General features: G+C 35.4%; 2 protein-coding genes across 7 annotated transcripts; one reads left to right on the top strand and one right to left on the bottom strand.

Moving 5' to 3' along the window:
• Nucleotides 1–8,196: 8,196 nt before the first annotated feature.
• PHF14 (PHD finger protein 14) lies at nucleotides 8,197–171,707 on the bottom strand. Of its 6 annotated transcripts, none has more exons than XM_072033612.1 (20): nucleotides 171,547–171,707; nucleotides 171,190–171,300; nucleotides 160,729–161,378; nucleotides 155,808–155,952; nucleotides 147,491–147,650; nucleotides 141,993–142,104; nucleotides 139,577–139,714; nucleotides 137,817–137,963; nucleotides 134,237–134,507; nucleotides 133,548–133,654; nucleotides 132,231–132,326; nucleotides 130,581–130,676; nucleotides 129,041–129,180; nucleotides 119,310–119,478; nucleotides 105,436–105,486; nucleotides 105,138–105,259; nucleotides 65,707–65,824; nucleotides 44,542–44,655; nucleotides 42,944–43,026; nucleotides 8,197–9,064 (listed from the first exon to the last, which is right to left on the bottom strand). In XM_072033612.1, coding segments are annotated over exons 1-19 (2,820 nt in total). In that variant the 5' UTR covers nucleotides 171,548–171,707; the 3' UTR covers nucleotides 8,197–9,064; nucleotides 42,944–42,954. The 6 variants fall into 6 exon arrangements, with proteins under 6 accessions (XP_071889713.1, XP_071889715.1, XP_071889714.1 ...); XM_072033613.1 differs by lacking the exon at nucleotides 8,197–9,064 and adding an exon at nucleotides 32,612–32,675; XM_072033614.1 differs by lacking the exons at nucleotides 42,944–43,026; nucleotides 44,542–44,655.
• A 25,975-nt stretch (nucleotides 171,708–197,682) lies between these two features.
• On the top strand, nucleotides 197,683–201,199 carry NDUFA4 (NDUFA4 mitochondrial complex associated). The gene is made up of 4 exons (XM_027450852.3): nucleotides 197,683–197,843; nucleotides 198,468–198,556; nucleotides 198,894–198,954; nucleotides 200,984–201,199. Exons 1-4 carry the CDS (start codon nucleotides 197,802–197,804, stop codon nucleotides 201,038–201,040), a joined length of 249 nt encoding a protein of 82 aa, XP_027306653.1. The 5' UTR covers nucleotides 197,683–197,801; the 3' UTR covers nucleotides 201,041–201,199.
• The last annotated feature ends 9,766 nt before the right edge of the window (nucleotides 201,200–210,965 follow it).

A 210,965-nucleotide genomic window follows, 5' to 3' on the forward strand; every position in this document is an offset into this window, starting at 1 on the left:
ACCTGTCCTTCCACTCCCCCTTGAGAGGAAGCTGCAGGCTGCCTTGAGGCCTCTCCTCAGTCTCTTCTTCTCTAGGCTGAACAAACCAAGGCACTTCAGCTGCTTCCTATACATCTTCCCCTCTAGGCCTTTTGTCGTCTTCATAGCCCTCGTTTGGACACTCTTTAATAGTTTTATGTCCTTCTTATACTGTGACACCTAAAACTGCACATGCTACTCAAGATGAAGCCACACCAGCACGGAGCGGAGCAGGACAATCATTTCCCTCAACGAGCTAGCAGGTACTATGCCTGATGCACCCCAGGATATGGTTGGCACTTTTGGCTTCCAGGGCACACCACTGACTCATATTCATCTTGCCATCGACCAAAAGCCCCAGATTCCTTTCTGTGGGGCTACTCTCCAGCCTCTGGTCCCCCAATATATCTAGGGTTGCCCTATGCTAACTGCAGATTCTGGCACTTGCTCTTGTTAAACTTCATATTGCTGGTGATTGCCCATCCCTCTGATTTGTCAAGATGTCTGCATGGCTAACAGCTCCTCCCAACTTTGTGTTGGCAACAAACTTATTTGTATACCATCAAGTCCTATGTCCCAGTTATTTATGAAAACATTAAAGAGAACTGTCACTAAAATGGAGCCCTGCAGAACCCCACTAGTGACTGGGTGCCAACCTGATATAACCCCAATTGTGATAACCTGACCTGTCAATTATTCACATTATTCACCCATTCTATTATGCATTTGTCTGTTTGTATGCTGGACATTTTGTCCAGAAGGATACTGTGAGAGAAAATATTGAAAGCTTTGCTGAAATCAAGATAAATTTACATCAATTGTCTTCCCTTAGTCAACTAGGTGGGTGACCTTGTCATAAAAGGAAATTGAGTTCATTAAACAGGACTTTCCCCTCATGAACCCATGTTGGCCATGACCAATAACTGCATTGTCTTTCAGGTGTTTTTCAATAACTCCCCAAATAATCTTCTCCATAATTTTACCAGGCAGTGATGTGAGACTGACAGGCCTGTAATTACCAGGGTCTTCTTTCTTGACCTTCTTGAAAATTGGAACAATGTTTGCCAGCTTCCAGTCAACTGAGACCTTTCCAGATTCCCAAGACTTGAAAAATAATTGAGAGAGGTCTCACGATGACATCAGACTCTGAGTACCCTGGGATGAATGCAGCTGGAGCAGCAAATCCTCCATAAGTTTGGGCTTGGCTGGAAGTTTATCATTAATGCAGTCATGGTCCTCCAACTCAGGGCTCCAGAAGTCCCAGAGCCCATCATCAGTGTTGAAGACAGAGGCAAAGGAGGTGCTAAATGTCTCTGCTTTGGCTATGTTCTTATTTGTGAACTGAGCGTTTTCATCAAGTAATGGAGCAATGTTTTCTTTGGTCCTTCTTTTGCTGTTAGCATTTTTGAAAAAGCCTTTTATATGGCCCCCACAGTAAAGGATAGCTTCAACTCTAATTGAGCTTTGGCTGCACAAATTTTCTTCCTACAATGGTGAACAGCATCACTGTAGTTCTTCCAAGTTGCCTAACCTTTCTTCCAGTGGCTGTGTGCTTTCTTTTTCTATCTAAGCTCTAGAAGAAGATCCCTGTTCATCCAATCCAATCTTCTACCCTACGTGCTTGTATTCTGACATTTCTGAATTGCCTGTTATTGTACTCTTAAGATTTGGTACTTGTATATCTCTCATTAAAATTAATTGGGTGGGGGGAACCTGTGAAACAGTACAAGATTATTTAAATAATCTTTTCTTCACTTCATGGCTTTTTGGAAGGCAATAAAAAATGTTCATCAATCCCTGTGGGTAGCACAAGCAGAGCAAGATCTACAAGCTTCCTCATGGGAGATGGACTAGTAAGAAGAAAATACTTAAATGCTTGGATTCAAGGATTATATTCATTCAGAGTAGGTCTGCCATTATTTGCTCCAGTATGAAGCATTCAGCCTGAAGAATTCTGCATTGCAGTCTTCCATTCCTTTGGCTCAACAAAAGCCCAGTAAACACAGAAAATTTAAGGATGTCCTAAAACACATGATCCAAACTATACCTCTTCCTCAGTCTCTATTTCCAGGCTGTTGGCATCTGCAATGGAATGAAGCTGTGGGGAGTGTTTTCTCTGTCCTCCTGTCCTGATGCTGGTAGCAGCCTCAATGTGCTGGATAACATTGCACTGATATCTCTGGAAGGTAAGAATTCCCCTGGCTGGTCTAAAAAGAGGCCCATACATTACAATCAATGTTTTCCTTGATTTTGCTGAACACGGCAGTACAGAATGCTCTTCATTTGAAAGTACATTTAGTTACTTACCTTTCAGAAGAAATGAATGGAAAAGGTCCAATAAAAAGGAAAGGTCTTTACCGAGGGTTTATCCGCAAGGAAGAAAGGGTAGTCTCAGTTTTGACTCCAAATCCTAAAATTGTGAATCAATAATAAAATTTTACAACAAAATGTAATTCTTTAAATACATACCAAGATTTACATAAGCAAGCTTATGAATAATTAAATACACATCCATAATGTTAACAACACAGGTTAAAGGGTGTGTTTAACAATGCCATTATCTGGATTATCCTTGGACTCAAAATAGGGCAGGAGACTTCTGGGAAACAAATGATGGCCAAAAGAATTTTCCACCTAATCCCTTGGCTTGATGTTTATAAATAAGAATGACCATAGCATTCCTTTTCAAGGACAAATATCTCATAATACAACATCTGATTCAATATTTGAAAGAGAGGTAGAGGACTTAAGAAATAAAGATATTTAAAAAGTTTAACTGATTATTAAAATATTAAAGGAAATAAAATATTTCATGAGATTATTTCATAATGTATCTTTTGTAGCAAAATGATCAAAATAAAACATCCAGTGTTAAGAAAAATCAGATAATCATGACTGAAACAATGATCCTTAAATACTAAGCATTGATGCTGGACGCACTCTTTAGACAATTATAGAATCATAGAATCATAGAATCATAGAATATCCTGAGTTGGAAGGGACCCTTAAGGATCATCAAGTCCAACTCTTGACACCGCACAGGTCTACCCAAGTTCAGACCATGTGACTAAGTTTTTTAAATCCAGTCTACCGGGACCTCTCCAGACTCCCAGGATCGTTGAAAAATAAATATTAATAAATATAAATTAAATATTTATTTAATAAAATAAATTAAAAAATAAATAAATCCCCAAATATTTCTTGTGGGTAACACTACCATTATATTCTAGATTTTATAAATCCCATTTCCTCAGCAGCTAGTTAGTGTTTCATATTCCTCAAGGGTTTTAAGCGTTTGTAATCATTGTATCACGTAGCCTTTAAAACCTTTACAACAGACCGATGATTAAAGATTGAAGTTGTCTCTGCATATTTTTCTTTCCATATCACTGGAATTGGCTTGTTTTGAGTCAATTTATGCCATGGCCCGAACTTGCAAACTATCTCTAGCTACAAATCCTATGGGTATGACCTCCCATCTATAGAAATGAAAGGCAGAAGGTTTTCAGATCACAGTAATAAGGAATTTGTCTATAAGCCACAAGTTTCTATACTTTATATACCAGTGCTTCACCAAGCTTTTTCACTCCATTATGAGAATAAAGTTGTTTCTCCCAAACTTTACACACCTGTTCAGTTACATGGTAGAAAGCAAACTGATTCTATCAGTAGCTCACTCTGCAAATCTCATTTGGTAGAAATGATAAGATATTCACAGTAAAATCTGGTGGCAATGTTATGTTGCAAATAGGCTTATTTTTTTTCCAACAAAAACTATCAGAAGTATGCAGCAGATTGGTAACATTAATTGCTTTCTGTAGTGATTCCTCCTTTGTTTAACTTTTAACCCCAGACGCCTCTCTAGGATGCTACAGACTGCATCACTTTACCTGAAGGAATATAGGCACAGACATGCTGTTGGCTTGTTATAATACATTTCTCTTCTACCATAAAATGGCAGACATAAACTTTAAACAATATACTGAAATGTTTAATTATTAGATCAATATGTGTATGATGTTCTCTACTGTCCTTAACCAGAAAAACTAACCAGAAAAAAATAGTCTCACTGTATCATTATTTGTGACTACACTCATGTTGTGCTACTAGTTCATCATTACAGCTCTTTCAAAACAACATGATTTGGCAAGAACAAAATTAATAAAAATTTGATCAGGCATAAAATGACTGCATTTTGGTTAAAGTGCAGAACAATAGCACAATATAGGTACGGTATAGCTTTTGTTTTTATTCAGCTGTTTAGTATGCTGTAGGTATAAATGAGAGACTTAAACCAAGCATCAACACTGAACCTTTTAGATGTTAATGTGATGATAGCTGTGTTATTATGAGCCTAATGATATCTAGTGCACACAAGAATACATAGGTGTCATGCTGGGAAACCAATGATCTGGCTCTCATTTTGACTGCAGGCAAAGAATATCTCATCAAAGCTATAAATTTCATGAGTCTGTTCCCAAATTTAAAACCCGTAAGGAAATGGCTTTCATGGTTCAACAATTTTAAAGGGTTGCTCTTACTTGGCTTTGTAACAAGGAAATTAATAGTTCTTCTAAAACAAATCAGAATTATGCCATAGCTGCATGTATTTTCATGCTGTTGCCTTCAGCATTTTACTTCCTTTTCCAGATAACATCACTGTGGAATCCATATTGAACTCACTGTGGGGAAACATTTATTACCTGCTATGATTTCACACTACAGCCTTAGATAGGTGATAGAAGTCATTTATTCATTGCTATGTAAAAATTGTTTTCTTTAGATCATGTGAAATAAAGTCAGTTTCTAATCAACCTTCACTTTCCACAGAGTAAAACCTATCCAGCCTAATGTCAGGGAGAGTTAGCTTCTGTAGTGTGATGCAGATCAACCATCCCAGAGGTAGAAGGCTTACGGGACTGCAATAACAAAGAAGTAGTAAAATGATATACTTCTCTTTCAGTGTCTTTTTCCCTTTAAAAACTGTTTGCCCAAATATTGATTCTCCTGAGAACAAATACTCATGTTTAAATCATTTTCTTAATGTAAAAGAATGACAATGCTCTCTAATGAGCAGAAAAATAAATATTGTGTTAGGATTAGCTTATCGTATGTCATATTTCATATTCAAATACCAAAATATATTTCATTTTTGGAGAGTCCTTATGAATGCACAACATTTAAGAGCCAACAGAATTTATTTCCTATGAACAAAAATTGCAGTGATAGAGAAATTTGCTCTTATCTGAGGATGAAGTGATTGTGTGTAACAGGAAATCAAAAGAAAAACAAAACAAAACAAACAAACAAACAAAAAAACAACGAACAATCAGTGTTGGAGTCCACAAAATCCTGGATAGACCACTGTTCCACAGAGGAGAATGAGCAAACATGGAGCACTGAACAAAAACCAACAGCAATCCATCACGAACTGTACAAAAACTGGTAAATTTGCTTTAATATGAGGAAAAGGACAGTTTCTCCTCAAGCATGGAAAACGTGATTATCCTCTAAGCCACCCTAAAATAGCTATTACTGGAGTAAATGAGGAAACTGCTATTCCCAACTGGAGACCACCATCACTGTCATACTTGACAGGGATGGAGTGGGAAACAAATAGCTCTTGATCTAGACTTTCAGCATGTGACTTTCATTATTCAAGGACTGCATGGGGGAGGGTGAATAAAATAAAAAGGACATTAAAATTGGCTGGTCTGGCACACATACATATATGTCTGTGTACATTTACATTCAAGGAACATGTTGCTCCATAAATATGGCTTTAGCCAGCTGAATTAAAGCTGTGTAAACTTTTGCTCATCCCATCTCTCTAAGCCTTTGAACATATTCAGATATTATTTAAGCTTCACACTACAGGAGCTAGACTGCTTTTGGTACCCAAGCTGGCTTCTGTTTGAGTACAGCATAGACATACCTTTGATAAAAGCCACAGTATTCTGTATCAGGTTTTCAGCTTAGTTCTGCTGAGGCATAGCACTGAGCAACATCATGTGGAGGCTTTGTAGGCCAGTTGCACCCATCTGCTTTTCCCAGTGCATTGTGTCCAAAACGTTTTTAGACACTGAGAAAAAAATATATGATGAAATTCACATCATTAGTCTGAACACTCAAGAATAATAATTAACAAAAAAAAAAGTCTGTTCAGCAGCAAATTTTAATTTGATCAGAATCAAGATAACAGAAATGAAGTCACCTATTTTGTATAGTCTTTATGTGACCTTTATAAAAGAAAAAAAAATCTCTCTTTAGTAAAATTAGCTATACTCAAGGCAACAAACAGGTTTCCTTCATTTTTGTGAAAGGGATGAATTTAGGTTGGTATTTTTGATTCAGTAAAATTTGTTTTACTTCATTCTCAGATTCAGCTGGTTATGATAACAGTGATCATTTTTATTATTTTGCAGATGAAAACTCTAATTTCTGTCATGCTACAACTTTTTAAATTAAATAAATTAACCTAGGGACAGATTTATATTTATCAGCTCTGACTGTGGACTTCTGGTGACATACGTTACGTGGCTGTTCTTTCTTTATGCAGTTGATATTTTAAGAATTTAAGATACAGACGTAATCATTTTAAGCTCATAGGCATTATGAATCAAATGGAACCTTCTGCATCTTTCAACATCTGTACTGTCTTTCTAACTGAGGTGTTTGAATGCCAAGTAATATATTTTCATACAAATACCGAACACCAAATATCTACCCTTCTCATCTTATGCACCTTTACAGTCCCAGTCTGTCACAGAGTTTAGACTCATGGCAAAAGAACAAACTTGGTGCCATGAACTGAAAAGCAATAGATCATTAGGTATGACAGAGAACCTATCTGCTAATTTTGGTAAGATAGTTTGGGTGGAGAACCCCAAACATTGACTGCCTTATAGGTGGGGACAGGCAGAGAGTCCAGTACACAGTCATAATCCATCCCAGTCAATAACTTGCCCCCATGCTATGCTACCTTTGTCTAAGCCTTTTGCCATAATTTCTACATAAACCCCACTCTCCCACCTTTTCTTAGAAGTTACTTGTTGCATCCTTTAAAATCTTGAAGCCTTGCAGCTCCTTCCAGCGGCAATGTTTCCCATTTTTTAGATCGTGATGATTACTAAGCTCTGAGAACCAAGTTTGGTTTTCTGGGTTAGCCTAAAAGAAACAGAAACTACATTCACTGTACTCTCTCCTCACTTGTGATCCTCCACAGTATTGTGCAGAATATATAGAATATATATATATATATATATATATATATATATATATAATAAAATTTTATAATAAAATTTTATAATAAAACTATATAATATAGAAAATATATAATAATGATCTAATATGCTATATACTATATAATATATATCATATATAGTATTATAGTATATTATAGTATATATATAGTATATTACAGTATATATAATACTATGTTATATATATAATATATATTGTGCAGGCCCATAAGGTCCTGCGGAGTAAACCCCTGTTTCTGTCTTTTCTAATTCTTTCTCTTCCACTACGATGAAATAAAAATTATATTCCCCCCTTTTATTCTGAGATGGCTACAATGGTTGATCTACACTAAATGGACCAATGCTGAATTTATTTTCTATTATAATTTACATGATAACTGCATTTGTTAAAATGAGGTCTAGTGTTATTAAACTGCTGTAAAGTAATTGTGATTGAAATTTGTTGAAGAGCCATGCATATTTGAACCTCATGAACCAGAAAATTTATAAGATATTGTTTAATCATAGGTGTTTTGTTTTTGAAATACCTGAAACTATAATTTATACTGATGGGATAAATTGAGGATGGATATTATTTACAATCTGATTTAACAGTTTATATTTTAATATACACTGTATATTTTAATATGCAGAATAACAGAAAAAATATGGAACAGTAGGAAAAGAGGTCAATTTTTTCAATCGGAGAAAAAACATTTCTCCTACAGCAAAGAAAAACTCTCCTCGAGGGACTTCAGCGAGTATTGCTCTAATTCTGAAACAGAATTAGTAAGATTATTTTTTTCTTTATTGCATGTGCGCAATTATCAGGCTACAAAGCTACATCTGAATGTCTTGTACTAACTTTCCCACATACTGACCTGCACAGACTTAAAAGCAGAGGTAATGAGAAAGGTTTTTCTGGAAAGGATGAAGGTGTTTTTTATTTTTATTTTATTTTTATTTTTAAGATTTTCATACTCACTTAAGGATTGATGACACAGGGAGAAGTCATTTTATGATTTTACAATGCAAAGATTGTTATGAAGAAATTAGAGCTGGGTGGGATGGCCTAATCAAGAACATTATTCGGCACTTTTTGTGACATTCATTACAAGATGATCACATAAAGACAAATAAGGTTTGCATGGAAGAAAATGATAATACATCATGAAATAAACTAGAAATCACAAGGTATACACATGAAAAAATAATTATTTATGAAAACACACTGAAAACACCACAAAATCTTTGCCTTCACCCAGTCTCCAGCAACATTTATTTTAATCAGAAGAAATTCCAGAACTTCTTTGAGAGAACATACATTTATCTAGAACACACATTTATCTAATTTTTAAGTATCAAAGCTCTTACTCAGAAATACAAAAATGTGTCTGAGCTATAACTATCCTTTAAGGATAACATCACTCATCAGGAAAAGAAAAAAAAAGTCCTGTTTGCTTAGTAAGTGATTTTAGTTATGAATAACTCATCAGCTTTCCACCCATGTTCAAAAAGCATTCATACATTTATTGGTATGGTGCTCAGTTCTGATAACTCAGCTTGCAATATAATCACAGATATCACCAGGAGCTACGTAATTAATTCCCCAGTGCAGAATGAATTTAATTTTCAATGACTTTATTGAGAATTTTTTTGTTATTTTTGCAATGAGAAACTATAATCACTGTTACACAACTTCCAAATATTTCAAACAAGACAGCAATCTCCTATTTTTTTGATTTTTTCTGTTCCATGTTCAGCTCCCGAGATAGACTTCCTGCCTCAGTTTCATTTTCATCTTCCTGTAAAAGAAAATGAGAACATGAGCATTAACCAATCTATTGAAGAAGTACGCTTTTTGTACTTAAACATATGCACAGAATTCTGTTCATACTTTTGTCATCTTTTGATAAGCATCAAAATAAGCAAAAAAATAATCATTAATAAATGAAATAAAAATAAAATTTAATCAAGTCTCATCATCTGCATTCATAGTAGAAGAATAATTTAATAAGTAAATGTTTCAGTTGGAGCCCTGACCAATCTACTTGTTGGTTATATATAAAAAAAAAAATCCTAAACCATACACAGATGGCAAGATATTCAAACATTTTCAGCAGACAGTATGTCACACTTTTCCTTTGTTCTTGACCAGAGGTTTCCACTAAATTATTTTCAAATGCAAGAACTTTCATCATTGTTCTAAAAATTACTTTTGAAAAGCATCTGCCATTGAAAAATGTTTCATTTTTTTTTGAGACCAGATATGTTTACTTCACCATTTGATAAAAGACAATAAATTTAAGTTCAGAGACACTTTATGTGCTGCAGCATCGTATTTTTGTCCCATCTAGCATATTTTCTTGACAGGTCTGCCAATTTTCCAATTACTTGTACCACCATATGTTATCTGAAGATCAGTCAGGTCTAAAATAGGAAACATGAGCATGTCAGGCAGCGGCATGCTTACAATATTCTACAGCTTCAACTCCAAGAGCTGGACTCATAATTCAAGATGGATTTTGCTGGATCACACTGAAAACAATGAAGTGACATCATAATGCCGGTCTTCATAGGAATGGATACTATTTTGTGTCCAGTACAAAATCATGACCTCTAAAGTATAAATTGCAGAAGTCTGAGAAAACTATTTCATAAGGCAACTTGCAAGCTATCACATCACCAACAGGCCTTATCACGCGTTCAAAGTACAGCCTGTTTTCCTGCCTGCATTTTAATTCACAATACAGAGAATCTTCCTTGCTCTAGAAACAAAAAGGAGAGCAAATGAATAGACATTTGGGAGCAAAGAAGCATTCTGGCTGCTGTAACATCACTCATCAACATCTAAGAGAGAGAAATGTCAAGGATATTAGGTGGGACCCAGAAAATCACAATGTGACTTCCCACTTTAACACAGCACCTTCATCCTTCTAGGCAAATGAGTTTATCTTTTTGCATCCTAGTCTTTCCTTTTCTACACAAAATACACAAAATAGAACAGCAACAGAAAATCTCATTAAAAACGTATAGTCTCAGATTATGTCACAAAACATTGAAAAAAATGAAAAGCTAGTTGCTCTACTAAATAAGTGTATACTCCAAAGCATCCTGTTTCCAAATTCTCTCACCTTCTGGAAGTAAGGTAGACATGAGAAATATGAGTTTCATAACTGGCCACTCAAGACTAAATGCATTTTTCTAACTTCCTGGACAGTCATCTCTCTAATTATGTTTTAAACATGTAGTGAGTACTGTGATTCTTCTAGTTCAGGTGAGGAAACACATCTATGCATGTGTGTTAAACCAAAGATTATTGATTTGTTTAAATTACAAGTGTAGTACATACTGAAGAGTGTATTGTATAGTACACACATAAAGGCCAAACTTCTAATGCAAATAAAGGCTAGGCAGACTGGGAAACAACAAAGGAGCAGTGTGTAACTGAGCTTATATGTACTGCTTACAGGAGACAAAGAATATCGCTGAATAAAAAAGCTATCCACAGAAACTGTTGTCTCGTATAGAAAAGCAGCAAGGTTCTTTCAGGATGGGCTTGAAGAAAGCAAATCTGCATGTTTCTGTAGATTGTTACCTTCATAAGTCATATTTTGGTGACCTCAATGCCAAATAACCCATCTTTCCAGTACATAACCTGCTGTTATTCCAATGTCCTTTGTCGTTTTCCTTCCCAAGGGGAATGTAAACCCTACACAGCCATTCTTTCCCAACACACTTGACTTAGTACTTAGGCTTTCCTCTTTTAGCAGAAGAAGCATGCAGAAATTTCAGAGACTACAGGAAAAGGACCTGGGTCTTACCTTCAGTGAGGACTATAGGAGGGTGAAGAAATATTAGGCTGAACATTAGCTTTCTGAGCTTGTTTTTTAGGACAAAAGGCTTTATCCAGTGAAAGACAATTCAGAAAAGAATCTTCTGGGTTTTTTTGTAGAAATGTTTAGAAATTTTGTTAGAAATGTTTTAATTTTGTGCTCATAAGGTTATGCTTGCTGTCTGGCAGATTTCCTAGTTTACAGCAGCAGCTGCAGTGCTCAGTGTTTTCTGAGAAGCAGAAATGATGGCTGACTGGTTAAGAGAAGTCTAGGATATGCTCTGCATGAATACTAAAGATGGAAGCACCTGTTTTGGGGTATTTTGCAGTATCAATGGTCTTTCTTTTGTTCATCTGCTGCTGCTTCAATGCGGTAAAACTTATCCAAACTGGTAAAATCTACTAGGTGAGTATAAATTGGATTTATGTGGCTGACTTCCACATGCAAGTCATCCGAGTTCCTGGTTGTTATTTTGTTATTTTTTGTTATTTTGATATTTTCAAGCACAAAAGCTTTCTAAATTATGTTGTATCAAATCATACTCCACATGGGACATCTTAGTTTCGCAGAGGCACTTTTATTTCAATTCCATTTTCCAAGAACAGAAAGTGTCACATATTATTTTGAAATGAAAATCTAATAGGTGACTTGTTGGAAAGGCATGATGGTTCATCTTTCTTAGGATATGGATTAACAAGAGGAGAAAATGTTTTCTTTGTTACATATATCATCAGCCAGATCAGTTCACTGAGCTGTGCATTACCACATGAACAACAGTGCCAGGGCAAGAGATGCCAGAAATAACTGGCAGGGGACACTGGAAAGTATGAACTAACTATTCTGACAACCATGCAGCTTTCCAACAGGGGAAAAAAAAAAAAAAAAAAAAGTGACAGCAGTGTCCTGAAAATGACAAATTTGCTAATTACTGAAAATTATCACAAAATTTTGACACAAACTCCTATTATAAAAAGGGTAATGTCACTGCAAGTATAATTGGGAAGGATTTTTGCAATTTTTGACCATACGCTAAGGTGTGAAGGCTTGCTATTCCTTCAGTTTGTTGACAACGCAAAATTTCTATAAAATTTTAAATATTTTCTCTAATAACCCAAGAGGCATCCCAATGATTGCATATACAATACTGAATTTGTTGGAGTTTCTAATGCCATTAATAATGTTTGAATGTTCAGTTAAATACCCTGTGTAACCTAATTATGAAGTAATGATGCCAGACTGAAAATTAAACATATTTAATATATTTGTTTTACTAATTACCACCTACCATTATAAAGCTTTTAATTCTGAAGGGTAGCAAAGGAAAACCTTTTATTTGTTTTCATTATCAGTTAAAAACAGTCTATGATGGCAATGTGTATAGTTGCTATTACTGGTTTACGTACTTCTGGTTATAAATACTGGATGAAATATGGAATTCTAGTTTCTGCTTTGCAAAATTCAGTTTGCATTATTTCTATTAGTACCTCACATCTCTATTTTTCATTATTATTTATTTTGCTTCTAGTCACTCTATGACTCAACTGCCTAGTGCATTCTGCCCTAAGAATTCTGAAACAGAACAGTCCTTTCAGTGTTAAAATGTTAAACCATCAAAGTAGGTCTTCCTAGTAGATGTCACAAATCAAACTCGTTTCAGTATCTTTTCTGACTACAGCCAACTGTAGACTCAAATATTAAGTGAATTTTGAATGCAGTCACATAAAATATGCCCTAACACAGATCTGATGACTTGTAGGAGTAGCAAAGGGAAGTGAATCCCTCAAGACTGTATTTACTGAGACTATTACTACTCTTACTGAAAAGTAATTAGCAGCCCAAAGGTTATTTTCATGTTGAAATGAATTAAGTTTACTAGTCTGGAATTGTTCTTTTAGATTTACAAAAACAAAACAAAACAAAACAAACAAAAAAACAAAACAGTGATGAGGAAAACAAAGGGCTTTAAAAATTGCCGTTAAACCTAATACTTTACATGAAACATGAGTTCAGAAGCTTCTTAAGCCACAGAACAGCTGGACATCCCAAGGGGGAAGACCTTCTACACCATCCTGTTTCTTACACCCTTTCCCCAGGCATTCCTCCACTTCCTGATGGAATCAAGGAACTGGATTAAAGGGTCCTTTGGCTGATCTACAGATGACTTAAAAAACCCTGAGGACATTTGAACCTCTTGGTTCAAGCTACTTAGTCTACACCTGGTAGTTGAGCATTAGTGGGTGACAGTAATAGAGAAGGGCCCAGAAGTTAAAACCGAGAGACTTCAGTCTGCCTCCTAATTAAGCATTGTGAATTGTTATGAAAGTATTGAGCATTTAGTAGCTCTGCTAAAGTGAATAGGAATACTTTGAAATTTAGATGCCTTTAGGTGGCAAAAACTAGATGTAAGAGGTTGACATATAAGTTCCTATTTCTGAAAATTTTGATCTGACAGTTGAGAGACAGTGTGTGCTTCTGTCATATAACTTCATCTCCTTTGAAAGCATGTTTAAGGTTAACTACAAATGTTACTCTGAGCAGAGAATAAGTGGCCCCATGTGGAAAATTTATTTTGTAGTAATTATTGCAGAATACTCCCCTATAGATAAATTCTGACATGAGAAAAATATATATATATATATTTATATATATAAAAGTATATATGTATATATATCCTAGAACTAGGGTTCTGAATGTCCCTTTCTCTTTTTCCCCCTTCAACAACCTTCATTTGAAATGTCTGAGAATTTCTTTTTATTCCATTAGTTAATTAAGTTAATTATATGAAATCTCAAAGATAATAGTGGATTAGACAATTCTTAACTATGCATGGAAATTGACACTGCACTGTACATAGAACAGATCACACATCAGTTAACTGCATTTCACAGATTTGTGCATTACACGACACCTGTAATTTCTAAAGTTTTATTACAAAAATATTTTTAATAAAATTAAATTTCTGGTTTTGACCTATATGAAGTTCAAGATGTGTTATATGAACTTAATAAATATATATATATCATAGTATGATGAACATCTGAATAAATTAGCTAAAATAAAATTTGTACTACTAAGAAATGACTGAAGGGTTTTCCATGCTATCACATAATCTAGAAATACCACCTCAAAAACACTCAGAACCAAATTCCAATATTATTACTTTTTGTACTACCTTAACCCAAAAGAGGTGTAATATGATTAATATACTAGGCTTCAGTGAGGGTGTCCAGCTGGTCATAAGAAACACCAACTGTTCCAAACTATAAAAAATAAAAGTCTTTAAACCTCTGTAAGGAAATAAAGACAAAACAAGAGAAAGATTATGTTTTGTATTCAAGTATAATGAATGTAACTATGATGTAGACTCCAGAAGAACAAAGATTGTTCTTCCATGGAAGCACATGGTCAAAGAACCTGTGAGACTCTCTATATGGATGTTTCCTCCAAACTGCAGAATCTAAACGTCTCATTTGATTGAACCACAAACCTCACACAACTACTAAATGGCCTCAGTGCTGGAGGTGCGGCCAGGCAGGTCACTGCTGCCAGCAGGAAGAACACAACCAGACTCTTCTGAGGGCAGCAGTTTTACACACTCAAGTAGATGGAAAGCAATATTTGCTAACTTGGTGTGGTACTTATAAATACAAGTCACTACATACAATCAAGATGTTACAGTTCATGGACATTGCAGTTTATATCTCATTGGGAGGATGTTTGCATACTAGCATTTTTAAAACCTCAACCTAGACAGCAGGTATTTCATCATCTATCTCACAGATTCTAGACTACAAAACATCATCTGGAAGCAGGTAAAAATACTAACTGTATGAAAATACAACAGGACAAAGGGACTTTAGAAACGATGAGAGCTAAATTCTTCCTTTCCAATTGAATATGCCAAATTTGGAGGAAAAGGAGTTTGCAGGATTATAAATTGAGAATTAAGCCAGTCTTTCTGTTAAATCAGCAAAAGGTGAGCATCCAACACTAAAATTCAGAAGTTATTTTTCTTCCAAAGCCCATGCTATCTGCTTCAAATGTATTGCTGACAACCCTTATAACGAAGAGTGGCGCAAGAATACAGAGTACAACTGGAACAGTTCTTTACCAATGGATATGAGAAGCAAATATAAATTTCTCGTGATAGATGACAGTTTTCTGTCACTGCAGCACTTCAGTGATAAGGCAGCTGTTTGTTTCCCAGGAAAAGGAGACCCTTGCTACATGGATCATTTTCATAGTGACAGCCTTGACAAGTTTGACATTTGCTTCATGAAGTATTCTGAAGCAGACGTCAAGAAAATGCACCCTCTGGGACCACTGGCAAGCTGACAGTCGTACCTTTTAACGTGCATCTCCATTAATTCTTACTGTCAGACCCCACCGAATTCCTACAACAAAATCTCAGCTGATCTGGTAACATTCAAAAAATGGAGGCTATGAATGAGCTAAGCATTATAATGTAAATAAACATGCCATCGATTAGTTGGAAGCAGCTCCCCGCCCCGTTTTTTTCAGTGCAAAGAGCGACGTTGAACTGCTCGGTGGTTCCACGGGAGCCCTTCACCGCTGCAGTGCAGGGCATGGTACTCTAGGTGGCAATGCAAGACTGGGAGAAATGTTTTGACACTCCCGCGCCTCTTAAGCTACAGACAGCTGCTTGTTTATCACAAACTCTTTCCTTTAACTTGTACTGGTACAAGAACTTGAAGGCTTTTTGAAATGGTTGTCGGTGTTTTGTATTTTCTATTTCCTTTTTTCTAATTCTGATAGTACAGAAAAATATACTATTGCAAGAGTCCTTACAGCCAAATTTCATGTCACGCTTAGTACAGAAGTGGAATTTTATGCCAGATTTCCAATCCTCCATCTGTTTATCTCATTTTTAGAAGGCAACCATTCCACTGAGTGGTCCTTTTGGCTGACTGCCACTACAGTTGGGATGCTCTTCAGGGCAGGTGGTGCTTGAAACCAAACCATTGTTTTAAAAGTTCAGCTGGTTCTCCTTGAAGAAAGTACAGGAAAATGTTTCCTCTTTAACAACTCAAGTCTTTAAAGGTTTATGAACTTTACACAGTATCTATGAATGCTTAACTATTAAAAGCCTGAAATATCAAATATGAAATAGATGAAAAGCCACTGCAAAAGGATTGTACTCTGTCTGTACCTATAGGGACAAGCTTCCTTAATCTCCACTTCAGACTCAGAATGCAAGCTTGTCTTTCATTCATGTCTTTCAAGTCTGACCCTATCCCTAAGAACCTTTCTAAAGCACATTTGTCACTCAGTTATACCACTTATATCTGTGTATATGTAAATATATATATATATGGAAACCACAATAATATTTTCTACTTATATGACAGTATAATCATTATTGTTATGAATTATAAATTAAAGTTCCACTATATATATACTCACAATACTACTAAAGAATAGTATTCTGTACCCTAGAAATGCATACTCTAATCAAAACAAGATTATTTTAAATATCTATGCCTATACTCCTTCCAAATTTACAGTACACATTTACCAAATTATAAGAATGAAAATTTCTTGATTCTAAGAAATAAAATGTCATTTTCTTACAACAGCTACATGAAAACAAAAGGTTCTCAGGCCAACAATGAGGGATTAACAGCTCTTTTAAACATTTTTATTTCTTAGTAGTGTACATAATAAATATACAAATAAAAGGCAGTTCTTTTGACTGATCAGTTGTTAGGGCTCTATGTGTATCTTGGGAGCTACTAAATTATATTTGAGGAGTTTTTTCATACTTAACTATTTTCACAAATAAGTTCATTTATTCACACTTCTATCAAAAGGTCTGAATGTTGTTTGTTCCCAAAGTGACTAACAATAATAAACAAAGTATGCACAAATGAGTTACAGAGAAATGCTCCTGCAAACTACAGTTTAGAAATGCTGCCTACAGTTGAAAGCAGCTGAAAGATACTGCACTAAACATCAATGAAGTACACTTTTTTAACATAAAGAGATAGTACTATTGTATGAAAGGAATCAATTTCTCTCTATAACAGAGAAAATCTAGACCCTAATGAAAATGTTTTAGGAAAAATGAGTACATTGCATGCTTCTGATCAAAATTAATTAGAGTTTTAATATTTTACATTTTCTCCATAATTCTTTAAATGGTGCATTTATTTCATAGTAATAAACATTCGGTTCATTAAGTAAAGTTCAAAATCTGTGTTACTCGCTACATTTAACAACCTTTGGCCTTCTTCTTCAGTATTTCTTGATTTAGGTTTCCAAAGCATTGAATAAGCAATTGACGAACACAATTAAATTTCATGACTCGGCATATTTAGGATTCTTATTTCATCTAAGACAAAGGGCAATTAATCTACCATTCTATACTGAATCTAACTTTAGTGAGCCATGATAGATACTGAAATGAACTTGCAGGCAATGCTTAATTAAATTACTGTAAAAAGCACAACCAAATTTTTTTTTCCTTATGACAAAAGAAAATTAATATTCAATTTTTAAAAACTCTACTGCAGTATTATAAATTTAATAACTTGGGAATTAATGAAAACATTGCTATAATATGACAGCTAACAATTCAGAAGCCTTTCTTTCTCCATTTTTTATATTTCATCAGAGCATTTCACCTGAATAAAGCCATGAAATTTTGTTCAGGCTCAAGGCAGAAAAGATGGAGTACTCAATGGATTTAATATGATAACATAGCAGTCTGAACAACAATGGAAATGCCTTTATTTTAGTAACCTAATTTCCAAAAAGTGATATAAGCAAATGCTGTGAAAATGCCTTCATATTTGTTATAATTACCACTTTAAATGATAATCCATGAAGTTGCAAATGATAAATCAAGGAAATGAAAAAAAGTTGGGGAAGTAGATGGAGGGATTAGCTTCAATAACAAATAAAATCTGTGCTACAGACAAAGAAATCAGAGATGGAAGAGGCTTTTACTTTACATTTTTAAACACAATTCCTTTTTTTTAGGTCTCCCAAAACACGAAGTGCCATTCAAACTTCTAGTTACATGAACACATTATTCCAGTTATTTTCTTTATTTGCTTTATTTGCTTTATTTGCTAACTGAGTGTTATCAAACACTCAGTGGATTTCTAATATTATTATATTATTTTTGAAAGCACCGTCTTTACACAACAGTATTTAGATTTATAAACCAATTACTTGATAGGACCAATTCTGCATGGCAAAAGCAGAAAAATTGTTTCCTATTACTGTTCTTTTGGCTCCTATACATATGGTGTGTACTAACAAGGAACTGCACAGTTTAGCACAGTATCAAGCAAAAGGATTAAAATCAGAATTCAACAAAAATAACTTGACTGACTTCTCAATGACTTCAACATGCATTAAGTAAAATCCCCAAAAGAGCATCCTAGTCCAGAAATAGATCCACATCTTCACACTATCAACCCAGGTACAATCCCTTGTGGAAGACCTACACCTTCCCTATCATTCATTTAATCTAAATAAACACTAGCACTGCAGACCTACCCTAAAGTCAAAATCATTCCCTTATGAGATGTACAAGCATACCTCTATTTACACAGTGAGACCCAGACTTTAAGGCTACTGACCTTAACTTGGTTTTAACTTTGAGGCTATGGACCTTACATCAAATTGGACAAGAAGTTTATGGCTTTAGAAGTTAGGATTCAGTTGATTTGAAGGCAAAGGCAGACTTATAGATTTGTTTGTTGCTACATTTTTAACTTTATTTCTGTACTTAAGGGAGCACTTACTGTTCTTATCCTGTAAGAATGCCTGTACAGTTGTGTTTCATACAGTGGAGCATTTCAACTCCATGAAGCATCAAGGGTATGTTGGTAACAAACACACACTAAATTTTGAGTCATAACTGTAACACATAATATACTGATGTTTTAATAGTTTTAAGTTGATCGGCTTCTAAGTGAAACAAACAAACAAAAAAAAATCTGTGAAAAAAAACTGTGAAATAAATTCTCTTCAAATTACTCTCTAAACTTTGCATTTCCAAGCAAGGTTCTGTACTGAGTCTGGATGGAATGTAGTTAGTTTTCCCCACAGCAACCCATTTAGTGCTGTGCTCTCCACCTTTAGGTAGAACAGCATTGGTATTGCACCAATGTTTTGGCTATAGATGAGCAGTGCTGTCACAGCATCAAGGCTGTTTCTCCAACCCCTCCCTCAAAGGCCAGTAGACTGGATGTGAACAAGAGTTAGGGATGGAACATCACCAGGATATCTGACCTAAACCAACCAGAAGGATACTGTATGAAGTCATGTTCAGCAATAAAAGCTGAAGTAAGGGAAGGAGAAAGGGAGGCTCTCATTGTGAAAATATTGGTCTAGAGAATATTTGTTGTCCCCTTTCACTTTCATCAGCCTTTTTTTTTTTTTTTTTTTTTTTTTTTTTTTTTTTTTTACTTAAACTGACTTTATTTCAACCCATGAGGTTTTCTTTTTTCATTGTATTTTCTTCCTTCTTTCTTCTGAGTAGGGAGAGTGAGAAAGTGGCATGGCGGGCTTGAACTGCCCTTCAGCTATTAAACCATGCAGGTTCTAAAAACAAATGTTATATAATTCACTGGATATACTGAGAGATTTTTTGGTGATTTGTCAGGAGAGTGATGATTTTTCACTGCAGTTTTGTGAAGTCATAATCTGATGAAACTCTTTCAACTGGAAGTAATGCAATGACCAACCACTTAAGGTAATACCATAATCGAAATGAACCTTGAAAAATCTGCTCCGTGGGAGAACCTACCTCCAAACATGCTCTGAAATCCTTACAAAAGTTTTTCTCTAGTGGTGTTTATATATACACATAGAGATATACATATAGATATAGATATATACATATAGATATATATATATAAGTTTAATTGCTTTTCTGAAATTTAGAATCAAGTTAATTGACAGAGCTTACCTTGATCTAGGCAGTCACCATAAACAGGACCCCTTACAGGTTCATGGTGCATTTCCTTCTGATAAATCTTGAAGTTATCATTTTAGTATACGACATCAAAGCCAACTTGAGGCTTGACAACAGCTTGCTTCCTATCTCTCCCTGCCCTCCATCACATCACACATAACTTTGTCAGAAGACTGGGAGGAAAAAATACTTTGATGTGATTCAATTACTGAAAAACTATATTCTAAAAAATTCCCAAAGATAGAGAAATTTGCCTATAAATAATTAGCGTTCTGCATATTTATGGTAGAAGAGCTCATTACAGAGCTTACATTATAAATCATTATCTATCTCCTTTTCCTTAAAATGTTGAAGTCACAATATCATTTGTTGAACCCCCTGAAGTATATTAAACTTCATTCCTCAGAAGACTATTCACTCAGTTGTATTTTTGTTTGTTTGTTTCCCATTCTGCCATTAGGTTATATCACAGTGCTTCCAATACATAATATGCTTCACAACCATTAAGGTCCACAACATGCAAACATGTATACACACATCATTACATTCAACTCATCTGATCACTGAAATGAACAATACTATTTACTGTAGTTATGTATGAAATATACTGTAGAACAAGGCCCCTCTGGAATGGAATACTGAATTTAAATAGACCAAGCATGGCATTTAAATTATGGGTATTTAAGAAGAAGTTGAGGTGATTTTCAGAAGGCTATTTTTTCCTAAAATGCTATTGCTTTCAGTCAGCTGCAAATGAAGGGTTCCAGCCAACACTTTACTTAAGGTCAGCAATATTCAGCAGTTACTGATCTATTCTTTATCTGTGTTAATTGTTCATATTACTTAGTTGTAACCTCAAAATAGGTTGTAAAAAAAAAAAAAAAAGAAAACTCCAAAAGTGTGTAGCACTGCCATTCAAAGGAATATTTAAATTTAGAAACAAACATGCAACCATAGTACCTCAAATTCCAATGCAATTTAAAGATATGATTATAAAGAAATGTCATTATATAACTATGAAGAAAATAAGCAAATGTTGTCTATTTTGATAGACAACAAATCAAGTACCTTGTTCTTCCTCTATTAATTGAAGTTCCCTTTGTCTTTCAGTAATCTCCTTAACATGGCATTAATCAATTGCGGCTGAAACTGCACCAAAGTATTTTTAATTCATTTAATTTCAGTGAAGCTTTCAAGATGTAAGTTCTCTAAAAACAAAGCTTGAAAAATTTTATTAGCTGTTGTTTCCCCTGTCATTCAAAACACTTAAATTGATGCCATTTAAGACGTGGATGTAGAAAGCTCCCTAGCTCCTCCCAAGATTTTGCTGCTCAATTTGATAAACTGTATTACCTTGATTTAATAATTATTTAACCATAACATCCATTAATAATCCAAATCTTGTCTAAGTCATGCCACATATTGTACAAATACATCTGGATAGTCTGATCTTGTAGAGTCTAAAATCAGCTATGAAATAAATGAAAGAAGGGAAGGATAAGAAGTAAAACATCATAAAAGCCAAGTTGATCAGGATAACGGGCATGTATCTCACATTTTTTGTGCCAAGAACAGCTGATATATTAAGATTTATTAAAAAGTATATAATGTATACAAAATTTATATAAGCTATTACATATAGAAATATTTTATTTTTTTATAAAATAAATATACTGACTACAAGTAACATACACACAAAATCTGTCAGTTATTGCACGTATTTTAGCAAAACAGTACTGAGCCTAGAGGAATCAGTCTGTAAAGTGGTGCTTTTCTGGGGGAAACAGTTCAGACCAAGGCAAGACCAACTCCCTCTATGAAGCATGGTGTGTGGAAAAAAGCTGAGATAACTTCCGTACGCTGTGGTGGAAAATGCCACTGGAGGAGAGAAAGAAATGGAGGAATGCTTTGTAATAGGATTTATAATTTAAAGGAGGATCACTAACAGAAACCAGGATAAAGTTAATGCATGTGTCTATACTAAAGCAAGGTCTGAGATTCAGAAGAAGATCTCCTCAGCAAAAATCTCAACTCTGATGTTTGTCCCCCTGATATAAAATCTACTTGGCCTGGCAGAAAAAGGGTCGTAGAAACTGAACTCGCTGCTCTGTTAAAGAACTTATTGGTAAAATATGAAGACTAATTCTTGCAATGGCAGGATGGAGGTCTATGCATGAAAAGATTTATATAAGTGCTAAGTGCTGTTATTGTTATTACATTCAGAAAGTACAGAAGGCTTTAAAAGCACTAACTTTTCTAGTACAGAACATCACCTGTTCTTTCTGCAGCCAGCAAAGAAGACATAAAATGAATGTAGTTATTGCAAGAAACTGTCTGGTTCTAAATTCTGATGCATATTTTTTGTCTCTAGGAAAAGTAAACAACCATTAATAGCAGGAATTTTATGATACAAAACACAGTAAAATATGCAGCAAGCTATAAAGTATGTGAAAAGCTGTTCTACTTTACATAAACTTGTTTTTCATAAGGAAGTTATTTAATTGGAAAGATGCTTTGAGAGCAATCAGAAGGCAATGCATTAAAAAGGTGTCCAGTTTGGAATGATGAAAAGAGAATGGAGCCAATTTTTAAAACATAATGAATAAGGAAGTAAGTATATAGTGGGTGCTAGAAAATCAGCCAATGAGATTGATATGTCTATTCCTCTTTTTTCAGAAGGACAAGTACCTGCTCTCCAAGGAGGACCATATTCTAATATCATTTAAGTGGCAGTCAGTATCCTCCCTGTGAAAGATGCAGTGGTCAGCTTGAGTTATGTCATTTGACAATGACGTAACTCAATACCCTTTGACAATACCCTTTTATGTTTAGGTTGTCTTGTATTGGGTGATAATTTTTAAGGCTGTAGCTTAGGATTGCATCTTTGGGTACACCAAATTTTGGATATTTAGTTTCTGATTTAGGATTTTTAAAATACATCATTTATTTTCTGTCTTCTGCTTACATTTCAAACTGTGTTGTTTACTCAATGGGCAGCAGAATTTTCACATTCAACACTCCCTTCATCCAAGACCAGCAGTAATTCATTTGCCCTCTCAACATATCATTTTCATAAAATGTGAGTATTGCCTCTGTATATAACCAATTTTTCCTTTCTCCTTATTTCACTGAGAAAAATAAAAAGGAAATTTTTTCTTTCATATACTTAAAACATTAATTACAGGAAGAGAGTAATTGGTACTGCCTAAGAGGTTAAAGTACTTGCTCTGAACAGAGCTGTCACTAGTACAGTATTTATATTTATAAAGTGATTTCTGCATGAATAGGATTGTTCCAGGATGAAACAACATTTTTAATACTGTAACCAAACAAGAGATGAATGCATAAAATGAACTGTTTAACAGGGCTTTAGGTACCCCTTGTGCATTGTATTTGGAAATGAAGTCCTTAAACTCAGAAGCAGAGCGATTCTCAGTGGATTAGAAGGGAGCCTCACAGCCCTTTCAGTAACATCTTTTCATACAAAATTTGGCACTAACCCTCCATTTGCCTCAGCAAATGACTTCATGCTTTGTCCTTTTAATCCAATTTCCACCTTAATATAGTTTACAATGTAGTGAAAATACTGAAAGAAGATGCCTGAAAATGTATTGTGTTGGAAATCTAACCCAGGCAGTAATCCAATCAGTCAGTTCTTCATTAACTGAGAAGTTTAACCCACAGATAATCCACACAACTACCTTTAAAAACTACCTATGACTGGATACAGTTATCACACAGAAATGACTCAAAAAGGCAGGTAAGAGGCTAAGTCTGACAAAAAGAAAAGGAACAGGTACAACTGAAAGCCACAATAAGGACTGTAATCCTTATCACAGCTTGAACAGCTCAGGTCTGTACATTATTACAGCATTAGTTACTTCGCTGGTGCAGCCGTTAAGTGTATAGGCTAACCTATTTAGGAATAACTTCCTTATTAGCAGGTATTATCTCCTTTTTTTTTTTTTTTTTTTTTTTTTTGTAGGCCAAAACATTCATGCATACCTTAAGCAGACACCCCACAGCATCCAGAATCCCATTCAGGAAAGCCTTATTCATACTTTACTGTTGTGGAAAACAGTGATTTCCTTGTAAGTAAACATTGCTACTTTTGCTTCATCTTTCTTAGACCGATTAACCATATGATATCCTGAAAATGACAGACAGTTGTGGACTCCAACAGCTTACCACCTATCTGTGCTGGCAAAGAAGGGCTCCAAACCAGTATCACAGTGTCTCTCTTGCAGAAGCTCCATAGATCCACTGATGAATTAAAGGCAATATATCATCACTGTCAACACAGTGAGATTCAACACAGGTTAAATTAAAAATAAAACGCCAACAATCTTCAAGTAACTTAAATATGATGAAAACATAGTACTAAGATATTACCGTCCGAATATTCAGTTTCATGTATCTTTTAATCCTATTCAAGCTAGTATCTCTTCATACATGTCTTTAATTCATGCTTTCAGTAGAAGCAGGAGACTGAAAACTGTACCTAACCAGAGCAAAAGCATATTCAATAGTTTAATGGATTACAGTCCTGCAAATCAGAATCTGCAGAAAGCACAAAGCAAGTGAATTGAGTGCTGGAGCTTACCGGAGTTCATTGCAACAATCTTAACTGTAGCACTCCTACTTCCCTTCACAGTGGGAAAACATGACAAATAAAAGCCAAGAGTAGATAATTCATATTAATTCTAGCATATGGGGGTGCATGCTAAATTCTCAATGGCTATGACTGGAAAAAAAGAATTGTGGAGTATTTTGTACCATTTGTGAAGCGTTTTCTGAGTGTATCTTCTTTTGCACAGCCAAACTTGTCAGTTTTACACACTTCTCCATAGAAAGCTAAATTGTTTCTTAACAATTTACACAATTTCTCACAAGATATAAGGGTTTTGTTTATATAGAATATTTCAAAGTTAAGGTGTGAGAAACACAAAGTGTGCAGGAAGGAGGAGGAAAGAAAATGAAAAATACATTTCCTGGCATTATTTGCCCACACTGGCTCTCAGCAATAAACTATCACTGTTGCTTAGTGAAAAGGATTTGCATTCTTAGTCTATGTAAAAATACAGGATATGTCTGTGATTCTCATTTTCTTGTTTCTCTGAGTGATTGAAGCAAGGGCTAAGACTTTTTTTTTTTTTTTTTTTTTCCTGTACATTTTAATTAAATGCAACACAGCCCTCTACGACTCCTTGGTTAAAGTCCCAAATATATATATATATATATATATATATATATATATATATATATATATATATATATATATATATATATCATTTTCAAGGTCTTATCCATTCATTCAAAGAGTAAAAGAGAGTTCTCTCCATGCTTGTTTGGTTGTTTTGAGCTGATAGCTTTAGACAAAAGCAGGTAACTATAATATGTCTGAAGGCTTCAGTACCACCCTCTCACAAGCCATTTTTTTACTGCCTTTGCAACATGTGCAGAGCTTTGGAGAATGCTGCACCATTTTCAGGCTTGTTTCCTTCCAGCTTTCACAGTTTACTTCAAAAAAATCTAATCTTTTTAAATAGAAAAGTTTCTGAAGACCCTTAAGATAATTCTGAAAATCTTGACCTTTCCTGTAGGCACAGTTCTTTCTTTGCTGCTGTCCCACTTCCTTTCTTAAAAGAACGTCTCTTGGTACAAGGACAAGGTAGAACTAATGGCTTACCATGTATAGATAAATCCAGGTGCGCAACTAAGGAGATTTTTCCAGAGAGGAAATACCTGGCAGCTGGTTTTCTTTTTAAAAAACAAACAAGTTTTTTGTTTGTTTGTTTGTTTGTTTGTTTTCATTGAATCTGTTATTTAAGAGATTTGGAAAGCAAAATAGCACTGAAATCAGGGAGAAAAACTGAAGGAGGTACCATTCACATTCTCTGAAGAAATGAAGAATATGTTTGGGGACTATTGCAATGTGTTCTAACGAGAAAAAGAGCTCCTTTGGTGTCCAAATGTAATGGTTGACATAGGCATTGAATATTTCAATGATTAATGCTATTTTAAACTGATTCATCCACTATAAAAGCCTTTTAAACCAGGAGTCCTGTTATTTGTTAGGGAATGTATGAAGTGATATTTATCCTCAGATTTATTCTGTTCAGCAACATACTTTATCCACCTCACCGGGAATGAATGAGAGTCTGAAAATTAAACATTTCAGATGAAAGAATACAACACAGAAATTAATTTTCCAACTATGCTTTCAGCTTTTTTGTTTGCTTTAAAACACAGACCACCTGTCTATTCTGTAGCCTATAACAGCAGTTGCCAGCTTTCAGTCCTTATTCTCTCCTTTGGGAAGAAAATTTATCCATGACTAAATCACTAATCCTTGCTTAGCAGCATCTAATCACTGCTCATCTTAGTTGTTTTGTTTTTATTCTTATTTTTATTCTGTACCTTGAAAATTAAGCTTCAAGTCTTTTCACGCAAAAGGGATTGCTGAAAACTGAAAAAATTTATTGGGGTTGGGATGAGGTGGAGCAGAGAACTCAAGTTTCATTGTACTGGTCCACTTGCTGGTAAGCTGTTATGCCAACTGTTGCCCCTAAATCCCTTTTGGACACAGAGAGAGATTCTTAACATCACTTTCATAAGCCAAATTTCTCATTATTTTAGAACTCCCATAATAATAATATTTCATCACTCTGAAAAAAAAAAAAAAAAAAAAAAGTTTAGATTCCAACCTGGGACAACAGCAGGCTTTGTTCAACTGTTACAGATTTTCTGAGGCATACAGCAGGTTTTGATCATACTTAAAACAACCGAGATAACTTTTGTAACTAACTTCTACAGATAAACCCACCCTGCTTTCACCACACTAGCTATGTATCCCTCACTATTCCAAAAATGTTAAATGCATAACTGAATTTCCTTTTTTCAAGGTGTATGATTTCATAACCCATGGCAGGAAAGGATAAGAAGAGTCAATTGACAACAATATGTTACGCCTGTCCAAACATTTGAAATGCCATATCTCTTCAGTAGCTTGGCTTATACATCATTCTTTTGCTTTCTACATTAGTGTTTATGAACCAGTCATCTATCAAACCCTGCAAAATCAAAGAGTAGATATTCTGGAGGCAACACTTTTTTTTTTTCATACTTTCAGAAAGGCACACTCAAACATATGTGGTCTAACAGCAATTAACACTTCAGAGAGCACATTGTTTCTTTGGGCTTGAAATACCACTTTCAAACACAAGATTGGCGGACTTGCTGAAATTGCTAAGCCACACACTTCAGCTTTCTGGAACACATGAAAAGACTGCATTTCTGTCCAATGGTAGGCTTTCTTAATGAAGTTTTTTGGTGCGAGAAGATGTGAAGCAAGCTCCTTACAGAGCATTTTAAGATGTGAATTCTAATATAAAAACTATCATTAATTCTCTAATGCTAAACTAGCATCAATTTTCTAATAAATAAGCTACCATTAATGCAGAAAATATAAATCAGGAACTTCTAAAGTTACAATACTCTGGAAAAAAATGGCTATGCCATCTTGTCAATGTGCTACATTTGTATTAAAAAGTGAACTATAACCACAATTCATATATGTTAACTGCAGAAACAGAAAAGAAGAAAAAAAAAAAAGAAAAAAAAAAAAGAACAGAGACCACACTGTATGGAATAGTGCATCTGAAAAGCATTTGTTTTTGACACTATTGCTTGGCTTCACCTCTCCTTGGCTTCACCTCTCCATCCTGACATTAGCAGGTTAAATTTTGCCATAAAGGAATAAAGGAACTGCATGGAGGAACAACAATTGTTTTCTAGCTCAGTTTCTTTTTGCATCCAATGAAATTTTTTAGTGCTGGATGATGTGAAGCAAGCTACTCAGAGGTCAGCACCAGTCATTCAGAATCTACAGGATTATATGATCCTAGAGTTTTCTCACTTCAGAAGTGTAATGTTTTGTTTGAAAAGTATTAAGAGAGCAGCAGTCAGTGTGCCTGATTAACCTGCCATGAAGGCATCATACTTGTTGTACAACATAAGTCGGGCCCCATGGTTCAGAAGGGGATGAAGACAAACAAGTATTTCTTCATATCTCCATTTGAAAGCTCAAATAATTGACATATAATGAAATCAATTCATCTAATGTACCCATATTCTTGGAACAGAGCATACCGAGGCTTTACCAGAGCAAGAAAAGCCTCTGGTATATGAATCCATACACACTGGTAGGCCAATACAATTTTTTGTCTGACAAACTTGTCTCACATTATAACAGCAGACAATCCTTTGTAAAGATGAATTGTGGATAATAATACATTAGAATGCATCTTCATAGTGAAATACACATAGTAGCCTAACGTGAAGAGACGCAAGTGCCTGACTTCCAGCAGGTATGAGCTCATGGTTCAGTTTAGACATCCTCATATAGTATCTTCCTAATACTAAACCAGAAATTGATATTTTAAAGGAAAGAACAATGAGCTAATGTGAAAAAAAGGTGTTAGAATGCATTTAATTGTATGCAAGTGACTAAAAGCTCTAAGTAGTTCTTCAGAAGCATAACCATATAGATGCAGACAGATTTATTTTTTATTTTTTGGTAATTAAAAGCTGAGTTTTATTATTCTGAAGTGTTTGTAGTGCATCTAGGTAAGATGTATTTTCAACATCTGATTTCTTTTTTTAGACTACAGCAAAACTGAGAGGGAAAAAAAAATTACTCTAAAAAAAGTTTACATTCTCACTTAGAATAGTTGGTAGAAAACAGACCAATTCATCTGACTTCCTGCCTTTATTACTATTAATTTACTCAGATTCTTCAAAAGAAAAGAGGACCTAGTGAATTTGCAAGACAACGCCAAGTATCAGTGGTTGTGTGCTGTCCAGACAATGGCAATCTCTCCATTGTTATGCTATTTATAAATGAAATGTGTAGAATCTATAGAGACAAATAAAAAAGTTGATACTATTACTTTTCTCTGATAACCAGTAGAAGCTACGAGTTATAGAAGATTCTCAGCCTGCCTGTAGGTAGCTTTTTGGGTTGAACTATGACATTATTTAGGAGGCTGCTTGAGAAGACTGACAAAAATTCAGTGTACATAAACAACATGATCTTGAAAAAAGATGCCTAAAAATCTGAATGAAATGTGAAAAGTGCTAACCAATTCATTTATTTGTTTAACACAGAAAAGCTATCAATTTAAACTGCCATGACTTGGAATCATCTTACCTGTTTGAGCTCTCATAGTGAGATGATTTACTTACACAAGGTGCTCTCAGTGGACAGCCCTATCTTGCATATTGATTTTAGGGTGGGATGGTGCAACATTAAAACAATGACAAGATGGTAAACAAATGGAGTCACCCATAGCACTTTGTTACTACAGAGTGACCACCTAAGAGTAAATTCCACTTGGTCTGTAAATAATCACAAATTCAGAGCTGGTAGGAACTGAAAATATTTACAGAAGGACTTAAAATTGAAATTACAAGTATCTTTCAAGCTACCGATCATGCACTATTAAACAAGTTTTATTGCTTTATCATAGCAATTAATTTTTGTTTCACATTAATGACATTCTTATCATGCCTAAGTTGCTAATGGAATTTGACAACAGCAAATACCGTAAGATCATTTAGCTTATTCATGTCACTGGCAGGGATGAATACATATCTTTACATTATTGATTTTCCTAATATACTAATCGCTTCTAAAATGAATGACTGTCTCTATGTGTTTTAGTCATTGCAAGGAAGGGTTCATTCGCACATTGTCTTTTTAATATCTGATTTTTTTAAAGAAGCCAATAATCAAATTTCTAAATAGCAGTTCTAAGCATAAACTTTAGGTATACCCCATACATCTTAATATATGCTTCCTTATAAATATATGACCTTACTAAACCTTCTAGCTTGTTTCATCACCAGTCTGATCTGATATTAATGAGTGATTAAATTTATTGTAGGGAAAAAGGTACAGTTCAAAGTAAAATTCTCATGTTCATCAGAAACACCAAGACTTCATTTTGGCTTTCCACTTATTTGAGAAAAGCTGTTCCAGCCTGTAATGGATGCCTTCAGTCTTCTGAGTACTTTTTCTGGACTGTCTTCAGAAAAAGAAGTGTTTCTTCTGTCCAACTGCCTATGAGAGCAGCTCTCTCAGCAGACCTGCACTCCCCGACTGCAGCTGGAACTACCAAGCATGTGGAAGCTGCAGGGCTGGCTGTAAATGTGGGAGGTGCTGGTGCTGCAGCCTAGGGCTTCAGGAAGGAGAACTGACACAGAAAGTAGGAGACTTAAGGACTCTGCATCACCCATAGAAATGGGTATATTTGTCAAAGAAAGGCTGTATATGGCCCTTAAACTACTTCAGATCATATATACACACACACACATATATATATATTTAATAATAAAAGGACAATTATGAATTCTACAAAACAAATGTAAAGTTTCATCACCTACACCTTTTCTCTTGTGTTATTACTTCATTACAAGCAGTACTAACACTTCCTTCTATTTTTCTCATTAAAGAAACTGGATGCACAGCTGAAAAAGTTGAAAGATACTGAACAATAGTATTTGTGTATAAAGTGCTTAATTACAAACATATTTTCAGTTCTAATTATGTTTTTATTATCCTAATTACTTTGCTACTTATATATTTAAGCACAATTATATACTGTGATATGCACCTCTCCTCTATTATATTTACTATTAAGGCCAATTTTATTCAAATATACTAATTGCAGGGTGTTTTTTTTTTTCAAACTGTATTATTATTGTACAAAATGACTAAGTGCTACTGATCACATAGAATGTGTACCTTTAGACTGATACTAAATAAGCATCAATTTTATTATTATTCCAAGTAAAGTATTTGCAGAATTAGTATGAAGTTCAGTTCAGTTGTTCTAAGTTTCACTTGACCTTCACTTTTTTTTTAAAAAAAAAGATTTTTGTATTCATACAAACATTCTTGCTGAAGATGGGGTTAAACTTGTCACAAGCATTTTAATAAAATACCGAAGACCTTCTTTAATTTATGGCAGATATATTTTCAAGAAGGAAAATGCTGATATTATCTTGGTTATAAGCTTACTGCTGAAATGATTTAGATATTCTTTTCCTTTCACACAGTATCAGTATAAAGTCTTTCTTTGCAGGCAATGAATTATAGTTGACACTTCAAACCTATTCTATCAGTATCTCCTAGTTCAGAAAAATGAGAAAACATAAATATTTATTCTATATATACGGAAGAGACACAAGACTCTGATAAAAATGATCCATTATGGAATGATGAATAATTGTTACATGTGTCACACTTAGAACAGGAAAGGGCAAAAAAAAATTGCCACTTTTTAATATGAGGATTTGAGGTTATTGTGTAAATAAAAACGCAGTCCTTTTATCACATTGAGCTGATAAGCCCTGTGATTTCTGATGGAATGCACTTCATAACTACATGGAAGATGAAGCTTCCTGTGGCAGACTCTTGGTCCAATTTGTCTATTAATAACATGCTTTAAGAGTGTAAAAATATTTATGCAAACAGCTTTCCATTTCCCCTGCTTATGTATGCAATACTTCCCTAGCTTAAGTTCAGCAATTAATATGACTAGGAATTCATTTGTTCCATGAAACGATCTGTTCAGTGTCTTTAATCTTGTTCCTATTACTAATATAAGCTGTTATATTATGCAAAGAAGTAAAGACTATTATAAACTGCTAAATACTAGTCTATGAAAACTATCCAAGTGTTACTATAAATTTTCTTGTTGGATGGGATTGGGTCAGTATGGAAAAAAAAATAATATTTCCAAATTTTTGAAATAATATTATCAGTCTTACTATCAGTCTTTCCTTCTGAAAAGGCAGCAAACAAGCAAGCAAACAAAAACATTATGCACAAGCCAAAATGCAGTAATCAGAATTAAAACAACTTAGTTTTTTGTTGTTTGTTTTTTTTTTTTTTTAATTATTATTATTCACAAAGTCTGGTTTTATGCTAGAAATTGAAGATCTCTGAGACAAAGAACATTCTTTTTTGATTGAGTGTTTTTAACTGTACAGCCTTTAATACAAAACCTAAATACATTCATAATATAAATCATGAAGTTAAAAAAAAAAATAAAAATCAAAATGACCAGCTCTTGGGGTATGATTGCCACAAGAAAGGTATAATATGTAAATGCACAGAATTATTTACTAATTAGTGTTATGGGAGCATCACAGAATGCAATGTGATTTCTTGACGGCTTTCTCTTTATTAAATTAAAATTAAAATACATATAGATTAAGTGAAAATAAGGTAGAGTTAGTTCAGTAAATAAAAATCAGGAACTTCTAAATTTACAATACTCTGGAAAAATGGCTAAGCCATCTTGTGAATGTGCTACACTTATATTGAAAGCCACAATTCATATATGCTAACTTAGCAGAAAAGAAAAAGACAGAGAACACACCAGATATGCAATAGTACATCTGAAAAGTATTAACTTTTGACATTATTGCTTGGCTTCATTTCTCCATCATTGACAGGTTAACTTTTGGCATAAAGAAATAAGGAGCTACACTGAGGAAAACAACTGTTTTCTAGCCCAGTTTCTTGTCTCCTTCAGTGGCCACAGGCAGACATAGAGGAAACTGCAAGATGAAGGCAAGAACAAATTAAATCTATCCCTACTATTTTCCTAAATTAAATGTTATTTCTAACTACAATAATCTTTATCTCAATAATTTTGAGATAAAGCAATTTCACTCAACTTACTTAGTATTATAGAAGGAATTTCGAAAATGTAGACTTTAGGAATAATTCTGTTATTTTAACACTACAAATTCTTCCACTTTTCCATCACAGATGAAATAAATCAAATAAAAGTTTGTTTTAAAATTTTGTCTTTGTGTTCAGTGTTTCTACATGACATTTTGAAGGAGGAATGGAGGGATAAAATAAATTTCTCTCTATGGTATACAGAGAGATTTTTCAGCACCTCATATTAGTGGTGAAGAAAAGTTCCCTCTACTCAACCTTTCTTATAGGAACTAGGATTGGGTTTGTTTTTTGCAGTTTTGCATGCTTCCTCTTTTTGAATAACTTGGTGCCTCTGCAGACAGTGAAAGGTTTCTCAAATAATATGAGTTTAAAATTGGGTTATTTTTACTCTGCTGCTTATCTGGCTAAAATATGAACAATGGTGACTTCTGGATTATCTACAGGTTCTGAATGACACCGCATCTTTTTTGCCTCTATTGCCACTTCAAATACCACTCCTTCAAACTCAAAGAAACTGCTAAAAAAAACAACAACATTTTGCAGAAACCAACATCTAAAATTCTGCACAACATGCAAACACAAAAAATTATATTTTATGTGTGACTCCATTTTTAAATTCTGACTTACTGAGATCTTTTTTCCCGAGCTACTTAAAAAAATAAAGACTGTCAGGAAATGACAGTAAAAATAAATATCTAAAATGCAGAAAAAAAATCTCTGCTCCTTTTTTTACAGTTCCTACTTTTTCATATCTTGTCGCTTTATTTGGGTATCATACCTCCCAGACTTAAAGCTACATTAGAACAAAGATGCCCTTATTCTTGACGTTATGTTTAATTTTCTACACTTCTCTAAGAAGATACTTTCTAAATGCCTATCTTTATCCTCCTAAATTATGGATATTTATCTTCATAATGTCTACCCCATGTGAGCAATATCAGATTAACTGAGTTTACCTACATGCAAAAAGTCTACTGAAAATTTAGAGAAAACTGAAGTATAATTGAAGGTTTGGAAAACATACATTAAGGTAGAAGACAACTAAGTCACAGTCTGTAAAGACTTCTACAGGAAAATGAAAATCCCAAACAAATGAGCCTTTGATTTAGCTGACAAAGGTTTACAACTGATAGAGGCTTAATTTAGACTAGAAATCAAACTGATATTTATCACTGCAAGTCACTCTGTTTCATTTGAAATATTTTAAATTAATATGAATACTTTTTTTTTTTTTTTCCCAAAAATCTGTTCTTATTCACACCAAATTTAAATTTAGAAAAGAAGCACTCTGGCACATGCTACATAATAAATTAGACTGGCTGGTGGTAATGACCTCTCCTGGCCTTCTATTCTATGAATCTTAGAAGACAAACCCTGGCTACTGACTAACAAAATTGATATTACTATTAAACACATTTAAGATGACAACAACAACTAAACAATACAGGAAACATTTCTATTATCATTCACATGTACAAATTAAATTAACACTGATTGCTCAATTTGGAATTTCTGATGTAAACCACTCTCAGGGGTGAATCATTAATTAGAACCCACTACTTAAATAGAGTCTTTTCAGAGGTGATGCTCCAGTTAAGGTCCTAGAACACAGTATCTTACGCCTTGTTGAGCTCAACCCAACAGTGAAAATGTGAAAATCTTACAAGCAGCAATTGATCCTGATTTACAGAAATAAGAGAAAGTCTTTCTCACTAAATACATCATGAAGCAGTAACTCTTAATTTTATTCAGTCTCCCAAACAACCCATATATGAAAAGCCTACCGTTGTGGGGTAAACTGAGAGAAAAGCTCTAAAACAGCCTTTGAATGGATAAATACAGAAGAACTATAAATAAAATAAAGCCAGAAACAGTAACTGATACTTTGTGTTATTTCATTAGTTCTTCTAGAGTACATAAACTACAACCCAACTTCCCTTTCAGCGCCAGTGTGGTTTTGCACTGGTGTACATGGATGGAAGACTTGCTCTGCTGGCCACTGAACTGGAGGTCATCTCCAGACCCCCATGTTAGCCCTCAACAAAATGCATTTCCTGGGTAAAAACCCAGCTTGGGTGCTCTGAAATCCCTTCTGCCAGCATTTTTCTCAGTGGACACTGGCATGCTCTACAGAGTTTTAGGAAAGTAATTTTAGCCAACTGAGTTGTGCAGTAGGCATACCTCCAATTCTTTTGTGTATATGGAGATTGCAGAATATTACAAAAACAATGCCCTATGAGAGGAAACAGAGGTATCGTTATTGGAAGAATTTTTGTGCTGACTTCTGCTGCCCACTATCTTCTTTCCTGTGCTGACTACAATCAATTTAAACAACAATCTTACCAGAGTTAAAAAATAAATAAATAAATAAATAAATCAAGACTAGATAATGGAAAACTAATTTCTCAAAGATACTACTCATATTCAACTTTAATTTAACTGTATTTTCACTAACATTTTCATTGTTTTTAAATAAAACAAAGACCATAAGTATAGCATAGAATATGTAGTTCTGTGTATTACAGGTGATCCAGAGGTTTATGGAAACTAAGATGGCTGAGTATTCACTTAAAAAAATATAAAAGATTAACTGTAGGAAAACTGTTCAAATAAGAAGGATTCAGTAGGTCAATGAGGGCTATGAAAGATAATGGCGTGTGCTAATCCACTTCAGAATCTTCAGAAAATAGTCATGTGTTGTTAAAATAACATACATTTAGCTTTAATTTGCTGTTAATTAAGGTAGATAAATTAATGTATATATGGGTATCACAAAAATACATATTAATAGCAAAAAGAACTATTCTAATAGATAACACACATCACTGATTCTGGTGTCCTAAAATATGTAGGTAATATGAACTCTTCAGTGTCTGCTAAAAATTCTTCTTAACAGTGAGAGTAATTTAAAGAAACAACACTTTGATGAAGCACCATTGCAACACAATTGGGACTGTACTGCAGTTCAGAGATAACCCTGAAACAACTGGGTAGGGAAAAATCTATATAACCTACGTTATTAATGACTTCTGAGTGACCTCTGCTTATCTTCACTACCATAAAGATGACATTGAAATTTTCAACTGTGCTCAAGCTTCATTATTCAAAATCTCGACTATAATAACTTGAGTATTCTAATGATATTTTCAACCTGTCATATTAAAATAAAGAAGAAAATTTCTGAGATTATATATGATCTAGAAAAATGATCACTGCTTTGTTTATATAGCGCTATGTGAAATCTTATGTTTACACTGCATACAATGATCAGACAATGTATTTGTTTAATTTTTCATTCAAATATTACAGATAAGAGAGAAGATAACAAATCATTCAGAAAAGAAAGAAAGAAAAAGAGAGAGAGAGAGAGAGAAAGAAAAATGAAGGAGGGAAAGAGGGAGGGAGGAAGGGCAGGCTAAGGATGTGTACACTAGATATTGAAAAAGGAGTTATAAATTTACTTCCCTCCAGGAAGGAATTTCAATTGTACATCACACATACCACTCAGCAAATGACAACAGTAACTTACGTGACCAGGTATCATGCCATTCCATGAACATCTCAAAACATCCAGTCACAGCTGGACAGATAGCACACATAGGTACACTCAAGCCCACTGACACCAGTACAGCTAGCAAAATATACAGCCTCTGGGTACAGACCTTCATCTTGTACAACTTGCTGCTGTTTTCTAGTTAAAATTTCTTAGTTGAACATTTCTTAGTTAAAATCTTACTTAGAGTTTGCTTAATTTTATTTTTTCATTACATTTCCCACTATCTTCCCCCAGCCAAAAGATATATTTTATGATTTATGTAGTTTAAACTGAAATTAAAACTGTTCTTCCTTCCTTCCTTTCTTCCTTCTTTCCTTCCTTTTCCTTTCTTCTTTTTTTTTTTTTTTATTTCTTCTTAAAATACAACCGATTGATTAACATAATACAACACTTTTACAGTGACAAAATATAACATGTAAACTTCAAACTTAATTTACAAAAAATGAAACAATTTTTTGTGGACAATGTGTTAAGTAAAAACAATGTTTTAAATATACAATGGCTGTAATTTGTTTGTTTGTTTCCTATCCATTTTAAAGAGTATTTCAGGTAGTTTCTCAAATAAAAAAGAAGCTAGTATAATTTAATGAAAGTTAGTGGGTGTTTTTTTGTTTGTTTGTTTTGTCTTTTTTTTTTTTTTTCTCTCTTTGAGGGAATCTATTTCCAACTCATCTGTATTCAGAATATGAATATAAATTTGTACACAAGTAATTCTAAATGCCATTGGCTTTCCACTTTTAATGCTGTTATTTTTCCAAAGAATGTATCCACAGATCAATGACCCTTTCATACAATCTGAAAATGCCAAAGAATAACACTTCGGGGATAATACTGTTTTCACTTGACTTACAATAGTCATTTTTACAACAGAAAGTAAGCATGACATCCTAAAATTACTAAGGATGCCATCCAGAGCATTTATATATCAGGGGAAATGATGACATGGAAATAGAATTAGATAACTAATAATTATTCACACACTAATTTCAAACTAAAGACATGTTAAAATGAATGAATCTCACAAATTATCGAACTGCTTATTTAGCAGCATATATTGTTACATTTTTTGCATGTTTCATCATTTTTCTGTTACTTTTTATTAATTACGGCTACTCTGAATTGATGATCTCCAATGTACACATCAGTATGTATCAAGACTGATGAATGCATCTTGGATGTTCAAGTCACGTGGAGGGTCTGCCCATATGCAAGACTCTACTCCTACACGTTTTCCTGAAGCAAATTTGCAGACACACTTTACAAAACAAGTAGAGCTGACAGAAAATTCCAGGAGTCTTTCTCCTTTACCTCATCGCCATCAGAACGACTTTCTTATGGTGACCTGCAAATAGGCACTTTTGCCTAGGTACTGCTTGCTGCTATGTGGTTTCTTTCAGTCCTTCCCCCTTTTCCCTCCCCCAGAGGAAAGTCTGATAGCAGATTATCTAATTTATCTAACTTCTATAGTGCGCTTTTCTCTATAGTCCATATGTACAGAGTGCTGTCAGTTTCTGAATTCAATTATTTTGGTACTGGAAAAAAAAAAAAAAAGTTATTTTTTAAATTTCTAGCATGGATTCTTTATTGCTTTTAGAAATATGTCTGACTGTCAGGCAATAAAAGAGAATACTGCAGGGATTCTTAGCTTTTGACATTTTTAATTGCTTCTGCTTTGGTTATTACACAATAGATAGTTTCATCATATAAATATAATGTATCTTTGCAAAATCCTTTAAAATATGATTTCAAACCAATGAATGCCATTTTCTATTTGCCTTTAATTTCCTCTCAATAGTAAGTTCATCAGAGTGTAACAATTAATTAACTTAATTAAGCTAACTTAATTATGTTCTTTCATAGGTCAATATGTAGAGCTACTCAGATTAACAGCAGAGCTTGTAAAGTTAATCTTCTTGTATAATGCAAATGATGCCAAGTCATGTATTAAATACCTTCCTGAGTAACAGATGATACAGGACTAAATGTACTTTAAAGAAGGGCAGAGACTGTGAAAAGGTTAAATAAAGAAAAATATCTTGGATTTGTGGAAATTTTAAACAGACCTAATTCATTTTTTAAGTTAATAATCTTCTTCCAAGAGGAGGCTTCATTCTATAAAGACATTTACAGCTTAAATATACATACATAAAAAATTGACTTCAAAAGCAAAACTGTGTGACAACATTTTCCAGCCATCTTGCAACCTTTATGTTTCTTTATTAAGAAGATTACATAAAACAGTCCTGCGAAAAGATTGGATGGAAAATGTGAATTCTTAACTTCAGAGCATTTGCATGCCTACTGTATTTCCCAGTTTATTTTACAGAGGAATCACTTCAGTAGCCAAAGGTATTATGCTCTCATATCTGCTTATTATTAATTCACTTTTAACACAGTTAGACTCTAAGGCTTTCTTAGTCATGTGGCTTAGCAATTTTGCTATGAAATATTATTGGGAACTACAGTAATAATAATAATTACTTGTAGAAGCATAAAAAGTAAAATCAAACAAACCAAATGATCTGAACAGGTGACTGATCTCTTCTGTTAAACAAATGAGTCTGATGGTTGAAAACCATTGTCTGACATCAGGACCATATGTCAAATAGCCAAATTTCAGACAACTAATCAAATTTCAGTCTTCTCTGTAATTAACCTGATTTAGGTCCAGAAAATATTCTAAATGCATAGGAATTCTAGGCCTGTAATCCATTGCAACTCTTTGTTGCAACACAAAGAAAACAAAGAAGGTGGGGGCACTTCTGTAAGGTGATTTGAACACAAGTGTAAAGGAAAAGGCTCTGCAAGTGTGGAAACTACTCAGAACTTTCAAAACCAGAATAAAGTACTAAGAAATACACCAACAGGACCAATCCTATGTCCGCTAGGGGATTACACAGATGCTATGCGTTCTCTTTCTTAAACTATGCCATGTAGAATTTATGAAGTTGCACAAAATGATGTTGCATGTCCTGACCTCAGGATGATGAAAAGGTCCAGAGCATAAATCAGCTTGTGTTCCAAAATCACAGGCCTATGACTTCTAATATAATGGAGAATAGTCTATGATATAGAACAACTAGTATATTAGCATGTGTGATTTTTCTTCAGAAAGCATCTGCTAGGTCCACACAGCATGGAAGTTTCCAATTACTTTTCTGAGCACTTTAAAAGTTAAACAAAAAAATTAGTGTTCAAGAGTAAATCTGTAGTCCAACCCATTCTGTGTAACTTTTTTTTTTTCCAATTAACAGTGTGTCAAGAACAACATATTTATAGCAAAAACAGTCTGACAATTCTTTTGTTGAATAAGTTCAAGTTATCAGCTACTCGGAACAGGGAAATTATGGTTATATCTATGAAGTTTAGAAAAGCACTCTTTTTTTTTTCATAAGTGCAAGCATAACAGATTTGTATTTATACAGATAGATAATATACAAATATATTTCTCTAATATTTTCTTGTGTTCTCTACAAATCATCTTCCTAGTTCTTGCCAATGTGTATTCTACAAGATGATTGAGTTATTTCCTCAAAGGAAAAATGAAAGATGGAAATCCAGTTATTTAACAGTCTTCTAGTAACTTCAGATAGAGAAAATATCACATGAGCACTATTACAGTCTTTACCATGTAAAGACTTTACCTGTCTTTACACTTTTATTCAGTTCTTTCAGAACATGTCACATCTTACTTTGCTTAAAAAGAAAACACCTTAGTATATATATATATTTAAAAAAAAAAAAAAAGTATAAAGATGGACTGGATGCTTTGCTGAATAAGTTTATGGTTTGGGGTTATTAAAAAATAATCTGTTTCAGTACTAACTTGAAGTGTCAATAGGACTTGTTGGACAAATGTTTTATCCAGACATCAAGGAAAGAATTAAAAAAAAAAAAAAAAAACAGATGCAAATTGTGTTCATAAAAATTAAGAAATGCTCCCTTTGCATTTGGTTCCCCCAAAATTTCTGAGAATAATGTAATGATTTCACGTTGAACTTGTAAACTGCTTGAACTATCATTACAACTAATGTCAGATGTCTTTAGTGTGGCACACATCTTTTCCTGTAGAACAAAACACAGCTGTTCACTAGTAATGAAAAAAATAGTCTGTGCACTCTCCAGATATGGGGCAAGCACTGAAAGCTTAATAATAGTACCTATCTATTAGGTACTTAGTAATATATAGTACTATAAGATAGTACCTGTCTTAATCCTTCTTTAATTCAGACTCCCAAAATATTGCACTTTTGTAGCTTTAGTACAGCACTTAGATAGCAACACAGATACATGGGCTATTCATGTTCATACAATACAGTGATGTCATTCATATTTTACCCTAAAGTGTTCCATATGATTTTGGGAGGAAGGGGAGAGGGTGGAGAAAAGAAGGTTGGCTGGTTGTTTTATTCTTATTTATTTATTTTCTAACAGAACTAAATCTCTTACAGAGAATCACACAGCATTTCATCTGTATCCATACTGCTCTAGTAACACAGCCATTCCAAAAGACTAGCTCTGTTAGCCTCTAGGCTTACACTATTAAAACATGATTAATTGATTTGCCAGTGGATCAGCAAATGAAATTAATACACATAACTCACACATTTCTATTTTACCTCTAATTAAAGATGAAGATATGCCTTTTATGAGACTCAGGTTTAAGGGAACTTTCAAAACTAGTCTCTTCTTAGTTAGATAACCAACTCCTGATTCTCACTCCCAGTAGAATAAACTGTTGCTTATAAGAAATGGTATCAAAATACTAGAGTAATACCCATCAGTCTTGCTCTTTAGCCACTATAAAACTATATATATATACATATATATATATAAATAAAAAAAAAAATACTTTAACAACAAACCTTCACTTTTTTTCAGTGTGATTGCATATTCATCTAAAAAATGTATATATTTACTAAATATACGGCAACTGCTAGATGAACAATGCAAGTGACCCCACCAAATGGGGGGGGGGTGTAAGGGTCATGAAATGTAATTTCTTCACCTTTGAATTTTATTGAACAATTACATTGTTATTTAAGCAAGTGCATTTGTGTATTTTAAAAACTCTGAATCTTAATCAACATGTGCAGAGATTTTTCTTTCATTAGTTAATGGTAAAGAATGTGTGGTATCAGAGATACAATTCAATGTATTGACTCAGGGTATACTAACAATAGTGAGGTACTGAATATTGAAGTGGTTGTGGAGACAAAATTCCTATTTAATTTAAAAATTATAAATTTGAAAACTATGTAATTGAGTATAACATTTTATGAAAAGCAGGGTTTTTCTACAGTTCCCTAAGAAACTGGAAAGAAGGTCTAATTAAGTGACACTGAAATTCAGATGGCACACAACTGTCCCCTTTCAAATGCGCTGAATTTTTCTTTCAATTTCACTGTTGGATGCTAGTTATTAAAAATGACAATAAAAACATACAACATTGACTCATCACACAGGTAACTTTCTTACTTTAGTATGGATAGTAATTCAAATCATCCAAGCATTCAAATCTATAAAAATTAAATTCTGATTATGGGGGATTGCACAGGTTTTGAAAACACAGGGTAAGGTATCTTTCTAACTTTAAATATGGTTTGGTTATATTATAAGCCAAAGTGTTACCGCATCTGAAGGACACTAATGAATACACTCACTTTCCTGAATCCTTCACAGGTACAAAGCTTTCACAGGTGTAAAACGTAAACACCCAACATGCTAATTATTGATACACTGACTTTTGTTATATGCCACGTTATATGTCCATCTGGACACTGTCCCTTTCTCCCCCAGTTACATGTGATTTCAGAGCATAAGAGGCTGGGAAGAAGGGGAGCAGTAATAGGAGCAGGATCCATCCTGCCCTCCTGCTGAGTAACAGCAGCTGTGGAGAAACAGCTCAAAATTCAACCTTTCAACCACTAGCAGAGACAACTGGAGAAGCAAAGCAAAGCCTCAGCTGAGTGACCACAAGGCATCACACAAAGTTAAATCTGATGACACAAGTAACTGCGTGTAAGATTCGGACTGCGCTACCTAAGAAAAAGAAACTGTAAGCAAGAAAATGACATGGATTATACAAACGAATGCAGCGACTTATGGGATTTTCCTGATTTCCTGCTACTATAAATTGTTCTCACATTTGCAAATCTGAAATACTTTTTTGAATGTCACTTTACATATCCTTCTTTCAAAATTCCCATCCACTCCACCTTCCTGAAATCCTTAGTCTGATAGCTATTTTACTTTTAAACTTCTTTCCTGCTTCCCTTTTCCATGGCTGTACTTGAACATTTCCTTAACTGCCTTCTCACCAGTACTGATGGGTCAAATTCAGATGAGAAAGAAATTATTTCACTAATAATGTATCAGCTAACAGCTGAAGTTAATTCTGAATATTAAGTAATTAAGCAAATACTAAAAGAATACAAGGGACTGGTGTACCAAGAGACTTCAGATAAAAAGAAGATTTAAAAAGGCATTTGTTGAGTAAAGCTCTGCAAACACTTTTGTTGTTGTTAGAGGCAGGTTTTTTAAAGTGTAATTCACACGCATTTGTTTACCATGCTGACTTACCCCCATGTAACTTAGGCGGGCTGTTTCCTGGTGGATTCTGAATTTGGAAATTCAACGTACTGGTGCTCCCCTCTCAAGGTTCCCTGCAAATCCAACCACAAAACTCTTTCTAACTCACCTCTGTTTTGATATAAACTGCGGTAACTTTTTTTTTTTCGTTTTATAATGTCTCATTCTGTTATAAAACACATATAATAAATAATTTATGACCCCATATTCAGCTAAACAGCTTCACCATAAACTGAGATATCTACTCAAATTCAAGAGCTGCATTCCCATCTTTCAGTTCTCTGATATTTCCTCAGGATCCTCTCCCCCACAGTTTAGCTGTTTGTATTCCACACAGGCCAAAATTGAGGTAAGTTGGAAAAGCTGAAAACTAGGAGCCAGAACCCATGGACTAAGCTCCCTTTGCAACTCAGGAAAATATACAAAGGCATTACTAAAAATTTATATCACTCTATCATCAGGACTGCTTACATGTGATAACTTGAGTATGCGGTGATACTCCAAAATAAGGTGAAACACCTTAAGTGAAGTACCAGAATATACTCTTAAGAATTCTCCCAGCCTTGTATTAAGAATTTGTCTCTTCTTCAAACAAAGTGACAAGACTCAGAGGAAACGAGAAATTCATAAAAGAATTTGATAATTATCTTAAGGCTGCACTAGAGAAACAATGAATGGCACTGTAAGAGTTGTGTTTCCTATTGGTAATACTTCATTTTCTCCTTTATTGGGAAGAATATAGTGAAAGAAAATCTGAGAAAAACAACAGTATTTATGTTACCTGGTACTTGGCATGTCTTTAAAAACAATAGTAACTGAAGAAGCCAAGACCAAGAATATTAAGGCTACTCCATGTGAAAGACTTCTCTCAGAAAGGGTTGATTTAAAGATAACAATGGTTCCCTGAAAGGATGATTCTCATCATAAAGTGAAGCTGGAAGTCTGCTGACAACCTCTTCTCCAGCTATGGTGTACTCTGACAAATATGAATTGCAAGGACCAAAAAAGTCAGTCATTAGCTGTGTTGTAGAACTACCTTACAAGTCAGCACCTTTTCTTATAACAACAGGGAGTATGGCCTTATGCCACACTACATCATTAGCATCTAGTATAATTTTTTTCAGAAAAAAAAGGTCACAATGATAGGCACAGTAATATTACCAAGGGCCTTTCATTTGTCCAACCCAGCAGTTAGCTGCATTTAATTTAGGATGACAAAAGCTTTATATCTACTTATAATTAATTACAGATTCTGTTTCTGTTTCTTTAGTCTTGTAAAGCTTAATTTGCTCAAATCAACAGAATTCCCCTCAACGTTATGGATGTGTGAAAGACTGGAACAAAAAAAATATAGTTTTCCAATCACTGATAATAAGAAACATCATTTAAAATGCAGTAGATGGAATATACTTGGCTTACATAATCAAGGTCCTAAAATTTACCTTGGCCTGATGTGTCAGTGGTGTGAGAGGATAAGATTGAGCTTTAGCTTTAGAAAGTTGCTAGTATGAAGAAAGCATGAAAAACAGAGGCAAATGAGTATCCCCAAACAGTTAATCTTGGAATAGAATAGACACAGATGGTCCTACCTCTTCTGGATGTTTCTGTGCCACCGATACCAGCTCTTCAGAGCTACTTCTTGAGGTAGAGGGTACCACATTACCTGGGGCCTCTGAGACCACCTCATTTGACGGCTCGGAGTCCTGAGGGCAACAGAGACAAATAGACCCCTCAGCAGCATGTTGATGTGGTACTCCAGGATAGAGAGAGTTCTCAGAGGAGCTGTGCTCTGAGCACAGGAAAACAGAGAATACTTGAAGTCTAAAAACTCATTTTTACACTGGGCAACTAGTTTTACCCCAGAGGCAAAAACATCTGCCACATACTTTCTCTTAAAATGGTAATACTTTCTTCATAAGAACATTTTAAGCCTTAGTAAATAGCTATACAGCATTTCAGAATTGTAAAGTTCTGAATAAGCATGCTTGTTTTGCCCATACCTACCCCTGCTCCTAAACTGCATGGAAGGGAAACCTACATTTCATCCCCTTATTGAAGATAAGAGATTTCTGCAAAACAACCTTGACCATGCTAGAAAAACCCCACACAAATGTATTTTATAGATTGCTGTAAACTGATATAGCAGAGAAAACTGGTAAAGCTAGAGAAGGATGACTGTCAACTTCAACACTACAGTCAAATAAGTAAAATAAAACCACTTAAGTAGTTAACATTCTTCTTTCTAAATTGCCTTTACGTTGAATTTACAATGTAATGTGACTAGAATAGATTAGTCAAAATAAAAATTGCTTTAATACCTCCACTGCTTCACACAGTGGTTTTGATAACTGCATAGATTGAGATATTTTACTATGGAGAAAAAAAATCCATTAATCGGTACTATCTCTACTATGCTTGTAATGCTCATTACAGAAGATATTTTAGTTGTCATTGCTTAGCAAGCAGAATATGTGCTTTTGATGTATCACTTTCTCTCTACAGTCATTAATTGCAAGGAAATCGAGATTATACTTTCGGAAACTGCAAGCTGCAAAGCTCATTATTAAGTTTTTGACATGACAACTTCTATAATGTAAATTCAAATTTTGTACTAATAATATTCAGCACTTGCATTTTAGCCCAATGTCTATGTTTGGACTATTGGAAGGGACAAAGCTGTGGCCCAACACCCACTACTGGGAATCACAGGACAGACCAGACATTGTAAAAGAATACATGGAGGGGGTTGCTAGAGGCTAGAAAGTTGGAAAAAAGTCTATGGGTCTGGGGGGGTATTCTCTAGTATCTCTATTTCATATAACTTTTCAGGTGAATTCCTGTAAAATAAAAACAACAACAGCAACCACAACAAAAACCTACTAAGCTTAACTATTTCAAATAAAGCTCTTTATGACATTCTTTTAGCACCACCTCTCTGTGACTTAGATTATTCTGGCCCATCCTGTAGCCCATCACTTTAAGTATAAAGTTCAGTGTCACGATAACTACAAGGAAAAGACTCTCTCTTCATGTTGGCCCAATTAGCCACAAACTGACTCAAAGTACTGAACCGTGCTATTTTGTTTTCTCCTTGAGGACTAGAAAGTTAAATCATTGCCACGCAATTTATCAGCTCAGTATGTTTCCAGAAGCTCTCCTGTGCTGTTTGCAAAAACAAAAGTAACAACCACATCTGCTGGAAGAAAATGATGTACTTGTCTAAATTCTTTGGTTCAGTGATTTCTCTCCTTGAATTCTGCCTGTCTTTTGTGCCTAAGAAAACTTTTATTACGTTGCTATCACCCGTTGCCAGATAATGGTGGCAACGTTGTTTTTTGTTACTTATGTTTTTTGAAACAATGGGTTTCAAAAATGGTCAGAGCAGCAGTAATTTGGTAAACATATATTCTTGTTTCATTTATTTTGCTTCAACAAGAGCAGCACATCACAGATGCTCTCCTCCTCCCTCCTCCTCCCCCCCCCCCCATAATCAAGTCCTGAATATCTTCTTCCCAACCAGCTTGTCCATCCTTCTCAATAGTTCTCTTAAGAAACTAATATAGGGCTAATATAATACATCAATTTTTAAGGAGATGGATGGAAACCTGATTTACTTTGTTATTCAGAAACAGATCAAATAAATCACTTCTGTTCCAGTTACAATGGTTTCACTATCTCTTTTCACACTGCTGTGTCACTTAGGAAAACTGTGCAGAGCCTGAGCATTTGTATGAAAAGCAATCTATGTTCTAGACTAGTTCAGCAACACGTGAAGTACAGCTTTTGGAAATAAACATTTCAGTAAGTGGAATGTGACCCATTCATGTAAGGTACAATGACAAAAATGTTGCAAGGTGCAAGTGAGAACTTTCATAAAGCTTCTTCTTGGTGTCTTCTGAGTGCATGGTCAAATGAACTAGTAACCAATTATGGTAACTTGCACTCAGACATATAAAATCACCTTAAAAGTTATTAGCATTGTTTACTTCTGTAAAGGGAAGGCATACAATCTGTATCACTGACACAAAATAGCTATTTTACTGAAGAATTGGTAAATGAAAAAAAAAATGTACTTCAATTTTTATTTATTTTTTTGTCTTCCTCCCTTATTATTTATATCATAATACACTGGGTCAACTTTGCAAAAATATTTGCACTTGTTGATCTGTAAGCCTCAACTGTAGCAGTGAAAGACTGTTCATGGATGTGTAAATGACACAATAAATGATTTGGTACACAACTTTTCTGGTGCCTAAGCCCTTCCCATTTCATTAAAATATTATAATATTTCCACCCTATATACCTTAACTGCATTTTCAAGTCAGGTCAACACGTAGCTTTCTAACAAATCACAATGTTTAACTATATTAATCAATAACTAATGGGGAAAAACACTATTAAGTGGTACTTACAGTTTCCTGAAAATATAGACATTCTTTATGAAAATGTAACTACATCATAAACAAATAAACTCAGAATGCTCAGTAATTATATTTTTTCCTGCAAAATTCTGATTTTGAACAAAGCTCCTCAGAGCATAATTTTCTTGAATTTATGAAACTTTAAAGAGGAAACATGAAATGTGTCGACATTCTTCTATGTTTATGCAAGAAAGACAGCTCTGCTTTGAACTATGTCTATTTTCATATGACCTAAATATTCATGCAATTTAAGATACCACAGCAGCATTAGTTTGATTCAAACAGATCTGGAAAAAAAAAAAAAAAAGTATTTGAATTACATGTTCATACAAACACATAACAAATTGGATCTTCTGGTCCTGGGATGGAACATGCATGCTAGAGTCATGACATTGGTGGTAAACCCTCCTTAGCAGCAGACACAAAATGGCGGTGGCTTCAGTGGAATGGCTGGTGGCTGGCTCAAGTTGGAGTCTTGGACCTTCAGCATTTATCATTATTATTATTATTATTATTATTATTATTATTTTAATTAAGGCTATAAGAGATCAAAAGTGATAATGAATGGTGAGAGGTGAGAAATCAAAAATGCATCCAAGTGTAATGCAATTCCTTCAAAATACCCAGTCTTTTTCTCCCTTTCAAGCTGTTAGGCACACTTGTTATTTGCATCTACTGTAACAGAAGTAAACATTCTTCTTTTAGTTTTTGTCCTTTGCTGTGCAGAAGTATCACTGAAACAACACAATGAAAAATCAATAGTGTATACAGACCAGATGGGGATTTCATGTGTGAGCTACAAAAAAGTGATAGATTTCAGAGGAAAATATTTACATTTTATGCTATGCTTAATTTTATTTGTTTTTGAAGTCCTAATTTGAGGACTTCAGTATTTTTACTTCATTATTATTATTTATTTTTAGAACAGACCATTAAATTTCACTTTAAATATACATACATAAAGATATGTGTTTTATATGTATGTTGCAGATAATATATTCAAACATGTACACTGCCAGTGTTATATTCATAATGAATGCTACAGAAACAAAATAATGTCATAGTGTTTACCCATATATGTTAAAGTCACAACAGATGTAACTCATAAAATGGAAGCTCTACACAGCCTTTGATTTCAAAGAAAATTGAAAACTATATAAACTTCATAAAAAAAAAAAGCACAAAACTTAAAATACTTTGCTAGAAAATGCAAGAAGATCCATTTGAAAAAAGATGGAAAAACAGTGTCATACAATGGAATTCATACCAGCTGAGCATCAGTTACTTTGTCTGCCATTGTTACTTTAAAACAAAACAAAACAAAAGAACCCAAACACATCAACTCACATCACCCAAACCCTTTATAGATAATTTCAAGCTGTCAGGTTTGAATATATTATGTTAACTCTGCATCAGTTTTCGTGTCATCCTGTACCTTGGTCCAGTTGAAAATTACACAAGCCATAAATTAGCTTTAAACAAGCTTTGAATCACCCTGGAACTAGTTTTCAAATTAAAGAGCCGTCAGTATATTACATGGTACTGTCATTTTATTACCCCAATCAATTCTGTGTGGCCTGAGGTAGAAAGAAAATGGATGCTGTCTTCATTTGCAAAGGGTTTATCTCTTAAACCAGGCTCTGAAAACATGACTGCAGTAATGAATTGGAAGCCAAAGTTACTAACAAAGACTTTTAACAGTAGCAAAGTAGAAATATTTGTCCCTCTTTAGACTTACAAAAGGAAAGGAGAAAGAAAAAAAAAAAAAAAAGCCTCTTCTAAAACATGAAGGCAGCTTCTTAAGGCTGAAGGACTATGGGAAGAAATTAGTCTATTTTTGTTGAAGTGCCAAAGTGCTTTTAGCCTCCGCAAACATCATTTTAGTACTGCACTTAGTAGCCTTCCTGGGTCAGAGCAAGGTCCCTCTGCAGCCCAGGAGGCAGAAGATGCCCTCCTAGCAGCCAGTTGCTCTTGCCCTCCCTTGTTCTCCCAGGTGCTTACTTGGGAAGTCTTAGTCAGAATATGGTAAAATCTAGTAAATACAAGGTATCTGTAGTTCTTCACAGTTCCCAGGAAGACAAAGTAAAGCCCCAGGAGGAATGTACTCTTTATCTCAATCTACTTACGCATGAGATCAACCACTTTGTCTTTCACAGGATTTTACTCTGCGCTGGTTAATGAGGAAAGAATGCAAGCTTTAAAAGCCCCTTTCCATATTTGTAAAATTTCATTCCCTTTTCTGTTCCTATTTTGATACTTTTCTCATGTTAATTTTCTTTCATATTTGACAATCTGCTCTCTTCCTCTGTCCTCTCCAAAGACACAAAATTACAAACATAGCCTTTAAGGTGCTAACCTCCTGCACTGCCAGTCACAGAAGCAACGCTCTTGTGTTATCCTTGGCTACGTTTTATTTCTCTTGGGAAGGGACAAAGATTTCTGTGTGCATACACTGTCAACACAACAGCCTCTCCTCCTCAGCTGACTCTGAAACTAATTCAGTTCATGCAACACACCTGAACCTGGATCTAAACCCTCTGCCCTCTTTTAAAGGCAGAAACCAAAGGAAAACCTTTTATAATTCTCTATTTTCCAAGTACAGAATCTTAATTACATTCTTTAGCCTCACACCTTTTCTTTGTTTGTTTTAATTAAACTCTGTGCAAGACAGAGGAACCAGTAAAGTTACACAAAGTTTCCAATAAATACCAATCTGTTTCAATTTCTTATCCTTCTAACTTTCTGTAAACTACAGCCCTGACAAAGCAAGCTTGCATCTTGGAAATCTGCATACATTTCCACATGTAAAAGCACAATTTCCCTTTACAGCTGTATAAAAATAAAGATGCTACTATTGCTTAGCTTTCATTAAAACTGTTTGAACAAAGTATTAAAAGAAATAAGGTCATATGTTTGGAAAAAAAAAAAAAAAAAAACAACCCCCAAACCAAACATTAATCTACACATTCTTAAAGCTAGAAAGAGCACTCCCAAAATAATGTTTTTCATGTTTATTCTTCCAACTTTATCGTATGCAAATAGAAACAGCAAACAGCAGAACATTTTACTATTTGAAAATGTCATCACTCACCAACCTCTGGAATCTGAATTAGTTTCCCCTTTCTAATTTTCCACGTTTCCATTAGCCAGTATACTATTCCTACCTCTCTGTGGACTGAAACCTCTACTTATAAAATCAAACTCTCCTAGATTATTATACTTTCCTTTTACTCTTCCATCATTCAAAAGCTGTCTTTCAGTACCCACTTTTATGACCTCAAAAGTCTCTGAATTCAATAACTGAATGTTAAAGCACTGTAATTAATAAAAATACATAAAAATACACAACTAGAATTAACCATGAAAATATAGGTTGTTGACAGTAATCTCATCTCCTATACATAATGCAAAGGAGTACACCTTTCCTGTTACTGTCACAAACTACGACCATTGATCACAGAAACACTGTGGCACAAACTATTGGCAAAAAAGAAAAAAGAAAAAAAAAAAAAAAGAAAAAAAGTATAATGATATAAGCATCTATTTGTATCACCAGAAATTTTTAGACTTTCTGCAATAAAGGGAAAAAGCCAATATCTATTTTTCTTGTGCTATATCTCCCATGTTTCGGGTAACTTTGTAATTATGTGGTGTACCAGAGCAAAAGATTTTACTTGACTATCCTTTTGCAGGATATTAATATACTGGCAATACTGCTGTACTACACTATTATCATTGCATATAACAGTAACTCAATACCTTTTCCTTTTTTGCTGATACCGCTTTCTTCCTAAGTATTGTTCTGATATATATTTTTTATTATGATTTAGGATAGAGGCATATACTATAGCCCCCAAAATTATTTTTATCCTAATTTTAAAAGAGTTTTAAAAGCTCTTTAAGACAATATACAATTTATTACTGTTAGATCAGGATATTTCATCTTCCCCATGTCCATTCAGTATGGCTCACATGTCTCCCATCTTTTTTTTTTTTTTTTTGTAAAGAGATAAGACCCAAAGTTGCATAACAAATTCTCAAACATATCACAAGCACCTACAGTATGCGTGCCTCTCATTGTGCTACACGTGTCATACAACTTGCAACAGCAGACTTCAGTGTACTCACAGAAAGACACTTGTATTTTACACCTAAGCCTTAAAATACATTTTCAGATCAACAAATGTCCAGAGACACCTGCTATTAGCTGTGGAAGGAGCTGCTGCAACTACAATTGCTCCATGTGTAAGACAACATTCGGGTTTGCAGTCCTCTGTTTCCATGAGTGGTATTTCTTTCCTTCAGCAATGGTCTGGGGCTGACCACAGCAGTATATTTATACAGTGTCTCCAAAAGACAGCTTTACTCCACTTGTATTTGTTTTCAAGTCATGTTTAAGCCACCCCAAACTTTTCAAGCTCTTGGAGCACAGATTGACCACATTCAGGAATCCAGCACCATTCATTTTGCAGTATGCCACAGCAGCAAACTTACTTCCACCCTTCAGGCCAAGCTGCCCATTCACACAATTTCTGGTCCAAGCAGTTTGCTTCTCCCTTCTTCCACAGCTTGAGAGAAAGCGTACACAACATTTGCTCACAATACTTTGCTAACACTTTGCTTGAAAAGATTGGGCACTTGAGAAGATCTCTGCTCAAAAACCAGCTGCTTTATTCTAACAAAAATAGAACGTAGCTTTCTTTCAAGCACACAATCTTCAGATATTATGCATCAGCATGCAGAGTGCGTCTGTCAGATGTTGGAACAAAGCTTTAAATTGTATCATCTAACTTAATTCTCAAGACAGGGTCAGCACATTCACTGAGCTTTTTTTTTTTTCTTTTTCCTTTGAGATGTCCTTTAAGTAATATTTATTTAGCTTCTTACATCTTCATCAGTACTGATTCTTGCTTTTCAGCTCCTTTAAGTTCAGATTTCCCCAACATAACACAAAACAGAGATGTTAAAATGTGTGATCACCAAAAGCATCACAAAATTGTCAGACTACTTATTAAATCAAAATTAGTTTTCATCTCTCCCCACTTCCAGATTTTTTTTCCAGTAACAAGAGGAAATAAAGGGATTACACAATACATCATTCTTGCAGTCTGAGTTTATTACGCAAGTTTTATAGCTCCCTAAACTTCCCTCTTATGGCATCCTTATCTGCCTGCGCTTCAGAGGTTTTTCATAACCACTGTGTCCTGCTCTGGGGAAAGGCTCTCTGTGTGCACTCCCCATCCTTATTTCAACCTTACCACAGCCCTAAGCTTAAATTCATTCTATTCTCTCCTGAGTCAGTTTTTGTGTATTCCTCCATGTAGAATCTTCTCATTCATAACAATGTATGTGTGCTCACATTTTCCCTTCTGTGCCAAGGGCTTCTCTTGCAGTCCCATTAATTTTCCCCACCCTGTTTATCTCTCTCTAGGTCCCCGTCCCCAAAAGGTACCGTATTTTACTTTCAACTGGTAAAGCATGGAAACAAAACATTAATTCAAAACTATGAAATATTTTAAACGAAATCAATCCATCTATATAAGAGCATTCATATAAAAATATTTCTTATATCCTCTTTTTCAGATATCGTTGTAACATCTTAATGTGCCAAATTAAAAGATAAAACCTCACAGATATCCTTTAACAATCCTCAAACAAGTATGTTAGGAACTCTATTTTGTGGGTGCTCCTGATTTATTCATTCACACTGGTCAGCAGACTGCAGTAATTAAAGAAAATTTCCATGTAAGTTTAAACTACTTATAGAGAGGCATACTCTTATTAATGTGAAGTAGCCAGCTAAAACAAGGATGTTTTGTTCTGTCAGACTGAGCCACACTGACAAGGGACTATTTGCTAAAAAGGAAAGGAGCAGCCCAGTTGATGTGACATTAATCAGCCATCTTTTGCTGAGCCTGCAGGAACTAAAAGGTCAAACCCAGTGCTGCTGCTTTAAAGCATCCTCAAAAAGGCCTAGAAATTCCTCATTCTTCCCTAATTAAAAACACTGAAAATGATATATAGAATGATGAGGCTACATTAACTCAAAATGTTGACCTTAGTCCTTTGTTCTAGGAAGCATATATTTTTATTTTTATTTTTTTTTAAGACAGAAATCCTTTTTGTTTCTCATCTATATTTAAAAACAAAACAAAACAAAACACCAAGCTCCTTAGTTTTCAGTATAATTGCTTAAATAACATTGTGGCCCAGATTCTTTCAGTTAAAAACATTTTGCATGCGGTGCTTATACAAATACGCAAATTACTAAAATTAATAATCTAATAGCATATATCTGTGTATTAAATTTTAGGCTTTCTACCTTGAGACTCTACCGATACATAATTCCACAAAATCTGTTACTGAAATGGGAATGAAATAGCTTTTGTAGTCAATAAAACTAAAGCAGAAATCCCTTTGATACAGTGAACGTAAGAGTGATTTTAACAGTCACTTCATGCCTAAGCAACTCTCTTTTGATGTTGCTTATTCATACCTCTATTAAATGTATATATCAACCTTAAAAGTATTACTCCTTCCACTCCAATGTGTGGAATACCAGATAGATCCTTGTGTTGTCTGGGGTCTGTCTGGGATGGAGTCACCTTTCCCTGCAGCAGCCCACACTGCAGCAGCCCACACCACCACAATCCCAAGCATTGTGTGAGAGAGCAGAGAACATTTTCCGAAATGCAAAGAGCTTCCTAATTGCTGGCAAGGCCTCTCCTGAAACAACCAGGACTACCATGACTGGCTCTAGAAAGATCTGTGGAAGGTAGCATGCACCTTCCACGTGAATGGCACATATGAACAAGACTCCAGAAAGCACATGTTGGAAGAAATTAAATAGTCCCGATTTAGAACATTATGGGCAGGATGAGTTAAAGTATTTTGAAGTTTAGATATTTAGGAGCCTCATCAAAAGACCAAAAAAGAGCAAAGGTCAATAATCAACTACAAGTCCCAGCACAACACACAGGGAGAGTCAGGATGTACCAGCACTAGCACTACTGTGGTGCGACAGAAGAGTTGTGGTGTTGGGGATCAGTCAGACAAGCTACTGCATAGAGACTGCATGTCTACCTCCAGCTCTGGTGTCTGCTGAAAGAACCCCAGAGCTTGCACTCTCTTGAGACCTCTCCGTAACACAAACTAAAGCCCAGTCAGCAATTGGTAGCAACTGAGTGGTTTGCTTCAAAAATGAATGCCTGACCTTAACCAAAACGCTAAGATAAATACACACTAAAATACCTCAGATTAAGATCCATGAAAATGAGCACACTAGCATGCAGAACCACTTCAGTTAGTCAATAAGTTAATAAATGTTCAGAGTAATAGAGTGTCTTAATGCCATCTTTAGTCAGAATTCAGCAACATTACACTGGACTATCAAGAGTTTCAACTTGAGATTCACTGCATTGAAAGCTCTCTGGGGTCTAAATGCCCCACTGTGGTTGTTTTACTTTGTGTTTTGTTGTTGTTTGCTTTTCCCTCCAAACAATAAAAATAAAGACATAAACACATTTAAACCTTTCCTACCTTACTTCTAGCAGATGGTTTGGTTGCTGTCCTTAATTCACTGGTCAGTCATTCAACCATCATAATGCAAATCCTGGTTGACTTCCTTCTTCTGCTTAAGAGGGTTAAAAATTGTATTTATCAAGAGATTGCCTAACCCATCTCACCGTTCTTTAGCTGAAGCAGGTAGCTTTGCATGTGAGAACGATTCACTGGGTAAAATGCTCCACTGTAGATTAACCAGGATACTTCAAAAAGGATTTGTATTCCAAATACTTTACTATTTTGTACCGAGGAGCTTGTTACAGCATCTGTCTATGCTGTACCCAGGAAGAACATAAAGAACTACAGCTCTATAAGTCATTCCAGTGAGATATTAATGACAGATTAGTAAATCACATCTCCCACATTTCAGACTTTTTTTTTTTTCATAATTAGCTTTTAAATGTGGGTGATAGTGACAACTCTTGAAGTTGTCCTTACATGAACATAGACATAATAACCTTGAAAAAGTTCTTTACCACGACAATAAAAGTATTTAGAATCATTTCAAATTCATTTTGCTCTGAAGTTGCTTTGCCTTTTGCAAAACTTTCATCCTAAACAAGCAGTGGAGATACTGATATGATGTCCTAGAAGAAAACGGTAGGGCAAATTGAATATTCACTCAAAACATAATATACTTGCAAATATGAGTATCTGATATGTATCCTTATTTATTGCAAAGGATTGGTTACATATTTAATATTCACTATGTCAACGACTGTATCAATCTGCTGACGCCCTTCTACTTCCAAAATTAAACATATAATGTGATTAACCCACTCTAAGTACACTTCTGTGTCTTCCATAAATACTTGAGTTATGCTGCTATTTCCTTTTTGACACTTCTTTTCTTTGGATATTTATATCACGTTTGAAAGGATACCATCTGCCCTTCTGTATTCACGAGATTAGTAGCTAGAAGAAATCTTGCTATCTACAGATTTCCATATAAATACATATATAGAGAGAGAGAAAAGGTACTGTTTGATGCTGTTGAAATACAATTAAGACTTTCCAAACATGCTCAAAGGTGTTTCAAACCACTGAACCAGATAATAATTTTCAACCATTACCAAAGACACATTTACTAAAAATCTGAGATAAACTTAATTGCTACCAGAATTTAACAATGCAATATGCATTTTAAAGGTTTTGTGAAAATCTTTTGAAAAGCCACTTTAAAATTCCACACAATATTTGTGCACTTTCTTGGTAGAGCTAATTATAATGCTCTTACAGTTATATTCCCACACAAGCTATTTGCTGAGCCAATTTTAAGGAGAGGGAACTTTTCTGCTACAGAATGCTAAAATTCAAGTGGTGAGGCACTCCTTTGCTCAGAAAGTGGCTGACACAGCACAAATCAGCAATGCCCAGCTGCCTTCTGCAAAATGTCATTAAATGTGGCTGGCACTAAGAGAATCTCTATTTGAGAATGGCGACTAAACCTCACGACCACTATCTAACACAACCACAAAAAGCAAGCCTCAACTATGAAAAATTCATTACTTGCTTAGCACATCATAAAATGGCAATTTCCCTCCCCTACTTCCTCATCTCCTTTCTCTCTCCCAGTTCAGTATGACTGGATTTTGTCTACTTAGCATTAGTAATTTATACTGATGAGTGACACAATACTTGAAATGGCATAGATGGCAACATTTCTTTGAAAGCCTTTAAAATAAAATCAGCTTTGAGAGTAAACATGCGGAGGTAATTAAGCAACTACGATTATGTGTTCAGATCCTATCCAGAGACTAACAATTAAAGATCTACCTCTTCCTTTATTATACAAAATATGATTATAGGTGATGTGCTAAGATAATTTGCAAGGTAATGAAGTTGGACTAGTTGTGAGGAATTAAGATATATAATTATTCTTTAATTACATATATTCTAGTTCTATATAAGACATAATGCAAGAAATATATATAACAGGTGAAGAAATTTATTTCAGGCTTTCAGTAGCAACCGTAAACTACTTTGCAAAATTAGAGTGGATAGGGATGTCACCAGAATCCAGATATACCCCTGCACTTCTCAGGATTCCTTTTGCTTGTTTTTATGTAATTGCAAAGTACACGCCTCTTGCTACTTTCTGTTGACAGTCTTCAATTCTTTCTGAATATTCAAATAAGAAGAGAGTACACTTTTTACTACTACCCTCCTGGCAGCTTGTATCATGAAAACCAAAAATTTAATCAAGACTCAACCAGGTAAAAAAAAAAGGTCACTCACAAAACTTTTCATTTGTATTTTTTGTAGATGATTTCAGAATCAGTATGTGTTTTACTAATTAAGTAAATAACAACCAAAATTTGCAACTAGCTTGTTAATAGAAAGTAGCAATGGTCAATTACAATTTATTGGCAAATTTGTTTATGATTCTACTGCCAGCATGAAGCCCCTAATTATCAATACTCTAGGTTAAAGGTTCATTATTTTAGGAACTCTACAGCAGGGAGATGACTGGATTGATGAAGTGAATGAATCTGTGATGTTTTGGAAGCTACAATTTGGTGACTTTCAAATGCTAATATTTTCCTTTTGTGACTTCATTTAGAAAGGAATTTAAAACTGATAGAACCTGTGTTAAAACTGTTATCTATGCATCTTTTATATTTCTATTCATCATCTTCAAGATGTAAAATCCATTGTCACAATGTTACTCTACAGCTGTAAATATCTAGAGATTAATTTTGAAAAGCAAGAAAGAGAACACATCCAGATAGATCTTTTATAAGGCATTCCTCTTGTCCTTCCCACACTACTCTTCCATTGGTCTTCTCACATACTTTCTAAGTATGCACACCAAAGAGGAGTTATAAAATGATCTTCCTGTTGTGGGGTGCTGAAAATGTGCTGTCATTTTTTATTCTCTCATGCAGTTTTAGCATAAAACTAGGTTTAGCGACTTTACAGACATGATGCTTGCTGCTTTTTGGATTTTTTTCCAACTGCAGACAGGTCCCAGCAGAGACTCCTCAGCACTGCACTTGTGGGCAACTAAGACTGTAAATTCATTTTGTCATGGCTTAGGAAGCATAAGTCAGTAGAATGGCAATTCAGTAGAATTCAGTAGAATGGCAATTTCACAGATAAACTGTAATTGTAAGCAGATTTTGTTAGAAGCATAACCTAAAGAAGGTAAGAGGGAGCAGTGGCATTTCTAACAGCTGCCCAGTGAAGAGATTTTGCTTCCTTAATCATTACCTTAGGAGAGGTAATAGTTAGTCTATCAAAACTAAGCCGCATCTAAACTAGAGCTTTAGATACTTAAACACTAGATTTTTATTCAGATCAGATGCATAAAAAATGTGAAGCCACTATGCTGTGTAATTTAAATTATTTTTAAGTCTGGCACTTTACTAGCACCAGCTGCCTCTTAAATGTTCCATTGGAAATTGGACATAGGTGGGTGCATTAACAAGAGTGAAAATTAATGACCGAGCTTGTTTCTAATTTCAGCCATCCTTGCTTGTTTTTACTTCATTAACTATTTTTAGTTGCAATACAGCAAACTGTCAAGACAACTTAGGAAAAGCAGGACTACCTCAGTAATAATTTGATTCATGAGACATTCACAAAGCCTCTTGAAAAAATAACCTGCTTCATTTTAAAGATAGTATGAGGTGTGTGTATAGTAACACTGAAATGAATCACCCTCTTCAGTAGTATTTGATATATGTGTTCTTCCTGCTTGAAACATTCAGCATTATAGAAGGCATTGGATGACACCACTCATCTCCCACTAAGGAAAAGAACTTAAAACAGTGTGCAAAGTTTCAGCTTTGGAAAAAATGTTGAATTGTTAGGTTATGAAAGAGAATGAATGAAGTTAAGTAGCAAGGGATTTCTTCAGTCTCCTAGATAAGAAAACAGGAAAAAAGAAAATGAATCTTGGAAATAAAATAAATTTGGGATCAAGTGCCATTAAAGTGGGATTTTACTGACAAAAATACCTATTTAAAACTGCTGTGCACACAGTTTCTAGTATAACAGGATCTGATCAGATTTCTTATAGCTTTTTCTTTTTTTTTGGGGGGGGCGGGGGGGGGGGAGGCAAAGTTTAATAAAGAACAAGTTATGTATTTCACTTTGCATTCCTAATCAGTACTTTAATCTATCCCATTGTTGTGCTTCAAAATTAGAAACCTGTTTTTGCATTTGGAACAACTATACATCATTAGGAGTAAGATCCCTGTATTTCAATTTCTTTAAACTTCTGGTTGGCATTAGATCTATTGTCCTCTGTGGAATCAATCAAACAAAGACTTGTTCAGAAAAGGTTGTGGAAAAGAGAATGTTGTAGTGTATTGCCCATTTTTCACTATACTTTTTTGATACAATTAAACTGCACGTAGTAAGAAGTAACAGGCATTAGAAGTCTAAGGCTGTGGCTCTCAGTAACATGGTGTTTTGGAATAGGTAGAAATGATTTTGATGCAAAGAAGAATTCAAATATTTAAAATAAACATCCATTCAAAAATATTTTTCAGTGCTTAGCTTCTCTTTCATTAACACCTAAGCTTCCTACTTACACTACGGGAATCTTCTTCTGGCAACTGAGTGTATCTGATTATTTGGATTAATTTGTGGATGTAATACCAACTAACTTTACACTGAGCTTATCCTCCACACATAAATCAAGTCCCATCTTAACTTAATTTCAAGGCTGATTATTTTTGGAATATTTTATTATATAAATTATTTTCAATACATAGATTTTTTTTTATACCTGTTTGCCAGAAAATAACACAGGCCGTGCCAACTCATTTTTCTAAATACGATACCTGGGGAGCAAATACTAGAACACACTTGGCAATATTTCAGCCAACTGATAAGAACTACCCCACACTACAATTTCACCCTTTTATTTATTTATTTTTCACTATCTTGATAGTCAAACTCCTTCCTATGCCAAGGTCTGGCATTACTGAAGTTCTTAAAACAGCATGTAAGTGGTAAAGAACTTCTTTTAAGTTTTGTCACAGCCTTACACATTTGGATTCTTTTATCTTGTTTGATTTCAAAGAAATCATTTCAGGGCCAAGGCTTGACAGTTCGTCACAAACCTAGGAAGACAACAATGACTTCAATGTAACCACATATTTTCTAGTTGCTATATATATAAAAATCTTTTATTACATGGCACAAAACATGTCCCACTGATAGCATTATTCAACTCTACTCTAACAGCTTTAAATAAAGGAACAAATACAAGAAAGTTTAACTGTATTGTTCACAATCACCATATAATAAAATAGGTCAAAACATCCATGCCTAGTAAAAGTGAGAACAGATTCTACCTTTACAAATGTAGTCACTTACACTATGCAATTAGTTATTCGGTAAACCACTTTGAAATACTAACTTAAACCTGAAGACAGTAGCATAAACATTGAGTTTTTTCCATTATATTCTGTTCTGCATGTATCAGTCAGCAGATCTGTTAGCAGTATTCATTCGTCATTTTTCAGGTGCAATGTTGTTCACCATGGTGGCAGAACATTTGCTTGTATGTTGTGTCCTCGAACGTGCACTGACTAAATTAGGCTCACAGCTTCTTTATAAGCATTGCAGTCACTCTGTCAGAATATGTAACTGAAACAAGTTTGAATTAATACAAAGGAACTTTAAGAATATTTTTGATTTATTTTTGTAAAGATGTATTTTAAATATAACTTCTTAAAATCACATTGCACTGAATGATATCTACAGAAGTGCTATAAAACATATTTACAACACGATTAAGCATGCATATAATGGTATCAGCCTGTGCCAAACTCATGTATTATATTCAAATAGGGTTTTCTTGTATATATAAAATGTTAAAGACTTTGGCTATATCAGAAATGTTTTGTTCTGAACGCTAGTAAATACCCAAATAAAGTCTGTCCATGCAGGGTTCATTCAATCATCTTCTACATGTACTCAAGCAAGCAGAATCCCTGAACTGTAACCCTTGCTAATCAGAACTGTCTAGCCTCCTCTCTAGTCCCTGGACAGTAAAAAGCAGCTCCAAGGACAATTCATCCAAATTTAAAGAAAATGTCTAAAATAAACGTGCAGTATCAGCATTTTACAAACAGGAAACCTAGGGAGAGTAACAATTAAAAGTTTTATTAAATTTGTTACTCAGTTTTCAATAGTCTAGACCACGTTATTGTGGAGACTACTTTCAAAACACAACTTACATTATCACCTCTGCAGCTCTGAGAATTCAGCACTTTTGCATGTCAGGCCAAAGGATCCAAGCTGGGCAGCAGCAAATGAGAAAAAGACCCACACTAAATGTCTGAAAATTGCAACTTGTCTAGCATTCACAGGAGCTTAGGGGTGAGACAAGAATAAAATTCAATCTTCCAGTCACAACTCAACTACTTCAAACAGAAGGGTAATCTTCCTTTTTTCTCTTCCTGAAACTAATGCCTTTTTTTTTTTCAGATCTTGTAAAACCTAAAGACAGTGTTTTTTCTAATACTCAACCCAAATTCATCTCTTTCAATGACCCCTAACAGCTAAATCAGAGAAGGCAGGGGTCCTATAGAAAATTAATAAATAAATAAAAATCACAGCATGAACTAATTAAAGGCTATAAATTCGCACATAGTCACAAAAAGAATAAAGTGCTGCATGCAACCTTAATTTTGAGATTTCCTGCATTCTGAGAGCATGACATCATGATTTTTTTGGTTCTTCTGTTACATATACATATATTTTTTAAACACAGTTGTATGAAAGCATGCAAGTGTGCAAAAATACTCTCCAAATTTGAGATAAAGGAATAAAGAAAAAAAATATAAATTCCATAACCCATGAGATTAACATATGCACAACTCAAGAACAGACAAAGATCTTCTACACTCCTCATAGACCTTCTTAACCACCCACTTCATGTTAGCATAAAATTCCACAGACTAAAGTAATTAAATTGAATTAATTTTCTTTTGACGAAATCAAGAGATTTGCAATAAATTTTACATGATGATGTTTCAATTATTCATTTTAATGATTTTTAATTTAAAAAACTATTTTGAATATTATATTCAATGTTTTAATACAATAGCATCCAGTTATATTTGCTTATTCACTATGTGGAAGCAAGATATACCAAAAGAAATGCTGCTGCTTTGCTAATAAGCAAAATTATCCATGATTGCTTTCCAACAAAAAAGGCGTACAAAAAATACTATTTACCAGGGCTGGTGTGTCATGGCTTTGTCATTCCAGGAAATATTTCCTGAGGGGTTTAGATGAGAATTCTACACATATACACTGACAATTTATTTCTACCGAAAAAATGCAATATAGTAAAAGGATGAAATAAAAGAAAACTAAACAGAAGTCTACAGGCAAGGCAGCTGATCTTGCAGCACTCAAATAATGACCTGACATGCACACTCTGCAGCTTTTTGCAAAATAGATTGTATACAAAGATGAACAGATCGAAACTAAAGTAGCACGGTCACTGTAACTAACATGATATATTTTTAAAGTCTTTGCTGCCTTGGTACTTTGGAAAAATTTGAAATTGGAAGAGATACTTCAAACAGTACTTTTTAAAAGGAAGGCAATAGAAAGGAATCCTGTATAGCCATATCTTATGACAATGGAACTTGACAATGAGGCCCTTATTGCACATAATGAACACATGGTCAGGCCACATTTGCTCCTACTAAATATTACCACATCATAATAGTAAATAATTTGGCTTATTTTATTTATTTTTATTAATATCAACTTAAATAAGGTCCTATATTCCTTCTGAATATCATTACTTGAAAGTATCAGGAAATTTATGATTTATAGTGCTGTTTGGCAATACTGAAAACACACCATAGCCCCTTCACTGGGTGGATGGATAATGTTACAGAAATGGAGAGCTTATAGCTTCACTTCAGCTTTCATGTGGCGTAACAAAATCTACAATGTTTTTTAGATGAGAGAGCTTGTCAGACCTTAGTAGTGAGCATCACCCATTCCATGAAAGTGACAGCAAGAATTACCAGCAGAGAAGCTGTTGCCCTCATGCCCTACAGCAAAGTCTCTCCCTGTCTGTTATTTGACAGGCAGGGTAATATGGGAATATGCTATGTTGGTGGAAAAACTGACACAACTGCTAGAGTCTCGTGACTAGTGTGAGCAAAATGGAAGCAGCATGTCCAACACTTGTGGTAGATAGCAATTTAAAGCATATGTTTCTTATTGCTACATTAAATCTCTTATATCGCTGACACCTGCAAGTGTTTAGTAAAATCTGAAAATAAAGACACGTTATTCACTGTTGGCAGTATGCAACTCTTCCCAAACATGTCAAATTTAAAGTCATAATTAGAAATTAAAAAGCAACTAAACCATGCTATGTACTATAATCTCCTCATTGAAATAGTGTAATTTACTTACCAACTGTTTTCAAGGGCCAACACTGCTACAGAAGATATTGTTGTGTAATTTTAAAATGTAAACTCTAGCAGTGATTTAAATTGGATCATAACAGATGAAAAATGGTGAAGGAAAGAAAACTAAACAATGGTCTCCTTGGCAAAAGCTGGAAATTCAATCCTATTTTGCTGCTATAATCTGTACTAGAAACTTCACTGTGACATACCAAAAATTGGATTTAGTGAGTGACTGAGAGATTGAAATTGCTGGGAGCTCAGGCTTGCAATTCATCCATAGGTCAGGCAGAGTGCAGCAAACCAGGCAACCTTCTCTACAGTTTTCCTCTTCCTAGCTTTAAGTACACATTTGAGGGAGTAGGCCCTCTAGCGAGGGGCAGAAAAAGCCTTATCACGTTAGTTTCTGCTGTCTGTGAAAGGCTGTGCAAAATCGTGGATATAGAATACACAATTCTAAAGCCACAAAGAAAATTGAATGTGAAAATGATTAAGAAAATACACAGAGCCCTACAACTTTTACAACCATGTTCACATTAAGGAAAGTTCACAAGGAGTGTAACTCAATGCTAAGTTGTTTGAATTTGTTTGAATTTGTAATAAGTAAAACAATAACAAATGCTACATAAAAAAAAAAAAAGACTTTAAAACATACAGAGCAATACAGCTTTTCAGAGAAATTTTTCTGCTTAGTTTTGTGAAAAAGTTATGTGAACATGACTACACAAAACCACAAGGAGTCCCCACAAGACAATTTTTCAGTATCTTTCATATACATTTTCACTCAAATACAATTCAAACTTCCTGAATTTGAAAGTGCAAATGACTTTATTAAATATACTCATTTAGAAGTCTCTGTGAATGAAAAAGAAAATCAGACACAATAACAAGCTTTTTTTTTTTTAATTTGCAATAATCACTAACATAATACAAAATACATCATCATTCTAACAATAAACTTTGTTTACTGTTCAGAACACTGTGGTTTTCAACTTTAAACTAACACACACCCTGCACTAAATGAAGTTAATCATACTTAATTTACACAGTAAAGTATTCTAAAATTTTTATCTGGTACATAGTGAGCTAATCTCCTGGAAAACACATTTAGAAAAACAAACCCTGCTTTTTTGAGCTTGTTTACTCAGAAGAAGCCAAGAAAAATGGAGACGGAAATTTTAACTAACATTATCAAGAACACCTTTTAGTTTAAGCAGGTGACAGAAATTCAATAACAATTTTAATTCACTCTTGGAATGTCCATTGCATGTAAGTGGTATTCAAGAAAGATTGCTTGATGTCCAAACTGTAGTGGACAGCTAATTTCCGATGTCTGTCTTCATATCTCCTTACAGAAGAATTTGATTAACCCCCCTGCCACGTGAAACTGAGTACCATATCTTCCCAGTCGGAAAGGGACACTATCAAGTCAAAAAAATTGTATCACTGTATGGACTTTTTGTACCTACTGTTCTTTAGAGTAACATCCAAGTAGGCTAACACACAACTTATAGCAGCACCTCTGCAGAGCTGTGTCCCTGTGTATCCAAATAGTGATTCACTTCCTTCTTACTTAAAATATTCTGCCAAATACCAAGAAAGTAGTAGAATAGCCGGTCAAATTCTAGAGAATTTTAGAATGCTCTGATGTATGTTTTTTGTTTGTTGACTTTGATGTACAAGATGAATTTGTAAATCCAATTATAAAAATCAAGTGGAAAGTGTCTCTTCAGAGGTTATGGTAATGACAGAAAAGAATGGCAGTACTAAGAAAACTGCAGAAAAGCAAAGAATCAAATCTTTATTTTTTTCATAAGTCAGAACTACAGAAGCATACTATTTCTGTCTATATTATGTGAGCTAATCTAGATCAGAAATTTTGTTCTGATTAAGTCTGTTAAAATGTACTTGATCAAGGCATACCAATCAACATAAAGTATTTTCACAATTTTTACCAATGGGGAAAAGAAATACTGATTTATTCATGCAAATAATTTTCATTCTTTTTGAAAAAGATATATTTTTCACCTCTCTTAGAGGTTTTGTTCTTTACTAATCCAGAAATACTTCCACTTGTCAATAGCATTATCAATCTCGATACAGTATCCTTACGCCTTTCTCACATAACACTATAATGTGAAGAGAAAACATTTAACTCAGATAATAAAATTCTCTTTATTGATTATTTTCATTTTGCATACATTCTGTTTTTTAACCTGTTTTACAGAGAATCTGAAATCATTACTTTAAGACCTTCTACTGTTTCTCAGTGCAGATCAATTTATGGCATTTCAACACAAACTTCAGATGCTCAGTAAGACTGCTAAACCAGCATACTCCAACTATTTTTTCACAGGATGAATTAACTTACTTTGGAAGATGTAGAGTCACATTCCTGACAAATCCATCCATAGCCAGTCTGCTTGGGAGACTTTTTCAAGGGAGGGTCTAGACAGCCAAAATGGTAGCAGAGCCTACATTCATCACACCTACAAAAGAAAAAAATAAATGTATGTATATATAAATTGTATTTCTATTTTATTTAGAATTGTGCATCTCTGCAACTCTCAGCACAAGATTTCTTGATCTATTATCATGGTAGAGAAAATACATTTTCTATAAGTGGTATTTTCAAACACCAACATTTCAAGTAGGTTCTGCCTAAATTGGAATATTCCAATGCAGACGCTCATGCACCACCTTCGTCATTATCTTATGTAAAAGACATTATTTAGGAGACTTGCAAATTAAATAAAAAATATATAAGCAGCTCAATTTTTTAGGTACAATGACATTTTTTCAGAAGTTCCTTGTATTTTTTAAACAGCAACAACATTGACTTTTAGTAGTTTTAAAAGATTTATTTAAAACATATTTTACTCATCCATTGTTTCAAAGCCAACTGTCATGTGCTCACATATTCAATAACTCAAAGTATAATTTACAGCTATAAATTTGATAGTTTTATCTGTGCAGGTGATAAATAAAAGCACAAAATGTTTTCTGATTCTCTTTGAATACATGGGAAATGGACGCTCATTTAAAAGGATTTCACTGTGATATTTCACTTAAAAGGGACCTATGCATACAGAACAATGTTATATTTTTATTAATAAAGTTTTCATTAGTGTTTAGTACTGAGTATAGTCCACACATGAAACTCAAAACATTTATCATAACTATTCCTTGCTCACCCATTCCTAATGTACCAAGAAGAAATGCTACAGTATGAGTCCTTTACAAAAGGATCTTTAAATTGGACAGTACAATAATATGCTCAAATGAAGAAAAACATTTTAAAAACAAGTATTTTTATACATCTTAAAGAACTTCACTTTATTTGCATATTCTCCTGTAAATCAAATATTACAGAGTGGCTCAAATTGGAAGGGACCTCAAAGATCACCTAGTGCCAACCCCCCATAGGGGTGGCCACCCACTAGATCAGTTTGCCCAGGGCCTCATCTAACCTGGCCTTGAACACCTCCAGGGATGAGGCATGCACAACCTCTCTGGGCAACCTGTTCCAGTGCCTCACCACCCTCTGAGTGATGAGTTTCCTCCTAATATCTAACCCAAATCTCCCCTCTTTTAGTTTAAAATCATTCCCCTTTGTCCTGTCAGTGTCTGAAATAATCTATATTCTATATTCTGTTGTATGAAAAATAAAGCTTTTTAAAAAATTACTTCACAATATTCTCTTCAAGAAATATCCCTGAACTCTAAACTAAACCAATACAAATGATCCAAAAATAAGAAGTAAAACTAAAAAAATAAAAATTTCTAAGAATTCTCCTACAACTTTCTTTCTCTGCTTCCCTTGATGCTCATTTTCTCCATTACAAAGCATGCAAACATCACCAGAACACACAGGGTACCACAGAAGGAAGAAGCAAATAACAGAACATCTTACTGTAATGACAGAAGAAAATATTCAGGTGGCTTTTCTCCAGGAATGAGTCTCCAAATAAAAAGCAAGCATTTTAAGATTATGCTCACTTAACCTAATTAAACACTTTTGTCCTTGCTATCAAGGCTACACTTAACTAGGGAAGCTGCCTGTGTTTAGAAGGTATGTGTAAGACATGAGCACTGGTAAGGGCTCTGCTCAGATAAGGGCACTGCTGGTACATCTTCTGCTAGTAGGAATTCAAAACAATAATCTACCTGTCAACAGAGTGCAAGATTGGACTGATATCGTGGCATTTTCCTATTTAAAAAAAAAAAAAAAAAAAGATAAACCACATTACAAACTATATATTTAGGTTTATTTAGTAATAACTCTAAGTCCAAGTCTATATAAGTCTAAGTCTTAATAAGTCTAAGTACAGGACAAAGAACACACTGAAAAGTGAAAAAAATAAAAAAGAAAAAGAAATCATTCTGTTCAGTTTTTAAAGACACAAGAGTTCTGTTGTAGAAATATATTACTTAGAAATATAAGCAGTTTTATTTCTTGTGAAAGGCATATTAAAGTAACAAAAAGGTTGAGAGTGGGAGATGAGATAGGTTACACTGCTGCTTTTCAACAGTGTATGTGACCTTCAGCAAAAGATGAAACCTCCTTTGAGCCTCAATGTTCTCATCTGCAAAGAAATACATTTTTCCTAACCTATCTCTGTATCTAGAATCTTGTTCATGTAAGCGCTTGCATTTCAGCAGTGCTTACCAGAGCTCTGAAGTCTCCCTTCTTGTAAACTGGGACCCTCTAAGTAACACAAAATAAAGGATCACACTGTTGCATTTCAGAGCTTAATCCTAAAAATCTACATCTGACTTCTAACAGCATTAATTTAGGTTGCATTTTTTTCTGAAGCAACTGCCTATATATAGAACTGTTTATATGTTATGTTCAACAGAAACCGTTTCCCCCTTCTTCCACTTTGCCATCTCTTACGTCTTTTTCATTTTATATCTACAATGTAGTATTTCCTGAATTCACCTTCAGCCACGTTTCAGATATATGCTGAGGAAGTCACCAAAAGCTGAGCTGAAATAAACAGAACATTGTGAAAATAAATACAGAATCCCCATTCTAAAGCTGACTGTTTTTAATATACATTGTTATTCTTATTATTTCAGAGCTGGTTTGGAAGAATCAAAATTGCTTTTTCTTAGAATGAGTTAACATATCTGAAATTTTTCAGATACTAACAGCTTCTATCTGCATCTGAGCAGCTGAGAAAATAAAAATTACAAAAGCATATTCTCAGGTATCAACATTCAAAAGGCTGAATGACTACTAATGAGGTTAAACCAAGTTATTTTTAAACAGTTCTTCATATTGTTTTATAATGGAATACAGATTTTGTATCATGGAACACAACTCCACAGAATGTGAAGTTCCCAGCATGACACTGGGAAATTGGGATAAATACAGACTGGACCTTGGTTAAAGGCAATGCACTAGCTGACTGGCAATTCTGTTGTCTGCTGACACTGGATTGGGGCAAAAAGTAAAGCTTACACACATCTTCATACAGAAAACAGAATGGGTATTGATGATTCCTAACTGCAAAAGAAAACCTTATACCTAGGTTAAAATGGTAGTGGTAAAGTGAGAAGAAAATACATACTAGTACCTGTGTTCTTTTGTCTAGCAATTTAAAATGACACAAAATCCACTATCAGACTCAGAAAGTAAGAAACAGACAGAAAATAAGGAGTACTATCAAAATAAATTAGAGAATGAAATTGTTGGGTCACAAAAGGTGTCACACTGGCAGCCTTCCAGTCTTTCAGTAAATGCCCTCACAGAGCAATCACAACATGGACACTTACAGAGCAAAGGAGCTACACTACAAATACCATCCACTTCCATCTTAAGGATGGTTTAATAGTAAAAGTTAAGCTATTGGGCTAGGAAAAAAAAAAAAAAAAAAAAAGAGAGAGAACACAAAACAAACCCTTTTGCTTCTTCCATTTTAAGTCAGTTAAGTCAGTTAAAATTGTTAGCCTTGCAGATTCAAGGTCATATTTTCAAAACTGTTCTAAAACTAGCAAATGTTTTAACTTACTATTGTTTGTGGATAACCTTTGTCATGTTTAAGTACACGATCTATAACTGCAATTAAGTGCACAGCCATCTTCAGTGGTCTGGCTAGCAGTTTTACCTAAAACTTTGTGAAAATCAGAGGTCCATGCAAAGATAAGCTAAACTAACCTCCTAAATTACTTTTAATGGACAGGTCATTGCTTACTATCAACGTTTTAACAAGCTTGAAATCACTTTATGCATCAAAATTAGAAATTGCTGTGTTCCTCATCCCAGCAATTAATGAAGATAGATATATGACCACTACATATTGAGAAACTGGGTGTGAAGAAGAAAGGTGAATTTGAAGATAATAAAATAAAATAAAATAAAATAAAATAAAATAAAATAAAATAAAATAAAATAAAATAAAATAAAATAAAATAAAATAAATATTTTTCACCTAAAAGGATACAGAATGCAAGTCATCTACATCTTCACAGCAAGGAAGCTTCATTAGGCATTTCCATACCTGAAATATGTCTGCTTTGCTATTTAATAAAGCGATCTCCATCTGCTCATGCCCTTGGATTTCTTATTATTATTTTTAGCAGTACATCTGGCTGTGCTCAAGCCCTACATAACTCTGCATTTTCCTGTTCATAATTAACTAATTATCCTCTAATCAATAGTGTAGATACTGATTTTACAATGTAAATGAGATAAATGAGATAATGGCTGGGGTCAATCTCATTTTATTTACAAAGCCCAGCACACACATCCAATTTCATTACATTGCATCTACCTGCATAGGAGGGAGGCTTATCAGTTGGCCTGCAGAAGTCTCCATGTGAGCCCTGTGCATTTACAGATGAACAGAGAATGCAAAACCTGCCCATCACTGGCACATTTCTAAGTCACTGGTTAATACCATATAAAACCACAAACAGCTGACTCAGCCAAAGTGAAGGAACCTATTTTGCATTCACAAAACAGCACTGCTCATCTATAGCCGCAAAAAGTAATTACCTACATGTCCCTGAAACACAACATTAATAAGCTAATCTTTAAATACAACTAATCTTTAAATACAACTTTACAAACATGCTTCAGAGACCACAGAAAATCTCTCACTTATGTACACATCATTGCACATCGTCTGCAGTGTCATGCCGAAAGGTACCAACCTGAATGGAATACAAAGCTGCACAATACATATACTAGTCCCTGTTCATCATAACAGCTTAGAAAGATTTCATGAAGAAAGGACATAAAACTTTGATACACTACCAACAAACCATCATTGACACTAAAATGAAAAAAAATGTTGCAGATTAGCCTTTCTCTGGCAAACTTAGAAATAATTAGATCAAAATTAGAAGTAATCTAATCCAGAATTTTTAAACTCTCGGAACTACAGTGGGACAGGTGCATATGACGTCTCCCACTAGCTGGGGGATGCAACATGATGGCTAAGCCAGCATCTCTGTGGATTTGACTTAACTATTACTACTCATCTTTCCTTGTTGGCTTGTGCTGGACCCTATTTCTGACTGCAGGCTCTTAACACCTGAGGAACAGATGCTCCATCTCAGGCAGTTGTCTTTTTTCCCCTCTAATCCCTCAGTGCCCATGTGCTGAGCCACTGGAACTGCAAACAGCTGGAGACACAAACAAGGAGTTCATTTCAGATGACAGCACATTCTTGTGTTCAGATAAACACCTTAACAACAGCTATGACAGTTTAAGGCACTGTTATCATGTTGCTTTCTTGTTACTGGTTCTATGACAAACCCAGTGAAAGGAGCTCCCTTCCAAACTAAACCACTCTGTGACTGTGAGCATGTAAGTAAGCTTCCCCCCCAGAAAACAAAGTAAGCTGACACAGCTCAAGTGAATTCAAACAGAGCCCAAGATGGGTGACTTTGGGCTGAAGCAGGTAAACAGTGCTTCTGTGACACCTTAAGTGTAACTGGACCACAGAAGTGACAAATTCTGGGCGATAGGAATGAGTGCTAAAGGGTAGGCTATAACAGCATCTCCTATATGTGATGTCAAAGAAGTCACTTTCCTGTGCGCCCTGATTTAAAGAAGAAAATTAATCAAAGAGGTAATGGTGATAGAACTGTACAATTGTATATTTACTGCAACTGCTTATGCCGTCTGGAAAGTACATTTCTTCTACTTACTGAGGGAAGGCCCCCAAAACAATAAAACATTTTCATTATGGAATATATGGAAAGCATTCTTTTTAGCTTTCTATTTGGACATCTCTTGAAACTTGGTGAAGCTATTTCAAGTCTTCATATCTTACCCTGCCATTCTACCCCCAAACTCTTCAACTCAGCCTCATGGATTCCATCAGAAATTGTTTGCATTTTGCTGTGACGTGTCATAGACCAAGTAGTCAATAAAAATGATGCTGTGCTGTATTCACATTCTCATTGCAGAGTTGCTAAGGGTCTTAGCAACTCTTGTTTTCAGACTGATGAGGCAGAACACTGTCTTAGCAAGAGAGAAAAACAAGAAGAAAAATCCCTTCTCTGTAAGAGGCATAAGAGCTAAGAAAGGATGGTCAAGTCTTCTTGCTATTTCAGGCCTACAAAAGAGTTGTAAGAAATAATTAGGAGCAGGGTAATTTAAAACAGTCCTCTCACATAGACCAATAAAGCTTGATATGATTTTAGCATCTGACATGTGACATATTCCAGTGCTGAAATTCTTCCATGAAAGCACATGTATTCAATGCTGAATATAAAGCGGGATATAGCCAAATGATATGACCTCTTCAGACACAGGAGCTCCAAAGATACTCAGAATTCAGCTGGATATAACTCTATGGATAGACCTTTGTAGTCAGTTCTGCTTTGCGTGGGCTCAGCACAGATGCCCTCCAACCTAACTTTTGCTGGGATTCCAGTATTTTCGTAATTTTGATTTAAATTAAATGAAATGCTCTTTCTAGGAAGGATAATGGTTATGGTATTGTGCAAAGTAATTAAAAGCCACATTCAAATTTCTATTATGCTAGGTACAATGCAAGCATACAAAAGGAAGTCCCTGACTTCCATGGATGATGATGATCACAGCAGATTTATTCTCTTCTGTTACACCAGGAAGTGAGAGGGCTTAGCTACTGCAAGCAGGTGAGAGAATATACCAGAAGATATTTATTATGGCTTTTTTTTTTTTTTAAATCTCCTGCTACTGATGAAGAGAGTATTTGGGCAAGGTGCCTCATAGAGCAGGACAAATTTTCAGATCCTCTCTCTGCTAATAGATGGCTTTGGATGTGAGAAACTGCATACTAATCTCTAATTACTCAAATTTCTGTCCCAACTCGAGGGGATTAATAAAATGGCCATTTTTTCTCTTTAATGTACAATAACCTTGAGAAAAACCTGCACACACTTAATGGATCTGTACTATACTTTTTACCATCTGCTACATGAAATGAGGTTTTAAGCAAATCCTGTATTCAGTGCTAGCTACAATACATTAAAATGTGGATTATTATGGCTCTGACATTTACGAAAAAGTTCTACTTTAAAGGAAAAAGCAAAACAAAACATCCCGCCTATAAATTCAGAAGGAAAAAAAATACTTTATATTGCTTCTACTGCCCTAATACTTATCATTACAAAACTAAACATGAAATACTTCATTTTAACAGAACTAACAAAGAGTGTCAATAAAATATACCACAAACGAGTGAAAGAAAATAAGCATTATCTGGCAGACATTTGCGTAGCTAAGTTTATTATGCTGAACCCAAAACTGCCATCTCTCCTACTTGCTTTTTGTGTTTTTTAATACTAAAACAAACCAAACGAAACAAAAAATCCCAAATCCAAAAATTTAACACTGTTTATAGGTAAGGAGAGATTCTGAACTGGCTATATTTATGAGATACTTCAATGTAATCCAGATTTTTTCTGAACGATCAGCAATTGATCTGTTTCATGAACTTAGTTGGCATGTACGCAATGATTTATATGAATGCTATAAATAAACTTTATTTGCTATACCTGTAAGTGCACAGCTTCCTTTCAGCATGAAGTGTTCACTTTTTTTTTTTTTCATCTCTCATTGTATATTAATGCTACAAAACACGTGGCTTTGTTAATTTTGCAAAATTCATTAAGGGCCCATATACAAGGGGAATACAATGATGTAAACACTACATCAAATGTTTATTTTTGTTAATATTGTACAGCTCCTGTATAGAACTTACATTTACAGTACTTTTTTTAAGTTCAAATTAAGTATTTCTTTGAGGATAATGCTTCCAATACACATAGATAATGCTATGCAAATTACAGCCCCCCAAAAGTGCAGTATGTTATTTTTTTTCTTGGGAAGAACACGAAATTCTAAAAGGACCAGGATGACTTCCACTAACAAACTGGAAAGTGCAAAATTCAAGAAAGCTATACTAGCAAATGCTGCATTAGACTTTCTAAAGTATACTCCAGTCATAATGTATGATTGCATCTGTGGTGCCATTCTCAGGTGTTCAGACTAATAAACTTAGCTACACTGAATGGTGTATTGTTTGTGAACTACTACACAAGTCCCATCACAGATTTGAAGATTGCCATCAAACTCTTTCAGAAGGTGAAATATTGAATGCTAACATCTGGCTTTCCAGAAAAAGAGGCAAATGACATAATGAATCATTTGAAAGTGAGAGAAAGATTGAAAACTAACTTAGTACTTAATGTCAAAAGAAAGTTCCAAGAAAAGGAGAAAACCCTACAAAGACACTCTACTGTACAAACATACAAAATACAGAAGGAAATCCCAAGGATAATCCTTGGGGTATCAAGCATGCTAAAGGGAGTATCAACAATACTCAGTCCAATTTTTAATACTCATTAGTCTGTCCTTAAAAGCTTCCAACAGCAAAGATTATCCAACTTCCCTCACTTCTCTAGTGCAATTATTGTTAGAAAAAAGCTTTCTATTGCCTAGCCTAAATCATCTTGTTATTTCTGGTCTGACCAGAGCTTGACCAGAGCTGAAGAACATTTTTCCCCTTTTCTTTGCAACAACTTATTTGTTGCATTTCTATTAATTTAGACCATTTGGAAAAAAAAAAAAAAAAAAAAAAAAAGGATTTTCCAGTCTTCTCTAAATTAAAGAAATCCAACCATTTTAAGCTTTCTTCTTCATTTTGTTCTCCTGTAGTCTTCTCATCATTCATTCTGTTTTCTTTGGACTTTCTGTACATGCCTCTTGCCAAAGTAGACAGTTGAGGCTTCTCCAATGCTAAGATAGCAGTCTTCTGAATAATCAGGATTTTCATGTGTTAAATGTGTTAAAAACACCTCTTTGCACAATTCAGGTATAACCTGATTGATTCATAATCAGTTTGTGACCCAGAATTCCCCATATCTTCTTTTTTGGAGACCCATCTCATAACCAGTCACCCTTCATAGCATAATTATGCACTAGACAGTGATTTGTCCTTTCCTTTACTCCACTATGTAATTTTCTAGATGCTTTCTTAAAGTTTCATTTTCAATTCTATCCCTGTAGTGCCTTACACCATACTGGCAAAAATAATCAAACTCTATTCCAATACCTAAAAGCAAAGCAAAGCAAATTAAAAATACAACACTAAATTCAGGACAGGCCTGAGTGGAACCCAGTGAGCAGAATATTGTTCCAATTTGACAGTGAATCCACAGTAACTACTGTGCTTTTCTGATAAGCTAGGTATTCTATTGCAGCTTAATTAACAGAATATTTCCCTAACTTAAATAGGAGAAGATCACACACAAAGTATTTTTAAAATCTTACTAAAGCCAAGCTATACTGCAATTATCATTCTCTCCTACCCACAGTACCTATGTTTAGTTTAATAACTGACCATATGTCACACTACATTTTTTTTTGCCCAAAAAACAGCATGACATACACGTAATCACCCTTTCTCCCCCCATTTTTAGCACATTGTTGGGATGTAACTTTCTACTGTACTTCAGAATTCTGGACAAGCAAATCACTAAACTTTGTCTTTCTTCTTCCTGAAAAGTATTCAAAGATTCTCAGAGATGAATGAACCTCTACGTCCTAGTGAAAATATTTTTACTCAAAAAGTGTCGTTGTGTATCTTGCCAATACAGAACGGTAAGCATTTATTAGACAGAAGTCTTACTCTGATATTATCCCTCCCCCTTTTAAAACAAAACGACGTGTTAGACATCAGGTTAATTTTATTTAATATAATATCCAAACATGAAATGCCCTAGTAAGATATGACTTATAGGTAAGTATACACAAGTTTGTATATTTCTCCTATTACTTATTACAGCATTTAATTTCTTTCTTAAGTTTAAAAAATATTTTCAGATGGAAATGTGCCTTGATAGATGACAAAAACCACCATATCTCAAGAGATTCAAAGATTATATGTCATAAAGTTACAAGTGTGATTGCATTTGAGCAGAATTGTTCCGAGCCAGTTCAAGATGAAAACGATGAAGCTGCCAATACACTGCTACTGTAGATTTTAGAACGGGATCAGTAACATTTGTAGATGAAAAGACTATGTCTGCATCTACCAGGATATATATAGACGAAGACGAAGATCTCAGCTGTCACGCTGCGTGATCAGTTCTTCATTCCTTCCCCAACTTACACAACAATTTCATATTTGGCTTTTGAGGAAGTAAGCTCGTCCTGAACACTGCCAGGGAAGTAAGCCGAACAAAACAAATGTTCCAGAAAACAATATAGGTAAAGTTCTATTCACTCAAGTGTCTGAAGTCAGAAACAATTAGTTCATACTAATAAGCACAAAATCAATTTTTCTGTGGCAAATCTATTCCTTAAGAATAGTAAGTCTCACATGTTTTACAGGTCTTGTTATCACTGAACATATTCTTTTTTTTTTCTTTTAAGGAAATAATCCTTTTTACAGTAGGGTCTATGTACAATATGATGTTCTATATAGAAATGTTCTTTTCAAACTATATAATTAAAGTGCCACACTGATGGCAAACCATTGCTTATTTCATTCAGTATCACCATAGAGGAACACACAATATTTAAGTCCCACAGGCTTCTGTCACTCTTCAGTGAATCCAAGCATTGTATAACATCATTTACCAAGGAAGCACAGGGGAAAAAGACATTACTTAAATAGGACAATTCTGACAAGACATTTATCCGGGATCTTTCAACAATGCACATACGAAATGTTCCTGATTAGTGGAGAAAAAAAAAGCAGGCAAATTAAGTACCTTGTCAGTCCAAATAACAAACCAATCAATTACATTCTATCCAAGCCTGACAAGCAAACTCAACTTTTTGTCATAATAAGCTTATAGTAGAGACAAGATAGCTGTTCTCCTTTACTTAGGTACTCTATTGACTGCTTTATCCACATTTAAAAATCTTTTTTATAAAAGAGGTTTCCAGGATTGCCTCCGAGGATGAGTTGTGGCAGAGTTGTGTCTCATGAAGGGTATCTACACAGTAAAGTGATAAGAAAAAAATATTAACATTGAAAGATCATAGCAGCTCTGCTCTGTCTTATGAACATTTTAACATCACAGTAGTTTCAAGCAATGCTTACGCTCAAATCCAAATAGTAAAAAGACTTTCATACCAAACCTCCATCTGTAAGTGTCAGAACTTTAAACTGAGTTGCATATAACATCCTTTTATCTTTTGCTCAGTACAGCTCAAGGAACAAAGCAATCTACCACAACACAGATGGAAGAGAAATTTTTATATTATTATTTTTTACATTATAATAGCAACAACTCAATAGAAACAGTTTTCATTGTGCAAGCTAGCAATTTTTCATATTTAAAACCCACAGAAAAGTAGGTTTGGGAATGACTATGTGACAAGCACTAACAGCACCGGTACTGTGCTGACTTAAAAGAAAAATGTTTCTTTGATAGAAAAGCATTTGAAAGAAAGTTAAGACTAAAGATGTATGAACTTTCTTTCAAAATTCAACTTATTAATTCAGTACACAGGACACTTTTATCATTTCTGAAACAATGTTTTTGAGGCAATCATTCAAAAATCTCCAAAACCCTTTTTTCCTCCTCATACTTCTTGCCTCATGATGTATGTTTTTTCAAGGATGCTATTTTTATTCTTTTTTAAATAAGTACAATTCTAAAAGGGTACTTTACATTATACTCTTTAAAACTACTTGCAATACAAGAAATTAATATAACTGATATTGTGAGACTTTCACTATAAAAAAAGTCCATGTTGTCTTTGAGCTGTGCTGGCATATCAAATACACATTAGTTTTCAAAGACAGATCTATATAAAGTCTCCACCACATTTTTCCTTTTGTTTTCTACTTTGAAATCTATTAAAGTAGAATTGTAAATAAAAGTTCTTTGTAAAATACGTTTAATTTTGAGTGCAAGGATTTTGAGTGTAAATATTAAAGGGATAGTAAAGAACTAGTATATGTAAATCCATTTAATTCTCACTTTATTTCTGACTTGGGACATGAACAGATTTTTAAATCTGGTGCTACAGCAGGTACACTGCTATATACGTTACAATTTTGAACATTTTAAGAAAACTGAAAAGCTGAGTGTTAAACGTTAATATTTTTAACAGTCATCTTATTATAATCCCCTTCCCTTAGCTAGTGCAAGCACCTTTGTTCTGAATCACCTCAGAGTAAATGAGGTTGACAGGGGTGCACATACAAGGGCAGAAAAATGAAGAGTAGCATCAGTACACAATTTGAGATAAACTCAAGGCGTTTGTGCCTTAGGAAGCCTGCACCCACACTAGTGACTCCTACAGTGTTTCTTTATATTGAGTTTTTATTAACAGCAACATGCTGGCATATTTTGAAAGACATTATTTATTTATTAATATATTAAAAGGAATTTACTTTTTAACTGCTTGGACATTGTTATCATTTCTACTGTTTTTAAAATTTGACTTGATATTTATTTTGCATGTTTTAGGGTTATCTTCACCCATCTCACCTTCAAAGTATTCTTCAGTTAAGACAAAACTACCAACTTTTTTTACACAATTTTCCAGCTAGCAACAGATTAGTAAGAGACAAAAGAATATAAATGGATAAATAAAGTAGCTTTGCTTAGCTTATAACCCACAAGCTCAGCTAATAAATTGACTGCTGATTTGGAAAACTACTCACTAAAACTTTTTCCTGGGACTTCTCATACTGTGATTTCTTTCATCCTGTTCTGTTCTCAAATTTTGCTTTCTTCTTGCCCCTGTGTTCCACCTCACAACCCTCTCTGATGCAAAGAACTGGGCTCATTCCTACGTATGCTTAACAACTTCCTGACACTTACTCAATTATGATCAAATGCATTATAAAGGCTTTGAATCACAGAATGGCTTGGGTTGGAAGGGTCTTTAAAGATCATCTTACTCCAACCCCCTGTCATATAAAGGGATGCCACCCACTAGATCAGGTTGGCCAACGTCCCATCTTGAACATCTCCAGGGATGGGGTGTCCCACGTTGCAGTGAATTGAGACCCTTATACGTTCTCATTTCTACTAGAAGCAGTACCCAAATCTGCCTGCAGTATCTGAACTTGCATTTTCACACTTAGTTGAGAAAAGGATTTATGAACACAAAAATACGAAGTCTGACAGAAAAACTGAACAGCCTTCCTATCTTTCTCACTAGCCGATGCAACAAATATCATATAGAAAGAAGCACCCCGGGTAACAGGAATAGCTGATTTTGAGACAGAGGTTCTCAATTGCATTATTTTGTCCTTTAGAAGAGTTGTTTTCTACCAGCTCTCCTTCACCCCAGAACAAAAAGAATTATGAAAGCACTTTCCTTGAAGTTCTAATACAAAGGGAGAGAAAAACACAGGCCCCTCTCAGTCTCCCCCTAATGTACATGTGGCCATATCTGCTCCCTTCTCCTCAGTTAAGTAAATATTATATAGTAGAGGGGTCCGTGTGTATGTGCAGATTTCCATTTTGCAGGAATTTACAGCACAAGAAATACTACAAATTATTTCATTACTTTCTAATGGATTTTACACAGAGTGCCTTTGGCAAAGCTATCAAAAAGTATAAATTGCAACCGAACGTCCAAATCTTATGCTTAATATTAGTGATTTTGAGAATACTTGTTCTTTTTTTTTTTTTTTTATGTTTGATTTCATCGGTTTATATGTCTATTCAGAGAACGTTTTTCACTGTTAACTGGGCAAAAGTAAAACACATTTTCAGCCACAATGCAGATTCAGTTTATCTTCAAAGGTCTGAAGGTAGGAAACTGTTTCAGCATAGAATATGAATTCTGAACCATTAGGACGTTCCCACCTTGAAATTCTAGCAAGCTTAAAGAGGTATTAAAGGGTGTTGACAAAGACCAATTTTAGAAGGCAAAAATCTGTGTCTGCAGTTAGCACCAAACCACCTGAAGGTGACACAAGTAATAAGCATTTAAAGATTTGATCTGCTCAAGGTACACCTCTTGATCCCAAGAATTAATGTGTGGAATACACAACTTTATTAAGTGCATGAGAGTTACAGAGCCCTTTACTGGGGGCAGAGTGAAAAGGGAGAGGATAAGGACCCCCAAAATAATAATGTGCTATGTGTCTTCTAGACAATGGTAACTGCTTAGATCCTCTTCAGAATTGATCAAGCTATAAATATTAATGGCTGTTTCCTGAATGGTTACTTACATCTATTTGTTAATATACAAACTCACTAGCCTGCCAAGAAGTTTTCTGCAGGACAAACCACCACATCATCAGTAATAGGAAAATTTTGCTTCATTCATGTAACCTACACACTGGAGCATAAATAGTGACATTTAGAGGTGGTCACTGTATAAACATGCTTACTGAGGTAAACAAGAGTATAGCATTAGTCACTATGTCCAATTTAAAACAAGTGAAGCACATATTTTCAATCTATTTCAAAGCACAAAAGAAACCATATATCCTATACAAAAGATTAAGTATCAGTATCACATACATGAAATGATTTCATTCAGTTATAAAAGTGTCATTTTCCTTCGTTCTGCAATGTCTTTGTGAATACAAGCTTTGAGAACCCATGGAAAAAAAATTCAGTCAATACACTCAATACTCTACATGAAACCCAGCTTTCTCTTGTAAGAGACTGCATTTACAGACCTTGTCACAACAAGGTCCTTGATGTTATCGAAGCAATTTCAAGATACTTTAATCACCGGCAAAACTCAGTAACCTGACAAGAGAAATTTGGGCCAAGAAGATTTCAGTAACTTGAAAGGAAGGTTATTGACTGATGTAATTTCATTTGGATGTGACTGAATCCAATTGATCTGCTTTTTGCAATGCATATCTTCCCTCTGCAGCTGTTGCTATCTGATTCAGCGTGGAAGTGCAAGGAGTGACTATCCCTTTCCACTTCAAGCAAAACTCTTCCTTCCTCCTGCTATTATTTCAAAAGAGCACACAAGGAAAGCATTTTCAAGTTTAAACTCTGTACTCGCTGTAAGGAAAAATATTCATCTGAATGCTAAGCCATGAATTTGAGTCTTGTGACTGCAAGCATATTTATTAACTGGTTAGAAAAAGAGGTTGTAAAACAAACATTTTTTATTGTTTACCAAAATACTGAGTTAGGGCTTGTAGAACATGAGGTCATAACACAGTACAAAATTTATTCTCAATCCCAACTGCACTATATCATGTAATCCACGTTGTAACAGATTGTACATATTTTCAGATGAGTACTTTTGTATGCAATGAGAATAATAATTTATAAACACAAATATGTTGCACTTATGAAATCAAATCTTCCAACATAAGTTTGGTTTACAACAGTTCTAACAGAAAATATGTATTAGCAGAAACTTCACATGTGATATTAAGTTTAAATAGCATACATCTTAGGTAGAAAAAAATATGGTATAGATGGGAGTTAACAAAGCCTTTAGGAGAAATGCGTGGGCCACCATAAATCCTATTTCTGTAGCCTGGTGTGCTGCTGAACACCAGATACATTACATTTAATGTAACAGTAACGTTTTTTCAGAATTAAGGGGAATACAAATTAAGACACATGCACCTCAAACTCAGAGTGGTTTGCATGTATGCGTATTCTCTAATGAGGATATATTCTCCAAAATTCAGTGCAGCTCTTACAACTCTTTTTTTTTTTTCCCTTGAGGTAATTTTAACATGTTAATTTTCTTATGCATTGTAAAAAATTAATAAAGCTGGTAAGGAAAATACATCACATCTAGATGACAGAACACTTACTTTAAAACTATATCCAAATATGTATCTTAAAATATTCTGAAAGAACCTGTGACTAAACTCCTTACATACACTGGTTACTGTTTTATGCTTATTTCCAAACATGCATTGAGTGAGATAACATCTCCACTACAGTTTCCATAGTAATCATATATTTATAAGCTTGCATCATAATTCAGTTCTTCAGTGTTACATTACAGCACCAAACTTTCTTCCAACACTACAACTTTTATCAAATCAGGATTTAACTTCAGTTATTTTATCCCTCATTCAAGAAGTGATCATTCAAGAAGTGATCTTTTTCAGAATAACTTGAGTAACTGAATATTGCTGAATAACATACTTGTTATATGATAATGAAACTGTATCTGAATCAGGATGTGGCAATAGATGTTGCCAGCAATATGTAACTGGTAGGCCAACTTCTTAAAGAGTACAAAACAGAATTCATCAAAGGTGTCTGACTTTAATGAATGACTAAAAACCAAAATAAAATTCTAAATGTTAGTCATAAACACTGCTGTTTTAACATAAAACAGAATTTTATATTTAAGAATATACTAAAATGCCTTTCAATCTCTGTTTAAATGACTAATAGTAATCTCCCTTATAATACTGTGATACAGGACAAATTTATCGATGAACAGGGGTATAAATAACCCAAAAGTAACAACATGATAAAGTCAGTGAGATGCAATTAAAATTCTCCTGAAACAGCACCTTCTCCAAAGCAATGCCTTTACCAAATGCTCCGTTTTCACAGTTTGCATGCTGTCTTGGTTTTGAAAGTGAACAGATTGGAAGTCTTATTAAATGCATATCTACCCTGACAGCAAAGTTCCATAGTATGTTTAATTATTTCACCCAACAAGATGGATTTAACATGCAAAGATATCAAACCAACAAACGAAAAGGCAAAGGCAATGTAAGCACAGCCATTCAAAAAGCTATTTCAACTACGGAAATACATGCCAATTTGGTTTAAGGACAGAATGTTTTAATTTTGACTGTGTGAAAATTAGGCTTTTATAACAAAACGTTTTCCTTCTTAAATAATTGAAATGCCTTTTCTCAAAAATTTTAAGAATATAAAGCCATCTATAGTGGCAGGAACATTCAGCATGCTGTGACACAGCACGCTCCCAACACATATTCCCAGAGGACCCACAACACAACCCTCAGCATCAACCGCTTCATCTGCATGATCCCAAAGCAGGCTAAAAGCCTTTGGATTCTTTTAATGATAATAATTAAAGGTCATCTTCCACACAAAATTACGTATTGCATAAACAATGTGCAATAAGACTTAATCTATCAGTAAAATAAGTTAAAAGTATAGCCTCAAAAAAAGTTTACATTTTATATATTACACAATTTTTTTTTTTTTTAATGAGTACTGCCTCTTGCAGTTTCTGTTACTATGAGAACTGTGTACATTCAGAACTATATAAATATACTAACATACTATTAATCTTTCTGATCAAAACACTTATTGGAAATAAAAAATGTCTTTCAAATATAAAACTGGCTTTTGCTTATTATTGTTACTGTCAAGATACACCGTGAGAAATATTTTAATTAGGAGAGTTATAATACTATGAATTAGATTATTAGATTCACAGCTATTAAAAAGAAAAAATGAATAGTCTTCTACAAACAAAAAATGGACCAAAAGACAAAAGGTGGAAAGTATCCAGCTTCCAGTTCAGTATATTAAATAACATCTAAATAATTTCGCTGTTTGTTTTTATGGAGAAGTAGACAAAGTCATTTTTGTGGGTTGATTTTATCATGGGGGAGAGATGACTTCTGACGGGAAAATCTAAATTTCATTCCATTGTGTAAGTTTTAACAATCAACAGTCACCGCCATGGTCTAAAGGAGCTGCAGAGCCACCGGACTCTATGGTGTCACACCACTGTTAGTGAAAATGCAGGCTTAAGCTACTAAGGCAGACATCAGTTATCAATGGTTTATTGGTACCAGTGAAGCATTTAGAACCTCCTGTGTGACTTTGATGTGTTAAGATCCAAGCATGACTATCAGAGTGCTACAAGACAAGCCAAAGCAGGAATTTTGGTTTCCAGCTCAGCCACTCTATCAAGCATGTATCTAAAAAGCAAGCTGCTCCACTATAGGTAACAGGTATCATGATAGCCATTCATCTCAGACTAAAACACAGATTCAGTTTGAAGAGATAAGCAATGTATTTTTCCTTCATTTTTAAAGTAACTGCTTCTCTGAGACACATTTATAGGCTTTCTTCCTCCCCAAACTCCCACTACTAAAACCCTTAAAATTGCCTAACAGTTCTGCTGTGAACCATTCTAGTCTCTAAAGCATCACCTCTTTACCAAGCTGCTGTACAGCACAGTTTAAAATCTGTACTACACTTACTGGAGTGACTGTGAAATGCAGAAATCAATTAAGACCAGGTTCTATTTATAGTTCAGCCTGGGAAGATTAATGACACTACTGGAATTTTATTGGAACATTGTGCCCAGAGAACAAAAGGAAGTGTAAGTACAGTCTCTTATCACTGCTACAGTTTAAAAATTACAGAAGAATTTACTGCTTCATCATGAACACTACTAAGGGCTGCATCGCGGCTTTGGAAAAGGAAACCTTGTTAAAGGAACTGTGAGGCAGAATCTCGCAGGTAACTCTGACCAGGTGACAGGACTGATACTTACATGGAAATCTACCCACAGATCAGGAATACACATTCCACTGTGCAGATCAGGAAATCCAGCAGGTCTGACTGCTTAAGCAAGAAGCTTCTTATCGAATTAAACATGCAAAATAAGTGGTAGTAACACATAAGAAATGAAAGCTAGTACAGGTTACACAAGAGAAGTATTAAGTTGTTTGAGCACTTAAAAAGACAAAATCCAGAAGCAAAATCCTAGATGAATCCAACAAGAAACAAACAAACAAAGGAGTTCTACAAGAACATCAGCAGTGAAAAGAAGTTCAGAGAAAATATGGACTGGTTTTCAAGTGACACCACAGAAGGGACTGATTTACTAAACATCTTTGTGCACAATGCCTCAGTCTGCTCAGTAAAAACTTGCTTCCAGACTTCCACACATACCAGTGTGACACAGGGAAGAGAAGGACAGCTGATAGCTGGAAAGTAACAAGTCAGCATCTATTCAGGCTGAATATATTCGTATCCATGGGGATTATCCAACAGTTGTAAAAGGGACGCCTGCTACCTCTGTCAGTCTCCTGTGTAAGATCTAAGAAACATCATGGCAATCAATACAAAAAATGCTAAGACATTACCATCTTGAAGAGCTAAGGTGTGCTCTTTAAAAAAGGGCAGTAAGTAAGACCTAGAAAGCCATAGGCTGGTCAGCCTCACTTCTGCCTCAAGAAAGATCAAGGAGCATGTCCTCTTAGGATATGTTTTCAAATACGTGAAGAACAAGAAACTAACCCAGAAAAGTTATTTAAGATTAACCAGAGTAGACAGGTTAGTCATGCTTGATCAACTTTCCTTACTTTTCATTGATGAAATGATTGGCAATGTGAATGAGGGATGAGCAGTGGTGGTAACATACCAAGTATGCACAGCATAAGGCTTTTCAGCCTCCTAAGCATTTGCATTACTAAGTTAAGTACAAGGTTGGATGCATTGGTTGAAAAACAGCTGGACTGCTGGGGTCAAAGAGCAGCAGACAATGAATAGCTTGAGATCTGGATAGTGTCCATTAACAGACAAGCTACCACAGGGATTGATTTGGGGGCTAACAGACTGCTATCTTTAATAAAGATCACCATAATGAGACAAAATTCACCCTCTGCAAATTTGTGAAACGCAATAATTTAAGAAGAGTGGTTGGAACATTGAACAGTAAAGTTTCAATCTACAATTTGCTCGAGAAACTTGAGGACTAGATCAGTAGAAAACTGTGAAGTTCACCAAGAACTGTGAAATTTTGCATTGCAAGAGAATAGCCCCATGCATCGGACCAGACCGAGAACCAACTGTCACAGTCACAGGCCTGCTAAAAGAAATCGGGAGTAAATATAAAACTCTGTATGAGTCAGCAAAAGTGGAGTCAGCAAATCAAGGGAGGTTATTATTTCTTTCTACACAGTGCTAATGAGACCGAGCTTAAAATACTGTAACCAGTTTCAGGCCACCGAAATCAAGAGTTGGTAAGAAAACGAGAGTTCACTTAATACCTACCAAGATGGCAGCTGGGACTACAGCATACAACCTGAAAGGAGAGGCTAGGGGGATCAGACACCATTTAGTCCTGAAGAGAAGACACCAAGGGGTGAGGCAGGGGGATCAAAGTGCAGTCCACAACCCCTCGAAGAGCAGTTACAACGGCAGTGCAGTCAAACTCCCCTCAGTCTGACCGATGTCACATGGGTTGACTGACACAAGCTTGGGAGGCTCAAAGGGGTCATTAGGAGAAGCTTCCTTGTTACAAAAAGTGAGGTACTGGGAGAGCTTATGCAGTGAGGAGACTTAAGACTCAGCTTATCACAAACACAGATTACCTGCCCTGCTATTCGTAGTGCTCCCTGAAAGGAAGACAAAGCTATAGGGCCACTACATGTCCTTCCCACATTTAGGAAGAACCCTTCCCACATTTAATGGTCCTTCCAAACCATTACACAACTACCTTTCTCTCCTTTTAAAGTTTAGTTCTGAATAACCTAACAGAATAATGATTAGGCAAAACAGTTTTAGCTCTCCTGTGCAGTTTGAGATATTAGGTCAACATTTTTGCATAGGAAATTTGTCATCGGTGCCCCTAATTACCAAACCCAGGAGCTGGCCAGCACTGTGGTGACCTTGGTTCCTCAACAACAGCATGGGGTCAGAAAGAGCCTGCAGACCTACAAGCTAGATGGGAAACAGTCAAGCAAGAAATTATGATAATTTGTTCTCAATATTCTAAGCACTTTCATTTCAGGTGCTGGAAGAGTAATCTCTACATCTGCCATAACTTCTAAGTATTGCTGACTCCTACGATCAGAACAGCAAGCAGCTATGTTGAAAAAAATTGTAATGCTCAGATTCTGGGTCAATAGTGGATTTCTGTCAGTTACAATGAATAGCAAGATTATTTTTTTTTTTCCACAGCCCTCTTGAAGATAGCATCTGACCATCCACATGCCAATACTTGATTTCTAAGAGGTGTCCAAGACTGATTTATAATCAGTTGCATTTTGCAAAAGTAGCAAAATACTGTGCCCCTGATGCCATCCTAAGCTAAGATTCAAAGGTACTTGTACAATAAAGGCCTTTTTCTTTGATGAAAAGCAATTTTATATTCTACTGAAACCTATGAAGTATAAACATTTCACCAAGTAAAAGCTGAGAAAAGATTGTGTTAAAACCTTAAAAGTTTAAGTTGCATAACTGTGAGCATACCTAAAGCATATTTGTAGCCATCAAAAAAAAAAAAAACTAGTATTACTTGTGTATATTTATATTTACAAACCTTCAATAAAAAAAAAAACTTACATATGAAATGGCCTAACTAAAAAAGTTCCTACATGAATTTACAAACAAAATACGAAGTCAGAAAAGTATGGAAAAAAACAATGTATTTGTTTGCTCACTTGCACAAAACACACATATACACTTTTCTGTATTTTAAAATACACATCTTAATACTGGGAGGTTTTTTGTTTGGTTGGTTGGTTTGGTTTTGTCCTTAAAAGGCCAGAAAGTTTTTTCAAAATGCCCAGATCAATACAAAATTGGCTGACTGATGTAGAAAGACAAGATTGATATAGAAAACCTGAGATGTGTTTCGAAGTACATTTGCTTTACTTACAATGTACATTTTTCACAGATTTCCTATTATAATTTCTCAAATAATTATTTTTAAATATTTGTTTTTAAAACTTTCTAAAAACAAGTCTCTGAATGAATAAGAACTAAGAATAGAATAAGAAATACACAAAACCCTTAGGAATTACTGTTCCTTTTCAAACTATTTCTGCAGCATGCAATAATTAGTTATTAGTTTTTCCAAATTAAGCCATAAGTTAACAAATATGTATAAACAGATACATTTACATTTATGTAAGAATCCAGTTATATACAAAAGAATCATACATTGCTTCTGAAAAGAACTATTTACAACAAAAACTGTTACGTGTCACATAATATTCTGTGCCACGGCTGAAGATTCAGATGTCATCCATAAACCTTAAAAGCAATGACAAAGACTACTTACTTGTCTTAAATGCTAATAACTAACAGATTAATGCTAATAATTAACAGATTCTCTATGTACTGCACATATATTCTCTATGCACAATATATCTCTATGTGCACAAGTAATGCACAATAATTCCCTATGTAACACTCTACGAAAGCGTACTAAGAAGCAGAGAGTTGCAGAGCGTCTAAATATTACATAATAATTTCTAAGAAAATGAAAACAAAATCAGTGAAATAATACCATGACATACAATATAACACATATACCTGGTTTCCCTCAAACAAGATAGAAGGGAACCTCTGACAAAATTATTTTATTATGACAAACAGGGAAGTCAAAGATTTTTTTTTCAGATTTTTTAGCAATGTTATTTGCATTGCAGTCTTGAATATTACTTTCAGTAGGTGCATCAACAACATTGTGTAGAGAAAGCATGAAGTGTAGTTTGTTTCAACTGAATCAAAAGTTGCAGTAACTTTTTTAGATAAAAAACTTTATTAAATATTAAATTTAGATCTATTTTAATATATACTCTCGTTATGTTATTTCTTGTCAGTGAGGTCTCTAAAAAGAAATATAAAGCAAAACAAGTCAGTAGGGTGAACTGATGGCTCACTCAATGCCATGCTGGGTACAAAACAAATCAAATTATTTTTCCATTTTACCATTCCCCTAAGCTTTTATTACTACTGTGGTTGGAAACTTTCAACCAGATCTCTTGCAAGTACAGTTCCCTCTGAAACATGCCAACAAAATCTAATATTCAGTGGAGGCAGAAATTGAACTGCTTTTTAATTAGTAACAGGCTTGAGTGCCTTACTAATAGTGAACCAATACATTTCTGTCTTCAAAATATGAATTTGGGGACAAAATATGAAATAAGATCAGGTGTCATTCTGCACAACTTAGGACAGAGCAAATCTGGCCTTTTGCCTTATCAATGGTCCTGGTTAGTCTGTAATGCCTCTGTACCCCACTTTTCCTTTTCACTATTTTTGTTTCCTCTCAAGAAGCAAACACCACAGACTGTGAATGACCAGTTGGAATGATGGATATGTTAAAGGTAAAAATAATGGATACAAAGAAGTTAAAGAATTTGACCTGAAGAAAACTATTAAGTGCTTGAATCTGTGACTGTGATAAACTGATTTCTGAAGTCTCTTCTTTCTCACTTATTTTTTTGGGAACAGAGGAAAATGAAAACACCCCAAATGAGGCCTAGACTAGTCTATCTAGTTTTGAATTCATTGGTCAAGACAGACAAAAGGTACTATGTAACATCACAGAAAGTATATAAAAACCTGGAGACACAGAAACTCAGCCCAAAGGTTGTTCATGGAGGACAATTAATCGATATATATTTGATTAGTTAAATCATATACCTAACATCTTCCTGGATTCCGAAGGTAGTGTTTCTAAGTATGCAAACTGAATACATTATAAGTAATTACATAAGCTATGCTAATTATGGTTTAGCACTGGCTTTTCATTAATGCTTCCTGTGAGGTGTGTTTTTTCTTGTTCTTCCTTTTAAAACACAAGCATTTTCTTGTCCAATTAAGAGTTTTACTAACATTTTGATCAATCAGGAAAACACAAAAATAAAAAAACAACAAAGCAGCAGAATCAATCTTTTTCTATTTGGTGTACTTTAGTACATAGCAAATTTTTCAAATCATAGAGCGATATACATGTATATGAACATAAAAAACACCATAGAGGCCTCCAAGTCTAGCTTGTATTCTACGCCTCTCAACTTGTAAACAATTTTGGTAGAAATTATTTTAAAACAACAACACTGCACATGCTGATATTCAAATGCTACCACTAGGAAGCCAACAGGAAGGGAAAAAAACACCTTGAAGGAGGCTTGGGGGTGAACACGTTCTTCTATCAAAGAGAACTTTTATAAGTAGAATATTTATCCTCTGCCACATAGACCAGTAAAGCAGCTGAAAATATACCATTTTTTCAGTCATCCACTGCCCATCTCGACTCTGATGACTCTACCATAGCAAACCTCTCTCTCAACATAAGCTTCTTCTGCATGACTCCCTCTCCCAAGGTCTTTCAACAGTTTCTGGACCTCAGTACCTCTCCCTCTTCCGACCATGATCCACGTAGTTTTCTTTCTCTAAGCAGCCCAACCTTTTTCTTTCAAGCCGTGGAACCTAAACATTTTGTATTTTGCTCCCACCATGATCCATCTCTGCATCCAGCAGTGGGTATCACTCTTTTTTCCAAGATAACCACAGCTCAAGGATTCATCTCTCTATGACCCAAGGCCATGTTTTCTAACAGCATATCTGCATGAGCATTTGGCTTTACCAAGAAAACAAGTTAAAGATGTAAGAGTATAGAAGTCAAACTGCTAGGTAAGTAAAACATTTCATTGCATCTGTTGATTTAAAATGGTATACAGTACGTGACTCAATAAAACATAAATAAAAACATGAAAGCCATGAGAATGCAATGGAGAATCTGAAGACACCAATTCAGCAAGATCAGAATCAACCTGTTCCAAGGAACAACAGCAGCTGGAACATCTCCACCTTACCAATGGCTGCCTATCATCGGATGTCTGCAGTGGGTCTGATACTCACACCAAAACTCGGCCCAGCAACATGCTAGTCCTCACCATATGTAATCACACAACTGCAATCACATATGTTATGTATATCTATGCAAACGCACAACTGCAATCATCTATGTGACATATACCCTGGCTGCATCTGCATATGATAAAAGACGACAGAAGTGACACAGCAGAGGGCTAGCTACACACTGCCCAAGTTCACTGTCTCCTCTTATTCTTCTTGTGTACCACCTATCCACTCTGCATCTGAATCAAGCAGACTTCATGTACCAGTCACTGGACCACAGTTAGGCCGTCTCACATAATGCTGCTCAAAGCACCACTGACAAAAGATCTAAAAAAGAGCTGTAGCAAGGCTCTGCTAGTTCTGAGGAAACTGTTCCTCTCACAATATTCCTAAAGGCTTCCAACTTTCCAGACTGCATCAAATTGACACGGATGTATTTCTTTTCTATCCTTGGGAAAGAAAGGGAGGTCTCTGATTAAAAACTTCACAATTCACTTTTCTCCTTAAAGACCTACATGCATATTTGTTGTGCAAATATGGCACAACATATTAGGAACAACAGTAACAACCTGGGAAATCCAATGCACTTGCCCAAAATATCAGAACCATTATCATTAACATTTTTCCTGAAAAGAGGCAGTGTATCAAGGGTACATGAGAAATATGGAGAATTTTGAGTTGGAATGATTAAAGTATTACAAGCAGTAAGAAACAGAAAATGGGGTCTGGTACTGCAATTGCCACCACTGCCCAGCATATCTAACCTTCATATGTACCAGTGCCAGCTGCAGACCTTCAGAGTAAGCTTTGATGTGGTTCAGTCATGAACATTTCATTTGAGCATTTCACCATTCTTTTTTGCTGCCTGTAAGCAAACTCTTTATAATTCAATCGCTGTATAGAAGTATCCTGTGCATTATTCATGATTCTTGGCAAAAGCAAGTGGTTAGCTTCCACTGTTTTAGAAACAAAAATAGTAATGCGACATTAAGTTGACAATAATACCATTTTGAACAGTATCCCTAACATATAAAGCCCAGCAGCTTCACGTAAACATTTTTGCATATAGTAGGCTGAGAAAGAGTACTTCAAATACTTTTAATATGAATGGAAATACATTGAAAATACTGTGCTGCTTGATTTCAGAATTTTATCAATCTTCATTACTAAAAAAGTAATTAGTATTTCATATACATTTGTTATATATGAAATTTAAGACATAAAAATGAAGAGAAATGAATTTTTCCTAAAGCATCTCATTAAACAGTGAAACTAGTTTTGTATGAAAATGAAGATAATATTTTCATTAGAACAAGACAGAACAGGTAGAACAACGTACACAAGTAATTAACTGAAGTTTCAAAATAAAAAACTGGCCTTTAAAAAAAATCAAATCTTATGTGATTTCTATGGGAAGAAGTACCAACTGAAAAAAGAGAGAATAAGTAACAATTACTATAAACTTTATCCACATTTCCTCTCCCACAAGATGCAAAACACATTGTTATGAACACCCAGCAATCAAACAAACCGACACAGGCTGATGTGCCATCTTCTCCATCTTCTTTCAGAGAAGAATTGGGATGAAATGACGGTACACAGAACACAGGAATGCCTAGCAAACAGTTTGTAATCAACTATGCTGACCACTCCACACACGTGTACACCCAGATATGCTTATCAACAGCCTACACACAGATACATGCTGCTACATACAGGGTGAAAATGAGGCCAGAATAGTTTTCACACACCTTAGGAATGAATGGCTAATGAGCACACACTATTCAGATCAAGTCTTCAAGAAACTATGATTTGTATCAGCAAATCATTTGTATCAGCAATCACCCCTCACAGTTTGGGGTCTTCTGACACACCACAGAAAGCCAGTTCACCCAATCCCACCTTTGTTTGCAATAAATGGGGGAATCCTATCTCTGAGCAAGGATGACAGGGGTATGGTTTACCTTTATGGACAATTGATAGATGTTTTTTCCCTCTACACCTGAAGCACCAGTTCTGGGCTCCCCTGTACTAGAAAGGCGATGGGCTTACTACATTAAGCCAGCAAAGGGACGATGAACATCAAAGGGACTGGAGCATCTGTCATACGATGAAAGGCTGAGAGGGCTGGAAGTGTTTGGTCTCAAGAAGAGAAGGTTCAGTAGGGAACTCCCTCTAGTATTAGAAGCATTTTTTTGTTGCTTGTTTGTTGGTATTTGGTATTGTTTGTTTTGTTTTACCGTGAGAAAGGTCAAACAGAACAGGCTGCCCAGAGAGGCTGCAGAGACCCCAGCCTTGGAGGGATTCAAAACCCAGCAAACCCCTGCTTGGGGAAAGCCGCTCCAGCTGACCTTGCTTTGAGCAAGGGGACTGGGAACCAGCTTTAGAGGCCTCTGCCAATAGCAGCTATTCTGTGATTCTGCCTTGAATAAAAGCAAAAGTGGTTCAGATGAGCCTTTCAGAGCTAAAGAAAATTAGAGTCCTACAGTTTACTTATTGTTCTTTAATGTGAAAAACTAAGATTACCACAGGAGTTTTAAAAGCCCGCAGGTTTTCTTATCTCTTTTTCACAGCTAGAGCTATTAAAAGAACTGTCAGTAGGTACCAGCAGACGACAGGCTGTTTTTATGTAAATTTAAACAATTTTACTAAGACTGGTTGCAAAGTAACACTTTTTTTCCCATTTCATTTGCTTTGTATATTAAGATATTAAACTGCTGCTTTCCCACTTTTTACATACCAGTAATGGCACAATCTTTCCAAAATGCAGAATGTCAATTATCACTGGATTGATTCACAACACACAACTGGACTACTAAAACTGGCACTATTGATTTTACCCATGCAAAACCTAAAACCTTACCAGATACAGCATTTTCTTTAAAGTAGACATTAAATACTTTTTTCCTCGGATGCTTAACATCCCTCCACAGACTTCTACATTTAACAGTTACAAATTAGTCCTCATCAAGCTAGAAAAATCTGGAAGTTGCTCTCTTTTCCTCTCATTTAATGTTAGATAGTCTTCAAAACTTAAGCTAATGGATTTATAAATAAGGTTATTCCTGATGCAATTTCTCATCCTGTCATTGAACCCAGTTTGTTATTCTTTTTGAACATCTTCAAAATTTATCTATTCTTTTTCAGCATTACTTTCTTGGTCACACTGTGTATCATCCTCAAATACCTTCATCCTTCCTGCTCTGAGTCTCAGCATAGTCAAATAGTACTGCAAAAACACACCCCATTAGAAAGTCATGACCAAAACAGTCTCTAGACTGGAAATGAGAAGTCCACTGAAATTCTAAATTTGACTTTCAAGTTCATAGAGTTTAAACTTTTTTATTATTATTATTACTTTAACTGCCTTTTACCAGGCATAAGCCACAAGCCAGCGTTCCCATGTGGTTCTGCTGATCTGCATGCTCTGCACTAGATGGAAAAATGCAGACAGGAGTCTCATCCATTCTCTTTTATGTTTTATTTGCCTTAATTGCTGAGCAGAGATGGGATATTAAATAAGTGGTCCATATCACGAGGTCCAAAGAGACTTCCATTTTGAGGCCGAGAAAGGCATAATATAGGTATACCTATGAAACAGAAGATTTAATTCCTCTCCTATATTTCCCTAGGTAGCAACATCAGGACCAGGCATAATTTGTCTCTGAATTTTAGTAACAAGAACATTTTAGAAAGCTCTTCAAATTCATGAGATTTTTAAATCTAAGGATAAACCTCGGCTGCCTTTTACACTGAAGCATGCACTTTTATTCATACAGTATTTTCTTACCAAATTATAATCAAGCTTCTGCTATGCAATTTTGGTGCTGCTATTGCCAGCTTTTATTGCTGTATTAAATTGTTAGCAAACAGCTAAAGGCTGCCAAAACAATTTAATCATACCTATTTCATTTTTAATAGTCTTTTGTAAGGAACAGCTCTGAAATTATTGTTTAGATATTATGGTCAAATAAATGGCAACAAATTTTATCAATTATGTTACAGCTTTGGGATTTTTGCAATTAATTTAGGAAATTCTACAAAATGAAGGCTGTTAGCTATCAGTCCACTGGTATCACTGAATTATATTTGTATTTACTTCTCTCTATTCCAGCTAAAACTGAGCAATACTTCAAACTTTTAAGTACCAGTACTGCATTCCCGTTTGACTATCACTACCATTTCAACTGCCTCTTAAAACCAGAAACGCCTCATCAAATGTGTTTTACCATATGTGGGATGCTGAAGGTTTCATAAAGTCCTGAAAGTGCTATCAGATGCTACAGGGCTTTTGTAAGACACACCCCACTATTCAAACCCAAATGTACATAATAACTTATAAATAATAAAACTTTAAAATAATAAACTTAAAATAATAAAAAGTTCAGGGTTAGTTGTCCCTGTACACTTTTCACTACAAATCTTTAAAATACATAAATTATTTCAGTTTTAGATTTTAACTTAATGTTTCAGATTTCAAGTTGTTTTTTTTTTTATTTCAAATGAAAAACTGAAGTTTCAGCCCATAAATGACTGAAGATTATTTTGACTTCTTGTCAACTCCAGCATGTCTTCTTGACCAACCAATAAATGATGTGACAGCAAACATGTTCCAACTTCTTCTCTCTCTCAAGTGAATCTCTAAATTCATTTCTAGTGCCCCCTAAGGGAAACATGCAATGATACCAATAATTAACCAACACATTAAAACTGGATGGGAGAAGGATAAAAAGAAATTAAATGCCAAGCTGTGTTTTAGGAGGATAAAATTGTACACGATGCTAGATATAAGCAAGGCTTTTCATCAGTTCTGAAACAGGAAATCAAAAGCTGCCAAAGGATGCAAGAACCGTAGCTTCAAACAAGTAATTTTTCCTGTCCAACCACTCTTACACGTATTACTTCAGATGTAGACAAGCTCTTGTATGATATCAGTGTTTTCCCAATCCATACAAACGTAGCCTTTTCCAAGCGACAAATGCTGACCTTTCAGTGTGTTACGGTTGTTCATACTTTGCTCTCTTCTACAGCAATTTCTAATAATATAAATCAAAAATGACATACAGAAATAAGTGTACTATGCTCTATAGCTGATGTGTAAGGTCTCTGTGATAGCTAATTAGAAAGGATGCTTTGCTGAATTATCATACTTCAAATGCAATTACTGCAGAGCACCAACATAAATTAACCTTACAGAACAAGGCGTTCAATACTGTTGCTGAAGATACATACATTTCCCTTCCCCCATAATCAGTAAAATACAATATGAGAAACAATGAACATCTAGAATGGCTTTGTTTTTATCTTCAGAAGAGAATAGTGATTTCTGTAATAGAATTCAAATGCTTGGCCACCCTTCTTCTACTTTCCTAACCTAACTTTTGTTTCCTTTTAATGAGAAAAGGGAAAGTCAGCAAAACAAAATGTCACCATTAAATCATTTCACAGCATTTTGTGTCAGAAATGTAATGGAAAATGCGCACATCACAGGAAAGGTTACTGTTCTTCCAGAACATCTTTTCACTTGGTTCAAGGCACATCCCTCTACATAACTGTGCAGACACTACTGATGGTTGTTCTCCCTGGGCTTAATTTGGCAGTTGAAGGATTGTGGCATTTTCATGGAACCACTGTGTAGTGATTTTAGTGGTTATCTGGCTGAAAGTGATGCTATGATTTAGAATAATTTCTCTATTTACGTGCAATGGTAAAAGTCAGTTACGACACCATACTCCAGTGTTAGCTTATACTTTACTGCACATTTCCCTTAATATGGCATCACATCGGAACTCAGAGTCAGAAAGAGAGCAATTTATTGTTTGTGTTCCTCAACAGTAAACTACGTATGGGATAAAAAAGCATTGTTATACTTAGTTTAACTGACAATTCTGAGAAAAAGAATAAGAAAATTGTTCAGCCAGTTAATCAAAGAACTGAAAATTAATTTACGCTTGACCTTTACATTGTTACAACCACTGATATGAAAAAGAGAACATACCCGTATTAGTTTCTGCTAAAAGTCTTTAGATATTCTTGAAGCAAACAGAAGTGTTTTGTTTTTTTCTTCCACATCCTTTCTATAGCCTTTCTTTTCAATGCTAAGTGAACCTACTAGGCATTCCTCAATATGAAGCCAAAGAGAAGCTTGAAAATTTAGCTGCAACCATATTCAAGACAGAATGGCAAAATTCTTGAATTGTATTTTTCTCATCTTCTTATGACAGCAATATGCAAAGAACATTTGTTCAAATTACATGACTTCTAGACAAAGAGCAAGTATAAAAAATCCATTTGAAGGTAGACATTTAGAAAAAAATCTGAACAAGAATGAGATTGTTATAAAGTAATGACGTGCTACCTGAAACACTCAGTGATACTGAATTCCTATTTTAGTATGGAATTTTGTCGATGGAATTTTGAATGGCCTTAAACAATTCAGACATAAAAACATTTTTTACTGATATGAGAATATAAAGGAAACACAAAGTGATGTCAGTAATAGTGATGATCTCAGTCACTCCAAAGAAGTTAGTTTTATTAATTGTAAGGCAAAACAAAAACCTGAATCTAGCCTTGGATACGGTACATGACAGATGTTTTAAAAGAAAAAATAATCACAAAAGTTATGTAAAAGAAAAACAACAAAATGAATAATTACTTTAGTCTAGATTATTCATTCTATAACTTCAATGGCTACAACAATATGGAACCAAAGTTAGACCATCGACTATAGACAAAATTAAAAATGTAACTGATACAAAAACTATGCTGAAATACAGGAACAATGCAGACACCTAGCACTCTGCTCCTTTTCACAAAAAGCAAAAGACGTTCTATAAAAAGATTAATATACTTGTAATATTCTCAAGTTCGTCTTTAACAGATTTTATATGCAATTATTTCAGCTATCTTAAAGTTTTATTACAAAAAATTAATTTCTCCTGTAGCATATGCTACAGAACAGCCATCTTTACCAAGTACATCATGATGCTAAACAGGCATTGCAGGAAGAACTTTTTTCTTTTTCTTGTCTATGTTTTTAAAAGTACATTCTCCAGTGTGCAGCTCTGAAATATAATTCTGAGGCTACAGAATTATTATGCTAAAAAGAACAATATTACATATACAAGTACATTACTATCCACAGGTATCCGAAGATTATCTCAGTTAATAACACCATATGGAAACTCTCAATTTAGTCCCAAATTAACAACTGCATGCATTTTTGCTCCATTGATTTATTAATGAAAATTAGCACTATATGATACTTTAATCATGTGAATACTAACTATGGCTGATTTTTAGAAAAGTGACTCAAAACCTTTAAGCTCCCTGTACTTTTAATGCCTCTTCACATGTGAGTTTTTTCAGTAAAGCTTTTCACAAATGAGCTTTTTTTCTCATTTTACATCAAATTTTGAATACTGTAGATGAAGTTTTTGCACCAGTAGTTCAGGCCTCCTACTATCAAATCCCACACAGATTAATTAACTACAGATCAAAGACCAGTAAAAGTAATGGACAGCAGTAACAAAAGTGAGTAACAAAACAAAGTACATACCAGTAAGAATTATTATTCTGCATATTAAGATTTCTTACTCAAATAGTTCATAATTAACGTTACAGTTCGGTGAATAGATATGTAGAAAACTGACTCTCTAAATGCTCACTTCACACTAATTGTTACAAATCAAAAACAATGCTGCAACACAGTGTTTAAATGGTTATTGTTTCCTGCCATTGTCTTCTACCACATTATTTTAATACCTGAACACAAACGTTTTCAAGCTATAAATTACTGAAGTGTTTTAGTTTCATGGCTTCTGTAGCAATGGCTCAGTTTAACACTGCAAAACAACTGAATTGATAAAGAATTTGATATTTGTTTTCTGAGCATCTTGTACTATGATGTGCTCTGATATGAGAACCTTGCTGCACTCAAAGCAAGCCGTTTGGACAGAATGATGGAACAGCTGACACACTCAAATACCAACTGAATTGGATGACTTGATAAAAGTTTGATGTTGTAAGAAAAAATTCTTAAGAGTACCTGCAAAAATAAGGAGCTACTGACCCTATCAATATACACTTAGATCTTTTCCAGCCATCATAAATTACTGATAAAACTAATAATTACTAATACTATCTGGTAACCACATTGGGAAATCGTTTGCTAGGTCATCTGCCTCCCCTTTGCTGTTACAGATAATGAAATTCCACTTTAAGGAAACAAGATGCAGAGACAGTAATTTTAATCTTCTGAAAAAAAAAAAAAAAAAAAAAAAAAAACTCATTCAGGGACCTTCTTTTCTGGAGAACAATCTGCTGTACGCAATGAGTGAATCAGGAGAGCCTCGCTATTACATTTTTTTATTTTTATAAATTCTTCTGAATTTTAGGAGTTTGAGAAGAAAAAAGGTATGGGAGGGGTGCACATATTTCCTAAGGCAACAAGAAAAATAATATATAAACCCTAAAATTCCTAGCTGTTCTGGGAACAGATGACAACTGCCAAATATAGTGTAAAGCTCTGAAGTACAAATACATGATTGCAGCAGAGACTTCAGGAAGCAGCTGTAACTGAGAGAAGGAAAAATATTTATGAAAAGTCAGTGACCAAAAAAGGTAAAATATTGTTAGTAGAACAGAGACCATGCCTAACTTTTAGAGCACCACAATGCCCCAGGACTTTTTTTCTTTTAATTAAAGTGTTTGCCCTAGAACACTAGCTTACTGAAAAACAAAAACTGTATAAAAATCTGTGGTATTTCAGTTTGAATAATGTCTTTTGTGAAAAAAAATAAATGCACACTTCTCATTATACATATTCTCTTGCTATCTAGCATAAAAAGAACTACTTTTTAGAAGGCACTAGAATGACGTGACAGGAAAAATGATGCAACAGGTAACTTGAGCAATTAGAAAAGTTAATATGCAGAATGAATCCCTGAAAATTATATAGTGGAAATAAACTACAGTATTGAATACTGAACTTCCTTTCATTTAGGTGGTTCATTCCAGTAAAACAATGCGTTTATAACCCTCCTTAAAACCTAAGACTATTGAAAACTGTGGCTGAATTAACTAATATTTTCCTTCTAATTAATCTCTTCATTAACAGCCTTAAACTATCGTAAATCATATGCTTTCATTACTGTGATAGATTGTTAATCTTGTTGCAGTGCAGTTAAAGTAATTAATAATGTGCTTGTTCTGAAATAAACTTCAGCTAATGCAGAGCTTCAGAGCCGGCAGCTAACAGCTAAGGAACAAAACCTTAACTCGGAGGCTGATGTGCACCTCAGCATGGAAAGGAGAGAAATAAATAGGTAAAGATGCACCTATGCAGGACAAATGCGATTAAGAAAATGTGGAGAGCAACAGTTTCAGAGTAAAAATGTTCTGATTCAGATGAACCTTTCTAGAATATACTTCCTTTCAAATACAAAACTAAACTAAAGGAAATCACTTTGTGGAGCTAAGGACTCATTTATTGTGTGACTTGGTGACTCTCCCGTATTTGACAAACCTCCTAGTCACTCTTACCAAAGAGATATTTTTTTTTTCCTTCAGTAAACATGCCAATGCATATGTCTTCATCTGTCTTCCTACTACTCACCTTCCTCATTCCAACCTGCCTTGATAGGTCTGCATGTGCAGAACATCCTACCTAGTTACATTCCCCGAAATCCTAAGTCTTGTAGTTTACATACTTTCAGATTTTCTTTCTTCCAAGCAAGCATCTACATTAAGAACAAATACTGTATCTATGCTTAACAGTTTGCCTGACAGTTTTACACTTCTTTGAATACAATAACCAGCATTTAAATGTGTGTGGTTTTTTTTGAACATCTATTCCATATTCATTCAAACACAACCTTAGACTGTATTACCTTCCCTGTAACACTCTAGTTATAACTTTGCCTCAGTTCTTGCAAATCAAAGCAAATGATAAAATCTAACTACTGCCAAAAAAAAAAACAAAAAAAAAAACAAACAAACTAGACTCTACTGACAGTAAAGTATAAGTCAAAACCACAAAACTAAAAACACATATTATACACTTGCTCTAAATTGTGGGATAAAGATATCTAACACTTTTTCAGATTATTTCTTTAAACTAGCCAATGCAACTTCATGATTTTACCTCATACATAAGTGTTCTAATGTTATTCTACTTTTCTCAAATCTAGTGTTTAGATATCAATTTTATCTAATGCACGATATTCCCAAATATTACCCAAAGCGTATCTAAAACCAACAATTGAAGCTATGGTATTTTTTTCTTAAATAGTAGCAGTTAAATGCTGCATTATTTTTTGAGAGGAGGTCACTTCTTTAGAAGTGAAGTCATTTAAAAGTCTTCCCTTGAAAGATTTAAACTTAGATTGTTTTGTGGACTCTTTTATATTCTATGTATTAAAGTAATTTTATATTCTATGTATTAAAATAAAATACACAAATCATCTTAATGTTGTTCTTTTACAGAAACAAAATAGACAGCAATACTATGCTAGAAGCACTTTGTGCATACTGTGGTACAATTACTTTCTCACTCTGGAGAACGGTGAAAAATGGAAGGCAAGCATACTCAACCATTTTAAACATACTTCATCTTATCCCCGTTTCTACCAAACATGGTTAAATTCTCAAGGGAGCTCTTGGACAGTATGATAAAGTTTTTTTACATTACTGAGTTATTAACTTCATTAATAATAATAATAAAAAAAAAAGAGATACTTAAGAATTAAACAACTCCTTTGCAAGATCTATCATTCAGTGACTGTAATAAAGCATTCAGGAAATTGAGCAGTATACTGTTACAACTAGTCTCTGATTTCTCAGTGCTTTAGTTTTAAGTGTCCCCTGTAACTTCTTTTACCGAATTCTTACCTCCTTGTAAAAGTGCCATGTCTCCATGCCTTGCAACAAATCTATCTGTATCACATATAAAGTATTTTTAAACCCCTGTATCTTACTACTCTTCTTCTCAAAATTAATTTCATTTGAGTAAAAGATTATTCAAAATTCACACATCTAATCAATAACATGGTTTCGGTACTGTCATTTATTATGTTACAGATTAGACTTCCTCTTACTGAAGTGAATGTTTTTAAACAACTTTTCACTGTCCAGCTAACCTTGTAAATCTTGACTGTTCCACTGATCTTGTAAAAGGTAAAAATTACGCAAGTAACTCATTCAATAAAAAACACATGTTTTTGTTAAATAAATTATATAATCAATATATTCTAAATTTTTAAAAAATGTTACAGAAGGATTACAAAGCTCATCCACTTGCTTTGCAGACAAAGCCATGATATCTTTACAATCAGGTATAGTGGATGCTGCTGTACTGAAGCCATCTATATATAAAAACTGACACCAGCGATTAAAGAACAGTCTTGGTATTTCTATAAACTATATGGCAACTATTAACAGACATAGAAGTACTGACACATTGACATGTATCAATACAGTTTTAAAAAGCTAATAAATATGGATAGTCTAACATTAATTACTTTTTTCCACACAAAACTATAACTTAGGCAAACTTCAGCTAATTAATGCACTATTATAGTTTATCAAAATGAAACTTGCCTTTTTAGGAGTAATTTTAAAGCACTTTGTAGGCAATTATTTAAAGATTTGCATGCATACGAAAAACAGGTTAAATAAAGACATAGATAAGAAACAATCCTTCAGCTATTCACTGCTGCAGATAAAATGGGAAATTGGGATCAAAAAAAATGAATTTCCATTAGTCAAACAGTAATAACTGGTTGAACAATTTAATATTTCGTATTCCAGATTACTAAATACTCATCTTTGTTCAAGAAATTTATTCAGTAATTTACCAGGAAACCTCACTGAACTGTAGCTGATGAAAGACTGTGCTAGCATATTAGTAGCCAGTAAGTGTCTTATTGTTCAGACACCACTTAATTTTAAACAGGTTCTTCTTTTATAAAGTCTTGAACACAAAGTGCAAAAGGCTTAATAGTAAGAGGCTGCAGTTTTGAATTACCTCACAAACCTCCATGTGTGACAAACAAAGCAATTTGTGTTTTGGACAGTGGGAAGATGGGGAGTGTGCAGTACTGCAATCTTTGAAATAAGAGAGGTAATTGCTTATTTTCCTCTAGTACTTGCTCAGTTAGCAACCCAAGTGAGACATGCATGTAAATTTTTAGAAAACCACATTTCTGAAAAACTGATTTTTCAAGAGTCATACAACCAGCCCCATCTCAGGTAACACACATCAAGAAAAGCTAGAAGGGCCCACCATCAAGATTATTCCTCAAATCTGCAGCTTCAGCAGTGGTACATTTTCAGCAGTGGTACATTAGTGTTCAATTTTCACATTCAAAAAAAAAAACTTCTATAACATCCCCCCAAACCTCCCTTAGTGGCAGGAACATGGGAAAATAAAAAATAAAATCCAGGAATTGCAAAATATATGTTGAATGAAGTGTAAAGACGACGAAAAATTATTAATTAATTGTTTTCTGAGAAACATTTGGCTTTAATAACAAACGGATCAGTGCCAAACAAAACTGATCTGGAAAAAAAAAAGAAAAAAAGTTTCTTTCCCCTCCTAAATATCTCTTCCCTTTAAACTTCCATTTAAAATAACACACTGTTTGTGCTATTACTGAGGAGTTCTGTATGATGGTACAGGTGTGAGAAAGGTGGTTTCTCTTCCTTTGTGATAGTGTAAGAGAAAAATGGATTCTGTAAACTTTCCCTGACATACTAACAACATGGATCACACTCCTCCACAATTTTGGCTACATAGCAGAAAGCCTACATAGCTAGCACATTATTAAAGTCAGCAAATTTACTTTCATCAAAAGAAATAGTTAGTTACACCCCCCACAACATCCTAAATAGTTTAGAATCATAAATGTACACATAAAATCTGCTTCCATAAGACTTTAAACACTGTGGTCACCTAGCTTGGATAAAGCTGTTGCTTTGTATATGAATTATGTGAAGAAAAACATTTTTTTAATTGATAATCTTGTTTTAAAACTAAGAAAATAATAAAAGACCTTGGAAAATATTTTTCAGAGAATCAAAAGCAAAGGATTAGAGCATATGAATCCTTTTTTTCCTCCCATACAGGATGACTAATTTGCTTCCAAGACTAATTATGAGGATTGTTTAAGATAGAATTTGTTGGGTCCTGGCATGCAATATGCTTCTTTTTTGTCTGTCTGAATTACATGCATTACTAAAATCTCTTCATGTAGCCAACAAGACGTACCACTTATGTTCTGTCATACTTTTAATTTCAACCTAAATATCCAGTTGGGAAAACCATTTCCCCATCTTCTTTATATACTCAAATCTGGTTTTCAGCACTTACAGAAAAAGCCTGAAGAAGAAAACTAATTCACAGCGCTTTTTACATTAAGGCACAGTACGTGTTCCCCGGATTCCTTCCCACAACAAAATAGCCTTCTTTCACCTTTTATTTCTTGCCAACTGTTCTGAGAGTAAGGCTGAAGAAAGCCCTTTTTCTTGTCATGGGCAGTTAAAAACTGTTGTCATCAATTGCCATCAGGGTTACTGTGTTAATAATCACTTAATACTTGGCAACTCTATTTCAGTCTGGTCCTGGCCAGGGACTAGGAGTCCTACTGAGCAGTAGTAGGTTGTCCATGTATAAGTTACTGATGAGGTCCTAGCAATACCCTGCCTTCAATTGGGGAATAAAAAAAAAAAAAAAAAAAAAAAAAACAATCTGGCACACAACCTGTGAAATTGTATCAGCTTCTATGGTACATGATACGCTGTAATTGATACATAAAATAAGCTGTTCTGAGCACAAAATACCCGTATCTGGGGTACATCCTAATTCTAAAGCTACGTTTAGCCTGCATATATCATTGATTCTGACTTTTGCCATAACTGATTCCTTGGAAGAAATGAAAACATGTATTTTGGATAACCCTTCTAGTTAAAACAACAATTATATCTGCACTAAAGAGATCTTTTCCATAAAAATCTAACTGAAGCATACAGGGCCTAAAGACAAATGCTATTTTTAATCTAAATTTATTATGAGATCATTTTAATGGATGTTCAGTAGATTCAATTAGAATCAGCTTTCTGGTTGCTAAGCTCCATTATTCTTCTTTCTAGAACTCTGAGCAGTTTATACAGCTTCACAAAGAGGCCAGAATGCCAGATATAAAGTAAAAAACAGCAAAAGTTGTGGTCAACGGTAGCTATTCAATAGCAGCTATTCTACGCTTTAATTAGATTTCTACACCTACTAAGACACCATTCAAAGTTTTTTTTCCACCTCTGTTTCAGATAAGAAATATGATTAGCAAACCCTTTTATGATCTGTATTAATAGAGGTAGCATTAACACATTTTTAAAAGCATAAATTACTCATAATCCACACTTCAGCTCATAAAATTGTTGATGATACTAATTTAATTACTTTTAGGATGGTCCTGTAGTTTTAATGTCATTAAATTGCTGGTTTATCTTTCTGACCTACTATAAAACATTGACAATTCACCCTGACAAGAGAAAATTAATTCTTTTGTGTTAGAAAAACAGATTACCTTGGTTATTTACATCTTAATCCACAGTGTAAATATGTTTGGCAGGTCAATAAGTGAATTGAGTTAATGTTTCTGAACTAATGTTTCCCTAAATACTTTTTTATAAACATATTTGCTTCGTTATAAATATGATGACAAATTGATGAAGATGGAACTTTAATCCCTCATAGGGTCAGATCATCAAACCTACCTGACTAGATTTTCATTGTCTCCAGTCCCTTTGCACGTAGCACATTCAGTCCTTAAATCCTCTGACTTGGGCTTCTTTTGCAGAACAGACTGCCGTTGTCGTCTTTCTCTGGGAATCCGTTCCTGCCACAGCAGAAGGCAAAAGAAAGGAATGGGGGGAAAGGAGGGAAGGAAAGCAAATATTTTCAATTATAGTACTGAAAGTAACACTTCTACCCAAAGTTTAATTTATTTTTTTTGTGAAAGTGTTTAAACAAAACAAAACAAACAAACAAAAAAAAACAACACTATATTCCAACCTCAGGTTTTTCTTCCTCGGGCACAAAGCTTCGTTTTCGTCCTCTAGTTCTCTGGAAGAAAATACATTTAGAATTCAATACAAAGTAACATGGAATGCTTTTGCTATTTATTAATTACTCAGAACTTCAACAAAAACAGGGTATCATTTAAAGCACTAACTACAGAACCACTGTGAGACAACTACAATAACAGATGATAGAGAAACACCTTTAGATTCTGGATATAAATACACAAAACTAGCCAAAAGGTAAATATAAATACTTTTGTTATTATTTGAAATCCACAGCACTGTCTAGCTTATGATTTCTTAAACTTTTCACAGAGAGGGTGGTTGCACACTGGAACAGGCTCCCCAGGGAAGTGGTCACTGCACCGAGCCTGACTGAATTTAAGAAGAGATTGGACTGTGCACTTAGTCACATGGTCTGAACTTTTGGGTAGACCTGTGCGGTGTCAAGAGTTGGACTTGATGATCCTTAAGGGTCCCTTCCAACTCAGGATATTCTATGATTCTATGACTTTTTTTTTTTTTTTTTTAATACATAGCAATTTAATACCTCTCAAAAGGTGAAAAAAAATAGCAGACAAAAAATCTTAAAACAGCTGTAATTAGTTGGACTATAAATGAAATTCTGAAGAAAGTAATGGTATCATGATTCTCTCAGGGTCTTCTTTGAAGGGGATTTCATAGTTTCATAGTAAGACTGTCTGGTATTTTTATATACAGTTAAAAGTATTTATACTGAAAATAGAGCTGCCACTTCAACAGATATGTACCTCTTTACATAAGATTTTGATCTGCTCAAGTTAAAAAAAATACTGTTTCCAAAAAAAAAAAATCTGCTTTAAAGCAAGAGTCAATTCTGTACTAGAATGGAACTTCAAGGCTAAATGAATGGAAAACACTCATCTATTTTGTGCCTTCTTAGAGCAACATTTCAATTATCATTGAGATTCTCTTTCACATTTCCTTAGGACAATGCCTGAAAAACTGTAAGACAGTAGGAGCCTTAAATACCTGCAAAAATTACTCCCCCTCTTCCCCCCCCCCCATGGACAAATGAAGATCTACAAACTGGAATATTCTCATATTCCGAGTCCAAGTTTGCAGCTGTGTGTAGTGTGTTTAAGACAAACTTCATAACAAAATCATGAGAACACTACAACCACATGAAACCATATTCCAAGTCATTGTCCAGATATTTCACAGCAATACTTTGCCCATTCAATATATAAACATACATTTAATACATTTTTAGTAATACAGTCATAATTGAGGTGTACTACCTTCCACAACTTGATTTCATGACACATTTTTCTTTTCCCTTCTAATATGTGTTAAAATTAGACGTTGAGATTAAAGATGAAATCTAAGTGTAAGAAGACAGAAGAGTTCAAAATCTACTATTAAGTATAAATTGTTTTTCTAGATCACTATTACTGGATTATGCACATCTACACCATCTTTTCCTAGCACGCTGACATATATCCTCCCTATACAAAGGAGCACAAACAATGCAAATCTCCTTAACTCCCCAAACAACGTCTTTTTCACTAGATTACACATACTTCTGGGTTCAGTCAAGGGGAGAGGAAAACAATGAGAACTTATGGAGAAAAGTATCAGCGAACACTCCTTGCAGTTGTTTTAATGAGGCACTCAACAGATACCCAAGAGTTCAAATCTGGAAGAACCAATTAGAAGTATCTGAACCATTAGAAGTACCTGAACTTATTAATGTAGTATGAGAGGTGTTAACTAATATCACATATAAAAACAATTATTGCAAGAAAAATATTTTCCATCTTGAGTGTCTATTAATGGCCTACACATCATCCACATGCTATAAATATCTCAGTCACTGTAAATTAAAACTAGTTAAAAAAAAGTTTGATCAGACATCAGTACACTGTCAGCTTTACTACTTCCAACCTCTGGTACTAGGTTACAATGCCATAACACTTACTAACTCTAGTAATTTTAAGCCATGTAGACACCACTGAATGCAAGATTTAATCATGAAAGGTTAAAAATAAGTAGGTGTAGAGTGCATGCCAGTAGATGCATTGTCATAGTCCCATGTTTGGGCAGGACAATAATGCATGCTTTTTACAGTCATAGTAATGCCATCTTGAAAACTGATACATAATTTAGAAATACAAATAACAAATTATTTTTTACACTAAGTGGAAAAGATTGCAAGTTAATAACTATGTTTTAAGAAATGACGAATCATATTTGAACTTCATCAAAATGGAGAGACAAGATTAATAAATAATTTAGTTACCTTTGCCAAAAACAAACTGTTTTTTATCTGTCTGCTATATAATGTGCTATATAATGACAAGGTATGTCACATTAAATTCTACTTGCATTATGCTTCCATTAGGTTTCTAAACCTTCATACATACATTGTTTAACAATCACTAGAAAACAAACATTAAAATCACTATCTTTGATGTACACATTTGTAAGGTATTTTGTGTTTTTAAAGTAACCAATTTTTACATTAATGTTTTCCCAAAATATTTTTCATGCTTAAACAAATTTGCAATGCTGAGTTCCGCTAAGAATCATTATACGATTGTCAGCATTCACAATGAAAAATAACATCAAATTCACAACTGAGAATGAAATCATCTGTGATTTCCAATAGTAGCCTTCCAGTAATAAGGCATTTTACATTTGTACAAATGTAATTTTACATTTATTTTCACTAAAGCTACCTTACAGGTTCACAGAAAAGAATTAGATAAACATGGATTACTTTGCCTAGTATTTTTCATTACTGGTTTTGCCATGAAATTTCTATATTTGCCTTTTGAAATACTTTGAATAATTTCTATTACTAATGGGCAGTATCAGATATTACACGTATCTGCATGTACTTGCCACAGACAACTTAAAATTTAACATTTCTTAGAAAATAAAAGCTTAAAGGACCACTGTCATAGATGTCTAATGCTAAATTTTACAGCTACGACAAACTTGCTCATATTCAGAATTCATTTGGAGACAGAAATGTTAAGCCACTATAAGATGCCTACAAATGCAGTGATTTTTTTTTTTTAAATCAAAACACCAGATAACTTAATACTCTACAGATTCCTTCAATTTAGGACTTCTCTATATCATAAAATGGAGCAGGCTATGTTTGTGAAATTCGTCCCTCCAGTTCCAAAGAGGTGAAAAAATAGGTCAGAAAAGCAAAAAGTCAAAGTTATTAGTGCCCAAGCAAAACCCTCACCACTGCCAATGCTATCCTAGCAGTGTTTTTGTTTCACCGCAAAGGATAGATACTCTCTTGCGTACCTACCTTTGGGAACACACAACTCAGTCCAGAGAAAAAGACAGCTTGATTGTATTAGAATGAAGTGACTCATACGTGGCAACTGCCACAAAACAACACTTTTGGACAGTAATCAAAAAGTACTGACTGATGAATTCTGGTTCAAAATATGCAATAAAAACAATGCAATAATTTTAACAATGTAACAATCTAAATTCCTATACATAGACTTATATGGTTTATTTAAAAACTTATTTCAAATGTTGGCATTTGTTGGCATTTCATGACAGCTGATTAGCTGTCATTAGTTGTCCCTCTCAGCCTTGTTTCTGTTCTTGCAAAGTTCTGGAATTCACTAACAATGGACCTGAACAGGAGAGATGCTATGTACACTTGACACTTCCCTGCTATTTACAGGGAGATTCCAGCCACTGAGCTTTAGATCTCACCACATCAACGAAATCACCACCCAGGTGATCACCACCTCCATTCTCATACTACACAAGCAGCTTAAGATTTCTGTTGGCACCCAAGTTAAATGCCTACAGCTAAAGCACTAACTAGGCACTAATCCTACGTTACCTTAACCACCTCGGAAATCAGACAACCTTATTCCAAAAACCTAATTGTGACACAGAAGGAAGACTTCTTTCCTTTCCCTCTTTCCCTTCCCTCTTTCCTTTCCCTTCTAGAACCCTTAAATAAATATAATGATAATAATAATAGAGCTGTCAAACTAGTCAAATCTGACTTCTAACGCTATGACATGTTGTTCCTCTACCTCCCCCTTCCCTACCTTCCCCTTTCCTTAACTTCTTTCTTACCACATCCACACCATGTCTCCCACAATAGCCCCAGCTTCTCCCTACATTCCCAAGGGAAGGTAAAGATGCGCTGCAAGTCCTACCCCACACACATTCTGAATGGACTGCAAGAGACCAAATGAAAGGATAACCGAGCTCTTAACTAAAACCTCTTCCTTACTATGGGATAGTACTGATCTATCCCACCCAGCTCTTCTCAGGAACATCCGTTAGCTTTATTGCCTTAGGCACAAACACCTCTCTTATCAAATCTTGCCTTAACTGGTCAACATGTTCCTACAGGCAAAATTATTACAAAGGCAGGTAACCATTTAACTTAATTTCCTTAGAAAACCAAAAATCTGTTTTCTTTTAAAATTCAGGAACAGTCAAATGATCTAGTTACTGTGTCACAAAGAATATACATTGAACAAAAATGAAAGAGAAATAAAGTGTCTCACTTCATTAACAATACACCCCAGAACATTCTGAGCACGGATCAAGGAATTATGAAGCAAGCATAAAAATCAGAGGTGGTTTTGTTTTGTTTTTTTTTTAAGTAGGAAAAAGTCAGATGAAAAATTTTTAAATAAGTTAAAAAGAGATGAAATTCTTCCTGTTAGTCATTTTTAGTGTAAGACTTTGAGAACACAAAAACCCAAACAACCAAACAACTGTACCTCAGCAAAACAACTTCTAATTAAAATCTTAAATTCCAATCAAATGATGTTTCTCAGGTAAAGAGGCTGAGCTATTTGGTTCAATGGAATCATCTAGAGGAAAGCAAGCTATCCTTCTTTTATCTTTCTTTACCAATATTTAGCTTTCACAGCAATCTTAACACTCTCCCTCAGAAACAACAGTCTGGAGGAGATAAAGCCCAAACATCAACATCTCTTTTAGTCTTTTACTTCAAAGCCTGTCATATACAGAAGTCTGAGAAACATCTCACAGCAAGGCACAGACCACTCTTCTGAGTTATTTCATTAATTTCTGATTTTGCATTCTAAATTTGGGGGAGACAAAAAAGAACAATTGCTTCTTGACTCCCTAATTTCTTAAAAATTCACACAAAACATTATAAGACTACCTACAAGGAAACAGTGATTGACGCCACATACAAATAGCTATCATGATAGAAAAGAAAGAAAAGTAAAACAAACAACATTTATTTGCCCCTCTCTGATCTAATCTGTAATTATCTAAACTGACAGTTATTAAAACATGCAGAAAAATATATAGGATTTTAATAATATAAGTAATAAAACACAGATGCAGAATGTTAGAGAGTGCCTCTAAAAAAAGGATGAAATTAGGAGAACTAGGGCATATAGCACCATAGGCAAAGGAAAGGAGGATACAAAATGGGTTTTGTTCAGCCATCATGTTTTGTGTCACAAACACATCCATCTGTTGTATGCAGCAGCCTACTGTTGTAGTTTGGAACTGTTTATAAGCAACTCAGTAGCGAAGTGACAATGACACAGAACATATAAAACAAGAAGATTAAGTAATGCATTGACTGCACAATTTTGAATATTCTCAGAAAAATAAATTCAATACATGAAACAAATGAAAGACATTCTTAAGGTTCTAGGATGCAGGTTTCTATTCTGGATTCAGGATTCTAGGATTCTATTCTGTGGTGCACACATGACCCAAAACCACCATGGCTGTCAGCAAACCGCATCATTATCCCTCATTCCTTTGTAAGAGGCATGCTTTAAGCCAGCTTATCCAAGACCCGCAGCAGAAGGGAAAATGTTCTCCTGGAGCAGGTCTGCTTTGTCAGCTCTCCCTCAAAGAGAAGGAAAACCAACAGTAATCAGAACTGTCCAAAAGGGGGGAGGCAATCCCCAGAGATCACAAACACATCCTCTTGTTAAATATTGAAATTCACTGAAATGCACACGGAGGACAAAAATTTATACTGCCACTTCTTCCTCAACACAAGGAGATAAATATTAGAATGCTACGGAATCGTTCCAAAAAAAAAGTCCATGGCAAGGAGTCACTTCATTACCATAAAACAGAAGATGACTGATATGTAACATAAACTGAGTAGAACACTAAAACAAAACATTTTGAACTCTATATTGACTAATAACACTCTATAAACTCTATATTGGCTAATAAAAAAGCATAGTAATACTGGGTCTCTTTATCTTCGAGGTTTTTATTTGGAAATCATATACACAAGCCTCCAAAGATTACTTAAAACAAAAACTTACTGAAATATGTCTACAGGGCTGTTAATAAGCATAGCATATTTGGATGTATCACTGATCATTGATGACGCTTCAATGAGTAGTAGCACTGTATCAAATACACTGCACTACACCAATTAGAAAACAGTGCTGAGTTTTATAAACTCCGTGACTAGGTTTTCAGAACAAAGAACTGGGAAAACTTCCAATACTTCCTAAAAGAAGTATCTTGATGAAATTACAGTGTTAATAAAACACTGAATAAAGCAAACTAAAGGTTTTCAAAAGCCTGAGGAAAAACCAGGTTGGAACTGCACAGCTACGTCATGTCTCTCCTGCTAAACAACAATCATGACCATGTTTGCCAAGATAATTTTTAATCCATAAAGTCACCCAATCTTCTTGAAGAGTTCAATGTTAAAAATATCCTTTGCCAATGGAAAAGTTACAATCAGACAGTTACAGAAAAATCCATTTCTTTGTCTTGTTTAAAGGAAAAAAAATAAATCTATTGATGGCATCACACAGGCATGAAATTATTTTAAATAAAGGTACGGACAGCTGATGTAGACACCAGATGGCACACTCGCTCAACACAGATCAAAGTGAATACCTTAAATGGTACGTTTCAGTACTCATCAAAACATATCTCTGGAATAATTATTTAATTTTCCAGAAAGCTGGCAGTAGCAAAAAGGGAGCTGCCAGACAAAAAGAAATGGCAGTAAATCAAAATATGATTAAAAAGAGAAACAAGTCGACCATGAAGATTAATTACAGAGACTTATACCCTCCACCCCCTTTTTTTTTTCTTCCAATTTTCATTCTTGTGGGAAAGCAAAAATTTTGCAACATTCCTTACTTTATGCTGTCAAGCTACACTATCAATGTGAAACTGGTAATTAACTTCAAAACTATGGTTTCTAAGAATTAAATATAAACACAGAATTTGAGATTGATTTATATCCCTTTTTATTTGAAGAACTTAAAGAGAGGGGGGAGGACAAAAAAGCCTGAAAAAAAAAAATGCAAATTTGCAGATATTGCTAAAATAAGTGATGCTCTTCTGGAAAAATGAACTTAAATGCGCTTATCTGCAGAATTGATAGATATGCTACTTATCTTTACTTACAGAGATTATCAATGTTTATATCATTCAAATGCCATTGGGAATACATTCATTTCTTCAAGTCTTTGCTATAATAAAAAGAAGAGACCTGTGGATTTTTTTGTTGTATTTTCTTAAAAATATAAAATAAAAACAAAAAACTCACCACCAATTCTTCCCCCACCCCAACTCTGACTATTTCAAATTCACTTCAAGCATTGTGGAAGAGCTGCATTTATCTTAGTTTCTTCCTTTCTAAATGTGACCTCAAACTCAAATAAATAGCCCGATACTATCAAAGTAACAGTTAAGTATCCATGTATTTGGCAGGCTAATAGACATAGTTTCTATGTGCTGGTATAGATTCACCTGAACTTTTACATTTAGCATTGAGGGGAAAAAGGGTAATTCACATTTTACATTTTTTATTATAAATACTTTGAGTTTCAGGAAGCTGAGGAAGTCCTGATTATTTTTCTAGACTGCTAATGTTCAGCTGACAGCAATTATTTTTTAAGTTGAATATGTCAAAAATAATGTTATCAGAGTTGTTTTAAAAGGTCTTACAGGCGCTCATTTAGAATTCTAATCAAATTTAAATTAGTTGACCAATCACTGACAATGTTAATTAATATGATGACTGATAAATATAAATAAATGTTTTAAAATTATTTGCTGTCTTGGAGCCCTGAACAATCAAACTGGAACTGATTTTCTGGTTTTCCTTCAGTAGCCATGCCTTATTCCAAAACCTGTATCTATGCCATCACATAATTAAGTTACACAATAGGTGTTTGGAAACCACTTGCGTGGAAATACTTCAATTAAATAGAAGATAACAATCCTCTTTATCTTTTAATATACATGGTAAGAAAAAGAAAATAATCACTTCCTTTTTCTATTTCAAACAAAAGGAAGAAATATTAATTTATTCTAAATAATAGTATTTATTTGTAAAACAAAAGCAAAATACACAACAATTCCCTTTGCTGAATACAGTTAGTAGGTGCTTTGTCAGTGTTCTTTTTTCTTCTTTAAACTAATCTACTTAGACCACAGCCCCTCAGGCACAGATTTGTTTTCTTCCATGTTCTAAAGAACAAACAGCACACTGTTGGCAAATAAACTACTTTTTTCCCCACAAACACAGACTTCTTTTTCTGCTTAACAGAAAAATCACTGTCTGTTGGCCTGGATTTTATACAATGTCATTATAGAAAAAAAAAAAAAAAAAACAGATCTTCAGTTTTTATGAAAATAAGTTTGGTATCAGAAGAAGGTTTTATTTAAATCCCCCAACTATTTGGTGCCCAAAATCCTTTTTTTTTTTTTTTAAAAAAAAAAAAAAAAAGACCTCTTCCCTCTTATAACAATGGGCAGACATTTCCTTTCCAATAAAAAGGAACCGAAGATGAAATTTTACACACACACACAACTATATGAAGTAAGAGTACCCCAGAATTACAAGAAAAATCATCCCCTATCACCTCACAGCATCCAGCTGCCCCAGCCACACAATCTCACTTTAGAAGACATATGTTTGCGACCTTTCTTACAGAAACTCCTTCACACCACCGGAGGACACTATATAAAGTAGGTAAAGCATACTTCATGAACCTTTGAAGTAAAGGGAGAAATGGTAGGTTCTGAGAGCATTTAGACAGCTACTGATTTATGCAAATTAGATATTGCTTCTCTGAAATTAACTAGCACCAGCAATAATGATTTGTGAAGCTTACACAAGTATGAAATTGAAATTACAAAGACTATAGATTTTAAATATAGCTAGTGTGAGAAGTTATACACTGAAATCCAGAAAGTCGTTCAAAAGATTACCAAGGTTACTAAATATGGCTTGAATTGCATAAGCATAAACAACGCATTCAATTCTGTCCACAAATACAGCTCTTATACAATAAATTAAAGACCTAACATCTAGTCTATTTACATTCATCATTCGTTTAGACTTTGATTCCAAGTAGAATTCTGATACATTTAACTTTGTGCGTTTAGGCATAATCTTAAACAATCTTTTTAGCAAGGTTAAAGTCAGAAACATGTTATTGTAAACTTCAGTTGTGCTTTCACATACTATATGCTAGGCACCCTCTCCAAAACAATGCAGTCCAAATAGCTGCATTTTGATAGAATCACAGAATCACTAAGGTTGGAAAAGCCCTCCAAGATGATCTGGTCCAACCATCCCCCTACTACCAATGTCATCCAGTAAACCACGTCCCTAAATACCACGTCCAACCTTTCCTTAAACACCCCCAGGGACAGTGACTCCACCACCTCCCTGGGCAACCCTTTCCAAGGCTTGACGACTTTCTGAAAAGACTTTCTCACTGTTGCCTTGTTTTCGTTGAAACTGTTTCTCTTCTTGATATAAATATCCTTTGATATAAATACCCCAAAACATTTGAAAGCTAAGAAAGTAAAATATTAGAGAGCATTCATGGGGTTGTTTTAAAAAACATATACAGCATTGGGGCGAAAATACTGCCCTGACGTAGAGACCTGTACAAGGGAAAAGCACAGTCCTGACTCTGAATAGCTTGCTTCAGTCATACTTCTCTCTCACTTCCAAATTCTAGGGGGAAATTTAGTCTCCAATACCACTTAGAAGCTGTACACTCTCCAATTGCCACTGGTTACTGGCCATCACTGTTCAGGTATCACATTAGGCTGAATCAAGATTTGAACAATGTAGTCCTAGTAGAGAACCTGAATTTTCACTGGAGTCTCTACTTCCCCCTCAGTTGGTTCGAAAAGGAGTTTTACTCACAGCTTTTCCCAACCCAGCAATAAGTTATAAGCCAAGTTTATGCACAAGCAGACTGAAGATATGAAGAAAAGGAATCTAATTCAAAACAACGCACAGCAATCCATTCTAAAACTCTGCTAAAGGTATCTTGAAGCAAATGTAAGACTAGGTAATTAAGAGATTTAAAATGAGCAAGCCCTGAAAAAAAAACTGCTAAGTTCACAGACAAAAAATGAAGGAAAAGAAGTTGTTTGAGTTACAGAAGTTAAAACTAGATAGCTTATTAAAATGTGTACAATAACACAAAAGAAAATGAAACTAGCAGGTAGAAAAAAAGTGGAAAAACACATTTCAGCTTTTCTCTTAAAAATCATTTACCGCTGGAAAAGAAAATCCACAACATGACTGAATGCAGGAGCTTTGATGAATTACAAAAATAGAGAAAATATCTTTGCAGGATTCAAGTACACAGTCATAATTAAGACTGGATGAGAAATAAAGGTATAATTATTAATATTTTTAAAACGGTATCTTCACAGTCTGATGGAAACGAGGGAAAAAAATCACTATGAATAAGGTAAAAAAAAATACATGAAAAAGTGTATCTTGTATCATGTTTGAAATCAATGTTAACAAATATGAGCTGCAAGACAAACTAATAGCAAAATATTAATTCTGAAAGTAGAAGTTAACATAGTGTTTCCGCACAGATAGCATACAGGCTTAGTTAACCATTTGTATTAATTATGTAAAATTCTTACATACCAGCTATTGTTGTCATCAGTAACACCTAATCCAACTTTATCAAGTTAAAGGCTTACCCACAGTTTCTGTCTACAAAGACAGAGTTAACTACGATGAACCACTACAGTGAGATCCAAACAAGTAAAATGCATTCTGTTCTCTTAGGTACATGGGAAAAAAAAAAATCTCAGTTGCATTTGTATCTGTAACTGAAGATAAATCTATGCAAAACAAATGGCAATTTACTTAAGAGCAACAAATACACAATTCAACAGTCTTATAATTGCACTTGTTGATTGTAACTGTAAGCAACGCTGATTACGCTGTTAGGTAAGTGCATTTGCCAATTTCTTGCAAAACAAAACTGAATTGAATAAAACATGTTCACAGGCACAAAGTACATAGTTAGGAGAGCACTGAAGTAACTGTTTTCAAATTATTCATTTTTTTCTTCCTTATTTTAAATTATTTTGAATTATCTGCACAGTGAGTGCAGAAAGGACAGACCAAATTGGTCATCACTGTTGAAATGCACCACTGAGATGTTTTTTCCATAACTGGATACAACTAAACTTTATATGAGAAGTTGTCTGAAGGTCACGCTTTTTTTTTTTCCCCTCAAACACACAGTCAGCCCCAGAGCTAATGAATTAAAAAAAGTCTTTCCTTTGCTCAGAACAAATAAGGTGTTAGCGAATCCCACACAGCTACGAAGTGTCTAATAAGTCTTCAGAGGTTGGTACTTTTCATTTTGTTATACAACCTAGGTGTACGAAAACCAAGAGGTAATAAAGCCTAGTTTAGAAAAAGAAACCAGCATGGTGCCACAGGTGTGAACCTCCTCTTCCATAGTTAAGCTGAAGACAGAGGGGAGTGGAGAAAAAAACAACCACCACCAGTCATAGTCAGTGCTATAGGAAAGCTAAATGATCCGAGATAAAGAGGTTATCAGAGATAACTTTATAACCTGCTAACAGGACACCACAGACGTTCTCTTGCAAATTTGGTTTTGTAGAAAAGCCAAGACCTGAAGAGAACTTGAAAGACATCCTAAGAATTCAAGCAGAAGAACAAAGTCTTTATTAGACCAGTAGCCATAAATCTTCCACTGTGTAATGCTGCATTTGTCAACGTATCAGTCCTCTGAAAGTAAATTTAATCTCTACGTGAGACATACCACCGTATGTGTAGATAGGTGCTCTACCAGGGGAGATGCCAGCTCACCAGTGCAGCAGCTATGACACAACACAGTGTAGCAGTGAGTGGATTGCTTCAGAACAACCAGACAGCCTTCTCTCCATTTAGCGCAAAAGAAAACTGGCAGGTATCACAGGAGCAGCATAAGAAATGAACCTTGCCTTCCTATGGATTTCTGTACTATGTCTTACATCGCCTATTTATTCTTACTATGTCTTTTCTTCAATGCTTTTGGTTCTATTTCCCATAATCATGGATCCCTATCCCCTACTACTATACTAGCTGTAGAAAGGTGTAGATGTAGAAAGGGGCAAGAGAAAGAAGGGGAAAAAAAAAAAAAAAAAAGAGATGAAGAGAGTTAAATAGTAACACCAGGTAAGTCTCTTTTCTGCATGAACAATGACGTATCCACAGTCAGTTTAACCTACCCAGACAGCTTTAGGAACCTGTGCTTCCCCTCAATGAGAAAAAAAGGGGAAAGAGGGAGTTTCTCTCCTATAGGCTCTCAGTTATTCACAAGATTTAATTTTGAATTACACTCCTTATGTTTTGAGCTAAACTAATTGTTTTGGCTTGAACCATTCTTAAAGCTCTTTTCAGTTACAAACCAGGACAAGGAAGCTGACATAAATCAGCACTGCAGCCCAAATACTGCAAATATATTGAAATTTATTTAAACTAAACATTTAAGGAAAATACCTGTTTAATTCCATCAGTGTATATGCAGAAGAGGCAAGTATGGTCTATCTGCTAGTACAAGCGTAAGAAGTTGAAAAAGGCTTCAGGGAAAAATGTAGTTCTCACTCATCTAATTAACTGCATGAGAGATGAACTATGTCTAACCCTTACATGAGTGGGTTTAGGCATTTTCTAATACTGGGTAGTATTTTGGAAGACAAACCGCAGTTTACATATAATTACTACAAATGATCAAAGGGTCATGGGAACATTATTCATTTCCTAAATTGTACTGAAACGTCCATTGATACATTCATGTATATTTTGTAGGTGAAATACATGAACACATGAAAAATCTTGTTTTGTGAGTAAGAGAACAAAGTTTTTAAGCATTATTGCACCAGAAAAACAATGAAACACAGATTAATATAAAAGTTTACTCTCAATTAAAAAATAAATAAATAAATACATAAATAGTACAAGAAGCAAGAACTCGTCTAAAAAAACACCACCACTACCCAAAAAAAAGAAAAAAGAAGAGGGCAAAAACCCCACACCACCATCTACCAGAAAAATTGGAAAAAACATACAACTAGTAAAACTAGGAGGTAAAATAGAAGGGTGTTATATCTGAAATCCTGAAATAACTCCTATATCCTGAAATAACAAGACTCACAAAATGTGCGGTCATTCAGTAGGTTGTTTGTACATAAGGAAATAAATTGTCACCTTACAATTGCAATTGGCAATTCAATATATTTAAATCTGAATGTACCAGAACAATGTCCCCATGCCATTATGGTGAAGACTAGCTGGAAATTAATAGTTTAATTACAAAGTGAACTTTCCTTTTTTTTTCCTGCCATTAACAGAGGACTTGGTGACCTAGGTGAAAGGAAAAGCTTGCACAGGTCTTCAGTACAGAACTATGTATCCCATATTATTATTTACTTTAGCAAAATTGCATATGTAATACAAGTAGTAAAACACTAAACGATTCAAAATGTCCAAAATTAATTCATTTTAAACAAAACCACTATGAATACAAACTGCGTAACAACAACTCAACCATCATTTACCGTGTTTCTGATTGGAATTTTCTTCGGTTCTGGTGGCACATCCTGAGGAACAAATTTCACTGGCTCCTTAATCTGTCTCCGTGATCTTTTGGTCCCATCTGGTAAGGTTTCCATAGCAATATCAGCTTCCATGTCACTGCTACCTGCCTGGTCACACTCTGAGCACTGCCTGCAAAGTGAAAGATTTCCTATTTAAAACTGCAGTCACAAAAGCACAAAAAGAAATGTTTCTGAAGCAGCAAAAAAAGCGTTTGGGTTGGAAATAAATCAATTAATGTCAGTAAACACAACAGTATCTAAAGGAATCTCCGAAATGATTAAACAACTATGCGGGAAAACGGCAAGACTTTCTCTGTTGCTGTGGGTTTTTTTTTTTGCTGACAGTATTTAAACTTTGAAAACCAAGATTTTGAAAGTAGGATTTAATCTTCAAGAAAGATGCTTCCTATTTCACTATTCATATCCTACCATATCCCTTTTTTTTTTTAAATGGTGTCCACTGATCTGTAATCTATTCATTATTGAAACTGCTGCTGCAGTTTAATCTTTACAATGACACAGTACTGAATTCATTCTGATGAGAGCGGTCCTTAGTAGCAGGGATTTGGAAGAAATGTCTGTTATGAAAATCAATTTTAAAATCTATTTCCTAAGGGAGATGGTTTTGAAACAAAAAAATAGCTGAGACAAAGATGTAGAACTTGTAGGTGTATATTACCAATCATTGAACATTTAGTTGAAAAAAAATGCCTGTTGAGTTTCTGAAAAAGCACAAATCGCAATCAAGCTTCCAAAGTATACAGACTCTAAGGGAAGGTTACTAACAACGTCCATGATAGAATTAACAAGATGGGAAATCATCAAGTTGTGTTCTCATTTGCAGAAAATACTCATCTTGTGCAAAGTCATAAATGCAGATGTTAACTAAAAACATCAAATATAAAAGCTTAAAAATGATACCCACTGATAAAGACTGCATTTTTTCCTCACATAAAATTTTCGGTTCAGCAAATTATAAATCCTTTCAAACAAATTCCAATTCATCACTATTTTCATGTTTTTAAAATGTTCTTTTTTATAATATTAACTAAAAAATAAAAATGCATATTCTGCTATTAATTGGCATTAAAACAGACACATACATTAACCATTACCTAAATGAAGTTGCAAATTCTCTTTGGAAGGAGACATAAAATACATGTATTTGGTTATTTGTAGTTAATACATCCTTGAGACAAGACAGTGTGTGTCTCCCAGATCTAACCAAAAGCACCGTCATGTGCTTTGTGTATGAGCTGATTTCTTTTTTATATGTTTACATATAAATATGTATCAATATTTTTATATGTTTACATATAAAATATATGCATGTATACGTATATATAATATTATATATATATATTATATTATATATATAATGTTCACCAGAAACACTTTTGCTCCTATGAGCTTCAGTAAGGGCTAATATAATATTAACTCATTTGATTTTAAAAACTTAATAGTCATGGTTTTATTTTTGAAAAGGCATCGCTGAGCAGACATATATTGCCCTTATTCCAAATTCCAACTCTTCTTCAAGTCAAGAGAAGAGAACCACAAATACAACAGAAAACATGTTTTAATTCTGTTTCTAACAAAGGCTTGTTCTGATGTATGATTCCGTAAGTTCTTTTGTTTCTGTTGGTATTTTAAGAAGTGAATTAATGGTTATATTGCCTGTTCCAATAGGAAACAAAATTTATGCTGTGTTTTTTGTTTGGTTGTTGTTGTTATTCTTTATTAAAAACAAAACAAAAACAAAAAAACACAACCACAGAGCTTTCCATGCTTTTCCAGTTTTTCTAATTTTTCCAAATTCATCCAAGCAGTATAGTCTCAAATCTCCTCTGGCTCTACCTGCAGATAATGGCAGTTTTCAGAGCCCACTAGACAGTCCAGTGGCTGACAACAAAAATAGAGGGGATCCAATTCCAGATTGAGTAACTGTTATCAGTGTGACCTTGGCTAAGTCAACACCTTTCTGCTTTAATTTCTCCATATGTAAAAGTAAGATAATTGTTGGTGTGTTGTAATGTTATAAAGATTAATCACTTCTTATCTCTAAAGCACTTGAGCCCACTGCAAATATGACACACAGCAGTGCTGGTGGTATTTGCTGATCTAGAAAAGCAGAAGTACTACGAGGCAGACTGCAGGGAAGATAACACTGTATGGAGACTTCATCAGTAGCCAGACCACAAGGAAGTTAGTTTATACAGCTTTTATGCTTTGCAAACAGTAGGCCAGCATTCAAGAATATAACATGCAATTAATATTCTTCTTCCTCTCTACAGACCTCTGTTCTCTACACACACCGTGCTGTTAACATTTCTAGGCCTCCTTGGTATGCTAATAATAAGTCCAATAAAAATACTGAGAAAAAGCTAGTAAAAATAAAACCAATAATAAATTATAAGGTAGAATAACTTTTCCAAAACGCTGCTTTTTTGAGTTATATATTTACAGACATTTGTGTGGATAAACATGCACAAATAGACAAACTTAAAACAACTAAACAGAAGCTCACAGACCTAAGTATTATTACCTTCTATTACTGTAAGTTTATAGAAGAAAGCTCTCTAGTGATCTAAGGGGAGAAGAAAGCTTTAGAGATAACAGCATTCCCTCAATTATTTTTTTGTTTTTTTTTACTTAGCTAAAGGTTACTTCTTGTAGTTTTGTTCAGTTGCATATGTCCCATTGCCTTTAAGTAGTCCAAGCCAAACTCCAAGGAGCGTTTCTGCTTAAGCGTCACAGACCCTTGCCCTTCATAACACTGCAGCATTGGTCACATCATTAATTTCTCCAGTAGAAAGGAGACAAAGTATTTATTATGATCTGCTTATGCAGATGTAAAAAATAGCTGCAAACATGTTCCCAGAATACTGTGATGAGCAACTTGGACGAAAAGTTTCTTCCTTTCTATTATTATGGTAAAAACATGCACTATACATAAAAATTAAAAATAAGCATTCTACAATTAAAGTGCTGCATAAAACTGAAGTTTTTGTAAGACAAAAAATAGTGGCATGAACTTACAAAAAATGTTTGGAGTTGGGAACCCCATCTCTTGGATGTGCCACCCTGCACCTAGGATTTCCACTCTTTAGTTCTGGGCTAGTGAAAGAGAAAGATGCATTTTTCTCCTACATAAACTCAGGCAGTTTTACAGAAAGCTATGGAGACCTGTAAAGTACTTCAGTTTCACTAGGGCACCATTTAAACATAAATAAATAAGTTACTGTAATTTTTATGTTAGAAAGGAAGAGAAACATTTCATCCGGGAGAAAAAGATGCTGCCTGCAAGTTTCTGAAATTCTATTTCTATGCCCAAGCTTGCTCTGCAAACAGGTCATGTAACTGTCACAGCAATCAAATTCAGAAAATAGTAAGATGTACAAAAAACAAAGCTGCAAAACCACAATATATTGGGGGACAGGGGAGTAAACACAGAGAATAAAACCTTACAAATATACTGAAGATGAGGTTAAAAAACAACAACAACAACAAAAAAAACGAAAGCTACAAACATGAATTTACAAGGAACCTCTTGATTTACTGGAATAGTCTCTACTATCACAGGCAACCACATCTTATCAACCCTTTTATAGAGCAGTCAAGCTTCAGCTATAGAGTTGTTTGGTTGTTAGCTCCCATGGGACCCACAGAAAACCTATTACAGAAATACACTCCTCTGACTTGGAAACAATCTCCTAACTTTCAGCTCCTATTATGGTTTATTTCAACATGGTTCTTGAATTTAAAGTACCCTTTTTCCCATTCTGCTGTTTAATTCCAATATATTTATAGAGAGCAGACACAGGACTTCTATTCCTTCTCTGGCAGTGCTGAAGTCATGTTCATTTTAGTTCATCTCTTCAAGGACAGGCAATGAATAGAGAAACCTATCACAACAGGTCATTTTTCCATCTGTTCAGACAATCTACAACTACATCTTAATCAGAAAGCATTGCCATGCAGCACCAGTAATTTAATAGGAAAAACAGTGCTGAAGATTCAATTTCTGTACGCAAATTTTGGTTTGCTTTTACTCTGGATTTGCATAATCCAGCCTTGGAAAAATCAATAATTGAATGTGATCTTCTGGACTCATCTGAAAGGAATGCTGTTACCATGCTCCATGATCCACAACGTGAACCCAAAAGCAGCAAGTGTGAAAAGGATTTACTCCAAACACACACTCCTGATACAGATTAAAATGTTAAAATAGATTTGCCCCTTGCAGAAAATGGGAGACCATAACTGAATATGATGTTTTGGACATATTACCAATTTCTTGCTATTAAGTCATGCTCTTGTGCATTTTCCTATTTTTCAGATGTAGGTTAAAAACAAACAAACAAACAAAAAAAGTATGAAAAAGGTAAAATTCTTTGCATTACTGGATATCAAGTAAACATGATAAAATCGACCTGACAGCCAAAAGAAACATTTTCAACAAGAAAAGTCTACTCAACAGAAGCACGACCCTAGACTTTACTTAGATGATCATTGTTGAGGGAGCTTTCATGTTGATCATAATGCTTCTTTCTTGCTTCCATTTATTTGAAAATAACTAAAGAAAGAAAAAGTCTTCTGCTTTTGAAAGACAAGAACAAAAACCAGATTGAAATGAAAGCACTGCAACACCTCTTTGGTTCAATGAGAAATGGTATTACCTAAATCTTCAGACCTATCCATCTATCTAGTTGTGTATTTGTCATACCAAAAAAAAAAAATCCCTTCATCAAGAAGGATAATGCTACCATGGTACTATTGCAACAATCATAACAATCATAACTCTGTGCTACATGATTCAGATACTGAATGTTACTTTTTACACCACAAAGCATTCTGAGACTCACACTCAAACTCTGTTTCTCTAACATGAACCCTTTCTGAAGAAAAAAATCAGTGGAAAAGACGCCTAACAACTACCAGAAGCAGGTAAAGATCCATGTCTGATAACTGATGATGTGTCTGCTAAAAATTAGTGGAAACATTTGATCCATGAAGAAGTCTCAGTAATGATTAAAAACTTTTTAATTATAGAAAAGGCCTTTGATCAAGCACTAACAATAAACTGCAGAAGATAAGCAGCAGCATGTTTTTGTCATCACATTTTCAATCTAACACCTGCCTACTACTTAGTATAAAGACCTGTGGTACAAGAAACACCTCCCCATCTCACAGTAAATGGATCTTCTGAACTCACTAGCAAAAGACAGGAGCAGCAAATGAACAGGAGCACACATTATTAATTTTCATAAATTATTAATGGTCCAGGCTAACACTGAAGCACCACTTTTTGTGTACCTCCATGATGCAAATATTTCTTCATTGTCTAAATAACCAGTAGTGAATTTATTTTTGAGCAGGGGCAGCTTCAAGAAATGTGTGAACCTAAAATGGGGCTTTTCTTTGGTAGGCACTCAAAGACCAAAGAGTGTTGTCTACTTACGAAATTTTATAAAACAGTTGCACAAAAATATATTTTAACCCAGAAATTTAGGAATTTATAAAGACCTACACTGATAATACAAACAGGAGAGGGACAATTTGGATTTATTAATTTATTATTTAGGTGATGTAGAAATGAAACCAGAAGAGAGAGAACCCTGTTACTTCTCCAAAAGAATTAGTGCAAACAATGACATTACGATGTTTCTTTGTGCTACAGCTTTATATACATCAAAGAATCTAATGTGCTTTACCTAATGACAGGTCTGGCACATAGCAATTTGTGAAATGATGAGAAAACTGAAGAAAATTGAACACCATCCCTTTATAATCGAAATGTCACAAAGTTGAAGATCTCACAAACAGACCTCAAATCCAACACACTGGTAAGCTTTATACAAACCTGGTTTTAATTTTAATACTGAAGCAAAAAAAATCTTTGCTATACTAGACAGAAAAGCAGACAAAACATATGAAAGTATTTTAAACATTTAATAGATAACATTACTATAAATATTATGAAAAAGTGAGGTCTTGTTCTAATATTATAGAACAATCAGACTGCCAATTAGACTGCCTTAACTGCCCTATGCTACATACTTTCAGAGTGGCTTATAAGATGACAATATAGAAGTCAAAAATACAATACTCAGTCCAAACAAGATAGCCATTCTTATAGTCAAAAATGGCCAACAGACAGAGGATTTGGAAGAAATTAGTATCTTCAGCACCCAGTGTTTAATGTGAAAAGGGTAAATTTCAATTCTCTGTGCTTGAGGAACAGCACTCAGTATGCTTTAAGAAAACAGTTCTGCCCTCACTTTGAAAGGGAAAACTGTTCAGATAGATTTCTAATTATGAGAAAGTATCTCTAGTAGACATATGCTGTGATAAATCACCTCATCAAATTTCAGCAAAGAATTAAACCACTCTGAACTTGAGAAATGTGGACCATAGTTTTCAGATGACAGCTATGCTCTGGAAATTTGAACAAATAACATGTGTTGACTGGTATACTGGAAGAGGAGAAAAAAGAGGAAATAAAAAGACAGTATGTACGCACCAAAAACAATTTTTCAAAGAGCTTCAAAGAATATCTGCCAGGGAATAACGCTACTGAAAATTTGCCATTTGCAACCACCCAAACATCCTTTAATTAGGGCAAGTGAAAAAATCCAAAATTTTATATATGAAATACACAATATTGTATTGCACATGTGCTTATATTTAAGAGACTAATTTTACACCATCATCTAATGACTCCAGATGAAAAAAACTGTCTGGCTCAGTACTGAATAAGTGGTCTCAGGAGTATAATGAACAGCCAGATACGGAATGAGTGTTTATAGGGCTGTTGTTCAGGGACTCCAGAGGATTCATTTTGTCCTCTGGCCAAAACAAATCCCTCAATGGTACCACCAAAATAATTTGGCCTTCAGGAACAACAATAAAAAAACATCAAGACTAACATGATTATTAGTCCTTTTTTTTTGGTCAATCTCAGTCCCTGGCATTTCATATGCTACCTCAGGTTATCACCGTTTTTCAAAGATGTGATTTCAATAGGAAGTACTGGTCTCTGTTGGTAGTTGACAAGTATTTTCTTAATAAAAATGCCAGTATTTCATAATCTGATTTCTTTTTTTTTTTTTTTTTTTTTTGTATTCTCTTTTAGCAGCTGTATTGTCTTTGTATTGGTTCAGGTTATTCTCTACCACGAAAATACTCTCACTCCACCTAGAATGGAAGGGAGCATAAAAACACACACTCTAAGAGAGAATGACAAGGCTTACTTTTACGATAATGCAAGATTTAGATGAATATTCTAGTATTTAATCTTACTATGTTAAAAACAAATCATTTCTAAAATGTTCAAGATGTTACCCTGCAGAAAACTATCAGGCCTCTGAACAGGAGGAAATTCTTAGTGTTAAGCACTTGGAACCTATTTCTTATAAATTCTGAGGCACTGTTACTCACCAGGTAAATTCTTACTATGATTTTGCTAAATCTATCATCACCACCTCCTTTTGATGTTTAAAAATACTCTGATTAATACTTACAATGTGCACTTTCTTTAATAAGTTACCATTAAATGTGACAAATATTTTAATGACTTTGTTACCAACATTTAATAGTGGATTTATTTCAACAGTTTCAAAATCCACTTTTGTAAACTGCACTGTAAATTTCTATTTAACAATGAGCATGGACAAAAAGAAAAAAGGATTAGCTAATCCACATAGCACCACACACATAAGCTGAATCATTTAGCATCCTCAAAAATAGTATGAAACACTAAGCATATGGCATAAACTCATGCTAAACTAACCAAAGTTTAAATGAATATGTAGTAATAAAGCATATGAGAGCTGATTAGTTGTCAAACTTCCTGTAAATGCTTAAGTTAGTAATTATGAGCAAATGATTACCAGTGATGATGTAATGACAAACAAAATGCCGTATGATGTAATGATAACATAATGCAATGTAAAACAAAAATCGAGAAACAACATTTTTAACCACTTTAAATATTTCAACCTGCCTAATGTTTCAAGGAGTTTCCCACAACACCCTTTTTCTTCATCTTTTTGCTTAAGTGCCCATTATATCCTATACAAATATATGAAAAGTACATGCCCCCTGTATAAAAAAAAAAAATCACTTTTCTTCATGGCTTAATCAAAAGATTAGAAATACATTCACAACAGCAGGAGGGAAAAACCTGCTGAACTCAAACTTAATTTAAGGGTCCATTAGATATGCTCTCTACTGATCCTGAAAAAGAATGCATGAAGGCATGTAAATGATGAAAAGAATGCAATCAATACAGATCAATTTGACTGCTATAACCTCAGACTCCAAAATATGCCTTAGCTAATTAGATGTAAAAGCTAAGTTTGTGATCTAAGATATAACTGAAGCATAAAATTCACAACAAAGATATGTCAGAACTTTGAAATAAAAGCATTTACCACCTGTCCTATTCTGCCTTTAACACCTACTGAGAACTGTAGTTTTACATCTTTTGGACTGATGGCTTTAGTGAGCCTTTTCAACTTGGTTAAAAAGCAGAAAAAAAATCAAGAACAGCCTGTGCAAATGTAGAGGTTACATTAAGAAAAAAAAAAAAAAAGCTTCCACGTAACAAACCCGCTTGGTAAATTTGACCAAAGGGATAAGAATGTCCTTGAAATAATTAGAAGTCCAGAATCACAGACTACATTAAATAACCTAAGGAAAATAGGAAAATCACATTCAGAAGTATATTAGTGATGGTGAAAATCTTTTCAATTTTTAAAGGAAATCTCAATTTACTGGGATAAATTCATGTTTTCTCAAGTTACAATAAAAAAAAAAAAATCAATCATCACATTTATCCAAAAAGACTACTTAAGTAAATGTTTTATGGAAAAAATTAAGTGATATATGGAAAAAAAATAGAAGCACAGTTTTCTTGATTAAAACACTTTTAATGTATTTTTAGACAAGGCGGTAACAACTCTTGGAGATGCTGTATACTAACTTCTTGCCAGATAAGAACTGCTTCTAAGGAACTAGTTCTAGCACATTTCAGAGCAGTTTAGAAATCTACAGAATACAGCAACACACTAATTTTATGACAGTTTAGAAATCAGCACCTCTATGCATCATTTCTCCATTGTATCGCTTAGCTTTTTACACTCCACTGCCAGAAAAAGAATTTTAATTCATGGAATTAAGTTGCGTTAAGTACAATTACACATACGCTTTTGCCATTGCAGAAGACGGAAGTAAACCAGAGTGATTTCCTATATTGCAATATAATAATCTAGTAACTAACAAATATGCTTTTAATTATGTACAAGTATTTTCTTAAAGACCCAGACAGAAAAGTTGTATATCTGGACCCTAAGATAAACAGAATACCATGCCTTTCATTTCCAGAAGCACAATTAAACCTATGGTTTCCTGCCATTACTACACAGCCTTGTTAATAATTGCAGATAAACTCAAAAGCTAAGCGAATTAAAGCTATAATCTATTTGTATGAAGTGGCTAATGAGAAATCTTTACTACATAACTTTTCACCTTCAAGCATCAGTACTGAAAATAAAATAACTCACTTCAGAGTGAGTATCGCTTCAATATCAGCGATGTCTAAAATTCTTAGAATTTGCAAGTCCACTCATGCTTATTTCCTACTTTAAGTACAGAGATAGCACAAGATAAAACATAAATTGTATTCTTACCAATAACTGTTCTTAGTCTTCCTTGGCATCCTTGTAAGAGGTGGATCCAGACAACCAAGATGATAATGTAGTTTGCAAGTGTCACACAGTAACAGTAGATGTTGGTCATGGTTCTTCTTGCAAATTCCACAACTTTTAATGTAGGCAGTGGAAAAGCATTATAATTACATTTGAAGTTACAAAAAATAAACGATACATCCCAGCACATGCCCCAGCTTCAATATAAGTATGTAGCAACTAATTTCACATAAGCACATAATTACTTTTTAAGGAGTTTGTATGTATACACATTAAAACATAGAAGGCACTTAATATAGCTAAAGACACCTTCAAACTAATTTTTAAAGATTTCTGACCAATACTTTTTGATACTTTTAGAAAACATATCCATGACAAATGGAAAAAAAAATTACCTTTACCATTCAAACACAAATAGAAAAATGATATTGCTACTATCAGTCTTAGCAATCATAATTATTTCAATAAAGCAAATGCCTTGAAACAGGTCTGCACTGTTACTACACTGGGCAATATATCAACTCATAAGAAATTACTTTTTTTTAATTATTATTTTACTGGAATTAACATTTTAGTTCAGTTATTTCAAAAAGATCAGATGTTCATTGATCCTATTATAAAAAGGGAGGAGCTAAATGACTGGATTTAAATACAAAAGAATTAGTAAAGTATGTCTCCTGTTATTTGTCCATATGTATAAATTGCCAAACCCTCAGCTCACTCTTGTATTTTCAGCTTGCACCACTCGGAGCACTAGAATCAACTTTGTTTATGTAATCCATCTCCTTTTTTTTTTTTTTATCCTGCTAGCTGGGCAAGATACTGCCTATTTGCTGTGGCTAGAGGCCTGGCTGTTTACCTATCAATAAGCCAAAGACTGCCACTTCTAAGCTGGCGGCAAGAGAAATAGATTCAAGAGCACAGTCATGCTCTGGGACCCTGATATGGGGTCCACTGTTATGCTTAGTTAAAATCCAGTCAGTAGATTCATAACATACAGAAAGGAGAAGCAATAACAAAGTGAATACATTTTATTTTCTTGGGGAAAAAAATAGAAGTAGGGAAACTCAAAACACAAGATTTTCCAAAGCATTTGACAACCTGTGAACAAAAAGTAAATATTCTTATCTGACGGGTGCCTTATGCACTCAGCCACTGTGACTAAACAGCAGCAGCACTGTTTGCAAAATCAACACAGATGATTACATTCAAAAACACAAGGCGACCAGTTAAAATTTTTCATATCAAACTGACAAAAGACTTCTATTTCAGATGTAAAGAGGTACCTTTGTTCTTATAAAGCACTGCTATCAAGAAAGAAAAAAAAAGAAAACACCTCAGTGATGTGTACTAATGTGAATAACTATTTCTTAAATTAGCCTTTAGAAGTAAAACATGACAACTCTGAAGCATTTTGTTAATCAGAATTGAAACAAACAATTTTCTCTTAATACTTTTTTGAAATTGCAACTTAATAAATATTTTATCTATTTTGTCAAGACTTCATTACTTGCCTATAAAGTACAGCTGGGAGCGTAGATGTCTTTTGTGTTCCTCCTTCCTTTTTACTTGGTTTTCTTTCCTTAGGAGCACGTAAAATTGCAGGTATGTTCAATTTCTATTGGATTTGAACAAATGCAGTACACATGAGTCTTGGGACTTTTAGAGAATACCATTCTAATCTCAATGTATGGAGGACAGGACTCAAATTGAATGGGAAATGGCTTAGCCAGCTATTTTACAGACAAAAGCAACTACATATATTTATATTACAAGATCAAATTAGGGTAATATTATAATTTCTCAGTTAAATAAATGACACATTGAAATACTAGCATTTACAAATCATTTTCAAGCTTTAAAATAGAAGGATGGACAAATTTACATTTGTCTAGAAGGTGGAAATAAGAAAAGCAGAATTCACAAAACTGACAGAAGAATGCTGAGGCAGTTTGTTTTTCCCCCAACATCCCTACTACATTGGTGCTCGATAGGTTAATTAGAAAAATTATCTTATTGGACCAAGCCTTCCACAAAGCAGACGAGATTCTCTTTGGATTTCTACTAATCTGCAGTACGCTAGCTTCCCAGACAGCTACCATCTATCAAAGTCATTTCTCAGCAGCCCCGTGGGCCTGCATCTGTTCAACCAACTGGAAAAAAAGCCATGCAAGCTGTGCAAATGAATTCTATTCAATTTTTTTATTATTATTTTTTTGTTGTTGTTTTGGTAGTATTTGTACCAGGAAATATATTTGTGAATACTTTTTTCAAAGCCATGTTAAAAAGGAGAAAAAAAAATATTGATCTAGGAGATGTGATGTACTACGTGAATAATTTTTCCTTCACAAGTAGAAAAGATAGGTTGACAAAAATCTAACCAGCACAACCAGAAAAACTAACATAGCATAGAAAAACTGTTACTGTATAAAAAGGTAAGCTTCATTTCCTGAACAGCAGTACAAACTCAGCAGTACCAAAAGGCATCACTAAATTATGATGCAATTGTATGACTGCATTTTCACGATGAACAGTTTCTTCCATCTTCTTTAAAATTCTAAGAGGAAATCATTTCAATCTCTCTCTGAAAGCTAAAATGTCCATTGCCATTTAATACCTTTGATATAAAACATAAGAACACTGCAAGAATCCTCATTCTCTCTTTTCTCCATGTGTTTCAATGGGAACAAAGAGATAACCACTGGCAACAGGAGATAATCCAAATCTTCTCTTCTCTGAGATACTTATTTTCATTTGACCAAAATACTCCGCTCTATCCAGTTAAAAAAATATATCATAGTGCCTCTTATATAAACCTCTAAGTTACCATACCATTTGAAGCCTGCAGTAACTAAAGACAACATGGAAAGAAAAATGGTAGGATTAACTTGTGCTTCACATTCGGCTTCATTACAAATGACAAGACAACCAGTTATAGCGAATGAACGAATTTTGCAAACAAGATCGCTATTACAACAAAATTAAACTTCAGATTTCCAGTAGGTGGTTTGCAGAAGTCTATATATTTCAATCAGGAAACATTATCCCCAGAGTGAAGCCTGGGTCTGATCACATCAATTCATTTGGCCACAAAAGTGGCAGATAGAAATAAAAAAGCCCATTCTTGGAAAACGAGATTCACCTATAACTATAAAAATAAAATAAAACCAACCTGTCCAATGATTCTACCCAGCAGAGCCCAAATGCCTTGCCCTTCATTTCGCAGTTTTCCATTCATATTTTGTAGCTCTTCCAAGGACTCACAAAGCTAAGCAGTTAAAGAAAAAAATCAACAGAAAAAAATATATTACGGTTTATTTAATGAAATTTATTCAACCTCTTACCTATCAAGGGTGCATTACTTTATTGTGGGATTGAAAAACAATGGAACTCATGTCAATATAGCTGAGATCAGTGCAATCAATCATTCAGCAATTTAAGATGAAATCCTGGGCTGCTACCCGTTTTGTAAAAATGATCTGAAGCATTTCAGCATTAAAAATACAATTCCATAGAAAATTAGAAAGCAAAACTAAAATACTGCAATGTCTCATGTGTTGTTCATGCCACTTAGGCTGCAAGATTGTAGCAAGTAACATATAAATGAATTAAAGATCTATATTGCCATATCAAAAAACTTTCACCCATTATCACAGAGATATAACTTAGTAAAGGATGCAAGCAGAAACAAAGTTGTTTTTTTTTTTTCTTCTGGAAGCAATTGTTACTTACTGCACAGCATATACAACCTATTGATCCGGTTACAAGCTCCCACTCCCCAATCTCCTTTGCCTTTAATCTCTTTGGGCACAAGGACCTGCTATGTCATTTATGTATGTTCTCATTTAAAGCACATACCTGACAGTTTAAGAGTGAATAGCAATACTATTTTTTGTTATCACTAATCACCTACGTTGGATAGGTTACTGAATTCAGCAAGAATTGCAACATGTCACCTGTCACAAAATATAAAGTATTTCTATGTTCCCTTTAAAGTATTTAAAGGTTAAAAAAAAAAGAAAAAAATATTTAATTAAAATTAAATTAAGACATTAAATGCTTTTTTACGTACAATCATGAATTGGATTTTTGGGTTGGGGTACAGAGGTGGGGGGGTATGGGTATCACACTTTTCTCAATGTTTCAAATGAAATGCACATGTAGAATGAGAACATAAAGGGCCTTAAGGCTCAGTTCACTCATGAGAGGGCTCTGTCTGCAATCTGTCACTCAAGCTCTCTGTGGGGTCAGTCAAAGAACCAGTGTCCAGCCAATGTAGGACTTTTTAGAAGATGACTCTGCTTACACAATGGGGAGGGGGACAGATAGCCACATTTTAAGAAGAAATAAATTTTTAACTATTATTTTCTTTAAAAACAGAAAATTATGTATCTTTGTAAATCATTTTGTTTGGAAAGTGGAATGCTATCAAAGTTAACAGCAGCAATATTAAAACAGTACAATGGTTTATTATCCTTTTTTTCTTCACCTTATTATACTCCACATGAAGCTTTTCTTGCTCATTTTCTAATTTATCCTTGATATTCCTCTGCTCAGCCATATTCTCCTGGATTTGAATCATGCGCATATTTCTCTCTATTTAAAAGAAAATCTTATTATTTCCTAGGCTTGGCTATATTTTCAAGTTTTAAGCACTAAAAAAAAGTAAAGCAATGAAAAGCATAAAACCATAACAGAAAAGCACACAAAACTGTAACTTACAGGTTTATTACACAGCCTCAGTTGAATGAACACTCCTAACGTTTACTTTTTGCTGCACACGACAACCTAGTATAGTTACTTAAATGGTGAGCTTTGATTAGCTATCTACTTGACAGCCGCAAAGTCAAAAACACACCATTCTACACAGTAGGGAAAATACGAGGGGAAAAAATACCAAAGCTCCTTAAGCTTCCACTCCCTTCTTAGAAAAGATACAGCCGCCTATGTATATTTGAATTATTTTTTTTATTTTCTGAAGCTTCTTTAAAAAGAAAACTCACTAGTTTTCTGTATAAATAGAGATTGTGCAGTAATATTCCTGACCTAAAATGAAAACGTAATTTGTGTTTGGCTAGTAAAAAAGAAATACAAGAAAAAAGCCAGTGAACTTGGACAATACTAATACAGTAAAATGATTATCTTTCATTGGGAAAAACATGCAATTTTGATCCTTACCAAGGTAATAATTGACAAAATCAGCAGTGAGAGCTGGTTGTTTATGTTTTCTTCTTCCATCAACACTGGAACTAGTATCTGAAGTATCCACTGGAAAAATGTCTGTGCTTATCCCCATTAACTCAGCTTTGCGCATAAGCTTGCGTATGGCTGAAGCACTGCTAGTAAGCGGTCGTGGCAGCTTCTCCCTCGGTACCCAGGCCTGTGGCCTGGTGGTACGAGCCAGCTCTGCCTTGGCACGGTACTGCTGTAGTCTGGCATTGATTCGAGCCTACAATAAAGAGTTCCGTGAATTAAGAACATAAGGGAACAATTCAAAACCATTTTTGAGTTCTACATTTTGGAACACATCTGCATTTTATTTTCAGTTTAAAAGCCACACGGTTTAATAAATACTGTTTTCACTCTGGAATATTTTGACTCAAGAAAGACACTAACAGACATTTGATTTTATTTCAAAATGCATTACCCTTTCACTAGGTTTTGGAAATATTCAAATTCCTTGATGAGGTTACCTCATTAACATGAGTGATTGCTGGCTTTCAGACAATCCTTTCTGATAATAATTTGATGGAACCATGAAAACTCGCTATTCAGAAAAACCTTGGCTGACCTATCAAAAGTATACCAACCTATACTTTAAATCGGTATTTATGAGAGCAACAAAATTCGGTGACTGGTATTTTTTCCATATTTGACATGTTTTTGTAGGAACTCCTTTTCTCAATTCCGTATCTCTTTATAAATGTTAAACTGGTTGATTACAATGTGCCAAAAGCACAACTCCAAAGAGAAGTGAAATCAGCAGGAGAAGCTCACTATCCGTCTTGTTGATGACATCTGTATATTTGTGACCATCTGGGACATCAACCCCAGCCGATCAAGTTGTTGCTGACAGTTGAAAAAAAAATTGTCTTGTGGGAACTCTGCAGCAACAAGCCTGGCAGAAAATGACATCAACACACAAACCTTCAGAGGCAAAACTCCAGCTGACTATCAGTTAGAAGTTGTTTATTTGTCTGCATAAAGAAGCAGCTAAACTAATCTGACTGCCCTACCATATGGTGTGAGATACTCTTGAGACAAAAGCAAAAAAGTCTGCATATACACACGCCATGTTTCAGGATTACCTCTGATTACAAATAGCATTGCTGAAGGTAGTATTACAGGCACTGTTTAACGTATAACCTACTAGGTCTTGAACATTAATGACCAAGACACATGACAAATGTGGTTTGTGGCTACCAAAATGTGACATTTTTTCCTTGAACTCAGAGCAGCAAGGGAGAGATCCACCTGCAGTTGCTACCTTAGTTTGTTCCAGCAGAGAATAAAACATTTTATAACTTTCTCAGCCTAGATGCTTCTTTACTGGTTACATTCTCCGTTTGGAAACTCCAGGGGTCATTTAAGATGTCATAGAACTACACCCAGAGCCTTATTCCAGAAATAGATTACATATCAGACTGACTAGTCCAAATGAAAACCTGAACTCTCAACATGTATTTAAGCAATTTTCAAGCATATATTTTATCCAAGGAATGTACGTTTCCTTTATTGATATAAAGAAAGTATTTCAACATAGAATATTTTCCAACAATCCATAATAGTCCTAGACAGTTTTATATTTTATATTCTTTAGAATTATTTTCTTTTTTGAGCCACAGGACTTGCCAGACTGTTAGCTCAAGTATTCCTGCCAGGGCTATATAGCACCAAATATCAGCTTTTCATCCTTTGAAAGCATCCCTCAAAAATCCAGTCGCAACACCGTACAACATTATTTGCACTATTACATTATTATTTACATTAGCTCAATACTTGTCAGTCTTAAACTTAAAAACTCCTGTGGAAATGAGCTTTTGTAATATGTGTATGTACACACCTACTACCAATTCTTACTTCTCACACAAAAATCCTCCAGTAAATTCAACTGTCTGTTAAAATAGGACTTCACCTTATTGCACACTATATGCACGAGAAAGTTGAAGTGTGAATTTGTATGCACTATTTTGTGTCAACTCCCCAGTCAGGCATTTCTGTCTGTACTAAGAACCCATTACAGTCATGAATTTCTAGAAATGCACAGAAACCACTCAAAGACAAAATTATTTCATAAAACACATACCCATGGGGTCTTGCTTCAGGTTAAAGTGAAGGAAGAAAGGGAAATGCTGGGAACATACCAGCATTAGCAGCACTTCATAGCAAATACAGGTCTCTAAAAAAAGACCTGAAAACAGAGCTTGTGAGAGCCACACTAGACCCAAATGGATTTTGCACAACCAATACTTACCATTATGTTGGAGAGTGTTCATATCATTGTGATTTCTCCACTACATAGTGGTAATTCACGTAAGTGAGAGTAGAGTGCATTACACAATTATGTAACTTGCTTTAAATCAAGCCATGCCAAGCTTAATACCCCACAGAAATATTTTATTCAAAATTCTTCAGTGGTAGAGTTCGCTCGTGCTCATTCTCAAATCCACAGGCCACTTTAAATTAGAGGTTATTTTTCCTATTCAAATGTCTTTGAAGATCTAAAAAGGTATGATTTAATCAAAACTTTTGATCACATGAAGATTTATTTTCTGATCATTACACTACAGCTCTCCCTTCAGAACAAGGGAGAACTTTTTCCTCTTCCTTCTCTCTATAATTTCTCTCTTCCATTATTTACTAAGCAACTGCCAATTTCTATTACTATTTAGGCAGAATTCCTTCAAGTAACAAGCTGTTTTTCTGCATGGGCATGACTTTTCTGCAGAATTCAGTGCGGCCTCAAAAGTAGAAGCAAAGCAGGCCACAAATTTGTCAAGACTCAGAAAAAATTAAGTACACACACTCTAATATACTGAAGTATACAGATTACCTCAGAAGAACTGAAATTTTGATATCAACAAGACACTTATCAGCTGACATCATGCAATAACTAACAGTTTCACATGGTTCAGCCACTCCGCAGGGATATAGACTTTGCCTAAGATTTTCAGGCATCTCCTACTCAGCAGCAGAGACTCAGTATCTGTATTTGATGCCATTTTTTTTCTTCTAGGAAATCTTTACTTTAAAAAAAATGCGCATAAAATTCTACTTATCTCTACAGCGGGTGAAGAAGCGATCTAGCAAGAAAAAAATTCAGGCAAGCTAGAGTCTTCTGCCAATGCTAAAATATTACTACAGGAAAAAAAAAAGTAAGATTTTCACTGAACATCTATGTACAAAAACACCTTATTCTTATCTACCTGTGTGGTTTTTGTTAAGAATCTTGACAAAAAATGTTAAAAAAAAATCTATGGATTGCAATGAAAATTTAATTACCAACTTTCTGCAAACAAACTAGGTCTGCAACTCTGGAAAGGATAGATGTTCCTTTTTGACATTAAGTTTATTGAGAATTGCTCTTAAGAGAATTGAGAGTTGTCTTAGCGAAACTCACTGCTACGAGAAACAAAATATATTGATGGCACACGTTCAAATTTCATTCACTATATATAACAATTACCAATCTTCTTAATTTCTTTCTTGTTTAAAATGGATGATTAATGCAGATGCATTTGTGTCAGGAATATAGTACCTGAGCTTCTGGCGAAAGCTGTTTTTCTCTTTCCTGTAAGGACATTTTACAGTAAGATTGTAATGCCAAGTAGTTTTTCCGCTTCCATTTTCTGTCTAACCTGTCCGCATGCTGTTTACAATAAGCAAAAAAAGGGTCAGCTATATCCTGTTTCAGAGAAAAAAAAGGAGAAGGAACAAAAATAAAGTTAAGACATACAAGGTCAAAAGGCTCTGAACAGCACAAGCATCGTGCCAACAGTTTCTGTATTCAAATAGACATTTTTAAAAACAATATATATATTTCTAAATCAACTTTGTCACACTGATTTATCTTATAAAGTTTTTTTCCATCTTTTTCATTTTATGACCTTAAACGTTTTAAAATGCATTAATAATTAATGCAGTAGTTTGATCTCTGAACTATTTTCTCATTTCCAGAAAAAAATGCATAAGAAATTCCTACGTGCAAATCCATTTAGCATATAATATGTATTGTTAACCTCCTATTGCTTTATTGTGTCTTCTTTTGCATAATATCCTAAAAGGAATTAACAATCTGAAAAATATGTAACGCAATGTATCTGTTTTTCTCAAATGATTTTTCAGATGTATTGGTGTGATTAATCATCACTCAGATGACTTTTTTCTCATTTTTCATTCAGACTAGCACAGATTAGCACACATTTCCAACAGATTAGCACATTATCATGCTGCAAAGCTATAGTAATTTTTACTACATACAAACACTGCAAGCAGTGTACAAACATACAAAAATACAAAAATACAAAGGGCTGGAGCGCCTCTCCTGTGAAGACAGGCTGAGGGAGTTGGGGTTGTTTAACCTGGAGAAGGCTCTGGGAAGACCTTCCAGTACCTAAAGGGGGCCCACAGGAAAGCTGGGGAGGGACTCTTTGCCAGGGGGTGTAGTGACAGGACAAGGAGTAATAGCTTTAAACTTAAAAGGGCAGCTTTAGATTACATATAAGGAAGAAATTATTTACTCTAAGGGTGGTCAGGCATAGCCCAGAAAAGTTGTAGCTGCTCCATCCCTGGAAGTGTTCAAGGCCAGGCTGAATGGGGCTTTGAGCAACCTGATCTAGTGGTTTCATCATTATATGAAATATCTGAGCCATGATGAGATTCAGTCTGAGAACTATGTTTCATCAGTATATTGTCAAAGCTGCAGAAACATCATCATAAATCAACAGACTAAGAAAATCTTGAGGCAGTCTTCCTTCATAAGGTAATAAAAATATTATGAAATAGTTAGCCTATCCAACTTTTCCTTCACTCACATACAAAACAGAATTAATAAAAATCTGTACAGGCTTTCCTTATTTTTATTTTGATTTAGACTTTCAGAATGTGTGACAACTTACTGCCAAAAATTAGCAGCTCCCTATAATTAGGTTCTACAAGGGAGGCCTTGATTAAAAATACTTAGCTACAGAAAACATGTAAGAACATTTTCAAGTAAAAAGATAAGGCATGTGCCTAGAAGAAATTCACACAATTTTTGAAGATTCAACATTACACATAATTTAGTAGGGAAAACAACATCAAGGCACTTAGTGGTCTGCTTTTTCACAAACAAGTTGGACTATTTCATCAACAAAGAGCCCTCCCTGGACAGTCCTTTTACTTGGCCTATGACTTCCTAGCAATTTACAAAACTTGGCTCAGGAATAGTGAATAAAAAAGGCAGAATTTCAGGTCTTCCCCACAAACTTTTGATACAACCCTTTTATTCTATCCTTTCCAAAGCTACATCATACCTACCTCTTCTGCTGCTGCTTCTGAGAGAAGGCCTTCCTTCTGGGCGCAGGTCACGTGGAAATAAGCTCTGCACATCCCAGCATCACAGCTAATGCATACGCCAGTTCTGGCAAAACGAGGATCTTCGCAAAAACTGCACTCCTTTATAAGAAAGGGTAGAAAATGACAGAGTATTTCAGGTGCATTTTGCCTAATATTTAATAATTTACATCTTACATATAAGAACTAGACAGCTGGGTTTACTCCTGTGTGGTACAGAAACCAAGTATGTTGATAACATTTGGCAATATTTAAAGCTTCACCACTTCCCAAACCCCGCAATTGACTTCATTTTCAATAAGCAATGGAAAAAAGCTTAAAAATCCTAAATAGCATATTGGATGAACTTTTATAAGAAATTCCATGCCTTCTATTTCCCTTCAGAGCAACAACTAAATAGCATCTAAGCAATACATACATACTTAACTATATAGGTGGAATATCATAAAACCACAATACTGCACAGCAAATGTTCAGTTGTTCAATAAGTTCAGAGCACATACACACACAAAAAAAAAAGCATGGTCCTCTAGGTGAATTGAAAACCATAGAAAACCAAACCATTGAAAAACCAAAACCATTGAAAACCAAACATTACATAATGTCCTTTAATAAGTTCTGATTGAGAAGCTAATTTGTGACAACGGAAGAAAAAAATAATCAAAAAATGTAAATATCAGTAAGTAAGTTTGTGATTCACATAAAACACTACATAAAGGCTTCAGCTACATTCATTCCCGGCATAGCTGTTTGCAACACAGCAAACTGACATCCACTAATGGAACCTGGAAAAAATACAAACATTTTTCAGCCGGATCAGTTCCTCAGTCTGGTTCACCACAAATTCATACTGAACAGCTGTTCCAGCAAACTAGAGTGGTAAGTGTTTAAGCAAGAATAAGCAAATAGAAACACAGGCTGGTAAAGCGGTGCCGCTATCCAGTGCGTAAAGCGACCTAAAATTACATAGTTGTGCATTTCTGAATGTCTCACATGATGAGTATGGAGCAATGCTGTGCAGCACCTACAGAAATTATTTCCATGCACAAAGTTAAACAACAATAGAAAGGATTTGCAAATGAAATTCAGTGACAGAAGAATCTCAAAAATATTGCATACACTACCCTAAAAGGGCACCCTTTAACTGTGTCACAGCACCACGTAACAGAAAAGAAATGAAGCAAATCATAGATTATTACTTGAAACTGGTATTCCAGGGAGGTGTTTAGCTAATCTGTAACTTCCACACTTGATACAGCAAACAAGGATTGTTTAAAGCTCTGTGAGAGTAATGAGTCCTCATCTGTGCAGTTCACTCATCTTACTCACAGTAAACCTTACTCCTACACACCATTCATGCTAAAAATAAAAAATTAAAAATTAAGAAGCATGATTCATTGCAACAATAGGCTGCAGGGTTTTGGTAGTTTGCTCATACTTTTTTATACAAACATTTCTAAACAATGCTAAATACTCCTGCAGGTGTACGCTGAACATGCTCCTAATATAGGTAAGTTGCACATGGGACACCCAAAGTGTTTTAATTTATTTTAATATTTTTACAGTTATTACGAATTTTAATTTAGCATTCAATTTGCCAAATTAAATCCCAGGAAATTTACTATGCATAAATTAGGTATTAGAGTAGCAATACTACAGCCACCTTTCCTCATGGTAGCCAGATAGATAGGGATTCTCCACTCTGTTCCCGTAACTACAGCAATAGTTAGTAAATCAGTGTTGGCCTCTGCCCTTTGTGATGTTTTTCTGTATGTTTTGTACATGATCACTTTTGACCTGGATTGAAAACATTTACACGTAAAAGACTATTTTAATGTTAGACCCACTTTCTCTGTTCAAGTTTAGGACCCCATACTGTTACGTTCTGTTTTGGTTTTTAATACTGCTTTGCAGCAATCTTTTTGTATGCATTCCAGCTTATGATTACAAAGAACCAAAAGTAGTTCTTAACTGAATTTACATCTGTCTCTTAATCCACCTCACTTTCCTTTTCTCCATTTCAAATCCCATAAATCCTCTTCTCTTTCCAACCACATTCTGGCAATCTGCCACTAACTGATTTTTAAAGAAAGTAATTGGCACCTGCATAAGAGAAAGGAAGGAAACAGAAAAATAGTAAAAGAAACTATAGAGAACAGCAGTAACAAAAAATAGAAAAAAGAGAGAAGGAAGAGCGAAAGTATAACAAACAGAACAAATTTCATCACATTTGCAGTTTGAAACCTGTTTGTGAAAAAAATAAATAAATAAAAAAATAAACAAAAAAAACAACATAAATGAGACTGGGAAGTCATATGTTATTCTACTTAAAAAAGTGAAATAAAGCTAATGGTAGGTAGTACATCTCTTCTAGACTTACCTTGGCACCATACTTTGAATAATTCATTTCTGTAAGTGTTACTGGCCGCAATTTGTCAATATCTCCAAACGCCACTCCTGGAACATAGAGGGCACAAACAATATGGACCCACCTAAAACAGCACATAAAATTAGGTTAGTATTACAAGATCTTGTTCCCATATTACACTTGCTAATTTCAGGTTTCAAAGTGCCATGTGAATGTTACAGATGCCAGAAAAAGCATACATAAACAAAAAATATATTAGAAGCAGGTAAGGAATACATATTGGGAAGTCAGCACACTGAACCACAGCAAGGTTTCACAGCAACTGGGATTGCTTTGCTTGTCTAGGTCAAGAGCAAGGCAACCAACACCCTCTGTTCTGATGGTTCTTAAGCAGAGTTCTCCATCACTGTTTATGCAACATGAAACATACATTAAGGTTTTGATACTACTCACGAAACTAAAGTAGACTGATGGGGTGGGACAGTGGAAGCAGAAGAAACAAAATTACTACCTGGTTAACAGAAAAATCCCAGTAACAAGATACATATAAGCCATTAACTCACTTCACTCTAAAGGAATTGGTTAGTAAATCTAACAAAAGCCGTAACACTGACCAATTCATAGTGTTGTATCTGACAAGAATATTTTCAAATATGCAGGTGAAAAGAGAAGTTTTTATACTATTGTTAAATCACTTGTGTTTGAGACGCAAAGTCATAAATTCACTGTAAAACATGAAAAATTAAAAGTGAGAAAAATGTACATTTGAAATATAAATTTACATGCAGTAATTTTCACAGATTTTACTGGGGCTCTCGGAATCCACAGCAGAGTCATAGCACTTTAACTACAGGTAGAATCAAAAGAAGATCTGAAGATTAGTTACAATTTTGTCTTTAAATAACACGATTCAAATACAACAGCATGCTAGCTGCCAAAGAACAAACTGGGATACTCAAGTGTTCTGCCAAACTTCTTCATGTACAGACAAAGTAAAGCCAACCATTGTTTTTAATATGATATAAACACTCCATCATGCCAGCAGAATCTCCTAATTTAATACAAAATTATGCAAAAACTAAGACTCTCCTCATTACCATATGAAAATTCAGTAATTCAGAAAATTCTGCCTGCCTCTCCATAATGTATTAATCTCTGGTAGCAATGGAGCACCTAATACCATCCTTCAAGGTCATCCTCTGGTGACCAGCCATGCATGGCCTGAGGGGCTGGTCAAGGGAATTGTGATTGGGACAATCTACTCGGAGCTGCTGCAGCCTCATTTCAAGTACCATATGCAGCTTTGGGCACCACAGTGTTAAGAATGACATAAAATTTTAGAGGGTGTCCATTAGACAGCATCCAAAGGAGGACAATAAAGATGGTGAAGGGTCTAGAGGAGAAGACAGATGAGAATATGCTGAACTCCCTTGATTTGTTCAGACTGAGGGGAGGCCTCATGGTGGCCTACAGCTTCCTCATAAGGGGGAGAAGATGGGCAGGTGCTGCGCACAGCTCTGAGGACCAACAATAGGACGCAAGGGAACAGCATGGAACTGGGACAGGGGTGGGTCAAGCTGGGTGGTCGGAAAAGGTTCTTGACTGAGAGGGTGGTTGGGCACTGCGACAGGCCCCCAGGGGAGGTCACAGCACCGAGCCTGCTGGCATTCAAGCAGCATTTGGACAACACTCTCAGACACACTGAATGATTTTTGGGTGGTCCTGTGCAGAGCCAGAGGTCAGACTCAATGATCCTTGTCGGTCCCTTCCAACTTGGGATATTCTCTGATTCTCTCTCTGCCCTCTCAGAACTGGTTACAGTTTGGCCTAAACCACTACCATAATTTTATGAAATACTTTTCTACCAAAAAGAGTTTGTGTGCACAAGTATGTATTTCAGCAAATACTGTACATTTACTAGAAGAAATATCTCATTTCCACAAACACACAAACTATTCTTTTCCAAAAGGAATCAGGACACTATTTTTTATCCTTTCGAGCAAAATGCTACACAGAGTAAGACATGTAACTTTGATAAAGATACTGCTTAGCCATTAATAACTGCACTAGGGCTTTTCTATATCCTTTCATTGATTTAAGATGCACTACAGAGAACAAATTTGTATAAGTTGAAGTTACACTTCCTCACTGTTACTATTCTTAAAAAAAAAAAAAAATCCAAGGCTCTGGTTGGAGATTTTTCATAGTACATTTAGAAGACTGCATTAAAATTTACCCTCCAAAGTTCAATATAAAGATACACATCTTCTACAAGCAGCTGCTTCTCAATTTAATTTGCACAGTTTTTTCATGCTCCACTGGTGTATTAAATGCTGCTGCACTCCGTAGGAGTTTATCTACGATAAACCCAACAGCTGGCTGCTTGCTTCATACTGACCTTCTCAAAATGTTTTAGTACATGTCACCGAAGTATTACAGTATTACAGATTTAAAGTGCCATTTCAGTGTGATTGGCACACAAGTGCCTCATTTCTTTAGCCACTTTTATGTGAACTCGGACCTGAATCTTTATTAAAAAACATATAGAAGTCAGTCAAGTTCACAGCTGAAGCAGTTTCAGCTGCTTTTAATACCAGTTCTAAATATTTTCCTGCTCATTTGTTTAGCCGCACATGTTTTAGAAGCTTGTAATTAAGACAAATTGGGTAATCAAAGAAGAATAATCTTCCCTGTTACTTTACCATCCATTTAGCTTGGAGCAATGATGACAGATGTTGATTAGGGAAGAAGAAAAACTCCATACCATAACAAGGACAGAATTCATATTCTTGGATAATATGAGATTTTATTTCTCATAATGATAAATTCACGTTTATGCTCATGAAGCTGAGAGGTTAATGTGAAAAGAATTCTGCTGAGAAATTAAGCACCTCATTATTATAATGATTCACATAGAAACAGAGAAATAATTCCAACTTGATTGTGAAAAGAAACTGAAGAGGCTTGGTCTCACTTTTGTGTGATTTCCAGCATTGATGCATATAAAGAATTTCTTTTAAAAGGTGGTAAGGGGATGGAGAGTTAAAGGATTCTGTTATTCAGTGGTCTATGATAGTATTCCAAGAAATGAACTGACCTATGTTGCAGTTTACTCGGTACTGTGGTAACATAATAATGGACATTGCCGACCCCATCCTATCTTACTGTGTATTGCACCATTTCCCTATTGAGTTCAAATTAATAAATTAACAGAACGAGAGCACGGGATTATTCACACGTTGGATAGTTTTGTTTTGTTCTTCTAGTACATAAATCTATTCACCTAGGAGAGTAAACTTATACTTATTCATGACAGCCATATCACATCATCTAGCAGATAAAAATGCAATAACAGAGATAATAAATTGTCATGTTAATCTCCACAGTCAACAAAGCAGGCATATGCTTTTGCACAAATAATCAGTATTGCAGAGAAAACACTTCCATATTAATCAAAAACATACTGCTACTTTATAAGAAATTTCAAGCAAGCGGTTTTTAAAATGTTGACTGTAGTTTCTATTATCATTATAAGGGAAATTACATACATAGTGCTTAAACTGCTTTAAAAAACACAAGAATTAAAAGACTGAAATACAGCTAGAAAATACAAAGCTGATCTCAACGTGTATTCAGTGGAGAAAGGTAGCTGTCCTCCAAAGCCAATTCCTAGCACTTACATCTAATGGAGAAGTTCAGTGGTATGAATACCCTCTTTATCTGTTTATTACCACTGCAAACTTAAAATGTTTCTGATATTAGAAAAAATTACAAGCTAAGGCAGAAATGCAAAGGCACATGCATTTTAATCCACAAAATCTCAACCAACTTATGATACTTTAATATTGTATTTACTTTCCTTAAAACCAGTATGTCAAAAAAAGATTTCCTAAAATATCATCTAGAGCTCTCCTGACCTTTTAATGATGGCAGAATCAGTCTGTTACAGTATTAGCAACAGTACTGGAACAGAAAACAGGAATGAAAAAAAACAACACAGCTAATACCAAAAAAAATGAATATGCTTTTGCGCTCATTACAAGACAGTCACAGTCATCTAAATGATGTCATCATTTAGAGCAAACCACTACAAGCCAATGGATGAAAGAAAACTGAGGACATTGCTATATTTTGTGATTTGCTAGTACAAAATATGTTGCTCTCTAATATATAGCTCAGTGTAAACAGTTTAAACATTAAACAACATGAACTCATCTATCGTCATCAGTAAAATATGACTGCATATTTTTATAATCTTACGTATCAAACAGATATGGTCAAACAGGATTAAGAAAGCTTTGCTTTCCTCTGAACAGCCTTATCAACTAATTAGATTGCCTTCCCTTGTTAACACAATCAATGAAAAACTTATGACAGGCCCATTATCTGAAAATGTTGTGTATTACCGTGCACCTGCAACTTATATAACTGTAAAACTTATATAAAATCCCTATGTATAATATTTATATTGCCATATATTATATATGAATAGTACAAACATTATATTGTGTATATTATATACATTTTATAAAAAAATAAAAAGCAGTAAAAAAAGGGAGGTAATGAAGGGTCTAGAAAACATGCCTTGTGAGGAGGCAGCTGAGAGGGCTGGGTCTGTTTAACTTTGAGAAGGCTTAGTGGAAACCTTATTCTACTTCACAATTACCTTAATGGAGGCTGTAGCAAGGTGGGGATCTGGCTCTTCTACCAAGCACCAAGTGAAACGGCCTCAAGTGGTGTCACAGGAGGTTTACGTTGAATATTATGAGAAATTTATTTACTGAAAGTATTGTGCAGCATTGTAATAGGCTGCCCAGGGAACTGGCTGAGTAACCATCCCTGGAGGTCTTCAAGAAAAGTGCAGATTTAGAACTTAATAACATGGTTTACAGGTGGACTTTAGTACTAGGCTAATGATTGGACTAGATCATTAGAGGTGTCTTCCAACCTGAATGATTCTATGATTCTGTCATTCTATGAAAAAAATTTATGGAAAAAGAACCTAATTACGTTAATTGTTGTTCTCAAAAAAAAAAAAAAAGTGTCATCTTTATAGTCGATCTTACTACTAACCATTTTGCTCTCTCCTTTATTGTAGAAAATTAGTTACCATTAAAAACAGTATCGATTTTTTTTTTTTTAATACGACAGGAATGAAAGACATCACATAAGAAAGCATATCCAGTAAGACATCTGTGTATATACAACAATACATCGGTCACTTCACATTGGAGAACAGATTTTATCATTCCCTTAATTAAACGGTGATTTATTTTTTTTTTCTCACTTAGGGTACATCTTTTCCTCATCAGTCCATAAACCTATAATATTATAATGGAAGTGAAGAATATTAGGAGCAAAAAAAAAAAAAAAAGATCAGGTGATTGACTATCCATAGAGCACCCACTGTTTATACCAATTTATAACAGTCTCCCTACAGGAACAGACAAGGGCAAAACCCAAACTTTTAAGCATTAGCAGAATTTGAAACACCACTTCTTCAGCCTTACCTGCCCGCATCTGTCTCCTTGAAGATCCCATCTTGGTTTGGACATAGTTCACAACTAGGTGTGACACCACATTTGCATGCATCACAAAACCAAGGTTCAGTGGAATTTTCTGAAGCTGAGCTCATGATGGAATCACTCTCTCCATCAACACCATAGCAACCTACATACACAAAAATGAAAGACACAACATAAGGAAAGACAAATAAACAGGTACTTCTCAGTTATGATTTTCAGCAGGAAATATACACAAGCACACTCAGCTGCATGATGATGAACATCCCAAGAAAGCTTCCAATATTTATGCAAGGATAACTTTTAGCGCAAAATTTATAATTCTAAATAAAGCCCATTTCTAAAGGATGATCTTACATTGCAACCAAAAGATGTAAAGGTCTGTTTTACTTTGTTCTTTTAGCAATGCTTGGTGCCCTAGACGTTAAAAAATTAAAAAAAAAAAAAAAAAAAAAAAAAACACAAAACAACACAAAACAAAGCAACCCAAAAAGACTGAGAGAATCACAGCATTTTTTTCAATTAAAGAAATGTATTTCAAGTTAAATGCAACAGCTAATGAAAGTGTAATAAAATACTGACCAAATATTCTGTTTTGTAGAGATGATTTTTAGTGCCTTTAAACATTTGTTATCCTACAAGATCCTTCATACCTCTCTTTCCACTGTTGTTGTAGTGCTTACGTAGAGCTACCTGTCTTCCCATTCCATCTGTAAAGTCTGCTTTGAGCTGGATTAGCAGTCTAATACAAATTATAACATGGTTTCTTAAATACTAGCACCAAATGAGAAACCCATGGGTATCATGGGTCAGGATTTAGATTTGAGAACATATACAGCTTTCTCTTGGATATTCTGATCTTTTGGCTTCTTGCTACCCTGAAATGAAGGTGTGGTGTTTTTTTTTTCCTCTAAGAAGTCAATCATGCTAGCAGTACCCGTTCAACAAACAGCCAGCCCACTTTTCCACTTTGCATTCAGCATCCAATTCAGGTAAAAGAGAATATACATAATAAAAATAAAAATAAGAATTTGCATCCCCCAAGGTTTGTAACTTAAAGGTTTGAACTTAAAAAGATCTTCTGTAACTTTAAAACTGAAGTATCATCTGATGAGCACAGACTAACAGTTTTGAGACACCACTTTGGTGATTGCTAAAAATTTAAAATATACTTCATCATTCTCGTTTTACTTGATTTTAAACTATGATTAAACTTATTCAATTTCTCAATTCTTCTTTGGTATGCCCAGTGTTTTTATGATTTTAACACATCTCTGGCTTAATCACTATAAATTTAGTATTTTAAAGTGATTTAGAAGCTCGTTACACAAATTTTGAAAAAGAGTAAGAATAGTATTCCTACTACTGTAAGTGACAAAAAGGAAGATGTTAAAGCTTATCACCACAAAAACATACTTCTGTACATGACACACTTTGAATATTTACCTTTTCCTCAATAAGAGAAAAATAATATTTCATTGTCTACGTTAAAACAAAGTAGAGACACTGCTGAAAGATTAAACTCAGCTATTTGTCGACAACAGTGATCAAGTCAACATTTTTGCTTGCAGAGCAGTTAAATTATTGAATTTTGCAATTAAATAGCAACATCATTTGTTAGTTTGGTTCATTACCCACTGACTATAATAAAATAGTAACAGTGCTCTAACTCCTCTTGTGACAGAAACAGAGATAATAGACTAAAACTACATTCAGAAAATAAGCAATAACACTCACTGTAGGTACCATTTAAGAAATATAGTCTTCCATTACAGCACAAGATTCATCAATAAGTATTAAATTAAGTCACCAGAATGTTTCTTTTTTATTATAGACGTATTCCAGAATTAAAGGACAAATAATACCCAGAAGTGCCAGACAAGATTCATTAGGTATATAAAATATTGTATAGCTCATACATAAACTAACTCAATTTTCTTTTTTTATGTCATACCAGCTTTAAGTGGTGTCCCAGAAAGTCCTTTTTAAGTTGTAACAACGCAATCTTGAATACATGCCCACAAGGCTACTTTTAAGCAATTACATTAATGTACAAACACATAACACATTGATATTATATGGTTGATGAATAATTAAGCTTTTTATAATTCTGACAGACCATTCTTATCAAACTAATATTTTCCTAAATGTACTTATTAAAATTACCTAGCACTATAGGAGCAGTAATACTGTCATCAATCCATATGGCAAAATAAAATTGGTTTCTTCCGAACACTGATAATTCTTCAACAATCAAATGTAATTAGATTTGTTTTTCTCAAGTGCCGTCAGGCTGCTAAAATTAGCACAGTGACTTTCCACAACTGTCTTGCCTTCATTCTGAAATATTTGCCTAGTTACACTTATCAGTCATTTTTTCTCCTTCTTCCTAGAAAACTACATGCGTTTGCTGCAATTGTTTTCATCCGTCTCACATGTGTTGACAACAGACTTGGTTTCCATGAAAACGCAAATATAAGTAATTTTCTCATGTGGATAAAAATAGTTGTCAAGAGTTATAACCCAAGTGTTTTTTTCTTCTAATTATATTTAAAAATAATTATATCAATAATTATATATTTAAATATAATTATATATTTTATGTAATATATATATGTATATATATTATATAAATATATATTATAAAATTTAAATATGATTGCATTTACACTTATATAAATATTAATTATATAATATTAATTTATATAAAAATAATTAATTTTTCTAACTTCTGTCATAACTATGACAGCCTTAAAGACTTCAAAATCTCTAACAGACACAAGCAGGCATCCACTCTTTTTCCCTGTCATTTAGCAAAAGCTAAACACCCTACTGCTACATGCAGCAAAAGGGATGGTCATTAGCTGGAAAAACTACACTACATTACCGTTAATCACAGCTGATATATACACCAAAACAATGTTGTGCACTCCAGTTGGAGCAAAGTTAATCCAGCCCATAGTCACTAACTGGCAAATAAAGCTAGAAAAGCCAAGATACAAAACAGTGTTCCACAGATTGTATGATTTTTTATGAAAAAAATCATATGAAAAGATTTATGAAAGGATTTTTTATGAAACCTCAGTTGCTGTGAAGGAGCATAAGTAACAAAAAGGCTGCCTTCAAGAAAAGTTTTTTTCTACCCACACACATCAGGTCATTATCCTCAACCGTGAGGAAAAGAACTTCACTGTGCAATTTTTCACAAAAAGTACTTTGTAATTATTTTGAGTAGTGGCATAATCTGTTTGAGCATGCTCCAACATAATTCTGAGCCTTACACAACAAATCTGTAGTTTATTTTCTAGCACAAGTTAACACTAATGCAAATAGATTAGTGAAACACGTAGTATTTAAATGCAACTTCACAGCTAAAATCTAAATTTGATTTAACAATACTTAAAAAAAAAAAAAAATGAGCCCCAAAATTAATTAGAAACCACCTGTTAAGGTGTGTTGTCTGTTAAGGATATGCAAGTACTTTAACACAGAATTTTTCTCATGTTTGCTATGAAGGGTACCTGCTGCTTTTGGGTTGTTAAGTGGTAACAGAAACCAGAGAAGAGATCAAATTTCATCAATTTAATAACCATCTAGATAATGCAGATCTTTTGAGCAGATGTATTCATGAAATGTCTGTAAAGATACAATGTAAAAGGGAGACCATAAATCTTTCATATGGATTCCACACCCAAAAATCAATATGCTTATGAAGATAATTAAATTCCTTTGACAAACTAGCAGTGAAAAAATAACATGCCAAAAATATACAGAATAATAAAGAATTTAAAAACAAAAAGTAATTGATGACACAATATTTGTCCCAATTTAAAGGGTCACATAACAAAATACTGATGTCATTTGATGTTAGGATGACAAATACGTACAGGAACAGCTCTAACTTTTTTTTTTTTTAAATATGCAAGAAAAAAAATCACTTCGATTGAGTTATGAAGGTAAAAGCAGTTTAAGAATGAAACCCTTTTGAAGAAATGTATTGATTGGGCTAAAACTTGAATTTCAGTCCAAGTAAGAGTACTTAGAACAATCAACAGCTAAGATCATTATAGCATTCACCTCTTCTGTCCATTCACAATATCCTAGTCATTGGTGGTAGCTATTCTGGAACACACACCTGATCCTCCTTTGTGAGTTGCTTCACATAAGCATTACTTCTTGAATACCTTACAGTTTTTCAAGATACGGAAACATGCTTTCTGTTTATAAACTTGCAATCATAACAAAAACCCTGGCAAAGGTGAAGAACACTGCTAAGCAGTGTCAGAATTCGAAACATTTTTCAAAATGAAATACTCAATTTATTTTTTTTTCCTCTTGCCATCATTAGCTGCAACACTAACTGCCAACTGAAAGCTTAAATGGATCAGATTAATATTCCATCTTAAAATAAGTTAATTGAATGCTAAGCATACTTACGGTACACTTAATGCTACACTTAGAATTGTGGATCAACTGTTTATCAAACACATTCAGGCAAGCAGATATACTAAATATGACTCAACAATTAACACTGATGGAGAAGATGAATTTGCAGTTCTAAACCATGCTTTCAGTGGCTTCCACTTAATTTCAAGTAACGTGACAGCCATGCTAAGGGATTCACATTTCTCTTTTAAGCTGAAAGATTAAGAAGAAGCATTTTGCACTGCAGTGCTATAACTTAGCTTGTGTATTAAATCAGACAGTACAGAAGGCACTTGATAAACAAGTCTGAATGTATTTTATTCCACATCTGTCTGAATAATTACAATACAGAGATCAAGAGTTCAGTCTTTAAAACATAGGTATTTACTTATTTTACCAAAGTAGTATTCTTTAATCTGCGCTAACATTTTTGGATCCTTAAAACTTTGATGAGTATAAAGGTTCAACAGATTTTGTGTCTTCTTCTCCCATGTTTGAAAAAAAAAAAATTTGTCCTAGTAACAATGATTTATAGAGTGTTATTTTTATGACTCTTTAAAGTGCATAGTCATGTCAATATGTTGCTTAATAAATCTTTCCAACCTTGTATTTACCAACTAAGCTGATCAGTAAGACAAAGTTATTCTGTCTGACCATCCTGTTTGGGAATTGTGGGGTTTGGAACAAAAAGCAATGTAACAGCTTGCTACAAGCGTATCTCCCAAGCAATACTGGGAGGTATTCTTCCAAATTCTTTCTCAAGGCAGCACAGTTGTTTAGGTGGTAGTGTTGGTTGTAGTTGTTTAGGTTTCAAACTGAGGACAACCTAAAAGGACAACAAAAAAGATGCATGTCTTCTAACTAACATGTTCCGTTTCATTTGTTAGACTTAATGCTGAATAGGTCCCAGGTGCAGTAAGTCAATCACCTGCCTCTTTGATTTGAAAATATGTCAAAGGAAACTTAAAAAAGAAAAAAAAACAAAACCAAACAACACTTCACTGAACATGCGTGATGTATTTCCTTAATGAGCATAAAATTCTGAATTTTGGAATTTTATATCTTTAGACTACCTGAGAGCCCCTTCTCAGTTACTGTTTGTGAATACATGCTATGTATTCCTTGTTGCTGTATCACAACTCCATGTCTGCCCCCTCCTTGAATTTACCACTAAGTGATAAAGCTATACGAGTAATGCCCATGAATTTAAACACATGAAAGTCAAGAAGTTAAAATTCTCATAACATTTATTCTTCCACAAACTGCATCTCCATATTATGATTACAGTTAAGTTGTCTATTGCGTGTCATTTTATACAGGAAACTAACTTTATTTTAAACCTACTGCACTCTGTCGTTAGCTTATTTTTATGCATTGTCATTAAAATGAAATTACAAACACTAAAATGCTAGCATTGGAACAATTGTACTGAAATTTATGCCACAGAAGGAAAAGGGATGAGACCTAATTCTTGTCTTGCCTTCGTGTGTTCCTCTGTCTTATCCAATTATCCAAGAGGATAATTTTTTGTCAGTCAAACAGAACATCTACATATGCTAACACCACCTATGAATCAAGAAAGCATTAACAGTATACATGAGTATAGTGTAGGTTTGCAAAAATAAACGCTGTATTTAAAATATGTTACATTCAACCCTTAATTCAGCCAAGAATTTAGAAAAAAGATATTAACCACTTCAGGCATCAAAAATCCAGAAGAGTATTTTTATTTAGTAAACGGATAGTACTGGAGTACATGATATTAGAGGATGAATGCTTAAACCAGAAAGAAGCAGACCACAGTAAGCAGCAATATTAAAGCATATGGAGACTACACTAAAACTTTTAGCAAGGGAAGTTTTATTCTCCGCCATACACATCCCAGTAAAGCAAAAAATAAAAATAAAGATAGAGCGGATGGAAAAGACACAGATGGAAAAACTTGAAACTTCTCTTATTGAATTCATAGCAACTAACCCAAGAGCAATAGCTAGCAAGTGTACTACCTACAGTTATGTCATATCCTGTGATATGCACCAGACATTTTCTTCAGACATGCTGCAATCAATGTGTCAGGAAAACTGACACCACAGTTGGGGGTGTCCGGCTATTACACGATCTTACCACAGAAGCATTTATCCAAAGTGACAGATTACTGCCTAAAGACTTTTTTATAAAAAGAAATGAGAGTTCTGTCTATGCAGAAGTAAACACACAAGCAATTGTACAATTACAAATTTAAAAGATTTTTTTCTCTAGCAATCTAAGGTTTCTTTTTTTTTAAAGGAAAAAAATAGGTCAGTATGTGAAATGAGAACAAATTTAATCGATGGATTTAATTTCCAGGCTGAACTTTAATTTTTTAGAAATAAAAGTAAGCAAAGTATAAGTATGCAAACTTATATGCATAAGTATATATGCATATATATGCAAAGTATAGTATTACATATATGTAGTATATAAAAGTGTATTATTACATATAAAGTATAAAGTATAGTATTACATATATGCTGCTTATGTAGTTTTAGGGGTAGTTACAGATTCTTGACTTTGGACCAGTTATTTGCTCTTTAAATTGTATAGAGTTTCGGCTAGGTGTCTGAAGAGGAGAAATAGCTTTTGGGCAAGTGATGCAGGCCAGGCATATGATAAAACAAAGCAAAGGGTTGCACTGAAATGAAATTGACTTTTTAGCAATCTCAAAATGTAAGACATGTAGAAGAATTTCTTAAGCATCCACCATTCTAGGTCCAAATCAGAATCCCCCTATACCACTTAGCCATGTTATGTTCCATGTGAGCTCTATCAGTTGCTCCCAGATGAGTTATCACCCCTCATTCCTTTAGAAAACTTCATGCAGTCATTACTGAACAGGCACCAGGTACTTAAGGTGTTACTATCAAGAGCAAAAATATAATATAGCCTCACCTTTCTTGTAAGGCTGTTAAAATCCCACGTGCTCATCTCAGAACCATTGGGGAAATCCTCCTTTAAAGCCAGTGAAAACTTGACTATAGAAAGAGGAACCTACATTTTCCTCCTCTTTTGAAATCACCCTTTAAATTAGTTTAACAATTGGCATATTCATAAGGCATACAGAAGTTGTAGCAAACAAGTTAGTATTTCAGAACAGTATTCACAGAAAAATAAAATTATGAAGTTCAAAAGTCTTAACAGAAACCCACAAAGCAATCAAGCATTGTATTCTATCTACTTAAGGCTCTGCTTACCTCTCAGACCTCGTGCCTCCTTCTCTCCCCTATACACTGTAGAAAAGCCTCCTACATTTAAATCCAAACATACTCTAGATTTCAAAGCAATTAGCAAACCAATGCTTCAAATACGTTTTAACTTTAAAGTTTCTGCTTTTCAAATTATGAGTGAAGATTATGAGAAAGTTCAAGGCTAGCTGTTCAGTACTGTTGCCAATTCCGTTCTCTCATCCTCACCATCTCTCTGCCTTTTTGGTACAGTAAAAATATATGTGACCCCCTCCCCCACCCCACTTTTTTTTTTTTGTACAAGATCTTTTATTCTTATGATCTTCTACCCCCATTATGTAGTCACATTTACGTACTGAAATAGATATGACAAAAATACATTTGATGTGATAGCCTAAAGCCCTGAAAATGCAATCTTTAGTTGGAATATTTGCAAAATGTGATTCATTCTGTAGGTCTGCATAGACCATGACCTGCCCTGTACTTGCTTGCACGTGCTATCCTGAAGTAGGTGAATGTTTCACCACTGAAAGGATCCATGCAGTACTATAAAAATTACCCACCAGAGTTTCAAGATTTTATTTTTTTTTTGAAGCCAGTCAAAATTTTATTAAAGTATAAGCTTTCCTCACACATTAAGAATGAAGGAATTGTATTACCTTCATGCACTGTTATTCCACAGTTGTCACACTGGATTATTTCATCAGCATCCTCACTGTTATCTCCAAGACAAACGCAACAAATCAAAATATGGTCCATTTTCTGGGAACTCCAATTTTGGGACTTCTCAAGGATCAATGAATCCTAATTTTGAAAAATGAAGACAGATTATGACAGGAATTTCAATTTTAAATAAAACAAACAAAAGATGTGCTATTTGCTCAGTTTTTATTAAAAAAATTTGAAGAATTAAAGTTTCATATACTATTTTTTTGTCATTAAAACATTTAAACATTTCATCTGTAAAACTAAGAGCTTGGAGAAAGGATGGATACAATCTGATCGTGATATACCTAGAGTTCTGTTTAGATCTAAAGTCCAGCGACGGGTCTTATTTTTTTGAATAAAATCATATATTTCACTTTAACCTATCTTCTATAAACAGGAGCACACATAGACCCCTATGAAGCCATTTAAAAAGGAAAAAAAAAAAAAAAAAAAAACAGAACCACCAGGACAAAACGTGACCTTCCATGTCCCAGTATTCAGAAAAGATGTTTCATTTTGTCAAAAATCAACAGATACAAAAATAAACTTCACACATGTGATAAAATTTGAAAACAAACAGCTAAGCCTGCCAAGTCTTCATATATGTAAAATATAAATTACTGACTCAGTTGTTTTATTTTGTTATATGCAGATATGTATGTCTCTATTCAAATCCTTATAACAACTTATTTTATTCTGATTTTATACAGGAGTAAGGATTTGCAGAGCAAATCCATTGTTCTGGTTTGGCTGCCTTCAGTGTGTACTACACCACTTAAAAAGACTGAGTTTTGACAGGGAATTTCTCTGAGGAAACAGAAGTGTTTCACAAGCCAAACAAACTGTATGCAAGTTTTCATTCTTTCCATAAACATCGCCTAGGTGTTTATTATTTTTAGCATAAGATACACAGACTTCTGCAGTTTCCTGACTTCTATACGTTTTCTTCTTTTCTATACTAAAAGCAACACTGAGCTTCGACTGTCTTCATTGGTGATATACAGGCATACAGAGAAGTGTGAAACTAGGCATACTGGTGAAGCAAATCTCAACAGGATAAAAGAAAAACAGTTTCTGAGCAGAGATTTCCGACCAGTTTCTGAGCAGAGATCTAACATTTCAGGACTAAATGGCATCCTTACTTGAGATCTGAGAATATTCCGAAACCTCTGTGGTACCTTAAATAGGAAAAGAAAAAAAAAAAAAAAGCTGGAAAATTCCTTATCAAACATATTTCTTTCTCCTCTCTCCTTATTTATGACTGAAAATATAGCACCAATATGCTTGCATACCCTAAGCAGTTAAAAATTACCATGAATGTTAACTGAGGTACACATTCTTCCTCAAGGATCTTAAATTTACACTGATCTACATAATTATTTTATGATAGTCTCTCAATCTTATACAGTAAGCCTCCAAACAAAATTTTCAGTGAATCATTGATGATGTCTCCTTGGTCTCTGTACTTTGGGTTTATCTAGGCAGGTATTTGGGGAGGGTGAGAGACATCTTTGCTTGATTTTAAAGCAAGATAAAGCAATAAAATGACCTAAAGCTGGTCTCAAATAGTTCACGTTAAATAAAAGAGGTGGCTTGTTATAATGTTTTTGATGTAGGAAAGCTCAAACACATACTTCTAGCAGTTAAGAAACACTTTTGGATCTCCCGCTTCTTTGCTCTAAAAAAAGTAAGAAAAGATGACCTATTTAAAAAAAAAAAAAATCACATTCATCTAGAGGTAAAAATGAAAGATTACACAACCATTCATAAGGTCGCACTTGTTTGCAGGAAGGCCAAAATGGTGAAGACAAGGTTTTCCCCTATAGAGTTCAGGCTTAACAAGCATTTCTTTCAACATCCTCCTTTTAAGACAAAGCTGTGACACACCTGGAGGCAAGCAAGAAACTTGCACATTTTAAAAAAAAAAAAAAAAAGAAACAGAACACAGTGGCCCACCATTACTTATAATGTGCACACATTGAGGATAGGCAACAATAAAAGGTGCTCCCTCACTCTGGCAGGTAACTGTTCAGTAGCACAGGCCTGTTGGAAGCATACAGAAATCAGCTTTTTCTGACAATACCTTGAACTTAAACTGGTATTTGGCTTCACTAACTTAAGTTTAAAAGAAATTTGCAACCTCTGCTGTCATAGAAGCCCAAGGTATGGTAATCACTAAAGCAAAACAAGTATTACTTTAAATGGAATTGCACTGTAAAAACAACACATCTGCAAACCTGGGCAAAAGAAAAGACCCAACCAGTGATGGATGGGCATCAAATGTAGAGCTAGGGTTAGGATCCACATCCATGATGCTTTACATTACGTGAAGACAGCCAACAGGTCAAACACAGAACAACTGAATAGCTTAATTTTCTACACAGACCTGTAGGTAGCAATCTGGAAGGCATGCTGTTCTGCCCCGTCCTGCCTTGCCCCATAGGTGACCCTACTTGCCTGAAGAACAGGAACCTTGAGGTCGAGGCAGGAACTCGAACCACCTGAACAGTGCCTGCACCCTACCCAAGTGAGAGAATGGATTTCATCTGCATCACTGCGTAATCCTCATTTCTGTGGTGGTAATGAAGAAAGCAAGTGTTTCAAGCTATATGCCTACCTACATATAAATTTAATGGAATCTTTACAATAAATAAACTCACTGGGAACAATTAAAAAAAAAAATCAGAAAAGCGTCATTTATCTACTAATGATGCTTAATTCTAGAAAAGCAAGCTCAGTTTGTCTGCCTGTGCTTCACACAGTACAAAAGCGCCTAGTTAGGTGCACATTAGGGAACTGGTAAAAATACCATATACCCATACCTCAAAAGATTTTTGCAACATGCAGGAAAATAAAATGAAAATCGCAAACAAAAAATAAAGGGAGTTGGTCAGTAAAAAATGGAAATACACATACTAAGGCCACTACTACAATGTTCAGAGTTAATTACCTGAACATTCCTTCATGCAGTAATTATGCATTAAGACATCTGTTTTTCTAAGTACTTAGCTTCTGCAGCATAATGAGATTTCGCTTCTCTGCAAAACAGGACTTTTTTTCTCTCCAAACCTTTTATTAGAAAATATAGTAGTGGAAATTGCACTGTTAAAAATACAGTTGAATACTAATCTAAAAATTACAGTGCAGAGTCCAGTCTACAGACACTGTTACAAGACTTCTTGCTAGAAGGCCTTTTCACAAACAGTGCTCTGTTTTACATACACAGATAATTTATCAATAATAAAATTATTATTTGAACTTCAAGTTTTCAAATTTTTATTTTTATTTTTTCATTAATGTCCTAAATCCAAGGCAACAATTAATTCTGAGGGCTATACATATTAAGAAGCTTCCCAAAAAATGCAGCCTAACAGCTCTCTGTTTGTATAACAGGCCTAATTTTCCAAGTCAATGGAAATTAAGGACATATTCATATATCCTTAAGAATCTATTTTTGTATTTCCATTCTGATATGGGAAACAACACTGTAAGGAAACAGCCTGTCTCAGAACGATGACTTGAAGTTCTTGTCATTGGTATCCGTAAAGTACGATCAGCTCCTGAGCTAGTGTATGAAAGATTTTTCCTCCTGCCAAAACCAGCTGTGAAGATGAAACCATTTCACAGGCCAAGTTAGCTGTTAACAACAGAGAAACATTTAGCTTCTACAGACTGCAAATGACAAATTAAGTGAAAATAGATACATAAATAAATAAAAAGTACTTCATACACACCAAAGTGACATCTAAAATACATAATAAGCCAAATTTGCAAACATCCCCATCCATACTAATTTAAAAACAGTAGATGCCTATATACAACGTACAAAAAAAAACCACCTAGAATTATGGATTTTTTAAATCAGTTATTACTAGTAATTAAAATTGCACAGCTTGCTTGCAATCATATATTAATAGATATTATTTATAACATAACAAGGTATCTGGAACAGAGACCACTCATTCTTCAAAATATTCTTTTTAGTTCTCATTAAAATAAAGATGAAATAAAACAGGCAGAACTTTAAATAGTGTCATATCATTATCATTTATCAAATGTTTCATTAACACTGCAATTATTTCCTGAAAATGAAATGTCGATTTTACAGTAATTCTTTTTACTCTGTTCAGGATTTTGCTATTGTAGGATATGAAATCAACCATCCTGACAAGCTAATATGTTAATTTTTCCACAGGCACAACCTCTAAGGCAACTGTAATTGTGCATGGAAAAAAAAAGTGTCATTATTAGACACAACATATAATTTTCAGATTCTGCAGTTAGACATGTAGTAATAATAGTCCCCAAATGCTTCTTAGCACTGTAAGAATTTACTTCACCTGTGTGCATTATAAACAAAACCAACATAGATTATCATGATTATCCTATTTGATTTTAAATCCAACTGTGCGTATTTCTTTGGTTAGAATTCTTCTATCAGTGAACTTAGCACTCAGTCTTTGACATCTGTCACAAAGAAGGGCTAGGATAAAAAAAATAACCTATTATTTAGCTATTTTAAGAACATGCGAGATGCTTTTAACTTTTATAATATTACAGATGTGGAACATTTAGGCAAACTATCTCACTGATACATGCTGATTTGCATACCAGACCTCCTATTTACTTTAGAAGTAGCCCACCCATCCCCAAAGCCAAGAGAAGTCTGTCTATTGACTTTAGAGGCAATAGATTGGCCAAATGGTCCAAGGAAGTTTATTTAATAAGCAGTGAGTGCCTATTTAGCACAGTTTTGCTGCTTCGTTAAACATAATTCAAGCCAATCAATTCAACTTTTCAAACTAACAGAATAGCACTGTGGAGTAGTTTCCATTTCTCAACAGATATATTATAGAAAGTTGGTTGCACTACCTCATTACTCTTGCTTTGTGAAAGAGCCAGGCTATCATTTGTCAGTTCCTCATCATCTGCATTATTTCTGTTAAGAACTTTACTCTTCTTCTTCTTGGATCCTCCATCGCTAGCTGTGCTGCTGTTATCTTCTTCGTTACCTTCCTCATCATTGTCATCCTCATCACTTCCACTCCCATCATCTTCATCATCCTCATTATCTCCATCACTCCCTTCTTTTCGCAGTGCATTTTTTCCTTTTTTTTTCTCAGGAGTAGGCCGCCAGTCATTGTCATCTTCACTGTCATAATCATCCATATCATTTAGTTCTTCCATTGATACGAAATCCAGTAAAGGCCGGTTCCTGCGCAAATTCCATTTTTTGGGTTCACTAGTTTGCTCATCAGCCACAGCATCAGGTTCAGCTGCTTTCTCTTTTTCTTTCTTCTTTTTGGGCTTTTCTTCTTCATCTTCTTGCTCTTTCTTTTCAGTTTTAATTACCTCTTTGTCTGCTGTCGGCACCTCTTCTTCAGTGGAGCTCTTTGGCTGTTGCTCTTCTACTTTCTCTTCTGTTGGTTCCTCCTCCAAGACATTTTCTTCTGATTCAGTACAGGAACCTTCTCCACTGTCCTTTGATGCATCTTCACTCCCATGACCACTTCCTTCAGAATCTGTTGAGCATATGAAAATTTAAAAAATGTTCCAACACAAATGTACCCCCAAAAATAAAATGTGCTGAAGTTGTTAAACAAAAAAACGATGCAAAAAAAATGATTCCTCCCTCATAAGGTAGTCCACCTATTTTTTCAGTTGGAGTCCAAATACTGCTATTTCAAGTGGCATGTTGAGAATCTGTTAAACATGAGTGCATTTTAAGATGGAAAAAAAAGATGGTAGAATTTATTAAATGAACGTTTAATGTTCCTCTGAACTGCAGCTCATACTAACAGTAAGAAGTAGCACAGAATAATTTCCGTATGAAATCACATCTCAATGAAAGAACATTTAGGTTTTAATTTTTGAGGTGTTTCCTAAATCTTAAAAATATTTGAAATAGCTATCCAACAGGAGAGACTTAAAATGAAAAAAAAAATTAAGAAGTTTATATAACAAGTACTGCTTAATAATGTGGATAATCATATCCTTAATTTCTGGTACAGGTTTATTTTCTGGTTTGGGGGATTCTTTTAACTACAAATATTATTTCACTTATTAATCCCACATAAACTATGACTCATTCAGCACTGAAGCTGCACAACAATGCTTAAATTCTAACCTTATACAATTCAGATGATATTGTTCTGTGTTCAATCACTATCTCCATTAATTAATACTGGCCAATCTGTGCAACAGAAAGGAAGAGGATTCATATGCAGAACCCACAAAAATAAGGCAACCATCTGTACTGTAAAGAACATGTAAAAATTACTGGAAAGGATGCCAAGTCTTAAACTTGTTAAATTTTATCAAGATCATCCATCTTCCATCTTATATTCTACTACTACTTTTCATTTACAGCATTAGTTGCAGCATTACACAAAGAAAAAGTCAGAGAAGACTTTTAAAAAATTAAGTTAAAAAATTAAAAAAAAAAAAAGTTGCTTGATCCAATGGATCAAATGGGCAATGGCTACTGCTTTCAGTTTAAATTTTCAGAGCTATCATCAGCTTCCTGAGGTACTGTCAGATGTTATAAAATAGATGCAGAGAAGAAACATGTTGGTACTCAAACATTTTTTAAAAGTCCTTATTTACTTTACTTACCCCACACACACACAAAGTTACACCAAGTATCAACAAGAGAGAATTTCCATGCACATCCATCTCTTTATAAAGCCAAATAAAGAAACAGTAGGGACAACGCACTAAGTTAAGTAAATTTTGTAAACATGCTGCACACTTGAAACATGCCCTTTATTTCCACCCCACGGTGCTCTTGTCTACAATTGAGCATTAACTCAGTTGTTACATAGGTATGTTGGTTAATTTGGGGTTTTATGGGTATACCTGTATGTAGAAGTGTTAAGTATATGATGAAATTATATAATTATCAACAGCAACAACAGAAAATACATCGGTGCTGCTACTACTGCTGCTCAGAATATTATTGTTATCAAGGGAATGATAGTCCCCTTGCAAGTTGCTAAAAGAATTTTCCTGTAAATGTTTTACCTTTCCGAGAGCCCGGAAAAGAAATGAACACAGTAACAGAAATTATTGTAGTCTTTTGCTCAAAGACTAATTCAATGATTCCCCTGCACCTACAAGCCTTAATGGCAGTAATGGAAGCACAAGCATAATAACATAAGTTTCAAAACAGTAGAATACTCTTTAGGCATGCCTAAGAACTAAAACCAGTATTAACCAGATATGCAATCTAATATATGAATTTTATATTACAATAGCTTTCTTTGGATCAGGAAAGTGTTCATGAGACCTAACAAATACAAGTATGTCAAAGTTAGACTTACTCTAGACATTTGATAAATGCTAAATGTAAGTTTGATTACAAAATTTATTTTTGTTTCTCATTTCACAGGATCTACTGTCAATGTGCCAATACTTACCTCACTGTACAACCGGATAGAGCTTTGTCATGTTAAAATTAATTTCACCAGATTTTTATACTACCTTATTTCATATATATACATAAATATTACACATTGCATACTTAAATACACTCCCCCAGTATAGTTCCAAGACAAATAATATAAGATTTTTGGATGCTTTACTTGTGCAGTTGCATTTCTAAATATGCTTGGATTTCTTGTGAATTAAAGCTTCTACTTCATTTTGGGGCAGAATCTCGGTCTGGGGATCATTTCCTTTCAAAGAGCACTTCAAACTATCAACAGTGATTTTTTACATCAACACTATGGCACTAAGAACACTCCCTAGCTGCCATATGCCATGCAAACAATATAAAAACAGAACAAGTAAACCCTGGTTTCATTCACTTCTCACCTCAAATTCTCATTGCCTTTGACTGCACATTATGGTTTGTATTTTTCTATCTGTAAGCATGTACATACCAGAGATACTTATACTAAGGGATATCTTTCTTCCATTTAAATGCATCCACTGCAATAGGTACTTCTCTAGAAAGCGCTGTTCTGCGATAACAGCTATTTTTGCAGCAGTTCTTCTGTCAGATGCACTTTCAGTTAGGAAGAAGCTGTAGTATACAATTTTCTCCTTGAAAGAAATTCTTAAAGAATGGCTCTTTCAAATTGGCAACCATATCATGTCATTCCCTATGGGACAGAAGTCAAGCTATTCTCAGCAAAAGATGGGGCCAGATACACTGTCAAACAGTGAAGAATATAGAGTTCCACTGAGAACAAAAATGAGAGATAGCAGTTGGGAAAGAGGCATCATTTACTTCTGTACAACTTGTAGCTGTAGCTGTGTAGCTACTGCTGAGCACAGCAGCGGGTGGCAGTCATATCCAGAAGGGGTAACTGTGAGGAATTCTCCTGTACACAACATTTTGCTCCAGAATTAATGTTAGGAAAAGTATGATGAAGGTAAACAAAGGTGACACTAAACACCACTTCGCTGCTTTCAAATACATACCAAGCACAAGACTGAGGAAAGCTACTACATTACTGAAATCACTACAGCAGTTAAAAAAAAAAAAATCCATCAGGGTTTTTGTAGGGCCATTTAAAAAGCAACTAAATGCTCTACCCTATAATTTTTTTTAAACATTCTAAGAAAATTCATGTATATGGAGAGCAGGGGCTAAATTATTACAGCACGTGACTACTCACAGAAGACTGATTCTTCAATGCAGTATTTAGTTTAACAAGCAGCTCTGTAAAAAGCTATTTTATCGATCGTTTAAGTGAAGTTTGAAGGATAAGCTAGTTCCAAAACATCAATCACTGGCTCAATTTTGGTCTTCCCTCTTATGCTGGCAAAGCCTAACCAAATCCAGATAGCAGAAGAGAAGCAGCTGGCACTATGTGGAGGTATGGCAGGATGCTTCACAGCACCTTCTTTTGGAGGGCAGTAACAACAACAAATATTGGCTATAGGAGAGGTTAATTCTTTGGGAGGTGAAAGCAGATCAGTTACGATCACCCTGTTCCGCAGCCCCTTACCCTCTTTCTCCCAATCAGAGGGCAGACAGTGAATCTTTTGATTATGTTAAATTCCCTGTTTATCTTTGCTAGAAGCCCATGTTACACATCACACAAACCCCCCTCACCCATGTTGCTTGCATCCTGACAGACAGGAAAAGTGCTGGATAAACTGCCTGGCCACAACAGCCTCTGCCCATAAAAAACTTTCTTTCTTAGAAGAACAGCTCCAAACTCACAGAATCTCCTTTGCACACGGGTAAGAGAAGCTGCATTTCCAACGTATTTGAACTAGAAATTGCAATTAATTTTAAATACCTTAAGGAAATGTTCAAACCAACTAGAAAGCTCTGATTTTAATAACTAGATGTTAAAAGAAAAAAAAGACAGGGAAACTTCAATGATACATGAAAAATACGAATTTTTAAATTGCCAAAGGCAATGTTATGTAAGTGGCAAATTTCTGATCACATTTGTCTATTAGACTAAAGCCATCAAGCTCCACTATGCTAGGACTGATTAGCACACAGCTGCATGGAAAGCAAGAGTGGAAATGGCTTAACACTTCTCTTTGAACATAACTTCAAATAACACAACCTAACGTCAGTTAAGTTTATGACACTGGCTTTCTGTACTATTTTGCAGAGTGAGATGATATGGTTACTGAAGTATTTAAACCTTGGTAGGCTATTGGCAATTCAATATTGTAATGCTGGCAATTAAAAAATCAGAACTGTTTGAAGGAACATAGTTATCATACAGAATAAAATCAAAGCTGATTAAGGTATTTCTGTTCTTTGGAGAGAATTTCACTTCTAAAACAAGAGTTGAGAAAAAAAAAAAAAAATCGAACTGAACACAACGACTGGGCAGCCCAGGAAATGAAACTGATTACTCTTCTTTCAGAAAGTATTCAGTTTAATAGGAGAAAAAAGACAGAAAGACATAAATTAAAGTTATTTAGTAAGCAGTTTCCTCACTTCTACTCCTCAATTACATCACACTTCAGCAGACACCTACTCAAATTTGAAGTGTTCAAAACTTTACGTTCTCAAATGTGCATTAAGTCAGTAAGAATTGCTTCAATTTACAATGCTGTAACATGGGTGGAATGGGTTACCCTACCTCCTGAACTCAATTGACATTTCCCAGCTTCAGAGCCTTCATCTGTTTTTACTGTTATAAAACTTCTCTCATTTGGATGAACTATTACATGTCCCATGCCTTCCCTCAGCAAACTTGCAGTCCTGAAGTAATCCACACAATTGGATTCCAGTACAACTTATTATGTAGTGAGCTTGAACATGTATTTTTCCCAGAAACGTCCATGAGCTCATGAGCTTTGTGTCTTTTAAGAGGGATGTGACAGGTAGGAGACTAAGTCTCTGAGCTACTGTAACAAGTCTCTGCTCAAGAGACACTTGAAACGCGCCATCCTTAATAAGCAGAGGTGACTGGATTGCTAGTGGACCATCCCACCAAGTTGGAGTTAATAAAGCTCAGAATGCTCTCCATGCACCATAAAAATGCACAAGAGATGGACACATACATGCACAATAAGAGGAGATGCAAGACAAAAGTAGAAATAGTGTAGCTAAGTAGAAGACCATGAGTCCAAGTAGGCATCCTGTCTCAGCACAGACTGAACAAGCAGAACACCACTGAACAGGTCAACAATGGCTCTCTAAGGGACATGCTGTAAAAGTAAGACACAAAATGTCACAGCACAGGAAAACAAAGAAAAACAATGTTATCCCATCATAAAACCCAACCAGCCCAGGCACTGAAACGAAACCCTGGATGGCTCTTAAATTACTCCTCTGCTGTCAGATAACATATGGAAGAACAGAAATCTCAGCATTTCCAAAGAAAACGCATGTTCAAAATGCCAGTCAGCCACCCCAAAGCACCTTCAAGTGGTAGACACCTGTACGGTAACAGATCTCACTTGGGATGAAGATAACCCAAAAGAACATAATGCCCATATTTTTTACCTCCTCAGAGACAAAAAAGACATTGGCAATTCCATTCAGAACCATGCACTAAGGTTGCAATGTCAAGTCTTCAAAAGATTTTAATTATTAAGTAAATTATCAAGTAATTGCACAACGATTAGCTATTCAATATTTCCTCTTACCTTCACTGTCTAGTGAAACATCCCACAAGTTCATTCTCAAAAACAAAACTGTTAGTTTCTTTATCAATATTTCACTAGTGTTTATCACTATTGCCTTTTGGTGCTCTGCAAACGTGCCTTTACATCAGAATATCCTTCACAGGAAAGCAGCAGTGGAACTTTTATTGTACTAATAGGAAACGAATTACAGAAAGATATTTGCAACATATTTCCAGATCAAGTCACTGCTTTTTCAAAATACCTAGTGTATTCATTTACATAGATTGTTACATGCTTTAAACAGAGCTCCTACTGGCCTCAATTACAGTAACAGTATGTGGCATTTGTGTAGGTCATGTTCCATGATCAAGAGATCAACATTAAAAAAAAAAAAAAAAAAAAAGATATTTACACGTGCCTCTAAAATTTAGGTCTAGGAGATGTGCAGCAGAAATAGTGACAGAATTCAGCTCTTGGAGGCAGAATTTAACTCTACTCTTCTTAGTTACGCTAAGGAAGTTGCTCAGTCCTTACATTTACACATCATTCTTGATCAGGGACCAAGATACATAAATTTCACTGCATCATTTCAGTTTTAGTGTGTGAGCTGCCTGAAGTGACTGATTTCAGTGATGAAAGAAGGGAGAAATCCCTGCTTTGGAATCCTATTGGGAATTACCCTACAACTATACACTGGTTTCTGACATCACTGCTGCACTCAGTGAATTTAAAAACAAAACCAAACAAAACCAACAACAAAAATCACAAAGGATGTTCTAATTAATTCAAAAGCAAAACTTCAAATAACTAGTCTTTATTGTGAATCATATTATTAAAAAACTTCAGTTGAGTACATTAGAGCACCATCATTTCAAGTCACACAGCGGTATTCTCTGACTCCAACTGGACGTTGTTTTTCATTGATCTCACTTTAAGACTACATACAGCACTCCTATTAGGAAACAAAATTTTGAAGATGTTTATAAGTAAAGAAAATATACAGTACCTTAAAATAATGGCACTATTACTTTACTATGTAGAAACAGTGACAGAGAAGTTTTAAGAATTACTTAATTCAGTAATGCAAAGCCAACAGACCTGAAAACTATTTTCATTAAGTAAATTTGCAATAATATAACTGTTCTAAAATCAGTTTCCTTAAACAGATGTTACAATTTTTCTTTAGAGTAGAAAAGTCAATAATTACCTGTTGGCATAACCTAAACCCAAAAGAAAATAAATTAACTACACTGTAAGTAAAGGGCATATCCCCTTCAGAATGTTTGTGGTAAAAATGGATGTTGGGTGATTAGAAATATTTTCTGTAATGAAAGAAAACTTTATGAAGGCATCAGGACTCTGAATACAGAAATTCAGAAATGATTATTCCTTTCTGTACTAAACACCAATCATAATCGGTGTTCTCAAACCCTTACTGCATCACATATTCCCAGAAATATGAAAGAACAATGAACACACATAAAAGTTTAAATGTTCAGGATTTAACCCTCCTAGACTTGCACATTATCATCTACTACCACATATCACTTAACATCCTAAAGCTCATACATATGGATGCAACATAATCAACAGGGAGTAAACAACTTCAGAACTATTTTAATTCAGTATTTAAATAGTCTTTGAACCTATAGGTGTCTTTTTTTTTTTTAATTTAAAAATTGCTACATATATCTGCATTTGTGAACCAAATAAAGATACATTGCAGAGCTGTGGAATTACCATACTTACAAAATCTTTCCGAGTCATAAGTAGACTTTATAGTCATTTTCAATGTAGAAAAACTTTCTTCTTTCTGTCACAGTTTGTTTTTTTTTATTGATTTCCCTTAATAAACAAATTGTGCAATGAAATTCTGAATTCAAACAAATACTAAATATTGTACATATACAGACTGATTTGCAACAGGCTGTACAAGGAGAGATCTCTAACATCACTGAAAGAAGAAACCCTGACTGTAATGGAGAATTGCACATTATTCTTTGAAGGCTAAATTCCCCAGTGAGCAAAAGGAAAATCTGTTTTCTATCAGCAACAATCCAGAATATGTCTAGTACGGGTGCTTGCGTATGTACACACAACATTTTTTTAAACATACATACATATTTTTAAATGATTGATTTTATTTTTCATATAAAGGGACTTGTGTTTATATTTATATATGCAAATACATATATACATAAATATGCATACAAATAAATAAAGTCCCTTTATTTCAGTACCTCTACCATCCAAATCTGAATGGATTAAGTACAACCAAATTTAAGGTTTTTTATATGAACCTCATTTAAAATCAGCACAGACATCCTATTTCAAACATACTGCAGCTATCCAAATAAATTGTATGACACAAAAGAACTTTTCATCCACTTTAAGAGTTTAGACATTTAATAACTTCATATTAATACCTTCTACAAACCCTCAAAACTTCTTCCTTTCACAATGAAGAAAACCTTTGAATAAAGTGTAAAACTCTTCTGTTTCAAAAATCTTTTCACTTAATCTTATATTTTATTAAACAGAACATTAATTTTTCCTACAAGTATATCTAGGACCTGACGTGTCAAAACAAAGCTATATGAGACATAAAACCACAAAAGAGTAACCAGAAAAAAACGTTTTCTAATTAAAACTTGTTTTTTTCTCATTATATAGTTGTTTCCACGAAGTGTTACTCTATAAAGAGAACTCCCATTCAACTTCCTCAAAACGCAACTGAAGTTGAAACGCTCTTGAGGCTAGACAACTGTTCCCATATGTACATATGCATCCTAAAAGTCAAAGAGGTTATCAACTAAAAAAGTGTCCTCCGCATCCAGACAAAGTTGAGTCAGGAAGCTCTATTCATTACTTTTAGATAATGATTAATTATCTTTAATCACGTAACATATTGTTCTGGATTATGTGTTCATGTCCCATACTCCATTTCCAATTCTCCTTTCCCCTTTAAACCAGCCTATGCTACAATTCAAAAACAAGGATGTTTTCTTTAGTAAATAAAGGCCACTTCCTCTTATGGCAACTTTTCATTACAGTGTAACTACTTAATAAGAAAAAAATAAAAATACTTAAAGCAAAATTTAAAAGGTAAATTAACCCCCAAAACTTTACATAGAATTGTTAAGACAACATCTTTCCCTTAAGCCACTGCAGCCTGCTTCTGCCAAACCAGCCAAGGAGAGTATGGCTAAGTTGGGGAGGAAGGTGGGGAAGCATTAGTCTACACCGTAAAACTGGTACAGGTGAAATGATCATTACGCTTTTCTTAAGTTCATTAATAACGAAGACCTTGCCAGATGATAAAATGTCTTTACATGGAGATGGGGAATATCTTTGCAAGACAAATTCACATGAAAACATAAATCTGTGTCTCCAGTGCAGAAATGAAAAACTGAAGGTATTTGACAAGATGTCATAATGCTCCCTTACATCTTTTATATATATATATATATATGTCTTTGCTCATTTCCCCGAGCACATGCCAAAAAGCATCCTGTGTACAACTTATTCACAAGCATGGTCCTGCTCCTTCCCCCTTATTCCACTACCCCCCTCCCCAATGTACCTGAGTTTTATTCATTTAATTTTAGTATCTTTTTTATATTTTCAGTTTCTGTGGAAATTCACTGCAGATACAGGAATCTGCATACACAGAAAAGACTGCAGAACAAAAACACTCAGAGGCAAGCACTTCCTTCTGGTATGAAATGTTTCTGTACAGCTATCAGAGCAGACACGCAAAGTTTGTCTATTATAATAAAAACCTGAACAGATCATCATTCTACCTAAGATGTTCACTTGCTGAGTGGAGTTAACCTTAAGAAATTAGGCGGGTTCTTCAGTCCAGAAGAAATTATTGCCCAGGCTAAATCAAAGCAAAATGGCTTTAGGGCAGTTACTCCAATACTAAAAGAAGTGAACGGTTTAAAGTTATCATTAGGCTGAAGAAATGAAAAGCAATACACTTCGCTAAGAGAGTCAACACAGAAGATGCTCAAATGCTTCTGCCAAAACGTGTTTGTTAATTAAGTTTTCTGTTGAGAAAAAAACTATTTGCAATTGAAGTAGTATACAGATCCCTCGTTTAATCAGTTGTTTCATATCTGCAGCATGAAAATTTCCTGTTATGCACCTGAATCAGTTCAAGCGAGTCCAAGCCCCAATAGTTCACTAGCCCCATCCCATCTCCCTTATGTTAAACGAGCAACCACACACCAAAAGCCAAGAAAATTCTGAAGCAGGCAGACAAACACACACATTTACCTGAAGCATCTCCAACTTTAAAGTCACTGTCATCAGAGCTATCATAATCTAAAGCCTCCAGCAGCGAAGCCGCCAAAGGCTTCACCTGCCTCCTCTTCGAGCTGCGGTCCACTGCGGGGAAAAAAAAAAAACAAAAGCAGAGTGTTGCTGTTAGCTGGCACAACGCGCGGCACCGGGCTCACACGGGACGAGCCGGGGGCAGCCCCCCGGCACCCCACACCGCACCACGGGCAGCCGAGGGCGACCCCCAGCCCCCCGCCCGCTCGGCTGCCGGCACCAGGCTCCAAGGGGAGGTCTCCGGCCTCGCGGCCCGGCACCCCCGGGAAGGGGCGGCCAGAGCCGCCGGGCCCCACTTACTGAAGACGGCGCCGCTGCCTCGACCCCTCGGGCACGGAGCCGCCGAGCCCGGCCCGGCCGCAGACAATGGCCCGGCGCCGACCCGGATGCGCACCCGCGCCCGCCCGCCCGCCTCTCTGCCTGCCGCCGGCACGGCGCATGCGCGGCCTCGCCGCGTTTGCGCGCAGCGAGGTGAAGCCGAGAGGGGCGGCGGTGCCCGCAGTCTGCCCGGCGGGCGGCCACAGCCTGTGGGGGTACGGGGAGACCCCGCAGTCAGGCCGTGATGCCGGGTGCCGTGTTGTCGTGGGCATTCACCTTCAGAGCCTCGTGGAGTGGGAAAACGAGTTCAAAAAATAAACATAACTCCCCCCCCAAAACACCTTGCTCGGTTCCCCCGTGTGGAGATGAGGCAGTGTAAGGCTGCTTTTGTTACAGAGCTGTGCTTGGAGCTGGGTTCCCTCTGGGATGGATGCACGCGTTGTGTTCGCACCCTCACGCCTGCACTCCTGGCAACTGAAGTAGGGTTTGTAAAGTGCACAGCCCGAGCTGAGAGCCTGTGCAGCATCCACAACGGCTCTGCCCGCATCCCCCACGGATGTTTCTGCAGGCCAACAGTCTTCTCGCTATTGCAAAGTACAAATTAGCACATGCATAGTACATAATGAGTGTTGTTATAAATGAAGTCTCATCTCAATCTGAACTTAGTAAGATTTATAAAAGAAATATTTATAAAAGATACAAAAGGCAAGTGAACGGCGCTGGGTGTGCAGGGACTCTACGTGCCACCAACACACACACACGAACATCAAACATTCTAAATACACAGAACATTGCTTTTACATACTAAACCCGAGTATGCCTATACAATCAGAAAAGGTAACAAACAATTCTGTAAGTTCCATGACTTAACAGTCTCTATTTTCCATTCCTTTTCTTGATTACAAACAAGTCTCCATTTTCCATTCCCTTTGAACAATATGTCTTGCTTTAAGTTGTCAAGCAACTCGGCCTTCGGGCCTTATGTATCCCGTTCTTCCCAGATCGAAGAAAAGCATATCCATCTCCTTTTGAAGGCCAATAGGCCTGGGTCAAAAGGCACATCCAGGTCACTAGGGAGTGTAACAGCAAAGGCCTTCGACAGTGGTAGCAGTGGAGGGGTCGATGGCGTAGCAGTCGGATCAGTAAACAAGCCCGCAGCTCCCTTGCTATCTGACAAACCACACGTTTCTGACTGTGGCCCCACATGGCTCTTTAAAGCCTCAGAGACTTTTCGCCAGATGCCGAGCAATCCCACTGCAACCTTGTCGTTTTTAGTTGCAGAGTCCCACACCTTGTCCTCAGTTTGGTCCCATATTTCAGGATCATAAACTGATTGTTAATAAGGAGAATAAGCTGTAAGGTTACCAGGACAGTCTTTGTTCCTAAGGACGTATGATTCCCCATAATCTGCAACTGCTTACCAGCGAGGGGCAGTTGTGTGCGCAGCTCCGCTTCTCTCAGCTTGAGCTTCTCTCCAGCTCCAGTGCGCCCATTTCCAACAACTTTCTGTACGACCTTCTCTGAGCGGTTTGCTGAGTTTGACGAACCTATCTTCATGAGGCGATCAATGTGCCTGTTCCCATCATGGTCTCCGTTCCACTAGCCTGTTCCTTTTCATTCCTTCTTTTTGCTTCTTTATTGATGACATAACTTCATTATATCATGTTGCCTTATTTTATCTTGAGGACAGGCTCCGCTTTTATACCCTTCTCCCCACAGCAGTTCTTTTCAAAACAACTTTTAATTGGTCAAACAACTTTGCATATAACAATAGCAAACACCCAGAAACTTCCATGCCTTAACGCTTGGAGAACAAGCAACCCGAGACTGCATGGAGTCTCCTAAATCACCCTTTTTTGTTCCCTCTGAACTCTTTTACATTCCTGATGGCCTCATCATTAAGAGTCTAATGTTATCATTAACCACAGGGCTTTCCAAACCCCATGGCCACACTCCCACATCTCCCCCTTCTTTATTAATATCAGCCATTTTGTCGACACAAATTACCACTCCATATATAACAGGTGTATTAGTCTTTTTTTACTTAAGTACACCATACTGATGACTGGTTAGCCTATGATGTCTTTTTCTGCTTTCAGAAATTTGAAATACTTTAAATATGTATATTTTTTTTGATTTTGAGTACAGTGGAAGGAAAAAAAAAAAATCCAAGGAAAATGTTTTCTCTGTGTCCTTTCTGTAACTGAGTTTCCTACTTTTTTTAAACACATTACCACATCATTACTTGGTGTGTTCACACCTGTTCCCTCCACTGGTACTTTGGCTACATAGCCTGAGTGCACCATGAACACCTTTCCTGTTCATGTTCTGCCAGCCCTACCTAAATTAACTATCTACCCATGCAGTCTAGTGTTCCCTGCTTCCCTGTTCCCTTAGGACATGTGTCTTAGATTTGCATGCCCAGAGTGTTGTTTGTTTGTTTGTTTGTTTTTCCTTTAACTGGCATCCCCATCCTACTTTCTCTTCACACAAAATGTCACTCAACATGACACATGGGGGGCTCAGCTCTTCATTCACACTCTTCAGCTCCATGCTCAAACACACAGCAGCAAGTTCTGCACAATCTCCTGCTTGCCAAGGTGACAAGCCCCTGATCCTGTCATGTACATGGTTTGGGACAACTCAGAAGGACTGCAGGTGGAGGAATTTTAGATTCTTTTACATGCAAAAGTAGAATTAGATGATTGACCTGAGTGATCAGTTAAAGTCAAAGCTGAGTGTGAGCAGCTGCCAAAAGGAAAACGGGAAGCGGTCAGTCCAAAATTTCCCCTTCCTCCCCCCTTGGATGCATCCTTAAAAATTGGTCTAAATTTGGTGGTGACTTTATGACAAAGGGTAAAATGAGGCAATATTGTGATCACGTATGGCCTCAATATAAACTGAACAATGGGGAAAAATGGCTAAAAAAATAGATCTTTGAATTATAATACTATGTTGCAATAGATGTTATTTTGCCAGCAGGAAAAAAAAAAATGTCACAAGTATGTTAAAGCTTTTATGTCATTCTATCTGGATCTGAAAAGTCACGCTGAGTGCATATTGTGGGAAGATATTATGCTATGCCCTGAAAATAAATGAGGGAAAGGGAACAATAAACCCCCTAAAATTTATGCAGATCTAGAACAAGAAGAGGTTCAGTTATTGGTACCCTTGGCATCACCACCATATAATCCAGGGGAGAACTCAAATGTTTCTCCTGCTTCCAAAGCTTCTGAAGGGACATCAGAGGCCCCTCCTGAGGCATGGATTTCTGAGGCTCCTGTGGGGACATCACAGGGCTTTCCTGAGGCTCAGGCTTCCACTACCTCTGTGCGGACATTAGAAGCCTCTCCCGAGGCCCAGGGTGATTCCAGTTTTAGCCCCATAGCACATCACACACAACAGAAGACGAGGCCTGTTATCCAGGCTCCACTAATTAAGGCGGTGGGACCACAGGGAAAACCTGTTTTTGTTCATGTTCCTTTTACAACATCAGATTTGTTAAATTGGAAACAAGGCATTGGATTTTATAGGGATAATCCTGCAGCAATGAACCAGTTGTTAGAGACTATTATGATTACTCACAACCCAAACTGGGGGGATATGCAAGCTTTATTAAGCATTTTTTTACTGCAGAGGAAAAGACAATGGTTTTAGAAAAAGCTCAGGAAGAGGTGAGGCAGAGGCACCCATGAGGAGAGGCAGAAGAATTAGTACTGATTAAGAAAGATTCTAAGTGGGACCCAAATACCAGCAGGGGTCAGCAATTGATAGAACAATATCGACAATTAATCCTGTATGGGATTCAACATGGGATACCAAAACCAAATAACCTCTCTAAATTATATGAGGTCCACTAGGGCCTGGATGACAGCCCGTATGCTTTTTTTTGAACATCTCTGTCAAGCAGCCAGAAGGTGGATGGATCTAGACCTGGAGGACAAAAAAAATAGGAAAATGCTTCTCATCCTGTTTATATAGTAGTCGACCCCAGACATTAGGAAGAAGCTGCAGAAGGTAGAGGGGCGTGCAGGAATGTCAGTCTCACAGATGACTGAAATAGCCTATAGGGTTTACAAGAACTGAAAAGCAAAGAGAGAGAGGAAAAATTAGAGGTTTTTGCAGCAGCTATAGTAGGCATACAGGGAGGTTGTCGGAGAGAAAGAGGTAGAAGTAGAGGTGAAAGAGGAGAATTTGCAGGAAGGCGAGGGCAAGAGGAGCAGGCAACGGAAGCACAGAAGACTTCTCACTTGGGCTCCAATCAGTGTGCGCTCTGCAGGAAGGAGGGGCACTGAAAGAGGGAATGTCCACTGAGAGGGAAAATGCAAGCAGGCAGTGAGGAAAGAGATTGTGCTTTGATTATGCTGGAGGACTCGAACTGATGAGAACCAGGGGATGAATCTCCAGTTTCCCCAGCAAATCTCCTGGTTCCACTGAAGCTGGGGGGAGAAATAATTAATTTCCTTCTGGATACCAGAGCAACTTATTTGGTAGTAATAAACTGCAAAGGACCTTTAAGTAAAGTAAAAATCCTGATCAGGGTGACTGGGAAGCAGACTTTGAGACCTTTTTTACAACCCATGGACTGTGAGATTGAAGGGAAGGTTTCAATGCACCAATTTTTATATATGCTTGCATGTCCCTTCTGTTTGTTGGGAAGAGATTTATTGTGCAAACTACATATGCAGGTAACCTTCTCTACAATCAGAATAAAGGTTAAAATCCCTCCTGAAAACAAATGGCCAATTTTTTTTTTTTTTTTTATTGACAAAAACAAAGACAGAGGAAAGCCAGCAAGTCCCTCAAGAGGTATTAAACACAGTATCTTCTTTCGTATGGGCAGGAAAACAGCCTGGGAGAGAAAAAAATGCACTCCCAGTTCAGACTGAGCTAAAAGCAGGAGCTATACCCATACGAGTATCACAATATCCAGTCAGCCTTACAGCAAGGAAGAGGCTGGAGCTGCTAACAGACAATTTCCTATTTTACAGGCTAATCCATGAATGCCAATCTAGTTTCAACACCCTAATACTACCACTAAAGAAACCAAATAGCAGTAAGCATAAGGTTGTGCAAGATGTGTGAGCCATAAACAAAATAACTGAAGACATCCAGCCAGTGATGACAAACCCTTATACCCTCCTAACAACACTATCCAAAAGAGACTCTTACTTTACAGAATTGGATCTTAAAGATGCCTTCTTTTATATACCACTGGAGCCGGACAGTCAGACTATATTAATAAATAATTAATAAGAAGTAATCCCTTGTTTTGGAATACCCTTGTTTTGGACTCTCCTCAGACAATGAACATCACGCTATATCAAAAGCAGCTCAAGAAATATTGAGAGCATTACATATTAGGTGGGATTTATATACTGCTTGGAGACCACAGTCAAGCAGACAAGTAGAAAGAATGAATCAAATGCTGAAAAGGCAGTTAACTGAAAATTGCCAGAAAGCTCAACTGAAATAGCCAGAGGCATTACCAATAGTTTTGTTGAGAGTCAGGATAGCCCCCAGAGACAGGGAAAAAGTCCATTTGAGATGTTACATGGCAAATCATACCCTGTGAATTAATTGGTAACAGAAGGGAGTCAAATGCACATAAGGGGGAAGCTTGGGTAAGACTGTTTGCTGTCTTTGTCTGCCATGTTGTACTCTCCTCACAGATTTGTACAGGAATGACTACCTGTTCCATTGGATGGATGCTCTGGTGTATGGACCTGAGGTGCTGATCAGAACATGGAAAGACGAGCCTCTAAAGGAAAAGTGGAAAGGACCTTACACTGTCTTGCTCCACACCCACACTGCAATCAAAGTGGAAGGGATCAAATCATGGATTCATTACATCCACATAAAAGCAGAACCACCAGAAGAAAAGGGAGACACACCACCAGAAGAAGGAGCACAAAAAAAAATCATGGCAAGCTAAACCAACTGAGGACTTGAAACTGCCATTTAATAAGACAAAATTATCTTTATTATAGTTATATTTTCCTCAACAGGACTGAGCTACAGTTCCAATCCTTGGACACGGAATTTAGTTATCTTTGAATTTAACCTGTTCTGCAAATATATCATCTTGTTGTGTGTCTACCCACTTACCTGTCTTAGCAAATGAGGGAAATCTCCCCTCTGTGCTATACCACTCACAGTGAACTAGACAGACATGTAGCAGTTAGCAAACTGCAGCAATGCTAATATCTCCTCTCCATCAGTTTCCCTCTGTCCCTGCGTATCCTATTGAATGGGAAAGTCTGCCATGTACAGTCTCAATTAATAGGACAAATAGTAAGGGTGCCACCCCGGGATTGTATGTAAGTTCCTGGAATCTGACCAAACAATGTAGAACTATCATTACAGATGAAGCTATCAATTACACTGTCATAAAAAATATGGAAACAGAATCATAGAATCATTGAATCATAGAATGGCCTCGGTTGGAAGTGACCTCAAAGATCACCTAGTTCCAACCTCCCTGCCATGGGCAGGGATGCTACCCACTAGATGCTCAGGGCCTCATCTAACCCATCTAAATAGAAGCAGGCCTATTGGCCTCCATTGGTGGATAGCCCCAGGAAGAGTCTATGGGCTATGTGGCCATGGGCACATAAAGCACTTCCCCCTGGATGGTATGGAACCTGTGTCCTGGAATCCTTAGTTCCAGATGTTAGACTACATAAACATTCAGATATAAGGGGATTGCTAAAATCAGAGGGTAGCTTTATGTTGCCTTGGAAAAAACAATACATTTATAATCTTCTTTCAGACAGATATACCTGGTTTCATGCTTTGTAGAGGGCTTTAATCCCCTCATTGGGAATAACAAAAATTGAGAGGGCAATAGCAAATATTTCTGCAACACTAGAAATTATAAGCAATGCAATCACTGATGCTCTCGGTCAAATACAAGCAGAAATAAAACAGGTATCTCAAATAGCCTTGGAAAAATCGTCTTGCCTTAGACACACTACTGGCAGCTCAAGGAGGCATCTGTGCTGTGATAAACCACAGCTGCTGTGTCTATGTAAATGAGAAGAAGCAAATTCAAACAGATATTAACCGAATCTGGCAAGCATCCCATTTGTTTCAACAAGTGTCTCAGGATGCAGCCTTTAACAGTGGACTAGAGTTCTCCTGGTTTGTGTCATGGCTGCCAAACTTAGGGTGGTTAAAACAACTGTTTTAGTTTGTCGCATTAAATGTAGTTATTGTAGTCATATGTAGCTGTGCCTTGCAATGCATGCCTAGATGTCTGTGTAGTGCCTTGTTTAACGGACCTAAGCAGGTGATGTTAGCAAGACAAGATATGGATAATGTAAGAGTGCTTCTTAAAATTGGCAGAAATGGACAAGAGCGATGTGGTGAGAACTATGAAGTCTTAAAATGAGTTTCATAGTCTCAAAGGGAGGAAACCATAGTCCAGAGCTGAAGAAACCAAAGAGACAGGGAGCCTTGAGCTAGCAAAAGCAAAGGAGATAAGGGATGAAAGCAAGAAAGCAAGGAGGAGAACAGCTGAAGAAAGATTCCAGGCTGACCCATAGTACCCTTTTGTTCATTAAAGGTCATTAGCATATTAAAAATCACACCCATGAAAAGGGAAATGTAGGGAAATGTGGGATTTGGTCGCCACCCTGCTTCCGGCCCTCTGTACCAAGCATGCTCAACAGGAGATAAACTGGGAAAGAGGATATGAACTAGAACAACCTATCAGAAGAGCCAGAGGGAGAGTTTCACAAGTTAGCTGGGTATAAATAATGGTGCTGCAAGTCAGAGGTGTGCTTGCTTTGCAAAAGATTGCCAAGCACCCTATTCTGCAGAATTAATTAATTAATAGACCTTCATGTGGATTCCAACTCTGTGTGCTTACTGACAAGGTGCACTGGGCGCGAAGCTACGCTAACACTGGGTTTATTCCAGTTGCTACCTACACAAGTCTAGGTGATGAAGAAGTTGATGGCTGCTTGCCCCTGCTCTTCATCAGCCTCTCACTGTGTTGGACCTTGCCTTCCTCCTTCTTTCCTCAGCCCTCCTTCTATCCTATGACTTGAGTCCTCCCTTCTGCCTTCCCTCAACAACCATCCCCATTTACTCTTTCCTATCCCAAATCTTTCTTTTTGTTCTTCTTTCTCCTTTTTTATTCCTCCATAGGAATATTCACACTTATTTTTATTTCTGGACATTGAATTTTGAACATGCACATGTTCTTTGTTGTCTTCTGTAGTCAGTTTTAATAATTCAACCTCATTCCTCGACAGAAAAAAAAAATAAATAGAAGTACAAGAACTGTAAAGTATTTAAAATTAATTTACTGTTTCCCTAAGCTCCTAAAACTACTTAAATAGGAATTAGCAACATATTCTCCTAATTCGATAATTAGAAGTAAATAAAACATATAGCACAGGAAAAAAAAAAATAGAAAAAAGTTTATTTGTGATACCATTCTTTGGAAGTTTCTGGCTATTAAATCATCTATTAAAAGATAAGTCCTCCTTAGTAGGTTTTAACCTCCTTTAGTAGATTCAGAATATTTCAAATAACAGGGAAAGAAGGAAGAGCTCATGCACTTACTGAAATGAAAGAAGCCCTCAGAGAGAATGTCTGATCCTCGTATTCCTGCAAGGCAGGAATCTCAGCCTCAGGAATCTTTGTCAATCTCAGCAGATAATCAAGGATATTGAAATGTGCAGCTGCCTTCCTGGTTCAAGAAACGAGGTGTTAATGGCACACTGCTGGGAACCGGGCACTATACTTCCATTGCTATACCCATTAAGTAGATGGTAAGTGTTGTCAGTTTAGCACCTTGTGCTCATACACACACACACAAAATATCTTAAAAGGTAATTTTAGAGTAAAATTATGAAAAGCTGAAGTAATACATCTACTATGAAAATGTCATGGCAGCTTCATCGTTACCATAATATATAAAAATGTGTAGAACTACTTCGGTATATCAGGTCTATCAAACACATCAGGTCTTTCAATTATCTCCATGTTCCAATAGTTCTCTCCAGCTCTGTACTTCAGTGCACAGCCTGTTGCAAATGTAGGTTTCTGAATCTCTATTTCAGTGCCACTCTTCAGCTGCTGGAGGAGCGAAAATATCTTCTAACTGTACTTTTGTCCTAAGGAAAAAGAATCTTTGTTGTGGTTCTGTAAAGACAATTTTTAGAGGAAGTTATACAATAGCAAGTCAGCAGAGAACACAGTCAAACTCACATAAATTCCTTAAAAATATCATCCTTAGTTTAATGAAAGTGTTGAGTTTTCAAAGAAAGAAATACAACAATACAACATTTCCTCACCTAGGGAATAAACTCAAGAAAAGTATGTTTTTAACTCATCCATCAACTGTGAATGGTGAAATAATAATATGAAATCCTGTATCTAATTTTTTTTTCCTGTCAGTGAGCAGACAGTTAAAGCCATGACCTACCTGTCTGAATCCAAACAGCAAACTCTTTTTTTATCCATCAAAACATCACCATCTGTAGTAGGGAGACTGACCTTTTCAAGTATCTTCCCAAAGCGAATTGTTCCAGCTTTCACTCTTTAACTGCACCATTACAGCAAGCACCTCTCTCAGTGATCTCTGCTCTTTTGTCTAGCATTTTATGGTAAAATATAAAGGAAAAAAGACTGAATTGGGTATCTTTGCTTTTTAAAATCACTAAGACAGGAAATCCAACATCAATGGTTTTTAAACAATAAGACTATGAGATAATAAACTGCAGATTGCTACAAGGTTTACTGCAAATGTTGCCAAGGAATATTCCCTTTATGTACACTGATATTTCATGCACTCCTTAGGCCAGGGTCAGCCTCCATTCATTAATTATGGATTTTGTTGATTATGTAGAACACATGTTAAAGACTCCAGGAAAAGTGAAAAACAGCAATATATATATATATATATTCTATATATTCAGTATACTCTATCTTCACTAGAAAAGCTTTCTGAATTAAAAATACCTTAATATTGCAAAGGTTAAGAAATATTAGAATTAGGGCTACCTATACCTTTATTTCTGTGGAAATCATCATGCTGAGTAATGTGTCATTTTTTCAGGTTTAGGTAGAGATGCACACTATTCCCTCTGTTACTTGCTGATATGGGATGCAGGTGTTAAATCCAAGGATTAGGAAAGATGGATCTAATCTTTTTATATTGCAGTCAGGTCACAGTAAGGTGCCTGTGCTCAGATGGACACTCACAAACAGCTGGCTCCTGCCTTCCATACCCTCTGCTCTCAGTGCAGAAATGCAGACATCGACATGCCTCTGTGTGAAGTTCTAGTCCTGCAAATCCGTCATCAAACAGCTATTGTAACATAAGAAAAAAAAATGTCATTTTGTACATCTTTGTTAGCTCGAGTTTGACAGAACAAAAGCAGAGACCTTCCCCCTTTCCCCAGGGTTGCTTACCTTCCTTTGCAGTCACTGTGGCACCAACCGCTGTCACTCGTGCACACAGAGGACATTATCCTCAGCTCAGACATTGCTGCAAATCCTGCCACTAAAGTTCTATCCTAAAGATTCAGTGGAAAACTATCTAACATGCAGCTTTCCTATTTCTTTGTTTAGCTAAAATTTGTGTCTAGGCTCATCTCCCTTCTCATTTACATCAATATTCCTTTCTCTGGTTTTCAGAAATTCAATTCTGATGTTACCATATCTATTGTAATGATTTTTCTCAGCTACTACCATTGTTCCTTTTTCATTTTTATCCCTCCAGTGATTTTCCCTCCTCTGCTGCATCAGTCATAAATTACTTAGGTTTGATTTCATTACACTTCACAGATTACTCTTTCTTTTGTCTGCCATTTATCTATGGCAGATGACATTTGCCATACGAATTTGTTTTGCACAACGTATTGGCTTCCTGTTCTCTGTCAAATTTTCAGACAACCTTTTTTTCCAGACACCCTTCATACTTAAAATGTGTTCCACATAAATACCTGCAGACTCAGTTCATTTTGCCTCTCAAAATACCTTTCTACCACTACGCTTCCCTTTTATGTTGTAAGGTTCAATGGATACTGTCTCTCATATTGTCTCACAGTTTACCTGTACTTTCCTGTATTAGGTGTCCCTTTCTGGTTTTTGTTGTTGTTGTTGTTTATTACTATTTATTTTGTCATATACTTATATTTCCAATCTGTTTGGGACAGACTCAGTATTTCCAGGAGCATCAACTTCTTTACATTTATCTACACTGCATTTCACTTTTTTGCATTTATCTAGATTGAATTTCATCTACTGTTTTACTTACTGCCCAGTCTCTCATGAGAGTGTTTCAACTGTTTCATGCCTGAGTTATTTCAGAATTCTTGCAATAGTGGTGGTTTCTTAGTGCCTTTTCATAGTATTTTATCTTTTTTTCTTAATGTTTTATCGGTGGCTGCTTCCACAATAAATTCAACTTCAGACAGATTGTTTGCTGAGCCCTCTCCCACCCGAGAACAGCACTCTAGCATGGAAGTCTCTTAATTTATTTTCCACAGGGAGCACTGATGGGAAGAATTCATTTCCCTGTCAAAGCACACTTCATACCAATCACCAGCTGACCAATAGACACAGGTATATTTCTAGCTGTGTTTGAAGCATAATCATATTTCCCAATGCTAGCTTGGATTATTTTATCTAGCGGATCCTCAAATTGTTTTCCCATTCCACCTAATTAATTAATCATGTTTTTACGTGTAATCTACTAGAACTTCTGATAATCTGTATTTTCTTGCTTTAAATACAATTCCAGTCCCTTGAAGGATTCATTCTTCTTTATGACAGTCTCTTTTACTTTGCTGGAGAGTGATTTCAGCTTCCTTCTGTACTTTCTCTGTCACTTCCATGTGTGTTAAGCACTAATGCTATGATTCCAGTATTTTGATCTCCAGCAACTTACATGCCTATGAGAATTTACTTCCTCAGACTATCCCTCTTAGATATGTTGTTATGAATGTCCTTTTTGAAACCACACAACCAGTGTGGATTTTTGAGTTCTGCTGCCTTTGTAGCAGTGCTAAGTAAGTGCATGATACTGCTAGAGAACAGCAATTCAGCTGTGAGATTTTGATTAGATCCTGCTAGTTACTCAGTGCGAAGTCAAGGTTTATATTTTTTGGATGTGGGCTCAGTAGCCACTCATTCCATGAAAGAGTCATTCATAATGTCTAACACTCTCATCTCAGCGTGCATCTCAGTATGATGGTCACTCATACTGAGACTGACTGGAGGTAATTGAAGTCCCCCCTACAACTGCTACTTGCTTAATTTTTCTCAAAATATTGCAGTCAGTGTTGCTGTCCTTTGTGATGGTCACTAATAGAGACCCAATACATTTGTCCAATACAGGCCTGGAATTTAAGTCCATGTAGGTTCTAAGTTACTCACTGAAGTGGTTAATTTGTCCATTTGACTAGATTTTGATCTCTTGAATGTACACTGTGACTTTACCCTAGGTACATTTATTCTATTTCATGTATATTTTCTTGTCTTAATATTATAGTGTGCCACTGATTGTCTTCTTCCCATCAAGTTTAAAAAATCTTGTATGTCAATACTTTATGTAAGGGAAGACGTTCCTGTTCCTCTATCTTACTTCTTAAATTTCAGCCATTTATCTGCAAGTATGTGTCTGTTGTTCCCATCGTGGGAAGTCATGTAATACTCTTTTTTTTTTCCCATGTCTGAATCTTTATATCCTTTGATGTATCCTACATGTATACTGAAAAACACAGAACTTCCTTTTCAGAAGCAGAATTGTTTCAGAACTATGTGTTCTTGTGCATTTTGTGGGCTTTTTCATAGGGTCCATTTTAAACTGTCAATTATAACTTTCTAGACTTAAAGTGTCTAACAAAAAATCATGCACTGTTCCACACGTTAGTGCTGCATGGACAGGCTCTTCAGCCTCCCGGGGAGAGTTCAGCCACCAGTGCTCAAGCAGTGATGTGTCACAGGCCTGCAACCCTGGAGAAAGAGCTGCGTGACAAAGAGCCAGGAGAAGCCTTTCTGGAGGGCTTGCCCCTTGGCTCTGGGGCTGGATTTAAGCTCAGGCCTTATCTGTGGTCCCTGCCTGAACAATGCTGGACTGATTGTACCTGGTCATGCTCCTCATTGATCCTAACCCACTTGGCTATAGGCCCACCTCATCGCTAAGTGCTTGGCTGGCAATTGTCAGGCCGCTGGCTGACCGTGGCTGCCATCACACGCTCTGCTCTTCTCTTGGTGCTGTGGAACTGCATCATCCATGCCTTGCTGTCATCCTTAGCTCCTGGTCACTTTCCCTTACAAAGAAATTCCCTTTCACAGCTCACTGACACCTTATTCAGGTGAATTTCAAAGTACTCCCTTTATTCTGAAACTGTCCTCAATTCATAATGAACCTGCTTTTCTTCCTCTTTATACCACCCAGTCAAGATAGTAAAAGGCTGCCTTTCTCCCTCTTCCTGTAGCACCATGAGGGGCAGGAATCACTTTACAGAATACTGTGACACAAACCTTAGTCTCCAACTTCCTTCTCATTTGTCTAATTGTACTTCCCTTGCTACTCGTACTTGTGCACCACAACTAGTTACCCATCTAGCACTTCTTACTATTCCCTAGGGGATTTTGTCACCTGGTAGTCTCTGCATAAGCCTCCAAGCCTCTTGAGGTCACAGACCCAACCATCGATATGTGTGATAACAGATTTTTCCATCAATACAACCTTTCTCTTCCTCACTGTGAGGAAAAAAAACTGAAAAACCAGTGCAGGATGTCATTCCATTCTGTTTTAATAGCCAAGATTCACTCCCTCTTAACAAGATGTGACAAATGTGAACATAAGCTAGTGATTCCCACTGACTTCAGTGGACTCTGGCTCAGACTTTTAATAACGCTGCCTGATACACTTTTTCCAGACCCAGCCTTTCATCCACCAGACTCAGTCTTTCATTGTGTTGTTGTTCTGAAAAAATCTGGGATGTAAAGAACATCTGCTACAACAAACATAAAAACCACAGACCTGCTGTTACTAACGGAAAGTATTCTAAGGGCTTGGGTTTAGAAAAAAAAGTTAATTAATTTCTGAAGAATAATTACTGCGATTGCGAGTGTCAATGACCCTTCTCACATAAAGCTTTCCCAATACAATCTTGTTTTGGTCTCACTGAGGACAAAAGATGCTTCAGCTGTACTGACAAAAATCTTTGTGAATTGTTATAAATTCTGCTGAAGGGGTTTCTATATCTTCCTTTTAAATTCTATTTAGTTATTATCTATAAACAAAAGAAGCTGAGCTAGCCTGGTTTGGATTTGTATGAAAAATTATAATGAAATAATAAAACCAGTAAGCAATAAAGAAAGGAAATAACTGCTTTTAATGTTCTCTGTTAAGTGTAATTGTGACATTTAGAAATCCATTTGCTTCTTTGTCTAAAATTCATTATTTCACTGATAAGCACAGTATGTACCAAAAATACACAAGACATCTTTAAGCATCACAGATGTTATAGAAACTAAGCTTATTTTAATCTGGTTTTGCAAAATTATGCAGGTTTTTCTTGAAAATTATGTTTTTGAGAATTTGAGCTGATTTAAGATCCCATTTATTGCAAAAGAAAGGCCATTCAGTTATGCTAGAGTCTCACTTCATCATGGCATCTATACAGTTTCTTTGCTTTTTAAAAAAGAAGATCAGTCACCAAGCCATGTCTTTGTTAAGGCGCCCTGCTGGCAGCATATGGCAAAAATACTGGCACCTTGCCTGGAAAGTGCAGCAACAACTGATGGATCTCATCTCATTCTGTGGCTGCGGAGAAAACAGACCACGCGGAAGGCCAGTCTTATGGCCTGTGACCATCAATTGCTTGGCAAGAAGGACAAGTTCCTGAAAACAGATGCAGGAAGGTGAACTGATTTTGCAAGTTTGGGAAGGAGATTTCAACTTCCCAGGTGATGGTAGAGCCCCCTAGAACAGTCCCTCTTACAGCTGGACCTTCAGAAGTTGTGGTGTAATTGTGTTTTATATACTACTGTGAAACCAATATTTCAACGTATTGCGAAACAATGTATTGAGAAATAATAGCGCTAATTTAATATTAATGGGTCAATTTCAACTTAAAGTATTTCTTGAGGACCGGAGTGAAATCCTGCAGATGCAGTTCTGCAAAAGAAGCAGATTTTCTAACATAATGCTATATTAAGCCAGTCCTTTAGCATTGACCTGTTCCATCAGAAAAAGAGAAACACAGACCTTTTTTTTTGACATTATTCAAAACATAGCTTGGCTTTAGGTAAGTGCACAGTTTTGGAGGTTTAAGTGGTAGCAAGTGGAGAGGGACTCTACTATCATAAGTAGATCCTCAAGAGACTTGACATCTCCACTTTGAAATGTGGCTCTAGTTAGAAAATACCATCTCATCTTCCATTAATAAATTTGTATGCTAAATATCATCCTATAGTAATGTTCATTTCTATGCTTACACAAAGCATTACACTGTGAGAATTACAGAGGAGCAACCCCATACCTAATAATAGGAGCAACCCCATACCTAAATTATGTGATAAAATACCCTTGGAACTTTAGAAGATAACAGAAGAGACATTTGTTACAGACTAAAACATAGCAGAAACAACATTTTGAAGATGTACCTTTCTTTGTCCTTTTAAATGCTTCATTTTTTTTTTTTATTATTATTTTTATTAGTTTTAACAGGATTCTTATTTCCTTCCCCTTCCTCATACCACTCCCAGATGAGAAGGGGATAAATGCGAGACCCTGAATCAAACTCTCTCCCTTCAATACTTCCACTGGAAAAGGAGAAAAAGTACAAACAAACATGAGGCTATTGGGCTTTTCCTCATATTTGTCAAACTCAGAAAATCCTGGAAAAAAATAAAATAGAAAAATAATTCTCAATTACACAGATATGATTATAATGTGGTTTTTGGTTGGTTGGTTGATTTTTAATGAGAACATTATGTTCAACCATAATGATGTCTCTATGGTCCTCCTAGACGGTAGGGTGCAATTTCACACTAAATCTGCCATCTTCCAGTCTCAATACCTGTATCAAATTTTTAATTATCCAACCGTACAATGAGTCAGATTAAATTTTGATCTGCCAGAAAGCCACCGTATCCCTGTGGCTTCCAAGACCAGTATACAGAGTGCAAGCCGGGGGCAGGGACACAGGGACAGGAACACATGGAGAGAGAAGAAAGCAGGCACTAGTGGCCTTCTCAGTAGCTGTTCATGTTAGATCAGGTGGGACGTACACAGGTGGAACATACATTGACCTGGTCAGTTCAGTCTGGCCTCTAATGAGAAGGCAGAGTCCCATCTCCCCTCTCCCATTTGCTTCTCCTGGATGCTTTTTCCAGTCATATCCTGTATGCCTGCATTATTGCATATTGTGTACTAGTAACATCAGCAATGAGCTGGAATTGATCCAGATAAAAACTTTTTGTTTTGTCTCTTTTGTACAGCCTAATGTAAACTGGCACTGACATATGCATATCCAAAGGATGGATGAAACTGTCGCTCTGGGTAGCTTGCTGAGGATTTATATGACTGTCTAACCTTGGCCTTAGTGATTCCATACATCTTTTGCTGTTGCATGTAAAAAAAACAAATCTGAATGAATTCGTACTACTATTTATTTGTATTCTGTGACTTAAGGTGACTCTAAAGAAAAAAAAAAAAAACAGATTCTGGGAAACCACAGTACGCGCAGTCTTTTCTGTTGTCCTTCAAATGACTCTTATCTCTCTTCTGAAGTCCACAGTCATGAAACAGTGTACTAGTTTTAAAAGAGTAAGCACTTTCAAAATCATGCTTCCTCCCCTCCCAAATCCAAGTCGAGAGGAAGAGACAAGGAACAAGAATTCCCACTGTCCTAATTTGTTTCTTCAGATGATGCATCAACTAGATGATACAAGTAGATAAAAGATACTGCTTTTAAAACTCACTGAACTGGAATTTTCTGAATTTAAATCACATGAATCATTTCAGTTTGGCCAAGTTTTAATCTAAGTTCATTTTACCCTAGAAACAAATATCTGAAACAAAACCTGAATCTGAATTTGAGAAGACAGATTGTTCTTTTAAATAATTTATTTATTTATTCTACTTTATTATTCTACTTTAAAAAACAAACAGTTCATCCCTAGACTGGCTTCCTTAGGTGATTATTTTAATATTATTTTCTATGATTCTGCTGTGGAGGTGGTTGTGCAAAATGAATCTCATATGAGACTTATTTTTGTCATGAGCATTGTTTTTCAGAGCATCAGCATTTTGAATTATGCTTGCAGAAGATGCCAACTTTAAAATTTGTTACTTTCATCTACATCTGTTCTGCATTCCATGGAGAAAAGACAGGACTGTTGGGTGCCTGAACACTTCAGGAATACTATATGTGCTTGTTAAACAACTCTTTCACACAAGTATTGGTGTTTCGATTATGTCTTAGCAAATAGGGATGTCAGCCTGACAGAAGTGTTTCTTAAGGGGCAAGTCCCAAAGAGGAAAAACAGATGGGGAGAGACAACATCAACGAAGTAACATCGCAAAGTATACAAGCTTGTAAGTTAGTCAGATAAATACGTTAGTGAAAGACAGGAGCAAACTTGTTTGGACCAAGGATGTTCTGTACCAGCAAGTAAACAAACAGAACACTGTTGTCTTTAATCTGATTTCTTGTGCAATATAAGATAAAAACATCCTTTTGTAGAAAAAAAAAGATGGGGGGGAAGGAATAACTAATGAAACTCTTTTAATTAAATTTGCTAACTCTTATGTTCTGCCTGTTTTCAAGAAAGAAAATTTCTGATGTCTTAATACATGTAAAGAATAGTATCAAAATATTCTGCGGCTTTCTCTTCACATCATTTTCACTTCAGTCTAGGCTCAGTTGTTAAAATAAAATAAGAAATTCCTGCTTAGAAGTCCTATTACAATTACACATTTCATGCAATCACACAATGTGAATCTTAGAGATATACTGTATGTATCCTCAAAGGAGGATGGACTCAGTCACACATTCAAATATGTTATCATCCTTCTTTCATAAACATAGCAATACAATTTCCTACATATTAAATGAAACTGTATTTTGAGAAAAACATAATACGGGAATGCTACATTTTGAGAAGTGGTAGTTCACTTTTTTAACAGAGCAGAATTTTCCAAAACAAACAAACACACAAACAAAAAAACAGTAAAAACAAGTAAAACTCAAGAGTAGCCAGAGCAATTACGTTCACCTTTTCATCAGTTATTTTTTAACTGTTCTAGATAAATGTTTATAAAGACAAAATGTTACTTCTCAAAATTTCTGGCAGATGAGCTAGAGTACAATGCAACACTTAAATCCACATCCGGGCAGGAACATGTTCCATCCCCTATTTTACAAATGGAATGAATGCAGTATATTCATTCCTTTAGTGGCCAAATTCCAGAAAGGAAGCAAGCTGGGACTGGATTTCACATTCTGCTATGTTAGAAATTATCTGCAGAAAGTACTAATGATTCAAGGGAATGTGATAATTGGAGACTGTATAAGTGAAAAAGGGCAATGCCTTGGAGATCAACTACATGCTTCTTTACAAGAACTTGGCACTCTGTCCTTCCATAGAGATTTTGCTTATGTCTAAATTGCAGTTCAGCTGGCAAAAAAAAAGACAGAAACAGGTTTAAACCACTGCCAACATATCAATAGTTTATCCTAATTTATAAATACAGCTGCCTGCAAAATTAGGCTGCTTACAAAAATGATCAGCCCTTGCAATGTCTGACAGCATTGCCCTTGCAGGAGGAACCCCAAGACCAATGTTTTTGCACAGTGCAAAGCATGTGAGAATATCAAGAAAAAGATACTATTAGATATTCTGCACAAGCTGGCCAGGTCTAACCAGGTTCATACCAGGATGCTGCAGGTATATTGGTTTCGCTCTGAGGGGTAATGAAAGCCTGAGCTTTATCCATTAACATTTTCTGAAACACAAGTGAAGTCCATCTCTGTGTATCAGCTTGTATCTCCAGTGATTTTGGCAAGGGCCACCAATGACATCCTAAAAGCATGATTTATTGTAGCTTTACTTTACATTGCCTCTGGGAGCTGCCTTTATCTTTCTCCTGATTTCAGAGGGTATGCTTGCTTAAACTAACCCCCTAAGTTTGGATGTCAAAGTTCTGTGAAATATATTTCTCCTAGAGTACTCTCCTTCACTGACACAAGTGAAACACACTCCACTTTTATCCTTTTTAGACAGCTCTGTGTTACCCAGCTGTGCCAGGACCTGCAACATAACTCAAAGGCTCCTTGAGTAATCAATGATACTTCTGGCATCTGGTATTAGCAGCTGGATTTAAGTACCCGTTCTGGCTGTGATGCACAAAAATAATGGATTTATGAACTACCTGAAAAACATCCTTTTGCAATTTGTACTCAGAAAAAAACATTTCTACCTTGCAAACATCAACTTTCCTCTAAAAGCTACAACAGAAAACAGAGACGAATAACATTTTCTCTGGAAACTACATGAACGACAGTTATTTCCAAAATAGCAGTATCTGCCTTCCTGTTCATAAATACGAAGAATCCTTCTTTACCCTCTCCATAAAGAAAACAAAAGCATATGACTCATGTTAGTGGAAGACAGATAATATTTCCTCCAGCCTAGGGTTTGTGGAAAATAGCTTGCTCAGAGTGATGTCTAATCCTGTCCTCTCCGGGTTCTATCACTGTCTTAAACGAGAACAAGTTTTGGCTTACTGAAACTGTTAGACTGGGGAGACTTATTCTTTCTATAAATTGTATTTCCATTAACATACTGACATCCTGCATTAAAGAAAAAGATACAGAAAAATAAATTAGAATAGAAAATCTATTTATATTTTTCTAACTGTGCAATACTTTGTTGACACAGCTTGTGCAGATAATGCCACAGCAATGAGACTATACTTTGTAAACATGCTGTTTTCATGTTTCTTTGTTAACATTTAATTGTCCTTCTTAATGTTTAGAATACATAGTGAATGTGAGGTCTCACATATCATTCCGTACAGCTGTTGCACAGTCAATTATACATGTTCTTTGTATTGTCACATTTCAGAAGCTGCTTATAAGCAGCTTTTTCTGCTCCCAGACTGCCTGCTTAACTCACTCTTATGGCAGCTGCATCAGTATCTCCTAAGCAGCAATGTGTCCTGGAAAGGGCTGTCAATACCAAATTATTGCCTTTCCACCCAAGAACAGCTTTTTTTCAGAGGACAAACTCTGACCAGGTTTTTATAAGCAGCCAACAGCAGATGACATACAATAGTTTTTGGTAGACTGAACCTGACCATCATGCCAGCCCTGGAAATCTGCGACTTGTCTCAGCCATTGTGGATTCCCAGCATAAAAACCAGCCAAGATTTAAGTAAACATCAATAAAACTATAAGGAAACAAAAGATTAATCTAAGGCTAATTTAAATTTGGAACAAAGGAGCAGAGAACTTATATGGACTATTTATTTCTTCTCAAGCACATGGAGAAGAAACAGCATGGAATGGTTCAGGAAGAACTGTTCAAGCATGCTCTTCCTCACTCAATAGGAGAAACTATAACTAAAAGTTTAACCTCTTGTATTAAGATGAAGAATCACAAGTGCAACTAGACAACTATAGGCACTAGAAACACTTTATATTTGGCTAACAAGTCATTAAATAGTTGAAGCAGCACCTCTTTAACAGTTCCAGGTACCAGTCCTGTTTACATTTTTTTTAGTGAAGATTTTGTCTTGCTATTGAGACATTAAACTTTTATTTATAGAGTTCACGTAGCTTTTTCAAATCAAACATGAGCAGCTTACAGGGTGATACTATCTATGGACACAATCACAGGAAAGAGATTATCTGTAAAAGGGCACTGAATTGGTGTAGTTTCAGTGGAATTGTTCCTGTGACTTCTTGGGGTCTTCATGTCAGGTTAAGTCTTCCAGTAGGGTGCAAGCTGTGTGGAGCTGGTGCTTCTGCATATTAATTTTTGGTGGATTGTGTAATTTAAAATAGAATATATTGGAAATACAAAGACCTGCTGTTTCACCTGCTCTCTTGAACCCAGAGAGTAAGCAGGGACCATGATTTAGTTCCTTTGAAGTGTTTGATTCTCAGATGTTCTGCTTTTGGTATGTCATTCTCTTTCTTTGTGTTTGTTTTCAATAGTCACAGAATGATATATCATTAAAACAAACAAACAAACAAAACACAAAACAACAACAACAAAAACCAACCAAACACAAAAACCCACCCACCAACCAACCAAAAAAACATAAATGTTATAAACATTGATATTTAAAACATGAATATTTTCATCTATTCTGGAATGTCCATCCTGCAATGTATATGTCCGTACTTCTGTTTTTCTCTCATATCACAAATATTGAAGTCTCTTAACTTTTTTTTTCCTAATCTCAGTAGGCTAAGCAAAACCTTTGCTTGTGTCAGGTGCTTCTCAGTTAGCTCAGCAACTGAGCTAACTCAGTTGCTTCTATGGGTTCTGTTACCTGTTATCTGTTTCAGCCCATGTTGCTCAAAATATCTCTACAGAGAAGGAAATTACTTCCATTTATTATTGAATTGAGCCAGATTTGAATCTGTTAGCTGACAGGTAAAACAGCTCAATATTCCATTATGAGCAGCCTAGGCAGCCCTGTGATTCCCTGTGAAATACACACTTTAATAGGTTTTCTATGCAAGGAACAGATAGGAGCATGCTAAGAAGTTGTGCACAATGACTCTTTTTATACTTTGCATGGATAAACAAAGAACTTCCCTTCGGGTTTTTAATGCAGTTTCACCAATAGCAATTTATGACAGCTGTGAAACTGGGATTTTATAAAAAATTTGTTCCAGGGCAAAATTCAGAATTTTACTGAAGACTTGTAAATTCAAAAAAAAAATAGTCTTGCAAATACATCCACATTTTGCCCGAAAATGCTTCACTTCAGAAAAGAAATTAGATCTTCACGAAAGAAAGATTAATGAAATTCTCACTTCATTACATTACTGATTATTTCACTTTTGCTGTACAGCACTTATTCACATATTCTCTCTTTGTATAAAAACATTATTTGTTTTCATTTTAAATTAAAAGCCTTTATTTTAAAGTAAGGATTTACTTACTTTAAAGTAATTATAATTACTTTAATGCTAAAGCAGTCTATAAAACTGTACACTCAATAATAAAATAGTAGCAATATGAAAGCTCTGTAAACTAGGGCTAATATATTTCAGTTTACAAATAGCACTGTAAAAATCCAGGAGATAGTTTGTATTTATAATATAATGATCATAAGTTATATACATAAATGGAAGTGAACTAAAAAGTTTTCTGTTCTCACTTGGTATTTATAGAATATTATTCTTTGACTTACTGATCAAATTCTAAATTATTTCAAACTATTCTTCCCTTAGTAATAGTACATACAAACATTGTCATTATTTTTTTTTCTTTCCCAGATCACTAGCACCCCTATTTAATAGACATTTTGCTTATATGGTTGCTAACGGGTTATGCTACGTAACATATACAAACTTGTTCTAACTGTAATGTTTTAGATAAAACAATTGACCTATTATAATGCTAGGATTATTGTGTACTTTTAATGATTATACAGAGATGATAAACTTTATCATTCCCATACTTTTGGCAGGCATAAATGAAGTAAGTAACAGAACATTTCTTTACCATATATTTCAGTACAATTCATTATTTATCTGTTATGTTATAGCTGTGTTTTTGTTGTTGTTGTTTTTGTTAGTATTCAAGATTTATAGCAGCTGTTTTCCTTTCACCATAGTTTCTTCTTAAATGCTACATATATTTTTGTTGAAGTTTTAAAAGTTTTTATGGTTTATACCCATATTATTATTATTTGTTGTTGTTGTAAATATAGCATTTGGCTTAACTACCTGTAACATACTGCAATTCTTACATAGTTTTGAAGAACTGATAGAATATTTACAAGGTTACACTTTGCTCTGATGAAATTCTTTTTCTCTTAGAATTCTTTTTGAAAGCTTTTGCTTTTTCTCCAAATCTCCTACAGAAAATCCTCAGTTTATTTCTAATTCTCTGTTTATTTCTAATTAACAGACAACTGTCATGGATGATATAGGACACAAAGAATGACATATTTACAATAAATTGATCTGTGACCAAATGGAACACCTCCAAATCTAATAGTCTTTCCTTCCTGTTTTCCTCCAATTAAAATATGTCACTACAAACAGGACTATAATTATGTCTTTTTTGATTTTTTTTTTTCAACTGAGTGATTGAAATCAGCACACCTTAAGAGTGCAATTCTTCAGATTTTATAGAAAATCTACTAATAGATTTTATTATGACTCCATATTTCTATTCCTTAGGAGATCAGAAATGATTATACCTGTGGCTAAAATTAATTGCTTTAAATGTATATATATATGTGTGTGTGTGTATATATGTGTGTGTGTATATATATATACATATATATAAAATAATAATATATATATACATATGTATGTATATATATATATATACAATGAAGCCATAACTCATGTTAAATACAGTAGAAATCTGTGTATATATGATTCATAATAACAGGTAAAGTTTAGGAAACAAGGTCTTTAGAAACAGGAAGGCCTCAGAATACAAAAGCATCTGGAAAAGAAGAAAAGCTTCTGAAACCGAAAGCTTAAATGAGCCTAAGCCTGAGGATAGGAACAAGATACAATAGCAATCTGAGGCGGACAAGTGATAGACAGAAAGCATGAGTAAGGCTGTACAGGAGAACAAAAGAAAAGGGGGAAAAACAAATGATAAAGAACCAGAATAACCCGAGGACTCGATTTTCAGCAGTGCTGAGCACTACTGCAAATCTAGCCCCTTAGCTCTTAATGGACCAGTTCATCACAAAACCTTGCCGAAATACCTGAAGGATTTATGGATTCACTTGTTTAGACAGTGGAAACGTACACAAAAATAACTTTACTCAGAATAAAAGAAGTGACTAGTCTAACTAAAACATCATAAATTTAATTGGCAGCTGTGAACACACAGACACCAAACCTTAAGAGGAAATAAATGTGTTTACATTTCATATCGAGTAGATAAGCGACAGATAAGAGCGTGCTAAATAAAGTTAGAGAATTTTACCATTTACTTCCTCTTTAAGGGAGTGGATGGGTTCTTGATGTGTAACAGAAAATTGTAAGACAAATATAATGGCATCTTTACTATAAATTAGCACGTGCCTATACACACACACATACATATAACTGCTTACAGTGCAGTTCTAGCACCTAAACGTGGCAACTACGTAGGTATTTACAGGAACCATCAAGACACCTTTGAGGTTGCTTGTGTTTATACGCAGAATTTCACCAAGACAAGCAATTGTGAAACTTCATTTTTACCAAGGCTTATCCTGGCTGTACTATTAGAACATTAACTCACAGTTGCTAAAATTACAACGAAAAATTCTGTTTTCTGCTCGTTTTCAGGCTTTACTTCTTTTCGTCTGCAAAATTATTAATTGAATGCAATAATCCAAGTAAATAAATATAATACAAATGTAACATAAATGACAAGATATCTATACGAACAATGAACCAGCTGAGCTGTACTGGCCCAGGCAATGAAAGCTATGGACACAATGCTTAAAATTTATGAAAGCCCATAAAATGCATGACAAATTTTGCAAATTGATCAGGTACTATGCCTCTGTTTAAAATTGTAAAAGCAAGAAAACCCAGCAAAGTTATAAATCATAGAAAAAAAAAATATCTTGAGAAGCATGTAAAAAACCTTGCATATTTCCTAAAAACAGGTGCCTGAGATGTGCCTAGTGGAAACAGTGTACCCCTGATGGTCTTCCCTACTCAAAGTTTCTGTCCCTCAGCCTTAGAGCAGCTGCACAGAATACAGCAGGTTTGTAATGTGAGGCAAGTTTGCTTAGCAGCCCCGTATAACTAGTGGCTATCTACCTGGCCTCTGGTCTCTTCCAGTTATTCTGCAGCTGCTTAGGCACAACTGGTATTTTCTGTGGAGAACTGAACTACCATACTAAGGGGTGAGCAGCATAACCTTGCAGGTTCCAGGGATTCCTCTGATGTACAAGAAACAGCAGTGGCGCTATTATTTCCATTACTTTTAACCGCATGGAGAAGTCCATCTTTTCATTTGGAAAACCTAGAAAAATACCCTCCTCCTTACAGTATAGATTGAAATGGTTAACGAAATCTTGGAGCACTGTACATATAGCCCTTTCTATTTACCAGCTCAGAAACAGATCAGGGAGACAAGTGATGGGATGCACTGCACCAAATAGAAGAGTTAACTTTATCAGGTAGCACAACGCAGCTGCAATCTGCAACCATGCAATGACTTGTCAAGTGTATCTGCACAAGTTGCCGGCCGTGGCCGGCTGCCAGCATTTTGTCTAGTGCAGTTATCTGTTAACTAGATTAAATGGGCTCTGGCAAATTGAAAAAGGTTGGATAATTGGATGACAAGCAAGGCACCAGGGATTTTCAGAACTTGTTGTGACTGGAACGATCCAAAACAGTTCTTGAGGAGATGCAGAAGCCAGCCTGTGGAAGTAGGAAGTGAAATAAAGCACGTCTGCTTACATATATTTATTCTCTGCCATTTTATTGCTCACTTTAATGCTCATTCACCCCAGCCACTGGCATTTGTGTTAGGTTACTCTGCTCCTAGGCTAGGAAAGGCACTGTTTTCCTCAGGTCTGAGGAACACTGATAGTTCCTCCGCCTAGCACACAACCCTTAACGCCTGGGCGCCAAGGATCTCATTCCTCGGATAACTTTTCGTGAAACAAATCGCACATCAGGGGCACTGCTGAGCTCGCACCCTCGCAGGCGCAGGCGCCGCTCGCCCCTCGGGCCGAGCCCAGCGGGGGCGGGTGGTCCGCGGGGTGCCCGGGCAGGTGCCTGCAGCCCCCCGGGACGGCGCTGCCCGGCGGGCCGGGGGCCGCGCTGAGGCGAGGGGCGCGGGGCGGGCTCAGGGCTCGGGGCGGCGCGGCGGGGCCGGCGGCGGCGGGCTGCGAGCAGGCGAACGGCGGAGCCGCTACATCCGGGCTGCGGCGGCGGGCACCTGCCGCCCGGGGGCCTCGGTGACATTGGGCCTCGGCGGCGGGGCGGGGAGGGCGAGCTGCGGAGCCGGGCAGGGAGAGGGGACGCGCGCCAGCTGCCGCCATGTTCCGCCTTATGGTCACCCACGCCAAGAAGCACCCCAGCGTGAGTACCGGCCGGGCGGGGACCCCTGCTGAGCTCCGCCGCTGCCCGCCTCGCCTCTCCTTCCCCCCCTCCATGTTCTCGCCTTTCTCCCTCCATGTCCTCTCGTCTCCTTGCCGCCTCAGCGCTGTGCCCGGGTTGCCGGCCTCTGCGCGCCCCGCTGCTGCTCGGTGAGCGGCGGCCGCGCCGCTTTTTTTCTCGGCTGTGCAAGGACCTGGAGCTGCAAATCCCGAGGTGTCGCTGCCATTCCTCTCGGGTGTCCTTCTCCTTAACCCTCGGCCCCTTTTTCTTATGTTACCACCGGGGGTGCAAATGGCGGGGCTGTTGTGAAGGAGCGGGCAGTGGATTCTGAGAAATGTGCTGCTGCATTGTACTGGTGGCTGCGGATGTAGCAGCATTTTCTCCGTGTCTTTGTCACTGCAGGTAATTGTTGTTCTCAAACCGCAGCCACGTCAAACCCCAGCGACGCTTCTCTCAAGCCCCAGCACACAGGGAGCTTGTGTCAAGGTTTTAGGGGGCCACAAAACGTGGGAGCTCGTTCTTTCATTTGTCATTGCTGTAACCAGAAATGTAATAACACTATTTGGTTGTATTGCAGTATGTCATTTGAAGCATTTCTTGTTGCAGTTGATCCCTCTGTTTTTGATCATTGGATCGGGAGGCGTTGGCGCAGCCCTGTATGTCATGCGTTTGGCGATATTCAACCCAGATGTCTGGTATGTATAAAACAATCCACGGTGTTAGTTTTCTTAATGCTTATATTAAAGTAAGCTTCACTGCCTTTGTTTTTATGCTTCTGGAGCTCTTAATATATAGCTCCATTATTATTGGCGACAAATTTGTAGGGTTCTCTTGGATTTAGAGATTTGATTGTATGATTACCCTACCATGTTTACAGACTCCTGACAAAGGACTATCTTTCTCTGGAGAAACTTATTAAGATAGATGACCATTTATGGCCTAATAACCCTAATATATGTACAAATTTTATTTGTTCTGAAAGTACTGTGATTTTTCTCAACTTGGTCTAATATCTTGTATGTTTCTCAATAGCTGGGACAAGAAAAATAATCCAGAACCGTGGAATAAACTGGCTCCCAGTGACCAGTACAAGGTAAAACAAAAACCACAGATTTTTAGGAAACATCATACCAAAAGCATAGCTTACTGCTTTAGAACATTTGGATATATTAGAAAGTAACGGTCTAAATGACATATGTCATGCAGCAGAGGAAATACATTTATCTTCAGAAGTCAGAGCAGAGGGAGCTGTTTGAGATTTAAAACTTTCTTAGAATTGGTTGTTAATGGGCCAGAAGGAGTCGCTGTACAGAAGCTGTTAGATATCTATTACTCTCTAAGAAAGGTATTATATGCCAGTGGAAGACTATACTAGCACATAATGCTCAGAGAGATAAAGTACAGGGAGAAGAATAAAGCATTTTAAGTTTTGAACTAAAACTTTCTAAGTTCTAAACTACTGACCTCTAACTGTGGGAAGCAAAGCAGGATAATGTCAGTGTTTAACATAAATGCTAATTCAGTTCTACAGCCAGTTGCTTGAAAACAATTGTCTGTAAGTAATAGATGCAGGAGAATGGTTCTTTAAGTAATATTCAAGATATTTCATTGAACTAATGAGAAAGCATGGAAAGATGTGTAAAGCAGATGGTAGTTTAGTAAAATGGGGTTCTTCTACTTAAGATTTCTGTTGAGGATGGTTTTAAGACTATCCACAAACAACTAAAAAAGCAAACAAACAGTTTCAGTGTCAAGTGTCTTAGTATGCCAATCATTTAAATAAGCAAAAAAAACACACCCCAGAATAAAATGTTGCAGTTCCCTTAAGAGGAGGCCAAGAAGAACATATTCATTTTCATTGCTGTTTCTGGAATGTTGCCTTTCTTAAATATCTAAGAAAGGCAAATTCAATGTTGTGCACAGCATGAATTCTTTTAAAGAGTGCATGCCTTCTGTGGCATTCTCAGTCTGTCCTAGCATACAAACACAACCTCAGGGTTTACCATATTTGGGTTTGTGTATCACTGTGGATTTTTTTTTTTTCCAAGACTGTACTGTGGGAAATGAAAAGGCAAAAGTTCTGAATTGTTGGTGACTGTTATGTAAAAAGCTCTGATAAAACAGCAAGTTGCAGCTTTTGATGAAATTGCATTTGTTTTGTAAACTTTCTTCTCTTTGGAAAGGCTGAGGAAGTCAATATTTCAAAAGAGAAGAGTTGAAGGAGTGATGATTGCTGTGTGAGTTGCACAGAAAGCTGTAATTTGAATGTGTTAAAGCAATCTTAATTCCACTCTCAGCTCTGGGCTTTTTTTTTTCTTCATATGAAGAAGTTAAATAAAATCGAGTTTGGCCTTGACTAAAAGTAGTCAAACTAATCCATACATTCTAGTTTCCTTTCCTTTTTTTTCTTTCTAAGGAATAACTATAGCATCATGTGCTTGCAATCAAATCAGGCTGGATGCCAAATATACCTTTAGTCTATTCATTGTCCTCAGTGACTATCTGGACTGTTCTGAATGGCTTGCAGCGGTATGCAACTTTGTTAATGTAAATTGAGTGTGCAGAAGGATCTGTCCTTAGCTTCCTTCTTTGTTGTTACATCTTGAAGTTGTAGATGCATTTACTTAAACCAAATTTGGCTTTAGCAGTGCTATTGTAAATGTTCACATTTACTATCCTTTGTGCTACTTATTTATTACAAATTAGATGTTGTCTTCATTATATAGGAACACAGATTTGGGGCAAAAAGGGTAAACCAGCAGTACTGTCAGGACTTCTTGTGTATAGACTTTAAAGTCTGGGGATCAAAGAAGAGTTTCTTCATGTTTTTCTTCAGTTGTAGACACCAGCACTGCCTCATCTCAAAGTTTATAATAGTGTATGCAGAATGAAGATAACATAAAAAGTTACTGCTCTTGAAAGTTTTTTTTTTCTTTTTTTTACTTATTATTCTCAAATTCTCTATTGCACAGACTCAAACTATGATTTCAGTTTCCTGATGTGAGTTCAAATGATGCATGTTTTATAATAAATATGATGGCAAATGATACTTTCTGTGGAAACGTTATCATATCAAGCTTCTAATTCTAATCAAGATTCGTTTCTTTTCCTCTCTTCCGTAGTTCTACTCGGTCAACGTAGACTACAGTAAGTTCAAAAAGGACCGCCCTGACTTCTAAGGAGCACGATCATCTCCACAAGCCGCACAGAAAGGTCTTCCGGAAGCCGTCCGCACAGTTATGCTTTATCATCCAGGAAACATTCAAACTTGCCTCACACTGCACTTGATCACCTGTTCGGAAGTGTTTTGGTGGGGTTTAATAAATGTCTGAAACTTGGAGTGTCTTCTGTTTGCTTTAATTTCTCAAAATTAGGACATCCAGACATTAACAATTGTGCAGTGAGTCCAATAGTAAGCAAAAGCTGATTTGAATTTGCTCTATAAGAAAGTGAAGTCTTGACACGCTTTATACGCAGTCTGTTGACTTAAGTGATTGCATGTTCATGCAGCATAGCAAACTGCAAGAACTTAAGAATATAAACACTATATTTTTAATTGCACCTACATTTTTCAAGTTACAGCTATAAGAAGTTTTGGTAGCAGACAAGTAAATGCTAGGAAGACATTGTTGAATGGGGAACCAACAGATGTTGCCGTATGTTCATGAAAACAAAAGCCAAGTTCTTCTGGGGACTGGTGTTTTGTTTTGACATAGTTTGTTAATAAACAAGAAGCCAATTTTGAATAGTAAAGAGAAAATTCTAGGAACCTAATCGAGATGTCCTGTGGATCATGCCTTTCGAGGTTGTAAAGCGTACGATCAGCAGAACAGGGCACCAAATTCAAGAAGTAATTACAATTTACATAGAAGAACAGAAATTATCTTTCAGAAAGGGCATGTCCTCATATTTTAGCTGACCCTTGATTTGGAAAGGCAGGAAGAAAGAATCTTTGCATGTCTTGTTTATGGTAGGTTATTTGCTTTTCTGTAGACAGCTGGTATTTCCCTGAATCAAGGATGTAATTTTTGATGACTGAATGTAAAACAGCTGTTCCTATCTTGTTAAATTTCAAGTTCTCTTAAAGTGAACTCTACTGAGAATGGAGATAACCAGATAACCATAGCCATTAGTATAAATATTAAGTGCAGATTCAAAGAAACTAAGCAGTGAAAAATTTTTCTGAATTTTAAAATTTCAGATTTTATACGGAAAATCTTAGCAATCAGTTGGATGTGGTTTATCTGATACTGATTTAGACTTTTCTTTTTTGTTATATACCTTTTTGTTACATGTTGGTTTCAGTTTTTGTTTGCTTATCTGAGATGCTCTCATAGTGTACGAAGGAGTATAAGTGTTATGTTTGCAGTGGTGAGCAAGGTGTAAGTGACTAAGATTGTTATATAACCTTAAATATTGTTAAAAAATAGAACATTCTGTTGCAACAGTTGTTCTTCATTTTTAAAAGTATGTCGCATTTAAAAATAGGAAGTGCTTTAAGAACTTCCTAGTTGGCAATCCTGTTGGATTTTAATACTGTAGTGTTGAAATGTAGATAGTTTATGTAAAGGTTTGGGAAAACTAATATCCAGGAAATAAACCTGGTTCCTATTAAGGTGAAAGGAGAGGCTTTTTTGGTCACAGCGGAAGAGAATATAAGCTTCAGGTTTTTACTAATAAATCCACTTAAGAAAAAGTAAATTGTCCTTAAATCTATTTAACAGAAGTATTTAAGCTGTTTAAAGCTTTAAATATGGATTGACTAGAGAACAAAGAGGCAATTAATTCAATTTTGCATCCTATGTTTCTTCATATTGGTGCTACGACAACATGCATTGTTCATCTAAAAAAAGTTCCATTGTTTTTTTTATATATATTTTCTGATTTATTTATACATTGATAGATCTGTCAGAGTAATTGAATTCTGTAATGTTACTATTACCTCAAATGATTTTAAAATCATCCCTCTCTCTCTCTTTTTTTTTTTTTTTATTTTGTGTGTATTGTTTTTATTAAAATTCCAGTCATGCAAGGGCTTAAACTTGTGCTTACCTTTAGCCATCATGAGTTTCTCCTGTGGACAGATGAAATACTTATTCCATGTAAAACCAGACTTCATGCTTAGGCTTAGTTTGTAATTGCTTGGTTGTGGTTGTGGCCTATAAGTAGCAAGCGTTTTTTTGTTTGTTTGTTTGTTTCTTTGTTTGTTTGTTTTGTTTGTGTGTGTGTTTGTGTTGTGTGGAGTGAGAATGGAAGGGAACCGTTTTCACAATTTGGCAATATTCTGTCTGCATTAGAATGCTCAGCCATCTTATTTAAAACTGCCTTTTTCTCCTTCATGAAGGCGAAGATCGTATTCCCTGAAGAAAGCATGAAGAAACAATTCCAGTTTGGGTTTCAGTACTCTTTTCTTTTTCCCCTGTACTCTATTAGCTACTAATGTTCATCGTTGGCTATTAACTTTTAAGAAATCACTACATCCCATCATTAGCAAGAAAATTGGGTTCCTTCATTAACACAGTGGCATGTAATTTTGCTTGGGCAAATGTCACATTATCTGAAAGAGACTGATATTCTGCTGTCCTACATTTCAACAGAGATTGATACATCTGCTGTGCTGCTGTTTGTGGTCAATTTTTTCACAGTGATCAGTGTAGACCTGGCCTGTGTGTCTTGTTAATGAGCCACGCACAGAAGATGTGTCCATTATTCTCGGCATACAGCAGGTTGCCTGTCACTGTCAGATTTCTGTTAACACAGTAATTCTGCAGCTCCTCATCAGTGATCCTGATAAGCAGCTGGGTGATCAAATCTGAAATAAATTCTGCCCACCTAGGACAGAAAGAATTACAGTTTTCCATTTTTTTTGCACATGAACACATATTCCATACAGCATGTCATAATGTATTTCCTTTTATTATATTTTTAGTACAGTCAATAAGTACAATTTACATTACTCATGAGCATAAAATAACCAATGGCCTGAAAGAAATTAGAATAGTGTACTTGATATTAAAAGATTCATTTAAATTTTGCATAGGATTTCTAGCCAAATGTCATCCAAGGAAATACATTTCAGATCTGCTTTACCTTTAAAGTTAGTTTGGTGCATGACTATTGAATGACCTTTAAAACTAAGCAAATGTGTGTTTAATTTTGATTGGACTGTAATACTGTGTCAGAAAGAAAGGCTGAAAGCTTATTACAGGAATTTTAAAAAGATATTTAGAACAGAGAAAGATTTATTGAAAAAAAAAGTTACAGATATTTGCATGTGCATACAGATATTTTTTCTACTTATTAATGATAAAACCAGCCTTACAATGGAAGTTACTGTATAAGCTAGAAAACTCTTCCTGCAGTGCAAAGGAAGCACAGATCTGTGAGAACTTAAACAAACAAAAACAACATTTTTTTTGTATCTTTGTCACAAGTGATAGGTTTTTGTTGTTGTTGCTTGTTTGTTTGTTTTTTTAATACTATTTAATGGAAAAGCTTACTCTTTGGTCCCCTCTTTTGAAATCCTGGAGTTGGTTAATTTCATGCTTTCACTTATGAGACAAGATCCATCCACTTCATTGTAGAAGTGGTCTTGGCATCAGCATTTAGTCACAAGAAGTTCCTATGAAGCCCGAAGCATCTAATCTTTTCCTCTGATCTTTAAGCTTCTTAAGAGTTTGTCTCTGGATACCACTATGACAGCATGTTTCCCAAATGTGTGTTAATCTAGTGCCATCCAGCTTGGATGGACTTTGTTTTTGTTGTTGTTTTTTAAGCATTTCAAAATATTGTTATTTGTGATTGGTAAATCTTATTACTTTCTTAGTAAGTACAACATCAGGCTTTTGCTTACATTTTTTAAGTCATTTAGAAGGTACTTGTGAATGAACTGTAAGTCAAGGAAATGAAGAGCTTTTCTTTCTACTACACCAGTGTGAATAATAATAATAAAAAATAAATCCAGTAATCTATGCTACAATCTGCAAATTAAAATTTCAGTTTATGAAGAACAGCTTTAGTTTGTTTCTCATTGGAGCCAGAAGGCAGTATTTCAGAACCACTTTCTGAAAAGTGATGCTTGTGTGTGTTCAGTGAAGAAAAGTTGTTTTTTTTTTTGCTTCCTTCTCATTTTTAAAAGTTTTATATAAAATTTAAAAATTAAAAAGAAACTAAGAAGTAATTTTTAGACTTTCTAAGTTAATATTATTATCACAGTTACTAGCAGAAGAACCTGAGATCACATTTTACTTGCTCTATTTTTTCTTCCTACTTGCTTTTGAGTTCAGTTAAAATCAGTATCACTTAGATAATGTGAAATGAGAACTTAAGTATGCAAGTCAAAGCAAGAACAATGCATTCAAACTTTTGATAGTTTGCTATCAGCATTTACCTGAAATTCATAAGCTACTGGAACTGATATAAGACTGGCACATACTGCAAGAGATAGCAAGTTCTGAAAATGATCAGAAAATAGTTTATTAACATATAGCAATGCATACATTACAAAGGAGAATAAAAATTCTACTGGTAATATTCATGACTATTGGCAATGCTTTATAACTTAGGCACCTCAAATAATGTTTCTAGGGTCATTAATTTGAATTACTTTGGACAAAATAATGCACTATGCCATTTACAGTTCATCACTCTAATGTAAAGACAACTGTTTTAGTAGAACTGCAGAAGGCATAACCCAATAGACAAATTTATAGACTTTTTTTTTTTCCACATTGGAAGTAAAATAACTATGAACATGAAATGTTTTCTAATTTTAGTTTCCTTACTGCAGGCAAATGAAACAAACTGCTGAGAAGGTAATGAAAACAGATTACTTAATGGTGAAAAATCTGAATGCCATTCTTTCTCTACCACTGGTGCCACTGCTGGAATTTAATGGGGTGGCACCAGTGTGTCTGAATGAATACTTTGGTCATAGACATCTAAAAACGGCATTGAATTTAATAAGATTTCCTCAATACCCTTCCCTTCCCTTCCCTTCCCTTCCCTTCCCTTCCCTTCCCTTCCCTTCCCTTCCCTTCCCTTCCCTTCCCTTCCCTTCCCTTCCCTTCCCTTCCCTTCCCTTCCCTTCCCTTCCCTTCCCCCTTCCCTTCCCCCTTCCCTTCCCCCTTCCCTTCCCCCTTCCCTTCCCCCTTCCCTTCCCCCTTCCCTTCCCCCTTCCCTTCCCCCTTCCCTTCCCCCTTCCCTTCCCCCTTCCCTTCCCCCTTCCCTTCCCCCTTCCCTTCCCCCTTCCCTTCCCCCTTCCCTTCCCTTCCCCCTTCCCTTCCCCTCCCTTCCCAACAGCAAAACTCAGTATCAATAGAAAAAGACAGAATTTCATCCCAATTTCAAACTTCTTACTCCAGTACCACTTACATCTCGTGATAGTCTACAGGATTTTGATGGAGTGTTAAGGGGATAATTGGCTTCAGATGTTGTTCTTTATGATCTCTCTAACATTTAACTAACTAGAATTTTGGAAGCTTGTGGGAAGAAAATTAATCTCTGCAGTTGAGATGCTGCTCTTAAAATGACCAGGGCTCACTGAAAGTTTTCTGCATGTGCAAATCACACCTTTCTCTCTGCTTTATAAAAGCCCAGATAAATTCAGGAATTATGCCAGGAAAAAAATAAAAAATAATAATAATAATAAAAAAATATGACAATAGGCAGAAGGAATTGCATCAGTACTTAGAACAGTTTCATGAAGTTCATGACTTTATTGCAGAAGCTGTCTGTGCTTATGCCCAACAATTTGCACATGAATTTGACAAAATGAATTTGACATTACACATACCATGACTAGATACAGATGATGTTCATTTGCTTGGCATGTTAGGATACAGTGAGAATTAAGTTAAGGGAGAGTAAAAACAAGAACATTCTAATGGGTTTAAGTTATTACTCAAAATAAATAAAAATAATGACAAACAACAAAAAAGCAACATAACTAGAGAAGAATGTCTGGTGCACTGTATTCTTAATTAGACTGCTAATGCCAAGATTATATTACTTCAGTAATTTGAAATAAAAATAAAAGTTAATTTATGATTAATTTTGAAAATAGCATTCTTCCTACTTAGCCTCATAATGGTATGTTTTAAAGATTAATGTATATCTAAAAAAATTAAACAATATAAAATCTTTACATCAATCATGGGTCAGCCATATGTATGTTAATTTGATATGGTTTCTCTAAATTATTTGTGTCAGCAACTGTTTATTACCAGTTTAAAATCTTAAGATTTTAAACCTTACCCTGCATCTTTGTACCTGAACACAAATAGTCTTAAACCTTCAAACAACAAAAGGATTTCACAAGATCTTCAATCTTAAATTACATTTTTTTTTTTTTCATGTATGAAAATTAGGTGCTGGCATAATTGGAAAGAGTTTTTCAGCAAAATGTTATTCAGCCTTGGAGAAGGGACCTCATTCCTTCTTCAGCAAAGAAGTGTAAGGAAATAACCTGTTGAATATGTCTGCCTCCAAAGCAAGGAAAGCCAGGGGCAGTTCAATGCTGGTGGCACAATGTCGAAATATGGAAGAGTTCTTTTCCATGGATGGATGGACTGGGAGTGAAGAGCCACTACCCCACCTACTCCTAACTCAGGCCCTGTCAGTTGTCTGCTCTGTCAGCCACTGGCAGAGAGGTGGAAAGTCAGGAGATGACGAATGGCCCAGGTAACAGCATCTGTGTTTAAAGGTGATGCAGACTGCTGAGCAGTATTTATATGGGGAAGCTAAAAAAAAGAAAAAAAAAAAAAAAAAAGAAAAAAAAGAGAGAGAGAGAGAGAAAAAAAAGAGAGAGAAAAAAAGAAGCCTTATCTGCTTCCTACATCAAATCAAATATTTCACTGCTGCTCTGGAGTAAAGATTAGTCAAGTTTTTACAAGTTCTATAATTTAATAGCCTGAGTTTTAACTGATAATGAATAGAGGAAAATGGCCGTAATTAAAATGTGATCCTCAAATTCAGAGTAACTTGCAAAATAAATACCACCACCAAGGAGCATGCTGTGGTCAGGCAGGCAGATCTGATTTGCGTAGTACACAGCAATACACTTTCTAATTCTGAATCCTGGTTGCTTGCCCCAGCAGTCAAATGAGTCATGTAGTTGTATTCACAGACTCATGGAGCTTAAACAGCCTACCTCAGAAACAATGGAGCTTAATGTATGAAGTTTAGTATTCCATTATCTACCTATGTGCACATGAAATGCAAAATAAACAGTCTCATAGTACATCTGAAATTCTACTTGGATGTGTTTTGGTGAATTTTTCAGTCATTAAAGACAGCTTTTATGGGAAAGAAGAATGAGGTTTTTGAGACCCTGGAAAAAGGCATTTGTTACATCGGAAGCAAGGAGAATGGAGAGACAGAAATAAGTGTCCTGCTCGCTCAGGCACAGGAAAGTAGAGCTTGTAAAATATACAGTGGAAGAGTAATGAATTCCTCCATTACAAATTATTGTCACAGGAAAATGTTTTTGTACATGAATTTTGACATAGAAAATTGGATGGATTTTTGTTTGTTTGTATGATGCATTTATTGAAAATGAAAAAAGCTCAGTGACAGCAGTATATAGATGTGTACAGATACGTTGTATAAGGTCTCCATTTGTCTTGTCGTCAGTCTTTATTCTCTCATCCTTTCCTCAGCTAGATAGCCAAGGTTTCTGCTTACTAGCCTGAGAAATCCTCTTCACTCATATATCTTCTGCTTGTCAGGAACTTTCCTTCTGCTAGGCTGTGCTATTTCCTGACACGCTAGAGTCACCATCTACTTTTGTGTTAAGAAGAAACAGTACCTTTTCCCATCAACATCTTATTACAGCTGTGACATCAGCTTTCCAAGTAAGCAGGAAAGTTAAGTGATCCAAGTAAAATTTTGTACATTTAGCAATAGAAAACTGCTTTGATACAAAAATACTTTCCAACAGCCTGAGGATCATTGTTGTAGTAAGCCTGGCTACCACATTAACTAAAAATGCAAATTCACTCTGCATTAAATATCTAAAAGATTATCAGTTGTTTGAAGTTTGTATGAGGATGTGATTCAGTAACTTAAAATCAAAAAATGTTAGCACAACATATGCAAAAGCTGTAATAAAAATACATTTAAAGCGTGTCTTTAAGCTGTGTCCTAAGTCAAATAAACGTTGCCCTTTACACGCAATCTTGGATATATTTATTTTCCTAGGATTAATTAGTGCATGCAACTTCCAGCAGAGAAGAAAAATTAACTGCTGATTTCTGGTGAGAGGTGTTCTTGAATGTTCTGGTTCATGGCATCGGTTAAAGGAACATACGGTTTGTTTTCATGTCCTCAGCCTTAAGAAAAACTATTCAACAAAATGCTGTGCTCTGCAGCAGTACAACTTAGGGCAAGCAAGCCTATTTTTTCACACTCGTAGCAGTCTAGCCGCATGAGCAGAGCATACTGCATGTGCCCAGGCCAGCAGAGCTGCCTCGCTGCCAAAAGGACGCAGCTGCCCGTCCCTAGGCTGGCTTCGCTGGGTTATTTCTGTGCAGCACTGCCCTCTGCCTCGTCACTGCATGCAGACTTGAATGTGCTTAAAGATTTTAAAGGACGGGATTGAAAGATTTAGACTGTTTGTTTGATGTTTTTTGATTGGAGGGAAAAAAAGCCAGAGGATTTCTTTTGTTGTGTGCACACTACAAAGTACAAACATGACAAAGTATATGCGTTATAAAAAAGAAGTGAATTTTGTATATCACTGAGTATAAAATACTTTCTACTAAAATATCCTCATATGTGTACATATAATATATGCCCTCCATACAGGTATAGTATGAACTTTTGAACACTTCTGAACATTTGCATTTCAGGTGGTATGTTAGGTATTGATGTGGTGACATGCAGCCACTGCTTCTGTCCCGTGGCACTTAATGGCCCTTGCTCTTCTCTCTGTTGTAAGTATGGTGCACCCCACAGCTGGACCCATATGGGGATGCCAGTTGTAAAGGTGAGGCAGCGAGCAGGACATTCAGGGCTGAGCCCTGTGTCACCAGCCAGGCTGCAGGCCCAGGAGCCTTATGCCAGCCCAGGCCCCAAGGCTGTCCCTGCTGCATGGGCACCCACACACCATGAAGGCTGTAGCTGCCTTTGCAGCCACCCAGGGCTGGCTGTGAGCAGCTCCCATACTGCTTTACTGTCTGGGAAGGACAGCTTCTCGTTACCTTCTCTCTACTGGGTTCCCAGGCGTGCGAAATACTGCAGTAGTGATTATGCTCATAATGCACATCAGGCAATGTGCCCCCTTGTTAGTGTGTTTTAATAATCTATATTGGTATCCCAGCATGCTTGAAAAGCAAGCATGGCTGGTGTTTATATTTATTTCACTGTTCTTGCATAAAGTTTACATTTTTCAAAGAAAAGGAGTACTGTTTATCAACACTTGTAAATATAACATTGTTAGCTTGTTGAAATGTCTTTCGTCTTGTGTTGAAGGATGCTTCTTTGAGAACTGATCTATTTCACACAAAATTTTGGTGTATAATGATGTTATGTTATAAATTGTAGATCTTAATTATGAAATATTGGTTTCTCTCAGTTAATATTTACAACGAACACAATGCAGGCATAAGCTTGACTTCATCTACCTATGCACATTTTAAGAAGGTTTCATTAAATAGTAAAAAGGCAAAAAGAAGTTTAACAAGTGTAATAAAAATAGCTACATCATATTCAGTGTGACTCATTATTACTCTCATTTGAAATTGAAAGGGTTTGCATTGAGGCTAAAACTTAGAGGTAAAATCTTGGACATACTGAAAACAATGAGAATTTCCTGTTGATTTAAATAGAGCTAAGATTTCTTTTGGAGTTATTTAAAAATCATTAGTAGAAGCTTTTGCAGACTGAACTAGTGTTTGCTTAATCCTTGTGTTTTCAGTAGAGAAAAATACTTATGAAACATGCATGAGATGTCTGCTTCTTGGCAGGAAACATCCTGGCTGCTTTTTGCTGCAAAGAATCTCAGCCTTGGCAAAATAAAAGTAACAAGCTTTAAACAGATTAATAGTTTATCTGATTCAGTGATCATCTTGCTTTAGGACAGAGTTAAAACCATCAGAATCCTTC

The sequence above is a fragment of the Anas platyrhynchos genome, chromosome 2 (assembly GCF_047663525.1).
Source record: "Anas platyrhynchos isolate ZD024472 breed Pekin duck chromosome 2, IASCAAS_PekinDuck_T2T, whole genome shotgun sequence".
In the NCBI taxonomy this organism is placed as follows: domain Eukaryota; kingdom Metazoa; phylum Chordata; class Aves; order Anseriformes; family Anatidae; genus Anas; species Anas platyrhynchos.

Bases quoted from the DNA above. Each gene is read 5' to 3' on its own strand.
- PHF14 (XM_072033612.1), bottom strand. The intron at 133,655-134,236 runs GTAAGGATCAAA...TCTTTTAAATAG, and splicing joins TTTTGTCAATTATTACCTTG to AGAGAAATATGCGCATGATT. The intron at 43,027-44,541 runs GTAGGACCATCT...TTGGATTTGCAG, and splicing joins CACAGAAACATCCAGAAGAG to GGAACCTTGAGAGGGGAGCA.
- NDUFA4 (XM_027450852.3), top strand. From the start codon at position 197,802: ATGTTCCGCCTTATGGTCACCCACGCCAAGAAGCACCCCAGC. The intron at 197,844-198,467 runs GTGAGTACCGGC...TTCTTGTTGCAG, and splicing joins ACGCCAAGAAGCACCCCAGC to TTGATCCCTCTGTTTTTGAT. The intron at 198,955-200,983 runs GTAAAACAAAAA...TCTCTTCCGTAG, and splicing joins CTCCCAGTGACCAGTACAAG to TTCTACTCGGTCAACGTAGA.